Genomic DNA, 288,358 nt, shown 5'->3' with positions numbered 1-288,358 from the left:
ATGCTTGTCTCCAGTCCAGGGAGGACCTGGCTTGGGAGTTCGGGCTGGACTGCTCCCATGAGGCACAGGGTCAAGACTGATTTGCTTATGGCCAGGTCCAAACTGAGGTGGCATGGTGAGAAAAAGAATGATGGATTTAACCCAGATCTCTTGACTGGGGTGAATGTTTTGATTTGTTCTGCATTCCGTCTAAATCAGTCTTGACCCTGTGCCTCATGGGAACAGTCCAGCCCGAACTGCCAAACCAGGTCCTCCCTGGACCAGAAACAAGAATCGTAGGACCGGTTTCGGGTTTCACCCCTCTTCAGCCAGGATAGCTTGATTCCAGTGGCACAGTGAGTCCAGGACCCACGTCTGGGCAAACCTGGTGCACTTAGGGTGATAAAGCAAAAGACACACAATTGATGGACGGAATGCAGAACAAATCAAAACATTCACCCCCAGCCAAGAGGTCTGGGTTAAATCCATCATTCATTTGCTCACCATGCCACCCCAGTTTGGACCTGGCCATATGCAAATCAGTATTGACCCTGTGCCTCTTAGGAACATTCCGCCTGAACTGCCAAGCCAGGTCCTCCCTGGACCGGAAACAAGCATCCCAGGACCGGTTTTGGGGTTTCACCCTGCATTTGTCACCCCGAAGACGGGTATGCCCAGACGTGGGTCCCGTGCTCTCCATGCCACTGGAATCAAGCTATCCTGGCTGAAGGGTGGTGAAACCCCAAGACCGGTCCTAGGATGCTTGTTTCCAGTCAAGGGAGGAGCTGGCTTGGCAGTTCGGGCTGGACTTTTCCCATGAGGCACAGGGTCAAGACTGATTTGCATATGGCTGGGTTCAAACTGGAACGGCATGGTGAGCAAAAAAACGATGGATTTAGACCCAGATCTCTGTACTGGGGCGAAGGTATGACATTGTTCTGCATTCTGTCATCAACTGTTGTTTTTGCAGACTCCAGATTGTAACAGGACATCAAGCAATGCTCCAGAAAAAAGTAGAAGAATTTGGGGCCAGAAAAAACCTTCTAATTGATCGGGCCAAGCAGAAGGCGAAGAGCAGTAACAAAACAATAGAAACTGGAGAGAGAGAAGAACCCACGTAGTCTAGGGAGCGAGCAATGATTCAGGAACAGTTGTGATGCAACTGCGCTTCACAATAGAACTCCTTTTATAGTGAAAAACAGGACATAAAATTATCCAAAAGAGGTTCATACATCTTGGATTGGGGTGTAAAATGTTACACAAAAACAATATCCCTGCAATGTGTAATGAATAATATAGTATCAATGAAAAATTAGGCTATGTATTACACAGATGATAACCGTGTTCTCTATTTCCATAAAAGATAAGGTATTTGGGGCCTTATGTAAGTAGCCTAACATTTACCACTTCATAAATACCGAATTTTACCGATTCGGTATTTATGAAGTGGTAAATGCTATGTAGGTAATCAGTCGGTAAAAATTACCGAATCGGAATTGGTCGGTAATTTAGAATCGGTATTTACCGATTTGGTAATGGTAACTGGCTTCCCATTGCTTCCTATGGGCCAGGAGGCCCATAGGAAGCAATGGGAAGCCAGTTACCATTACCGAATCGGTAAATACCGATTCGGTAATGGGGGGAGCACAATCAAGGGTGGCAGGGTGTCACAGTGACACCCTGTTGCACCCCTGATTCCTGCATGTGTGCACATGTGGCACACATACATGCCCTAAGGGCATGTATGTCTGCCACATTGCACACTTCTAAGAGCCAAAAAATGCTTTTACTAAGCCATTCGTCATTTACCACCAACTTTTAGTTGGTGGTAAATAACGAATCCACACAACACCCACACACTCCCCCTACATCTCATTTCAGGATTCGGTATTTACCGAATCGGTAAAATTACCGAATCGGTAATTTTACCGATTCGGTAAATTACCGAATCCTGAAATGTCCCCCCTACATACCAAAAGCCTGAATACCGGTCGGTAACGGGATAATTACAGAAAATCGGCCGTTACCGACCGGTATTGGGCTTCCTACATATGGCCCTTGGTGAGCAAAAAATGGAAAGAGTTTCACAAGCATGAGGAGTTTCCATCAAGACGCAAGATGGCACTACCTGAGGATGCTCTAGCATCTGTCAGCTGAAAGAGGATCTCTGTGTCCCAAGACCACAGAGAGAAGCCACCACGGCACAACCCACATGTGGCAGTAAGGTAAGGAAGAAATCCTTCCACTCTGCCTCCTCGTAGGAGTGCTTGGCTCATGGAGGTTCTTAGAATAAAATTGTTTGATCACATAAGGAGCATGAACTTGGTCTGCTGACTCCCAGGAACAGTCAAATGGGTTATAACCTTTCCAACCAATAATATATTGATGTTTTCCTCTAAATTTTGGAACTCATATCTCTTTAACTTCCTACACAGAGTGTACATCAAAAAGTATAGGACCTATGCTCTTTTTAACTGAATTAACTTGAGAGACATGCAAGGAGGGTAGAATTCTACAGGAAGGATTACGTTTAAGTTGTGCTGTGACAGGATTAAGACTCTTTGAAATTTTGAGAGGCCCATAATATCTAGGAGAGAATTTAGACTAACAGATATAGTGAGGTAGATTGATGGAAAAGAACCAAATCTGTTGCCTAGTTTATAGGTAGGGTCTGCCCCTCCAGCCCCCGCTCCCCGCTGCTTGGCATGAGGCCTTTGTCTGGACTTAGCTGTTAGTAAATTCTTCCCTAAACTTCAAAAAAATTCCAGCAAATCTTGAACTGAAGGTACAGAAGCTTTACTTTCTAAAGATTCTGGAAAGGTATGAGGAAGGAAGCCTGTTAAAATGAAAAAGAAGAACATTCAGAAGAATTATGAATAGAATTATTATAAACAAACTCTGCTGCAGGTAAGAGGGATCTCGCATTGTCTTGAGTGGCATAAATGTAACACCTTAAAAACTCTTCAGGAGTTTTATGCAACCTCCCCTTTAGACTGAGGGTGGAAGCCAGAAGTTAATGCTTTTTCAGAGAAAATTGTGAGCCACAATCAGAAATTATTTCCGTGGGCAGTCGGTGGAGTCTAAATTGTTAGAATAATATATTTCAACTTTTTTATGGTGATTGTAATTTTGGAAGAGCAGAGAAGTGAGCCATTTAGCAATTAAATTCATAGTAACCATGATAGTGGTGAAGTTTTCAGACAGTGATAAGCCACAATAAAGGTAGAGGATATAATCTACCATGGATTGGAAGGATTTCAGGGAATAACAGTTATCCTGTTTTTCTCTGTGTTTCAGATTTGCTTTGGGTGTAAACTTCACAAATTCAATACATTTTATGACTTCTTGGTGAAGAGAATGCCACCAGAACTTTCTCTTGAAGAGATCTTCAGTAACTCATAGTACTCAGTATCTGGTGTTTAGGGGATAGTGGCATAAAAGTAGGACACTATTCTGTGATTTTTATTTTTATTTCTAAAGTTTAATTAGCAGAGAAGTGAGCTATTCAGTAGTTGATACTATAGTAACCATGACAGTGGTGCAGTTGACAGACAGTGATAACTCAACAATAAAGGTAGAAGATGTAATCTCCCTTGAATTAGAAGGATTTCAGGGGCCAACAGTAATCCTGGTTTCTCTGTGTTTCAGATTTTCTTTGGGTATAAACTTCACGAAGTAAATACATGTTATGACTTCTTGGTGATGAGAAGAGAACTTGTTGTCTGGAGCTTAGGGGATAGTGGCATAAATGTAGGACACTTCTGTGATTTCAATTTTATTTATAAAGTTTAATTAGCATAAACATGACTCATGAGGGTATCAGAGCGCTTTACAGGTAATATGAAGTAAGAAACAAGTAATAAATAAGAGAACCAAACACACACACAAGAGGGGATAAATTGTGTGAGATAACAAATTGATGAAAGTAATCTCCATAAGACATGTCACTGGGACAATAGATGTGATCCAGCAAACAAGTAATAATCATGGATGAAGTTCAAGTGACAAAAAGTGTGGTTTAGAGCACAAATTTGGTCACAAGTAGGGTTTTGACTTCTTTTTGAAAGATGCAGTAAAAGGGATCAATCTGATTTCCGGAGGTAAGGAGTTCCAGGTTTTCTGGGCAATACCTGAGAAGGCTCTGTTGCTAGTTTTCTTTTTGCTGTATATCTTTGATTTTAGCAACAAGGTACTGGTGCTTCTAGAGGCTTTACAACCACCAGATAATTCAAATCTTTGTGTCAAGTACCTTGGTGTGTTGCACTGTAAAGCTTTGTGGTTCATACAAGCAATTTTTAGTTGTATTTTTGCCTCATATGGGAGCCAGTTCAGGGATTTTAGATCTGCGGATATGTGTGCATTTCTTTTTGGTCTTGTGATGAGTCTAGCAGCAGTGTTAAGAGAGGACCGTAGAATGCCAACTTAGATCTAAGAAGGCCACAAAGGGTTGCACCTCCATTGCCCAATCTAGGGATAACTAGTGCTTGGACCGCTGATTTGAAGTTGTCATGCGTAGGAAGGGTTTTAATTATCTTAAAATATTAATTTGCTAATCTGCTCCTTTGGTGATGATACTGGTATGCTCCTGCATGATCAGGTTCTTGTCAAGTGTTATTAAATGTGTGGTGAGCACTTGAGGGCAGTAAAATGCTTCATCCATAGATCAATCTCAAGCTTGTGATTAGGTGGTATGATGAGGAGGAATTCTGTTTTGATTGAATTTAGTTTGAGATGGCTGCGTGTTAGCCAGTTTTGAGTATTTTGTAGAGTTGTGTTGAGGGACCTGATGTCTTCTGGGGAAGAGATTTTCTAGGACAAATCGGTCCTATCTGCATACTTGTGAAAATCAATGTTAGAGGATTTCAAAGTTTTTGCTAGAGTCTCCATGAATTGGTGGAAGAGAGTAGGTGAGAAGAAGGATCCATATGGAACACCTAAGGGGACTGGCATGGTATTGGACAAGGACTGATTAACCTTGACTCCTTGGGTTCTGTTGTGGAGAAAGGAGGTAAACTAGTTTAAGACGGACCATGAAAACCCCATCCTCCGCTTAAAAAGATCTAGCAGGCTGTCATGTTTAACTGTATCAAAAGCAAACAGTAAATCTAAAAGGATTAGAAGGCACGATTCATTCTGATCCATCATTTTTAGCACGTCATCCACTATGTGTGTGAACAGTGATTCAGTACTGTGGCCTTGATGGAAGCCGGATTGGAATTGGCCTAGAAGTTGCAATTGTTGCAAAGATGGACCCGCACAAATATTTGAAGGAGCTTCGCCAAAGTGGGAATGTTGGAGATTGGGTGTGAATTGTTAAGGTCTGAGCCATCTGCAGTTGTTTTTTTCAGGATGGGGTTTACCTGCCCTACTTTTTGGCAGTCCAGGATAGTGACTTAGCAAAGTGAGGCATTTACTATTTTGGTCCCTCTTTATCAGTATAGTACGTTTTTACTAACACTTTTATGTGTTTCATGTGCTGGCCTAAGTGGCATGGGTATGCCCAGACGTGGGTCCTGTGCTCACTGTGTCAGTGGAACCAAGCATTACCTCTCTGATGAGTCCATAACTAGGGCAAAACCGGTCCTGGGTTGCTTGTGTTCTGGTTAAGTAAGGACCTGGCTTGGCAGTTTGAGCTGGACTGTTTCCATGAGGAACAGGGTCAAAACTGATTTGCATATTACTGGGTCTGAACTGATGTCGCATGGTGATCAAAAGAATGATGCGTTGTAATGCTACCCTGAGCGATTGCCGGTGGTTAGATAAATTGTAAGCATTCCTATCATCAACTTTTGTGTGTTTCAAAGTCAGATTTTAAGTCACAATTATGAAAATGCCACTTTTAGAAAGTTGGCATATTCTTGTCCTAACCATTTGATTCCTGTATCCTGGGTCACATGACTAGTTGTAGTTGGCATTTGGCCTTTGTGTATTACTCCCAGTCAGTATCACAAAGTGGAGACTGGTGTTGGCAGGGCGGGCCATCCTGACCTAATGGGAGGATGCTTTCACCGACCACACTTGCACTTCAAGCCTCAGCACACACAGAAAGCACTTCACATTAGCCTTTTGTGACTTCAGAAATCCTGGGACCAGGGCAGTGGAAGGAAAGAAATTCCAGAGCCAGGTGTGTGGGGGGGTCTAGAAGATTCTCCCACTTCAAAGCTGGCACCAGGTATAAATCTTAGACCCTCAGACCAACTCTTCAGATCATTTCTGGATCTGTGGAAGACTCAAAAGAAGGACTGCTCTGCAGCCCTGCTGCTGTGAGGACTGCCCTACTGCTCTGCTACAAGGCCTGCCCTTCTGCCTGAGGAAGACTGGATGTGCTCCTTTAACTCAGAACAACCAGAGTGACTTCAGGTGGAAGCTACTTGGCCTCATGTTCTCAGCTACTGGGACATATTGAGCTCCAGAGGCCTCCAGTGCATCTGCCCAGCTGCCCAGACTCAACTGGATCTACCTATGCCCTGCTGCTGGCCTCTGCTGAAGTGACTCTAAAACCTCAGGAGGTGTCCTCCGGGTTCTAGAACTTTGGTTGGCATCAGAGCATATTCCTCCCGGCCCTACTGTGAGTATCCTCAAAACTGACACAACATGATACAACTCGATGCAGTGGTATGCAGGACCTCTCAGCATCTCCCAAATCCTGATCGGTGGTCTCACTGTAATCGAAGCAATGTGACACATCTCTCATTGCAGCCCCTCGCAGATCCTGATTGGCAGCCTCATGGGAACTGACGCAGTGCAATGCAATGTGACACAGCACCTCACAGCTCCTAATCAGTGGCCCCATCGGAACCAAGGCAACTTGACGCAGAACAAGGCAGGACCTCACATCTCAGTCTAAGTACAACCAGGTATTTTGCCAAGTGAGCCAAACTCAGTCTTGTAACCAGCCCTCGCTTCATCATGGTGAGCTTGAACTTGTGACTTTGCATAAGTCCAGTGCGACCAGGTAACCTTATCTGGTGCTTTGCTCTTTTTGCGCTTTTTTTACCTAAGACTTTGGAATTGCATATCTTCAGTTCTTCTGATTTATTTTTTTTCATTCTGGTATAATTTTATTTATAAAAATATATGTTTCCGAATTGTGTTGTGTTTTGACTTTATTACTGTTTGATTGCAGCATAAATACTTTACACATTGCTTCTAAGTTAAGCCTGACTGCTTTTGTTCCAGCTACCAGAGTGTTAAGCATAGGATAATTTAGTCACTTTTATGATTCACTCTGACAAGGATTGTGGTTGTTGCTTGAGAAGGGATCACACTCCCTCAAACAACAATTCAGTTTTTCAGAGATGTTCTCCATCAAGTCCTGGATGAATCAAAATGGCTCCTAATGCTAGGTCTGTGGCAGCTGCCCCCACGATAAATGTTCTATTTTTGTTGGGCTGTCGCAAGATGGGAGCTGGAACAAACACAGCCTTCACCTAATCCTTACTCCAGTGAAAAGTCTTTCTCTTTTTTAACATATGTGTGATTGGTCAGAAAAGCTTAGAAAAGCTCTTAATGAAGTTTCTCCAATAGGCTGCCAAACCAAGGAAGCTCTGTGTTTCTATGAAATTATTATTCTGTGACCCCCACCGCAGCCCCAACCAGTTGGAATTGGGTCCATGAGGTGGGATGATCTCAGGAGCACCTGACTGGAACTGTGGCTCAGTGATCGTCCAGGATCTGCCTGAATTGCTTCCTGGAGAGGAGCCATGCCCAAGATGGTAGCACGGCTGTGAATGGCTCCAGAACAGCGGTGGTGAGATGGGCCGACCCCGGGGGGATCTGGCACTAGAGACTGTACGCTTTGAGTGGGCCTTTTCCCCCGGGCGCACTACAGGCTGCACTGAGCAGGGGAGGCCCCATGCCCAATTTTAGCACTTGCTAACTCCTACAAAGGGGCTGCATGGTTGAACTACAATTAGAAAAGACAGGAGTGTCCATCATCGAGGAAAAGAGGCATTTAATTAACGGGACTGCAGATCGGGCATGAAAGAGCCCAACAGTAAAGGAAGGGGGGTGAGTGGAGCTACACGTAGAGACCTCTTTTCAAGCTATGCCCCAGAGACAAGTTCAGCTGTATCTGGCACCGAGGACAGCAATATTATGCGCCAGCCCGAGGGGCTTTGAACTGAAACAAACACAACATACAGTATGCCCTGGAGGGTCCCTCTCCAGCCCATCCACAGTAAAGGTGAGATGGCATGGAGGGTGCATTGGCAGCTGTGCCCCACATTTTTGAATAGCTGAAGTAGAAGTGTTGGCTCATGGGAGGAGATAGAGAAGCACCCAGATTTCTTTTCTGGGGGCAAAGACTATGGATGTAACTCTGCAGGACCCACACAAGCAGGATGGAAGCCAGCATGCCCTGATGTGAGGCCTAGGGGCGGCGATTAATGGAATTACACAACGACTGACTGCAGAATTGTGGAGCAAAGGAGAGATCCAGGTGGTGGAGACTGAATCTGTGGACAGAGGATGGAAGGAGAGGAGTGGTGGGGGTGCACGTGCCTGAGGAGCCATGGCATAGGGGACAAGGAATGCATGGGATGTTGATATAATATTAAACGTTTTGTGATCGTTTTTGACCTCTCCACCAGTTGAGGGAGGCACATCTCATTTACAACTAACTACTGGCACCTGTCGGTTGTGGCCCCTTCCTTCCTCCCTTTCCTGGTATGTGTTAGTACTGCATGACACAATCAGAGTCCTTGTAGAGGATCTGACCCTTCGCTCATATAACCCACTGATATATGTCTTCTGAATGCTGGAGGCACCTGGATATCTGAGTGGCTACATTGAAGCAGTAAATCAATGTCTAATGGTGACCACCTCCATGCCCTGCCAAGAATTGACTGTTGCAAGGAACTGGTAGGGGATGCTTGTACCCATGGTCGGCAAGAGAGAATCATGCTGGTGCTGTAACTGGAGAGGGGGACAATACCAGCCAGTCTTGAATGATACTGTACTCGTGGGTGGCCGAACGTGTTGGTTGCAGCCCCAACCACAGCTTTTAGGAGGCATTTCGAGAGGACAATGGACCACATGCCATGATGGCCCTTGAGGAGGTAATTATGGTATGCCCAAAGGTGCTCAAGACCCCACACCAAGATCCATCATGCCAGTCAGGTACTAAATTAGATCCAATAGCGGAATTACCAGAGCGAGATCTAGAATCACACACAATACTAGCGGCCATAAAGGATATAAAGATTGCCCTGAAATTAAAAATCGATGCAGTCACTCTAAAGTCAACCTCTTCCAGACTGATCATAGGGTATAGGTCCACTGAATGGAAGAGACAGAATCTATTTTAGCCCTCACCTGCCCGATGGCGTCAGAGCATACCACTCAATTACAAAATCTGGAGTGTGAAGTAGCTTGCTTGCAGAAGAGGGTGGAGGATACGGAGAGTCACTCCCACCAAAATAACATTTGTCTACTGGGAGTCCTGGAATGGCCAGAGGGCCTGAGCATCGACATTTTCCTGGAACAGTAGCTGGCAAAGGCAGTATTGGGGCAACAAATTGAAGAGGTTTAGCGTGGAACGTGCCTATAGGGTGCCAGGCTGACCCCCATTTCCAGGGGGGCCTCCAAGAGCGATCGTAGCCAGGTTGTTTACCTTACGAGATAGAGATGCTATCCAGAAAACATGTACACATGGCCCATGGATGATAGAGGGGCAGCAAGTTAACATCTATCCAGACTACACAGAAGTGGTTCAAAAACCGAGAGACTCCTACTTGTGAGTCAAACAACATCTGAGAGGCCTAGACAACTATTCCTCCCTGCTGTTCCACGCAAAATTGCAGATTATTGATGTTATGTTATGTTATGTTATGTTAGCCAGATTTATAAAGCGCACAGATGCCCCAGCAAAGGGGCGTCCCGGCGCTGTAATGGACAAAATACCAGGCAAAAGCATAACCAGAGACAGGAGCATAACACTAAGAGTCCTGGGGGAAAAGGAAGGTTTTGACGGCCTTCCTAAAAACCGGAAGTTCATCAATGGCACGGATATAAGCAGGGAGAGAGTTCCAAAGCCTAGCCGCTAGTACTCTAAAAGAGCGGCCACCAGCCCTAGCCCTCTTAAAGCGTGGAACTGTGACTAAATGGAGACCAGAGGACCTTAGAGAGCGCGAAGGAACATAAGGCTGAATAAGATGCTCCAGAATCTGAGGAGAAGAATGCTTGAGGATTTTGAACAGTAGGCATAGAGACTTGAACTTGATCCTCTGAGAAACAGGGAGCCAATGAAGTTTACCGATAGTTTTTTTGGCCGAACAAAATCTCGGTAGGCCGACCAGAGCTCTGGCGGCAGCGTTTTGAACGCGTTGGAGTCTAGAGAGTTCGGCCAAGTTGGCTCCTAGCAAAAGAGAGCTCGCATAATCCAACCGAGACAGAATCGTAGCCTGTACAATGAGCTGTCTGGTTGGAGCATCAAAAAATTTGAAAGTGGGTCTAAGCCTTCGAAGAATCCCGAAGCAAGTGGCAGCAGTTTTCTTTGTGTGGGGAACAAAGCTGAGACTAGAATCCAGCCAAATCCCAAGGTTTTTAACCTCCGTGACAGGGAGGGGACTAAGACCAAGCTCCGAAGGCCACCAGTGGTCACCCCAAAGATGACTCTGCTTGCCGACAATGAGCACTTCGGTTTTTTTAGCGTTCAATTGTAGGCAGTTATCAGTCATCCAACGGGCTACTGAGCTAATTCCCTCATGGAACTTAGCAGCTTCAAGGTCGGAAGCCCCACTTAATGCAACCGCCAGCTGCGTGTCGTCCGCATAGGATACCATAGTCAGGTTCCAGCGTTTAGCGACAGCAGCCAGCGGCTGAACATATAGATTGAAAAGTGTGGGGCTAAGAGCCGACCCTTGCGGGACGCCCTGGGCGATAGGGTAAGGTTTAGATTGAAAGGGAGGTGTAACAACCCTAAACGTACGATCGGATATAAATGATCGAAACCATTCCAGTGCCATGTTACTGACACCAACCTCACCCAGACGTTGTAGTAAAATAGTATGGGAGACGGTGTCAAACGCGGCACTGAGATCAAGAAGCACCAGTGCCGCCGTTTGACCAGAGTCGACCAAAGTTCGCAAATGGTCGACCATAAAGAGCAACGCCGTCTCAGTGCTATGGCCAGGTCGGAAGCCGTTCTGAGTAGGATCCAGAATATCCGCGCGAAAGAGATGGTTAGATAAGATGGCGTTGACATGAGCCTCAGTCAGTTTAGCAGCCCACGGAAGAAGCGATATGGGGCGATAATTCTCCAATTTAGATGGATCTAGGGCTGGTTTTTATAGCTCTGTATCAGATGTCCGATCCTGGCTTGAACAGAAGGGGTACCAATAACCGACAGGGGCGACGATGCACAGCCCCAACCTCGTAAGGAACAGCAACACCAACAGGGAAGGAGAAATGCCTCACGGGCCACACTGATGAAAATTCAGACAGAATCTGATAGAGTGAAAGTAGTAGCGGGTTGCCAGTGAACACCATGGCTAGTGTCCGAGAATAAATTGGTGGAAATGGTCCAGGGGGGGAGCAGACTCTGTAGATGATAGAGGGTCAGGGGAGGTAGACCTGGAGGATGGGATGCCACACAGATTCACACCAATGACGTCTGATAAGATCATCTGAACTATGAATTTCTAACAGGGACTGAGCTCCGGGGTCTACCAAGGCCTGCCTTGTGATTGTTGGGGGTCAAACATACTGCCAGGGCCATGCCCTACCGGACATACAGAACTGTATTTACAGACTCCAGATGTTTGTGGGGTTTTTTCTGGAACTGGAACAAGGTAAAGTGGGGGGGGATTAGTTGGCACATTGTTAATTGTTTAAAGGTTTGCGGTGATGTGGAACCCTCACCCTTTTTGAGGGTTATTTTTACTGTGACGGATTAATAGGATTCGGTGAGGAGACAAGATTATATGCAGGATAAATCCTTAAGGCTTAAATTGTTAGGTGAAAGGCCTAGGAAACAACATATAAAGGTGGTAAAAAAGCTTGTGAGATATTCAGCAGATGTGGTCTTCTTGCAGGAAACACATATAAAAGGTATCAGAGGGACACTATTGGCCTGGGTAAAATATATGATCCTTTGCCCAGGCAGGCTACTCATTTACTGCAAGGGGTGTAGCAATTTTAAATTAAGAAATCCTGTGTCCTTTCATGTAAAGCAGACATAGATGGATGAGCTGGGGAACCGCACAGCTGTACTGGGTGAATGGGAAGGAGAATAACTGGCTTTGGTTAGTATTTACGTCCCACTGGGACTTCAGATGGATACACTGACATAATTAGGCAAATTACTCCCTGAACTACCACAGGCTACCAGAGTTGTTGCGGGTGATTTCTATATGGTGCTGGATGACCATCTAGACAGAGCCCAAGCCAGACTAGGCCCAGGGAAATTGGATAATTTCCTCCAAGCTGTAGGTATGGGGGATATCTGGAGGGAACTTTATGGAAAACATGTGGCCAAATGATACCCACTCCCATATTGACTTCTTCGCCCTGAGGGGGGTCTATTCATGGGTTCATAGAAGCTGAATATAAAGCAAGAGGGATTTCAGACCATTACCAACTTGTGATAATGGACTCCCCCCTTAAGTGGGGTCGGAGCATGTGACGAATAGTAAATGGAAGACTCAAAAATGAGGAAGAAGTGACTTGATTGCAGATAACCTTGATTCAATGCTTTGATGTAAACACTAAGTTGGTGTGGGAAAGCGGCTAAAGTATGGGAGGCTATATAAGGCCACCGCCCGAGGCGTAATTATTGTAGGGGAGGTGGGGGACAGATGCAAATGAACAGAATGCTCCATAGCCCTAAATAGAGACATACATCAATTGGAAGACAAATGTGGAACATGCCCATCGACTAAAATGAAGACACATCTCTGTGGCATGGTGGAGGAAAGCTGTTCAGTAACAACAGATGCAGTTAAATTGGACTATATAATGTGCCTATACAATATGAAGTGGGAGACAAGGCAGAGAAAATGTTGACATGGCTCAGTAAACAAGACCAGGATAAATTCCATATACAGAGAGTTCAGTCCGAGATGGCTCTCTAGTGGCTGGCTCCTATAATATTGCAGAGCCAATGGCGGTGTATCTGAAAGACTCTGTGGAAGTAAACTGCAACCTGATTGGGCTACTGGGGGGGTTTCCTAGGAAGTTAGCTAATACAGTCATTCCACACCTACATAGGATGAACAAGTAAGCACATCAAGGGGGTGCGCTCCCCGTGATGCTAACTTGGCAACTATAGTGCTGATCCAGAAGCCCAGGAAAATGCTGGAATGATGGGACTCATATTGCCTAATATCATTAGGTGCTGTCTAAGGTCCTTGAGAAGCGTTTGTGGAAAGTGATCCTAGAACTGGTGCATCTAGACCAGAATGGTTTCCTGCCACATCGATCAACTAGACTCAATCTTCAGCGTCACCGCAACAAAATGTCTGCAGCTAAGGATGTGAATCTTCCATTGACGGTGGCATTGTTGGATGCGAATAAAGCATTCAACTAGGTGAAATGGACCCACCTTTTTGCCATTTTGCAGAAGATGGGTATAGGGTCCAAATTCAGGCGGTGGGTTGGTCTCCTATACAAAACGCTGAGAGCTTGAGTTAAAGTAAATGGTATTCTTTCTCTGGAATTCCAGATAGACCGGAGACTGGACATGGCTGCCCCTTGTCACCCATGCTGTTTGCCCTGGCATTAAAGGCATTGGCTGAGTGGATCCGGGTGGATGTACAGGTTTTGGCCTGGTCTTGGGGAGGTACCTGAGAGGAGAGGATGTCGCTGTATGCAGATAATGTCCTTTTATACTTAACGGAACCAGAGCAGTCATTGACACTTGTGGGGGAAATATTAGGGGTCTATGGCAGATACACAGGGCTAAGTGTCAATTGGGAGAAATAACTCCTGTTCCCTCGGGGCCTCTGGGAAGCTTGAAAGACTCTCCCCATGCCCATAGAGTGGTATTAGATTAGTTCTGATTGCTGGGCCTTTGGATTTTCAGGGACAGACCTGCCTACAATGACAACAATCTTGCCCGCTTCTACACAGACTTGAGACCAATAGCACACACTGGATTACACTTCTGCTCTCCCTATTGGGCAGAGCGGCATTGTTTAGAATGATTACTTTGTCAGTATAAGTTAATTTAGACAAAGTAATCAATTCAATTGAATTGAATTGATTACTTTGTCTAAATTAACTTATACCGTAAAAAATATTCCTTATGAGATATCGGAGGCCTTCTTTTGAAAGATTAACAGTTGTGTGAGGAAAGATTTGTGGCAAGACGGACCATCGTCGGTGGCCCTCTGCACCCTACAAATGTTTATGTATGATTGTGGGATAACCCTACCATATGTTTGCAAATATTATGAAGCCGCTCTGGTTAGCACAGTAAACAAATGTGAGTCACGGAACTGGAAGACCCAGCCTATTGGCATGACCAAGACGCCCTTGGAGTGAAGAAATGCAGTCATGTTCTTTATGGTGGCAAACTCCATCCCAGCGCTCCAGACATAACAGTATGTAGGATATGAATTACTCTTTTGAAGGAAATGGGCCGGGGGTAGGGGAAGGCTGACCCCCCAACCCCATTATGGGTGGTCACAAAACTTATGGTGGTATCGATCTTGCAGGGCTTTAAAGGATGGGACCTGATCGGTCTCTCCATGCTCGGGGATGTCTGGGATGCCAAAGGTATAGTGCCGTTCACCCATCTTAGCAAGGATTATGATGTGGCTCCCTCCCAATTTCTTAAGTGCTACCAACTGAGACACGCCATACAGGGACACATTACATCAAATTAAGTGTGCATTTTATCCAACTAACTATCCAGATAGACAGCCACCTGCAGAAAGATTGCTGGAATGCAGAAACAGCTTCATCAAAATCAGTAGACCACCGTTCCAGGCTTCACCTAAGCCTTCTGAGCCTAAAGATATCCTCAGGCAGGTAGGTTTCACTAAAGGTTATTTATATAACCAAGAAAGGGCAAAGTGGCAGAAATTAGGCTTATGTTTGTATCATGGTCGGAAAGTTCATCTCCTGATTTCCTGTTCTGAATGCCCAACTTGCAGTCAATAAATGGCTGAAAAGTAGGGAGCTTGGGGAATAGAGATGAGTTATAAACAACCCTGTACTCGCAACTTGAAATCAAGAAAAGTTTGAAAAGTAGGGAGCTTGTCCCTAATGCAGGCAATAGCGGAGAGTAAAAACCAACCCTGCCTTCCCCTCTGAAATCTTCTAGCTTCATCCTCCTACAAGGGGAACTTTTAATTCAACCAGTTCTTGTTGAATGTGGAGCTTCCACCATGGATATTCAGTGGGCTGCACACCACTACATTCTAGTCTCCAAAAAGGAAGTAACAGTGACCATAGAAGCTGCATATGGAACCCTACTGGCCTGTGGCTTAGAAGTAGAGGAAACCCAATCTTTGCTTCTCAGACTAGACACCTCACTTTTGATTGGATTTCTTCTCCTTGCCATCCTATATTTTAGGGAACAACTCTTTGGCTAGACTAAAAACTTATATTAACCCGTCTGTAAAGACCTTGTTTTTGGGCTCAGAGTTTTTTGACTGTTAACCAATTTTCCTATGAAATTTCTGAAGTTATCCACTACAACTCTGCTCAGTCTATCGCTCAGCCCGTTGAGATTCCTGATACCTGTCAACAGTTCCCTGATCTACTTCAAGAGTAAACAGATAAAAAGTTACCTCCTCACTGTCCTTCTGACTGTGTCATTTACATAATTTACATCAAAGCTGTCACCATCGGCCCCTATGGTGATTTTTTTTTCATTTTCCTTGAAACTTCAAGCCCTAGGGAATCCTTTGATGTTAACTTGCTGAATGGACTCATAGCACTGGCCAAGTCCCCTGCTAGAGCTTCCTTGGTTTTTTTTGCCAATGAAGGGAACATCCAAACTCCAGCCATATGTAAATTACAGATGTCTAACTCCGGTGACTGTCAAGGATTGCTACCTCTTACCTCTCATATCAGATATTCTGGAAGCCATTCGTCAAGCTAGACCTAAGATGAGCTTTCATCTGATCCAGATGCGATCAAGCAACAAATGGAAAACAACTTTCAAAACACCTTTTGGCGATTACGAGTATCGGGTTCTGCCCTTTGGTCTGTGTAATGCCCCTGCTGTTTTCCATCAATATATGAATGCTATTTTTCTGATCAGATCAGCCACCCTGCGTGGTTTTTCATGGCCTTGTAAATACGGCCCAATTTCACACATCACTTTGCATGAAAGGGGCATGCAATGGGTGATGCTGTGGGCGTTCCACCGGAACACTCATTGCTTTTTGACACTCCCCCATATTGACAACGATCGGTAAATCTGAGGCAGTCACAAACACTAACGCTATTGAAAAGCAGACGTTAGAGTGGCGCAACAAGGAGAACTCGTTTTATTTCTCCTCTATTTTCGCTCTTTCTATGTTTGCTGCATACTGCAGCACACATAAGAGAAAATGACCTTAAATGATTGTTTATCTGCAGGACAGTTTCCCTTCCTGCACATAAGCACTCATCCCTGCAATGCAGGCACCCTTGAACCATGGCACAGGGATGTCTGCATTGGTGCTAGACAGCTTTTTTAGCACTGATGCAAAGGAAAACACAGGGGCGCACCTCATTCTTGTGAATACGGCGCATCCCTGTGTTTTTTAAATAAGGCAGCGCGGCACTGCTAAATTGCTTGCAGCACCGTTCTCCGTCATTTCTTTGTAAAATATACCCCAAGGTTCTCACCCATCCAGCTCTGAAATTGTTCCACTGTCCTACGACCTACAATGGTTTTACCTGGGTTCTGCATGGTCAGTCCAGTTCTGACTCTGACTGTATTTGCAACCTCTGTAAACTCATTTGGCAACAGTTTTTACTTAAGTGTTATGCGCCCAAACATATAAACAATTTGTTTAACTTTGAATTTCTATGCATTATATGAATCACTGTTTATTAATGTACTCAAGTCTCACATTTGGAATCGGATTTTCAAAGCTAAACACATTGGCCGAAAATGTGGGTCAAAGTTTATGAAATAACCGTTTGGGATGATGTAGGGTTTAAAGGGCACTGATAGTCACTTCCTCTTTTTTGATTTATCTAATATTTTTGTTACAACATATATCCTCTTCTAAAATGTATTTATTTGAAACAAATGGTTCAGAAGACTTTCTCTGGAGCAGGTTTATGAACATAGTATTTCTTTGTATGTATCAGTGGTAAATATCAGCAAGTTATCATGTGAGCCAAGTTTCATGACCTCAGCATGCCCGCTGCTAGCGGTATGCAGGTCACATCCTCATATACAGACAGTAAAGCATTTATTCCAGAGAAGATTCCATTCTGCCTCCTAATAGGCAGAACATTCAAATCAATGACTCATTGGAAAGCTAGCAGCTGATTACAAATCACATGATGGAAAAATCTATAGTTTCTGAATAAATGTCGCAGATAGTCTGTTGCTGTCTAGTTTTATCATGGCAAGCTCCTACAGATTACTTAAATCCTGATGGGAAAATATTAGATTGCACACAAAATGGATCTAGTGTAGGTCATCAAAATATATTATGCATCATGTGTGTGGTGCTTGACGAGTAGGGCGGTGAGGAGGTAACTCTTTAGCTGTTGACTCTTGAAGTAGATCAGAAAATGCTTGATAGGTGTCAGTAATCTCAGTGAGCTGAGTGATAGACTGAGCTGAGTGGTCATGGATAACTTCAGCAGTTTCAAAGGAAAATTGGTTCGCAGTACAGTGGGAGACACAAAAGTCTGAGCCCGAAAACACAATCTCCACAGACGAGTTAATGTAAGGATTGTGTCTTTTGGTCCCTAAAATATAGGATAATAGGGAGAAGAAATCCAATCAAACGTGAGGCGTATATTCTGAGAGGCAAAGATTGGTATTCCTCTACCTCTAAGCCCGAGGCCATTAGGGTTACATCCACAGCTTCTATGGCCACTGTTACTTCCTTTTTGGAGACTGGAATGTAGTGGTTGTCGAGCCTACTGAATGTCCATATATATACTGGAAGTTCCATATTCAATAAGAGCTGGTTTTATTAAAAAATTCCCTTGTAGGAGGATTAAGCTAGAAGATTTCAGAGGGGAAGGCAGGGTTGGTTTTTACTCTCCGCTATTGCCTGCATTACTCCCTACTTTTCAAACTTTTCTTGACTTCAAGTTGCGAGTACAGGACAAGAACTAAGGAGGTAAACTTTCTTACCACAATACAAACATAAGCCTAATTTCTGCAACTTTGCCCTTTCTTTGTGAATTAAAGAACTTTTAGTGAAACCTACCCGCCTAGGCTCCTCTTTAGGCTCAGGAGGCTAGGTGAAGCAACTGTGGTCTACTGTTTTTGATAAGGCTGATTCCTGCATTCCAGCCACCTTTTCTCAAGGGAACTGTCTATCTGGATAGTTAGTTGGATGGAATGCACACTTAAGAAATGTTCTTCGCTCTCTTTGCACTGGGTGAACCAAATTACTATGGTTGAGGGATGTTGAGTGAACTGTCACATAATATTTTTACTTTTCTTTTACAGTCTGACAGTGGCACAGATCTCTCTTAATGCTCAACATTGTTTAAACGGATATAGGATCTGTGATTTGTACCTCTAACATGTCATGCTCACCAAAGCACTGTCTTCAAATGCTTTGAAAAACAAGTCTTTACTGTCATCTTTAACCAGGTCTTTGAGCTACATCACCACTTCACTTGCAATGAACTTCGCTCAGTTACTCGCTCACCACTGACTCATCACTCCCTCACTCACTTCACACAGTGTAACCTAAATCACATTCCTCTTGCACTCTGACTGACTCGCACTCACACTGCAACTAGGAGCACAGCACAATAACTAAACTCATTCAATTGTGAAAATGAATAAAAAAGATTCTAAAAGTATTAACCTACACATTATCTGTAGCTTTGTTTAATGAGCAGCATAAATGCTTACAGAATCCTTGGGAAAAACAGTTGGCCTTCTTGGGTTTCTATCGATTGTCATTTCAGCTAAGCCAGTCAGAGGAGGATCCACAGATCCTTGTTGTAAAAAGGCTAAAGGCTGGTGAAGCCACAATTGAGACACAACAGGACTTCACAATGGAACTGCTTATATAGTGGAAAACAATATATATATATATATATGATGCTCCGAGTTGCCCACAAGCGACGCGCACTCTGGATGCGATGAATCTCGCTTCCCCCAAGGAGCCAGACGTGATTTCAAGCCCCACGGCCCGCTTGCATGTGCGGTGTTGCGCTGTCCACAGTTGGGCTACCGTGAAAATATTCTGCTCCAAGTTGCCCATTCAGCGAAGCGCGCTCTAGATGCAATCAATCTCCTCAGGCCTCAACACACAGTGGGATGTAGCCGACGCGTTTCGGATAGTCACGGTGGAACCATGTGCTAGCCCATATTTACAAGGCCACGCAATGCCACCCTGTGTGGCTTTTAGTTGCTTTGTCAATACGGTCCCCTTTCATGCATCACTTTACATGGAAGTGGCATGCAATGGGGGTTGCTGTGGGCATTCCACCTCAATAACGATTGCTTTTGACACTGTCCCATATTTAGAAGAATCTGTAAATCTGAGGCAGCACCAAAAACGAATGCCATTGAAAAGGAAGCATTATAGCGGCGATACTTCGTTTCTCCTTTTTTTTTGCTCTTTCTTTGTGTGTTGCATTCTGCAGCACAGATAGAAGGAGAAAATCCCCTTTAATGATTGTTTGTGTGCAGGAAGGTGTCCGTTCCTGCACATAAGCAATCATCCCTGCAATGCAGGCACCCTTGCACCATGGCACAAGGGTGTCTGCATTGGCTCTAGGCAGCTTTTTTAGCACCAGTGAAAAGGAAAATGCAGGGATGCACCATGTTCTTGTGAATACTGCGCTTCCCTTTTTTTTTTTTTTAATAAGGCAGTGCAGTGCTGCAAAATTGCTTGCAGCGCAGTGCTGCATCATTTCTTTATAAATATGCCCCACGGTCCTTCTCCATCCAGCTCTGAAATGGTTCCACTGTCCTACGACTTACATGGGTTTTACCTGGACCCTTCATGGTCAGTCCAGTTCTGAGGCAACATCTAAGTCTGACTGCATTTTGCAACTTCTCTACACTCATTTGGCAACAGTTTTGACTTAAGTATTATGCCCCCCAAACTTATAAACAACTTTTTTTACTTAGATTAGAATTTCTATGCATTTTATAAATCACTGTATTTTAATGTTACAAGTCTCACATTTTGAAACAGATTTTCAAAGCTAAACACATTGGGGTTAAGGAACTTATGATATCACCCTTTGTGATGATGTAGGGTTTAAAGGGCACTGGAAGTCACTTCCTCTTTCTTGATTTATCTGATATGACAGAATTATTTTGTTACAACATATGGCCTCTTCTCAAATGTATTTATTTGAAACAAATGGTTCAGAAGACTTTCTCTGGAGCAGATTTAAGAAAAGAGTATTTCTTTGCATGTATCAGTGGTAAATATCATCAAGTTATCATGTGAGCCAAGTGTCATAACCTCAGCATGCCTGCTGCTAGACGTATGCAGGTCACATCCTCATATACAGACAGTAAAGCATTTCTTCCAGTGAAGATTCCATTCTGCCTCCTAATAGGCAGAACATTCAAATCAATGACTCATTGAAAAGCTAGCAGCTGATAACAAATCACATGATGGAAAAATCTATAGTTTCTGAATAAATGACGCAGATGGTCTGCCCCTGTCCAGTTTCATCATAGCATGCTCCTGCAGATTACTTAAATGCTGATGGGAAAATATTATATTGAACATAAAATGGATCTAGTGTAGGGCATCAAAATGTATTAAACATCATGTCTGCGGTGCTTGACGAGAATGTTTGCAAAAAGGGTTAAAGCTGATCAATTTGTCAGCAGGCTTAGGATCCTGTAAGTTTTTATACTTTTTGCAGGCTGCTCATTGAATAAAGCTTCAGAAAATATGTAGGCTAATGCTTTTTTGATCTTTCTTTCTGCATTTCAACTCAGTCACTTCATCGTGTTGTGCTCTTACTTTAGGTGTGAGTGAGAGTCACTCAGAGCACCTGAGGACGGTGATTTAAGATACACTGTGTGAAGTGAGCGGGGGAGTGATGGGTTAGTGGTGAGTGACTAAAGTTTTGGACAGATAATATTCTCTTGAGATTACTGCCCTGCATGCCAGTGTCAATCTATTTTCTAGTAATATTTCTTAGATATATCCAAGGTTAGAAATAATTCCAGTCTCCTTTCCTTCCTGGTAGGGGAGTTACTACTCCAGACTTTGGCTGGAATATTTCTCTGTTCAATTCCAGGGAGGAAAGGGGTCGGAAAGGAGTTTTAAAAATGGTCACAAACGTATATGTTTGGGGGCACCCTAAGGCAAATCACGCCTGGGAATGCCCACTTCTAAACCCTTGAATTGAATTAGCTACGGTGGATTTTTCTGCACTCGAGGCAGAGTAACCCGAACTGGTAAAACCATTTACACCTTCCGAGAATTCCTTTGTGAATTCTTGGCGGGTGTAAAAAAAGCTAATTCAGTCATGAACTTATGTCTACCTTTGTAAGTAAGCCTGACGCACTGAAATGGGGCCTTTTACATGTAATGTATTGATAGAGTAACTTTATTATGATTAAATCTATTGTTCAATAATGTTTTATACAATGCAACATTAATTTCCATAGAATGAGCAATAGTTGGTTGTTATTTGAATTGTTTTCATTGTTTGATTACCAAAAAACACAAAATCGGAAAAGCAGCTCATCCGATATTTTTGTCTTTGAATCAAACCAAAGTCACTTAACTTTAGGAAAGTTTCTTTACTAAATTATCAGTTAGACACAGGTCTGTGCTGTACGTCTTCTGGTAAAGACAGACATAAAGTAATATGGAACATAATTACAGTGACAGCTGGTGGATTTTAAAAGTGGTGTGGCAGTATTCTTAGATCTGAGTGTGATTTGCGTACAAATTCAGTATATGGATTCCATATGAGCACATCCGTATAGATCCTTATATATTGAGTCTATAAGACACTGTAAAAACAAATACTAGTAGCCATGCAGAGTAACTCATATGTTCATTTATATATACCAAACCTTGTGCACACTTATGATATAGACATCCAGGAACACCTGCCGGCACCGGGCACATAGTACAAACTCTGACCCTCTAGACATGTCCCCATTGCACATGACGGATAGCGATGTGGTTTTTGAGTAAGTAGAGGTAGGCGACCCAACAAATTAACAGAGAGAGCTGAAAGGAGAGCCTGTGCTCGAGCTGTACCCTGAAGGGTTACATACATACATACAACCTCACTTAAAATGCGATAAAGACTCTTTAAAAGTCTAAAAATGTTATGTTTTTTAACAGGCTGAAGAGAAATCTTGAAGCATGATTTTAGAACAGTTCCTGCTCCCGCCCTGGTGAACAATGCCATTAGTGGACTAAGAGGGATATTCTCAAGAACGTGTGATAACTATCACAAAATTTGCTTGACGCAACTTTGCACATCGCAGTCTATCGCAAGAAAATAACGCAGTGTTAACGTTGTATTCTTAACCCGGCGACACCATGCAATAGATCCACGATAACGTGCCAAATGACCGGGTTAAAACTAACGCAAAGCAGGAAGAACGCGAAACACGAATGCGAAAAAAGTTGTGATGTGGCCACTCGCGTTACAAAAATCTGCGATAACCAGCAACAGGCCTGCAATTCCCCTGTGTCATACGGGAAAATGCATTATAAAAGAAAAACGAAAAAAAGGGTAAAAAAAATAAAGTGCGTAGCACCATGGATGCACCTGGACCGAGTGCAGAGGACAACTCGAACCCCATAAGCCCCACAGACAACCAGCAAGGAACCTCGGGTCAGGGAAGGCCAAGGAAAAGAGGAAGGGGAAGACGCAGTTCAGTCCGCAGGAAAACCGGATCATCTTTACGGAGGTGAAAGAACACAACCAACAACTGCTCTGCACCCCGAACGTGTCATTGGCAAGAAAGACGCAAATATGGCAGACTATCTTGGACCATGTGAAAGCAGTTGCAGTGTTGAGGAGGACAATGAAAGAGGTCAAGAGGCGCTGAAAGGATGTGAAGGCCAAAGACAAGAAGAAACTCGATGCCAACATGAAAGCAGCAACGCAGATTGGAGGTGGGGGTCCAGCGGCACATCAGGAGCTGGATGAAATGGAGAAAATGGTGGCCACCGTCAGCAGTTGGGATATGGTGCCAGGAGTTGTGGCACCAGACACTGCTCAACATGACCTGACACAATATCAACAGGGTGAGTACGACCAGGGACTGGGGGATTGGGGGAGATAGGCACAATGGCACACATGCACAATTAAGCAGAGCACCATCACAACCACAATGACTCTGGACCATGTCCCTGGCACCCGGGGCACACTGCAGCACACATACAAACACCAAGTAGGCCCCCATCCACAACGTACCCAAAGGGGTCCCACCCCACACATCACCAGTATCACAACCAGCACATGCACATGTGCGAAACCCAGCAAGGAATCGTATTTGTGAGCCACACCAACAATGCAAGTGACACTACACGACGATTAGCATGGCTGCAGTCCAATCATCATGACATTGTGCATGTCACGACACTGAGGTGGCTGAGTGTGGACCACATCAGGAAAGGAGCAGGCCACACTCCGACACATCCACGTGCACAAACCATCCCTGATGCAACAAAACATCTGCCGACAAACCATGCCCAGGAGTCACAACTCGACCAAGAGCCCAATATACCCAAGTCCGAAACATCCCATTACTGTCGAAACCTAGAAGTCAAAGGCACACTGCCTGAAAGGGATAAGGAGCAGACAAATCTGAGCACCAGGGGCGACTCACCCACACAGCACACACACATAGCAATAACAGCACATCAACATTGACGACTATATGGTACAAAGTGCAATACACACACAGCAGAACAGAGGACACAACTGGTTTGTCTGTGGAGGGATGTTGGTTGTCCGCTGTGTTGGTACCGTCAGCCTGTGGGCAATGATGGTCAGGATGTGTAGGATGGTTGTCCTTTTTAGCCTGTAGTGGGCAATGACATCCTCTGGTGTTAAGTCTGTGAGGCTGGTGCGTTTTCTGATGGTCCGCTGTCTTTGTCTGGGCTGCCTCTGTGGTGGTCCGGGGCAGGGTCCTGGGGGTGGCAGGCCTGGGTATGGTGGCGGTGGGTGTTGTGGCCCTCTTGGGTCTCCGAGCTGCATGATGAGTAGCTCCATGGCATCTGTTGTTCTTCAGGTGTGGCTCTGGGCTGGGCTCCCTTTATGGTGCAAGGTGTCATCCGGTCGGAGCAGGTGTTAAATTTCTGCTGCTAACGCGCCTTATCACATGTTTTGTGAATTTATCGCCGATCTGGCTGGTCGTTGAGAATGTTGCGAAGTGGTGTTATCGCGGCTTTTTGCACAGGAAGCCTACTCTGCATCTCATCAGTGGCGATGTTTTTTGTGGCTGCTATTGCCGGAAAACTGGTGATATCTGCTGTTAGCACCAGCTTGTGAATAGAGCGATGAATTTATCGCCACTTTGGTGGCGATAAAGTGCCACTAACTCGGCGATAGGTTCTTGAGAATATGCCCCAAAGATTCAATTGAAATATTATGTGCACCTTGCATGTGGCCCAGATTCCTATAGATAAAACATTACAGTCTGCTAATTTAAACACAATGCATTTTTGTACAGCTCATATTCTGAAGTCACGTAATTTGAAGGAGAATATTTCCCTGAGATTACACAATTTGGTTAAGGTGAAAGCAGGGATTAATCCCATGTTTCCTGTTTGACTTTATACGAATCAGCCAGTAAATGGGTACTTATTTGCCTCTCATAAATACACTAGTCAGCAGCCAATTTGGAATGGAAGACAGAGGCCAAACTTGCTGTGAAGCTGAGGTTTGGAGTGTGAAGTCCCTGCACGTAACGTGTGTCCTGTCTGGTGGCTGCTGACTCAGGATGGTGCTAGAAGGAGACGGTCCTGTTAGAGATTAGAGTCGGCTCAGGCAGCATTTCACCGCTGATTTAAATCTTGCTTGATGTACCGGATCAGGCACGCAGAATAATATATCCTGTTGGTTTCTGTGTGTGTGTGTGACCCTGGGCTTGATCTTTTGAGCTCTGCACTGTCTCCATAATCAAAGTAACACCCCTGACATTGCACAGTGCTGTAGTGCTCCATTAAATTAGTAGGATCCAGCCAATCTTGGGTCAAAAGGTGCATGAAATCACTTCCTTTACCACTAGCATTCTGATAAACTTCTTCGTGAATCCAACCCTCCTCCTCCTGGGCTGCGGGAGAGACAGAGAAAATTTCCCAGGAGTATGTGGGCAGAGTTTACAAGCCTAGTTAAATTTATTGTCGTGGGACAGAATAGACGTATAGGCTTGTCTAAAAACATTCTAATCCCCGATTTGTAGCGTCCTGGGGAGATGGTTACTGAGCTGCAGTTAAGGATGTGTTGTCTGAGTGGGAGAGTGCGCTTCTGTTGGCATACCAGACGGCCGGACGGTAACAGTTTGGCTTACATGCTCCTCATACAGGATACATCATTCATGAGCAGACAATTAACGAATGACCTGAATATTGGCAAAAGCCCCTCGTGCATTTACACCTAAATAAAGAAGCAGAAAGATAAATGTTATTGCGGCCTGGATTCGTGGAGAACCAAACAAAACAGCAGCTTTTCCGACAACTTTGTAGTATTGCTCTGCCCCTACCTCTGCCCCAGCCCCTCAATCACATTTGAAGTCCTGACCAGGGGCTGCAGCTCCTGGGAGGCACAGGGAGAGAAAGACAACAGCGACACACCCACTTCTTCATTACTAATAAAGTCTTGCCCTGCCCCAGGCCATTTTGTTTAATGACACTGTCTTATTCGCGCCCAGGGCCAAGTAAAGAACGCCCGAAAGGGAAGTTAGTTAGTAAATATATGAAACCCTACCAAGCCCCATAGTTTGTCGTCACAGGATTGGTTTATGCCTCTAAGGCGAGGGATACTTCGACCTGCCAACACATGCGCAATGCTGAGGAGGCCTCAGGTCGCATTCTCGTGACCCATTTTCCCCAGAAAAAACACAGGGGTTCAAACCAGTTCGTCACAGAGCAACATCAACGATTCATTTTCAGCTGCTCGGTCTTGTCATCTGTTTTTTCCCCCCCAGGGTGGGAGGTCGACGCCCGTCACGCTCTTTACCACCAGCCATTGCTGCTTGCTGCAGATTCTTATTTTTCTAGCAGGAAACAAAGGTTAAGGTTCGTTTCCTTCGAGCCTACCAGGCGTGGGTCGTCACCTTATCTATCCACTTTTTGCCAGGATCCCGCCCCATACCCAAAAGAATGGCTGAGGCGGGAATGAGAACTGCCTGCGGTGAGATTATTTCTGAAGGCGACTGCATGTTGGAGGTACACAGCAGCTCATCAATATGTCAACAAGTCTTCTTAAAATATTATCCCGCGTTTGGTTACTTAATGCAAAATGTAAATTGTAGACAGCTTTCCAGCATAAATTACTTATGGCACAGGCTGCCTGAATTCTTAGCAGTCTTGTGTTTTTTTTATATGGACCTGTCTCAGGAGTCCACTTACACTTCTACCTGACACACTTGAAATATATACAGCACAAGTACTTCTGCAAAATCAAACCTGGTACAGAACTAACAACATAATACTGGAAACGTAGGCAATTTGTGTGTTTTAAAAATACCTATTTCATTAGTTCTTCTTCATTTTTTTATACTTTGACCTAAGGCTTTGCAAGTGAAACACCTTCATGGTTTGTGAGGAGGTAAAGTTATCATAGAGGAGTAATTAAAATGCTCATCAGTCAAACACTCATTAAACAGCAAAAACATATTTCCGATCGGGCAGAAGAGTGGCATATTCTTTAAACTGTTATATTTTTTTCTGGGAATTATAATTTAATATTCAACATGCGCACCCTCTGGCGTGAATGTGCAGAACTATTTTTTTTCGTACATTGAATAAATGACAAGATAAATTGGGTTATTCTGGTCATTTGAATTCAGTAAGTCCTGGATCGAAAATGCATGCGCAGTGATATGACTGCCTGGGACTTCAGAGTACCATTCTCTGGTCCTCATTGCCCCCCTTGGACAGCAGCTGGGTGCAGGGTGGCAGTACACAGCTTGGGAGAATGTGGGGGGCACTGGAGAAGAGAAGCTGCTCCAGGCAGCAGCCAGCAGCTGATCAGAGGCAGAAGGATGCATACTGTAAAGGAGGCTGTAGCTGGCGTACAGCCAGTGATTATTTAAACTGACACATCAGCACTCATTTGTGGGGACTGGCACTTTTTTAACCTCATCAAACTTTGACTTAGAGCAAGAGCGAGAGAAATAGCCAAGGGGGAAAGAAGGAGGAAGATAAAAGCTGAAAAGCTATGATAAAGGGAGACAGCAGGGATGAAAAAGAACTTGCAAGAGTGAGAAAAAAGGGTATGGGCTGTCTGGTGGTGCACTAAAGAAGAATGAGGTGGAATCAAGACTACGCAACCCCTGACCTTTGATAGGGCTGGCTGCGGGCTTTGGGCCCGCCTTTTGGGCCCAACCTTTTATTCTTTTACACATTAAGCTTAGAGTACAGTTACAATGACTGTAAAGTGCACGCCTGCGACAGAGCACTCCTGAACACCCCTAGTCGGGAGCAAATTAGTTAGCCAGGCAAGCAACAGTAAAAATTATTCAATTGGGGGAAGAAGTACATTTAATGTTGCATTCACCTTTTTATCAAAAATGCATTTGAGACAAACAGAACATAAATCTAGATGTGAGTTATAGTACCCACACAGAACAGCGTGATTCAACTTGTTGAATTAACAGACTCGAGTGCCAGTTCATCCTAGATATAACTGCATATTATGGAGACCTGCCTAAAAGTAACGTATCCTTAATTACCTTTTAGGTTGTGCAGGGTTAGGATGTTGTTTCCATGGGAAATTACTTTTTTTGCTTGGTAATAACTTTGCGCCGTTTGACAAATCTTTACAAAATTTTCTAAAAAGTGCTCTTTTTTGCCTCGCTCCTTCATGAAGAGTGTGGAGGTGATCCGTCAAGCCAGGACTGAGAAAAAGGGGGGTCCCAAATCGCAAAGTTCCCATGTAGTTTCTACAGGGATTTATGAACAGTGGTAGAACCAAAACGACTGAACTGGATTACACCAAATTTGGCAGGAGGTTAGATCTTGGTCCAGAAAGTGAGTTTTCTGTGATTTGAGGTAAATCTGTTTCGTAGTTTTTGAGAAATGAAAGTACAAAAATATTTGTATATTTAGATGGTTGGGTTCGCTGGACTCTTGCGACAGTTCCGTGTGTACAACTTCAAAACATATAGTGTTCTGATTGGCCAAGGGGGCTTTTTTCCCCTTAGGCCACCTCACTTCTGTGGGAGTGAGGGTCCTGTGGGAGCCAGCCCTCCAATTGCCTGGCCACAACATTAAAGAAAATGTTTCAGCAGTCATTAGAGGACTTCAGAGGCTTAGGGCCCGATTTTGAGTCTGGCGGTCTTTGACCGCCAGACTCGCCGTGGTGCAGTGGTGGAGGTTCTGCATCCACCCTATCCTGATGCAGCTTTTTGGCCATCCACCGATGCACCAGCTGCAACAGGGAACCGCCGTTCCTTGGTGGCAGCCCAGCACACAGGACTATATAATATGCAAGGCTGGACCGCCTTGCTTCGCTGAGCATAAAATGAGTTTCCCCTCTGGCAGCCTTTTCATGCCGGGCTCACCACCATGAAAAGGCTAGTTCGGGGGAAACAAAGGGAGCCTTGGTTTCCTCTCTTGGAACTTGGGGTTCATACCCCCCTGTTTGCATGTACCCTAAGTTCCAACGTGGCATGGACTTCACAGTCCATGCTGTTCTGGAACTTCTATTGAAGTATATGTATTTATTACTTAACACACCCCTTTAGTCTCTTTATGAGGCTAGAGGCAAAAAGCACATAAGTTACACTTCAAATTATTACAGTAAATTAGCAAAATACACGTTAGGCCCTAGGGACGGACCAAACCATATACTAAGAAAGTGGTATAAGAACCACGACTTGACTAGACACAAGGCCTAGAGACTGTAGAATCACTGGGACCCCAAGGAACCACCCAAGGTAGTGACACATGGGACCCACGAGGACGTGTGCATTGTGAGAACACAGCCGCGAGCTCCTGTTAGCTTCTATGGGGAAAGTCGAGGTTAGAATTTTAAAGTTAAAGGACACTTAGAAATGGACTAAGACCAAACCCTCTTGGACTTAGACAGTTCTAGGGTCAACACCCACGGGAGCACCGGAGTATTTGAGTTACTTTACCCAGGGAAGCCAGGTGCATAGGTGTCAAATGGTGTTGGGTCGCGTCTTCGTTTTCAATGGCAGATTGCAGAAAACTGCTGATGCTGTGAAGAGAAATGTCCGAAGAGATCCAAGCCTCGATCGAAGATGTGAAGAGCCTTAAAGCAGAGAGGACAGAGTCTGGGTCACATGCCAGTGACCAGGGGCCCATCGACGAATGCCCACCGATGTCGGGTGCTTCAGGTGCGAAGAGGGGAAGATTGACTCTTCAGCCACGAGGCCCAGGAGGCGTCGAAAATGACCAGTAGCTGGATTTGAGCTGTCCCACAAACGATGTCGAGTGCTGCAGTGTCGGTGCCCGGATTGGACACAACAAGCCTTGCAACAACTCACGCAGGAAAGAGAAAGATGCTTCGGTGCGGACCATCAAGGTCTTGGGGACTCCCCAAGTGATGGAGAGTCAGGGTACATCTGGAGCAACCAGGGAAGCCCAATGGAAGTAAGAGTTGCCTTCACAGGGACCCACCACTTGACAGACCAGGGATCGCAAAGGTACCTTGAGCGGGAATGCAAAGAGCGGGCTCACGGAACACTCGTGAAGTGTAGGCCCACACTTTTCGGTGCAAAAGGTGCTGGGGGTTTGGGCTACAAGTAACCCAATGCACTGCCTCAAGAGTCATCGGGAAGCTGATGCACTTGCTAATGTGCGCGTTGTCCAGGGGTTCCGGTTCCACGGTACCCACGAGGGCTATGGGTCTCAGCTTTGCTGGGGACTCGGTCCCTCCTCTGGGAAGTCTGGAAATCTACCACTGGTATTGCAAAGTCTTTGGCGCCCGGCAGGAGCTTCGGAGATGCAGACTGGTTACAGAGGTTCCTTCTTTATACCCAAGGAAGGGGTTGGACTAACTCTAGGGACCCACCTATAGGAGGGTTTGGAAAGAGGGGTGGCTACACCCATTTCCTTTGTCCAGTTTCACACCAGAGCAGGGGCTGATAGCCCCTGCAACCGGTTTGAGCTGGACTATGCACAGCGACACCAAATGTCCCCCCAGTGCAGACTTCAAAGCACTCCTGGAGTGCTCCCACCAAGCCCTAATCCACTAAGGCCTGTCTGGGAGGGGGTAACACCTCCCTGTGAAAGGAAACCTATTGTCCAGGCCTCCCCTACCGGAGCTCAGCAGCAGGAGGCCAGACTCGTGTCTGTGGCTGCAGCATCCATTTTGTGATGCCAGGGCTCTTTTAAACTGGTACCGGGTATACCGGTGCTGTCATGTCTCTCCCTCTAGAAGGGTGGGCTCATACTCCCACACCAGTTACTGGTGTGGGGGTATGATTCCAAGGTATTTGACACCAAACACAACATGTTTCCGTGCAGCCAGTCCAAAGTTAGCATTTACCGTTTGGTTACAATGCACTTAAGAGTATATGGTCAGGCTGCATCACAGACAACCCCGGAGAAGAGATTCCGAAGTCTGCAGAGGGGCTCTGCTCAAGCATGGGCACCCTCTCACATAAAACTAAGCACCCTGCCTTCAGGATTGTCAAAGCCTGCCATAGGGGTGACTGATAGGTTTATATGTGCAGTGATAGGGTGAGATATAGTGAACCTATATCTCTGTAAGGGGTGCATGCACCACCTCACTCAGGCTGCAGTAGCAGACCTGTGGTGTCATTTTGGAAGGCTTCCCAGGGGTGGCATAATACATGCTACATCCCCTGGTAGGCCTCTGGGGTACCTATGCCCTAGGTACATAGTATACCATATACTAGGGACTTATAAGGGCACCCCAGAATCCAATCTGTGGTGTACTTAACGTACATGGAATCAATCAGAGAGGAAACAGCTAGTCTGGGTTCCTGAATAGCAGGGCCCCAGCCAGACTGAAGTCGAAAAACAGTGGTACATCAGCAAAAAGTGGGGGTAACCATAAGAAGCAGATCCTACTCTCCTACAGGTCCCTTCACAGCTTTCGCTGTGCTGAGCTCGTGCAGAGCTGGCATAGAACCACCAAAGTCATAATTCTCCCCTTAGTCCCCTGTCCTGAAAAACAAAATATACATTAAAAGTGGGTAGGGTAGGTATATCATGCCACCTAACCCTTTTTGAGGGGGGTTCCAAAAAGCCAGCCCCAGGCCAAAATAAAAAATTGTACTGCAATCCCACCGTACTTCCATGGGATTATGACAAGAAAATAAAATGGAGCCCACCTTATGTTTTTTCTTTCAATGACCCGCCATTCCCTGGGGCTTGACATATTAGTAAAAGGCGAAGGGAGCACGCAGCCCCTCTCCCTGAGCTTTCTCAAGAACCCGGGAACCCCAGCCCAAAGTAATAAGGAGAGGGGGCATGTGGCCACCCACCCCAAGCCTCAATTAGGCCCTTGTGACTCCCTCCCCTGGGGCTGTGTAATAAATACAGAGGAGGGGGCATGTGACCCTATTTCCTGAGTCATGCAGGGCCACCTACATTAAAAAAATGTTTGCCTCTTGCCAGGGGAGCTGGCAGGGGCCATAGGCAAGCTGGTAGGGGCTACAAGGGAGCTGGCAAGGGCCATAGAGGCCTGGCATTCCCCTTCGTGGCCCCCATGGAAATCCAGCTTGAGGGTGCCCTCAAAGTGGCCGGCTCCTGCTACAATCCCTCGCAGCCCCCATCATTAAAAAAGATATGTGGGTGCTCCGGGTGTGCATTTGGGCACCGAAAAAAAGTTATATTAAAAAAAGAATAAAAAGGTGAATGATAAATGAGCAGCTGCCCATTTATTATTCCCTTCCCTGCTAAGGAATATCACATAATGCCATGTGTGGGCTTTTTGATGATCTTTTGTAGAGCTTGGAGGTGCCCCTATAAGAGGAAGGGGCACCAGCAAGCCTTTTTAATGTTGGGAGGCTGCTGGGTGTGCAGCAGCCCCTAAGCAACATTAAAAAATAGCAGAACGTCTCCTGAGTTACTAAATCTATGATGACCCCAGGACTGTTCACTATATTTTTTAAAGCACTCCTAGTTGGAACCCTCTGCTCTTCAGCTAGAGTACAGAACCTTTTTGTGGTTGATTCTACAGCTGTATTTTGTAGCCTGAAAACTGTCAATAAATGGCTCAAAGATATGTTGATTTTTTAAATAAACGTTATTTAAAGTTTTGTAAGAGACTCATGTTTATTATATATTGTACTGTGTGAATCAATAAAATAAATATTTCATCAAAATGAATGGTGATTGTTTACAAAGACAATGGGTATGCTTTATATATGTTGATACTGACCCCTTCATAAAGCCCATACGTGTTGTGACCCATTGACAGAGTCAGTAGGTCTGCCTTACTTGAAATGACACCCTTTAATGCCCTGTGACTTTGTGGCCAACCCAGCGCTGCACACGTCAGAAGGTTGTGCGCGGCATGGGGTTGGCTTTACCTATGGCAATAAAATATTAATTCACAGTAAAAAACTCCTAGAAATTCACTGAAAAAAACAAGGGTGAAACTGATGGTATAATTAGGATCTGTATTTATATCTTTCTTTGCATTAAAAAACACCAACTTAGAAATTCACCGAATAAAACAAAGGTTAACGTAGCGTTATATTCAGGTGAAAACTTTAGTGACAATGTAACCGTTTTTCACAAAAAAACCCTGAAATTTACCAGTTAAAGATATTGCAAGTAACTTGAACTCATGCCCTTAAGTAAGTATAACTCACGCCCTCGCCATGCACTATTTATGACATCATATATTGCAACACTCATGATGTGTTCAGTGACATCATTGACAGCATTACTGATGACAACTGAACGACCATCATTGAGGACAACACTGTGCATGGTGGGGATGTGGGTTATAGTACATTAGAGCCGGTGAATTGCTGGGAGAGGAGGACCACACATCTCCTTCTCTAAAATGTAACTTTCAGCCGCTGGGGATGGGGTTCTTGTGGCGTCTAAGAGCCTAAGTTGGGGGGGGCACATGCCCTTCTCCACTAATTAAGTATATTGTCCCCAGGACATGGTGTCCCTGGCGCCCAATTAAGGCTCAGGGAGGTTGGGGTGCACAGAATGGGGTCCCTGGCAGCTCTATGAGGCTTGGGGAGGGAGGCCGCACTGCCTGGGCCTGTTAGTTGTTCCTCTATCAGGAACAATAGGACAAAGAATAATGGGACATGTGTGTAGCTAGAAGAGAACCATCATGGCAGGATGGAAGGGGCAGAGCTGTTCCCTACCCCGTTTACACTTCAAAGCAGCTGCCTCAGCACACTCACGAAGAACTTGACACCAAGCTTTTGTCCCCACAGATATCTTTGGACCCGGGCAGGCAGGAAGGAAAACCATTTGTGGAGGGGGTCACTTCAGAAGTTTCTTTCACTTCAAAGCTGATCCCAGGTAAAAATTGTAAACCCTCTGAGAAACTTTTCAGGACACCCCTTTGACCTGTGGAATACTACTACAGGACTGCCTTGTTTCTAAGAGGAATGCCCTTCTGCTTGAGGCCTGCCTTGTTTCTGAGATGACAGCTCTGCTGCTTGAGGCCTGCCTTGCTGTTCGAAGGAGAGAGGATCATCTCCTTAAACCCAGGACTATCATAGTGACTCCAAGGGTCAGTTGGCTTTCCTCCTGTTATGAGCTACAGGAACACAACAAGCTCCAGAGGCCTCCCTGCAACTGCCCAGCTCACCTGATGCATCTGACCCTGCCTGCACCTGTAACAGGACCTGGATCCTCAAGAAGTGCCTCCCAGGTCTTGGACCCTTGTCTGGCATCAGCCATACTAAAGTTTTTAACCATGTGTGCCAGTCTTTGAGTAACTCTTAAGTTGTTCAGTAGGACTTACCTGTCCCCTGTATTCAGCCCGCACTGCATCGCAGTTGGCCTGAATGTGTGACTTTGTTGCAATCTAGCACGACCAGATACCCACCATTAGTTCTTTCTGTTTCTTGGTGCTATTTTTGCTTAAACCTTTTTAAATTGCATATATCCGGTTCTACTGACTGCGTTTTTGTCATTCTGGTCTCATTTTATTTATCAAATGTTACTCAATTTCTCTAAATTGGTGTTGAGTTTTTCTTTTTTTATGTTTTTACTTAATTACTATTTGTTGCTGCATAAATACTTTGCACATTGCCAATAAGGTAAGCCTGACTGCTTTGTGCAAAGCTACCATAGGGTTAAGCATAGTTTAATTTAGTAAACTTTGTGGTTCACCATGACAGGGATTGCAATAGTTCCATGAGACAGGTTCGCACCCCCTCAATCAAAAAACAATTTCTCACATCAGGGATTTGGTGATGCAGCAAAGAACCTGTTTGTAAAGGGGGTATTGATTTGCAGTTATATATAGAGCAAGCCTGACCCAAAAGTATTGGAGTGCTTTACATAAGCACCAGTTACATTACACAAGGTTCCTTTGTTTTGGTCGAGCCTAGGCAGTGTGCATGAGCTGTCTGCAAGACCTGCTGAAATCAATAAAATGACTTTATTCCCGCCTGCTGCTTACCATAGGTTCACTGCTGCATCGGTCTTCTTTGCTACATCCTAACTAGTTCAGGAAGCCAGTACCTGACTTCCGTTTAAGGCTGAGGAGCATTGCCTAAGTACAGTTTCATTACGCTTGCATTCTTTAACAGTTGTTTGTGGAACTCTTTTTTATGTTGCTTTTCATCATTAGCGTTTCTATTAATCGTTGCTTTTTGCACATTTTGTTTTCCATTTCCACTTCTTCATGAGCCCTCCCACCACCCTCCAAGCACAAATGCAATTTTCCCTTCATCAGAAGGCTTGTCAGCTGGGTAGAGCACACGATGCATTAGCTGCACCCCGCCAAGATTAGGGCCGCCTGCATACTCCCACCCTCACGGGTAACGAAGCCTATCGCAGCTGGGAGCATCTCACTGCCTCATCTCACCAAGTCCCCTTCCGCTCTGTCCCCCCTTTGCACACAGACACCATGGATGAGGCGCCTCCCCTGCAAAGATTAGGCCAGCCTGCATACGCCCACCCTCACGGGCATGCAAGCCCTGAGTGCCAATGCAGGGGCATCTGGCCAAAATTCACAGTCGGACCTCAGAAACATCCCTCAGTGAGGCCCACTTCCTTCTGCCATCGCAGCTGAGGGCATCTCACATCCGGATCTCGCAAACCCCCCTTCAGTGCTGTACCCCCTTCGTACACGGAACTGTGCTCTACAGGGTTTGAAGTCCTCAACTGCAAAGCCCCAACCTCAGGAGCCTCCGTGCGACACCAGTTGCAGATTTACTTAAGAGCCATAGAAACAGAAGCGGTCCAGGTGAGTGCGCACCCTTTGCAACAGCTAGAATGGATGGATGAAAATAGAAAAGTGAAAAAGCAGTCTATGATTGTACCATCAATATTAGGAGGGGTCTTGTGTGCATTAGGTTGGTGTGCTTGTTTTCTGCATTCCATATTTCTTTATGCTAAATGTTTTTTTGGGGGTTTATCATTAATATTTTTTTAATTGGTGGGTTTTAAACCACCCATGCACACTCTGAGGCACTGTCAAACCCCCTTGGGGTTGGCGAAATCATTCCTGGGTCTGCAAATCTAGAGTCCGCGTGCACCTCAGAAATTTTCATGCCCTGCTTAAGGTTCTACAATTCCTGCAGCCCAATCTATTTTTTTTCTATCTTTTTGTGATTTATTTTTTCACAGGTGACCCTTTGTGGCCATCTCCACTTGGCATCTTATTGCTTCTTCATTTTTGATAGAAAACACAGTGCTAGAAACTGAAACATATTTTTCGAAGATCTCCACTGTCTGTCCAGTTTTAACATTACCTCTTTCAAGTTCCTTGTCAGTCTCATTAAATAACAGCTGCTGCTGCTTCTCTTCCCATCTCCACATCAGCCACCATATTGGCTGTGAAGTACATTTGTCTCTAATTTTCTAAGGTGGTGTTATATGATGGATTATTTTTGATTATTTTTCTACTCAGAAAATGTGAACAAAGTAATGGACATTATGATGCGATGATATGTTATTTTGACCACCCAGGCATTATGAATATGTCTTTTTTGTCATCTCTCGGTATTCTGGAGTGAATCAGAAATGTATGATTGGAATAATTTCATTATAGTTTTAAACATCGGTTTATTAGATAAATTATAATCAGTCATTTAGCCTAAATTAAACGCAATGTACTTTGTGTTAGTCACATGATGCACCTGTGGTGTGTGCATAGATATATCTCTTGTTAATGACAATGGTAATCTGTCTTGAAGGCTTTCGGTCAGCGCTCTACATCCACTGGAAAGATCAAGTATCCTTTTCAGTCCACTCGCCTCCGGGCAATTGGTCTGCCCATTCCTACTTAGGCTCTCTTCAGCTCTAGGGCTGGCTTTCATTTCACAGTATTTTAAAACCATTTTTACATTGGGTTATTCATGACTTTTTTCCCCCCCGATATATGCACGTCACCTTTAGATGGGTAATGCTTTACCTCCTATTACTTTTACACTTTTAAAACCTATTGCATGCGTCTGAAAATAAATAAACTTGTAAATCATTGCATGCTTGTCAAGACCAAATAAGAAGGCTTTGCCAATGATGGCCACAGGCCCGGCTCTCCCCATGTTGCTGCATCGCTCTTACTCTTGTCTTCTCCTTGCTTTTTACCCCCCATTTTTTTGAGTGCCTTCTCCTTCCTTTCCCTCATTTTTAATCAATCAATCAGGTGTTTGTTAGAGTGCAACTACTCACCCATGAGGGTCTCAAGGCGCTGGAGGGATGGGGGGGTGCAGGTTCCAGTCCATCAAGGAGGGGGTCTGTCGAAGAGCCAGGTTTTGAGGTTTCTCGCGAAGATGGGGAGCGATGTTGTTTGTCTGAGGTGGAGCGGAAGGGCGTTCCAGGCTCTAGCCGCGAGGAAGGAGAAGGAGCGGGCTCCCAATCTGGTCTTTCTGGTGCAGGGGAGCACGGCGTAGGAGAGCCGGGCTGATAGTAGGGTCCTTTGGGGTGCGTGGATTTTGAGTCGGCTGTTCAGGTATGCTGGTCCGGTGTCGTGGAGTGCCTTGTGTGCATGGGTGAGAATCTTGAAGGTGATTCTAGCCTCAATGGGGAGCGAGCCAGTGGAGCGTGTGCAGGTGCTGGGAGATGTGGCAGTGTCTTGGCAGGTTGAGAACCAGTCTTGCGGCGGCGTTCTGGATGTTTTGTAGCTTGCGGGTGAGGTTTTGTTTATTCCGGCATAGAGTGCGTTACCGTAGTCGAGTCTGCGGGTGATGAGGGCGTGAGTGACGGTCTTTCTGTGCTCAAGGGGGATCCAGTTGAAGGTCTTACATAGGAGGCGGAGGGTGTGGAAGCAGGAGGATGCGACGGAGTTGATTTGGCGGTCCATTTTGAGCTCAGAGTCCAGGATGATTTCACAGTTGCGTGCATGGTCCATGGGGGTGGGTGGGCTTTCGAGGGCAGGGGGCCACCAGGTGTTGTTCCAGGCATCGGGACTTTGGGCCCAAGATGAGTACTTCTGCTTTGTTGGTGTTGAGTTGTAGGCAGCTGCTTTTCATCCATTTGGCGATGGCTTCCATGCCTTCTTTAAAGTTGTGTCTGTGGTGTTGGGTTCATTGGATAAGGAGAGGATGAGTCGGGTGTCGTCTGCATACGACACAATGTTGAGTCTGTAGGCTCTGACGATGGGGGAGAGCGGAGCCATGTAGCCGTTGAGGAGCTTGGGGCTGAGGGAGGACCCCTGGGTGACTCCACAGGTGGTAGGTGTAGGGTCTGAGAAGAAAGGAGGGAGCACTGCTTGCTCCTTTGCTTTCCCCCTCATTTTTTGAGTGCCTTCTCCTTGCTTATCCCTCATTCAAAGCTCCATCCCACACAATTCAACTCCACACATCTCCAATCCGCACCACATAATTCAACACCAAGCCACATAATTCAACTTAACAACACAATTACACAACACACTACATACATCCAATCCATGCCACAGAAGTCCAAATCATGCCACAAAATTCAACAGCACACGACATAATTAAGCACCACCATATACCACCACACAACACAAAATTCCATTTGACATAATTACATACCAAAACACACAATTACACTCAACATAATTTGAGAATACCCACTCCCACATAATTACCATCCACGTATTTCCACTGCACACCATGCCACATAATCCCGCTACACAAACCCACTCCACACCACACAATTCCATGCAACACAATTCCACAACTAACAAGTCCAATCCAACCCACATAATTCCAGTACACACTACATACATACAAACTATAACACATAGGTAAAAGACATTGACAATGTCAATAGCTCTTAACTCAAGCATTTCCCATGCTTGTTTTTTTTAGGGACGGGGAGATTAGGTGATTTGCCTAGAATGAAAGAATATCGAGCAGACGCCGAGACTCGAACTTAGTTCCCCAGTTCCAAAGTTGCCAGCGCTAGTCATAATGTCACATCCTCTCCCTATGGAGTTAGGCAGTGCTCCCTCTCTCTTCTCCTTGGTGCTACTCTTCTTATTCTCCATGCAGTGGCTATTCTGTGCTTTTACAATTCTGCTAAGCAGGGCCTCACCTCGCATCAGGGCATTCTCTTTATTTGAGTATCACTAAACCTCTCTTTCTTGCTCTCAGCTACCCGTTTCTTCACATCTTTATTCATCCTATTGATGTACTGTTTACCATCTGCACATGTATGTCTCTTTCATATCCCATTTCCCTTATAAGCTGTGTTTCTCGTCTCCTCTGTATGTTTTCTTTTCTCTTTTGGTGGTCTGGAGCGGATTTCCTAACTTCCTGTTTTGAGCTAATTCTGAGGCAAAGTCATGGCATAGCAAAAGGCATATTCAGGGTTCAGCATACATTTGCCCAGGTATTGTATGCAAAATACAAAAAGTGATGGATGGAATGCTTGAACTAATCTTAGCCACTGGTAATTACTGAGGCTGCATCCCAAGCCATCTTTTCTGTGCCCATCGTGCCACCGCAGATTAGATACAGCCATAGGCTAATCCTCCTTGGTCCTGCTCCAATAGCAACAGTTCCGACTGAACTGTCAAACCAGGTCCTCTCTGAACCAGAACACAATCAACTCGAGACAGGTTTTGCCTAATTTGGCCTCTTTGGTTGGACGCAGCTTGGTACCAGTGGCAGTTTCATAAACCTGTGTCCTGTGAGGTCCTAGTATTGTTTGAGAATGTATTTATTTATCCACTAAAGAAGACTTTCTCACGTGAAAACAATTTATTTGTACATGTTGTTTTACCCTGTCTAAATTACACCTTTAATACAAATTTTTAACATATGTGATGTTAAAAAAGTAATGCACTGTAATGACTTGTGATGTAGTAGTAGAATACATAGGGATACATTACATCATTATGTAAAGCCATCATTGGTAAAAATGACAATGTAAAGTATCACGATGCAATCTACCATGAGGTAACACCTGACATTTGTGAAGAACATCTGGTATTTTTAAACACTCGCTGCCGTCATAACAGGCACTGCTTACATTACAGTCCAGCAGCCTCCTGTGCGGCTGGGGTGATTGCAGTTGGATTGCCTCAGTTTACAGTACCTTATACAACATTTCTTGCTGTTGTATCGATGCCCTCCAGGACAATGCTCTCCTCTCCAGCCTTTTCTGGTGTAACTGCTGCATTCAAGAGTTAATCCATGTGGTCTAGAGCATCTCTTAAGGGTCTGCCACAGCCAGCTGGCCCTGTGGATCACGCCAAGCACTGGTTCGGAACCCTCCGGTGTCAGGAGTGGGTCTAGACCTTTTTACTTTTTCAGCGCCTGTGGTTCCCACATCCTTTGCGGCCATTGAACGAAATCACATTTCAAGGGGGAGGAAAGCAGAAAGGCCAGAAGTGAACACAACACTGAAACTCACCGTAACAGTAGCCAGCCCTCAAACCCATCCAGTTATAATTGTTTAAATGGAAGATAACAAGGGCCTCATTTATGAAAAGTGACGCATCACTGCGTGAAAACAGTGAAGCATCACTTTTCACTGCGCCCTCCCTGCGACTCCAATGATGCGTCATATTTACAGTATGACGCATCATGTCGCAAGGAGTCACAGATACGTCAGTATTTCTGACGTATCTGTAGGCGCAAAAGTGACGCATTGCTGGAGTGTGTCACAAAAGTGACGCAACTCCAGCAATGTGTCCTTTCACATGGGGCAAGCCCCATGTGAAAGGGCCTGCGTCAGTCTTACGCCTGCTGTGAGGCAGGCGCAAGATATTGACGCATTTGCACCCTAGAAGTGGCGCAGTGAAATCTCGTAGATTTCACTGCGTCACTTCTACGATGCTTACTTACGTGGGAACGCCCACCCTGCATACATTATACCTGACGCAGGCATAATGTAGCGCAGGGGTTTACAAAGTGACGCATCTAGGTAGATGCGTCACTTTGTAAATATGGCGCATCATGGCGCATGTTTTACGCCACTGGTGTGTCACAAAAAGTGACGCACCGGTGGCGCAAAAGTGACGCAGGGGCTCATAAATGAGCCCCCAAGTATCTACACTTATTATGCAGCTAAACCCTCTTGTCGCAAAGGTAACCATTTAACTATATATGTCTCAACTATAGCAAACCCTGCCTTTTGAAATAACTAAGCGTTTAGATTACAGAATGTGGATACAAAGTTTTGTGACATTATTCACAAACTCTTTAATTCCCCCAGACTTACCGATCGTTGTGTGCAGCTCTTTCGCAGAGGACAGAACCTCGACCCCTTTTCCTTTCATCCAACAGTCCAAGTACCACACCAAAAATCTCCTGTATGACGAACCCCATTTTACCAATAAATGGCCATTATGTTTGATTGCTTTAACTTAAAAACGCCAAAATAACACATGCTCGAGCTAACTCAAGGCAGGCAACTAAAGAATTTAGACTTAAAATGCTTTCATTTATATTTTCCTGTTTGTCTAATATCTCTTAACTTAACTATTATCACATACCATTCACCATGTACAACAAATGGGAGCGAATGTTTGTAATCACAGGTATAAAGTGTAAAAAACGTTGGGGGTAAAGGAGCCACTGACATCCCTACTTCATGGAATGACTACGCTCGGGCCCTGTAAAAATGAAGCTTAAATATATTACTACATGGGCAGAAGAAATATGCATGCGTGAAATTTCGCAAAGGCGATTCTATAATTGCTTCAAAAAATGTATCTAGCGTGAAAGCCGGCTATCTTTAAAATGCACATTGCACAGCAAAGGTTCTGGAGGCAACGAGGTACTGGGTACTCACTGGATTACTTTATGGTAGTTGGTAGAGGTCCTGATAATTTACTTTCTGTCATTTATTTCTGATCATTCGGGATAGATAGATATGCGCACAGTGTATTATTACTCCCTGGATCTCTAGCATTCCAATAATCATTATTATCTGGATAAGAAAATAAATTGTATTATCTCATAAAATCTCATTCCCTTTGCGATAGTACCCTCACCTCGCCTGGAGTCTTCGGTTTTCGATGCTGAAAAAACACCTTGTGTGTACCACACATTTCAAATTACTGTTTATATTTCTCCCTCAACTTGCGGGATCACCCCTAGGTTGCAGCTGAGACCTCTATGTGACAATTACAACTGCTAATACTCTAGGGCTTTTGCTTTGGATTCAGTTTTTTCAATGGCTAGTTCACTGTAGGATTTGGCCCTTTTTGTCTGAAGTCCCTAAACTTTTTGCTTTCCCCCTAGACCTTTTTTTAGGTCACGCCTACGCAGAGCGCATGCGCTGCGTAGGAGGGGACCTCTTGTAATCGATTGGCTTTTTAGGCAAAAAACATGCACGCGTTGCATTGCTTTCAATGGCAACACGTGCATGTTTGGCGATTCCCTTGCAGGAGCGAGCTTTGGATGGTGACCTTGCTCGCTCCCGCAAGGAAAATGCTCTGTGTGCTCTCGGCTGCACTCCTCCCCACCCCTCCCCCCTCAGCGCCTACAGGTGCGCAGGGGCCATATGTTATCTTGCGTCGTACCCGCTTTCACTTATCTCACTCAGTACCCGTTTTCACTTTCATAGAAGCAGGCGCACTGTCTCAGACTCGCCTTCGTTGGCAAGCCAGTGCTTCACGAGGCAGACCCCCGATAACTCATTGCCGTGCGTGCCTCCGAAGATATGGTGGCTGGCTCCAAATATGTGGTGCTCATTTTATCAACATCGACGATGAAAGGCCTTGTCACCATTCTTGGCATTTGAACCCGTGACTTGCTGAGTACACACAGAATGTTCAGCAGTGGTGCCGTCTGCTAAGCACAGACGTGCATGGGCCACATATGAAAGAAATGATTCACGCGTGTGCCTTTGCTGGATCACTGTGGCCGACACAGCTGCCAGCGGTCTGAAAGACTTGGCATTGGCCAGAAAGTACTTCGCTGTGCACAGTATAGGGGGATAAATAGAGCATAAGAGCTTGCGGCAGAGCGAACTCAAAGGAGACTCCCATGTGCGAGAGACCTGAACAAAGACAGACCTTGTTCGCAGCACAGGGCAGCAGTGAGAGCTCTCTACAGGCCTGGGGCTCTTCTTATGCCACGCTGTGGGCACCTGGCATTGCCCTGCTGCCCAGTCAAAAGGCACTCTTTGGTAGCATAGGGCGGATCAACACTCTTTTCAGTGCTTGATTTGTAAAAGAAAGAGTGCCGGTCCACAAATGTGGCCTCTGAAGCCTGTGGCTGGTGCAATTAAATGTCGGTGGGCACATACTGAGGCTGCGTGTCCTAAATATACCTCATGCCTCTTTAAAGACTCCCTGCACGTTTATCGCACTCTTGCTGGTTCCTGCTTTCTCCCTTTATGACGGGGTTTCCATCTTTCCGCTTTGTTTGGTGTCCCTCTCTTTCTTTCGGTAAACGAAGCAGAAAAATAAGTGCCGGTGGCCTCCACCGGCTCAAATTAAGCACTGCTCTTTGTACTCATACCAGCACAAATCTCTTGCACTAAGGCTGTCAGGACTGCCGCATGTGTTGCCCACGGCCCTGGTCAATGTAGCAGTCAGTGGCTGCCAAGATCTCCTCACAGAGATGGGACCTCTGTTCTCCTGGCACACAATGGCAGGCCTTGTCATGTCACCCTCCTCCGATGACTTGTTTGGCACCACAGTGCCATAGCAAGCTCTCAATGGAGCCAGGCCACACTGCGAGTCCGCTGTGCCACCAGGCCTCAGCATATCACCCTCCATAGTGGTGGCAGAGAGGCCACTCATGCCCCGCGCACCCTCTCCTTCTCTGGTGGGTTGGCCATGCCCAGGCATGTACCGGTTCGGCTCCTCAGCTGCTCGTCTCGCAGTAATTAACACGCGGGCTGGAATGTTTTCCTCTGGTTTCGTCACAAACCACCGGAGCGCATTGTTTGCACAGACCCAGTCTGCAGCCAGTCAGCTGCAGTGTCCCATGACAGTTTCACTTTGCAATGTTGTTCTAGTCAGCAGCCTCTGATATACGAGACACAGTACCTTACTGGCATTACAAGTGCAACAGGTATTGCCAAGAAAATTATACAACGTGCGTGAAATGCAGCCGTCCACAGGGATGTAACTGCTATTTTCTGTTCTTGATACAGTGTCACTCAAAATGTCTAACAAATGCTACAGAAATGACACACACAAAAACACGTCACACATAAACAACCTGAAAGCTTGGCAGCTATGAGGCCCTTTGATTTCTAGCGCTTTGCAGCAGTATTAAGATCTTAGATTTTCTCGTTGCTCAAATTAATGAATTTCTGATATTTAGCTGTTTCCCACGTCTTCATTGCTTGATTTTGCTCGCGAGAAAGTGTCACTCATAGTCATTAAACGTATCTTCTGTGGAAACAGGGGATTACGCCCCTACTCATCACTTTGTTTTGCTGAATTTTGCTTTGTTAGACACGCCTTTTTGCCCTAAATGTTTCTAAAATCCTTTATCTGCATATCTCGCATGCAATCTTCGTACTTTCCATCACTGTTCTCACTGTCCTAGAAGTACGTGTGCATGTACCTCCTTGTGTGCTCTTTCACCATGCCTGCTCTCATAAACACACCAACTGTCTGACCTATAAACACACCGTTTTCTGTGTAGTTGTCAATAATTCACCAGCTTTGTACCTCCACGCACTTTGACACAAAATGGTAATTACCATTGGAAAATAAGTGACCACTGCTCAGTGCGTTATGCTTTGAGGTTTAATGATTGGATGATCAACACCTCTAGAATGCAGTGACAGGCACTGTGAGAAACGTTTATTGACTACACACGACACAAAGGATTCGGTTTTTAAATTCCAAGTGGATCTACACCGAAGCACAGGTATCAAGTTGTTAAATCAAATAAAGTCATCTGTTTTTTTTTTGTACCACAAAAAATATTCACCTTAATGCAATTCATTATGATTGCAGGTTTCATTGAAATTTCTTAAAAACAACTAAACCTTTTACCCAAATATAATGGTATCAAACCTACAGTGGAACTTCATTGGATATCAGGTACCAAGTTGTAATATTAAATACAGTCATCTGTTCACCTTTCCAACACTAAATATACTTACGTACCATCTATCATCATTACAGGTCCTTCTATAAACCTTCTAAAACCATACATCTCCTATCTGCTCGTGAGGCTACAATTTCAAGTAAGCGCTATTAAATCTTTCAAGCATTAATCTCTCTCAATATCATACTCTTCCATCTATACAACTATCCTTATCTAGTTCTTTATCTTTATCTTTTTTATATATTATATCTTTCTACCCTTAAATTATCTTTTATCTTTTCTCACTTTTATTCTCTCTTTCTTTCTGAGTCGTTCCATTATTAAGTTTTCTCTTAGAAAACTCCTGTCTATATTTTTCGAGTTTTAGGAATAAAATAAATATGCATGGTAGATATACACAGTATTACAATAAAAACCACTATTGTGTCCAGTAGATTATGTAGCCACCATATGTTATATATGAAAATAAGAAAAAGAAAAATATGATCTATGAAAGACAGTTTCCAGTCTGTGTTTTTTAATTACAGGAACTGCGGCTTTTCCTGATGAAGGCGTACTTTTCACCGAAACGCGCGTAGAAGATTATTACATGGCCACTGAAGTGTTTTTATTCTGTACAATCATTGTAATTTTAATGGAATCATCGTACTGAGTGACTATATTTTATATGACTGTATTCTTCAATTGTGATTTCTTTTATTTTGTGATATTCATATGACTAATAAACACCATTGTATAATTTTTTAAGTTTTGTTGTGGCTACAGTAATTGGACACTTTCATGATATAATTATGTTTTGATATATTAATTGCCTAGGAAGTTATTATCTCACTGTATATTAACCTGTCCTAGGAATTTTATGCTTTCGAATTCAGGGGGTCCTAGTTAATCGCACAGTATTACCCACAGCCTATCTGTGCGGGACTGTCTCTACTGTATTAGAGATCAACTTTAAGGTTTATCTAGTTTACATTGTGTATATCTACATTAGAGGATTGTTTTTTATTATTATTGCATAACTATTTTACTCCATTTTTTGATTATATCATCTCCCATCACTCTTTCCCTCTTCTTATTAGTATTGCTCACCTTCTCATTTCATATTCATTATTCTCTTCATTCCTCATTATCCATTCTCAGCTCTCTTCACTTTTTTGATATCATGGCTCAACTTAAATGTTTTGGTTTTTCAGATGAAGATTCTGCGACACTTATAGGGACTAGCAATTCCTTCTGTAATAGTTCCAAATCTAACATTCACACAAATGATGACATCAATAAACTAGTAGATCTAAAAATGAAACTAAAAAGAATGGAAGCGCATGGCGAATTCATGCTAGAATATTTAAAAGCCGGTATCATACCTCAAGGTTTACGAGTACGCAACATTCCAGGACTTTTTGTCCAATATAAAGAATTTTTAAATAAATGGAGCATGATCGCCAATAGATGCTCAAGAGATCTCATGATATTGATCATTGAAACTGCTAAAGAATTAGCAGCAGTACTCAAAATAGAATTAACTGAACTAGAAGATCAAATTAAGAAAAACAACAGTGTAGAAGAAGCTATAAAAAAACTGGAAGAATCAAATAAAGAATTAGCTTCTTTTTCAGAATAGTTAAATAAAAGAAAATCAGAGAAACTATTAAAAGACAAAAGATACTGTACACTAGAAAAAACGTATCCATATCTTCATGAAGATTTTTATAAACAAAATCAATACATCAATGATCAAACAGCCAGACATCACAAAGTAATGACTTTTTCAGATACGTCTGATTCAGATAGCGAAAGTAGTTCACATCAACATGAACCCAGTGATACATACAATTCATTTAACCCAAATAAACACTCTCACCAGTCTTTTTTAGGCCATCGGGGAGCCCGCAGAGGGAGACAGAGAGTCGGGTTCCAACCTCAAATTCAATTCAGAGGAAATTATCAGGGACCCCACTACCAACCAGATCCCCAATACCTATTAGAGACGAGGAATCGACAATATTGGAAACAGGGAATATAATACCCATCTTTAACCTGTCATCACAACAACTTGACCCCCCTAGCATAAACCTTCTAGCCAAAGGTTTATCTTATGTCCCACACTCCTTTGTCAATAAATTTGAATTGTATCAAGACATACATGCTTTCTTTCGGAAAATCAGACTTAAAAAATTATTTGAATGTAATAAAGATATAGAGAAGGAAATCACCACCATTAATACACTTTCGCTACCCTCTACATTTACACCAACACTTGATCAAGTGGGACCGGAAGTATCCACTTTTGAAAATGTAGTCTTAAAACAGTTAGAGCAAAATCTCAAATTTATACCGAAACCCATTTATAATTTAAATAAAGATGAATTTTTGGCTATGAAAAATATTACCACCAATAAATCACTCACAATTAAATGTTGTGATAAGGGAGGCGGCATTGTAGTTCTAAACACAGATGATTATGAACAAAATATGCTTACAATGCTAGAAAATCAATCATATGATATGATAAATAAAGTAGAACATTTATCTTTCAACTCCAATAATGATGTACTTGTAACTCTAGACATAGAGTCACTATACAGCAACATTCCCCAACAGGAAGCTATAGAAGCGACGACATGGTTCATAGACAAATTCGAAATTCCATGTTCAAAGCCATTCATTTTGGAATGTCTACATATCATTCTAACGGAAAACTTCTTTAGCTTTGGTGACCACCTCTTCCATCTAGTAAAGGGCGTCAGTATGGGTGCTTCCGTGGCACCTTCCATAGCCAATATCTACATGGCCTGTTGGGAAGACAAGTTCATCCATAACGAAATTGCCCCTTTCTTTGAATCTGTCTCCCACTGGTCCAGATACATTGATGACATCTTTTTTATCTGGACTGGTGGGGAAGACACATTATCTGAATATTTACAATGGTTTAATCTTACAGATTCAAATTTACGATTTACTGCCCATAGTAACATTACAGAAGTAGAATTTTTAGATATTCTCATCAGAAACAATGGTGGTTATCTAGAAGTGGATTTACATGTTAAACCCACTGCTAGAAACACATTGTTACATTTTAATAGTTTCCATCCCAGAAGCCAAAAAAACAGCATTCCTTTTTCTCAGTTCTTACGAGTTAGACGCAACTGCTCCAATCTCATCGATTTTGATAAACAAGCAGTTGAAATGAAAAGAAAATTCTTAGAAAGAGGATATCCCCACAGACTCGTTAGAGAGTCTTACAAACGAGCTAGGTACTATGACAGGGATCACCTACTGAGATCTAAGGTACAAAATTAACAACAACAACTTTTATGTGTCACTAAACATTCAACACTCAATACTAAAGTAAAACATATTATTAATACCAATTGGCATATCCTGAACTGTGCTGTGACCAACAATAAAAAATTGGAAAAACCACTATATGCCTACCGAAGAAATAAAAACCTTAAAGATATTTTAGTTCATTCGAAATTCATTAGCCAAAATTCCCAATCACCCTTGGTTCAAAAATCTATTAATGGTGAAGCTCCCATCAAAGGGACCATGCGATGCACGAACTGTAAATCTTGCGAATCCATAATATTTGGAGAAACATTGATCCATAATGGATTCAAAATCCATGCCACAAACATGTGGAACTGTAAGACACAAAATGTCATTTATTTAATCCTTTGTCCTTGTCAACTAGGATATGTAGGCGAAACTTCTAGAGCCATCCATATTAGAATATCAGAACATCGCTCTGCGATAAAAAACAAGAAGCTATTAGCCCCTCTAGTGAAACACTTCTTACAGGCACAACACAAATCAGATGAACTGAGGTGGCGCATCTTGGAAAAAATGAATACACCAGAAAATAAAGGTGGCACCCAAGTGCGCAAAAAACGAGAGGTTTTCTGGATTTTTTCTTTAGATACCTTTCGAAATGGCCTTAATAGTGATTTACTCTGGGAAAATGCAATTATTTAACTTGTCTGTATTTAGAATCATTTTTTGTTGCTCCAAATTAATCCCTAACTTATCTATATACATTGATAATTCTTCCCCAGACTAATCAAGTTTTTGTACTGATAACTCTTAGAACATATTTCATGTTATCATTTATGCCCTAGTAGAATTAAATTAAAATTTAACACACTATTTCATTAAGCTCTTAATTTAGTCCCCTTCCTCAGTTGATTTGAATATTGTTCCCAAAGTATAAAACTTCATGTATTAACTTTCACATTTCGGTATATTATTATCATCAAGTCAGCGGTCTAGCTTAATTCAGTTTTAAATACGGAGATATAATGACGTATTTACACGTTTAGATACGTCAGGCAACAACAATCAATCATGAATCGCTAGAGAATAATCTTCTGTTATCCCCTTAACACGTTATTCGTCGTTAAAGCAATGCTTTGACCTACGCAATGACGCCATCCGCACATACATCTGTATCAAACTACCTCTTTGTAGTTTTAGATATTTACATGCGGCTAAAATTGGACATAAATGCCTTAATCAGTGCTCATGTGGAATAACATCTTATGTATTATTTACCATATCTCTGTACACCACTGTAACTGGGTCAGCGGTCTAGTCACATTTTATTCTAATTGCAATGATATAGTCCCGGGTTTTTACGTTCGTATACGACAGTTGACGCTAATCACTCATGAACCTCTAACTTATAAACTCCCGCTACCTTCTTAATACGTAACATGTCATTAGAGTAGTGTCCTGACCTGCGTGATGACGTAACACGCACCCACAGCTGCACCAAACCATTTCCCTATAGGTTACATATTTAAACGCGGCCATAACTTAACATAAACGTTTATCCTCCTGGCCACCCATCCAGCCTGCGGCAATTTTGAGGCAATCGATGTATCGTACCACCAGTTACCAGGTAAGATGTCCATAGAGCAACAAGCTAAGATAGAACCATGGACTTAAAGAACGAGATCAGATACATCATTAAGAACACCTAACCGTTGGTGGGCTTTAATAATGTCCATCACTAAACCTTCTCAACTTTAAATTATGTTTTTAAAAATTTTTTTGATGCCACACATTTAGTCTATTCCTTAATATGCCCCCTTCTTTAAAGATCTTGAATACCACACTTGATTTAGACCAGTTAAGCTTTACTCAACTAGTTGCCCTTTATATTTTTGTTTCCCTCCAGGAAATTTGCTCAATATAAAAGACGCCCGTCATCAATACGGCATCTCATTACCATTTGAACGCTGAACCAGCCTCAAACAAATTACAAAAAATATTAGCTAATTATAGATCTACTTGGATGCTTGCTAGTACTAGCATTATCAGCTTGCTACTAAATAAAGAAATATATATCTGGCTTTTCTATTCCAGAATTATCTTCTCGATAGTGAATGTTCCTACATCACCAACTTTTATTGACTACACACGACACAAAGGATTCGGTTTTTAAATCCCAAGTGGATCTACACCGAAGCACAGGTATCAAGTTGTTAAATCAAATAAAGTCATCTGGTTTTTTTTTGTACCACAAAAAATATTCACCTTAATGCAATTCATTATGATTGCAGGTTTCATTGAAATTTCTTAAAAACAACTAAACCTTTTACCCAAATATAATGGTATCAAACCTCCAGTGGAACTTCATTGGATATCAGGTACCAAGTTGTAATATTAAATACAGTCAGGTTTCAGGTTTCAGGTTTTAAAGTCTTTATTTCGATAATAAAATCATAAAAGACAGCAAGATCAACACAGACAGTTTGGACCAATTATCAATCTACTCATACTTTACATACACAATAAACTGTCCAAGTTACGAATATTTTTACACACAATAAGATCAGTACATTAAAACCCTTATTAACATCCTAATAATACAAAGACAGCCCGTCTAAATAATTTTAAGAGTATAAAACAGTAATTAAAACAGTCTTAATACACTATACAATGTCCAACGTTAGATCAGAACAATAATGTTTTAAATACAATTCAGAGGAGGAATCGTTTCTGCCTGTTTTTTAGCTCTAATAATCCAAACCCAACCAAGAAATTTCGCTATGCTCACCACAAACAACTCTGAGGTATTGGTCTTTAATACCCGAATGGCCTCCGCAGACCTACTGCAGGTAAGGCGGTGGAACAGTGGTTTTATCCATTTTCTACGTGGGTCTTGATACATGGGACAGGCAAATAAAAGATGACCCTCAGTCTCTTTATGGCCTGGGCACCATTGACAAAATTCGGTTACTCCAGAAGCCCAATTTTTTGTGAATGAATTCAAAGGCAGGGATCCCACCCGAAACTGGTGATAGAGTTTCTTGTCAAGTGGCCTGGTAATATTATCCCAGTAATTCTCGCGAGAGAGATCCAGCTTATTAATCAGGAACCTTCCGGTTAGACTGGTAGAGCTAGAGGCAATCACTAAGGTTTGTCGAACTGAGGCCCAATACAGCGCTTTAAATTCTTGTTTGGTGGGAAACACATTAGTTCCTGGAGACACCCACAGCTGTTCCATTCCCATTTCGACCAAAATGGTTTTTACCGTACGTAGCCATGGAATTCTCCCGGAGCCCTCAATAGACCTAACTTCAGCAAGTTCATTAGCAAAAAGGACAAGGTCGGGAGAAGTCCAAATCCGCCTCCAGAGGGCTACCAATCTGAACCTTGCCATCTCATTTATTGGGTTACATCCTAAATCCAAACAAAGAGGTATGGATGGAGTGGATTGCGGTAGCCCCACTAAACTCCGCAAGAACTTACACTGTGCTTTAAACAGGCTAGAAAGATCCATGTACCCCCAGAGATCCGCACCGTATAAAATAGCGGCATTAATCTTTGTGTCATAAATTTTTAGCGCTGTGTGCACACGTTTGGTGATGGATCTCTTTTGCTCCCTAAGAAGACAACCAGTTAAGCGGGCCAGTTTTAGCTGCTGTTCGACCACCTGCTCCTTCCATCGCAAGCGAAAATCTAGTGTCACCCCTAGGTAGGTCATATGCTCAACTTGTTCCAAATTAACCCCACCCATGCTTACCGAACTCCGCACCGAGAGTTTCTTAGTAAGAACCATAAACTTAGTTTTACCTACGTTTAATTTAAATACAGTCATCTGTTCACCTTTCCAACACTAAATATACTTACGTACCTTCTATCATCATTACAGGTCCTTCTATAAACCTTCTAAAACCATACATCTCTTATCTGCTCGTGAGGCTACAATTTCAAGTAAGCACTATTAAATCTTTCAAGCATTAATCTCTCTCAATATCATACTCTTCCATCTATACAACTATCCTTATCTAGTTCTTTATCCTTATCTTTATCTTTTTTATATATTATATCTTTCTACCCTTAAATTATCTTTTATCTTTTCTCACTTTTATTCTCTCTTTCTTTCTGAGTCGTTCCATTATTAATTTTTCTCTTAGAAAACTCCTGTCTATATTTTTCGAGTTTTAGGAATAAAATAAATATGCATGGTAGATATACTCAGTATTACAATAAAAACCACTATTGTGTCCAGTAGATTATGTAACCACCATATGTTATATATGAAAATAAGAAAAAGAAAAATATGATCTATGAAAGACAGTTTCCAGTCTGTGTTTTTTAATTACAGGAACTGCGGCTTTTCCTGATGAAGGCGTACTTTTCGCCGAAACGCGCGTAGAAGATTATTACATGGCCACTGAAGTGTTTTTATTCTGTAAAATCATTGTAATTTTAATGGAATCATCGTACTGAGTGACTATATTTTATATGACTGTATTCTTCAATTGTGATTTCTTTTATTTTGTGATATTCATATGACTAATAAACACCATTGTATAATTTTTTAAGTTTTGTTGTGGCTACAGTAATTGGACACTTTCATGATATAATTATGTTTTGATATATTAATTGCCTAGGAAGTTATTATCTCACTGTGAGAAACTCTACCTGCCTCCAGCCACAGCCCCAGAGCTCTGTCATGACTATGCACACAATACTTAAATTCACCCATCGCTAGAGGTCAGTTTACAGTATGCGCTATAAAAGTCATACTTTAAAAAAAAAAAGAAAGAAACACGAAGCCTGGAAAAAGCAAAGAGTTGTAGGCAATGCATGAAAACACGGGCTACTTCTTTCACGTGTTAAAATCTGTTCATTTCCCCATGCTAAAATCAGTGCTGCCTTGGTAATGGTTAGTATCTCCTCTATGGTGTGTTGTATGCATAAATGTTTGTTACACGAGGGCCAAACTTACTGGCATTGTCAATTCTTGCTTTACAGGCAGCTAAGTCAGCTCCTTCTTCGCTACTTCTGCCATTCAACAAGGTAGCCCTCTCTTCCCTCTGCCCCCTCCATTTTTTCTCCCACATCCTCCTTTATTTTAAATTTGATACAGGCCGCTCCTTCATTCAAAAAAGAAAAAAATGTTTAGTGGCACGCTCTTTATAGTTTTTGTTTTAATTTAGCCTCCAAGATGGAGGTCTAACCATCTTAAAATGGTAAATGAAAACAAAACGGACACCATGTGATGGAGCATTTGACGTGTATATATACTGAAACATGAACCCCTCTGTGTCTGTCACCACGCAGGTGCCAGCCACTTTCCTGAAGTTCACAGGTGTCACTTTCTATGTGTGTGCGCTTTTTGGAATATGCATTTTTATTAAAATAAAAGGTAAGCCCTGTCGCCTGCTATACATTCCATCTTGCATTTTAAGATCCTTTTATCGTATTTTTATACATCTGTCTACAGCCCTTTGCGTTAACATAGCCGTAGCTTAACTGTACAGTTGTTATAAAAGCTTATAGTATAGTATAGTGTGCACTTTTTTCTTTAAATTTTCACTCCACTTAAAAAAGATAAATAAAAAAACATTGTCATTTACAATGCCAATAGTTTCAACTCTAACAAATGCGAAACCTATTGCACTGCAAATGCTTGTCTGACATGGTGTTGCCAACTTAGATGCTTTGTACACTTTGCAACTGCTAAACAGTGTCAAAGTGTAAGCGTTTCCTGTATAAAGTAATGGTAATTGCAGCCGCGACCCGTGGAAGGAGTTCTGTGGGGCGGTAAGGCGGAGCGGGGGAGGGGCAGGGTGGGGGGTTCTAAAAACCGGAATATGGATAGTTGCAGGTAAGTAAACAATTAAATAAATAAAACGAATTTCGTAGCGCACACTGCATCGCAAAATGCACAAAAGTTTCCAGGAGAGTCTCAGCGGCACTGTGTGAGCATGCCTGTTACAGCCTGAGACACTCGTAAGAACTGCCCTTGATCGTAGGAGCCTGGAGTCCAAATGAGTCTCAGCGACGCTGTGTGCGTGTGCTTTGTGCAGCCTGAGACCTTCAGGAGGATCGCTTGTGATCCTGGGCACCTGGAGTCCAAGCAAGGATCAGTGACGCGGTGTGGGTGTGCTTTGTGCAGCCTGAACCCCTTTGTCCAGTGATCATGTGCACCGAAATCCAAGTGAGTCTCATCGACGCTGTGTGCGTTGTGCACCGTGAGACCTTCGTGAGGATTGCCTTGTTATCGTGTGCACCGGAATCCAACTGAGTTTCATCAACGCTGTGTGCGTGTGCGTTGTGCACAGTGAGACCTTCATAAGGATTCGCCTTGTTATCGTGTGCACCGGAATCCAAGTGAGTCTCATCGCCGCTGTGTGCGGGTGCGTTGTGCACTGGGAGACCTTCGTGTGTATTTGCCTTGTTATCGTGTGCACCGGAGTAAAGTGAGTCTCTGCAACGCTGTGTGCATGATCTTCCTGCAGCCTGAGACCTTTGTGTGGAGTGCCCAGTGATCGTGCACCCGGAGTGAAGGAAGACTCAGCGACGCTGTGCGCGTGTGCTTTGTGGCAGACTGAGATCTCCGTAACTGAAGTGTCCCGGACCGGCAGTCCCAGAGGAGCTGAGTTGCCGGCCCGAGCCACCGTTGCCATTTCTCCAAGATGCATTGGAGGCCCAGCCTCTGGACGAAGAGAGGAGAGTGAGTTTGTGCCCCCCAGGTAACATGTGTCAACTCCTGGGGTGGAGTACAGGCTCGGAGGGAGATGCTCTAGACCTCTCTCTCATGTTGGCAGCGCGAGTCTCTGCTTCGGCTCGTATTGTGGCCCGTATTGCCAAGGGAGTGGCGTTACAGGGGGCCGGAGTGCGAAGCTGCACTTTGAGATTACATCGTACTGTGTTGGGGGCAACTGTGAGAGGCTGACTGCAAGTCAGAAGGGGAGGCAGAGAGACCGCCTAAGGCCCGGTGATTGGGGCCTGAGTGTACTATGAAGTATTCCATTTCTGCAGAACGGCGTACCTGACTGTCGCATTAAACATTGCATTATTTCTGCATAACAGAGTATCTGATTAGAGTATTACGCATTGCATTATTCCTGCATAACGAACTACCTGATTAGTGTATGACGCAATGCCTTGTTTCTGCATAACGAACTACCTGATTAGCGTATTGCGCATTGCACTGTTCCTGCATAACGAATTACCTGATTAGTGTATGCGCATTGCCTTATTTTTGCAGAACGATATATCTGGTAGTTGTATTACGCATTGCATTATTTTAACTTGCAAAGTGTCTGACTGCTGTGTAACACATTGCATTCTTTTCATTGCAGAGTGTCTGATTGCTACTTTACGCATTACAGTATTTTTACATTGCAAAAGTGCCTGATTCTAGCATTACGAACTGTATGACATGCTATTAGGAGTACAGGAGAATGTGTAGAAGTGCTCATTGACATCGCCAGAACTTACAAGGGCTGGTTCGCCTAACAACCGGCCACGAGAAATATTACACAACCTCATATGTTGGTTTTATATTGCATGGTCTTATCGTATATCTTTTTACATAGAGTTTATACTCGTTTTATAAAGCTCGTGTGGAGTCTATTTGTGGTGTCATCATTGGATCCTTGTGAGCGTGGTTGCGAATACTTTACACATTTGCCTTGAAGATAAGCCTGGCTGCTCGTGCCAAGCTACCGAGGGGGGTGAGCGTGGCTATCTAAGAAGGAGACCTTCCTTTTCCTGATGTTGGAACGGGGGTCCCTACTTGGCCTAAGGTACCTACCTCAACCAACCAGGGATCCCGGGTCTAACATTCACTATTTGAAACCCTAGAGCATGCGATATTTCAAGGATTTCTGCTATTTTTACAATAGTGATTTCATGACATTTGCATCCTCAGAAGCAAGGGGAGATTCCCACATATTTAGGGGGGAACCTCCACCTTTACATATCAATTATAAGTCTGCGAAGATGATCATATACTATTTTACTGTAAGTATTTGCCTTCCTGGGATTTATCCATTCCATACCTCCTTTGACCTTTTGGAAAGTTAAACATCTTGTCACGTGACAACACATCTGCTTGAAAATATTTTCTTCCCATCCATTACAGGTGACCATTTCCTTTCCCATCTTGGCCTTGTTTTTCACCCATAAAGATATTTCGTTTTGGATGAAAGGGGGTTGTTTCAGACCTAGTTGCTCATATCCAATAATGGGTGGCTGTGCATCTTTTGCAATCACCCAACAGCATACTGGTGTGTTGGCTTGCCTCTTCCAATTTTGCTCAACATGCAACTCTTCTTGCAAATAGATGTGTGTGCCCATTGTGACATCCATTCGCAGAAACTGGAGTGCTGGGTATTATTTCCGTTTGACGGGCAGCACCAGGCGACCTGCTTTTTTGCTGCAATAGTTTGAGTTGCCCTTTTAACTTTGGGCCTGTTGTCTCTCTGATAAATGTTTTTTGCCCTTGTTATTGGAATTAGCCAGTTATGGTACGATAAGGGCAAAGGTCTGATGTCACAGTACAGGTTAGCAACACACACAATTTGAATGATATTTGAACACTTTAATATTCACCTTCATACAAATAATCATTTTATATTGGCCCTGAATGACACACCATTCTCATATAATGTGCTTTCTGCACCTTTGTTGACAATGATTCCTAAGAATTTTAGTTTCTCTGAACGTCGCTGTCCCATCTTCTAATTTACTTTACCATACCTCCCTCCTTTTGATAGAAATGCCATGTTGCCTTTCAGTGCAGTAAATATACAGTCTGCTTTGACGCATGGTCTGATGCACACATTTAGTAATCATATTGCTTTAGGAAAATTTGTAAAACACTTGACAGGTTACCCCTTCAGCAAAACTCAGTGCTTTCTGAAAAATGGATAGCTGGAGCAGAGAAGAGATATTTAATGAGTAGAGACACATGTAATGCGAGTGGAGCGTAAAATGTAATCGCAGTACAGCTGTATTTCCTCTTCATGCTCACCCCTTGTCTGCAGCCTGGCTACCAAGAAACAAAATGGAGAAGGCAAAAGAGCAAATTACTTTCCGTGTGTTGACAATGTCATATTCGTCAACAGAAATGCAGCATATTGTCCCTCCAATACAACGACGAGCATTGGCAAAGCCAATAAGAAGCGTTGGCTACTTACACTTCGGATTTGTCCTTGTTTGCCTTGCTTATGAATTCTTTTTTTTAAGATGTTCACGGGGGCTAGTTTTGTGTGTAAGTGAACATTGTGCAAGTGCAGAATACCCTCACTTACAGACAGGTACGCAAAAGAGCTGAGCCCTTGCCTCAGGCTGAATGCTGTGGTGGGCAGAAGAAAACTGCATAGGCAGGGTCGGGCTGGCCTTCAGGGCAATCAGACAGTGCCCCATGGGCTGCTCGAACAGAGCAGTGTGTGGTAAAAAAAACCAAGCATTTGCAATGCAATAGGTCTCGCGCTTGCGAGAGTTGAAGCTACTGGCTATGTAAATGGCAATATATTTTATGTATGAATTTTTGTTTGGAGTGGAGTTTATGTATGTGGTGTGGACTGGAATTATGTGGGTTGAATTGGAATTGTTAGTTGCGGAAATGTGTGGTGTATTTGTGTAGTGGAATTATGTGGCATTGTGAATAGTTAGGGGTGAGAGCTACACAGAATAGACAGAAAGGAAGATAGAGAAGGATAGGTCGTTTGTGTTTGGAGCAGTGAATGAACTCCAGACAGAGGAGCAGAAAGAGTATGTGAGAAAGAGAGAAAGAAGGGTAGAGCAGGCATGAGACGCAAAAAGAGGGAGCTCCTTTGTACGCATAAGACACACTAAGAAGAGATTAGTGTGGGTTTGCGGGATGGAAATCTTGAAAAGGCGCAGAAAAAAAGAAACTGTGTTCAAAGACCTGATACGAACCACATGAGAGAGGTGGGCAGAGTGCGTGAGAGAGTGAGAGATGAACTTCAGAGAGAGAGTTAGATTACGCCTGTGGGAAGCCCCAGATGTGCGTTGCTTACACACGTCCACCAGTGACATGCCTCTTTCTGAGCGTGTGAGTTTCTGGAAGTAATTCACCAATAAACCGCTGGGGTCCTCATAATTAAATATAAGATTATATTTAAGAGGACTACAGTTTCTATCACTTAAACAGGCACTTGCACCATTTAGTTGGAGAAATGCCCCATTGTAAAACAAATTGACTAACCAGAAAGAAATAAAATGTTGTTTATATTTCAACTGTAATATGTGACTTTGGACTGTCAATTTTCTAATATTCCCAACATTGGATTGAAGTTAACACCAACCATGACAGGATGCACAGTTAACCAATCACATCGTTGTACACTCATTGCTTTGTACACTGGTAAATATCGAATGACAGGCACTAATGTATACTTAGGAGTAAATTGCTCAGTATGAAATACGTGAAAGTGTGGGCAAAAACAAAAAAAAGAAATGCTGATTGAATGTTCCAATACACATGTTTACAGAAACACTACTATGTATGGTGAAACACAAGTGTGTGCACCAGGGTTGGACTGGGACAGAGAATAATATCCCCACGCACCACCAAAATAAGAATGGACACCTAAAAAAATGGCCCATGTTTTAAAATTGGGGCATGTTAGACCTGGCATCATTGGCATGAGTCTCTCCTCCATTTTTTTCTGTTTGCCTCCTCTGTTTACGATGTTTTTGCTGGATTATTGCTTTGGGCACTGTGCCACTGCTGATCAGTGCCACAGTGCAAGTGCTCCCTAGGCTAAATTGTTACGTTGATTGGTGTTACCATGATTGGCTTGGTTGACTTACTGTTCAGACCCTAGTCTAGTGCACTGCGCGTGCCAAGGGCGTGTAAGTTAACTGCTGCTGGTGGGCTTGCAGCACTGGTTGTGCCACCCACAGAAGCAGCGTGCAAAATGTGTCTCAGGCCTGCCACCGCGGCGCCTGCGTGCAGTCCCTGACTGCCATGTCGACTTGGTAAGGAAACCTACTTACCAGTCTCTAAACCTTCCCTTTGCCACATTTCAGACACCTCTATGGTAGGCCCTAGGGCAGGGTGCATTGTTGGTAAAAGGTAGGTCATGCCCTGATGTGTGTGGCATGACCTAATAGTGAATTACAGCCATTTTCGTTTTTCACTATTGAAGGGCTACCTGCCTCCAATAGGCCAGACTGGGCAGACTGATTATTAACTCCATTATAATCTATCTGACTCAGGGAGCATGGTAGCAAGTCGAGTTTAGTATCCCTGAACTCAGAATTTAGTAACCCACCCTTTAGGATGGATGGTTTTTAAATTCTATGTTTGAAAATAGCACTTTTAGAAAGTGGCTATTTTCTTGTCCAACTATCTACCGGTCTCTGCTGGTTTGGTGTGTGTGTCAGGGGCTGGGTGGCTCCAGAGGTCTGAGTGAGTCAGTGTGGGGTGAATGGGGCGTTTACACCTAGAGTGAGGGAAGAGTAGCCTGCCCTGCCTGACACAATACTGGCTCCGCCTCCTGCTGGGCGGCTGATAGCCCTGCTCCTGCCAGTGACAATACTGGCTCCGCCTCCTGCTGGGCGGCTGAGGACTCTGCCCTGCTCAGTGAATGGGCCAGGTGCCTCTGCCTGGCAACACCCACAACAAACCTGAGATGGTGGGAATCTCCCTGCTTGGACAAAGGGAACAAAGGGAAAAAGGGGTATAAGAGAAGGACCCCTGAACCAAGAACTCAGATCACTTCTGACAAGGAAACCTGTACCAAGGACAAGAAGCCTGCTGATCTAAGGACTTGCCTCCCCTTTCTGCCAGAGTGCTGTTTTGCTGTAGAGGAACCTGAAGGCTGCTTCTTTATTTTTGCCAAGGAACAAGGAGAGAGGAACTTGGTGTGTACTCTCTGAACACTTGCTAGGAAATCTCCAAGGACTGGAAGAGTGCCAGTCTCCTGTTGAAGTCACAGGGCCAAAGGACTTCACCATCTACTGAATTGCTGAATTGCTGGAAAGTGTTGTTTCCAGTACACAAGGGAAAATCTGCAGTCTCGACGCCGCCGGGCCCGATCGACGCCAGCAGCAACTCCAGTGAGCAGTGGGTATCGGCCCCGGCTCCAAGTGACCCCGTCTCGACGCCGGTATCGACGCCAGTGAGGAGTGAGTATCGGCTCTGCCTCCAAGCGACCCCGTCCCGACGCCGCTGCTGATCGCATCGACTAGACGCCCGTCTCGACGCCGTGAGCGCTGCTCCGGCCCGACATCCCTCGACGCCGCTGCGGATTGACCCGACTCCGAGGCACGATCGACGCCGACCTCGACGCCGACATCTCGACGCCGTGGATCATCGTTTTCTTCGTTTCTCAAGGTACTGTACTTGTGGGGTCTGTTGCAACTCCAGGCTCGACGTAGCGCTCCTCGCGGTCGACGCCGAACCTTGGGAATCTTGTAGACTCGACGTCGTGTGACTCCTGTGGGGGTTACATTGTTGCCAAAGAACTGTGCTCAGAAGAATACTTTGCTAAAGAACTATTTGCCAAGAAGAAACCTTACTTGAACTATTATTTTTCCTTCCAAAGAGTATTTATTAAGACTGTGGTATATTTTTGTCGTTATTTGGTCTTGTGCTAAGCCTTATATAAAAATACTATTTTTTATAATAACTTCTGTGTCGTGTCCATCTGTAGTGTATCCACTTTATTACTGTATGTGGTCATAAATGCTTAACACACTGCCTCTGAGATAAGCCTGTCTGCTCTGCCAAGCTACCAAGGGGGTAGCAGGGGTTATCTGAGTGTGTAATCCCCTTTCCCTGACTAGAGTTGGTTGGTCCCTATTTGTCAGAAGTGTATACCTCTGCCAACTAGAGACCGCCGGTTCTAACATTGGTGGTCAGCGGTGAGGATTGAACTTTGCATTTATGACTCATGTGCAGTGATTAGTGTACGCTACATAGTGAAAGCAGACCATAACGCAGCCACAATCTGTTTTTGGTAGGATATTCTATTTTTGTTCTCCGCTTTCCTGGAGCTTATTTTCTTAAACACTGCCAGTTTTGACCATGGAGAATGCCGGAGCTGCTACACCTGTGGAGAATGTTGTGGGGGAATTTGATAAGGAGAAGATAGATTCCTACACGCTAAAAGATCTAAAAGGATTTTGCAAGCAGTTTAAAGTTCCTACCACAGGTGTCTCAAAGAAAGAGGGCTTCCTCAAAGCGCTGAAGGCCTGGTTAGAGGCCAGAAATCCCTCTGATCCGGTGGTGGTACCGGAAGAGGAAGAAGAAGAGGAAGAGGAAGAGCCCACAGGTGGGCCAGTATCATCTCCAGGCAGTAGTGCGTCCTCTAGGAGCCTTTCCCCCGAAGAATTAGAAGACAGGGAGAAGGAGAGGGGGTACAAGTTGGAAATGGCAAAACTTAAATTAGGAGGGCAGTTGGAATTAGAGAATGCAAGAAGCAAGAGAGAAGCTGAAATGGAGAGCAAAAGATTAGATTTTGAGAGAGAGAAATTAGCGTTTGAACGTGAGAAGATGGTGAGGGAGATGGAGCTTAAAACTAAGAGTTTAGAGTTGAATCCCTCTGGTGGCAGCGCTCCATCCGTGCCTGCAGAAAGTCGGTTTTATTTCCCTAAAGATGTGATCAAGGATTACAGTAAGAATGAAGATATTAGCCAATGGTTTAAAGCGTATGAGTTAGCATTATTGGCCCACCGGGTCCCTGAGAAGGATTGGGGAACGGGGTTGTGGAGCCGCTTTACAAACGAGGGGAGAGATACCTTGTTGAGCCTTCCTGCTGAGGATAGGATGTCTTATACTCATATGAAAGATGCTTTAATGCTGAGATATGGCTTAACTCCAGAAAAGTACAGACAAACCTTTAGAGAATGTAAGAAGTTGCCTGGTACTACGTGGGTTGAATATGTGTCTTTTTTCTGCAGAACCATGGATGGTTGGATAAAGGGTAGCAAGGTTGATAGTTATGATGCTCTTTATGATTTGTTTGCTTGGGAGCACTTGTCTAATAACTGTTTTCCAGAGCTACGCCAGCACCTTGTTGATAGCAAGCTATCTAACCCTAGAAAACTTGCTGAGGAGGCGGACCGCTGGGTCAGTACCAGGGTCCACAAGGGTCCAGTGGGAGACTCAGCCAAAGGTGGGCAGGGTCCCCAGCAGAAGAGTGGGGGGGACAGGGGTAAACAGAGGGAGTTTCAGAAAGGGCCCCAAAGTAGTCCCCAAGGGAACCAAGGGAAGGGTTCCCAGCCTCCCCCTGTAAAGAAGCCAGAGGCCCCGACAGGTAAACCTGTTCACAGGGGCCCCATGACCTGCTATGCCTGTAAGCAGGTGGGACACCGTTATTATGATCCCCAGTGTCCCATGAAGGATTCGAATGCACCGCCGCGTGCACCCCCTCGTCAGGTAGCGAGTGTAGCCCTGGGAGGGGATGAGATGGGTGCCCCCGGTGGGTGGGGTCCCGCAGAAATGTCCCTGGTCTCTTTAGGAGACGTGGAAATGGTCCCTCCAACCCCTCTGCCTAGTAACACTAAGAAATATAGGCAGTGGGTGACCATTAATGGCCATAGGGTGGAAGCTCTCAGAGACACCGGAGCGAGTGTGACAGCTGTCAAGTGTCACTTGGTGTCCCGAGAGCAGGTGGTCCCTCATGCATTCTACCCCGTTGTAGCTGCTGACAACTCACAGAGTCAGTGTGAGGTAGCTCAAGTTCCCTTTGAGTGGGGGGGGGTCTCAGGTACTCTTCAGGTTGCTGTGAGGCCCGCCATGCCTGTTGATTGTCTCTTGGGCAATGATTTGGAGGACTCCCCTTGGGCTAAGGTGGAGAGAAAAGCGCATCTGGAAATGTTGGGTCTGCCTGAGTGGGTGTGTGCGACCACCCGGTCCATGTCAGTCAGTAAGGGTGTTGATGGGGGCCCGGAGCCTGAAAGTATGGCCCAGGTCCCAACCGTGAAGAGAAGAGGCAGGGGGCGCGGGAAACCGTCCCCCATCGTTCCCGCGGTCCAGGAGGGAGCAGACCCTGAGGGGGATGCCCTGGAACCGACAGGAGAACAAGTGGCCGAACTGGGAGACCTGCCCGAGCTGACCCATTGGCAGCAGGATGGTGGTCCCTCCAGGGAGGAATTTTGTGCTGAACAGAAAGTGTGCCCTTCTCTTGTGGGTATGAGGCAGCAGGCCTCAGCCCAAACGACAGGTGATCAGTCAGGATCACATTGGGTCTACTGGGAGAACGACCTCCTGTATAGCGAGCCTAAGGCTGCTGAACCTGGGTCAGCCCGTGTGCTGGTGGTACCCCAGCGCTTCAGAGCCTTCCTACTGGGGTTGGCTCATGACGTTCCGTTAGCTGGACATCTGGGGCAGGACAAGACCTATGACAGGCTTGTCACCCATTTTTATTGGCCCCAGATGAGAAGGGATTCAGATATCCATTGTAGGACCTGTCAAACTTGCCAGGCAAGTGGGAAAAGTGGGCGGAAGCAGAAGGCTCCCCTCCAACCTTTTCCCGTCGTCAGTACCCCCTTTGAGCGAGTGGGAATTGACATTGTGGGGCCACTGGACCCCAAGACAGCCATGGGCAACAGGTTTATCCTGGTCTTGGTGGACCATGCCACCCGGTACCCGGAAGCCATCCCTCTCCGAACAGTGACGGCCCCCGTGGTGGGACGGGCACTGATGGGTGTTTTCTCCCGCATGGGGTTCCCCAGAGAGGTGGTGTCAGACCGGGGCACCAACTTCATTTCGAATTATATGAAGTCTCTGTGGAAGGAGTGTGGGGTAACCTACAAGTTTACCACTCCTTACCACCCTCAAGGTAATGGGCTGGTTGAGAGATTCAACCGGACCCTAAAAGGCATGATCATGGGTCTTGAAGAACCAATGAGGCGTAAATGGGACGTCCTCTTGCCATGCCTGCTGTTTGCTTACCGTGAGGTGCCACAGAAGTCTCTAGGGTTCAGCCCCTTTGAGCTTTTGTATGGTCACCCGGTAAGAGGACCTTTGAGTCTGGTCAAAGAAGGCTGGGAGCAATCTCCCAGGAAACCTCCCCAGGATGTATATAGTTACATGCTGGCCTTTAGGAACCAGACTCGGCGCTTCAGAGATCTTGCTCAGGCAAATCTGGAGGCCAGCCAGGAAGAGATGAAGCGGTGGTACGATCAGAATGCCACTCTGGTTGAGCTTCAACCTGGTCAGAAAGTTTGGGTCATGGCCCCTGTGGAACCTTGTGCGCTCAAGGACAGGTGGACTGGACCGTTTGAGGTTGTGGAGAAGAAGAGCGATGTCACCTACTTGGTGGACTTGAAATCTCCCAGGAACCCCTTAAGGGTCCTGCATGTCAACCGGTTAAAGCCCCACTTAGAAAGGTCCGAAGTGGGCATGCTCCTTGCCACAGATGCTGGGATGGAGGAGGAGAGTGAGCCTCTTCCTGACCTCCTGTGTGCAAAAGAAAAAGATGGGTCAGTGGATGGTGTTGTCCTCTCTGACACACTGACCCCTGAGCAGCAGCAAGATTGTCGCCATCTGTTGGTACAATTCCCTGATCTGTTCTCCTTGATCCCTGGTGTCACTCAGTGGTGTGTCCATGATGTGGACACTGGGGACAGCACTCCTGTGAGGCACAAGGCCTACAGGGTGACTGACAAGGTCAGAGCATACATCAAGGAGGAGGTCTCCAAGATGTTCGCCTTAGGGGTGGTTGAGTCCTCTAGCAGTCCTTGGGCCAGCCCAGTGGTCTTGGTCCCAAAGGCTGCAGCGCCTGGTGCTTCACCAGAACTCCGGTTCTGTGTGGATTACCGAGGACTCAATTCGGTCACCAAGACTGACGCGCACCCCATCCCCAGAGCTGATGAGCTCATCGATCGGTTGGGGGCTGCCCGGTACCTTAGTACGTTTGATCTAACGTCTGGGTACTGGCAGATCGCCTTGACTGATGGGGCAAAAGAGAGGTCTGCATTCTCCACACCAGATGGGCACTACCAGTTCCGTGTGATGCCCTTTGGGATGAAGAATGCCCCTGCCACATTCCAGAGGTTGGTTAACCAGGTATTGGCCGGGCTGGAAGATTTCAGCGCCGCCTACCTGGACGATATAGCAGTGTTCAGCGCCAGCTGGGAGGAGCACTTGCGCCACCTCCAGGAAGTGTTGTTGGCCCTGCGCAGAGCAGGCCTCACAATCAAGGCTAGTAAGTGCCAGATTGGGCAGGGTTCAGTGGTGTACTTGGGGCACCAAGTAGGGAGTGGCAAGGTGGCCCCCCTGCAACCCAAGATAGATACCATCCTGGCTTGGGAACCGCCCAAAACCCAGACTCAGGTGAGAGCCTTCTTGGGTCTCACGGGTTACTACAGGAGGTTTGTCAAGGGGTATGGCAACATTGTGCACCCCTTGACCTCGCTGACTTCCAGGAAGCAGCCGAGACTTGTGATCTGGACTGACGCCTGTCAGAAAGCCTTTGACACCCTGAAAACTGCAATGTGTACAGCACCGGTCCTCCAGGCACCCGACTTTTCAAAAGAATTCATTGTCCAGACGGACGCTTCAGAGCATGGTGTGGGGGCTGTTCTAGCACAGATGAATGAGGAGGGCCGAGACTTACCTGTCGCCTTCATCAGCCGGAGGTTACTTCCCAGGGAACAAAGGTGGAGTGCGATAGAGCGTGAGGCATTTGCTGTGGTCTGGGCGCTGAAGAAGCTAAGACCCTACTTGTTTGGGTCTCACTTCCGGGTTCAGACGGACCACAGGCCCCTCAGATGGTTAATGCAGATGAGGGGTGAGAACCCAAAGCTGTTGAGGTGGTCCATTTCCCTACAGGGGATGGACTTTACGGTGGAACACCGCCCTGGTACAGATCACGCCAATGCTGATGGTCTGTCCAGATTTTTCCGCCTTAGTGATGAGGACTCCCTGGGTGAAGGGTAGTTCTCCCCACATTTCAGCTGGAGGGGACACGTGTTAGACCTGGCATCATTGGCATGAGTCTCTCCTCCATTTTTTTCTGTTTGCCTCCTCTGTTTACGATGTTTTTGCTGGATTATTGCTTTGGGCACTGTGCCACTGCTGATCAGTGCCACAGTGCAAGTGCTCCCTAGGCTAAATTGTTACGTTGATTGGTGTTACCATGATTGGCTTGGTTGACTTACTGTTCAGACCCTAGTCTAGTGCACTGCGCGTGCCAAGGGCGTGTAAGTTAACTGCTGCTGGTGGGCTTGCAGCACTGGTTGTGCCACCCACAGAAGCAGCGTGCAAAATGTGTCTCAGGCCTGCCACCGCGGCGCCTGCGTGCAGTCCCTGACTGCCATGTCGACTTGGTAAGGAAACCTACTTACCAGTCTCTAAACCTTCCCTTTGCCACATTTCAGACACCTCTATGGTAGGCCCTAGGGCAGGGTGCATTGTTGGTAAAAGGTAGGTCATGCCCTGATGTGTGTGGCATGACCTAATAGTGAATTACAGCCATTTTCGTTTTTCACTATTGAAGGGCTACCTGCCTCCAATAGGCCAGACTGGGCAGACTGATTATTAACTCCATTATAATCTATCTGACTCAGGGAGCATGGTAGCAAGTCGAGTTTAGTATCCCTGAACTCAGAATTTAGTAACCCACCCTTTAGGATGGATGGTTTTTAAATTCTATGTTTGAAAATAGCACTTTTAGAAAGTGGCTATTTTCTTGTCCAACTATCTACCGGTCTCTGCTGGTTTGGTGTGTGTGTCAGGGGCTGGGTGGCTCCAGAGGTCTGAGTGAGTCAGTGTGGGGTGAATGGGGCGTTTACACCTAGAGTGAGGGAAGAGTAGCCTGCCCTGCCTGACACAATACTGGCTCCGCCTCCTGCTGGGCGGCTGATAGCCCTGCTCCTGCCAGTGACAATACTGGCTCTGCCTCCTGCTGGGCGGCTGAGGACTCTGCCCTGCTCAGTGAATGGGCCAGGTGCCTCTGCCTGGCAACACCCACAACAAACCTGAGATGGTGGGAATCTCCCTGCTTGGACAAAGGGAACAAAGGGAAAAAGGGGTATAAGAGAAGGACCCCTGAACCAAGAACTCAGATCACTTCTGACAAGGAAACCTGTACCAAGGACAAGAAGCCTGCTGATCTAAGGACTTGCCTCCCCTTTCTGCCAGAGTGCTGTTTTGCTGTAGAGGAACCTGAAGGCTGCTTCTTTATTTTTGCCAAGGAACAAGGAGAGAGGAACTTGGTGTGTACTCTCTGAACACTTGCTAGGAAATCTCCAAGGACTGGAAGAGTGCCAGTCTCCTGTTGAAGTCACAGGGCCAAAGGACTTCACCATCTACTGAATTGCTGAATTGCTGGAAAGTGTTGTTTCCAGTACACAAGGGAAAATCTGCAGTCTCGACGCCGCCGGGCCCGATCGACGCCAGCAGCAACTCCAGTGAGCAGTGGGTATCGGCCCCGGCTCCAAGTGACCCCGTCTCGACGCCGGTATCGACGCCAGTGAGGAGTGAGTATCGGCTCTGCCTCCAAGCGACCCCGTCCCGACGCCGCTGCTGATCGCATCGACTAGACGCCCGTCTCGACGCCGTGAGCGCTGCTCCGGCCCGACATCCCTCGACGCCGCTGCGGATTGACCCGACTCCGAGGCACGATCGACGCCGACCTCGACGCCGACATCTCGACGCCGTGGATCATCGTTTTCTTCGTTTCTCAAGGTACTGTACTTGTGGGGTCTGTTGCAACTCCAGGCTCGACGTAGCGCTCCTCGCGGTCGACGCCGAACCTTGGGAATCTTGTAGACTCGACGTCGTGTGACTCCTGTGGGGGTTACATTGTTGCCAAAGAACTGTGCTCAGAAGAATACTTTGCTAAAGAACTATTTGCCAAGAAGAAACCTTACTTGAACTATTATTTTTCCTTCCAAAGAGTATTTATTAAGACTGTGGTATATTTTTGTCGTTATTTGGTCTTGTGCTAAGCCTTATATAAAAATACTATTTTTTATAATAACTTCTGTGTCGTGTCCATCTGTAGTGTATCCACTTTATTACTGTATGTGGTCATAAATGCTTAACACACTGCCTCTGAGATAAGCCTGTCTGCTCTGCCAAGCTACCAAGGGGGTAGCAGGGGTTATCTGAGTGTGTAATCCCCTTTCCCTGACTAGAGTTGGTTGGTCCCTATTTGTCAGAAGTGTATACCTCTGCCAACTAGAGACCGCCGGTTCTAACAGGGCAGTTTTAAGCTTGTGTAGAAACTCTGTTCCAGTCTTTTGCAATGTATGCAAGAAAGCATGGATTTGTGCTTGCTGCAGACATAGTTTGTTTTAATATCACGGAAATCAACAGGAAAAAATGGCCCTAGCAGGCCGTAAAACAGGCTGACAAACAGCCAAAAAACGGCCCAAATCATTTGTGTACGCAACAACCCAAGCATGGTTACAGAAAAAGAATCAGGTACAAAGGAAAACAGAAACACAGGTGGTTGCTGGGAGCAGTGTGAGTGTGTGGGTTTGTATGTAAATAAATAGGCGTCTATGCTATAGTACGTATAAAATGATAGATGTGAAACTGGTGTATGTTTGTGTACAGGAGTCGAAATCTGTCTACAGAATCAATCACGCATTTGTGCACATTATTGTAAGCACTGAAGCACAAGTGTGTGGGGAAATAATGGTGTATAAAAAAAACGTGTCCTCTACCCCCCGAGCGAGTGTGTGGATATGTGCGTGTACACAAACGTAAGGGTGTGTGCAGAACAACACTGTACAGTAAATGAGACGCATAAGTGTGTACACAGTAACAAGAATGTGCAGAGATACACAAGTATGTGCGGGTACACAGGACTATGTAAAGTAAAACAGAATGTAAACAATACAGCAACAAAATAGTGTTGCCATAATCAGAAACACTTGTACAGCTCCCCTCCCATAACTAAACAAGCGCCAAAAAAAAAAAAGTTCAACCAACACACTGAAAACAGAACTTAAAGATGCAACTATTTAGAAAGGGAAAACTTGGCAGTTGATTTTCTTCTACACAACAGCATTTTTTATAGTCACTGTAAGCTGAGTGGTGCTGCTGTGGACATACCTACATTGTTTGCCATCGGGGCTGTTGTTCAGAGTATCGTGTGTTATGCACCTGCCTGCTTGGTGTTTGTGCCACTATTGCCAGCGCCCCAGCCCTCTGTGAGCACTGCACACCACTGGAAAGAAACTGAATGTGTCAGCAGACTCCCGGAAATCAGCTGATTTGAGCGAGTGAAAGTAAAACAAGCAGCATGCGCTGCCCACCGCTCGCGCACACCGGCTCCTTGTGAATGCGCCGCTGCCATGTTTAGGTCAGGCAGCGCTAGACAAACAAAAAGTCCAAACAGTGCGGACTAAAACTGTAGTTGGTGGCCGCTGCTTCCGGACTACACGGAAGTCAGTTGGGCCACTGAAAACAAAGGTAAGAAATGTGAGAACAACACTAAGCCAATGGCAAGCAGCAGGAGAAACTACTGGCTGTTTGCCAACAGATAGAGATTACTTTAGGTCTCGCTGAGACAGCGCATGTGCTGTCAAGGCGCAACCTATAAAGGTCTGCTAGGCCGGTTTCACTGTTGATTTACCTGATATTAAAACAAGCATTGTTTGCAGAATGTTCAAATCTATGCAGTTGTTCATACCTTGAAAATCATTTGACCATCATGTCTCTTCAAGTTCAAACCTTCTCAAATTTGCAAATATTAGCCACTTTCTAATTCACTAATGGGGGCGACATTAATTTTGGTACCTGGCTCTATGTTCAGTTCCAGCCTGACCCTGTTAATATGTACAGTATATATACAATTTCATAAAAATCAAAAGGCCCTGCTAACGCTAGACCTACAAAGGTGATTGATGCTGAGGTATCCTCTCTGCCCGGCGTCTGAGGTGCATTGGATGGATTGCCAGTAGGGTGCTGCACGAGAGAGTGAGACGCGGGTGGGTATAAACGCTGCCTCTGAACTCTATTGATTGTCTTTGCAGGAATCAGAAACCCGCCGCAAAATACTGCAGTAAAGAGTTTCCGGAGTCCTACAGGCTGCTGACAACTTTCCAGCTGCGAAGACTCCTGAAATGGTGTCATCTACCTGGCAGCAGCCGGCTTATTCAGGATGAAAGAGCGACGGTGCGAGACCGGCCGCTGTAATTAACTACAGCTGATCCTTAGACAGAACATTCTTGAAGCAAATTAAAATATTTATGGCCTAAAGTTCCATGATGTGAACAACCGGTGCGCGGCAGCCACCTACGCCAATGGAAGATTAAAGACATACGGCTTTTGCCATTCCCAATGTCTGTTTATTCCTCATTCGGTTGCAAAAGAGTAGCGCGCACACTGTGATGATGATTTGTCGTTAAAAAAACATACATTTTTAAGGTGTAAATTGTGTAACTCTGAAATGCATTTTTTCTATCAGTGGAAAGCGGAATAACGATACATTTAGATAAACATTATGGCTCACCCACAGGATTTGCATAATTTGTCTGCATTTACTTCATTCTCAGCTGTAGCGTTTCATCAAAATCACATGAGAATTGGAAGTGGCGCGTTTCCACAGAGGAGCTCCCCAACCCCTAATGATTGTGGACATAAACCCAGGAAACATCAGCTATGTCTACATAGCGCAGCCTCGGTCCCTGATTACATCAGACAAGCAGCATGCGTTGACCTTTCCCTTTCATCGCATCATAAAAAATTACATTGCACTATGTTTCATTCTGATTATATGACAGGAATTTAGAAGAGCCTACAGAAATCCAAGTGCAACTTTAATTGATAAAAAACAAATTCCAACGAAAACAGATGCATATATCTCAAATAGAGTGGCAAGATTATTTTGCACGCCACAATGGATGGAGTTATGAACACTACAGATAGTGGTTATATATTACGTAATTTCTTAATGCAATGTATTGCAAAATGTTTGGTGTCATAAGATTGTTCACTTATGAAAAGCCCACATTGATTATGCCAAATAATTTAAATGTTAATGGTACTGCTTTGTCCAAATGAATAATGCATCTAACGTAGATCCTACTGACAGCTGAATGTTTCATCATTGGTCTTTTCCACCTCAACTGCGCTCAATGTCTCTTCCTGTCACTTATGACCCGCATATTCCAGGATATACCGTGGTAGATGTATTTACCATGACAGAACAGCTCCAGTGCCGCTATACAGAGGTTGCCTGCATATATTTCTTTGAGGACACCTCTGCATTTGAATGGCTAAGGGCCTGATTACGAGTTTGGCAGTCCGATAGCCCGAATGCCATGTCCACATCCTTTATGACACCACCGTGCCGTCGATCTACCGCCCGCCGTATTTCAAGTTGTGGCAGTCTGTAATGTCAGCATTGCGTGCACTGACGTTGTCAGGTCCGTGATCTACCCACTGAGCGTAATACGACTACACAATCGTACTCGTGATCTCCAAGTGGCAGTTAGCAAACTGCGGTTACCCAATGGCAGTTGACTGCCATGGTATGTGCAAAACAAATATAACACTGACCATTGGATGATTTAAAAACAACTCACCTGATGTGCTTTGGCAAGTGGACATGGTGGCAAGTCAAACTATAAAACACACTCCATCCCCGACCATCATTCCTTGCTTCCCAAAAGACAGGCACTAGTGTTTTCTGCATTTTGAGATAAGGCACCCTTTTTTTAATCTTCCCATTTAGCACTCTCCACCACCTTTAATTTTGGTTTTGAACCTTTTTACTCCATCACTTGATTGTTTTTCATTCATATTCTCGTCTTGCGAGTCCTCCTGAGGCGGAAGCCGGGAGTAGACCTTTAGCAATTTTACCCTGATTAATAGAGAGAATTGTGTGTATTTTACTCGTGTACTTGCTTTAATAAAACCTACTTTACCTGCTCATTTCCGGTTCCCCGCGCAGCCGATTCATCGCTGCGGCGGGAGGTCACCGACCTTTGGACAATACTTCACGCCACTTTGGCGAGCGCCGAGGCCACGCCCCCTCTCGGAGGCCACGCCCACTTTCAGCGCATTTAAATAGACGCTGTTCACGAGCGTCCTGCCCAGTCTTGCGAGTCCTCCTGAGGCGGAAGCCGGGAGTAGACCTTTAGCAATTTTACCCTGATTAATAGAGAGAATTGTGTGTATTTTACTCGTGTACTTGCTTTAATAAAACCTACTTTACCTGCTCTTTTCCAGTCCCCCGCGCAGCCGATTCATCGCTGCGGCGGGAGGTCACCGACCTTTGGACAATACTTCACTCCACTTTGGCGAGCGCCGAGGCCACGCCCCCTCTCGGAGGCCACGCCCACTTTCAGCGCATTTAAATAGACGCTGTTCACGAGCGTCCTGCCCAGTCTTGCGAGTCCTCCTGAGGCGGAAGCCGGGAGTAGACCTTTAGCAATTTTACCCTGATTAATAGAGAGAATTGTGTGTATTTTACTCGTGTACTTGCTTTAATAAAACCTACTTTACCAGCTCATTTCCGGTTCCCCGCGCAGCCGATTCATCGCTGCGGCGGGAGGTCACCGACCTTTGGACAATACTTCACGCCACTTTGGCGAGCGCCGAGGCCACGCCCCCTCTCGGAGGCCACGCCCACTTTCAGCGCATTTAAATAGACGCTGTTCACGAGCGTCCTGCCCAGTCTTGCGAGTCCTCCTGAGGCGGAAGCCGGGAGTAGACCTTTAGCAATTTTACCCTGATTAATAGAGAGAATTGTGTGTATTTTACTCGTGTACTTGCTTTAATAAAACCTACTTTACCTGCTCATTTCCGGTTCCCCGCGCAGCCGATTCATCGCTGCGGCGGGAGGTCACCGACCTTTGGACAATACTTCACGCCACTTTGGCGAGCGCCGAGGCCACGCCCCCTCTCGGAGGCCACACCCATGTTCCCCTTCCCTCAACTCCCATAAATCATGTGCCATTACCGGACGCGCAGCGGACGAGCGCAGCGGGCGCGCCGATTGCGCGCTGAAGGCGCGCTTAAGGCAAGCCCGTCTGCGCCCGTCCGCGACCAAACGCGCCTAGGGCCTAGGCCCCTTCTCCTGCCCGGCCCATTACAATATTCATCGGCACAGCTACTCGCTCTTCAAGCCAGCAGGCCCATTGAAGCCTCCCTGATCATCCATATCAAGAATCTGGGCATCACAGCCGCAGCTACTCCGATCGCCCCTCTCACTCCGCCCCTCCCTCCCCCCCTGCCCTCTCCTCCCCGTCCTAATCCCCCAGCCGGCCCCAGTCAGGTCCCACTTACCATATTATACCTCAACACGCGGTCCGCGGTTAAGCATTGCCACGAACTGTCAGTTTTGCTTGATATCCATAAACCAGACCTCCTATTCCTTACGGAGACCTGGTTCCGTGACAGCTCCCTCCCTAATCTCCTTGCCTCCCTTCCAGCCACCTACTATGCCCTCCGGGCTGACCGCCCAATGGGTAAATCCGGAGGGGGTGTTGCCCTGATCGCCAGAAAGGATCTACCATTCCAACCTATCAGTTTTCCCTCGATAGGCACGGCCGACTTCTTAGTCGCTCGCTCTCTTTGTTACCATACTCCCCTCACCTGCCTTCTTATGTACCGCCCTCCTCAACCGTCGCCTACCTTCTTGGACGGATTTCAAGAACTGGTGGCCTCCCTAGCTGTAAACAATTCATCCGTCCTGCTCCTGGGTGATTTTAATTTCTGGCCTTCCGACCCAGCTGAATGCTCCACTTCCCAGGAATTTTCTGAAACCTTACGCTCTCTTAATTTCATCTCGCATATCAATACCCCGACCCATATTCATGGACACACGCTCGACCAAATCTGGTCTCTGAACTGCCCTATTTCTTCTCTGTCCATCTCTCCCTGCCCCTGGTCTGATCACTCATTGATCTCTTTCTCCTCTCAACTCGGACCGCCTATCAAGTCCTCGCACCCCAAAAACATCTGGGCCCGTTCCTGGGGGCGGGTAGACCTGGCTGCCTTAGCCTCCTCTCTCTCCTCCTCCTGCCCCGATCTGTCCGGCCTGCCCTCAGCGGATCAAGCTAATTCCATCAACTCATGGCTACTCTTAGCCTGCGATTCCATCGCTCCCCTGAGGCGCATTTCCTCCAAACGGACTAATGATTCCAACCTGTGGTTCAATAACGATCTGAAGGCACAAAAACTAGCGGTCCGCCACGCAGAACGAGCATGGAGAAGACAGTACTGCCCTCAGCTTAAATCACACTACACTTCCCTTTTGCAGCAATATAAGAAATCCATACTGTCCACCAAAAAAGAGTACTTCTCCTCCAAAATCCTAGTTGCGGAGAACAAATCCAGAGAAATTTTTGCCATCATTAAGAAACTCGCATACTCTGATCGAACCACCCTTACACCCTCCCCCTCTCAACCTCTTTGTGATACCCTGAACTCCTACTTTTTGGACAAAATTGCGACAATCAGGGCCAATATTCCTCCCCCTTCCCCCTCTTTCCGAGTCCCTCCTTGTCCCCCGATAGACGTCCGCCTTCACTCATTCCCTCCTTTAACAGAAGATTCTTTCCTTTCCCTTCTCCCTCTGGTCAAATCTGGCTCCCCTCACGACCCTTGTCCTGCTCATATTCTTGCGCATGTCTTCACCAACTGTCCGCTACCCCCCCTCACCTTTCTTAACAGTTCCTTGGCCCAAGGCGTGGTCACCCCCGCTCTCAAATCTGCCATAATCCTGCCCATTCTAAAAAAACCTGGATCAGATCTTTCCGTCCCTGCTAACTACCGCCCCATCTCCCTCCTCCCCTTCCTAGGGAAAGTCCTGGAGCGGCATGTCACCAAAGCACTATCTTCCTATGTGGAAGCAAACCGAATCCTGGCACCCCGTCAGGCCGGCTTTCGACCGGCTCACTCCACCGAGTCGGTCGTGCTTTCTGTACTGGACAACCTTAGAGAGGGAATGGACACTGGCATCCCCCAGGCCCTGGTGCTACTCGATCTCTCGGCCGCATTCGACACGGTAGATCACTCCATCTTACTCTCCCGTGTCGGAGCGGCGGGGATCGGAGGCACCGCCTTGGTCTGGCTGTCCTCCTTTCTAAGCGGACGCACCCAGGCAGTTCGCCTGGGGGACTTCTGGGCTGAACCACGGAAGGTAGTGTGCGGGGTCCCCCAGGGCTCCTCCCTTTCCCCCCTACTGTTTAATTTGTATATAGCCCCCCTCATCTTTGCTCTTCAACAGATGTAGGTCTCCGTATACAATTATGCGGATGACCTCCAGCTCATTTTTTCTCTGTCTCACTCCCCTGACTCCAAATCCAAATTCCAATCCACCATGCTTTTCATCCGGGACTGGATGAATCACAACCACCTGAAACTAAATCCAGATAAGACAGAGCTTGTTCTGACAGGTGGTTGCTCCAGTCCCTGGTCCCCCCTTTTCTGGCCCTCCTCACTTGGTCCTCCCCCACCCCCTACCTCCTCCGTCAAAACCCTGGGCATAAAAATCAATGATCAACTCACTATGCACTCCCAGGTGAGCTCGGTGGTTTCCTCCTCTTTTCTATCCCTCCGCACTATCCGTAAAGTCTCCCGCTTCTTCTCCTTCACAGCCCTGAAACTTATTGTACTGGCCATGGTCATCTCCCGCTTGGATTATGCCAACGCTCTTTACCATGGCATGCCAGCCTATAGCGTACGTCGTCTCCAGCTGGTCCAAAACCAAGCGGCCCGCTTGGTATACAACCTGACGAAATCCCATCACGCCACTCCCCTTTTGAAATCCCTGCACTGGCTCCCTGTGCGCGAACGCTCCCTTTTTAAGGTGGGCTGTCTCGCCTTTCAGGCCCAGCTAGGCAGGTCCCCTGCTTTTATTTCCTCGGAGATCATACCTTATGTCCCCCCCAGGGAACTTCGCTCCTCTTCTCACCACCTACTCACAGTTCCTCGCTTCCGTCGTAAGAAATGGGGAGGGTCTAAATTCTCCACCCTCGCCCCTGTGTTCTGGAACTCCCTTCCGATGCAACTCAGAACTTCCAATCAATACCAGCCCTTTCGAAAGGCCTTAAAAACCTTTCTTTTTTCCAAAGCATTCCCCTCATAAATTCTCCTCATTTTCTCTCCCCGCTCCATGACCTCAGAGACTCTGCCTACTGTAGCGCCATGAAACCTTTGGGTGTACGTGCGCTGTATAAATATTTTAAAAATTCAAAATTCAAATTCTCACTCACATTTTAATTTTTCAACATGCCTGAGAAAAAAAGCCATGCTTCACTGAGCAAGAGTGGACAGTCATGGTGGATGAAATCATTAGAGTATACCCCAAATGTTAGGTTCCCAAGTCCAGCACACTCCTCTCTGTAGGAAAATGGAAATGTGGGACAGGACAGTCAACAGAGTGAATGCTGTTGGTACCACCCTGCGCACACAGGCTGACATGAGGAGGCGGACTGACCTCAAGTTGAGGGTGTGTACTAGACACCTACCACTTGGAGGCTCAGAGGACTGGCGGTGACCCTCCCAGTGCACTATTACAATTCTTTCCCTGGGAGGAGAAGGTCCTAGCAATCCTGCATTCTGAGGGCTTAAGAGGAATAGAAGAGGAATAGAAGGGGTGGTGGACTCTGGCAAATTACACTTCAATAACTGGCACCATATCACAATGTCATGTGTGCTCGCAATTCTGCTTTTGTTATTGTGTTCTCTATTTACTTTCTTAATATGCAATACTCAAGGTATCGGAGATGTTGGTCTGTCTGTGTCAATGACCATTGTTGCATATAAGAGCACATGTATCTTAATCCAGGATATGCTACATGTTGGAATGCTGTCTATAAGTGCATTACAATCAAAATATCAAAAATCAATCCAGAAACCATGATATGTGTCAATATTTAAATGTATGGTCCATCCCAAATGCATATTGCCAACATGTATGGTACAATAACCACTTGTTAAGTGCTGGTAAGTTGAGATTGAAGTGACTACAAGTACCATGAGGTCCTCTCGCTCCAACTCTAACAAGCCTGGTGACTGGAACTCTAACCAAGCTGCTGGACTTGTTTTGCCCCTTCTAACTTGTCTGTCATGTCCAAACTGATCCTCACTAGTCATGCAGCTTTCTATTCTCACGTGTTGCTCAAGTGAAATTGAAGTGACTACAGCTACCATGATGCCCTCTCACTCCAACTCTAACACAGATAATAGACTCCTTTTGCTACTTCTCACTTGTCTGCCATGTTACAACTGATCTTCACTAGGCATGCAGGTTACCATTTGTCAAGTGTTGCTAAAGTGAGATTGAAGTGACTAAAACTACCATGAGGCCCTCTCACTCCAACCCTAACCAGGATGCTAGACTTCTTTTGCCCCTTCTCACTTGTCTCCCATGTTATACAACTGTTCTTCACTAGTCATGCAGGTTACCATTTGTCAAGTGTTGCTAAAGTGCGATTGAAGTGATTACAACTACCATGAGGCTCTCTCACTGCAACTCTAACCAAGATGCTAGACTCCTTTTCCCCCTTCTCACTTGCCTACCATGTTACTATTGATCTTCACACATAATGCAGGTTACCATTCGTTAAGTGTTACTAAAGTGAGATTGAAAAGCTACCACTACTGCCATGAGGCCCTGTCACTGCAACTCTAACCAAGATGCTACACTCCTATTGCCCCTTCTCACTTGTCTGCCATCTTACTACTGATCTCCACACATCATGCAACTCACCATTATTTAAGAGTTGCTAAGTCTAGTTAGAGATTGGTTCAACTACGATGATGCCTAGTGACTGGAACACTAACCAAGCTGCTAGACCCCTCTTGCCCCTTCTCACTTGTCTGCCATGGTGCTACTTATCTTCACACATCGTGCAGGTTACCATTTGTCAAGTGTTGCTAAAGTGAGATTGAAAAGTTACCACTACCACAACAAGACCCTGTCACTGCAGCTGTAACCAAGATGCTACACTCCTTTTACACCTTCTCACTTGTCCGCCATGTAACTACTTGTCTTTACACATCATGCAGGTTACCATTTGTCAAGTGTTGGTAAAATGAGATGGAAAATCTACCACTACTTCCACGAGGCCCTGTCATTGCAACTTTAACCAAAATGCTCCACTCCTATTTCCCCTTATCACTTGTCTACCATGTTACTATTGATCGTCACTCATCATGGAAGGCTGCAATGTACAGACAATGCTCCACTTTACAGTTATACGCCTGAATACTTTGCTTGATGGTGTACTGGATCCATCACCTTAAACTATTGATGGCATGAGTGACACCATAAGAATGGTGTACCCCTAATATATGTGAGCCATGAAGAAAACTCAGCTGATTAGCAGTGCCAGGTGACCCCTTGACTCTGCACTTCTTACATGATAAACAATGCTAAATATACAACCAAGCACTACTAGTATTACACACTACTAGACATTGGAATGGACAAATACACATGTTATGACTGCATTTTATTTGAGTTTTGGATGTCATGTCTATCCCTAAAGCTAAAATGCCACAAATCTTCACATCTACCAAGTTGAAGAAACATCTATTGAATGTCAGCAAATATCTTGTACCCAACTTCAACTCCACACAAATGGATGACAAAACTAATCTCTATCTATTTTGTTTCTTTCTAGATCCCCATTTGCTTTGACCCAAATAACGTGGATGTAGACACCTCACTTCCACCATTATCCGTGTTCTCTTTCTCAACAGGTCAATTCACCACTGCACCTCCACAGATGTTTGAAACTGAACAGAGTTCCTCTCCACCACAGGATGAAGCCCTCAGTGATGGCAACGCTCCTGAATAGGTGGAAGGGGATTACAGTCCTAGCCCATCTGGTCAGCATGGGCATCACCATCAGTGGGGATCACTGTGCCCACAACAACACCTCCCACTCTAGCTGCAACAAGTCAGCCAGCCACTGCCCCCTCAACCTGTGCACCTAGCACAGTCAGTCCCTTCCTGTGCCCCCCTGTCCTGGACTCTCAGATGGCTATCCCCACCCCTGGGATGTATGTCGTTACAACGCACACTTTTACAACGCATGCACTTACAACACATTTTTTACAATGCAACATCCACTACAACGCATTCCATTACATAGCATGACACTACAACGCATGTTTAAAAACTACCTTTACAACGCATTCCATTACATCGCATACTACCTTTACAACGCATACCATTACAACGCATAATATTAAATTGCATTTAAGGTAAGTATTGGATAGTATAGGGGTAAAAATTACTATTCTAACTCCAGGGGGTGCAACAGTAGGGTAAGTGTTGGATTGCGTTGTAATGGTATGCGTTGTAAAGGTAGTATGCGATGTAATGGAATGCGTTGTAAAGGTAGTTTTTAAACATGCGTTGTAGTGTCATGCGATGTAATGGAATGCATTGCAGTGGATGTTGCGTTGTAAAAATTTCGTTGTAAGTGTAGTGCGTTGTAATAGTTGCGTTGTAAAGGTTGTTCACCCCACCCCAGTCATGAAGGAACCAATACCCAGTGGGAGGGTGCAGTCTGTGCCAAGGGTGCAGAGCAATGGGGGTAGGCATAGTGGGAGGGTAAATGTGGGCCTGCAGAGTGAGCCCACTGAGGCAACAGACACCCAGGCTGCCATCACCCAAGTACTGGGAGTCTACCTGCACATGCCCCTGTCTCAGCAGCTCCAGATCCCCCATCTGGCAAACCGAGGGGATGCCCACACAACAATCCAGAGGCTTAGGATGGGAAGACTACCACCACTGTCAGGAAGAAACCTTGCCCCTAATGTCCTCCTGTGTGTGCTACATATTCACTTTGTGGACAATTTCTGCTGATTTTTCCATATCTGATGGGAGAAGTATTGTAGAACTTTTGACTCCAGACAATTTGGACTCTACTACAATGGTTTCATCCACCATGACTGAAAACTTCACTTTTTGTTTGCACTGTGTAATTTGTAGTCAAGTACTTGATCTTATCCTTGTTTACTTCATTAAAAACACACACCACCAAAGCAATGTCTCCTGTTGTAATTCTCACATATAACAATGTGAATGTACTACCATGTTAACTTTGCAATGTTAAAACTAGGGACTTCTGGAAGCATGGATATGTTGTATGTGAACAATGTTTCTATTCAGGATCACTACCTTGTCAACAAATACATACAAGTATCTGGGCTGAGAACATATGTATTCCCTTGTTCAAATCATAGGCTGACATAATGTCAGACACATAGCAAATAAGACATGACTCAGTTATTCTGTGTCAGTGGTCACATAATCACTTTCAGAATTTCACAACATGGAAGGAGGGGATATATCTGGCAATTTCCTACAAAATAGGCAACAATATATTAGGTCTACATCATCAGCTGGAGCCATATTGCCTCCCTCACAAAAGGAATCCTACATCAAATAAACAAATAAGCAGACACATGTCAGTACAAATGTTTCTGACCACAGGGTCATTTCAATCCAGTGTTGCTTGCATCTGGTGGCATGTCATAAACTAATGTCAATGATGTGTTACAAGCACTTTGGCATACAATGAGGAGACACATCAACAGCTACATCCAGCTCATAGACCTTGGGGAATTTGCCAATGTGAAAGAAGGATAGCATGATTGGGCACAACACAACATTGTATTGGATCACACAATAGCACACATATTGCATTATGACCAACACACCACAAGGAACAAGTCCAATGGAAGCCAGGTAACTTCCATCCAATCGCTGTGCAAGCTGTCTTGGTACCGGCTTTGTTCACCCAAACTCTCTAACAGATATTACCAGGACCATAATAAATTCCCATAATAAATCCAAGTAGGAAGGATAGTTTCCAAGAAGTTTTAATGAATTCAACCACCAACAGGCTCCTTAACAGGTCATCTCTCCAGAGTCTCCTTAGTCAGAATGCCGATCTCAAGCAGAACCATGAGATCCACATTCTGTCACCAGGACAACAACAAAGTTCTAAAACAAAGCATATTGAATAGACAAGCAAATTACAACAACTTCGTACATATGAACAGCATCATATACCTGCTAATGTCACAACTCTGAAATGTCCAAATGAAGATGACACGGTGAGGATAACTAAAACGGACCAACACAGAGAGATTAGCTAGGAAAATATACATATGACACACATCACATTGTCAACACAGCCCAAAACAACATTACAGCTGAACAAAGCTACACTTACACCTATATCCACATATCGCCAGACCCATATATTCCTAGTATGTAGCATTAACAAGCTCCTCACAACATCACTACAAGAGTTGCAAGAATAGTCAAAGTCATCACATCTCGCACCATACTAACACTCAAGAGAAGTAGTTCTGGATGAGATCTTGATGCAAGTCAGCTCCTTCCTCTTTACCACTACCATTATCCTTATTTGGCATTTCAGGGTCAAAACCTGGTGGGTCTCCATGGTTGTGGAGTATTCAAAAGGCTACGGTGATCCCACACACCTTCCTGTGTGAGTAGAGGAGGGCTTCCCCTACATCTGATTCTGGCTTTCAAGAGCCCACACACTTGCTCCACTGGCCACCGTGTTCTTCTATGGGCCTCATTGAAGTGGACTTCCGTCAGCTTTGTAGAATTCCTCAGCGGCACCAAGAACCATTTCCGGTTGGGATATGCTGGGTCTCCTAGATGGAAGATAGACAGAAGGGCAACATTTAGTTACACACTTTCAGATCATGCTACCTGACATTTCCCTCACAAAGTTAGGATAGATCACACTTACCTACAAGCCATGCCCTCTCCAGTAGAAGTTGTGATATCAGCAGGGGTATGGTGCTGTTCTGCAGTATGACGGCATCATGTGCGAATCCTGGAAACCGGGCACAGATGTTTGAGATGCACAAATACAGTAAACAAACAAGTTGCATGTTGATAGAATGGAAGTGCTTTCTGTTCCAGTAAACTTTCTCCCTGTAGTGTGGTGGTACTAAGGCAATATAGGTGCATCAATAGATCCAATTACATGTGGGATGTGACCAAATCCATAGGAATCCACCTTCAAAGTGGCTAAAGACTCACATCTAGGGAACTGGATGTAGCTGCCCACGAGTCTCAAAAGTGCTGCTAGCACCTCTGTGAGTGCTTGACTGAACATAGGTTGTGACATTCCACCAAAAATAGTAAAAGTGAATTGAAGTGAGCCTGTGGCCAGAAAATGCAAAACATACATGAGTTTAACAAGAGGTGGTATTGATGTAGGATTATTGATGTTAGGTAGGAGGTCATGCTCTAACTGATGACATAAATCCAGGATTGTTTGCCTATTCAAATGGAACTTCTGAATGACATGTTGTTCTTCCATGGTGTGTAGGTCTTTAAATGGGTGGTACACTGGAGGTTGGTGTCTACTCCCACTCCCAGGGTACCTATGTGAGGAGTAACAGAAAGGTATTTTGGTCACAGTGTGCAGAGTAACATATGTGAGGAGTAAGGCAAAAGCCATGTGTCTGAACACCAATGCTTCGTGAAGCACTACACATTTTACATCATCATTGTCAATTCTTGAACATCCATCTTTCATCCCCATGGTGGCCTTCACAGGTCTGTAACAGAACTGTGCACATCATCAATTCAGAGAATTGAATTTAAACAGCCACTATAGTGAAGATAAACAAAGCAAACACAAATGGATGATGGACGGTGTACTGAAACTTTTCAGACACTCACTCTCAGATCTGGGTTGAATCATCAGCGTTCTTCAGCTCACTTCGCCATCCCAGTTCAGACCCAGCCATGTGCAAATCAGTCTTGACCCTGGAGTTAAGCTAGCCTGGCTAATGAGGGGTGAAACCCCGAAACCGGTCCTAGGATGCTTGTTTTCAGTCCAGGGAGGACCTGGCTTGGCAGTTCAGGCTGGGCTGTTCCCATTGGGAGCAGGGTCAAGACTGATTTGCATATGGCTGGGTATAAACTGGAATGGCACGGGGAGCAAAAATCGATAGATTTAGGTCCAGATCTCTGTACTGGAGTGAATGTTTGACATTGTACAACATTCTGTCCATCAATTTATCTTTTTACTATAGTGATGGTAGCATGACATGTAATGTGAAAACACTGCAACCACATTGTACAGTGCACTGAACACATTTTGCCTATGTACAATTTTCCCAACCGCTAGCATGGTGGATGCCTGACCTTGTCAACTGGACATGTTGAATGTACACCTCTGGTGGTAGGCAACAGCACGATGGGTGGTCACGTGCACGGCAGACACAGCCATAGGCTCACTTTGGGGATAGTGACAGTTGCAACCCAATGGCTGTATGCGCCGATGCCGATAACTGGGGTGGTTGGAAAAAACTCTCACTTGCCTCCTGACACTGCTGCTATCACCACCTCCTTAATTTGAGTTGCTGTTTACCACCTCTGGGAGCAGTCATGGCACAGACTACAGGGAGAGGGCCTTTCCCTTCACTCTAGAGGAGCTGGATGCCTTGGTAGATGAGGTCCTTCCCCTGTAATCTCAGCTCTTTGGCTCACCAGATGAACAGGTAAGTTTTTCAAATACATATTTAACTCTATTTCACTGCTTCCTTTCTATTCCCATAGGCTGCAATGTGCCTCTGAGTGTTAGAGAGTAGGCATTTCTTTGCTTGCATACATTGTGTGGCCCCTAAAGAAGGCATACTTGTAATGGATTATGGGGCTGCAGACTTTGTGGAGAGAATGCCACCATTGGAATATGTGATAAGGGTGATTTCTACGTGTGTTACATGCATATCTCTATGCCAGAATCACATTCATAGTAGTAACAGTTAGGTTCTGAAATCACATCATGGTATATGTGCATTATTATGTATAGGCTTCTCTCCATGAGCCATATCTGTATACTGGTAGAAGCATTTGAGGATGATGTTAGCCAAGTGTACCATCCCACTGATCACTCAGCCCACATCAGATTTTGTAAAACAGCTGCTTAGTTCCCCTTCAGAGTGCCAAACAACTTTATGTTCACATATGAAATGGGCAGAAGTTTCACTTATCTGTATTGAATTGGTGGAAATGTAAGGTTCATGTGGGATAAGTAGCCTCGGCCTGCAGAGAGCAAGGCTTGACCTTGATATGTGGGCAGTCTGGGCCATGGACCAGCCTAGGCCAGAGTTACTGTGGAAGGAGAACTGATGCACAAAGTAATGTCCCTGTAGACCTGCTGATCCATGGATGTTCCCAGAAAGAGTTATCTGTCCCACTAGTAGCCCTGATAGCCATTAAATGGATAATATGAGACATGGTGACTGAGGTGACATTCTGACCTGATACTTCTTTCCATTGTCCCACTGTGTCAATATGTGTCTGTAACTATTGATTGTCCCCTTACTCACACAGGTCTGTTGACACTTTTTATAGTTTTGCCTCCACTGTCGAGGCCTATTGGCCTGTGGACTAATGCATCCACTGCAGAGGTCTGTGTTCGACCTCATGGTCACAGGTTCAGATCCCGGCGAGTTCACTCAGCCTTTCATCCATCTGAGGTCGGTAAAATGAGTACCATTGAGTTGGGTAACAAGAAACATCTGTTATTCAGTGCCAAGATGCCTACAGGTGAACGAGCGCTTTACAAATACACATGTTATGTTATTGCACACCTGAGACATGAACAACGTAGATAGTGGGTTACTATTTAATAGATTTAGATCATCTGCTTGGCTACAATATTACCTATCACATAACACATACAATAGTATGTTGGTTGTCATCCCTGTTACAGTGCATGTGGCAAAAGGGGTGTCCTGTGATAGCACCACAAACACCACAAACGTATTTTGACGTATTAGGACACTCAAATAAGTAGTCCACATGTCTACACAGCCACCAGAGAGGTAGCTCTCATTCTCACAGAAACTAGCCCTTACCTTGTGACCTTAGTCTTAGGATGTTGTGTATACTATGGCATGGCTCTATCGACCATATGAATCCATGCAATGGGCCTGGCAGAAAATATGTCTGGACAGTCATGCACAAGTAGTTTACCCTTCAGAAGTTCAAAATGGTGTTGTGTGTCATGGTATCTCACATCACATTCCATTTAGGATAGGCCTGGCCCACATGATGTTAGTGGGCTGGCTCCGTCAGTGCAGGTCATGATCAGGGTTGAGGTTAGTCATCAGATGTCCCCAAAATGTCCATAAGACAGCTCAGTTGGTTCAAACGAACAGCTGCTGTATACTCACCAAATTCAAATGGAGGTGAACCTCAAATATTCACGCAGCGTCGGTCAAAGTAGATGTAATCCTTTCAAGTTGTGTACACACTGTGCAATATGACACCTGGTTTATTTGCCGCTTTCCTCGGTGTTGTCACCCCCACCACCACACGCCCCTCGCAACTTGTTCTGCATTGGTAATGATTTTCGAGAGGATGTGTGGGTATTCAGCGTGCGAATGGCTGGCTTTAGCAATGCTTGATTATTTTTCCTTGTTTTGCGAGTAGGGCTGAACGCGCTCAGAAAACGGCATTTTTTTGCGCTCGTAATAGTTTTCAGGAGAATGTGTGGGGAAGCAGCCAAATATGAATTTGTGTGTTGAGTTATTCTTACAGCCATCCAGGAAACAGCGTTACATATCCGTTAAAAACATAATTAAATGCAACCTTATACAGAGAGCGCAGCTGAAACGAGTACAAGTAAAAAATGTCATTAGCACATATAAATCAGCTGCACCCTAAGAGGCGCTGACAGCACGCCTGCGAGCGAGGAACTTCCAAGGACTTGGCTCCTTCTGTGCTGGCAGAAAAAACATGTTCTCACGCGCCTCACGAACTACCCTTTCTATAGCGCTTAAACTTAAAATGTCCACAAAACAGCTCAGTTGGTTCAAACGAACAGCTGCTGTACATTCACCAATTTCAAGTGGAGGTGAACCTCAAATATTCACACACCGTGGGTCAAAGTAGATGTAATCCTTCCAAGTTGTTTACTCGCTGTGTAATATGACACCTGGTTTATTAGCCATTAATTTATCACACACGTTTAAAGGCACATTCCTGTCTCAATGGCAACATGGCAGACTTCCGTTTCAAAGATGGAGCGTGTAGCAGTCCAATGTCCGCAACTTAAATTTATGGAAGCTTCCAGAACAATCAGCACCCTATTGACTTAATTAAATGCACCCTTATACAGAGAACGCAGCTGAAACGAGTACTAGTAAAAAATGTCATTCTCACATGTAAATCAGCTGCACCCTTAAGAGGCTCTGCCATGCTACTGAATTGGACTAATGAACCAAATAACAATAATGTGTAATAAAAAGGCCAGACTCGAGACATGGAATCCAGAAAACAAAACCCTCTGGTGAGATCATAGACATCAGCAGCGATAAACAAAGGTTCTTCTATACATTAAACAAACTAAAGACAAACCTATTCTTTTTAAAGCTCCCAAGCTTTCCAGAACTGCCTAGTAATTGCTATTGAGTGTAAAACAAAGAAGAGTGCTGGCAAAAGAATTCTGCAGCACCATATTTACAACAAACCGCATGCTGATGACATAATTTAAAAGGTTGCTATTTTTACACAAGCCAAATCTGAATTGCACAGTATTGTTACTTTTTCAGAAATTACATGTATTGTGCGAAAATCATACGATTTTTCTTCAGCATATTGTGTCAACCCTTTTTTCATTTGGGGCTAAGCTTTCATAGAATACATTAAGTGACTTTAATTGATCCGGTTCTACGTGTAATTCCAGGGTGTTTTTAACTGTTCTGCTCCTCTTACATCCACTTTGAATTAAATGTTAGGGCGTTGGCGCTATATGAAACAAAGCCACGCAAGGTGCGCTTGATTCGGCTTTGGGTGCAAAAATCGATTTTTGTGTGTCATTTAAGCCAGGCCGCCATTTGCACCACATTGTGTCACACAAGGGCGTGCTCTAAACATTAGTAAATGCAATATACAAGATGTGTAACCAATATTTTAATTCCAATGTGTATGTGGTTACGTAAATGAAAGGCATTGTAATATCCAATGCCAATAGCTCAAACTCTCGCAAATGCGAGACCTATTGCATTGAAAATGCTTGTTTTAAATGCAGCCTGTTTTCCCTAAAGGAAAACAGGCTGCATTAAAAAAAAAAGGAAACGTTTTTGTTCATTTTTTAAGGGCAGGAAGTGGTCCCTGGGACCACTGCCTGCCCTTAAAAAAGAAAATTCCCCGGCATTTGCAAGGGGAATAGGTCCCCGGGGGACACTTTCCCATTTGGGAGTGCATTACCACCCTCTTGAAGAGGGCGGTAGATTGCGAGTGCTTTGCGACCGTAATGGAGGCTACAAAGCATACTTACATAGGGTAGCAAGTCGCAATTAGGAAGGGACGCCCTTGGAACGCCCATTCCTAATTGCGAATCGCAAATCCCATATAGGGACTCGCTAAATAGGGTTTGAACATGGCCCTGTAGGTTTGCATGCGGAAACGGGTCGTAAACCCATTTGCGCATGCAAAAACGGGTCATACATCTGGCCCGAAGACTGTTGTAGAGAATCCAATCAATGCTTTTGGGCCTGTTTGGGGTTATGGCATGAGTGGACCTTTTAGGTCACATAGCATGCATGCAAATACTCATGCTAATTTTGAAGCCTATGGAGTGAACCATGAAAGTGATGTGATATGTGGACTTTTTTGAATGTTTTTAGTGGATTTGTGATGGTCAGGTGTGGAAATGCAGTTGCAATAAACCCATGTTCCATGTCATTTCAGATACATCCAGGGCAAGTGGAGGAAAAGGGGCCAACATCTGTGGGGACACAGCTGGTTACATCAGTTCTGTATGCAAGACGTCAAACGGGAGGGACCCAGTGACCAGGAGAGTGCAAGGAGTGCACCGGAGGACATCAGCTCAAGCTCATCATCATCTGAGTCATCTTCCGGTGGACACTTCCAAATGGTGGTGGACCCAACAAGATAATTTCCACCTTTATCCTTGTCTGCCACCCCCACTTCTATCACCACTCTCCCTTGTCCCCCCACAAGTTGGTTGTTCCCGCTCCCCTAAAGGAGGAAAAGTCTGCTTTGCTCCAGGCACCACAGCCCTACCCCATTACCCCACTGTCCTGAGTGAGGAGGCTATTGACTTCCTACAGAGCATCTCTGAGGGTCAGACTGCAGTCCTGAATGCCATCTGGGGACAAAGCAGGCTGCTGACTCAGATGGTTGCCTACCTGGGAGGCATTCACAATGACATGTCTGCCTTTCAGAGATTTTTTTAGGCTCTGTCCTCCTCCTTACCAGCAGCCCACAACTCATCTCATCCTTCCACCCCCCTCCTGCCCCTTCCCCATCCACATTCCCTAATCCCATTTTGATCCCAAGCACACACACACCTAAACATACACAGACTTCATCGGACACAAGCATCACATACAAACACAAGACATCCAAAAACCTCAAACATACTTGCACATGGCAGATATTCACCTCTCTCACCACCACTACCATAACCCCAGACATCACAGCAATACATACAGAGCCCTCCACAGGCGCACCAATACCCACAGACACCACACTCACACCCACCGACCCCTCCACAACACCCAGCATTCATGTAGACAACGGAAATACAGCCACAGACCCCTCCGCAACATCCATATCCCCAGACACTGCACCGACAGCCACAGACACTTCCACACCACCCACATCCCCAGACACCAAACCAACAGTCACAGACAACTCCACAACATCCATATCCCCAGACACAACATCAACAGCCACAGACACTTCCACAACACCCATATCCCCAGACACCACACCAACAATCACAGACACATCCACAACACCCGTATCCGTAGACAACACAGCAACCATCATAGAAACCCCACAACACCTAGCACATCTACATCACTCCCACTAAAAAACGCAAATGCTCACAGTCACCCACACAACAGACACCAACACAACACACAGTGCAGACAGCAGACCCATTTGACACTTCCACTCCCTCTTCCTCCCAAGCCGAACTCCATCCCGAACACCCTACTTGTTTTCCCTGTGAATCTGTCATGTTTGCCTTGCCCTTACCCCTGTGAAACATGACCCCCTACAAAGTGCCAACAACCTCTCCCACACACAAACCCATCCCTTCCACTTTCCACTCCACCCCTGAAAAACGTCCTCTCTACCCCTCTGAATCCAAGCAAGAAAAGACAAAAAACCCTCCTAAAGCTAAACCCAGCTCAACAGCCCCCAAACCCAACAAGTCCCCTCCAAAGGACAAATCCACCTATCCCTAAACCTCTGCCCCCCTTCCCAAGTACTATCTTCGAGGTGCCTGCTGTGCCCAATGGATGCCCCTTTGCCAGGAGATTCCTTGGCAGTTTTAGTAAGGGCAAGTTTGGTGGCACAGCATTGTGCTGTGGCACATGGACAATGAATTGACTGGCCATTGGCCTTTGTTTTATTTTTGGATTGCTGTAAATCCATTCACTAAAAACTTTCACAGTTTGGATGAAATTAGCCCTGCCATTACTTTCATATTTATTGATGTTATTGTATAGTTAATGATGTGTGAGTACAGCTGTGTTTGTTTGATCCCTGATTGCTGATCTAGTTGAAGTGGTTAGTATGATGTGACTTTGTAGTCAGTTCTGGAGTAAGACAAAACAAGGAGAAATGTTGGATGTATGTCTATGTGAGTTGAAATCCAAATGAGGCAGACATTGCTTTGGGTGACATGTAATGTGGTAAGAATGTTCAGCTTGGCCTGTCCACTGTCAACATCATTTAGGTTGCACTTCTCGCTATGATGTAGGCTGGATATGTGTTTGATGTGTTGAAGTTAGATATTTGTGTATCCATACATTGAGGGTGTCAACTTGTCATACCTTTGTGGAGTTCTGCATGGACATGGGTCCATTTTGCAGTGCGTACCTTACAGCTACTTCATCTAGATGTGTGTCACATGGTGCTACTGCTATGTTTTCTTTCATAAGTTGTGTTTATCTGTTGCCTACACATGCATGGCACTTTGTTATGCTATTGGTTGCCCCTAATATACTTCATTTTTTAGGTCCAGAGCACATGGAGTTTGTCAGAAATGTATACAATGTACTGTGCCCCAGGACCCCAGCCCTTCAGGGTTCTCCCTGACAGAGGCATAGCTATCCTGCAGGGAGAGTCTCCATTGTGCCCTTAGAATGCTTCTCACATTGATTCTATGTAATTACATTGACTGACATTGCCTTTTCATTTAGGGAATGTGTGAGAGTCCACTATAGAGTTGTAGCAGAGAAGGTGTGTTTCACTTTAATGACACGTCCATACAGATGTTTCTTTGACATCAAAACAGGACCTGGGATGTGTGCAATGTGAGTGTGTCACATTCACTATAGCATTTTAGTTGGAGTTGCAGTGACAGGGCCTCATGGTAGTAGCGGTAGCTTTTAAATGTCACTTTCCCAACACTAGAGAAATGGTAACCTCCATGATGTGTAAAGATCATTAGTAGCATGGCAGACACGTAAGAAGGGGTATTAGGAGTCTAGCATCTTGGTTAGAGTTCAACTCACAAGGCCTCGTGGTAGTTGTAGTTACTTCAATGTCACTTTCCCAGCTCTTGAGAACTGGCACCCTGCATGACTAGTGAAGATCAGTAGTTACATGGGCGACAAGGGGCAATAAGAGTCTAGCAACTTGAATAGAGCTCCAGTCTCAAGGCCTCATGGTAGTTGCAGTCACTTCAATTTCACTTTCCCAACACTTGAGAAATGGCAAGCTGCATGACTGGTGAAGACCAGCAGTAATATGGGAGACAAGTGAGAATAGGCAATAGGAGTCTAGCATTTTTGTTAGAGTTCCAGTCACAAGGCCTCACGGTAATAGTAGTCACTTCAATGTCACTTTCCCAACACTCGAGGAATGACAAGCTGTATGACTGGTGAACATCATAAGTAACATGGTAGACAAGTGAGAAAAGGCATTTGGAGTTTAGCATCTTGATTAGAGCTCCAGAGTCACCAGGCCTCATGGTAGTTGTAGTCGCTTCAATGTCACTTTCTCAACTCTTGAGAAATTGCAAGCTACATGACTAGTGAAGATCAGAAGTAATATGGGAGACAAGCGGAATGGGGCAATAGTAGGCATGTATCTTGGTTAGAGCTCCAGTCACAACGCCTCATGGCAGTTGTAATCACTTCAATGTCACTTTCCCAACACTTGAGAAAAGGTAACCTGCATGACTAGTGAAGTTCAGTAGTTACTTGAAAGACAAGTGAGAATGGACAATAGGAGCCTGGCATCATGGCTAGAGTTCCAGTCACAAGGTCTCATGGTAGTTGTAGTCACTTGAATGTCACTTTGCCAATACTTGAGAAATGGTAACATGCATGACTTGTGAGTATCAGCAGTAACATGGGAGGCAAATGAGAAGGAGCATTATGAGTATAGCATCTTGGTTAGAATTCCAGTCATAAGGTCCATGGTAGTTGTAGTCACTTCAATGTCACTTTCCTAGCACTTGAGAAATGGCAAGCTGCATGATTAGTTAAAAATCAGTTGTCACATGGCAGACAAGGGAGAAAATGCGAAAGATGTGTGACAGACATTAATAGTCATGATATTGTTGAGAAGGTGCTGTCGTGGAACACAAAATAATGCACACATCACTATCACTGTATATAATTTGCCAACACATGGTCATTTGTGCACAGTGTGCCTGTACAGTACCAGTGTTTTGGCCTAGGAGGGCATCCTACAGATGTATTTTTGATTATTATTTTGATACAATCCCAGACAGGGTCAATATATATGTGTAAATTACTTAGGGACCTCAACTTCCTTGTCTGGTCTATGGTGGGGCATTGTTTTGCAGAGAAATCTATGGCAACAGGTGGTTGATATCTTACCACGAATTTTGTCTGCGACGGACTAGGTTTTGAACATAATCATGCAGATAGTACAGCAGCAGGACGTGTACGATGGGCTCCATGATGGTAGAAGACGAGTGAGTAGAGGTGAGTTTAAGCCTTATATATCTTCCTTTCCACCATCTCACATGTGGTGGTTGTGCCACTACGGTCACACGAGTCTGTAAAGAAACACAAAATTGGTCCAGCAGCTTTCACTGGTGGTCTGAGCGTCCCACAGTCTCATAGGCCCATTCCGAGGCTGCTGCGTTCGGAGGTGGCTGGTGGTGTCAGCGGTTCAGCAGTGGTCTTCACAACGTTAATCTGCACATCACATAATACGGTGGTTAGACCTCCAAGTTTACATTGGTCCGAGAGCAACTGGGAGTAGCGTGGTCCATGGACTGCCAACTTGTAATAAGGCCCTTAGAGTTAACTCACAGCACAAAAAGGACTGCTGAAGGAAAAGTTTACAAAATGGCTGTTTGATGGAGCAACGCATGCATTCATCATGCATGCCTTTACTCATACACTACCACACATGACCCACTACCACGCACCCCATTACACGCTTGCCATTACAACGTGCATTCATTAGGACACTTTGAAAGTGCCATTATCACGCATACAGTAACCATTCATACCGCTTCCACGCCAACTTTCAAAACGAATTTGTGGTATGTGCATTACTGCTTATACCGCTGAAAGCTGCACTCACTGCGTGCCTGACTTCGGGGAAGTGAGGCGAGAGGAGGTACTGGTGAGTCAATGCTGAGTGTTATGCCGTGGCAGTCTGGTTTGAAAGACAGTCTGGAGAGTTTTCGGACATAGGTGGAGTCCGCTGTCCAGTGAAATTCATCTGCGTGTGAGGTCAGCCATTGTGAGGCTGTAAGCTCTATTGATAGTCGAAAATTAAGCAGATGTTTAAACAAGCCCAATTCTCCATTGGAAAAACTCCAAATAAAACACTTTAGCCATTACAACACAACTGCCGTTATCATTTATGGCTTTACAACAAAAATGTGTTGCCTAGAAATTACATGTGTGGTATGGTGAGTCAAATGCCCATGCTTGCTGTGCCATATCCGTCCCATACCTCATACTCAACACTTCATCCTACATTACCTTCATTTCTTCATCCCTCCCTCCTCCTCCTACCTTGCTTATTATCTATGCCTGGTGCTGGATTTATGATATCTCTCTCCTATGTCCTCATTACCTTTTCTATTCCCATCACTCCTCTCACTCGCCTTAATCTCCCAGCACCTCCTAGCTATACCTGGCCTTTCACAACCCTACATATCACGGGATGACATCATACCTTACCACATGTCATAACATCCAATAACCTGCCATAACATGTTTCATAAGCTCCCCACATTTCCCCCTACTCCACAATGATGCATTTCAACATTTGGCTACTATATACTATACGGCACTAGTGTTTCAATACTGCAACACCGCTCACACACAACAAACCACCCTCTGACTACCTAGACTTGGATCTATAGCCCATTCATGTTGTCTTACATATCACAATATTGTAACCAATAACATATGCTGCTCAAACACCACATGTAACAAACTCAGGTGCCAATCACGATCCTGTAAAAACCGGGTACGAACCGTCGGACGGAGCATATTCTCCGTCCGACGCGTACCCGGTCGTCATGGAATTATGAATCACACGGAAACTCCATTTCCGTACGATTCGTACAAAACCCCGACCGAAGGAAGTAAACATACAAATGCGATCCGGGAAAGCGCCGACGTGACGTCGGGACGCACGCAGCCTGCCATTCACGAACCAGGAATTACGATTCGCACCGACGTCAACCCGCACGGTGAATATTTTCCGGCTGCCAAAAACTGCCGGGAAATCAGGACGACGCGAACAAGGAGTACCAGCACGCGACGGACAGACATGGACCCGAACCTACGTGTCATCCCGGCCCTCATAGCAGTCGACCTCCTCTACAGGTTCGGACGCAGACGCCGCAGAAGGTCAGAACAACAAAGGGAGGGGGGAAAAGGGGGGGGGGCAGGACCAGGGGCAGGCCACAAAACCCCCACCAAAGTCACACAGCACACATGCCCTGGACATACCTGACCCCCAGGCCCTGGTCACTACGAGGGGGTGGGGGCGTGTCCAGCAAAGCCATCGTCCGCCACAACGGAAGTGCTTGACGACGCGAACTGGCAACACAACAATACAGGTACGTCCCGTACCCACGCCTTAAGAGCGTGGGTACGAGTCGTACCCCGCCCACACCTACGTCATCCCAACAATGCCGGGAAGGCTGTACCCACGTGGCAAAGGCCTGGGTATGGCCCGAACAAGCATCACATAGCGTGGGGACGGATATGTACGGACCGTACCCCCACCCCCCTATGCATGGAGCGTACCCCCACCCCAACAGTTTAAGTACGACCCGTACCCTCACCCGCGTACGTATGGTGCGTACCCCCACCCCAACAGTGTAAGTACGACCCGTACCCTCACCCGCGGACGTATGGAGCGTACCCCCCACCCCAACAGTGTAAGTACGACCCGTACCCACACCCGTGGACGTATGAAGCGTACCCCCACCCCAACAGTGTAAGTACGACCCGTACCCTCACCCACGGACGTATGGAGCGTACCCCCACCCCAACAGTGTAAGTACGACCCGTACCCACACCCGTGGACGTATGGAGCGTACCCCCACCCCAACAGTGTAAGTACGACCCGTACCCACACCCGCGGACGTATGGAGCGTACCCCCACCCCCACAGTGTAAGTACGACCCGTACCCACACCCGCGGACGTATGGAGTGTACCCCCACCCCAACAGTGTAAGTACGACCCGTACCCTCACCCGCGGACATATGGAGCATACCCCCCACCCCAACAGTGTAAGTACGACCCGTACCCTCACCCGCGGACGTATGGAGCGTACCCCCACCCCAACAGTGTAAGTACGACCCGTACCCACACCCGCGGACGTATGGTGCGTACCCCCACCCCAACAGTGTAAGTACGACCCGTACCCTCACCCGCGGACATATGGAGCGTACCCCCCACCCCAACAGTGTAAGTACGACCCGTACCCTCACCCGCGGACGTATGGAGTGTACCCCCACCCCAACAGTGTAAGTATGATCCCTACCCTCACCCGCGGACGTATGGAGCGTACCCCCACCCCAACAGTGTAAGTACGACCCGTACCCACACCCGCGGACGTATGGAGCGTACTCCCACCCCAACAGTGTAAGTACGACCCGTACCCACACCCGCGGACGTATGGAGCGTACCCCCACCCCAACAGTGTAAGTACGACCCGTACCCTCACCCGCGGACGTATGGAGCGTACCCCCACCCCAACAGTGTAAGTATGACCCGTACCCTCACCCGCGGACGTATGGAACGTACCCCCCACCCCAACAGTGTAAGTACGACCCGTACCCTCACCCGCGGACGTATGGAGCGTACCCTCACCGCAACAGTGTATGTACGACACGTACCCCCACCTCGTATGCATGGAGCTAACCCACACCCGTGTATGTTCTAAGCGTACATATCGTGAAATAGGAGGGGTGGGGGCAGAGTCCTCCCAGCAGTGCCCAGACATAGGAGGGGTGGGTGCAGAGTCCTCCCAGCAGTGCCCAGTCATAGGAGGGGTGGGTGCAGAGTTCTCCCAGCAGTGCCCAGACATATGAGGGGTGGGTGCAGAGTCCACCCAGCAGTGCCCAGACATAGGAGGGGTGGGTGCCCATCACTCCCAACAGTGCCCAGACACAGGAGGGGTGGGTGCAGAGTCCTCCCAGCAGTGCCCAGACACAGGAGGGGTGGGTGCCTATCACTCCCAGCAGTGCCCAGACAAAGGAGGGGTGGGTGCCTATCACTCCCAGCAGTGCCCAGACACAGGAGGGGTGGGTGCAGAGTCCTCCCAGCAGTGCCCAGTCACAGGAGGGGTGGGTGCCTATCACTCCCAGCAGTGCCCAGACACAGGAGGGGTGGGTGCAGAGTTCTCCCAGCAGTGCCCAGACATAGGAGGGGTGGGTGCAGAGTCCTCCCAGCAGTGCCCAGACACAGGAGGGGTGGGTGCCTATCACTCCCAGCAGTGCCCAGACACAGGAGAGGTGGGTGCCTATCACTCCCAGCAGTGCCCAGACACAGGAGGGGTGGGTGCCTATCACTCCCAGCAGTGCCCAGACACAGGAGGGGTGGGTGCAGAGTCCTCCCAGCAGTGCCCAGACATAGGAGGGGTGGGTGCAGAGTCCTCCCAGCAGTGCCCAGACATAGGAGGGATGGGTGCAGAGTCCTCCCAGCAGTGCCCAGACATAGGAGGGGTGGGTGCCTATCACTCCCAGCAGTGCCCAGACACAGGAGGGGTGGGTGCCTATCACTCCCAGCAGTGCCCAGACACAGGAGGGGTGGGTGCAGAGTCCTCCCAGCAGTGCCCAGACATAGGAGGGGTGGGTGCAGAGTCCTCCCAGCAGTGCCCAGACATAGGAGGGGTGGGTGCAGAGTCCTCCCAGCAGTGCCCAAACATAGGAGGGGTGGGTGCCCATCACTCCCAGCAGTGCCCAGACACAGGAGGGGTGGGTGCAGAGTCCTCCCAGCAGTGCCCAGACACAGGAGGGGTGGGTGCCTATCACTCCCAGCAGTGCCCAGACACAGGAGGGGTGGGTGCAGAGTCCTCCCAGCAGTGCCCAGACACAGGAGGGGTGGGTGCCCATCACTCCCAGCAGTGCCCAGACACAGGAGGGGTGGGTGCAGAGTCCTCCCAGCAGTGCCCAGACATAGGAGGGGTGGGTGCCCATCACTCCCAGCAGTGCCCAGACACAGGAGGGGTGGGTGCAGAGTCCTCCCAGCAGTGCCCAGACACAGGAGGGGTGGGTGCCTATCACTCCCAGCAGTGCCCAGACACAGGAGGGGTGGGTGCAGAGTCCTCCCAGCAGTGCCCAGACATAGGAGGGGTCGGTGCAGAGTCCTCCCAGCAGTGCCCAGACATAGGAGGGGTGGGTGCAGAGTCCTCCCAGCAGTGCCCAGACACAGGAGGGGTGGGTGCCTATCACTCCCAGCAGTGCCCAGACACAGGAGGGGTGGGTGCCTATCACTCCCAGCAGTGCCCAGACACAGGAGGGGTGGGTGCAGAGTCCTCCCAGCAGTGCCCAGACATAGGAGGGGTGGATGCAGAGTCCTCCCAGCAGTGCCCAGACATAGGAGGGGTGGGTGCCCATCACTCCCAGCAGTGCCCAGACACAGGAGGGGTGGGTGCAGAGTCCTCCCAGCAGTGCCCAGACACAGGAGGGGTGGGTGCCTATCACTCCCAGCAGTGCCCAGACACAGGAGGGGTGGGTGCAGAGTCCTCCCAGCAGTGCCCAGACATAGGAGGGGTGGGTGCAGAGTCCTCCCAGCAGTTCCCAGACATAGGAGGGGTGGGTGCAGAGTCCTCCCAGCAGTGCCCAGACATAGGAGGGGTGGGTGCCCATCACTCCCAGCAGTGCCCAGACACAGAAGGGGTGGGTGCAGAGTCCTCCCAGCAGTGCCCAGACACAGGAGGGGTGGGTGCCTATCACTCCCAGCAGTGGCCAGACACAGGAGGGGTGGGTGCAGAGTCCTCCCAGCAGTGCCCAGACATAGGAGGGGTGGGTGCAGAGTCCTCCCAGCAGTGCCCAGACATAGGAGGGGTGGGTGCAGAGTCCTCCCAGCAGTGCCCAGACACAGGAGGGGTGGGTTCCTATCACTCCCAGCAGTGCCCAGACACAGGAGGGGTGGGTGCCTATCACTCCCAGCAGTGCCCAGATACAGGAGGGGTGGGTGCAGAGTCCTCCCAGCAGTGCCCAGACATAGGAGGGGTGGGTGCAGAGTCTTCCCAGCAGTGCCCAGACATAGGAGGGGTGGGTGCAGAGTCCTCCCAGCAGTGCCCAGACATAGGAGGGGTGGGTGCCCATCACTCCCAGCAGTGCCCAGACACAGGAGGGGTGGGTGCAGAGTCCTCCCAGCAGTGCCCAGACACAGGAGGGGTGGGTGCCTATCACTCCCAGCAGTGCCCAGACACAGGAGGGGTGGGTGCAGAGTCCTCCCAGCAGTGCCCAGACATAGGAGGGGTGGGTGCAGAGTCCTCCCAGCAGTGCCCAGACACAGGAGGGGTGGGTGCAGAGTCCTCCCAGCAGTGCCCAGACACAGGAGGGGTGGGTGCCCATCACTCCCAGCAGTGCCCAGACACGGGAGGGGTGGGTGCAGAGTCCTCCCAGCAGTGCCCAGACACAGGAGGGGTGGGTGCCTATCGCTCCCAGCAGTGCCCAGACACAGGAGGGGTGGGTGCAGAGTCCTCCCAGCAGTGCCCAGACATAGGAGGGGTGGGTGCAGAGTCCTCCCAGCAGTGACCAGACATAGGAGGGGTGGGTGCAGAGTCCTCCCAGCAGTGCCCAGACATAGGAGGGGTGGGTGCCCATCACTCCCAGCAGTGCCCAGACACAGGAGGGGTGGGTGCAGAGTCCTCCCAGCAGTGCCCAGACACAGGAGGGGTGGGTGCCTATCACTCCCAGCAGTGCCCAGACACGGGAGGGGTGGGTGCAGAGTCCTCCCAGCAGTGCCCAGACATAGGAGGGGTGGGTGCCCATCACTCCCAGCAGTGCCCAGACACAGGAGGGGTGGGTGCAGAGTCCTCCCAGCAGTGCCCAGACACAGGAGGGGTGGGTGCCTATCACTCCCAGCAGTGCCCAGACACAGGAGGGGTGGGTGCCTATCACTCCCAGCAGTGCCCAGACACAGGAGGGGTGGGTGCAGAGTCCTCCCAGCAGTGCCCAGACATAGGAGGGGTGGGTGCAGAGTCCTCCCAGCAGTGCCCAGACATAGGAGGGGTGGGTGCAGAGTCCTCCCAGCAGTGCCCAGACATAGGAGGGGTGGGTGCAGAGTCCTCCCGGCAGTGCCCAGACACAGGAGGGGTGGGTGCCTATCACTCCCAGCAGTGCCCCTGCAAAGAAAAGGGTGGAGTACCCACAGATCCTATGCCCACAAATGTCAGTCAGGTGCACAAAGATCCTGCAGTACATGTAGCACATGTGTGCGAGGCTGGGAGTATACACATGCATACAGCCTAAAAGGGAACATGTCCACATGAAGTCATGTCAACAGACTACATACACAAGTACAGTGATCACCAAGGATGCCACGAATGATGCAGGTGGAGACATCGCTCTGCATGCCTGTGAAAAGTTGAAGGAGTCCGTCACACCCCCAGCTGATGAAGACACAGCTCAGCACCACATAGTGGAAACACCCTGCAGGGAAGATGTCAGGGTACACAGAGGAAGGAACACACCTTGGGACAATTTCACCATGCAGTAACTGCTTACATGAACAAAGACACTTAGCTAACACCTTGTGATGGCACACAGATACCAGGGTCCCCACTATAACCAGCACACTACTAAATTTCCCACACACCCAACACATGTTCACCACCCAAAATCATGTAGCAGCCCCACCAACAGCAATACCACAAAAGCTGTAGTGATCTAAGGAAAAAAAAAATTGGCTTTATTCAGCATTACGAAAAAATTTGTGAGTGGATAAAGTTCAATATTTACAAAGCCCATAGGGCAGTCCATGAGTCACAGCTGGATGGGGGACACAGTGGGACGCGTGTCCCCTAGCTTGCCTGCACAGTCAGACTCCTTCGTCTTCCACAGCGGGGAGGGCATCATGTGGGGGGGGAAGGACCAGGCAACGCAGGGACAGGAGGGCGAAGGGTCGGCGTCGTGGGTGCAGGGATGGAGGACTCCACCACAGGGGGTGGGGCAGGGCCAAAGACGGAGGCCAGGATCTCGCTGCACACCTTAGCAAGGTCCTCCAGCGTCTCCCCTGCACCCGAAGGAACCACAGGCCCCAAGGAGGGGGGGGGCGGAGGGATGGGTCGCAGCGCCACTGGTGGAGGGTGTGGACAGGGGGGGGACTCAACCACCCTGACCGGGGACTCCCTTGACCGCTTGCGGGGTGGTGTCACAGTGGGGCTCAGGGACAGAGCGGCCATGAAGGAGTCCTTGCCGGATATGTGGCCAGGAGAGCTGAGGGGAGGGGATTTGGAGGGAGTGGATTGTGTGGAATGCGGACTCCCACTCTGGCTGCGTGTCTTACGTTTGCCCCCCGACCCAGTGGGTGTGCCTACTTCACCCTGTGTGTGCGTGCCAGGAGGTGTGCGTATGACCTTCCCTGCTGGTGTGGTGCCTGTGTCTGTTGTGGTGGGTGCATGCTGACGTCTGGGTGTACGTGGGACAGGCATGGGAGTGGGAAGTGTGGATGGGGCAGGGGTAGGGGGTGGGACGTAGCGCTGCAGGAGACCTACTGCTGCAGTCAGTGTCGAGTCTATGGACCTCAGCAACTGGCGTTGGTCAGCCTGCGACGAAAAAATGCCCTCCAAGTATGCCATGGAGGACATTAAGGATCGCAGCCTGACCAACCTGCAACTGCCGCTGGATGTCCACAGACTCTGCATTGGCGGCAGCAGTGGAGACAGGGGCAGGGGCTGCGGTGCCTGGCAGGAAGGAGACATGTGGTGACCGTGGCCGTTGGGAAGGGACACAAGCAAGTGGGAGGCGGCTGATGGCAATGGAGGGGGCGGGGTGCGATGTTGTTCTGCTGTCAGCTGGTGGTGCAGCCTCCGCCCACTCGGAGAGATCATCCTCGGACCCGTCCGCTTCATATTCGGTGGTGCCAGTGGACAGGTCCTCGGCCTCACTCTCCTTCGCCTCTGTACCACTCAATGTGCCAGCCACGATGTCAACGCTGGCACTGGTGCTCGGTCCCTCCGCGCCGTCTGTGCTCATGTCTCCCTCCGTGTCCCCCGACGATGCTGTGGGCAAGGTGAAGAGACAGCAATTAATCACACACCTGTATACATATGTCACATGAGTCCAATCTACATAGGTTACAGTGCATAGCCTGCAAAGAAAGATCAGTAACATCTACAAAACAAGGTACAGATGTAGGGCATGCAACACACAGTTTGTTGACCCACCATACCAATGAAAATCCATGGAGAGCATGACACAATAGCAAATGACATGAAATGGAGTTTGACATAGGAGCCAGGCCCTGGGGACAATCCAGCACTGCATCTGCACCACACAGCGTTGCCGAAAATAGGAATGAGGAGGGACCAAATCCATGAACTTGAGGCACATGCTGCATAGGTAATACTGAAAACATGCCCACCATGACTGGCTCACTGCACCTTGATTGTATGTCCAGACAAACATCACACACTGGCCAGACCTAGCAAGGAGAATTATGGTTTTGACATGTAGGCTTGGCCCGCACCAACCACCCCCTACATGAGACAATTTGTTGAGACACAGGTGGCACTTACATCTCTTAGTCTGGGTGAAATACACAGGGGATGCATAAATGCAAGATTGGACGCCAAATACCCAAGGTGCGCCTGTCCAAATAATCATGTACAAATGGCCATCATCAGATGATTGTAACAAGACACACAGGCACTGGCCACTGTGACTATGAACAAGGAAAATCAGGTCAGGCTGTACAGTGGACACTTGTACTACATTTCACATTAATATACATGGTGCCAGGGGACAATGGCACAGAGCACAACCTATGCTGTAGACACTGAGAGTGTCCACGTTTTGTGATGACACACATGACACCTAGGAAAATATGCCCCAGGGGACAGTAGTGGCAACACAACTCCATGGTCCTGAATGGGAATGACTGCAACACACGCCACCATCCCTGCACTATGCATATCGCACACTCATGCACATCATGTCACAGGCCACAACATAGGACATGCGCGCTGTAAGGCATGACACTTGTGAGACTAACTCCCATGTCTGGACTCAGCATCAGTACCAACTGACATGGAACCCACATGTACTGAACTGGACAGGGCACAGGCAAGGTCCCCAAACCTGTTACACACCACCCCCACACATGATGCTACAGGCATAGTTCACGTGGAGAAAGTGCCAGCCTACATTACCTTGTGAAGGAGTGACCACACACAGACCAGGGAACACATTGCAAGGAGGGGAAGGGAGGCAGGAGAGCACAGCTATACTGTGGGTAACTGGATCTGCACAGCACCTTTAAACTCTGGCAGTGTATCCATGCAACTGTGCACTTTCAAATGCTGGTGAAACACAACAAGCACACATGTACCTACCCCCTTCCTGCTGCTGCTTCTCCTGTAAGTGCCTCTCCAAGTCTGGAAATAACACCGGCAGCATACGCTTGTGGATGTGGGTCAGTCGGCGGCGCCCGCGGTTCTTATGGCTCTCAGGTGAGTCCCCCAGCAGGACCCGTGCGATCCTCCGCGTCCAGCACCGGATATCCTGCCAGCGTTTCCTCACCTGGGACAGGCGCCGCTTCCGACCATCCGCACTCCTCACGGCGCTGACGGCGGTCAGCCATATCTGCTCCTTGGCAGAGGCGCCTACCTGTGAGGATGAACAAGTGACACTACATCAATACACCTGGCACATGTCACAGGGACACATATTAGAACACATTTGCTGTTTACAACAAGGCATAGTATGCATCCAACGCATTGCACCTTTGTCATAGGGACATGATCCTCTGGGGAAGGGCAAAAGCAGTACGTGCCAGTGAAAGGACACAGGTGGAATGAGGGCAACTACACAATCAATGATCCAGGCTCACACTGTGCATCACAAGCTACACCAGGATAATGTGCAGCACCTCTAAGCAGTCACATGCCACAGGCCACAGGCCACTGACGCTACCGCAGCTGAGTACACAGACACACACAGGCACAGGACATTCACCTGCCATTGCCAAATGCAGTGACATACCTCACTCTGCACATGTGCCACTAGACTGGGGGGGGCTCACAAGTGTGGGGCTGGCTCTGCACTTCAGACACACAGCACTGCTCCCTGCTCACATCACATGGCCAGGGTATATCCATCCCTCATGCAGCTGGGGTGCTACACTCCACATATGCACCCACCCACATGACAGGGGACTTACACACACACCGATGTCCAGGGTACGAACACATCCTGTGGACACTCTCAGCACAGGTACACAGAACTAACACACATCTGGGGGTACAGTCACCTGTCACACTGGGCTGACCACAGAATCACATGAGGACTGTAGAGGCTACATTCCCAGGAGGACAAGACAGGCAGAATGTGGCATGCACCGTGCAGTGATTGTCACAGTAAACACCATGCTAGTGAGGACGGCAGACATGCACCACAGCATGCTCTGGTTGGGAGACATCAGGCATTCCCCCCCTGGGACCCCCACTACAGTACATAGCATGTGTGTCACACCTGGACCCAATGCCAGAAGTCACAGTCACAAAAAAGGGACACAGTCTGTGCCAGTGGACTCTGCACTCACCTGATACCCTGGTCGCCCATACAGCATGGGGTACTGTGGGAGGATCACATCCAGCAAAGCCAGGTTCTCCTCCAGGGTGAAAGGCTGTGACCTCTCCACAGACCTTGACATGGTTCCAGGGAATCAGTAGCAGCAGCTGGGTCGTGGAATACAAAGATGTGCAGGCAAGTGCTCCCTCATGGGACCTGGCTGCCTTATATCTGCCTTGCTGGCCTGTTTCATGCACAGGAGTACAGAGTGATTGGTCACTCACATTTGCATCCTATGTTTCCTCCAATCCCTTCAAACCTAGCACAGTCAGTGGGTTCTTATTGTGTTTTTTTCTTCAGCATGATGTCAACTCCACAAACATATTGCAACAAAGTAGATTCATTCCAACTGACTTCTGCTGTGCACCTTCCGGAACAAATTCAAACTTTAAACTTGGTGTCCATGACAACCAGCATGCATGTAGGCCTTTATACTTGTCCCTCATGTGTCCCCTATGTAATTTGGAGCTTCACACACAGGTACGGTGCGTTCCGGGGCCCTAGGGCACCCCAAATGCATATCAACGGCCCGTACAGGCGTGTGTACGCTCCGTACCACTATGGGTGTTCTCGCGTATGCGTACTCATGGTGGTACGGAGCGTACACACGCCTGTACGCTCACTATCACTATGAGTACGCATACGCGAGAACACCCATAGTGATAGTGAGCGTACGCACGCGTGTACGGTCCGTACCACTATGGGTGTTCTTGCGTATGCGTACTCATGGTGGTAGTGAGCGTACAGGCGTGTGTACGCTCTGTACCACTATGGGTGTTCTCGCGTATGCGTACTCATGGTGGTATGGAGCGTACACACCCCTGTACGCTCACTATCACTATGAGTACGCATACGCGAGAACACCCATAGTGATAGTGAACGTACTCACGCGTGTACGGTCTGTACCACTATGGGTGTGCTCGCGTATGCGTACCCATAGTGATAGTGAGCGTACAGGCATGTGTACGCTCCGTACCACTATGGGTGTTCTTGCGTATGCGTACTCATGGTGGTACGGAGCGTACACACGCCTGTACGCTCACTATCACTATGATTACGCATACGCGAGAACACCCATAGTGATAGTGAGCATACGCACGCGTGTACGGTCCATACCACTATGGGTGTTCTTGCGTATGCGTACTCATGGTGGTACGGACCGTACACACGTGCGTACGCTCACCATCACTATGGGTACACATACGGCAGCACTCCCATAGTGATACGGGAACGTACACAGGCCCTCTTAGCGAAAGTACGGTGGTTTTCACACATCACAGTGGTGACAGGCAGCACACAGGAAGGAATAGGGCTGACATACTTGTCCATGGATGGACATCAAGGCATTGTCTGGGCAGTACTACATGTGTTGGGCACAGGTGTGAAAGGCTGTGATGTGGCACATTACTCCTGAGTCGAGAAGGCACCAGATGTATGATGAGATGTGTACACATGTAATGTGTGACGGGGCAATGTGTTCCAGGCATGCCCTTGACTCCTTTGACATGTGTGCATGTCGTACTGCACACTTGGGATGAGCGTCACTGGCATGGCACGGACAACAACACACGGAAGTGTCCCCTGAGGCCCGGTACAGGGGTTACCACACCTGACATGTCACTACCCACGGTGCACGATGTGACTATGTCATGTATGTGTGGGGGATTCCCATTAGCTTGATGTTGGAGCTCCCTCAAAAGCAGCAGCTGTTGCAGCAACCAACATGTGTTTGTGTGTAGATTGACATGGCACACTGTTCCGCACACCATGCCACATGTGGTATCGGATGTGAGGTGCGTATGTATGCATGGGACACGGAGTAGCGTAACAAGGACATGTCTGCATCCTCTCTATGAATGTGTGGTGAGTCATCACATGTACACCTTCATGGCAAGGTGTGTGGGCTGTCCTAGTATAATGTCATGTGACCTGTGGCTCTAGTGTTTCACTACCAGTCTCTGCAATCGACATCCTACTTCTGCTGATGTGTGGATGTATGTCACTCCTGTGTTGCGTCTGGCTGTTCACTTACACTGGGACACAGCTAATCCCATGCCATGGCATGTGGAGGTTCACAATCTCCGTGTGTAGCTGGGTCTTGGTAGGAGTGTCACCTGGCAGCCATACGTATCCAGGGCATGTGGCACATGCCTGACTCCGTATGTAGCATATGTGTATTGACAGATTAACATGTGCTCAGTACAAATAAATTGTTGTTGTGGTGCACTCACTCTTCCTTGTCACTTCCAAATTACTGCAGAGCGCTGCCTCTTCCCCGACCAATTCCGGACTTGGCTGCCATGCGGGAGAATGACTGTATCCAGTGCTACCGCTTCCCCCAACCGTTGATTCTGGAGTTGACGGCGAGACTGGCACCACACCTGCAACCGCTGCACAGGTATCCTACGGCACTGACACCCAAGCTGAAGGTAATGGCAGCCCTACATTTTCTTGCCACGGGTACCTTTCAAAATACCATAGCTCATGTTGGTGGCATGTCCCAGAGCATGTTCTGCCGTGTGCTGCATGATTTCTTCTTAGAGGCCATGTTGATTCACCTGGATGACTTCATCCATTTCCCAACCCCTGAAATGTTGACTGGGGTCAAGCGTGGATTCTATGCCCTGGGAGGGATGCCCCATGTCATTGGGTCCATAGATGGGACACATGTGGCTTTGGTACCACCACAGGCACAGGAGGTAGCGTACAGGAATAGCAAGCACTACCACTCCATCAATGCCCTTGTGGTGTGTCTGTCCAACATGGTGATTTCACATGTCTGTGCTCGTTTTCCAGGATCAGCACACGATGCCTACATCATGAGGCGTAGCAGGATGCCTGAAATGATGACGCAGCTGCGCAACGAACGAGCATGTGTTGTTGGTGGGTACAGTCTGTCTGTCCTGTATTTTGCGTAGACTTCCAGCACGACCGCTTCTCCTGTCCTACTTATGTCCATGTGCTTTCCATGTAGGGGACACTGGCTATCCCAACATCCCATGGCTGATCACACCTCTCCGCAACCCCATCACGCCGGCCCAGCTCCGCTACAACACCGCCCATGGCCGGACAAGGCGAGTGATAGAGAGGACGTTTGGCCTCCTGAAGAGCCGATTCCGATGCCTCCACAAGACCGGCGGCACCCTCCCATATGCCCCGGCGAAGGTCTGCAAAATCTTCATGGTCTGCTGCATGCTGCACAACATGTCAGTTGAGAAAGCTGTGCCACTCATCCTGGATCAAGATGATCAGGACCATCCACCCGTGGAGGACGAAGGGCTTGGCAATGGGGCTAGTGATGTGGAGGATGTGGAGCCGCAAGAGGACATCCGGACTCGGCTCATACGTGACTTCTTTGCTTAGTGGTGAGTACCAGTGTCTGAGTGTGCACGCATTGGTCCCCGTGTGGCATGTGTTGCGATGTGTGTGTCCATCTGCATGTATGCCACGTGAGTCAGAGGTGTGTGTGGATGTGTCACTGGAGTAATGGTGCCAGTGATGAGTGTATTTCGCCAGTCATAATTGTGACCTTGCATGTTGTCATCCATACATGTGTCGAGTACATGCACATGCAAGTGGCTGTGCTTTTTGTGGCTGACTTCTTGTGTGTCTCTCTTCCCCAGGTACTTGCGCATGCCGTCTGCTGCTTGCATTGTTGTGGCACTGCTATTCCTCATGGACACGTCATCGTGTGCTGACTCAGCGTTACACGCACGGACAAGTTTGGAAGTCTCCTTAGGGTAAGGGATGCATCAGGGGTGTATTGGGTGTGGCAGTTGTTCACGATGTATGCACACTGCCCCTGTCGATGTTTGGTTCCTCTGCAGACATGTCGCATCACCATGGTACACATGACATGCAGATGGGTACACCTGAATAGATGGTCAGACTTGTTGACAGTCATCAGTGAAGGGATTGTGGAATGTGATGATGGCATCAATGTGTGTTACACTGCCCTCGGACACATACGGTTTGCATTGGCTTGACATGGTGTGGGACTTCCACATCAGCGGTTCAATGGTGTATGGCAGGCTCTCCGTGAGCAGCAGGGGGTGTTTAGCTGTTAGCCGACACTTGTGTGCCAGTTCCATGGATATCACGCATTTGTGGTGCAGAAGGGGGGTGCCAGTGTTGGACCCACATGTTACTCCACATGACCTGTTCATGTGTACTCCGAGTTGCCTCTGCAATCCCGAATACATGACTAATAAAGGTGTCCCTATGCCTCCAAGGTGCCTCTTCTCAGTCAATGCTGGTGTGTTGCCATGGGGCATACGGCATGTCTGGCATGGTTTACCGTGATAGTGGCTATGTGTCTATGTGTAGAGTAGCAAAATGCAAGCTGTTTGTGTGGGATTAGACTGTGTATTGTGCATGATGTCCATGACTGTGTGGGTATTGTGACATGTGCCATCCCCATGCATCCAACGTTGGCCAGGCCACCATTCTCTGCATCCACCTGACTCAAGCTTGCAGGACATGGTTCTGCCACCTGTCCACACATACCTGGGTGCCCCCCAGGACACTCCACATGATCCCTGACCTCTGCGCATGGCTGTCGCTGTACTCAATATGTCTGTCGGCACGGTTGTGCGGCCCCCCCCTCAGCTGGTTGGGCCCATCATGGGTGTGTATGGTGCTCCATGTCTGTCTTGCCTAATACTCTGTGACCCGTGTGTCCTGTGCCAGACTCAGGCCCCAGGGTGTGGATGGTTGAAGTCAAATGTAAATGTAAATGTAAATGTAAATGTACAGTGTCCCTGTGTCTCCCTCCCTCTCTGTCCCCCTCTCCCTCCCTCTGTGTGTCAGCCTCCTCCCTCTGTCCGTGTCCCTGTGTCTCCCTCCCTCTCTGTCCCCCTCTCCCTCCCTCTGTGTGTCAGCCTCCTCCCTCTGTCCGTCTCCCTGTGTCTCCCTCCCTCTCTGTCCCCCTCTCCCTAACTCTGTGTGTCAGCCTCCTCCCTCTGTCCGTGTCCCTGTGTCTCCCTCCCTCTCTGTCCCCCTCTCCCTCCCTCTGTGTGTCTGACTCCTCCCTCTGTCCGTGTCCCTGTGTCTCCCTCCCTCTCTGTCCCCCTCTCCCTCCCTCTGTGTGTCAGCCTCCTCCCTCTGTCCGTCTCCCTGTGTCTCCTTCACTCTCTGTCCCCCTCTCCCTCCCTCTGTATGTGAGCCTCCTCCCTCTGTCCGTCTCCCTGTGTCTCCCTCCCTCTCTGTCCCCCTCTCCCTACCTCTGTGTGTCAGCCTCCTCCCTCTGTCCGTGTCCCTGTGTCTCCCTCCCTCTATGTCCCCCTCTCCCTCCCTCTGTGTGTCAGCCTCCTCCCTCTGTCCGTGTCCCTGTGTCTCCCTCCCTCTCTGTCCCCCTCTCCCTCCCTCTGTGTGTCAGCCTCCTCCCTCTGTCTGTCTCCCTGTGTCTCCCTCCCTCTCTGTCCCCCTCTCCCTCCCTCTGTGTGTCAGCCTCCTCCCTCTGTCCGTGTCCCTGTGTCTCCCTCCCTCTCTGTCCCCCTCTCCCTCCCTCTGTGTGTCAGACTCCTCCCTCTGTCCGTGTCCCTGTGTCTCCCTCCCTCTCTGTCCCCCTCTCCCTCCCTCTGTGTGTCAGCCTCCTCCCTCTGTCCGTCTCCCTCCCTCTCTGTCCCCCTCTCCCTCCCTCTGTGTGTGAGCCTCCTCCCTCTGTCCGTCTCCCTGTGTCTCCCTCCCTCTCTGTCCCCCTCTCCTTCCCTCTGTGTGTCACCCTCTGTCACCTCAGCCCAGCTTACTGTGCACACACTGTTAGCAGATCTTTGAATGGCCCTTGGATTGTTGATGTGAGTTTGTTTCTGATCTCCAGGCACCCATTGGGTGTAGTGTCTGTGTCTGCACTGCTGCTGTGGTGGTGTGTGCTGCCACTCTTTCACAGTGTTGGCTGTTCATTAGCTGCTGTCATGTGCAAGAACGTGCCGTCACCCCCATGTGTTGATGCAAGGCGTCCGCCATTTGCTGGCAAGTCATTCCTGTGTTGGGACACACTGTTTGTCTGGCTGTGACCTAGGCCATATGGGCAGGGGGCATTGTTGTCTGCTTCTGGGTTGCACTATGTGATTTTTGGGGCCCACCCTCCCGCCATCCGGCTTACCGTGTCAGGTGTTGATGTTTTCTGTGGCCTGTGACTTGACATTGTCCAGCTGGGTGCATGGGGCATGGTGGCGCCAGTGGCATGTGCGTGTTCATGGAGTGTGGTTGAGTCATGCGATAGCTTGGGGTGGTTGCGTGCCTGTTTGTGAGTTTGGTTGTGGATGACGTTCCCCCCATGTGAGGTGAGTTGTTTGTGTACTCACCCGGCTCTCGGAGTCCATCTACTCCGTCCACTGCCACCACCGGCAGTATGGCCATCACCCTCTCCTCCCAGGGATGGTAGTGTACGGGTCTGCGGGCCGGCCCTCCTCCAGTGACGTTGGCCTGGTTGTGTTCATCGGTCATCTTGGCTCGGACCCTCCTCCGCAGATCGTACCACCTGGCTTGGCATTCCTGCTTGCTCCTTCTGGTGTCCGCAACAGCATTGACAGCATCGACGATCGTCTGCCACATGGCTGTTTTTGCTGAAGTGCTGGTCTGTCTGGCCAATGTTCCAAAGAGGTGTGGCTCGACTCTGAGGATTTCATCGACAAGGACCTCCAACTCTCGGCTAGTGAACTTTGGATTCTTGTTAGTGGGCATGGTGAGGGGTGTGGGTGTGGATGGTGGGGGGGTGTGGATGCTTGTGGGTCTGGTTGTGCAGGTGTGTGTGTGAATGTGATGAGGGGGTGTTTGTGAAGGTGTGTGTGTGAAGGTGTGCAAGTGTAAGGTGTGGTAAAGCTTCTAGTATGGTGCTGTAGGTTGTCTGTGGGGTCTGGCAGCAGTGAGTCTGTTGCAAAGGCTCATGGTTTGTGTGTGTGGGCCCTTTTTATTGGTCCATTGGTGGGTGTGGCTGTGTTTGAACTTTGGGTGGGTGTGTTATAAGGAGTGGTTGTGTTTTGGGCCTCTGTTTTTGTTTTTGGCAGTTGCAGGTCAGTGAATGTGTTGTTTTAGTGGTTGTTGGACATGTTTTGTGGCTTTGTGCCATTCGAATGGTGTATTCTTGTGTCGTTTTGGTTTGTCCTGGTTGTGTACTTGCGTTTTTAGCGTGTGTACGGTGTGTACATGGGCCATTTTGTTGTACAGTGCTGTCCTTGTGTGTGGCTTGGTACGACTCGTACATGCGCGATGTTGTGTGAAGGTGGTGATGTTGGGGCCTGGGGTGCGCTCCGTACTTAGAATGTTGGGGTGGGGGTACACTCCATGCATACGCGGGTGGGGGTACGACTCTAACGTAGACGGGTGTACATACACGGGGGTACGACACGTACACGGGTGTACATACAGGGGGGGTACGACTCTTACGTACACGGGTGTACATACACGGGGGGTACGACACGTACACGGGTGTACATACACGGGGGTACGACACGAACGTACACGGGGGGTATGACATGTACACGGGTGTACATACACGGGGGGTACGACACGTACACGGGTGTACATACCCGGGGGGTACGACTGTAACGTACACGGGTGTACATGCACGGGGGGTACGACACGTACACGGGTGTACATACACGGGGGTACGACATGTAAACGGGTGTACATGCATGGGGGTACAACACGTACACGGGTGTACATACACGGGGGTACGACACGAACGTACACGGGTGTAAATACCGGGGGGTACGACACGAACATACACGGGGGGTACGACACGTACACGGGTGTACATACACGGGGGGTACGACACGTACACGGGTGTACATACCCGGGGGGGTACGACTCTAACGTACATGGGTGTACATGCACGGGGGGTACGACACGTACACGGGTGTACATACACGGGGGTACGACACGTACACGGGTGTACATACATGGGGGGGTACGACACGAACGTACACAGGTGTAAATACCGGGGGGTACGACACGAACGTACACGGGGGGTACGACACGTACACGGGTGTACATACACGGGGGGGTACGACACGTACACGGGTGTACATACCCGGGGGGTACGACTGTAACGTACACGGGTGTACATGCACGGGGGGTACGACACGTACACGGGTGTACATACACGGGGGTACGACACGTACACGGGTGTACATGCACGGGGGGTACGACACGTACACGGGTGTACATACACAGGGGGGTACGACACGAACGTACACGGGGGTACGACACGTACACGGGTGTACATACACGGGGGTACGACACGAACGTACACGGGTGTAAATACCGGGGGTATGATACGAACGTACATGGGGGTACGACACGTACACGGGTGTACATACACGGGGGTACGACACGAACATACACGGGTGTAAATACGGGGCGGGTACGACACGAACGTACACGGGGGTACGACACGTACACGGGTGTACATACACGGGTGGGGGTGCACATACACGGGGGGTACGACTCGAACGTACGGTGCCTGGGGGGAGTGTTGGGCGCGTATGCGGGCACATGTCTCCATGGTTGCTATGGGAGTTCGGTGCGGACGGTGTTTTTTCCATACGGTTGTAACATCGGACGCACGGGATGGATCATGATTCCGCGGTCGGACTTCACTTTTCACATTTGTACGGTAAATCGTCCGAGGACGTGTCGGACACATTTTCCGACCCGAGGACGTGTGGGGAATAATTCCCAATGCGATTCGTATGGTCTTTTTCCCATGCGAATCGTAATTGGCAGTTTGTACGGCACTTGTACGATTTGTACGGTAAAAAGACCGGATACGAGTCGTACGGGGAATTTTTTTACCGGATCGTAATCAGGACCTCAGACTTTGCACCTTGTCACCTCACACACCACTGTACCAACCCCTTGAACTACACAAAAATCCTTCTCACCATACTCCCTCATTTCAAACTTTCATATGTTAACTCACTCCAGAACATCACACTTATCATCACACCATTCTAAGTTGTAAATATCATGTTGCACAAATATTATGTGCAAAAATATCATTGACATGAATATCAATTTTAAGGTAAGTACTATAGATGTTAAAAATAGCTATGTTAATATCGATGTTAAAAATATCCATGTGTGTTGGGGGGAGGTGCCAAGATGGCGATCGGGACGGCAGCGTAGGCTCCCGGCTCCGTGAACCTCCACATCCCGCACAGATATCCTGCATGAGATCCTTAGCCTGCGCTACATGCCTGTGTTGGTGGTTGAGAGCGGCGACCGATCGTGTGCTTCTGAAGTTTCTGGCGGCAGTACCGCCGGAGAAATGTTCATTTGAAGTTTGCGGCCTGTGCAACCCTGGAACCGGGACCTCGGGTGGACAACATGGCCGGGTAGCAGTTCAATAACAGCGGCCATTGGTGACTGGGTGGAGTCGGAATACCGGAGCGGTGCGAATATTGGCCTGAATTTCGCTGTGGTCATTCCTGCCACTGAGCGTAGCGGAACGAGTGCATGCCCGAGGTGGCAATTCCAAGATTCTTCGGTAATTGCCTGAGCCCTCGCCAGTGAGCTGCTCGGACGCAGCCTGTAACTCGCCCCGATTTTCGCGGGCTACTCCCGAATTTTCGCGGGTACTGGTCCAGGGTGAGGATGGCTGTTACCTGTGACAACACACTGGACACATATTTTGCCTGCCCCCGGAACCCTGTTTGCAGTGACATGGAACTGGATACGCTTGTGCCTGAGTCCCGGTCCCAATCTGGGGTGGAACTACCCTGCGGCCATCTTGATAGGATGGAGTCTATCATCCTGTATACTGGGTCTCAGCAAGATTGGGAGTGTGTGGCGAAGAGGAGCGTAGCGGAGCGGGCGCGGGGAGCTGTGCTGGGGTACGGTGACCTTCTCGAAGCTCTCGGTGCCCTTCATTCCACCCTGGTTCACGGCGCCCGGGTATTGGGGAGAAAGCTTGATGGCATCGCGTCAGCGTCGGAACAGTTGCGATCTGCCTGTCCCCAGGTACACAAGGATTTGTTTTACTTTACACAAGAGGAAAGTGTCGTGGCCGCCCCTGTGAATAAGGGAAAGCTGGAAACTTCGGACAACGTGGCAGCGTGTGGTCGGCTGGCTGTGGGTTTGGTCTGTTCCGGAGGTTTTAGATTTGAGCAGAAGGTGGTGACTTTGTCCCACGCGCGGCCTCCGGCGACCCAGGCAATATTCAAGCAACGGTCGCCTGCTCTGGCTGATTCCTCCTTCCTGGACCTTGTGTGCAACGCATGTCCTGGGGCAGTACCGGGAAAGATGATCCTCCATGATGATGACTGTGTTGGTATTCAGCGACGTCCACACTACATGTGTGTGTCGCTTTCTGGTCTTTTTTGGACGCTCCTCTTCCTCGTCACATTAGACATGGCAATGGGTCGAGGGGTATGCATTGGTGGATTCGCAAAGAGAGGCCAAGGATAAGGCTGATCCTTCAGAGGTTGTCATTTAATAGGCGGGCGGGCACGGGGGATGCGTGCTCTCACGGCATAACTAATAGTGTAGTAGGTGAATAATGCTCCCCATTTCTCCTTGACATGGTCGATTTTTTGTTGTTTACTGTTTACCTTGGGGAGGAACATATTGTGCGGGAGGGAGAAGCCGGGGGCATGTTTGAAGGCCCTCCTCCAGTTTATTAATAATCTCTCCATTTCCCCGTCAGGTGGGGTTTCCTTTCTTTCTCCTTTTTCTCTGTTTCTTCTATATTTCGGGTCTGGTTCTGGGGCGACAGGCACACTGCTGGGGGGGGGAGCCGTAGGCATTTGCAGGGGTGCAGGGTGGGGGGTTGGGGGAGGGGATTTTTTAGTTTTTACTTTGTTTCTATGGCCTCCTTTTTCTTCTCTTATCCTTCTTTGTCTTTTCTTTTCTGGGATCAGTATGGTAGGTTCCCTTCGCTGTCAATCACTGCTTTTTCATCTGTGCCTCAATTTCCGTGGTGTTTTCTGGGTCTTAGGGCAGGGGACTGCAGGCGCAATTGCTCGTGATATTCCTCCACATCCTGAACTCCCTGTTTCAGCGCCATTGACTTGATCGATTGCTGTTTATTGTTGACGTTTTACTATTCTGCCTGCCATTTTTCGCTCCTGGGAAATTGTTTGGCACCTGATCCTTCCATTCTCTATTATAAAATGAAAACCTTTTATATCCTGGTTTCCTACTAGTGCTGTTCAGTGGCCAAGAGTATACTAGCATGGAGAATCTGCTCCCCGAGGTGCTGCATGTGATTAAAATTTGCCTTCTGTTACTCTAACTGCTTAGCGGCCGGCCCCGGGGGGTTGTAGGCCCATACTTGTCTTTGGTTGAAATGTCAATAAAGGTTTAAAAAAAAAAAAAAAAAAAAAAAAAAATATCCATGTTGTTAATATCATTTATAAATATACTGTTGTTAATAATATCGTTATATAATTAACAAGTCTCTTAGCGCACACAATCTTTTATAAACACAAATAAGAGTCATCCCATCATCTTTACAGACTTCAAATTTGTTTTAATTGAGAACAGATTCTTCTACCAACCAACACGTGTTTCGTCAATGGGTGTGCTAAGAGACTTGTTATGAATTTACTTACCTCTGTGTAAGGTATGCAGGGATGACATACTTTCTCTTGTAGCACCGCACCAATATAATACACCACAACACTTTGTGTACTGTGTCGCGAGTGCTTAATTGCCTTAATCTCCCCCTAGTTGGCAAGCATTTTTTTATTATTTGTATGTATTTTATTATATATTTCAATTGTATATGTTATAAATTGTTCGTATGATTATTGTTAGTGTTTTCTAATATACTTTGTTAATTTTTGTTGTTTTTAAAATTAAATGTAATAGGTTATTGCTATTATTAGTGCCATAGCGGGTTGTGAGGTTGATTGGAGGACAAGGTGGAAGGTAAATTAACTACAATTACCTATTAAGGCATTTTTAATTAATAATTATTGTTTAATTGATAATTCATTATGTTAATTGTGCAATTTTTTTGTTTTATTAGGTTACATTTTTGGTACGGTCTGTGGGGTTTATAGAGGAATAGGATGGGAAGTAATTTAATTATAATTAATTAATAATGGATGTTTAAATATTTTTAATAATTGAATTGATAAATAATATTGTAAATTTTGTAATTAATTCAAATATGTATTTATATTTTTGGTGTGGGTTGTTTTAGGAGGGGTATAGGATGTGAATAAAATTAAATATAACAATAAATAATTCATGTTGATATTTCATAATCATTTAATTGATAATGACCGATTGGAGTGCGCGTTCTTTGCATTTGTAGGGATAATGGGTGGGAAGGTAATTAAATATAATTATTTTATTATTAGTTAATCATTTTCAATTGTTTAATTGATCACTAAATATGTAAAATTGTCAATTGCTATAATTAAGGTGTGTGTTTGTAGAGGTGTAGGGTAGGAAGTTATTTAAGTTGTAGTAAATGTAAAAATTGTTATTTATTGTTTGTGTTATTAAGTTATGTGATGATCGTGTTATGCTTTTTCATTGTAAATTACATCATATTTGTTTGTTGGTATGATTGTTAGAATATAGTGTGGTGTTTTAATGATATTAATAATATTTGTTACGATTTAAAATATTGATTAAACCTTGTAATAAATATGTAATTTTTTATTTTTTTAATATAATCTATATTTAAATATTAATATTTCTTGTTATTTAATGTAGTTGTTAAAATATTTTGTTTGAAGTAAACTACTGTTGCATAGTCTGGAGTGGGAATAGAACATTTCACACTTCCCGAGTCCAACCTTTTCCCGACTTTTGCACCAAATGGAGTGGGAATAGTACATTTTACTCCTCTGCAATCCAAACTTTCCCTACTGTTGTGCAGACTGCAGTGGGAATACTACATTTTACCTCTCCTGAGTCCAATCCTTTCACTACTGTTGCACAGACTGGAGTGGGAATAGTAAATTTTAACCATCCACAATCCAACACATTTCTCACTGTTGTACCGACTGGAGAGGGAATAGTAAACTGCTACCCGGTAGGAATAGTAAAATATAACTCCTCCTGAATCCAACCCTTTCCCTACAGTTGCACCGACCAGAGTGGGAATAGTAAATTTCACCTCTCCACAATCCAACATGTTCCCTACTGTTAGAAATTTCCTTTTTTAATGAGCATAACCAGCCGACACGTGTTTCATCGTGGGGAGTGTGAACCACGAATCTTCAGGGCTGGAAAAGATACAAAACGATTTGTGCTAAGACAAGTGCCAAGAACAAGGCGACACTACACAATAATGGTTATTACAAACAAGATATGTGAAATCAGTGCGGAAATAACAGAAAGAAAACACCACAACTCCAAAAAGGTGCTGAAGTAGTAATAAGAAAAATATGTCAGAAAATTTGCCTAAACCACCAATCGGTGTGAAGTCAAAAAAGAAAAAGGAAGAAAGGAAAGAGCAAAATAGACATCACCCTGCACCCGAAAATGTGGAGCGACTCAGAACATAGAGTCCCTTAATCATAAAGGAGTACCAAGCAAAAAGCCACAAACAACCATACCTGAAGCTAATGCCAAACTAACAGTGGATGCTGTAAGGTAAAACAATACAAACAGCAAATAAACAAAGGGTCTCAGAATAACTAGACAATGGAAAGCGAGGCGTAAGGCACATAAAAAACGGATATCTTACCCCACTACCGGTGATAATTCCAACCCGGTAGGGTCAATACAGGGTCAGTCGGAATGCACAGAAAAGTATTGTCTCTCTGTAAATAAAAAGTGATAAAGTGCCTGATGTAGACATGAAGTAGAAGCATGGACGAGTAATTACGGGTCAAAAGAACCACTGTTGAAATAGCACAACAACCAAACATACCTTCAAAATGAAACAGCCAAGTACAAAGAGTAACCTCGTACCGCCAGTCGCGTGAAAATCCAAGATGCATGGAAATTATCTTTATAGGGGAGAATCCCGTTATAATCAGTTTTTCAACGTGTATGTCAAGGCAAAAAAGTGAAATCCATTATCTACAATATAAAACACAACGGCAATCGTGTTAGGCGAACTCCTATATTACCCAATGTATAAACTCGAAGGTAATAACAAAGTGAAAAGTATTCTCTCAAGTCCTATGTACAACGCAAAATTAAATTTAATTGGAGACTAAATGCACTGCACATGTACAAGAAAAAAGGGACTGGGAGCAACACAAAGTGAGAGCAGCTCAAAATTAATGAGGGTAACTCTTTCACTCTTTCCTCTGGAGTGTACTTATTAAATGGGAAAGCCAGGTAATATTGTGATAAAACAACAGCCAGTTAAGCTATAAAAAAAATATAAGTGCAACTTTTATTTTTCTCCATTCACTAAGATTTAACGTTTAGCTAGAGGTGGGCGAGTCAACAGATTAACATGGTGACCAAGCTCGGATCTTACAGCCCGTGCACAATCCCACCCCTCAAAGTAATTTTTATGTAAATCATACAACAACCCACGTAAAATGGGATGTCTCTTAAAATTATAAAAAGAGTATTTATTTGAAATATGGTAGCCTTGACAATATTAGGGCACGTCATAGCTCTGCACTTCTTTTTTATTGAAAGTGATAGTTGTGTACAACTTGTAGTCTGAACTTATGTATTCGGAAGTGCTTTCATACGCAATGCACCTTCATCAGAATGTCTTGGCAGGTTGATTCTTGTCCTCTGGAGTTCTTTGAAGTAAAAAAAGTTTCTAAGTCCCAGGTTTCGGGATATGACACTTTAACACCAGCCATAAAGACTGAACCTTGTAGACAAATTTTGGGGGTCAAGACTCACTCAAGCAGGATCCAGCAGCAGGAGTCAGAGAAGATCCAGTTGGAACAGGCCAGCAGGGAATTTTGAGAAGAGCCTCCTGTAGCTGGTTGTATCCCTTAGCTGGAACAGGAGATTAGGCTTATGAACCTTGGAGTCCACTTGTTTTTTCCTAAGTAGAAGAGGAAGAGCAGCTCCAGTCTTCTTGGCACTTCTCAGTTCAGCGACAACATGCCCACTCATTTTCTATTCTTTCATAGGTCCAGAAAATGTCCTCAGGAGGGTACTGTAGGTGCCTCATTTGTGCCTGTCACTAGCCTGTGGGTGGCGGTGACTCCTAGTCCCTTCAAACCAATAAAAGATCACAGGGGAAATCCTACACACATTTGCAGCACTTCCTGTGTGCCCTACTTCAAACAATCTCTCAGTGCCCCTGTCTGCCCAAACCCAGTATGGCAGAATCTTTCTTCCCTTGTGCAGAGCACCTGTGCTCACCCCTAAGGAATGGCTAAGGAGATTAGGATCTCCCCCACCTCTGTGATCACTCTAAACTAGTTCTGCGGGCAGCTGCTTTCCACTAGGCGTGGCTAGTAGGACAAAGAAAGAGACAGGTCCAGGTGTTCTCTACATTTGAATGTGACAGGGTAGACACGTTTGAAGATAGTATAATTCCAGGGCACAGACCAGATGACCAGCCTGCTAGAGGAAAAGAGAACCTCTCCAAACCAAAGGACTTTTTCTCAGCTCTGGGAGCATGTTCACACCTCATCAAAGGTACTATTCAGTTACTGGGTTACAGTTGTAGATCCTGCAAATGAGCCTGTATAAGTTTTAGGCAAGTTAACAGGTAACTCTCTGAAAGTACCTGTACTGAATTATTTATCACAACCCTGATGCTACCAATGAATTGCACTTGCAATATTTTTTTCTAACAGTCCAAGAATGAGCTCTGAAGCTGTTTCCTAGGTGGATATATCATTATTTTAATTAATTTTAATATTATTTCCTAATGCTTTCCTATGAAACAGCCAACCCTTGTACAGTGAAAATAGCTTGGAAGGCTTTTTCACTGTAACTTTAAACGTTTACATGTCTAATGTTTACAAAACTTGCAACCTGCCATATGGGCAGTAACGGTACTTAGGGGTGACATTAATATTTAAAAGGAGAGCCAGGGCCTGTTGACAGAAGTCATTTTAACAGGTTGAATTTGCAGGTTTTCATTGCATAATACATCAAATTCTGGATATATCCTATCCAGGCACCGATACAAGTCATGGAAAATATGGGGTTCTATATCTGAGAGATAAGGAATATTCCTTCAACTCACTGAAGCACAATGCATATTGTAAACTGGGACATGGCTTGTTGTCCCAGTCAGCTGCCCAAATAGTCCACATGACCTAATATTTGGGCAGATTATTTGTCATTGCTGTTGGAATATGGACTGGTGGTGTGACTGGTGTGCCTGGGTATCTCATGCCTTCAGATACCCTCAAGGATTTTGCATGTCTGGAAGCCTTAGACACTACCCTTAAATAGCTAGAAGATAATTTTGACTCCATAAGCACCAGGAAATGAATGGAAAGTGATAGAGGTGAATGAGCACAGCACACAGGGTCATGAGGCAGTTTCATACAAGTGTGTTGCCTTGCACAAAGTACACAACATTTCTGCATGATTCTCACATAGGCTTTGTATGGGAAGGGGACCCATCGCGTACAAAATAATATGCTTAGAGTTACTTTTAAACTTTTCCCACATGCACAGCCAGAAAGCTTTAAATAAAAGAAAGGTTTTCTCCATCTTTACTTCTGCCTTGACAAAGCACATTGCCATGTTAGAAAGCCCCTTCTACAAATGTTGATAGAAAGGCCTTAGCATAAAAAACCATAGGTGGTTGCATCTGAACATCCATGCAGCACTCATGGAACACCACCATGACGCAAAGTATCACATAGCGCCACTTTATGCTACTTTTAGGCAACTTTCCAACACAAAACTAGTGCAAACTGTAGATAAATGTTGGTCTTAGATTATGTGAAGAGTCAGGACAGTGTTGTTATTCTGAATCACAATTGATTGTTGATGGATCTGATTTTGCTTGGTAGTTAATTCATAATGTGCATGTATGTACTTTAGAAGCAGCTACTTCTTATGTTGGTTTTATTGAATGTAGGAATTACCAGTTTTGGAACCATTCTTTATCCGAGATATCTCCTTTGAATGCATAGTCTGTGTTTTGATTGCGAGAAGCTATGTTAGAGCACGTTGATTATCCGATGTGTAAGGCAACAGGTTTTGTAGGGTATTCTTATGGCCACTGGAAACCAGTGTAGTGCATTGGGGGCTGAGGTAAAATGGTCCCATTTGCTTAACTTAAGGACTTGTCCAGCTGCAGTGTTCTGCAGATTGTTTAGATTGGCAATTGAATGTTTAGCCAGACCGATGAAGTCCATTCTCAAAGTCTAGCCCTCATATCACATGAGCCAGAGATGCCTGCATCCTCCTTGAAAGTCCAAGGTAGTCGTAAATGCATTATAGAATTCCTTTCGAGGAGCATGAGTATTTAGCCTCTTTGTTGACTTAGGATTGAAGAGGGAGGTTGGAGTCCATAATCCCTATAAGGTTTTTTAACTTCATTAAAAGTGATAGGTGGCAGGGGTATTAAATGAAACTAATCTTAGAGCTGCAGCATAGTAATGACACACATGGATAATGGTCTCCATGAAAATGCTCTAGTATGGATTATAAGCACATTTAAGTCTCCATGCTTGATAAACTGCTTGTGTCTAACAGGCTTGACAGATGCTGAAACCTTAGAACCATCAGTGAACTGTGGAAATTACTGTCCCTTCTCAGTTTTCACAGGGCAAAATGATGGGGCCCTCCTACAGATTGTAACAAGGGCACGATACTTCCATTGATCACATATATCCACAGGATTCAGACTGGATTGGGGCCTCCTTAGTGGTCCCCCTGTACTGAAGTGGCGGGTTCATCCCTGTGCCCCCTTTCTTTAGTGATGCAGTTGGCCTAGTGAGAAATGCTTAAATGGCAGACCTAGATTGGTCAGAACCCCAGAAGTTGCCTATTGGTTTGATTTGTCTTCCCACTACTGAAACTAATATATTTAGTTTTTCTAGTATTAAGAAGAACATGCAGTGAGATGCGCAGGGGGAAGACAAGGTTGGCATCCATTTTGGGAAAGATAGCGTGTAGGCATAAATTGAGTCCTAGTTGACAACAGTATGTGAGGTCCATCGTGGATTGCATCGGGTTTCTTTGGTCCTGATGGGGACCAAAGCGTGGTTGGCAGAGCACCATGAATCCAACTTTCAAGGTTCCAGGACTGGGGAATCACCACTTGGACACAGAGCTGTCCTTCTTGTAGCAGAGCTGCTGGGCAGTCCTTCTTGCAGCAGATCAGTTCTTCCTCTGAGTCTTCTAAAGGTCCAGATGTGATCTGAAGAGTGGATCTGAGAATCCCATTTGATACCTGCTTTCTCCTCTGAAGTAGGAGAAATTTCTAGAAGTTCCACTTTCAAAAGTGCTTGGAATTTCCTGCCTCCCTGCCCTGGGTCCAGCCTGGCTACACATTGGATTAGTGTGAAGGTATTTGTGTAAATTCAGGGCATGCCCTATTAAATTGCAAGTGGGGCTGTGCCCAGCTCTGCCTCCCTATTCTGCCTGAGATGGCCCATCCAGGCACACCTGATTCCTGTACTGCGTGGCTCTTTGGGAGGAATATACAAAACATAACTGCCAACTACACACAGTCATGTGAATGAGAAACTGGCTGCAGGCACCACATAGTTAGGGCAAGAAAAAAACAACTTTCTAAAAGTGGCATTTTCAACATTATGAATTAAATTCTGACTTTACCACTAAAAAGGATTTTAAATGACAATCTTTCAGACACCTAATATGACTTTCCTACCTGCTTCCAATAAACAGTCAATGGTTCCCATGCTCACTGCACCACTGGAGTGATACCGGGAAACCGTTCTCAGGATGCTTGTTTCTGGTCCAGGGAGGACCTGGCTTGGCAGTTCAGGCTGGACTGCTCCCATGAGGCGCAGGGTCAAGACTAATTTACATATGGCTGGGACCAAACTGGGTTGGCATGGTTGGCAAAAAAAACACTGGATTTAACTCAGATCTGTTGACTTGGGGTGGATGTTTGCATTGTTCAGCCTTCTGTCCATCATCTGTTATTTTTGCTCCAATCCAACAGTTAGCACTTATTAAATGTAATAAGGTAACCCATTGTTATGCCATGGTAAATGTAGCCTCACATTAGTGAAAAATGCATTGATAGGTTTTTCACTACCAGAATATGTAAAACTTAGATGTACACGTCCAGCCTTTTAATTAAAACGCACCCTGTTCAGGGCATATCTTATGGGTGACGTATATGTAATAGAAAAATCGTTGAGCAGCTAGCAGGCTGATCCCGGTGTGGTTTGCTGTTTGACTGGACCTACTTATGGGTTTGATATGACTTGTCTTTTTTAGTCCCACTTTACGCTATATTTACATTGTGCCCTTACGTGAGGGTGGTCTCTTTGACTTGTTGCAGGGGTGTGTGCCTGTGTGCTTAAGACGCCTTGCGCCGCACGAGTTTATGTTGCAGGGGTGTCCCTGTGTGCTTAAGACGCCTTGCGCAGCACAAGTTTTTGTTGCAGGGGTTTACCCTGCGTGCATAAGACACCTTGCGCTGCACGGGTTTTTGTTGCAGGGTTTTCATCCTGCCTGACTCCTCACATTGGAGATTTTCATGTTCTTTTCACAGGTTGTCCCTTGTAATTTGTTTGGGGCAGGACTTTGGGTTATAGTCCCTCTAGTCCTCATTTACGTACACGTTGTCCCTTACTTAGTGTGGGGGCAGGACGTTGGGTACTAGTCCCTTCTGTCCACATTGACTTTACTCCTTACATGGAGATATTACATTTTTGCGTCTTCTCATTTTTTTTCATTAGAGGAGGGGGATGGGTATTATTGTTATCCGTCTTTCTCTTTTGTCTTCTGTTCCTTTCCCTCTAGTGATGTGTGTTTCTCACTATCCTTGGATCTGGGCTCTAGATTCATCATTTTTAGCTATATTCCTCTTTCATACTGATGCTGTAATTTTTATGTTTATAGTTATATGGTGTTTTTATCTTTTATGCTTTGTTTACGTTACATCTATCTTCTGTTCATTAGGGAAGAGGTATGTGGTATCCTGGTGTTATGGATTGTCTCTCCCATGTTTCCCTGTCCCTGGCTGAGTGTTCTGAATGGAATGTTTGGTGTGGGGGCTATGAGTGGAATGCTTGGGTGACTGGATCAGGAGTGCCAGTTGGTGAATGGGGCTGAGCAGCTAGCAGGCTGCTCCCGGTGGGGTTTGCGGTTTGACTGGACCTACGTATGGGTTTGATATGACTTATACCTGGACTTATTCTACCTGTTTACCTGCTTACCTGATACCTCAATAAACCTATGTTGACATCATCACTCCAGTGTGGTCTTCTGATTACTACAATCTTTTACTCAAGCAGCGGCAAAATCAACTTGAATGATAAAGTGCTCTTGCACACCACATGATGCTGTTTGCGCTGATTTTCCAGATCTGCTTGTGCTACTTGCACTAAATTGCTGTGCGAATAACGTGGCATGCATATTTCCATCCTCTGGCGGAACTCTGCGGAATCTTGCAGTTTTTATGTAACTCCACGGGTATCTGTGAAGTGACACTCCATGAGTTCCGCCCACCCCTAGTTTTAAGCGGCTACTTAAGTGGGGGGCACAATAAGAGCTGCATGCCCACTAGCATGATGCAAAAACAACAGTTGATGGACAGAATGCAGAACAATGTCATACATTCACCCCAGTACAGAGATCTGGGCCTAAATCCATCATTTTTTTGCTCACCATTCCATTCCAGTTTGAACCCAGCCATATGCAATCAGTCTTGACCCTGTGCCTCATGGGTACAGTCCAGCCCGAACTGCCAAGCCAGGTCCTCCCTGGACTGAAAACAAGCATCCTAGGACCGGTTTTGGGGTTTCACACCTCTTCAGCCAGGATAGCTTGATTCCAGTGGCATGGAGAGCACGGGACCCACGTCTGGGCATACCCTTCCTACTCGTGGTGACAAATGCAAAAACAACAGTTGATGGACAGAATGCAGAACAATGTCATACATTCAGCCCAGTACAGAGATCTGGGCCTAAATCCATCGCTTTTTTTGCTCACCATGCCGTTCCAGTTTGAACCCAGCCATATGCAAATCCGTCTTGACCCTGTGCCTCATGGGTACAGTCCAGACCGAACTGCCAAGCCAGGTCCTCCTTGGACTGGAAACAAGCTTCCTAGGACCGGTTTCGGGGTTTCACCCCTCTTCAGCCAGGATAGCTTGATTCCAGTGGCATGGAGAGCACGGGACCCACGTCTGGGCATACCCTTCCCACTCGGGGTGACAAATGCAAAAACAACAGTTGATAGACAGAATGCAGAACAATGTCATACATTCACCCCAATACAGAGATCTGGGCCTAAATCCATCGTTTTTTGCTCACCATGCCGTTCCAGTTTGAACCCAGCCATATGCAAATCAGCCTTGACCCTGTGCCTCATGGGTACAGTCCAGTCCAAAGTGCCAAGGCAGGTCCTCCCTGGACTGGAAACAAGAATCCTAGGACCGGTTTCGGGGTTTCACCCCTCTTCAGCCAGGATAGCTTGATTCCAGTGGCATGGAGAGCACGGGACCCACGTCTGGGCATACCCTTCCCACTCCGGGTGACAAATGCAAAAACAACAGTTGATGGACAGAACTGGGGTGGTGGAGTAAGCTAAAGAATGATGATGGATTAAACCCAGATCAGTTGACTGGGGGTGAGTGTTTGATTTGCTCAAGCGCTCCGTCCATCATCCCCTTTGGTATCGCTTTGTTCGCCCTAAGTTGGCAGGGTATGCCCAGACGTGGGTCCCTTGCTCACTTTGCCACTGGATTCAAGATAGCCTGGCTGATGAGGGTTATGAACCCGAAACCGGTCCCAGAATGCTTGTTTCCAGTCCAGGGAAGACATGGCTCGGCAGTTTCGGCTGGACTGTTCCCATGAGGCACACGGTCAGACTGATTTGCATATGGCCATGTCTGAACTGGGGTGGTGGAGTGAGCTAAAGAATGATGATGTATTAATCCCAGATCAGTTGACTGGGGGTGAGTGTTTGATTTGCTCAAGCGCTCCGTCCATCATCCCCTTTGGTATCGCTTTGTTCACCCACTAGCAGCATTTAATTGACCAGCCCTGGGTATATGGTATCCCACTTTCTTGGGGAACTCTAAGTAAATTAAATATGCCAATCAGGTGTAAGCCAGTTTCACTATGTTTAAGGGAGTGGGCACAGGCACTTTAGCACTGGTTAGCAGTGGTAAAGTGCACAAAGTTCTAAGGCCAACAAAAATGAATTCAGCAAAACAAATAGGAGGCGTGAATGCAAATTGCTTGGGGGAAGTACACCCTACGGTCTAATGCATATGAATTAATAAACCTAATAATCCTACTGTTTTCAGGTAAGAAGGTGCACCATCCTTCAACCTTCAATACCTTTCAAACACCTCAAACACTGACCTCATTTGCTTGTAGGATATCACCATACACAAATCACCCTTTCTCTCATGCTCAAGTCTCAGTCTCGTATGCAAATCTGAGAGTCTGAATTCTTTTTCAGCCTTAATCCTCTTTCCTACCGCTACAATCTGTCACAATTTTCACTCTTCTCTCATTATATTCCCTAATAAACTCATGGTCAACTTTCCCTAAAGTGCACATATACTAACATTTAGTATGATTCATTTTATGATTAACTTGTGCAATTGTATTCAGAAATGTACCATATCTTAACCCATCCTTTGCATCCTCTGAGACAGGTAGGTCGTCCAGTGAAATGTTCAAATCCGACAGATAAGGCACTAGAAATTCATGATTATTAAAAATACTAACAAACACTGTATAAGAAAGACCATATAATAGAAAGTGAAGGTAAGGTGCACCCTCACCTGCAGAAGTGGGGAAGAAGTATACACAAAACAATCCTTGACCCTCATAATATCCACATAGTCACTGAACATATGAATATAACTATTATCATGAAATCTGCCAACAAAGCTTTCCCAATGTGTCAATATATCAAATGTAGAATCATGTTGTACTGTAATTAATTGAATTTATGTAGAGCCATATCCACCCGAACAATAAGTCCACTATAATTATTAGTGTCACTATAAAGCAGAATAGGCCAATAATTTAGCCACAATTTCTAGGTGCTATTTTCTATTGAAATCAAAAACAAAAAGAAATCTAGAACTTCAAAACTCAAGAAAAATTTGTTTTACACCAATAACAGGGCGGTACAAAAGGGGGTGGTGATGGACACCAATAACAGAGCATTTCTTTTATCCTCAAGCAAAAGTAAAAATCAAAATAGACTTCAAAAGTATGTTTTTTTTCCTTCTAGTTCAATTCATACAGTTCATTTTCTCAAACTCATTTGTTTGTCTGGAAACGTTTCAAAGTTTTAACTAATCCCAGTCAGTCTTTTCTGGGTGCTCAAAGTAGTTCTTTCTCTTCTGGTTCACTTTCAAAGAGGTATTGGCAGTAGTTTATTGGACTGCAGATCTCTGTATCTGACTCTTCATCCTCCTCTTCTCCTTCAGACACAAATGCTAGATACGCCCATTCAGGTGGATCATACTTTCTGTTTGGGATTCTATTTCTTGGTGGTCTTTTAGCATCAGGGATTCACCTTCACTGTCTTCTGAGTTAATTTCAATTACAAAAATCAATAGGGGGGGAATGGATCACTTTTACCTATGTTACCAGGGTTTATTAATTATTGGTACCTTCACAAAAATCTCTCATACACGTACGCAGATGGAAAGACAGAATTTCTTGGTTCTCCGACTATTCGTAACGTGACAGCATCATCATAGGGTTTGTTTGGTATGCTGACCTCCACCCGGAGGTGAATCACTGGTATTGCAGTAGTGTCCAGAGACCGAAATTTTTTAAAAATAAGTGCTCGTGGTGAAGTGAAATTAAAATTCTTTAAACATCCTCATTTGAGTGCAATTATTTATTGGTAAATGGGCGTTAAAGAAGTTAAAAATAGTGAGCGAGCATATTTAGATCGTGTTACTAGATCTAATGCACTAAAGAAGTCCATACGTAAGGTCGACATGTTTCAGCCCCATTTTGCCCAGCCGAGTCTGTAGGGCTTTCTTCAGGACAAGTGAAAATGTGCAGACACAATTTGTGGCGCACTGATAAGTGGTTTACTATTTGTCCACCATGGAATTTAGGTCAGTAGTACCTTAGAAAACACACTTTAGGGTGTCTTCGGGGACCGGCAAGTGTTTCCTGGCTTGCTGCAGCTACGGGAGTATCTCGCTTGTGCTTGCTCTGCCCTCATTTCAATTACTTCAGGTTCTTCATTATTGGCTTAAGTCATTCATTCTGCCAGCCTTTTCTTTAACAAGTTCTCTTTTGTGTCTTTGTAATCTTGACTCATGCATCTTTACTTGTAAATACTGCTTAATCTGCTTAATCTTGTCCCCTCACCCCCACAGACCTGGACAAGGCAGTGGTGAGCTATCACTCCTGGATTGTCTCTGCCGGTCAGCAGCTGGCTCCTCTGACCCCTCGGACAGCAGTCACGCAGTCACCCATCTGAACCATGGTTTAACGAGTCATTGAAGGCAAAGAAACAAATATGAAGAAGACTAGAAAAAAAATGGAGGTTAAAGAACGATGCCCAGATTCAATCAGACTACAGACTAGCCATCCAAATGTACAAAAATCTTATTCTGAAGGCAGTCAGCCTATTTCAAATAAAAAATTGAAGCAGCCTTTGGTTGAGACAAAATGCTATTTACCACAGTTAAACAACTATCCAGGCTCCCTGAATCGTTAAATCACAAAAGTAGCCAGCAATTCTGCAATAAGTTAGCAGACTCCTTCCAGCAAAAAGTTAAACAAGGCTTCAATGCTTTTGTACCTCAATCAAACCTTTCAGCACTGTCCTGCAAGCCCCCGAGCAACAGTCCAGTTTCGCCCGCCAAGGATGAAAGATCCACCTCTCCTACACTCTCACTCTTTCCGCCAATTACGCTTGAAAGAACCACCAAATAAATTTCCTTGGTTAAATCTGGTTCTCCATTAGACCCATGCACGCCACAAATTCTTCACCTGGTCCACAAGACCATTGCGTCCATACTTTGGCCCATCTTTAATCTTATGATTTCCCCAGGGCACTTTCCAACAGAATGGAAAAAAGCTTGCATCCTGCCTCTTTTGAAGAAACCCAATTTGGATCCGGAGGACCCCTCCAGTTACAGACCCATTTCAATGCTGCCGTTCCCAGCTAAGATTATTGAAAAATATCTTAATGAAGAACTGTCTGCTGTTTTAGCGGAGGGTGACATTCTGGACCATTCGCAAAATGGGTTTCGGAACCATCACAGTACCGGATTGGCACTAATCACGGCCACTGAAGAGCTGAGGCAAATACTTGACAGACGGTGGAGCTATGCTCTGATCCTGTTAGACCTCTCAGCGGGATTTGACACAGTCAACCACGGTGTGTTGCTTCACTGGGAATTAGGGATAAAGTACTCCTCCTACTTAGCTCCTTCCTGTCCAACAGGTCTCAATCGGTGGCACATGATGCATTCGTCTCCCTGGAATTCTCACTCCCCTATGGAGTCCCACAGGGCTCATCTTTAAGCCCTACCCTTTTCAACCTAAATGTCACCCCCTTGGCTAGGCTCATAAGAAGCTTTGGCTTTACACTGGTGTCTTACGCGGACGACACACAGATAATAGTGTCCATCAACAGCTCGCCCGCTGACACTGCAGTTCAATTTAAAGACTACATGAGCCACATAGGGAAGTGGATGTAGGATAATTGTTTAAAGCTTGATACATCTAAAACAGAAGTCATGCTCTTTGGCAAAACATTTACAATTTTTGAAGCACACGCAAATTATAACAATAAAACAGTACAATAATGTCAAGGAACAAGAAAGTAGTATGCTGGGCTTTGTCCGTTCTATTTATTATACAAGGTCTTCCACTCTCAACGCGTTTCGTCGTCGGTGGGTATGAACCCTACGACTTCCTCAGGGCTGGAAGTAATTCAAATATCAAAATTGTGATGTGTGTTGCATTACACAAGCATCAACTTAGCATAGTGCAAGCCCAAAACACAAACTCTGTGCAATAAGGGAATACATCAAATAACACTTGTGCTCATGATCAATATGAAGATAACGGCTCTTGAACAAAAATATACAGTGCAAATATACAGGTTTCCTTAAACGATTGTTATTTCCGAATATCACAATTGACATCTACGCTTATGATTGCACAGACATTCAGTTCCATGCTGCCACCTTTGTGAAAGTGAATCTGCACACTCAATAAATATGGCCAGTGTGCAATTTTAAATGTTAAATTTTAAGCCCCTGTGAGTTACACGCTTCCCTATGACACTAGAACCTTAGAAGTGTGTAGTACCTTGATAAATTAATCCAGATTATTTTCTGTAGGGATTACATAAACGTGAAACCTTAATAAAAATGGGCGCAAGAGACATGAGGCAAAGGTTATTCTCTACGTCTTTTAAAATCACAAACTGCAGTTTTTACCTTGAAGAAATCTTACCTCACTATTCTGTACTTCTTCCGAGAATGGGTCCTCAAATTATTAAGGTTTCAGATCTCATGTATTAAACTGTTAAAATACAATATGAACTTGTAAGGGAACGCAAAGTATATTTGTGACTCTTATGCCATTTTTGCAAAACTAACATCACAAAAAAGTGCACTTCCATTAGTTTTCCTTACCAACGGGTACTGTGCAATGTCCATTCCTATTGAAAAGTCAAAATCCTTTCTTAAAATTGTATAAATTTGCCGTATTCCGATGAAATTATAAAATCTCAGCTTCCAGTAAAGCAGCAAGTACCTGATGTACGGGGCACTCTACAGAATTGAAGAATAAATAAAGAGGTGCCCAAGTTACTAATGTATACTTTGACTGGCCTTAAACAAACTAATGAACAAATTAAAGCTCTGACCATTAGTGTTGCCTCCACTAGATTATATGCAAAGTTAAGTACACCGTTGACAAAAGTCGGAAATGATAATTCCGCTACTTGAAACAGGTCCCTGAAGTACGGGGCGACGTGCAAATGTATTTTAGAAGTGTAGGTCTCTGTTCATTGCTGTCCTGTGGGGCCACGCCGCTACAACTGCTTTCCTCACCTGCTGCCAGCCTCCCCTGCCGCCGACGCCGTCTTGCACCCAGGCGTGGCCGCAGTGAGGGGAGGACTACATCCCCCAACAGCACTAGCGGCAGGAAGCCGCACACGCCCCCTCGGCGCCCGGAGGACTACTTTAACCGAGGAGAGCCCCCGCGTCGCGGGACGCGCGCGGGTGGCGCCGGGCGAAGCCCGGGCAAAGGGCGGGCCCTCTGAGGCCCTCAGAGGTCAACAGTGGTCGGGCGGGCCATCCCTCTAAGCTGCTACTTAAGGTGAGGTCAGTGATATGTCAAACATGGGGAAACGTAATGCCAATGCAACCACAAAGTCAACTGCGGTCAACTTTGCTATCCCGCTATCATTAGAAAGCATGCTGGACAACGCTTTCAATATGGTTACAAATGAAATAGCCAACACAGAGAGGAGAATGTCTTTGGAGCATACACGCTTACATTCTGAGCCGCAGGAAATAAGCCCAAAATATATTTTACCACTGTCCCCCGTGGTCACTGTTGCCAAACCTAATGCGGCCAACCTAGTACCTACACAATCAGGGGGTAACTGTGGTATAATCGTAATCGATTCACAGTCTGGTCCCATTACGCATGCCTTCATCCCTCCTCTGTCCCCGAATAACAAAACTGCAGGGGAAAAACGAAAAAGAGGCTCTGTGAAACCATCAGCCAACAAAAGGAAACAACCCTCACGCAACAAGAGCCAACCAACCCCGCAGAGTATGTGGACTAGAGGGAAGCAAAAAATGCCAGGGGATAGCAGCGTCATGACTGAACCATTGCAACTCGCTGAAGGGCTCTTGGACACTGTTCCCTCCAAAGAAGGACATAATTGCGCATGCACACAGACTGATCCTGCAACTGAAAGCGCCACGTTAAAAAAGTCAAATGAGAATTTTATGGAAACTATAGTTGATACTATTTTTAAACAGATGGAATGTCAAATGATCAAACAGTTTAATAATATTTTTAAAAGATTAGATAGACTAGAAAATTGGATAAAAAATGAAGATGCGAAAAGGAAAGGGGTTATTTGCCTTGATTTAATAAGGGGAGATCTCCTTTTGAAAGAGCTGGAAGTTGCTAGTAAGGGCTTCCTGGGTGGAGGGTCCAATACTATAAGTAGTACAGCCACATCCAACACTGTATCAAAAGGTGTCAATGGAGAGAGTAATCATACTGTAATGACTCCTCAGCATACCCCGGTTGGAGCAATGGAATTAGTTTGTCCTATTGGCATGGCCTCCAACACGCTAAAGGACGCTTCTACCTTGCCTTCTATAAGGCTGGAGGTACCCACTAATATTGGGCCAGATAAGGGCCAAATCATTGCCACTAGGCCATCCAAACACCTGGGGCCTGCCCTTCATCTGCCTCCCGATGCCTGCCCCTATGTTTTAATTTTGGCAGGCGTACCACAGCTAAGGGATGGTCATAGTGAGTCATGGGTTCAGCTAAACAACAAGTGCTTAGACTGGCTGTCCAAACACAAAGGGGTAGGCCCTAACATATCGAGAGAAATTTTGTCCGTCCGACGGGTGTGCTGGGTTGGTCCATCATCTAAGAATATAGCAGGAGGCTGTATCGTAATTAACTTCAGAAATCCTATTACAGTCAAATCCATCCTCGGCAGCATTAACAATTATTTCTCCCCTCCTACTGTTATAACCTCTTTGCCATTGGGCTACTTCTATAGACCCCATCAAAGATTACCCAGCCCTGCCCCACCACCTTTCCCACTGCATAATAGGTTCAGCGCATTGTCTGAGCTGGGTACCCTGGACTGACCATCAGTAACGATCCCAGACTCAGTCACCAGGAATCATACTAACACACCTGGCACAGTGGGTGAATCGTCAATTTACCCCATTACAAAGAGCACCAATGGCATTAAAGCGCCCACATTGTCATTTCACCTTAAAACCATTAGCCATTCCATCGCCACGCCATCCTTGAATTATAATTTGACAATTTTGAGTTGGAATATAGCAGGTCTTAATGCGAAAGTAAAAGTTGGGGACTGGGTGGACTGGGTTTTTTACTTTGACATTTTAATGTTTCAAGAAACTTGGTGTACCAGTCCCCTACTTTTTGAGGGTTATAGCTGTTATAACCAAATTGTACCAATCCCGGCCATGGGCAGACCTAGCGGGGGACTATCCATTTGGGTTAAAATTAGGGCAGAAGTTAAAATAGAACTATTGGAAACAAATGATACGAGTTTTCAGGCCATGCTTTACATCAGTAGAATAAGACTATGTTTAATTAATTTTTATAATAACGACTTCACAACACATCCTAATATGAATTTTATAAAATTGTTTGATTTTATAGATGAAATCACAGATGGTCAAAAGTTTGGTAAACTTGACGGCATATGTTTAGGAGGAGACTTTAATGCACACATCTACCGTAAAACTCCTCCTTGTAAAAGAGGTGAAGAATTGTCTAACCATCTAGCCACACGGGACCTAGTAACTGTTATGGAAAAGGCAAATATTGCCGCAAATAAAGGCCCTGTGGCCACCTACGTCGGGCGTGGGAGTGCATCTACAATTGATTACGTATTTACAACCTCCCTGCTCGCGGATCTTTTACTAGAGGCCACAGTCGTCAGTACCATATACAGTGACCATCACCCGATTTTATCCTGTTTTAAATCTATAAAAAAAACTGTGAATCGGAGAGAAATCGGGGCTAAAAACTTAGCCGTGTCGACAGACAAACTTAGGGTGGTCTGGAAGGGGATTGACAACAAGGGGGTGCTAGCTCGCATTATAAAATCGCAGCCTTCACTAGTATCCACCTGCCTATCCACCGACAGCCCCGGACATGCCATTGTTGAAGCATTTTCTGGACTGTGTAAGGCAATAAAAAAGGAGATTTCCAAACCAGCCCCAGTCAACACTAACAAAAATCCAAGATGGTTCGACAACCTATGCTCCAAGGCTAATAGGGAACTAAGGGCTGCCCTCACAGCTGATCCACCAGATCAGTTACTGGTGAGGACTCTGAGGTCAAGATACAAGCGTACCCTCAAAACAAGATCTGAAGAGCTTGTAAAAACCCATTGGGAATCCCTTGTACGCACAGCAGCAACGAAGGACGTTGCTGGGTTTTGGAGCGAGATCAAGAAATTAAGATCGATTGGATCTAATATCACCCCCATAAATTGTAGCATATTAGGGGATGTGTGGGTGGAGCATTTTTCAAATATTTATATGGCACCGTCTCCTCTTATGGTAAATCTACAGCCCCCCAAGTTACCGAACATTTCCATAATGGAGGTGGAGGAAGCCATTTTACAAAGCGCAGGGAACAACGCTCCTGGCCCTGATGGACTATCCATCGACTTAATTAAATCAGAGCCTGACTTTTGGTCACCTTTATTGTGCAACGTTTTTAATAATTTATCTAACACCCTACTGCCTGATTCTTGGTCTAATAGTACTATCGTACCAATTTTTAAAAAAGGTAACCGACTTGACCCTGGCAGTTATCGCCCAATATCGTTAATCGATAATACTTTGAAAATCTTGGGCAGGGTCATTTTTAATAAAATCAGTAATTGGGCCGAAGAAAACACGATTTTACACCCATGCCAGCTAGGCTTCAGAAGTAATGTAGGGAGCGTGGAGCAATGCCTAAATCTAAATTTAATTTTAGCTAAATACACTATAGCTAAAAAATCCCCAATTTATTTAGGTTTTATGGATTTAAGTTATGCTTTTGATTTAGTTAATCGCTCCCGTTTATGGTCAGTTCTGTTGAGTTATGGCTTAGATGAACCTCTGGTCCACTTTTTGGCCCACCTACACAGTGATTTAAAAGCCTGTGTTCGAATAAACAATGACGGTGAGGTCTCGGGTGAGATTTTAATAGGCAGGGGGGTAAGACAAGGCTGCGTCTTGGCCCCCCTGCTCTTTATTTTATACATAAATGAACTAAGCACATCTCTGGCCAAACTAACTACCGATGTCCCGCTCATCAATGGTAATCCACTTCCTGCACTTCTTTATGCGGATGATGCGGTCCTTATGGGCCGCACACCCAATGCACTGCGCACTTTAATTTCAGGATTTGTCTCTTACATGGCCGATCTCAAAATTCAACATATCATGTAAGGGAACAACGTTTTAAAATGCACTTGCACTTTCCCCTACTTAGGTCTGTTGTTTTCTGACTTCGGATTTGAACATGCCAGAGTACTGTCTAATCAACTGTTGACCAGACACTACCCCAAGAGGCTTTTTTAAACAGTCTCTGAAACGTGCAGCTAACAATAACAGGGCTGCATTACTGGAACCAACCAGTCCTAAAGAAACCACCAACAGACTGACTTTTGTCCACACATTTTGTAGTTTTTCCAATCAAATTAAGAAAAGCATCTTGGCGAACTGGAAGATACTTAACATTGGAACTACTCTGCTACCACGTCCCTTGTTTGCTTTCAGACGGAGTTCCAACATCAGGGATAGACTTGTACATACCCGACCACTTGAGAACAAGGAACTCCATCAAGACACACTGTGGGACTTACCGAGAGTACGTGGGCACTTCCCTTGTGGCAACTGTGCTGCGTGTGCACATACTTCACATACCACCGAAATTGACATCGGGACTTCGAAACCTTGGATTTTGGTTAGTCATACAAATTGTAATAGCACTAACTTAGTCTATCTCATCACGTGCCCTTGTTCACTCCAGTATGTAGGTATGACAACGCGGAGAGTGAAGGTACGCATACTGGAGCATAAGAGCACCATTCGCTGCAAGAAAACTTCCACTAAATTAACACAACATTTTGTAACAGCTGGACATAGTCCTCAAGATCTGGAATGGACTGTGCTAGAACGCCCCTTCATTCCCACTCACTTGACAGATATATCTTCCTTTCTGTTCAAGAAAGAACAACGTTGGGTTTACAAATTGGATACTGATAAATCCGGTCTGAATGATGACATCCCTTGGGTGTCACTATAAAACCCCTTGATGCTGTGTCGCCCCTAGGCACTTGTACCACCTAAACCGCGTAAGACCATTGGTTATGATCCCTTATATGCAGTGGTTTTGGTCATTTTGCCTTCAAACATACACTGTAATTTAGTTGCAGTTCATGGTGCACATTTGGGTGAACACCTTTGCTAATGTAGTTTCAGTGGCTATACTTATCCATCTTGTTGATTGGATGTTTTCCCGGCAACAGTAGCCCTAGACATTGACTCATCTTTAACAACATTCCACATCTCTTGATGGGCCATCCTGTTCCTCAACTCCTTGGTCTTACATGGAGTGCCCACATATTTACTACATGGGCCTCATATGTTCGTAAGTCCATTTTTTCTTAGCGTGGGTGCTCACATAAACACAACACAGAGCGCTTTTTAGCTTTGATTACTGCCTCTTACAGCATTGTCGTTTCATTTACACGATTTACAATGACACTGTGTGGGCACGCGCAAGAGATCGTTGTCACCGCCATCTCGTAGAGGCGGTGTCCTCTCTTTTTGCGCATGCGTTGCAACGTCATTATACGTTTCCTGTACTGGGCATGCGCTCTGTTACTCTTCTATTCCCATTTGCGCATGCGCTGCAACGTCATTATACGTTTCCTGTACTAGGCATGCGCTTTGTCACACTTTTACTCCCACCTGAGCGCACTTAGGCGGTCACACGAGGGGCTATTTAACAGCATGGCCCGAGATTCACTTTCCCCTCCGGCAGCAGGCTCTCCCGGTCTAGCGGTACCGACGGACAGGTGAGCGTTTGAGAGCCTATTTTGGATGTGTGTCAGCGCCGGAGTCTGCACTCTGTTAGCTGGCGTCAATTGCTGAGTGTTTGACGCTCCTATCTGTCTACCACTGTTTGAAAGGGTGGTGGATGGCTCCACTACTAATGAGTGAGACTGATGTGCACGCTTACTTTTGAGCCCTATTAATATATGTAGTGTTTGTTGAAATGGTCTCTTGCCGTTTTTGTTTATGGCTTCCCATACTTATGGTTACCCTTTCAAGATCGATATGTCAAGTAATTGACCTTTATACGATCATTCTTTGAGATTTAATTCAACACTTTCTGCACCACGTTATATCACAAATACCCTGTTTTTTGTAGAGCGGTGCTGCCCTCCTGAGCGGTTGCCAGGTGAGAGGTGAGACCCTGTACCCAGTTCTTGCGGGTAAGGAAACTCCCTTCTCTGTTTATGTATATGCAGATCCTGTTTTTAAGCTCATTTTTGATACTATTATGATATATATTACTTTTTCCTGACATGTGGCATCTCTTGTTTGTTCTAGGTACATGCAGGTTCACTACAGGCTGATGACAAAGCATTGGCTTGATATCCTTTTTTTGATATAGTTTATTCACTTTTCATTAAATCTCTGCAGTAGCGTTCATTTGATAAGGTCCTGACGAAAGCCCGATCCACCTTTGGTCTCTGTGGGCTGAAACATGTTGACCATCTAAAACCCACACCATAGCAGTTTTAAATCCATACTGTAGGTGTACTGCTTTTTAATCCTGACAGTAGGCTTCTCTTTATTAAAATTGGTTTCGGTGCCTCCTAGCCAGTTTTAGTTTTTCACAATTTTTCACATTATTTGCGCTGCACCCTTGCTCACACTTTCTGGCTCATCATATGCGGACGTAGTTAGTCCTCCTATACCAAAAATAAAACATCCCTGAGCTCCTCCCTCTCAGAGAGGGGGTTGTAGCCCTCAAGGGAACTAGGTTTTTCCCTTGGGAGGAGAGTCCCTATGATGAAGCATGTCACCTACGGTGAGTGAGGGATTTCGTCCTTAAAGGGATCTGCCCTTATACATGTAGTGTTTTAGTTTCCTTCAAGTTAGGTTTACTACCACATAGGTTTAAATGATACTTAGAGGTAGTTTGTAGACCCTAGGATTTCTGTGTTTTGTTATTAGCTGTTTGGGGAAACAATCCTTTAGTGGTCTTTAAAATCCTCCCTAGGACTCTCTTGTTCAAACTGTGTTTATTATTATCCCCTTAGGTTATATCAAAAATCTGGGAAATTTAAGCTGTCCCTGTAACCTAGGTGGTAAACAAAGTCTGTTACATTTTACACTCTTTTGTGGTTTTTATGCCAAATATACCAAACAATTCCTAATCCCTTATTTTAGAGATAGTGCTTTGACGTATTTTAACGTGGCTTTTAGAGACCCATTGATGTTAAGCTCAGACAATGTAATTTTTAGAGTCAGTCGTTTTCTCCAAACTGCTGTCCGTTCCCGAGCATCAATGAATATGGCCGGATAAGGCTGTAGTATTTCTTTGCACTATTTGCACATTGCACTTTTGCACAGTAGCTGTTCCCCTGTACATGCTATGGTTAATAATGTTTGTTTTTTACTGGCTTATTTGGATGATTGTTGTGATTTACATGTATTTTTACAGATGCAATTTTTAGAGTTACCCATCTTTTTATTTTTTGCTGTCCGATTTTGAGCAACAATGAACACGGTTTGTTAAGCCTGACCTACCTCTGTATAACTTGCACATTACTTATTTGCACTAACGTTTGCCCCACTGTATATATAATAGCCACCAAATGGTGTTTTTATTGTTAATATGGATAATTGTTGTGATTTATAAGTACTTTTATGGATGTTTTTAATATATCCGAATAAAGATCATTTGACTTGACTTGACTTGACTTGAGAAGTGTAGGTCAAATATAATTGCCGTCTACACAATTCAAGTATTAAACTAGTCCATTAGACTGAATCACATACCTTGGTACAGAGTAGCGTTCCTATACCGAAAAGTAAGTAAAATGTTGACAAAGACGGGAACGATAATTCCACTATTTCAAGACAGATCCATGAAGTATGGGGCACCTGCAAAGTTAATTCAACAGTGTAGGTCAGATATAAGTACCGTCTACCCAATTTCGAATGTTAAACTATTCCATTGAGCTGAAACACATACCTGATGAAGAGTAGCATTCAGCGCAGCACCGGATAAGGCGAAGGCACCATACTGGCCTCGTCAGTTGCACAAGTAGTGATCATAGACAGTAAAAAGGTGACTTCATAACATAAAATATCAGCGCCATCTTGGAATGGTGTGTTTATAATATATAACACACTACAGTCTTTAGTTACCCCAAAAATATTGCAGCTCCTGATCATAATTGAGTCCGTCTTCTACGGCCCTTAAACGCATGATCCACCTCGCCTCATGCCTAGGCAATTTTGAAGACTGTAGTGTGTATGGCAAGTACTCATGAATATTGATAGTCACGCAACCCCCAGCTATTTTAAGGTGGATTCAGTTCACTAAATGAAATTGGATTTCTTGTATGGTATAAGAATTGATGATAATTGAAGAGAGTGAGGCATAAAGAATTATGTGATTGGTAACAACCTATTGTGATATATAGAGTTATGAGACTCAAAAAATGTGCACTGCTCTAAGTAATTCAGTTTTTAGTCAAATGGACGACATAGACTTAGGTAAGCCGTTTTACAAATAATGTTGAGTGCTGGCATTGCAGTGGGTTACTCGTATTGCCCAAGCATTTTATTCTGAACAATAGGCCTATATATTATAAACACACCATTCCAAGATGATGCTGTACCAAGGTATGTGATTCAGTCTAATGGACTAGTTTAATACTCGAATTGTGTAGACGGCAATTATATTTGACCTACATTTCTGAAATTTATTTGCAGGTTGCCCCGTACTTCAGGTACCTGTTTCGAGTAGCGGAATTATAATTTCTGACTTTTGTCAATGGTGTACTTAACTTTGGAAATAATCTAGCGGTGGCAACACTAATGGTAAGAGCTATAATTTGTTGATTAGTTTGTTTAAGGCCAGCCAAAGTATACATTAGTAACTTGGGCACCTCTTTGTTTATTCTTCAATTCTGTAGAGTGCCCCGTACATCAGGTACTTGCTGCTTTAATGGAAGCTGAGTTTTTATAATCTCATCGGAATACAGCAAATTGATACAATTTTAAGAAAAGATTTTGACGTTTCAGTAGGAATGGACATTGCACAGTACCCGTTGGTAAGGAAAACTAATGGAAGTGCACTTTTTGTGATGCTAGTTTTGCAAAAATGACATAAGGGTCACAAATATACTTTGCGTTCTCTTACAAGTTCATATTGTATTTTAACAGATTAATACATGAGATCTGAAGCCTTAATAATTTGAGGGACCCTTCTCGGAAGAATACCAGAATAGTGAGGTAAGATTTGTTCAAGGGAAAAACTGCAGTTTGTGATTTTAAAAGACGTAGAGAATAACCTTTGCCTCATGTCTGTTGCGCCCATTTTTTTATTAAGGTTTCACGTTTATGTAATTCCTACAGAAAAGAATCTGGATTAATTCATCAAGGTACTACACACTTCTAAGGTACTAGTGTCATAGGGAAGTGTGTAACTCACAGGGGCTTAAAATTTAAAATTGCACACTGGCCATATTTATTGAGTTTGCGGATTCACTTTCACAAAGGTGGCAGCATGGAACTGGATGTCTGTGCAATCATAAGCGTAGATGTAAATTGTGATATTCGGAAATAACATTCGTTTAAGGAAACCTGTATATTTGCACTGTATATTTTTGTTCAAGAGCTGTTATCTTCATATTGATAATGAGCACAAGTGTTATTTGATTTATTCTCTTATTGCACAGAGTTTGTGTTTTGGGCTTGCCCTATGTTAAGTTGATGCTTGTGTAATGCAACGCACATTACAATTTAGATATTTGAATTACATCCAGCCCTGAGGAAGTTGTAGGGTTCGTACCCGCAGGCGACAAAACGCATTGGGAGTGCAAGACCTTGTATAATAAATAGAACGGACAAAGCCCAGCATACTACTTTCTTGTTCCTTGACATTATTGTACTGTTTTATTGTTATAATTTGCGTGTGCTTCAAAAATGTTTAATGTTTTGTTCAATCATTGATTGAAAATGTGGGGAATTGGGGTGGATGTTCCCTCTCTTTGAATCCACCGCACGATAAGAGGAAGTATTGAGTACTATAAGAGAAAGGTGTTAGTCTACATGAGCGCCTGTTGACCCTCTTTACCCAATCAAAAATCTCTTTGGCAACACGCAAGTTAACTGGTCAGACAGTTGGTGGCGAATCATATGGGCTATCCTCCGATACCCGTCAATAAAATAAAAAATCTTGGAGTTCTCTTCGACACCCAATTGTCCTTTGAAACCTAGATTAATCAAACTACATCGGCTTGCTTTTTCATTCTCAAAATCTTGAAAAAAATACTCCCACTCATCCCATTTGAACTAAGAAAAACAGTAGTCACAGCGCTTATTGCCTCCAGGCTGGACTATTGGAACGCCCTTCTTACTAGTGCAAGCCAGCGTAGCATACATAAACTCCAGATGATGCAGAATGCTGCAGCTAGAGTTCTGCTTTGGCTCACTCGCTATGACTCTGTATCCAAGGACCTCGCAGAATTGCACTGGCTGCCCATCAACAAACGCATTCATACAAAGCGCCTAGACACCTTCTGGTACATGTAGCGCTATATAAATTCCTCATTTAATTAAATTTAATTTCATTAATCATTTTACTCACTGATGAACTTGAACTTTGTTCATCATCAGCGACCTGAGTCACTGTGAACTGTTTTCTTCCTTTGGGATTTATTGTGACTCAAATTTTCAATTGTATCTTTTCACTAGTCGAATCAGAGACTACTTCTTTCTGCCACTCATTTCTTTGTAACAACCCTTCACTCTGATCCTGCACTTGAAACTGGCAACTGCCGCTGGTACCTTCACTAGGATCTTCACTCTCATCAGCAACAACTTCTATAACTTCATCATCTTCACCGGTTTATTGAAACAAGTGTAGCTGAAGGAGTATAAGCCAATCTCATTGCTCTGGCAATCAGCACTTCATGGGACGAGAGACCAACCTTTTTGTCTGGGGTACTTATAAGGCTTATTAGGACAAGAGGAAGAGCACCAGGCCTATTCAGTGTGATGGATGCACATACTTTTGCCAGCTTGTTTTTTATGATCCCCTTCATTTTCTCAACTACTCTACTCCAGAAGATTGAGGATGATCGCTACAATGGAACCTTTGATCAATTTGTAGACCTGTACTAATCAAAATCAAAATTAAATTTTTAAGATGGTAAACATAATCCATCTCAATACAGGTTGACAGGTAGAATCTCGGTATTAATTTACTCAACAAGAGTTTGGGAACTGTAAGGCTATCCAATCTCCGAATAGAGTGGCCTAATCCCATTTAGAGAATAAGCAGACAACCATGAAAATGTACTTATGATCATTGTAAACTGCCCATTTAGAAAACATTTGCTTTAAGTCTTGTAAATGGGCCCCCTGATTTGCCAATATGATTCATGAAAACAGTAATCCTCTTATGTTGATTATTTTTCTAACAAATTAAAGACTGTTGACACAAATCTTCTGCAACACTTCTGAATTTGGAATTTGACCAGCATTTATTACATCTGTGTGTTATGGAATCTCTCCCTGCATTTGACTGATTGTGTAAATACCTAGCTATGCAATTTAACATAGTGTCAGCTAAAACATATTTCAAGGTTTCAAGGTTGTGACTGCCTAGATCTCGCTTTGTATCTGAGCAAGGAATTGATGATGAAGCATACCACAAGAGAAGCTACAGTGGGTGAAAGTCCTTACACAAACCATGAGGAATGTCTGTAGGAGTAAATATTAGTGACAGTCTCCCAAAAGGAGTATGTTCACTAGTTTATTGATTCATTACAAACTTTATATTCAGGAATGATATAAACTTTGTAATAATTTATTTTGTAACCCAACATTTCACATTTTCTTTTGTTATTCTCTGGGGTTTCGTCCTGGATGTCCCTAAATTCACTGAAATAAGTCTGAATTGGGTTTAAAAACAAACAATTTACATTTTCTGTATTTTCAACACAACTTTAATTTGATTCATTTTGTTCAGTTCCTTGAATCACAATTTGCTCATTTGATCTCACAGTTTCCTTTTCAAGTGAACAATCTCTGGCAACTGGTCTGTATATCTGTTTCCAGACCTGACCATATTTCTTCTAGCCTTATCGGATCACACTTGACTACAGCAATCTCCTTTGGCTGCTGTATAGCGTCCAATCAGCCAAGTATGTAGGAACGGTTCCTGATGGGAATTCCAGAGGATATCATAAAACCCCTCTGCGACCAAGGCAAAGCCATATTGGTTGTCTGTATAAATTGTTACCTTTCAGTCGTCTGGTTTTTTTTGCACTTCGCGTAGTTCTGTGTAGCAGAACTCCGTGAACTCTGCCCAGTCTTAGTCTTCTGCAAGAAACCAAGCTCTTGTCAATGCAACTAACTCTGCCACTTGGGCTGAAGTTACATTTGGAAGGTAGGGTGCTTCAGAAGGTTCAGAAATGGAACATACTGCATAGGCATAGGGCTTCAATATGGCCCCATAAACAAGAACCATCAAAATCAGATCAGCAATTTATTCCTAAAATATCTGGACTTGGTTTGGTACACAACTTCTTGCAGTCATGTTCAGGTTCATCATCATCATCAATCCCGTCTTTACCTTCACTAGTCTCTGGAACATTAAACACTGTTGCAGGATTTAGGAAGTTACATCTTTTGATATTCTCAGCTGCAATTATGACTTGTCCATATCTGATCAAATGACTGTTTGTCATATGCTGAGGCCTAGTAGAAGTCAGCAAAATCTCAACAGAATGTGGAACAAACAGAATCAATGTATGCCCAATAAGAATTCCTTCACTTTGCTCAATTGCAATAGAAACAGCTGTGACTGCTTTCAGACAACCAGGAAGATTCTCAGCTAATGTATCCAGAACAGCTGACAGACAGGCCACTGGTCTCAAAACCCTTCCATATTTCTTTATAAATACAGAATCTACACAACTCCTTCTCTCATGACAATAAAGAACAGATTCCATGATATAGTTAGACATTCCATGGATGGGTGGAATATGCTACTTTCCCTCCACACTTAGAAGGCCTCAAAACATTTGTCATGAAATATTTCCAGGTCTTTAATACCACTGTGGGTCAGTTTTAATAAGGGCTTTACAATCAAGGAAAAGGTTAGAATCCACTGACAACAGTAGTTAACAAATCCCATGAACATCCTCATCTTCCTGTGAATATTAGGAGTACTAATTTCCAAAATTACAAAAATGTGTTCTTTTGAGATATCCCTAGTTCCTTTTTCCATATGATGGCCAAGAGAGATCACTTATTTTTTTACAATACTGCATCTTTGTTGGGAAACCTTGTGACCATTGTCAGCTAAATGATTCAACAGTGCAATCTTGTCAAGTGTACAGCCTTCTTTTGTCTGAGATGTCACTAGTAGGTCATCTGTATTAAGCCTGGGGGTAAAACTCTGCTTCCACAGCGGAGCAGAGTTTTTGTTGTGTAGGCGTGCCCGAAATGCGTTTTCGTCCCATGTTACCGGGTGCCCAAGATCGCCAATGCGATTTCCGAGCCGTTTGCGAGCACGACGAGATTTGCTAGGTGACCGCATGGTCCAACGAGAGTTTGCGGTTGCCAGCACGTCATTCATGCACGCCAGCGAAGTTCCGCTGGGGGTTTTGTGATGAACGTGAATGTGCAGGGTATACCGTGACTGCAATCTGGAGAAGGTTCTCTCCCTGAGCAGCATCAAGACCTTTTCAAAATGATTATTTTGGGTAAAAAATACGCCTGAAATTGACATTTGGCTATAGTTTTTTTTGAGAGGAGTCATTTTTCTTGTAAAAAATATTTTAATAGGAAGGAAGTGACCGAGAGTCTCCAACTTCCTGTTCCTGTCCAGCAGACTCCTCCCAGTGCTTTTTCCATCTCTTGGTCCCTTTTTATTTGGAGTTGGAGCTGGAAGGATCTCTCTTTGTGTCTGCTGTATAATATATAATTGGATTTTAGGAATTGAATTTGAGATTTCACACGTAAGTTGGAAAACTGGTGTTGTTTATTTGATTGGGGCCATGCACCTTGATTTATTTGTACTTTACATCAATTCTTTTAATTTATTGTGGTGGGTGGCCTGTAGTATTAGTAGGGGCCTAGTTATTTCTTTGTAAGTACGTTGTCTTCTTTTATAAAGGAAACATGTTGTACAGTTCACTAAATTTTCTCCAAGTTTTGAAATCAATTTGCAATATTGATTTAATTCTCTATGTTGCCCAGTAGTCTGCCAATAGGTCTTTCAGCCAGTAGGCCCAGAGTTACTCATGGGGGCATGAAAAAACTGTTTCTGTGGTGTCTGTTGAATTTAAATATCATTTGCGCCATGGATGGCATTGGATTGAAATCCAAATGTGTTTTTTTTGTGGTATTTCACTTTTTTTTCCTGTGTGTTAATGCCTTTGTTGGATGTGTGTGGTTGTAATTTGCAAATCTTTTTAGCCCTGAGGATTTTCGTTTTTGGCACAGTTGTATTAAAGATGTGTTGTTTAGCGTGCCTCCTTTGTCTGGCCAGTGTGTGAGTGTGTTTGCATTGCAATAGTAGGCCAGCATTTGCTTTTGGTTCCCCATGTGGCCAGGGGCCATTTTGTAAAGTCTATGTCCATAGGCCTGTGTGTGCTCATTGTTTTCCAGGCCCTCTAGTTGTTATTGTGACCATATCACTGGCAGCCATTTTGTGAAGGCAGCCAGTATGCTTTTGCCATAAGCCTTCATGCCTTCTTTGCTGTGGCCATGTCTTCTTGCTGGTTGTTGTTTTGCATGCAATTTTTTCTTCTTTAATTCAGAAAAATGTAACACAGTTCACTATATTTTCTTCATTTTTTTAAATAAATTTGCAAGGTTGATTTGAAATATTTTAATAGGAAGGAAGTGACCGAGAGTCTCCAACTTCCTGTTCCTGTCCAGCAGACTCCTCCCAGTGCTTTTTCCATCTCTTGGTCCCTTTTTATTTGGAGTTGGAGCTGGAAGGATCTCTCTTTGTGTCTGCTGTATAATATATAATTGGATTTTAGGAATTGAATTTGAGATTTCACACGTAAGTTGGAAAACTGGTGTTGTTTATTTGATTGGGGCCATGCACCTTGATTTATTTGTACTTTACATCAATTCTTTTAATTTATTGTGGTGGGTGGCCTGTAGTATTAGTAGGGGCCTAGTTATTTCTTTGTAAGTACGTTGTCTTCTTTTATAAAGGAAACATGTTGTACAGTTCACTAAATTTTCTCCAAGTTTTGAAATCAATTTGCAATATTGATTTAATTCTCTATGTTGCCCAGTAGTCTGCCAATAGGTCTTTCAGCAAGTAGGCCCAGAGTTACTCATGGGGGCATGAAAAAACTGTTTCTGTGGTGTCTGTTGAATTTAAATATCATTTGCGCCATGGATGGCATTGGATTGAAATCCAAATGTGTTTTTTTTGTGGTATTTCACTTTTTTTTCCTGTGTGTTAATGCCTTTGTTGGATGTGTGTGGTTGTAATTTGCAAATCTTTTTAGCCCTGAGGATTTTCGTTTTTGGCACAGTTGTATTAAAGATGTGTTGTTTAGCGTGCCTCCTTTGTCTGGCCAGTGTGTGAGTGTGTTTGCATTGCAATAGTAGGCCAGCATTTGCTTTTGGTTCCCCATGTGGCCAGGGGCCATTTTGTAAAGTCTATGTCCATAGGCCTGTGTGTGCTCATTGTTTTCCAGGCCCTCTAGTTGTTATTGTGACCATATCACTGGCAGCCATTTTGTGAAGGCAGCCAGTATGCTTTTGCCATAAGCCTTCATGCCTTCTTTGCTGTGGCCATGTCTTCTTGCTGGTTGTTGTTTTGCATGCAATTTTTTCTTCTTTAATTCAGAAAAATGTAACACAGTTCACTATATTTTCTTCATTTTTTTAAATAAATTTGCAAGGTTGATTTGAAATGATTCACTATGTGGCCTACTCTGCCAATGGGTTTTCCAACCAATATGCCCAGAGCTACTCATGGGTGCATGAAACAACTGTTTCTGTGGTGTCTGTTGAATTTTATATCATTTAGGCCATGGGTGGCATTGGATTAAAATACAAAATGTGTTTTTTGTTGTATTTCACTTTTTTCATGTATGTATGTCTTTGTTGGATGTGTGTGTTTGTAACTTGCAAACCTTTTTAGCCTTGTGGATTTTTGTTTTTGGCATTGTTGCATTAAAGATGTGTTGTTTAGCATGCCTCCTTTGTCAGTATGTGAGTGTGTTTGCATTGCAATAGTAGGCCAGCAATGCATTTGCCTTCATTTCCCATGTGGCGGGCCATTTTTTTGTAAAGCCAGTATCCTAAGGCCTGCTTGTGTTCATTGTTTTCCAGTCTTCCTGCTTGTTGTGACCATGTGGCTGACATTTTGTGAAGGCAGTCAGTGTGCTTTTGCTATTGGGCTGCATGTCTTCCCATTGTTCCCTTTTGCTTATTACTGCTTATTGTGGTCTGGCCATGTGGCTGGCACCCATTTTGTAAAGGCAGCCAGTGTACTTTTTCCACAGGGCTGCATGTCTTCTCTTTGTTCTCAAATGCCTTCTTCTTGCTGGTTGTTGTTGTTGATGATGATCATGTGGCACTGGCTGGCAGCAATTTTGTGCGTTCAGTCAGTGTGCCCCATTGCCATTTGCTTGCATGGATGGTTGTTCAATGAGATAATAGTAGCTTAATAAATTAATAATTAGTCGCTTGAGAGTAATTTTTATTTCTTACGTATTTATATGTATTTCTTTTTTTTGGGTCTATTTTATCTTCTTTTTTCATGTAATTATTTTTTCTTCAAATTTGTTTCATTTTTTTATATTTAAATTTTTTCAATATTTTTTTCAAACATTTTCAAAGTTTTTGGGGGGATATTTGTATTCAGTTTTATAAGTAACATGATTTGGCATCAATGAACCATTAACTCCATGTCTGCTATATGACGTGCACAACAGTATAGGGATTGTTCCATTCTCATTTGTCTGCTGCAGTTCCCTGAGTGCCGCATCCCAAGTGATGCATTGCACAATGCACTTAAAGCAAACCGTGACATTTGTAATTTGTTGTTGTTCTTCTTCTTTCCTATCCTTCCTGAGTTTACTGTACAGTACATGAAAGCTTATGTTGTTGTCGAAGTCTCACAAATGGTTACACTGTATTGTTAATTTTTTTAATAACTGAGGTAAAAAGTGTGACCACACATTAAATGATATTATATTTGTTTGTACTAGTAATTGAGCTACAACAATGCTTGCTTCTTCTTGCTTCTTTGCTTTTAGGTGCAGAAGGAGGAGACAACATCACTCATAGTACTGCAAAACAGAAGGCCTGCACACAACGTGACGTGTGACCACAGACATCTCTTCAAATTGTGAAGCTAAGTGCCGCTGCTAACTGACAGCTTCAAGATGGCCCCAAACAAGAAAGGTACCAATACCAAGAAAGTTGCCAGTGACGAAGAAGGCACTTACCACCACCTGTATGTTACCCAAGACCTTTTTTGGGAAACCAAAATTTGCATCTGTAGCAGCGTTGTCCGGGGAGCAAGCTGGGAGCAGCACCCCCGCATCAGCGGAACAACCCCACCAACCTAGGCCCAAGCCGATGTCTGTCTCAGAGGCAGCCAGTCTAATTATGGCAATGCTGACGAGTAGTGACGTTAAAATTGACTTATAGTAAAGTAGTCCCCAATCAATGCAGGAAACTCAGATAAGTGTATAACATCAGCCGCAACCATCAGTAGTAGTTCCTCCTGAGGTTGGGGCAGTTCAGGAGTTCGAGCCTACTGCTGAGGAAGAAGACCAAGCCCCTCTTTAAGAAGATACATTCCAGATCCCCAGCAAGAAAAAGGAGGTTTGGTCCATCAACTTCTTCTACAAGCCCCCCTTCTGACACCACTTCGATCCCACCTCAGTCTGAGAGTGAGACATGCCACGAGACAAGGCTAGGGAAAAAGAAGGTTCCTGAAAGCCTTAGAGTTATGGAGGTAGATGTAGAAGAGGAGGATGATGATGATGAGTCATTCATCATTGACGTTAGCCCCGCCCCACTGGAGACCGACATTACTCCATTCCAAATTGCTGTGAAGGATGTGGTACCACAGATAACACCAACACAGATACCACCACCAGCTGCCATACTTACAAAGTCCAGGCAGTGATCTACATTCAAAACCACCTCAGTTGAAGTAGGTACTGCAGAGAGTCAAACTTCACACCCCCCTACTAGTTCATCCGAAATTGCAAGTGGCACCAGCAGCGTCAGAAAGTTGACACCCCCAGTTTGGGACTTCTTTTGGGTTAGCAAGAAGAAGGTAAACATTGCTATATGTTCCCTTTGTGGAGCAAGTGTTAGTTGGGGTAAGCTTGGCACAAACTATGGTACCGAAGGTCGAACAACCCTTCTGAGAAAACACCTTTTGATCCAGTGGGATGCGCACCTTAGTGGCCAAAAAACTGCAAGTGTTGTTGGTGGAGGGGGTGAAAGGTTGAGCAGGGAATCAGATCCGATCAAGGTGGAAGGTGAAGAAGAGGAAGAAATTTTCTCTGGTACACAAAGCAGTCCTGTCCCCAGCAGTATAGTGGTAATGCCCACATCATCATCCGCAAAATCACAATGGCAAAAGAGTCAGGTCGAGACACCAAGGCAAGAGAATACAGTGACTGCTGCACCGAAAACCGCATTCGCCTACGAATGTCTGCTCTCAAGTCACCTGCTTCAGTGGCACCAGAAAAGAAAAAATCCAGGCTACCATTCTCAGCATGTTTAGGCCGGAGGGGCAGTACGAACGCAACCACTCAATGGCATGTTTTTACAATGCGAAGCTGGCTAAAATGTTAGTGCTGGACCTCCTCCCTTTTTTAGGTCTCACCTTGCTATCGCGTAAGCGATCGCAAAGCGAGACTATAGTAAGGGACTTTTAAAAGTGCTCCGAAAAGCGGATTGCATGGCGAACACGCACACAATCATGCACATCGTGCCGCCATGCAATCCGTTTGGCATCGCACTTCAAAGGGTCCGCTCCCCCGCCTGGAATGCGCTCCCCCGCCCCCGCCAAGCGCGCGTGCGCGCTACGCTCGGCCGGGGTTGTCTTGTTTTTTATACGTCCGTTCTACAGTGAGGAATTGAGATAACTGTACGTTTTATCTTGTTCACCGCACAATCTATTTAGTTTAACGCACATTACCTTGTAACTGGCAAAATTAAAATTTACTTCACATTTTATATGTTATATCGCATGGTTTATTTTAACATGTTTTTTTCATGTTTTGTTTGCTTGTTTGTAACTGACTGTAGTGAGCAGGGGGCTGCAACTACGATCCCCAGGATTCCAGCGATCATGTGATCACTCCTGGCTCCGGCATTAGCCATTCTGCTCTAGGAATCATTTTCCAGGAATCGCCTCCTCGTGTGATCCCCATGGTTGGAGCCGTATGTTCAATCGTAAGCGTAGCCACTCATTGTGCACACCCTGCCAACAACAGGCTGCTCCTGCTGATGGTGGCAGGAGGAGAAAGAAGCACTGCTTGAAGGCATACCACACATGGCTTGTGATTGCGGCTCTTGTCGGCATATGGGAGAGAACGCGCTGCTGTGTGGCGAAATTGTTGCCAGCTGCCATAGGGTACATTTCCTGAAGGGAGGAAGTAGCCCGCTGGAGTGCTTTAACTCTCCCTTGCCTGCCTTGTCTTGTGTGCTAGGGTGCTCCTGCTGGTGGGGGCAGGTGGGGGGAAGAACCAATGCTGGAAGGCATACCACCCACAGCTTGTGATTCCCGCTGTTGTTGGTGTGCAGGAGAGAACGCGCTGCTGCGTTGTGACATACACTTAATTTCATTTTTAAATTGTGTCTGCTTATAGTTATATCTAGATTTGCAGTCCCTCTGGGGTGTGTGCTTCCACCGCTATTCTACCATGTTTGACAAAGAGACAAATGGATGCAGTTCTGAACTCGGGGACGGTTTCCCATCCACCAGTGTATATCTCTTCTACTTATTAACCCTCATCACTGTTACCAGAATCTGTACATTTTAGTTAATTCAAACTACAGCTTGCAGCGCTTAACGGGGTTGCTCATCTAAACCTCCCATACAATTTTCCATGGAGTAACACTTTGGTTATTATGGTTATGGGCCTGGGATGGTATTCTCTCTCACTGTTTCACTCACTTTCGCTCTTTGTCTCTTCTCTCTCACTCACTATTTCCCGACCATTCTCTTTCTTTGTTCTTTCTTTCTCTGGATCACATCATAACTATGGGCTATGATATGATGGTATCTCTCTGGCCCTTTTTGCAGTGTTGTGGACTGTGGCTGGTGATATTACTTCAGCTGCAGGAGAAATGTGGACTGTGAATAGTGTATTGCCTGTCCTTCAGCAGTACTGTCTGCTTTTGCTGTCTCACTGGCCATCATCAGACACCTGGTGTGAATTTTGATTTTCGACATACATTTGAGGAAGTAGTCTACTGCAGTACATTGGTGGGCAACTTGAAGATTATGGTTTGGCTTTGCATTGTCAAATGTTTTAATCATTTGTTATTCTGAACAATACAATGGTGTAAGTAGTGTGGGATCTTTTGCTTTTACTTAAGCTCTGCTGTGAGGTTGGTATATCCCTAGTTTGTGCTTTGAGCTACTGCAGAACAAAGTAGGTGATTCTGATGCTTTGTCGCTAAGTGCCTTCTTTACAATAGCCTGCACTCTGCATCTGCTTAATATAGGGAACATACTGTCGCTTCTGAGAATGCCTTATAATTTAGTGCCAGTGCCTACAGCAAAGCAAGCTCCCTCAATCAATACTAAAGGTATCACTTATGACTTCACTGTATTATAATGTGAAAAATAGTTTATTTCAAAATCTACAGTTGTGAAAAATAGGTAATATGGACAGGTGAAATGTCCCACTACAATACAGAAACACTATTGTGTTTGGGCCTCCATGGAACTTCTTAAGGCACCTTTGTAGTGAGGTTGTTAAAACGTAATTACCATACATACTCTAGTACTCTTCTTCAAGTTTTTATTAAGTTCAAGCAGATGACCACCGACCCATACAGGCAGCTGGGCATAACTGATTCCAAGTTCGAAACATTCCCCACAGCCCGAGGTTGTACATTCTGAGGTCATCGGTGACCACTTAGAATGTTACAGTCTCCCAGCCAACGATGATCTAGACCAGATTCCAACCCTACAAACACAATGCTGGTCAATAGATCATAACATAGGTCTAATATACCGTTATAACTTTTTAAAAAATTGTTTAGCCATACTGCCTCTGAAAGTCTTCTTGTTACACTCCTTAAGCATTTTAACTTTTCTCCTTGCTTCTTCAATATTATTTTTGATTTTCGATCTTCAGGCCCTTTATCCTGCGCCATACTGGAAAAACAACTCACACTTACCTTAGCAAACCGCATCCGCCAGGCACCCAAGATTAACGGGCAGTCCAAGAGAAATGCAGAGATGCAACTCCCAATTTGACAATACAGTATAATTTTTCTCTTCAATCATTACAACTGTGTGTGTTGGTTATGTTTCTTTACTTGACTCCTACAGTTATTTTAATTGTATTTGCTATCTTTCAAAGCCTGGAACAACAGAACATAATGTAGCTTGGGTCTCTCTAGGGGCAGATGGACAATTTGATTTACCTGTACTAGTCTAGTACTCATCATCATGCACGCATTTCCTTTTCCTCCCATAGCAGATTTATGATCGTCGCTTGGCAAGATGAATGTCTTGTCTTTGTGTGTTAGTGTTTACTTTTGTCAAACCTTTCCCTCAAATCCCCCTTCCCATCCATTTATCAAACCCCTAAACCTCTGCTCCCCGGGCTTTCTGATTCATTGAGGTGTTACTAAATTACATTTTGACCATTAATTGATCACACACTTGGTGGGGCAGATGTGGTGAAAGCAATACCAACTCAAGGCAGGGCGAGGATCTTCCTCTGCTCTAAGTATAGCCCACACTGGCAATAGTATATATATATATATATATATATTAGATTCCCACCCATGCACAGTATTCGATATTCAAACTTTTTTCAGAAGAGCATAATTCATCATAATTGCCAGCATCATCTTCCTTCCAGCACTAAAGTTTACGCTTGTCCACTTCATAGCTCGAGTGGACTTCAGTTTGTAACTTGTACTAGCCCAACATTCTGATTATTTATTTTACTTTCGCATTGCTTATCATGTTTTCTCGTTTGGCAATCTTCTTCTTGTGTACTTCTAGTCGTTCTCCAGTCTCCCTCAGGTGACTGTCTCATTTTTTTTGCAAATCTTGCATATAAAACAGCCTTAACTCAGTTTTTATTATGCCAATTTCTTAGTTCCCTGCAATGAATATTCCTCATCCTACAGTTTGAATTTGGCTAGGAGGGAGTGGAACCTCGCTGCAGAATCTGGTGCTTTCACTAGTATTCGACTAGTCTGCTAGTATGCTACTACTGTCTACTACTACTACCACCATGGCACCTTGGCAAAGCATCACCATGCAGCAATTGCTTCGCCTAATCACAGGTAAGAGAAGAACTGTGGACGATTCATTCAAGATGTAATAATCTATATGCTATGAAAATTAATTCACACACCCACAACCCTTCAGAGTCCATAGGGGTTAGTATAGATGCAGACTACATAGACTAGGAGGAGAGGGTAGTAGGACAAGTGAGGATATCGCACCTCTCTGTTGATGTGTTACACTATCGGCAGATTTCAAAAACTGGCTGCGGCCCTGTGGCAAAGGAAACAGTGCGAAGTAAAAGAGTAATCTCCCCCAAAAGATTTACATCATATGCAAAACTATAGATTTATTTCCCTAATGAATATAAACTAGAAGAAAACCCACAACACATGACCCACCCCTCTCCTTAACCCCAACCAATGTCCAAAGTAAAACAAGTCCAAAATTAAAATTGCCCATAAATCAAATGTCCATTGTTCATAAAAAATTAAAAATTTACAAACCCAAGTTTTCCCCTACTCCCACATTCACACCCTCTCCCCAACAAGTCCCACCCACCAACAAAATTAAAAAAATGGGCACGAGAGGTCTAGCAGCGGACTAGGACTCAGAACTTCCTCTCCAGCTGGTCAATACGCTCCTCCATCATGGCCTCCAGGCGCGCCATCCTCAGGAGCATGCAGTGCTGAAAGGTTCTAAGTATACAGAGGGGAGCCGCAGTGGTTGAATGGCGGCGGGCAGAGGGTGGCGGGTGGGATGTCGGACCAGGGGGCCAATGCCCTAGAGGCACTGGGGCCTTGCTGGGGCCCGGGGCATTGGAGGCTGCAGCTGCTGCCGCTGCCTCCACCAAGGCCACCAGCTGCCGATATTCTGCCCATATGGCCTCCCACTTCCTTCGCAGGGTCTTGGCTGCTATTCCCTGCCTGGTGGGTTGAGAAGGAGTAGCTATATCAAGAAAGAAAAAAGACAAATTGTAACCAATACTCTTAGCAAAACAGTAACACTTAAAATGATATAGTGGCACAGTAGCACTAGCAGTACATAACAATTGTGGTATCCTCGATTCCTCAGCCCCTAAGATTTGGATGTGATTAGAGTTTAAGGCATTAGGCACTTTGAAGTAGACAAGTATTCTTCTCTCTCTTGTTTAGCTAAATTAATCTTGTAGGCATGCCAGCTCAGCTTACGCTCTAGACAGACATAATTGTGTCGCAGACTCGCATCACTTTACTACTGTCTGCAGGTGGGGCAGCTGTACTATCTACACAATTATCTATTTTTCTGTTATGGCCATGCTCTTTTAAATCAAATGTCAAATGCTCAATTTCACTTTGAGATAAATAGTTACTAATATGAATGAGGATATACAGCACAATGTCATGTGAGGTTCTACTACTACCATGCAGCCGATAGGCCACCCATGGCTGACACTATCGAAATGCCATGGGTAGGGAGTGGGCCTTTGAGGGAGGTGATTGATGATGGGTGGGTACATCATATATATTTGTTGTGCTTGAAAACTATTGTGAGTTAAGGGAGTAGTCTGAAATACATACAACCCCAAACGTTTGAATCAAAAACCTTGAAAAAAAAAATCCTTGTTTATTCTTCTTTCCAGGGATTTTCCCATTAATCATTGCATTGTTCTTCTAGCATTATTTTTATTCTTCACCCTTGGCTTTGCTACTCAGGCACGGTTTAAGCTTTAAATTCTCTTCATCCAGTCTTTCGCCTATGATTGAATGCCATCCATCCATCCAAACATGGCTATCATTCTCAACAAACCTTTCACCAACATACATTTGTCATTTAACCACCCATGCGTCCTTGCTTTGACCCACCAAACCCCCAAAAAGATTCCTTTCACCCATATACTTTCACCCACCCAGGCAGGCATCCTTTCTTTCAACTTTTACCCATCTTTCAACCACCCATGCATTCTATCAGCCACCTATATGCATCCCTTCACCCATGCATCCTTCTCTGCCAGTTGTATTACATTTCACCCGTACTTCCTTCTCCCATCCTGCTTTCACTTTTCCATCAAACCATCAAGGTCTGACTCTTCTTCATAAAACTTTGTCTGGTGAGTTAAAGATAGAAAAGGCCATTAGTTACTCAACTCCCACTGCATATATTAATGCTAAGTAAAGGGTGTCTTCAACTGTTCACAACTCAGCAGTACAGTGTATACATTCTCAATAAGCAAGCAATATGACTTATCACCGCCCACCACTGCTGCTGGCTCACTCCCTGCAACTGCCGCATTTGTTCCCTCCTGGCTGGTGTTGCTGTCCCCGCAGGCCCCGGCACTGGTGGTTGGTATGGCTGGAAAAAACATTACACATTTTTTAGATGCCATATACTCCTTCCCCTATTTATATTTTTCCATAGCAAGATTGAAAATACATACAACACACATAACTACAATTCGGGTACAGACAGTCTGTCCTATCAAAAATAATAAAATATTCGGTTGGGCATTTTGTTTGCGGCAATTTTTTTAAAACCTCTCAAGAATGCAACCTGTAAAGGACTAGAGTGAGTGGTTAGAGCTATTGTTGAATCTGAATTTTTGAAAATAAATAAGAAATTGCAATGGTGCCATCCTCCCCCTCCTCTTACTTCCTTCCAGCCATGGTACACAGTAGTCAGTTCACCATCAACTGCTGCTAATAATACTAGGCCTAGATGAGAATTAGGCACAACTTTGGGGTGTTCAACTTGACCTTGGCCACTCTCTCATTTTACTGATTGAGCATGGGAAAGTAAAAGAAAGCCTTCTCACCTCAACAAACATTCATAGAATACCTTACTTGGGCATGCAATCTGCACGGCAGAGTACTAGTACTAGGAGTTGTAAGGACCAATGGGTTCTATGAGTCTTACAGTACCACCACTAGGCAGTCCACAATATATAAGGGGAGATGGAAAGCTGGCTGAAAAATCTGAAGAAATCAAGCTACAGGCGGACTAGTACAGACAGAGGCAGTTTGAGGTAAAATACAGACACTAGAAATGTAAAATAACTAAGTTAGTAAATAGGACAATGCAAGGATAACAAGAATTTAGAAACAGATCGATCGAAGAGGATTTGGGAAAATATAAATTTAGGAAAAAGAAAGAATAGTTCAAAATGAGGAGAGGTAAAAGTTAGGGAAATATATATTATTGTTAACAACAGGAGGACTTACAGGGGCCAGAAGAGCCATCAGATGTGGAGCGTTCTTGGGAGGCACCTCCAACTCCCGCCTCGGATGACATTGTCTTGCTCCTGGATGCTGATGATCATGTAAAACATAATTAAAGAGACAAAAAATGATTGGTGTTAATTAAATATTGAATAATCGCTCCAAAAAGATTTTTTGAAAGAAATTGTCAATTGCAATAACAATAACCTTTCCTAAATCAGATTGACTGGTAGTAGACTAGTATCGCGGTCGCGGACCATCCTATCTTTATTATTCCACAGTTCCAATCCGATTCCGGAATCCTAAACCTACTTAGCCCATCTATTACAAAGACATTGGAATAAATTGTAAAGAAAATGAGATTTGCTTCTTCTAACTAAGTTCCGATATCATTCACAATCATCTCAACCCCCTTTGACGGGCCAAATCAATAAGTTGGCATTTAGTCTTTAAATGCATAGATGAACGTATGCATATTCCATACACCAAATTAGTTGGTTGCTAGTCACTATACGAACTACAAAAAAGTTTCTATTAAGGACCGAAGTGAGAGGATGTGGGCCACTAAATTACTAATACTAAGTAACTAACTAGCTAGTAACTACCACTATCTTAGTGACAGAACAAAGGAATGGTGTCTCTCGTCTGCATTACCTAACTTAAGTTCTTACATATTCAGCCCAAGCGAGAGCAAAGTTGCAAACAAGTACAATTAGGTAGCGACGAGCACCTTTCTAGAATAACAATCACATCATTTTAAATGTAACATACCTGCATGTGAGCTGCATGCTTGCTCTTTGGGAAAAAAATGTCTTAGCAATATCATAGAACACACAAATAATAATAATATTAATAATATTTAGCTACTCACCAAGCCCTGCGAGCCAGCATGTCCTGCTCTCGGTCCAGGATGTCGGACCACCGGTGCGTCATCTGGTTGTGAGTACGCCAGACCCCAGAGAAGAAATATACTGCCCAGCGCACCCTCACCCACTGCTGCTGGTGCTCCCGGAGCCCGAACCCAGGCCTGCTGCCAGGGTGGAGGGGAGGTGGTGATGCACAAAAAAAAACAGCGCTGCCTTCTCCACCTCAGAAAACAAGGCCCGGGCCTGCACCCCTTCTGGACGCCGCCTTCTGAATGGAAAGCAGACCTTCTTTGCCACCTTAGCCTGGCTCTCTTTCACTGCCATGATGCTGGGGGGGCGGATGTATAGAAAATAACAGAGAGAAGAAGGAAGGAAGTAAAAGAATTAGGATGGATGGAAGTATAGAGAATAATTGTATAAAAAACAAAACTCCCTAAAAAAACACAAAAAGAAGAAAAGGATAGATATTAAATAAAAAGGTTTTGGGAACAAACGATTGGAAAGATTGAGGGAGGATTTAAAACAGGCCCCAAAACCATGACAGAGAAAAAAAACAACATGGATGCGCCCATGCGCAACCTTGTGGTGCAGTTTGCGTGGTGCAGTTTGTGCTATATTTTCCCCCGAGCACGCGATCTGCATTGCCATACTGCAGAAAACGTCACACAAACAGGTGGGATAAGCAACTCTGCCTGCTCCCGGAACACTCCGAGTAGCACGGAAGAGTTTTTTAGCCGCTTTACGTAGTTCCGCGTATCTGACAGAAAAATGGCAGAAATTTCAATACAGCTCTGTGGAATTTGACACTAAATGAAAACTTTACTCTGGAAGTGGAACCCAAATAGACACTGGATGTCTTCATTCAGTGGAAAGCAGAAGAATGCTTGGCATAAATCAATGACTGCATATCATTCTGCACCTGTTGACATTGGGAAAAAAATTACTGCTGGATTCGGTAACACTGACAACACAGAATAACTGGTTTATTTATTGTTTGCTGGTCCTGCACTATGCTCTATTCACCTCGTGATATCTTAATACCCCTCATGGGAGAATTGCAAGGACTACCATGCATTTCCTAAAGATTTCCCTGTCCAATTATTTTTTCAATGACGGACTTCATTCTTTCTTCTACCTCTTTTAAAGTGTAATTTTAGGGGAAACTGCATTTGGTTTTACATTTATCTTGACAGACTTTGCACTTTTACTTTATTCTATCTCTTTACCAGAGACATTTCATACCTCTTAATTGACAATATGTCTTACATCCAGAGGCCAACCACCTTTAGTTAAGACTGGGAACAGCTGGACTCCTAATTCATGTGATTTAATTTTAGACATTGAATATTTATCTTGGGTTTCAATTGCAACACTATCCAGTGTGTGGTAAATCCCACATTTCATTTTGCAGAGCAAGTCCCTGCCTAATAAACTGTCAGGACTTGAATCATATAATGTGAACTTATGATTGTTCTCCATTGATCCTATTTTAACAGGGACATCTTCTGTAACCTGTTTGATAATCTGTTGACTACTGATATCTCTTCAACGTACACGTCTCTACCTGGAACTTCTAGAGAACGAAGTGAAGAATGGGTAGCCCCCGTATCTTTGAAGCAAGAAACAGGGAGGCCATTGACTTCACTGTCAATGTATGGGCCACTTTGATCTGCCTCCGAGTAAGCAATACTCGTCCCACCTCAGGCACTGTAATTTGGAATTATTTTATTGAGAGAAATGAGAAAATGTATTGCTCAGAATCAATGGATTCTGTTTCTCCCCTAAATTATCTGGCATTTGTTTTTTCATATTTTGCTGAAACACTGAAACTATGGGCATATTCATGTGAAACTGTCTTTGGTGCTGGTTGGGTTGAGGCACTGATTGTGTTTGCACCTGATTTACATTAAACTGTATCTGGGTAGTTATTCATTCTTTTAATTCGGTATGTATTTTGCCTGCATTCCCACATCTAATGTTCATTTTTACCATAGAAATGTGAAGCACTGCTCTTCTTTAGCATATCAATATTTGCATTCATCCCAAAATTAACGACCCCTCTTTGATGCACTTGCATCTGCACCATCTAATTTCCCATCTTCACACCTTGCATTGAAGATATCCCACTCATTCCAGAATTATTAGATGACACAAAACCCAAATCAGGACCCATCAACTGGTTTCTATCATTTTTTCTGAAACAGCTTTGTTTGGTCAACCATACGCTTCTTGATCTTTCTTTGCTTCTCATCAAACCAGTAGCTACTATACTTGGCATACATCAGGATTTCATCAATACCTTTAGTCTACTAGCAAATCATACTCTGTTGAATATGTGAACTAAGCTCAGGATGCAAACCCATAATCAAAGCAGACACAAAATATTTTTCGGGATCTTCAGCTTCTCTGTAGTTCTTAACAATCTGCATGAGTCTCTCATAATATTCATGCACTGACTCTTCCGGCTCTTGTGTAGCTCTCAAAATCTTTGACCAGTTAATTTCTATCTCTGGTAACTTACTTTTGAAGTGCTCTATCAGTTCTCGATATTTGGTAGCCACCACTTCAAAAGGAGCACAATTAGTTGCTACTCTTGGTGGTTTCTCAGTTGGCCAAGCAACTGCAACCTTACACTTGGATCACAAATCACTTAGAATAACAATCAAATCAGTCCATAGCACTTTAAAACCGTTGTCAATCTATGAACCTCTTTGTACCATTTCTCCTGTTCCTTTCTCAGTTTTGGAAAAATCATTGTAGCTGCATAAAGTAAATGCGTTGTAACTATATAATCCATGTAATTATGATAAGGTAAATTCTGAAACTGTCTTTAATTCAGAACTACTAACAGGTCCCTTTGCTTTGTTCCTTGCATCCAAACCTTTCTTGTTCTTAGTACCCCGTTTCTTCTCTCTCTCTTTATATTTCTTCAGATCCTTCCAGTCCCTTGTCTTTTCAAGAAGATTAATAATAGGAGCTCTAAAGACTATTAAACCAATTTCTTTTATTTCATCATTAATCAAGCCACACATTTTATCATTTTGCTGATGTCAACCTGCCATTCATCAGGCAATTCTTCAAGTTTACCATGTGCTTCATTTTCACATCTCACTTCTTCTTTGATCTCACATCTCATTCCATCTAAATTGTATGGCAATAATCTTTTCACTGTAAAATGTCTCTAAAATCAATTTTTAGCAGCCCAACATTAATATCTCTTTCTTTGATAGATTCCACAACAACAGCAGTAGTAACAGGCATGTGATATGAGACTGAAGAGATACCTGTAGTATCTCTACTGGTATTCTGTAAACCTGACAAATTATTATAAGGTGGGACACTCGCTGATGAACTCATTACTATATGCGCTTTTACATCTGTACTATCTCTCTCTGCACCCATGTCAGGTGCAACAAAACCTTGCCTCTGTCTCTAAATTCCATCCATGTATGGAGAAAGTCTGGATTTCAAAAGGTATTTTTAAAAAGTTTTCCCCCTCATCTGAATCGTCTGTTTTGTTTCACTCTGTCTCCCTCATCTGTTTTCTTTTTGTCTGTTATCTATCTGACTATTGCAGAGAAAACTCTCACTTCATCTTATCCTCCCTCCAACATTTATCTTGTCAATCCCACTTGCTTTCCAACCATTGTTTAAATGAACCATTAAACTGCTTTTCTCTTTCTCTGTAGTCGTTCAACCCCATTTGTTTAAAGCCTCACACTGTGTAGGTCTAGGTGGTGGCAATCCTTCAAAATGTGTCTTTGGAAATCTACCATTCTAATGTTAAAGGTACCCTCTGAAGGAAATTGCAAGTCCTTGTCAGAAGAGGTATAGTCATGCCATTCAGACATACAGGTACACGTATAAAACTCAATGTGCATTCACAATTATTTGAAGGCATACACTCAGCAGGTAATTTCAGTCCCACCAAAGAAGCTACACTAGGAGCTTTAGGCTTTTTTACACATCATCCACTATTCACACTCAAAAAATTCCAACAATTACACACAAAACAAGCTAGCAATCAACAGTCAATCGTAGTGCAGCTATGCCAAAGGTCAACCAATCTCAGCATGACTTTGACAGCAACCAAACAGCACAACTTCGTGGTGAAGTCTCACAAATTCCAGCATGACTCCTCAGCTAACTGACCAAGGCAGCACTACTTCTTTGTGAAAGATAAAACAATTGCACAGCCTTTCACAATTCACACACTAAATAAACAAATATACATCTTGTCTGCTCAACCTAAATAGGAGGAAAATTGGCAGGTTAGATAAGACAAATCTCACAAACAACAGAAACAAGACTTTCACCATCGTGGCACTTAACATTCTTAGTTCACAACAAGCTATGTGGCACTCCAGCTTTTGCTAATGGATTTTCTTCATATACGAGGAGCAAAAGACACCAACCTAGATCAGCCACACAAGCCACCTAAAACGGAAAATGTGTTAATTCAGGTAAATCTTTGTGCATTCAGAACCTCACAAAACAAACTACTTTTGTGCTGACAGTTTAAATAATTTTGATTAATCTGATAACCAAACCAACTATTGATAAAATCAAAACTCTTGCGACACAAATCACGAATATGAATAGTACATCAGCATCACAGTAAACAAACCATCAATTGAACCAAAAACAAACATCACATAACCAAAAGCCTGACACAAAGCATAACAATCCATCTTGTCACACAAGTCTTAGCACTTGAATAACACACTAGATGATCTCAGACTCAAGAATCATTGCGTACTATTCATACTTTCAATCCAAATTTTTCAGGAACAGCACTGTAAGTCAGGAACTCAGCAAAGTACCAGAAGATCCACAGTGAAAAATCCACGAACACTAAGAACTATGCAGAAGGTAATTTTCCAAAGCAGAAAGGAGGTGCTCTTAACTTGCAGCCATCCTCTGCTACCACAATTTGTGGGTGAGAAGAACTCCCTCAATTTAGAGACAACATTTTCTTAAACAGAACATCCCCAATTTTTATGAATCGGAGATGGTGTTAAACCTCAGTTTCATGCGTCAATGTGTGCCTGATGTAAGGCAACTCCTTGCACATCTAAAATATCAGCAATGCAGTCAATAAAATAACAGAGCTCACTCAAAAACTGAATTCTAGATCAGCAGAATAGTTAAGTTTCTATTTTCAAAATTCAAAAGTAAGGCATCCTAGAGTCAATGTGTATATGTATAATTGAGTGTAAAAACACATTTTGCACACAGTTAATAATACTCAGAAACATTAATGCAGAAACCTCTTTAACACAACTCCCAATTAATCTGTAATATGCTGATCTTATTTACTTTTTTTCTCATTTCCTTTCTTTTTTCATTCATTTCCCTATGAATTCCTTTAGGATGCAGTCTTACATCCCCCCTTGCTTTTGTTTTGCAATTTTACCTTTTTAATAGCCTTTTTTTAAATAAAGTTTATTAAATCTTTGTTAAGAAAAAATGCAATCTTTCTTCTCTTTTCAGTCTGTTATGTTCTATTCCGCTTTCTGCTGTTTTTCTGTAACCCATATGTTTTTGTTCCACACTCGAGAGTAATTTCAAGCTCACGCATAAACATCTGAAATAATGACGAAAGAGTGAAACATACCCTAATGTGGATAGCACATATGATTAAAGATTGCTAACAGATTTATAATCTGGTGTAAATGGTAGAGGCTTGCATAACATGGATATGCCTTCATTTCACGAAGTTAGGATGAGTTAATGAAATACCCGAGGATAAATACAATAAAAACAATCAATCACAGCTTTTATTATGCAGTAAATGTAAACACATCATTGTGCATAAAGTGATTTATTCCACAGAAAATTGCTGAACCCTGGTGTGAGCCCTACTGCACCAGAAAGAACGTAAGCAAACGGTAAGCAAACATGAGAGAGTTTAGTATAGCCTTTTCCCAAAATCTGTTCTCAGGCATAATTCTGTGAATCGGATCCATCATCAAGCGACCTCAGAAATAGATTAATTTTGACGGAGGAAGCAGATGGAAAGCTTGTGTTTTCATACAACTTTAAGAAGAGCAACAGATTTACATCTGCCTTTTGGTATAAGTTCCCTGCCAGTTATGTTTGTGACTGATGCCTGCCATTAAAATATATTAATGAGCTGCAAATATTTCTAAATGTTCTTAACCAAACCAACTCAATGTTTCGAAGCAGCTGAAGTTTCAGATATTTATATTTTTGGTATGCTTCCAATTTAAGTAACAAAATGCGCAAGTGCTTGTTCACTTGACTACATTTGTTTTTACCTTTGCCTGATGACATTGTTTCTCTGATCTTTTACTGTTTCAGAGACTGTATGTTTGCGGTCAAAGTAATTTTGTTTCATGTTTGATGCGGCAAAAACTAGTCCTTCTCTTAGGAAACGAGATTTCACAGTTTAAGGGTTTGCTGTAGAGTGACTCTAAGGTTCTTCAAATTTTATAAAAGAACAATATTGTGGCTCCATAGAGCCGCGGCCAGGGCGAGTCACTTCAGAATCTGGGGATCACGGTTCAATCCCCAGCGCCGGCGGCAGATTAGCCCAGCACCATGTGACTCTGGGCAATAACTTGCTTAATCTTCCCGAGGGCCCCCAGCACCTAGAGGCCCTTACAGGTGATTGTTCGCGCTTTACAAATGTGGATTATTGTTATTATTATTATTACTCTTTGAGCAGTTACCACGATACGGGGGTCTGTGCCCTGTAGGTGGAGGGTTCGACTGAAATTAGTCCTGTCTTTTAACACTGAGTTAAAGTTTTAAGCATTGATTCATTATTGGATGATGTTCTAAGTGTGAGAGATTTGTTTTATTTGGTCATGGCCAATTGAGAAAGCCCCACAGAACTGAGTGTTGTTCGTATACATGTGCATATTGCTGTTAGAAGCTTTCAGTAAGTTATCCAGCAGTCAACGCTGAACATTTCTGACGTCTCCAAGGTTGAGTCGATTCAAAAGAAATTTCTGTCAAGTCTGTTGCGACCCCAGGAAATAGGGTAGTATGTGCTAAATGTCACTCCTTTTTAGGCCAAACCTACCACACAGGGTAATGTGTCTGGTTGCAAAACATCTAATGTGAGCTAAAAGTGCGTCTTACAGCCTGCCCATTGCTTACCATAGGTTGGCTTTATTGACACTCTACTTTGCTTGCTTCCTATTTGATGGCTTACATTCCTTGTCTTGTTTGGTTCCTCCCATTACAATATAGCCTCTGGTGTTTTGCTGGTTTATGACTTAGTTGGACTGGGATCCTGCTATTCATGGCCCCAGTCTATCTGCTTTCTCTGTAAAACGGTTTCCATGTACATTAGGTACATTTCTAATTGGATTCTGGAGTGCCTTATAAGCCCCTAGTATATGGTATACTATGTACCTAGGGCATAGGTACCTCAAAGATCTACCAGGGGCTGCAGCATATATTATGCCACCCCTGAGAAGCACTCCAAAATGGCACCACAAGTCTGCTACTGCAGCCTGGGTAAGGATGTGCTTGCACTAGGCCTGGGCGAAAATTTCGTTCCGTTCGCGGAAATTGCGATCATTTGACATTTTTGCGTTCTGCGGAGAGCGCGAAAATGTCAAAATTTCCGCATTCCACAGCTTGGCGATAATTTGTTTCTTGCTCGCGCTGTAAAATAATACATTATCGCGCGCGCGCGATCGCCTTACCTGAATCCCTGCGTTCGCCGACAAGTTTTCTTGATCTGGTCGCGTTCTCCATGAGATGTTGTATTGTTTTTAGCCATTTGCGCTGTCTCGCGACAGTTCGCGCCCGCAGTGATGTCATGCGTCGCGCGATCACGTCTTTCTTCTCGCGATCATGCACCGCGAGACAACTGAAAACAAGATGGCCGCGCCCGCGAGCAACCACATGGGTAAGTTGGCGAGCCGCAACCATGCAGAAAATCTCGCGAACATGCGGGAAAAAAACTTCCGCATCCTCGCGATATTTCCGCGTGTTTGCGATAATTTTTAACATTTTCGCGATAATTTGCAAAAAGTGGATTTCGCAAATTCCGCCGACCCCTAGCTGGCACCCCTTACTGTGGTATAGGCTACCTATATCACTACCTTATACAGACACATATAAACCTATAAGCCACTCATATGGCAGGCCTTGACAATCCTGAAGGCAGAGTGCTTGGTTTTATGTGAGTGGGTGTCCAAGCATGAGCTGAGCCCCTCTGCAGCTTTTGGAAATACTTCCTTATGGCTGTTCTCTGATACAGCCATACCATATACTCTTAAGTGCATTATAACCTCGCGGTAAATGCTAACTTTGGGATGGCTGCATCAAAACATGTCGTGTTTGGTGTCAAACGCTTTGGAATACTACCCCCCGCCAATTCTGGCGGCGGGGGTAGCATTCCACCCTTCTAGAGGGAGAGACATGTTCACACTGGCTAAACCTGGTAGGACTTTCCTGAGCCCTAGCATCACAAAATGGATGCCTCTGCCACAGACACGGGTCTGGCCTCCTGCTGCTGACCTAAACTCCGGCAGGGGAGGCCTGGACAATAGATTTCCTGTCGAGGGGAAGTGTCCCCACCTCCCCAGACAGGCTGATGTGTATTGGGGCTGGGCGGGAGCCCTCTCTGGTGCTTTGAAGTCCTGCACTGGGGGCACACTTGGTGTCTCCCTGTGCATACTCCAGTTCAAACCGGTTGCAGGGGCTACCTGCCCCTGCTCTGGCACGAAACTGGACAAAGGAAATGGGTGTAACCATCCCTCTTTCCTGGCCCACCCATAGGTGGGGCCTTAGAGTTAGTCCACCCCCTAAACTCACTATAAGTATAGGAATCCAGTCCCTAGGACTTTAGATTACCCTGGATGAAACTCTGCAACGTACATCCTGGACCTTCGACTTTCTATCCTGACTAGAAGACTGAAGAAATCTCCCTTGGGGTCAAGGAGTGACTCCCCTGCTTGGCAGGCACCAAAGAAGCAACTGTCCGGCCTGCAATTCTGAAGCTCCCGCAGGACGCCGAAGTCTCTGCATCCCCAGAGGTGGATTTCCAGACTTCTCCGAGGCTACCCTGAGTCCACAGCAAAGATGAGGCCCGTGGGTGACGTGGAACCGTGACCCCTGGACACCTTAAACTTTTGCAGCAACACTATCTTCCTGGTCTTCCTCGAAGTTGTGCTTTGGGCTCGGAGTAGCCCCAGCCTTGAGCACCTCCTGCACTGAAGATTGTTGGCCTCCACTCCGCGAGTGACCCGTGGGCCAGCTCAAAGTGCGACCGCTCGGGGTTCCTTTGCGATCATTAGCCAGTTGGTTAGCAGGTGCCCACGAAGGCGATTCCTTTTCTGATTGGGTTTACCTGGTTGCTCCAGACGTGCCCCGACTTACCTTCACTGGGTGAGTCCCTCAGACCTTGCTGGTCTGCACCGCAGTCCTTTCTCTAAATTCCAGTGACTTGCCGTTGCCAAGGCTTGTTGGGTCCATTCTGGTCGCCGACACTACAGCACTCGACAGACTTTGTGGGACAGCTCGAATCCGACTCATGGACTTCGTCGACACCTTCTGGACCTTGTGGCTGAAGAGTCAAGACACCCATCAACTCACCTGAAGCACCCGACATCTGTGGGCATTGGTCCATCCTGGCCTCGGTCACTGGCTAGTGACCCAGAATCTGTCCCCTCTGCTTTCAGGCTCCTTACATCCTAGACCCAGGCATGGAACTCTTCGGACACTTCTCCTCTTCCCGGCAGCAGCAGTTCTTTGCAGGCTTCCATTGAAATCGATGACGTGACCCGACACCAAAAGACACCTATGCACCCGGCTTCCCTGGGTGAGGTAACTCGAGTACTCGGTGCTCTCGTGGGTGCTAGCCCTAGAACTTCTTAAGTCCAAAAGGGTTTGGTCCAGACTCGATTAGAAGTGTCCCTAATCATTAAATTTCCAACCGCGACATTGCCCAGAGAAGATAATAGGAACCAGCGGTTGTGTTTTCACACTGCATACAGTCTCCGTGGGTCCCCTGTGTCACTACCTTGAGTGTTTCCTTGGGGTCTCAGCGATTCTAGGCAATAGGCCTAGTGCCTGTTCCAGTCGTGGTTCTTATACCACTTTTTTGGTATATGGTTTGGTACGCCCCAAGGCCCAAACGTGTATTTGTGCTTTTACTGATGATTGCTATCTTGTAACTTAAGTACTTCGAACTCCATTCTTATAAAGAGACTAGAGGGGTGTGTTTTAACCTAAATACCTATATTTTGAATATATATCTGGTCTGGTTGTCTTTTCATTTGATCATTCAAGAGATTATAGACTGGTAAAACAAGCTGCTTTACATTCCTTCAAGACTTAGCCTGAAGGCTGCTCTCCATAGCTACCACTAGGATAGCTTTCATATAAGATTGTCTTTAACCATTCACCATAAGGGGTTGTTTGGACTGATACAAGGTGCCCACTAGAACTAGTGGACAGCATATATCAGGCCACCTTCTCACAGCCTCTTTACAATCCGATTGATTGGCCAACTTCAATCCTTCCACTTCTTACTTTTAAAGGTCTATTTTTAGGTTGAGCTGTAGCAGCAGTGCGCATGCGCTGCTCGCTCTGTGAGGCATGCAGTAGTCGAGTATGGGAGACAAGCTGCCCTCACTCTCCGCCCATATTTTTCATTGGCGTCTGTGTTTGTCCTTCGTGAATTCTGTCTTCTGATTGATTATGAGGCTTGTTAGTCCCTCCTTATTATGGCCATGTCGTCGTTTGTACCCTCCCATGGCTATTGGCCCCTTTACTTCGAGTGTTACACTGTACAGTGTTATTTAGAGCACTATTTTTTGCCCCTCCCACCCGCACTCCCGTTGCCGTGCCTTCTCGCACCCCTCCAGCTGCCCACCCGCACTCCCGTTTGCACTGTGATAGGTCTTGCGTACATGCGAGTCCTATTGCATTGCTAATGTTTGTTTACCCTGGCACTCGAATACTCACCTTAATTTGTGAGGAGCTCGTTCTTAGTGGTGTTTCCGTGCACGTTGATAACTTTGTAGCCCGGGCCCTTCCCACAAGGTACATGAGACTGCTGACTGAGCCGTGATCTGTTTCAGTATTATTGTTTCCTGCACCGGCTTTCATTCCTAGGTGCTATGCAGCCTAGTCCGCCCTGCAGCTTAACAAAGGGGAGTGGCGGTCGGAGGGATATAGAATTTGCCAAAGGGGCTCCGCTGTTTCTGTCTACATAGGGAAGTAGGCAATTTCAGTGCCGAATTCAGCCCCTAACACTTAAGACGCCATACCTCAAGGCCAGGGCATAAGTCCTAAAAAAAGAAGTGGGGGGACGCTGACGTCACGATAGGAAGTGACATCACGAAAGGCAGCTTGCACCATCAGACTCATTGCCTCCCCTCGCTCACCCCTTAGATGCGATTGCATCAGAGAAGCCAGCGCGTGAGCAGCGTTCTGAATGAGCTCCGATCGAGCTCCGATCAAGCTCCAGAGAGGCCAAAGAGCGAATGTGTGGCTCCATTTGCTCCAGTTATCGAGCTCCTGGTAAAATAAGTGGGGGAACACCTCCACCCGCGTGGTACCCCGACTCGAGCCCTGCTCAAGGCCTGCTTTGTGCTGTGAACCAAGCAAGCTCTTTCCCTTTTGCACTCTGCCCTACCGAAATGGATGCACTTCCCCGGGACAACACAGTGCAGCTTCCCGCCCGCACTCGTTCATGCCAGACATGGCGGTACTTGGGAAGAGGCTTCAGGGAAGGCTAACCTTTTCCTCAGCCAGCCCACAGGACAGCTTTGCCTAAGACCGCCCCCCTAAAGCCAGCCACTTTTGTTTTCGAAGCGGCCTTAGTTTGGTATATAATGAGTAATAAATGTACGGTGGGCTTTGTTCATGCCTTCCTGCACATCGCGTTTTGTGGCTTTAGAAAAGAGCATGCACTGTGTTCGCTTTTCAGTCTAGGAACGTGGCAGAAGGCTGTGGTGTAGTATTGTGTTTTTTAGTTCAGTAGCAGTGGGCGCAGTAAAACGGGCTTATCTCGATTAAACTGAATAAGATGTGCAAATGTATAAAGTAGATATAAGCTTCAGTTAGAAGCAACATGTTAGTAACCTTCTTTGGTGTCTGGCTGATTTGAAGAAACGCATAAAATGAAGGCCGGAGACCGCTTTCCTAGCAGATGCGTTACAAAGTCAACACGTTTAAAATTGTAGTCAGGGTAGGTTTCAGTGTAACCAAAGTACAGTGTAAACAGATAATGTGCGGAACATGGAGCTCATGTAAAGCGCTCTGATACCTTCGGGTCAAGTTCGCACTGTATAAAACACGGGGGGTGGGGGGGGGGGGGGATATGAATGTACTTTCACAAATTGTTGGGAGGAACACATATATGCGCGAAAATGAATAGACTGGACCAATTGGTACCTACCCAACCAGTATATCGCGACAGACTGATTAAAACAAGGCTGTGCCACTTAATGACAAGGTGTTTGGGTGCACTACAGACGACGTCCTAATTTGCTTGCTGTCGATTTCTTGCGACCGACATCCCACGGAAGCATACTGCATATAAGAAGTAGCGTCTTCCCGTGTGCCACTACGTTAGATAATATCTTTACAAGTTCCCGATTAATTTTTTTCCTCTTTGTATGCATTTATTTCTAATGAATACATGATTAAAATGTGTGGAGAGCAGCAACAAAAGAAGCCGAGTTCTGGAATGCCTCGTCGAGTGAGTGCGAAGTTATCTTGTGTCTAGAAATAAGGGTGCTTAACATCAGCCTGTGCTCTTGTCATACAACCTCTGATCTTGTATACCCACCATTGTCTACTTACCAATGAGATGTGTTATTTACAAACTGAATTTCATACTTGAGAACATAAATGGTTAATTTGTCATCCACTTTACATGCAAATCTTCCTTTTGTTATGTTTTCAGAGAACATAGAAGGCTAGTTGAGTCTCCAGTTCCAGCTGAGCTGTATGGGTAATGGCCAAGGACCACCCCTGCATCTGACAAACTCGTACTTTTAGGTAGAAATTGTTTAAATGCTTCATCACGATCTGCCCAATAATTGAAACATGTTAGGTAACTAATACTTAGCTAATTACACGTGCAGCCTCTCACGTGGATGACTCTGTCCTTTGGTAAATAATTCCGAGAAGGGATGCAGCTCCTGTAGACTAGTATATTTGCGCAGTTACTTCACTCAAGATTCTGCTATGGCCTTTTGTTCACTTCATGTTTTTAGATCGAGCATTCAAGACCTCTTGTATATACTTTAGTATATACTTATATGTGTATGTACTTTGTGGGCTCTGGAGATCAGCCCTAGGACTTGTCTGCTTCCACTTATGGATTTTTTTTTCTGTTCAACTGCCTCTATTTAACTGTCTTGATAGAGGGCGAACAGCAGAGGTCAGTAAAACACCAGAATTGCTTTCTGCTGAGGGACTTTCTTTTTTTTAATTTTTCTGGCAACTGCCTCTATTTCACTATCTGAATAGAAAATGACCAGCAGAGGTCAGTGAAATACCAGAATCAGTTTAGCATTCTCTAGATTCCAGTCCATATAAATTGTCTTCCACAAGCACCCGTAGACAACAATATTTCTTTCAAATCTTGTATTTTCAGGGATATGACCACCGAAGGCCCTGCTTTTATATTAAAAACAGAGCTTTGGACTATACCATTTCCCGCTCAAAGGCAATATTTATCTCCATGTGTTCCCATACCTGGTGTGTCCGGGGGTCATTGTGGACGGAGGAGCTACAACGAAAGGCATTTGAGTGGTAATAGGAGGGTGCAGTCTGCCCCTCCGGCTGAGAAAGCCTGGGGTTTGGGGGAACTGGTGGAATTAGATTATGATAAAGACAGCATGGAAGAAGGCGAGTTGAGGGACTGCGTGGATGAGGGCACGGGGGCCGAGTAATGCTGTGTCTAGTGTGTTACAGGTGTCACGATGCCCAGCAGAGTCCACTGGTCGGGCATCGCGTTGGGATGAACGGTCGGCCCCACATGCAAGGCAGACGGACGGACGACGTGCAGTGTCCTTAGAACCAGGTAAATATGATGGGGGATTGCTACAGCTAATGGTGTCAGTGGATGTGGGAGGGGGAGGGGAGAAAAGGGGGAGGAAAAGGGGGGTAGGCTGCGGAGAGGAAAGAATGTGCTGGACGTGGGTGTAGGCATGGATGACGCAGGTAAGGCGTCCGTGAGCATGGGAAATGGGACTACGACTGTGGGAGTGGGCACGGAGGATGTGGGTAAGGCATCAGGGGACACAGTGGACAGGGTGACTGATAAAAAAGAGACTGTGACAATAGCGACAGGGGAGTCCGGGAATAAATTAGAGAGTAAGGAGTTGAAAATAAAGCGCTTGCCTTATATGGGAGTGACTAAGCCTTTGGGCGCGCACTTAATGCTGGCAACTAAGGAGCAGATCTGGAAGGGCGAATATGTGGAGATGCTTAAGCTTCTGCACAGAGAAGTGTGGGCAAAGGAAGGGTCCACAGAGGAGTGCAAATTGGCTAAGAGGCTGAAGGTGCCCCTCACGATTGAGAATTGGACAGTGGCATTCTTGATATATGCAAGTGTGTACTGTGAGAAATATCCGGAGAGGTGTGTGGCCATGTTCAAGTACATGGATGTCATAAGGAAGGCCCACATCACAGGGGGTGGGTACGAATGGGCCAAATACAACGAGGAGTTTAGAGCACGCATGGCTTGGGACACAGAGGCCAAAGGGGGCGAATTGGATACGGACTTATGGCACCACATGATGGGGCTTTCCGGAGCGGGCAAGACTATCTTCACGGCAAGTGGCCTACCGCTGGTGTATTGGCCCATTCAGGGGCACCCTACCTGGGGAGGGGTGGGTGACTCAGGTAGTGGGCCGGCGGGAGCGAAAGGGGCTTGCTGGGACTTTAACATGGGACTCTGCACACAGGAGTACTGCAGATTTAGGCATGACTGCTCGAATTGCGGAGGCAGATACGCCTTGGTTCGTTGCTTCGGGGGCGGGCAAGGGCAGCAACAGGGACATCAACAGTGGCAGTCAGGGGGTTTTGGGACAGGGGAACAGCAGCAGCAGCCCTTCACGGGCGGACAAGGGGCTAAGAGGCCTGGGCCAAAGGGCTTGTACTCCGGTTAGAATATATAAGTTGATCGCAGCCTTACGGGGTGGGGGTAACGGGGAGGCTGCGGAACACTGGTGGGTGGGCATTCAAGGGGGCTTTAGACTAGGGTAGGAGGGACATAGGACAACTTACAGTCAGCAAAAGCACATCCGGAAATAGTACAGGAGAAATTGGATAAGGAGGGGCGTGAGGCCGCATGGCGGGACCCTTTGTGGAGTGGCCACTGGAAAATGTAATTGTGTCTCTCATAGTAGTGGGTCCAGAAAAGGAACAAGGGCAGTTCTGTTTAATACAACATTTGTCATGGCCCGAAGGTGGCTGGGCGAATGATTTCATTGACGAAAGTGAGGCTATAGTGTCTTATTCATCAATTGACGTGGCCATGTCACTGGTAGTGACCGTGGGCGCAATGGCGATGAGGGCAAAGTGCGACATAAAGTCAGCTTTCCGGTTGCTTCCAGTCCACCCGGACGATTAGGATTCTTCTGGGCATCCATTTCAATGGTAAATGGTACGTGGACAAAGCATGACTGATGGGTTGTTCTATGTCTTGAGCACTTTTGACTGTTTCAGAACATTCTTTCAATGGTTGTTTTCGGAATGGAGGGGTCACCAAGGTGTAGCACACTACCTGGATGACTTTCTTTGTGGGCACCTCAGACTCCACGGACTGCCAGATGGCGCTGGACAGTTCAATGGGATCATGAGGGATGTCTAGATCGTTTCTGATGCCTTGGCCTCTACGGGTAGGAACAATGGTGGAATGAACAGTGGCCAACGGTGTGGGCTGGGAGGGGTAGGAGTTTAGCATTTTTGAAATTCTTCCCACTGGTGGGGGCTGTCACACTATGGGGCTCCAAGACAGCTGTGTGTGAGGTGTCATCATGAGGTTGGGGAGTTGGTCTTCGGATTGCTACCAGCGCTATGTGTGCAGCGCATAGGGGGGGGGTGTAGCATGGTTCTGTTGTTTCTCCTGCTCATTCTATTTTCTTGTTTCAGGTTTGGTTATGGGCTCCCACGCCAGGGAAATGACTATCTGGATTGTGGGACATTTCTTTGTAAAGTGGGCATAGGTCAAGGCCGCCGCCGGTTACTTTGGGGAAAATTTAGGCTTTAATAAAGATTTGTTCAAAGTTTGTTAGAGGGGCAGAGGGGGCATGTTTTGGAAGGGGTTGTTGCAGGTTCTGAATGGTGTCATGATGGCTGGTAGGTGCCCCGACATGTGGGTGATACATCTGGGGTAGAATGATATGGTAAAAGAAACGGATTTGGCTTTAATGCGGAGCATGAAGCGGGATTTGTCTTTGATTCAGCAGCAGTGGTCCAGTTGTGTGGTCATTTGGACAGGATGTGTTCCCCGTAGGGTTTGGAGTGGAGCGGTCAATTCGGGGGCGGTAGACAAGGCCTGGGGAAAGCTCAACACCGAAATGGTGCGTTTTTGAAGGCATCTGAGTTTTTCTAGGATTTCTCATAGGGACGTTAAGTATGATACACCAGGATTTTTTAGGGGAGATGGAGTTCATCTATCCAGTATGGGCATGGATTTGTACCTGCTGGACATCAGGGAGGTCCTGACCAGGATGTTGAATGTGCAGCGACACTAATGGGTCAGTCCTAGGAGGCAGGGGGGTAGGAAAATGGGGAGGCGGCGTTCCTGCCTACTCTCCCACCTTTTCCTGGGTGGCGGGGTTGTTGAAAGTTGGACAAGATTGTCTGAAGTTTTTAGTTAAGTGTTGGTAGTTTGTGGGCAGGGGCAGGGAAAGGGTAACCAGGTAGGCTAAGTTTAGACTAGATGTTTGTTAGTTACAGTTGCACAAAGGCAGGTAGGGGTTTGGGTCATTGGAGGACAGGATTTGTAAATGCAGTATTGGGGAAGATTGTGTCATATGCTTGCTATGTAATGTTATGCTGTATTCGGCAGGGTGGGGGATTTGATGTGGGGATCGTAGGGGTCGGGGGGGACAGGGGTTCAGGTAATTCATGTATAGTGAGGTATTAGTTTTGTAAGGCAGTTGCCAGTGGTGCTAAATTGTGATGTGCACCTGTTTCAATAAAGCAGCCTTTTACGCACATAAAAAATTGGTCTTGGTTTGGCTTGCCCCCCCTCCCTTCCAAGGGAGTTTGCGGGGTAGCCAAACCCAGTGAGGTCTGGCCCCCTGGGCAGATTGGGAGGGGATGGGGCGAGCCGATTAACGACCATTTTAGGGATTTGGGGCTACATTGGGAATAGCCCAATTGCAGCCCAAATATGTAAGATAGACCAAGGGTTTAAGGGCTAGTTTTGCGCTCACCCAGCCACCATTTTAGGTTTGGGGACCTGGTGGCTGGGAGCGCTGTAGGGTTTTTAGCGTTTTCCCTCCCACCCACCCTCATTTTCAGGGGTTTCTTGGGTGTTTTCTTTGGGGCTAGGGTTTTCCTATGGGCGGGTATTGGAACAGTCGCATAGGGGTTTTGGATAAGTTGTGTATTTGTCGCTTGGAACAGGTGCTGGCGGGGTTGTTGAAAGTTGGCCAAGATTGTCTGAAGTTTTTAGTTAAGTGTTGGAAGCTTGTCAGCAGGGGCAGGTAAAGGGTAACCAGGTAGGCTAAGTTTAGACTAGCTGTTTGTTAGTTACAGTTGCACAAAGGCAGGCAGGGGTTTGGGTCATTGGAGGACAGGATTTGTAAATTCAATATTGGGTAAGATTGTTTCATATGATTGTTATGTAATGTTATGTTGTATTCGGCAGGGTGGGGGATTTGATGTGGGGATCGTAGGGGTGGGGGGGGGAACAGGGGGTCAGGTAACTCATGTATAGTGAGGTATTAGTTTTGTAAGGCAGTTGCCAGTGGTGATAAACTGTGATATGCACCTGTTTCAATAAAGTGGCCTTTTACACACACAAAAAATTGGTCTTGGTTTGGCTTGCCCCCCTCCCTCCCAAAGGAGCTCTCTGTCGAGAGAGCGATACGCACTCTACGGCCCAATCCTGTCTCGTCCGACATGTTGGTCCCAGATCCACTGCTGGTGCTCAGCCCTGCACAGCTGCCGATGGTGGGTAGACTGCCAGGGATCTTCTGGCGTGTAGCTCTGGGTCCACTGCCGGTGCCCTGCTGTGCCCAGCTGACTGGTAAAGGGAGGACTGCTGCTACTGACACAAAGAAATACCAACTCAGCGCTAAAGGTGAGCTGCAGCCCCCTCTGGCTTTGACATTCCCACCCACTCTGCTGCCAATCCTGTTTCGAACCCCCAGTTTGTGTGCTGGGTCGAGCAACGCAAAAGAGAACTCCTGTACCCCCATTGACACCACATAGACAACCAGTGTTCTCTGCTGCCGCCTTGGAGATGGCCTCAGTGTTGTAGGAGACCGTGAGATTGTCCCCACGCTGAGTGTTCTACATCAAACAGCTCCCCTCCACCTCCTGAACCCATGATATAGAGCGTGCTTCTGTTTGGGCATACTTCCATCCTGCAAGTAGCTTGTGCCGTCATGTCCTCCTTGTTAGGGTAGGATGTTACATCAGGCCTATTTGTTCTGTGGATCCTCCCTGTGAAGCTGAGCCCTTCCTGTGGGCTGATCGCGGGTACAGGACTAGCGGCTGGGGCCCTTGGATGCTTTTGGACATACGAACTGACCAATATGTTGTTATAATACAATGCTATATAATATCATTATGCTATTTCTATTTTCTTTGCGTTCACTTCCCACCGATACTCTTTGTGCTCACTTCCCCACACTGTTAATTTAACTTGCACAGCTCTGGTACACACCATTGTAACATCTTATTGTGTTTAGACCCATGTATCTGTTTCGTACCTTGTATGTAATTCAAGTACTCTGAAGTTCTTATATAATGTAACTGGTTCAATTGTAAAGGGCTCTGACACCTTCGGGTAAAGTGGACGCTACATAAAAACACATAAATAAATTGTGGAGTGAAGTGATGTCGCAGAAGTGGGCGACATGTCCTCAGATCACACAGGGGCTTCTGTTGAAAGATACTTCTATATACAATAAAACATTTGATGCAACAGGATGTCCGTATGAATCAAGGCCTCACTGTTGTGCCTTTACGCACTCCAACATGAAGACTTTTTATGTTTTTTTCCTCCCCTGGCCCCTTCCCAACTATCTTTCTTCTTCGTAGAAGGTAGGCCCGACAAGGTTATTTGATGTCAGAGGCAGGACGGATTCAAGCAGCGGAGGCGCTATCATGGCACCGACTGTGCGGTAAATACTTTTACTGATTGCATTTAAGTTTCTGACAATACAGACATTGTTTCTCGTTGCACAATTCCTATAGGTTTTTAAAGTCGGCCTTTTCGCGCGGTATTGATTTTTTCATCAGTCCCTCTTTCTTTCGGACTGTAATAGATGCAAGAGAATCGCATTCTCGTCCGAAAAGAAGGTTGGAAGGCATGGCTCCTATGGATAAGATAAATGCAGGCCTCCTGCGTTACGGCGCAAGGTGACGGAGAAAGATTACAGAATTCCAAGGTTGGAGTCAACAGTGAAAAGTGAAGTATCCTCTTTTTCACACATGCCACCACAGAAGACACCACGTGACCGGTGGCTTTGGCACCGGCTGTGCTGCTGAAGGAGTGTGCTACACGCTGGGCACTGCCGCACCGATGCCAGTCCAGACAAGGGAATTATACGCTGCACTGCCAGGAAGATGCCACGTGAAGGGTTTCACCGTGAAATAATGGATAGGGTGAGAGCTGAACGAGGGACACCAGCTCTTTCCCTTAAGCAATCAAGCAGCTGCCAGAATATAATGATTTTCAATCACTTCTCGTTTAGTCTGAGTGTGTATCACTGACCTTGAGGTGAAAGGCTCGCTAATGTCGTGCTGAACCACTGGGCCGGCCAGCCACCCTGGCTGCCCCGACAAGGGTTTTCTCACAAGAATTATACAAGACAGTGGCTCAACTGCATATTTATGGTTCTGTTTTTTTGTCTGCGTAGACACCTTTCCTTAAAGCTAAACACGAAATGATAAGGGGGCTGCAATCATAATTTATAGTACGGAAAGAAGATGCATACAATATTTAGAAGGCATAGGTGAACTCAGGCGCTACATAAAAACTGAGGCCAGTAATAACAGCAGACTCTTGGAGTTGGCTGGCTTCTCTAATCGATGAGAAGCGTCAGATTCTCGAGCATGCTATTTGGTAACCCCTCTTCTCATGCCTCTATTTTCTGCACGTGTTGCTACTAGGGGTCGAATATCTTAAAAAAGACAAGACAAGAGGCATTTGGCAAAACAGGAACAGTTTTGTTTCATTAAATAATGCGGCCAGGGAACAGTTACAGGCACGAGGTCTGAGGACTGTCTCAATTTACATTAGATTCACGCAAGTAATTTTTTACATCAAGCCATAAACGTATCCGGCGCACCATATATGGAGAGGAATGTTGGCTGCTGCATAAGAGCCATAAATGTATGGTCAAATGGTTACTACAGGTGGGTCTTGACCTTGCATGGACACAGTGTGGCCAGTGGTGAAGGTGTCCAGATGTCCATATTGGGGAACGCGTGATCACTACGTGTCCTGACAATGCCTGTCAGTCAACATGACGCTGGACTGTCCACCCCCTTCAGACTCTGAAGGGGGTGCTAGGTCCGACATCATCATGCTGATGCATTGTCAGTTCTCCCTCAGCCTCTCTGAACTTAAGTAAACTGAGAGTTTACTTAAGTTCAGAGACCCCGAGGGAGCTGCGAGCGTGGGCAGCTTGTGGGGCAACGCCCCAGCGCCATAATGGACGCACCACCACTGACACGTATGTCTGAGGTTAGAAATGTATAAAGCTGCATTCTGGAGTCTTAGGTTAATTAAGATAGGCTTGAAACAGGATGTTTTTATCTCTATACCGTGGCACACGAAAAGTTGTAAAGATTCTGAATATAGACTAAGATGCGGTGTAATGACTGTGGAACTGGAGAGCCATGTGTCTGGGTCAGCTAAACATCCTGTAATTCTGGGCACGTCACTTACCCACACCCTAGCTAAAACGAATATGCTCTTGTGTAATGTAACTGGTGAACATGACCTTTGGGTCGAGTTCATACTAAATAAAACTGTTAAAAAGATATCATGATGACTGTAACCTAACTTAACCTTTTCAAGTAAAATGATTGGACTAGCAGCTGTCTAAAAAAAACCAGCACAAATAAGTTGGGAGAAAAAAGCACAAATCTATTCCTTTCTAACTGTTGTGCTGTCACCTCTGCAGCACCAATGAGGTCAGTGCAAAACTCTTTACTGTTACAACTACATATGGCTGTTTTATCTCCCGTGCAGATCAATTGTGCTTATTGTTGTGGCATTAGACATCGAATGTAATCTGCCGGGAGAATAAAAAATGCACTAACAAGGCCACTTAGTGTAGCTTTCTGATTACTCAATTTGTGATGTTTGGTTTGTGTTTATGAATGGGTGAGTCATTGAATGTGGGGTTTGACTCTGTGGATAGGTAAATGTGACGACTGTTTACATTAAATAGGTGAACGACAGTGAGGCGCTTGATGCTGATGGGTGAATATGAGTGAGTAGGCAAATGATGTAAGATTGGAGAAAGTAAAATAATTGGTGAATGCGGGTAGATAGGAAGGGGAAGGATCTTAAGTTAGTAGTTGAGTGAGTAACTGGGCGGATGACTGTGAGAATGATAAGTTGGGTAGACAAAAGTTTTTAAAGCATGACAAATTGACTGAAATACAACTTGCTACCTTTAATAACATTTCAATAACTGAAAATATAACAGTGAGTGGGTAAGGCAATGTGAATAAGGTAAATGAGTGGGAGGGTAGTTAGATGAGAATGTATGAGTGAGTGCATGAATGGGTATGAGCGAGTAGGTGAACAGCAGAATGGGTGTGTGGGTGTGAATATATAGTTCAATAGGAAATGAGAGTGTATAGGAAGATGGATGAATGTGAGTTGATGAGAAATTGCACTGAACATAGATTGGTAATACTGGTGAAGGTTTGAATGGATTCGGCTCAGTCTGAGCCTTCAGACCCAGCTAAGAGGCACATAGCTGGGTCTGAAGGCTTACTGGGCTTATGCATCAATTAAGCCTTCCAACTAGGCTGATGATCTTTATTTGACCCTTAAACTCTGATGCTCCACTCAGCCTTTCACCCTCTCTAGGTTGATTACAAAAAAATGATTGAGCTGCGTAAAAATGAGCATGTGTTCACCCTCTATTCCCAGTCAAACTCTCCCTGAGAATATCGGGAATCAGGTTTGCTTGCTGTGCTACATTAAGTAGTGCAATTCTGTCTATGGATTTCCGCTCACCACATTTTGTAATCACTAGCCGCCACTGAGGGCTTGGAAGGCAAATGCCAAAGTTACATTATCTATGTCATTTCCTGGGATGAAAGGGCAGCAGACAAGGTCGATCTTGGCACAGACCCCTCCCTCCATTGTGGTCATTAACTCCAGCACATAACGATGCTACATTACCATAAGGCGGATGGATAGCATTTCTGCCTTGATCGAATTGAGGCAGAGCTTAGTGATGTTCATCACCTTGAGCATTTCCCACCTGGTTATCTGCAACCAGTGGGCATTAGTTTTTGTCTATAGTGTAAAGAATGGTATCAACCCTTCTGCCCCAGCAGTGCCTCTGTGAATAGTCTAAACTCTTCAGAGAGGTACTTGAACTGAACCCAGCCAAACTAGTCTGCTGCTGTCTTGTCATGAGCTTGGTGCAGCAAGGTGGTCTCTTTCTTTAAAAGGCATTGGCACAGTTCTGTTTGTTCTTCTCTGGGAAAGACCAGGGCTGGGAGTGCACAGTCATGAGGGAGCCCATTCCCCACTAACAGGGAACCAGTTGGGTGTAGGTGTGTTCACCGCACCACCAGTAGAAATCCACAAGCATGGAGGTGCAGCATTACATATCCTGAATGTGCAATATCACGCGGCAGTTGGCATTCATGCCCATTGGGCCCATTCCATTTCCTCTGGAACATAAGGAATACAGGCTAAGATTCCGTACAATAAGGGTTTGACCGTTTTCTTCTAACCAAGTGTATCCATCCACCTCAGTGTCCCAGATTTCCTGACATGTGTTAGCCACACTTTCATCAAATCCTCCCCTATGCAACTTGTTCCTTTTGTTTTCCCTGAGTTGGATGGCCCAACACAGGAACTCCATGTTGGGGACCACTTGTTTTTAAAGACCACCCCAGATACGCTAAGGGCCACCCTCTGTCAACAAACGGATGTAGGAGTGGACGTGTTTGTGCATTGCATTGGGGGTTTTGCTACCACCATGAATCTCTTCTCTAGGAAGTCTCAGGCCAAACAGTATCCTTGCCGGTTGTGCCCTTTCTACTCATCCTGTCCAGCTCGGCCTGGATATTATTGAGTTCGGTGAAGAGGTATAACGCTGTTGGGTTGGTGTCGTTTCTTGTTATAGTCACATCTACCTTATTAGGTTCTATCTTGTTGGGCTGGATCTTGGCCCTTATTATTTTGGTAAAGGTAAATAAGGCACTTGGCTTTTTGGGGGGCTACCTCTTGGGACAGGTAAAGCCTATCTGTGCCTATTATATGTGGGATCAGTGAACAGACTTAACATGACCTGGCTGATGCTTGGGAGCCGACTAAGGTCCTTACACGGACGCTGTATTTCCCCATTAGTCACCCTCTTATCACTCGGCAGTTCCTCAATGGTAAATAAGCGTGGGATTACCCAAAGTAAACAGAAGGTACATAAGCAGAGAAATATACATAACTTTTGTCATGTGATGGTCATTTGGTGGGGGGGCCTTCCCGAGATACCTGTGCTCTTCCAGTGGCTGTATTTCTTCCACCCATTTGGAAAATGTTCACAAAGTTTAGTTCATGAAGAATTCGTGGTGTACAGGATCAGCCATACGTCGGAGAGGTGGACCCATGCACTCTTTCCCTCCACTTTGAGGTCCGTGGGAGTTGCGAAGATCAGCCGGTGGGGCCCCTTAAACTTGAGCTTTTTCCATTTCATTTCATAATTTCAAATTTACACTTCCTGTCCTGGGTGGGATTTTTGATATGGTAGCTTGACATTGGTGCACTTAATTGTTCAGTGGTTGACCTATTTGGATAATAACCTAGCAGTTTTGGTTAGTTTTGAAAGATATACATGCAATTCATCTCTCAATGCTTTGGAGTTAACCTCGGAGCTTAACCTGGTCCTGGTTTTTGGGATGGCCATCCCCATCAATCTACTGGTCGCGATCTGGTGTGGTGTGAGATGGTGATCACTGCTAGTTGTGTTTCTTAGTACAAATAAGGCTAGGGGCAAACATCGGAACCACTTCTTTTTAAAGGTGGCGCACATTTTACTAATTAAATTTTTTAACATGCCATTGAGCCTTTCTACAATGCTGTTACTTTGTAGGTGGTATGTCGATGCTAATTTCTGTGTTATTCCTAGCAGGGTAGATGTTGTCGAACAAGTGCCTCCTATTATCTCATCAGATAACATTGGGGATGCCCCCACTGGGGTATGAGCTTCCTAACCTGGAAGGATGCCACTGATTTCGTGTCACAGTGCATGCAGGGGCTGGCTTTGAATCATCTAGAGCATGAAACGACAACCACAATCAAATAATTGTAATTAGCGCATTGATTGATCATGTCAATGAAGTTGATGTGCTGTGCCCTAAAGGGTCCGGTTGCTCTAGGGATGGACGATGCTAGGACCTTGTTAGAAATGGGGGTCTCTAGTTGGCAATGGCTGGCCACTGTCCAAGTAGGGACCCTTCTTCCTAAGTCAGAGTAAGCAGACTACACCCTTTGACAAACCCTGCTCAACCCTGTGGTAACGTAGCACGAGCAGCTAGGCTTATCTCAGAGGCAGTGTGTGAAGCATTTATGACCATACACAGTAACACAGTGAAGAACACTACAAAGGGACACCACACAGGTAGTTATAAAAAATAAGTATCTTTATATATTGGCTTAACACAAGACCAATAACAGTAAAAATCCACAATACTAGAAAATTAGGGTTACTCTTAAAATGCTGCAAAAATGGTTCAAGGTGTGCAAAGAGTTGTTCTGTTCAAGGCAGTGGTCTCTGCGACCCTTTTACTCACAAGATACCTGGATTCTGTAGCAAAGCAACAAAAATGTCGCTAAGGAGTTGTGGAGATGATTTTCCTCATGCTAACCAGCGATGCGTTGAATCCTTGCCGCAAGGGAGGATGATGCGCTGATTTGTGTGCAGGACAAAGCGACAAACTTCTGCACGCTAAGCCGGCGATGCCATAAAATCCTTGCCGCGAAGGGAGGATGATGCGCCGAGCCTGTTGCGTGTGCGATCTTGTTGCGATGAAAGAAAATGGCCCTCCGCGAGGGAGCGACGATCCTGATGCGATGCGATGAAAATGGCGAACGCTCGGCGTTCGCTCTGCGATGTCGCTCTGCGATGAACTCGATGCAATCATCTTTGGTTAGCGAGCTTTTTGAGGCCCGTTAACATGCGATGCGATAATCTTCGGGTTTAGCGAGCATTTGGCAGCCCGCAGACAGGTGATGTGATGATCTCCGGTAGCGAGCACTCGGCGGCAGCAGCGTGACGATTTTCCTTATGCTCTTCAGTTGCAGCGGCTCGCTAACGGGCGTTAGCGACGATTTTCAGCACTCTCTTCTCCACAGTAGAACTAGAGGCACTGGAACTCACAAGAGCCTCACCTGCAGATAGAAATCCTCGCTGGGAGGAAACAGGAGGCTGGTGGTGGAGTCTGATGTGACTGAGACTCCTGCAGGAGGCTAGCTCTCTTCTAGCGCTTGGGTGATTGCTGTAGCAAAAATAAAAGTTCCTTCAAAGTCCTTTTCCTCTTCTTCCAAGTCCAGTAGTAACCCCTGCAGGCCAGTCCAAGAAACAGCACACAAGCACAAGGACAGCCCTTCTCCTGCAGATTCCTTAAGTTACACGGACAGAGGTTCTTCTTCTTGTCCAGGAGCAATACAAATTGTAGGGGTTTCAGCACAGATATTTATACCCCAAAAGTCTTTGTTCTAAAGAGTCACAAGTCACTGAACCCAGCCAGAACCAGTTTTGCCCAGCCCTGGAGCACTTTGTTTACCAGGCTGCATCCTTCCTTTCAGAAAGAGGGGGTTTGCCATCAGATGCACAGTGGGCGGTGGAGCCAGCATTCACCTTGCCAGGCACAGCCCTATTCAAGTCCAGGAGCTACCCCTCCCCATACTCCAATGCAGATCTCTCTATTCAGCCCAGGTCTGACTCAGCCTGCCCTGTACCTCCAAAACCAGACAGCCAATACACATAACAGCAGAGCACACTGGAAGGCTTAGGCAAGAAAATACCTACTTTCTAAAAGTGGTATTTTCAAACACAGAATATAAAAATAAACTTCACTAAAAGATGTATTTTAATATTCTGAGCTCAGGCATACTAAATTCGTTTTTCTACCATGTTCTATGGGTCAGTTAGGACTATAGAAGGTAATAGCCAAACCTCCCATTCTGGCCAATGGAGAACAGGTAGCCTTACAGTAGTGAAATACGGAATTGGGTGTAATTCACTACCAGGACATGCTACACACACCAGAGCATGTCCTACCTTACACATACAATGCACCCTACCATAGGGGTGGCTTACATGATGCCAAGGCAAGGTTCAGGGGCTGGGAAGTGGGTGCACTTCACAGCCAAGATGGCAGTTCAGACTGCACACAGACACTGCAGTGCCAGGTCTGAGACACACTTTACAAGCTGCTTCTGTGGGTGGCGCAAACCAGCGCTGCAGGCCCTCCAGCAGCATTTGGTTTACCAGCCCTGGGCACACACAGACCGTGCTACTAGGGACTAACAGGCAAACCAAATAAGCCAATCATGGATATACCAATTCACATGTCATCTTTACACAGAGAGCATTCGCACTGTGGCACTGAATGGCAGTGGTACAGCGCCCAGAGTATCTATTACCAGCAAAAAACAGAGAAGACACAGCGAAAAATGGAAGGGAGACTCACGTCAATGGTGTCAGGTCTAACAGACCTTGAGTGTGGGTTTGGGTAAATATAATTGGTGAATGGTGCATTTACTTAGATACATTGTTACTACCTCCATAACATTGGGGATAAACCAGTCAGTCTAAAGTTCCACCAACATGTTTTCTTTTGCAGCATGTGCTGGGAGGTGTAATGGGGGCAGTGCTATGTTGTCTTAGCTCTGGGGCATGACTGGTTTTTCTGTGGGTCTCTGCTGATATATGAGGTTGTGCGCGGTCTGTGTGTAGGAACTGGCCACCCATTGTGCTTTCTTCCAACTCTCGCAGATATGATATTGACATTTCTGTGAATAGTGTGTCCTGAGTGGGCCCCGTCTCATCTGCCTGCTGTAAGGGAAGTACGTGAGTCTCCCCAACCACTTTGTAAGCTGCCCTCTTTACAGTCTAGTCAGCAACTGCATTTCCCCGCAATTTGACATTTTTGCCCTAGGTATGCGTGGCACATTTCACTACAGCCACACCTTTAGGCAGGGTCACTGCGTCAATTAATAACTCGAGGAGGACCTTGTGCATGATGGGTTTTTCCATCCGAATTCGGGAAGCTTCGCCTTTTCCACCTCCCTATGCTTGAATGAACTATGGTGGTGACGTGTGCCGAGTCTGAGTAAATCGTTACAGTCTTCCTCGCATTTGGGGTGATGGCTTCAATTGATGCTAGCAATTTTGCTGCTTGTGCAGAGAGGTGTGGAAGGAGAGTTACCTGCGCGGTGACCTACAGCATTTCTGATGGCGCATGGCTACGAGCTGTCACTACTGCTGCCCTATGTGTCTTATCCCTGTGTCCTGATCTATCCTAGAGGACCGGTTGACGAACAGTTCCTCACTATGGGATCCTCGTCTATATGGCTAATCCCATCAGGGGTGTATGTTGCACAATCACAAATCTCCTCCCCCGTCCTGAACTTCATGGACTAAGACGATGGTCGGTTTTTGAGGTGACATCGTACTACTTTTAATGGCGGGCTGGAAATCCTTGGTTTGTAACCCGAATCCAGATGCATAGTCAGCATACTCTTGCTCTTTTGAATAACTGCAAATACTGAATGTTCTGCATACAGTAACAGTGGTGCCCCTATAATTATGGGGGTGCTTTTATCAATGGCAAAAACTACTGCGCTTGCTCACATGGGAAGTGACTCAGCATGACAGAGTCTAAGTGCCCCTGTAGTACTCAAGGGGTTTGTGCTAGGGGTTTGTGCCCCAAGGCATGTTTCTGCATCAAGACTGCTGACATGACTCGCCTGTCACTGTGGCTAAGTAAGAAGAATTCCTTGTTATAGTCGGGTGTCCCTAGCACCGTGGAGTGTATTATCTCTGTTTTAGGTTTGCAGAAAATATTGCACATCTCCGGTGTCCACGTTAGCCTAAATAGTTAACCTCCTTCAGCACATACTACACCTTCCCCTTCTCCGCTTTGTAATCCTTCTCAGCAAATGAGATGAGAAGAGCTATCGTGTTCTGATGACATATTGCTTAAGAGTGGCTGCATATCAAAATGTCATCTGCGTATTGTATTAGGGTGCTATTCGACTAGAAGTTGGCAAGATCCCTCCTTAGTATTCAATTGAAGATACTTGGGGACCCTTGTGTAACCTCTGGAATGGCAGCTGAACCCCAGAAAATGTAAGTTAGGTTCTGACTATCGGGATGCAGCTGGATGCCAAAAAATCTCTATTACAGGAAAAATGGCTTGTGTCCGCCGGTATATTAGTTAAGATGATGAAGGGGTCTGGTACTATGGGAAATTCTGGAACTACGATGTCATTGATGCTGTTACAATGCATGCTGTTACAACGAAAGTTTTACAACGCGAGTGCATTGACAACGCAGGACATTACAACGCAAGTCTTTACATCGACTTGCACTAGATGGCGTGCTAACATTAAAAAAGTGTAATTTACTATTCCAACTCCAGTCCACGTAACAGTAGGGAAGGTGTTGGGATAGTAAACTACACTATTTTTAATGTTAGCCCGCCATCTTGTGCAAGTCGATGTAAAGACTTGCGTTGTAATGTCCTGCGTTGTCAATGCACTCGCGTTGTAACAGTTTAGTTGTAATGGTAGTGCGTTGTAAAAGTTGCGTTGTAAAGGTTGTTCCCCGATCCTGTACCAGGTGCCATGTATCCCCCATAGCCATGGTGTTTTTACTGGGAAAATCGGTGTATTGCAGGGGAATACTCTCACGTAGGGGACTCCTTAATCAATCGGTGCCTGAACTGTGGGCGCTATACCATTGTCGGGTTCCCTAAGAGGGGGTATTTGTACACTATGGGTAGGGTGGCCCCTTCTCTCAGTGTTATCTTCACAGGTTCGACTGTGTTAATGAGTACACCGTCATACTGCTCCTTTGACCAAAGTTGCGCTGGCACCTTTGCCAAGTTCTGCTCCTGGAAGGTTGACAGTACAGCCGTGGGCACCGGTGCCCAACTTTGCAGCACTACCCCAACCTCAATCGACTCTGCCAAAATAAAATCTGAGACTCCTGAACACTTGCTAAACAGCTAGTCACCTGCTACCTCCCGTACACTGAGGCCGGGATTTACAAAGATGATTCACACCCATATCACGTTTGCTTTATTGGTGGCCAGCAAGATTCCATAGGCAGGCCTCTAAGCGGAACAATAATTCCTCTTGGGGTTGCCAGTCATGATGTCCCTCCTGGTTGAATATTAATTTGTTGGGCAGTTGTAACTTCTGTTCCTTCAGTTCCGGTGTGTTAGCAATAATCCTGAGGACTGCATTAGTGAAGGCAGTCGAGTCGGTGGCAGACACCGTCATTGATTAATCTGTGTTATGTAGGCATCTTAGGGACATAATTCTTGGGAGTGAAACCTCATGAGAGGAGCGCCACATCCTGTGTTCTTGGTCTAAATCCCGGTTGTGTGCCCTTTCTCTCTCAAGAAAGAGCTCATGCCTCTCTACCTCATGACATTGGGCCTGTCTCTTTTGCTCTGAGCTACATGCTTCTTGTGATGACCTAGCTTAGCTTTCAAGCCCACCCTCCATTACCTCCTCAGCCTACAGGGCACATCCTGCAGTGGGTCCAACCACCAGAATTGTAATCCAGCGGTCGGACTAAAGGGCTGATGGCAGCAGTGGCGGATGGTGACATTTGAAAGTGGTGAGTCGTAAAATGATTGTGATACTTCACCGTAGCGAGCGAACAACCTAAGGGGGGTTTGGGGGAGTTCTCCCCTGAGAAAATTTTGAAAAAAGAGTTGAAAAATGGTGCATTTTCAAGCAAATTTGAGAAAGCAGGAAGGTTAATAAAGCAATAGTGAAAGTGCAGTTATTACATTAATAAAGAGATGTCATATAACATAGGTAGCTGCTTATTCAGTATAACCACAGAGCTTCATAACAGACTTTGAGATATAATGCATTTCTGAGTACCTCACAGATGTTTTTTATTTAACAAACAACTAAACAGGTCGCAAACTAGCAGCATTCAACATATGTTTACTTTTTGTATCTAAAATCAGCACGTCTGTCTTTAAGAGCAGCAAATTTTTCTATAACTTAAATGTTAAAGTCTGTGATTCTTTTCACTAATTCGCTCTCTATAGAGAGCATTGCCAAAGCATTTAGTCTTTCCTCAAGCATGGTGTTCCTCAGGAATGTCTTCATCCTCTTTAAGGCGGAAAAAGATGATTCTGCCTCTGCTGTTGTCGTAGGAGTGGTAATTACAATTTTTAGTAAAGCCATTGTCTCTGTAAATGTCTTTCCCACATTAAGTTTATGAGTTAAAGCCAGCAAAGACCTGGCATCTTTGGTCTTTCGGTACACAGGCATTGAGTACAGTAGTCAACTCAGTTTTCAGGTCCTCTTGGTTGAGCATAGGATAAGCTTCCACAGCCTCATGCAGAGCATGCTCAGGGAAGGATTCATCATATTTTGCAAAGTATTCACTTTCCAATAATGCGACACTCATCAAATGTTTTGTAAAAGCTAAACATTCTTGTGCATGCACAATTACAATGGCACATATCTCTTTTGTATTTCGGACCAGAGTGGTGATGTTTTTTCTGTGGTTTGAAAAAGTTGAAGCCTCTGGCAGTTTGCTGTCTAAATTGTCAACCTCGTCTCTTATTTTGCTTATGCGTTCAACAAACATAGCGGTATTTCATTTCACAATAAGATTAAGTTGGTGGGCGTAACAGTGCACATAATGAGCATAAGGGTACACATCTCTAATTCTTTTATGTACTCCACCAAGGCTTCTACTCATTACGGACGCACCATCATATCTTTGTGCAATACGTTTTTTTTTTGGTGCACCTCTGGAAAAATGAAGTTCAGTTGATGCAGTATAGCTGCAGTAATGGTTTCTGCAGTAGAGTCTCTTAAATGAGTGAAACCATAGAACCTCTCCACAACATTACTGTCATTGTCCAGGTACCGAAAGACTAATACGGACTGTGTTTGTGTGGCCACATAAGTGGTGTCATCAGCCAGAATAGCCACAAAGTCTGTGTTTTGCAACTCTTGGACAAAATGGCTTCTCATAATTTCTAGCATACACTCAAGGAGTTCATTTTGTATAGTTTTAGAGGTGCCCTTAAAGACTGTAGCACTTGCTAAATGTGCTTCTATTTCCTTGTCTATGCTTGCTATTAAATCCACAAGGCACATTAACCTTCTGCGCTACCTTTCCATGAGTGAAAACTTCCATTAGACAAAACTCAGATCTCTCTCTAGGAAAAACATTAACAATATCCTTGGTGCAACAACATCAAGTGTTGCATGGCTAAACATTTAATTATAAGGTCCCAAAGGCGAGACCTGTTGGCGCTCGTGGCTGTGCCGCAGAAAGTTCATTTTCCATGAGTCTCCGACTTGTCCCTTTACTAATGACGCTGAATCCCTGCTGTGTCAAGTCAATGCCAGTGTTAACTACTGCACAAGGAGGCCCTGCCGCGCGTCGATGAAACCCTAAAAGTACAGTTAGATACAAACGACCGTGAAAATGAATAAATCCACAATCATCTATGAAAGCACATGGCACAAAATGAGACCACGCTGCTCTGATTGCTTCAGGCAGACCTGGTGAATCAAAGTGTCGATTGGCATACAAGGGATCAAAGAGATTTGGAAGCACACACATGGGCTAGCCCATTCAGTGCTCCCCCTTTCATACCCTTCCTGCAGGTCATGACTGGTCAGTGTGCCTACATTATTTACTAAGCTGTGCACAGCATGATTTAGCAGCTGAGCCGAGCACACAAAACAAGATCTGTCAGCTACAAACTCACTACAGCCCCGGGTGCGCCTCATGACGCACTCGGGGAGCTAGGCTTGGCTTTAGGATGTTGACTGCAAGGGTCAGCGATGCTTCCCAAGGGATGGGCTGCTTGTACATCGCACCGCCCTTGAAATATAACCTGGCTTTGTCAGCAGCTTAAACAATTATTATGCCAGTGCCTTCGTGAATATGCTTCCACGTAACCAGGCCCTCGTGCCTGAAATCGTCATCAGTCGTGCCAGACAGTCATGAACACAAGGCTATTATCTGCCTAACCTAGAAGTCTTTTTTGAGAAAAAAAATTGCAACTATTTCAGTGCTGCCTGCAAGGATGTGCGGAAAGGGTCAACATCATTGCTGTGTTTCGGACTTCTTCTGGTATGTACATGTGTACAGTGATGGTGTAACCTCTGCGTTAGGAACAACTGCTGTGTCAACTTTAGTAGTAATAAACATCTGTGATCTTGGGAAGGTCTTTAAGAAACATGAAACAATCTCCATTTGTACAGTTGCTGCCAATAAATGAATGAATAAATGAATACACATAGAATTAAAACGATTTTAACAAACCAAAGTGTTCTCAGTTGTAGACTACCTCAAGGCAAAAAGGCCACACGCCCTGTCGCCCACTGTTGTATGTGTTAGACAGTCACACCGTTTGATCTTTTGTGAACTAGCAATCGAACACATACACTGCAAAAATTAAACAAGGTAGAGGCAAGATAGCTTAAAATTAATTTATTTTCCAAATATAGCTATAATATAAATGATAATATTTTTCAAATATACAAACCATTACACAGTCCCTCTCCGAGGGACTAATGCAGGTCCATATGCACACGATAACAGTGCTGTTTGGCAAGAGCGCAGTGAATATGTTACAAGTTACATGCCACTCTAGGATGTATCATTGACCAACAATGAACATCTGAACCCAGTGTTGAGTCTGTTGAGCAAACCGCAGCCACCAGAAATGGCTGCCATGTGTTCCTGATTTAGCCTCTTTCCTCGAACGTTTCTAAATTTACATTCTTATTTATTATTAAAAACAACATACACATTTGTTCTACTTCCTCTGTCCTTCAGCACCTCTTCTTCGTTCTTCTGCGTCCTCTTCCACCCGCGCCTTCCATCACTTCCCTCTTTCTCACTAATCTCTAAATCCATTCTCTTACCCTGCTGTCCCAGGGTGCAGGTGCTGCTGGTTCACAGCCAATGTAAGCTTCTTGGCACCATTGTGTCTCCCCCCTGCTTGATGTTTGAGGGAGAGACATGACTACACTGTTTTTCCCGCTTCCCTGCTTCCACCTGAACACCAAAATCTCTTGTTTGGCATGAGCCAGCTCGCAATACTCATTGGCCGCCATACTTGTGGGTTGTGTGACATTTTTGCAGTCATAGTAGTGTCGTGATAGCACTCAAAACGTAAAAGTTCCTGCCACACTCAGGCAGGGCAAACCCGCAATGTCTTAAAGAATTCATAGCAAAGATGTCACGCGGTCCTCCTGAGCCGTGCTGAGCTTCAATGCTGGACGTTTCTGTGAATGTAACTGGGAATGTGGCCATTGCACAAAAAGGACGAGGCCCATTCTTATGAAAATATCCACGTGCTGCATTTACTGCACACAGTATTTGTATTATTGCACTGGCCAAAAGTCGTAGGATATGCAACCGCAGACATTTCCGACGAGAAGCCTTAAAGCCTATGACATATGATTGCACAGCAGTACACTTAGGATCTGTCGTCGGGAATATCGACCCGGACCCAGAGCAATAATTATTCAAAGCAGAAGAGCCGTTGTCTAAGTATGAAGAAACGATGCGCCCGCGCCATGTTAGAATTTAGAAACAAGTGGGAAGCACATTGAAGTGCACAAGGGGCTGGCCTGTGCAGTACAGCGAGGTTTGCAGTCAGGCGTGGAAACATGAAGGGCCTGTAGGGCTTGGTGTCACTGTCAGAGACGGACAGCGGGCGAAGCCGATGACACACATGGAGGCTAAAGGGGTGTGGCAGGGTGGCCTATGGGGTTCAGATGTTTGCTCAGAGAGGTAACACAGACACTCACAAAGGGCACTAGGTGCGAAACTGGGGTACAGGAGCAACAGTTGGGAAGGGCATAGAGAGGAGCTGTAGAGTAGAGTGCAGGGCACATTGAGGGGGATCCAGGGAAGGCTGGTTGTAAAAAGGTGTAGCAGGAAATGTAAGGGGTACATACAGGGTCTGTCTGATTTAAATCAGCTAGATCGCGTGAAGCTGGGCATATAACGTGCATTATTGCCTTGCTATAAGCTTAATAATGCTACATTACCTTCTGCCAAATGTACGCCAAATATGTGAAAGAAATTCCCATTTGAAAGAAATTCCCATTTTTGAACTCACACACTTTATTTTTTGCCTTTGGGCCTTCTCTTGAAGTAGCCCTCTTCTCTTTGTGCATACGCCCAAAAAAGTAAGAATGCACATTCTAGCTTCTCGCAGTTATTCACCAATGCCATTTTATGCACAACTGCCGAGTTAAGGCGTTTAAAAAAAACATATTCTCTTCCTTCAAAGTGTTTATTTGAGGGGTGTTCGGAAGTCTCTGTACTTTTTGGTATCGAGCCTGCGGAGATGACACGTTATTGCAATTAAAATAAACAAAACGAATTAAAAATTCAAAACCAATTCCTTTAAAACGACTCATAGGTGTATTTTGTCTATTCTTGCCGAATGTTGTTAGCTCAGATCCCATTGACCTGTAGGGATATCAGTAATTTTCTTCAAAGCTTATTTTCACTCTTTGAAGTTTTTATTTATTGTTCTATAGCCCAAACAACTGACTGTGGTCTGTGTTAAAATAAAATCTTACGCTTGACGACTCTCGGAGTCTTGACTCTGACTCGTCGACTCGTGTGGCACTGGCGCGCCAGGCGCGGTGTCGTGCCGACAGCGTAGAGGAAATGGCCAATCACCACTGCATGGCTCACATAAGCCACAGTGTGATTGGCCATACGAGCAGTGCCACCACCCACACGCAGCACCATCCTAAATCTTCCCGCTTCCCTGCTTCCCGCTGGACGCCAAGATCTGTTGGTCTTGTGTGGCACGAGCCAGCGAGCTTGAAATACTCGTCATCGGCCCGCCGCCATACTTGTGGGTTGTGTGACATTTTTGCAGTCATGCTTGCTTTGCATTAGCAGCGCCACTGCGCCAGGATTGGCTAAGAGCAGGGTTACTGCCTGCCCATAATGAGACCCGGGGGCCTGGGTCCCTCGCCAGTCTGAATCGCTATAGGGGAGGAGGAGGGAAGGTACTACTGCATGTGCGCATGCGCGGGCCAGTCATAAAAATGACTAGCCCAAAAATTGACATGCGCACAGTTGGAATCCGGGTTCTCTGGTTGGCACAGGTAGGTACTTGTGTCAAGCAAGGAACCGTTCCTCTAGTCAGGGTAGGGGGATACACTCCAATAGTAACCCCTGCTCACCCTCTAGGTAGCTTGGCGCGAGCAGACAAGGCGTTATCTCAGGGCGTTTAGGTTAAGCATTTGTAAATACCCACACAGTAATACAGTGACCCTTCACAAATGGACTCCACACAGGATATATATTAAAAATACTTTATATAGAATAATCAGGCTTAGTACAAGACCAAATAACGTTTCAGCAGGCCACAATACTTATTTTCAAAGAGTTCTTAAGTTTAGCGTACTTTTACAGTTCTGTGCGCGTCGTCCTTCTACGTACGCGTCATACGCGGTAGACACAGGCTTTGGGACGGGTCGTACACGCGCTGCAGGCGCTTCAGGTGAAGCGTACGCCCTAAGGCGCGAACGGGCACAGTACCTTGATGCTTGGTGAGTTCGTCACGGACACTTCCTTGGCAGCAGGCGTACAGTACGGTGCGAAGTCCTCCGGGCGGTGCGTACTACGGTACGGGAGACCTTAGGCGTGCGCGGCTCAGGGGACGGGGCAAAAGTACGGTCCGTACTGCCAGACGTTCGGGTGCGTGATGTACCGGGATCGCTGATCTTCACTTAGACTGCTGAGACAGACGAACAGTACGCTCCGGACGGCAGACGTACGTGACCACCACACATACTACGGCCTTTCCCAATGCAGGGGAGAGGCGCGTACAGTGATAGAACGGTCCGTAGGGGGGTGCGATCTGGTACGGTGATGTCCTTCAATTACGGTGCGAGCTACGGCTCGTAGGAGCAATAACTCGCGTTGCTTGGGCTGGTAGTACCTTCCTTCGCGGTGCGAGCTACGGCTCGTAGAGGGGCCAAAGACGCATTGTTCGTGCCAGACAGCGGCATATCAGCTCACAGGGAGTACGCCGCGATCAGCGGGACGTACACAGCAGTTGGACGCGAAGATGTGAGGAAAACGGTCTGTTTTCCAAGGCGATTCCACGGCGGTCAAGTCCACTGTTCCTGGGACTTCGTTGAGGAGGCAAGCTCACTCACAAGCCCTTGGAGATCTTCAGCCCAAGTCAAATAAAAGTCTCTTTAGTCTTTGTTCCTCTTCTTCAGCAGCAAGGCAACCACTGCAGGCCAATACCCCAGGTCAGGGACAGTACTCCTTCATGCAGCTTTCCCAGTTCCTTCTCGTCGGAGAGAGGTTTCTTCTTGGCAGGACAGGATCTGATTTCTTGGGAGCAGGGCTCCTACATTTATACAGCAATTCTTTTGTTCTGCCAGGCCAGGGGGGCCTTGCCTGGTCCAGTCCGGTTTCTGAGCACTTTGTTTTTGCGATGCAGGCTGCTTCTTTCAGGGTGCAGGGCAGAGCCATCAGACGCTCCACAGGGGGCGGAGCCAGCATTGTGGTGGCAGAGCACAATCCTATTCAGAGTCCAGGTGTACTCCTCCCACCCATCGATCTGTCAATCTTCCTATTCACCACCAGGCTACCTAGCCCTGCCCATCTGGGTTTCCCCAGCCCTGTCACTCACACAAGCCAGACAGCAGATACACATCAAGCAGAGGCGGGCTGAAATGGTTAGGCAAGCAAAGGCCAACTTTCTAAAAGTGGCATTTGCAAACGCAAAATATTAAAATAAACCTTACTAAAAGATGTACCTTATTATTCTGAGTTCAGGCATACTAAACTCGATTTTCTACCATGTTCCCTGGGTCTGTTAGGATCATAGGATGTAACAATCTTAACAGCCCATTCTGGCCTATGAGAACAGGTAGCCTTACAATAGTGAAAAACGAAAATGGCTGTAATTCACTATTAGGACATGCCACACACATCAGGGCTTGTCCTACCTTATGCTTACAATGCACCCTGCCCTTGGGCCTACCATAGGGGTGACTAATATGAAGTTAAGGGAAGGTTTAGGGCTGGCAAGTGTGTGCACTTGCGCAGTCAGCATGACAGTACCAGACTGCACGCAGGTTCTGCAATGGCAGACCTTAGACATATTTTACCAGGCCGCTTCTGTGGGTGGCACAACCAGTGCTGCAAGCCCACCAGCGGCATTTGTATTTACATGCCCTGGCACTCCTGGTGCACTTTACTGGGGTCTGATAGTAAACCAAATAAGCCAATCATGGAATCCAACCAACATATACATTTATAATGGGGAGAGCATATGCACTTTAGAACTGAACAGCAGTGGTAAAGTGCCCAGAGTCATAAAACAGCCAACAACAGGTCAGAAAAAATACAGGAGGAAGGCAAAAAGTTTAGGGATGACCCTGCAAAAAGGGCCAAGTCCAAAACACACACACTGCAGCAGCGCTATGTCTGCTGCGCTGTCAATCACTGCCGCAGCCCCGCCCCCACACATTCCGCGATGTCCGAGTCAGTCGGGCCAGTTCCGGGTACAGCTCTCTGAGCTAGAGCGTTGCCGCAGACTGCGAGTGTGCTCACGCTCAGATTATTTATGTTGATTTTGAATCCTGAATCAGCGTGACGGTCGTCCATGGCTAGTGGGGCAACGCCCCAACGCCCCCAATGGACGCACCACCACTGCTTGGCAGCTGGACTGCCACCAACAATCTGTCGGTGTGCGATCCTACCGCCATCATAATCGGCCCCTTGGTAAGCAATTTCCAAACCATATTATTTTAGTTTTATCATACTTTATTTTCAGCTCAATACAACAATTATATACCTGTAGACATGTTTGGTACTGTTGTAATAAATACATTTTTAGTAGTAGATAATAAGACTAGAACATCTGCATAAGCAACGTGAGATACATTTCTTCAGGGTCTGAATATAAGTCAAAAAGAACTAGAGCTAGGATAGAGTCTTGTTTTAAGCCATTACTTGTTTTAGTTATAAGTGTTAGTCACGCAGTTTGATCTTGACCCAGGTTTCTGAATGCAGTCTATAGTCAACTCTGGGAGAGTTTAGTCATTTCCTCACACTGTCAATTCCATCCAGAGTTTGTTTACATAAACTTGGTTGAATGCAGTTGAAAAGTCTATAAAACAGGTCTATAGCCTCTTTTGTGTAAAGTATAATAAATGTTTTACCAAACTGCTTATTACAATATTATTAGCAAGTGTGGAACAGCTAGTTCTAAACATTTTGATGGAATATTATTATTTCCCTTTCTCTGTCCATTTTGACAAACGTTTTTGTAACTGGTTTGTGAAGATTTTACCATGTGCATCGAGTAGTGCGATCACGTAATAGCTATTTGTCAAGTTTATAAATCAATTGCAGAATAGAACCTTTCCAGCAGGATGGCATCTGCCTGTTAGGAGCCTGCAGTTTAACACGGTTGTTAAAATGGTGGTCCAGTTAGTCAAGTTTCTCTTTATTCTTTTATAATGGCATTTGAAATGTCATTTGGCACTAGGGGGCGTGTGGATTTAGTAGCTGTAGTTTTTCTTCGTTTCATCTTCTGTAACTTCCTATAAAAATTAAGCCATGGTACTTACTTGTTTTCCAGGAGTATGGCTATTAGATCAATATTGCTGGTTGATAAAAACTTCCCATTTTAATAATTTGTGTGATAATCTCCATAATGCTCATATGTTTGCGTTCCAAAGCCTATAAAAGCCCAGAATCTGCAAGTGTTCTTATTTATAGCCTTCTAGAGCTCAGTGCAAAGATGTTATTGTTGTAATTCATTAGAGTATATTGTACGTTTTAGTTCCTTTATTAGTTGTCAAATTTCAAAGTCTCTATAGCTTGAAACAGGAAGTTTGAAGGCATATCTTGAGAGAGGAGTTGTCCTAATGGCTAGGGCGGTCGACCTCGAATCTGGGGAACCAGGGGGCATATTACCAAGGGCCTCATCACTGCTTTAGTGGCACTTAACAGCAGTTAGCGACAGTTTTCTGACGAAAGCGACCGGTTTGGGTGCTGCTTTGCATGTCAGCGATATTTATTGCTAATGACATGCAAAGTGGGCGTTCCCAACATCAAAGCGACTGAAAACATACCTACTTAGGCATGCATATAATGGGAGGTGGATTATGGGGTTACGGCCACTTGGCCATATCAGCAAGCATTTTGCCGTATTGCCAGGATGTTTGCTGGTTTTTCAGCGATGTCTGGCTGTTTTTCACGCTGTCGCTGGAATATTTAACACCATAGCGCTATTCGTTGCTAATACAGAGTTAGCGTGGCTAAATATTCCAGCGATAGCCGGCGATAAAACTATTCGCACTTAGCGCGCTCTGCGATGTTTATCGCAGTTTGTTGGTAATATGGCCCCAGGTTCGTGTCTTGGCAAAGATGCTGATCATCCTGTGATTCTGGGCAAATCATTTAATCTTCCCAGTGCCTAATAAAAATGAATGTGTCCTCATGTAACACAACTGGTGCTATGTAAAGAGCTCTGATAGCCGCTACCTTTGGGTCAATTTCGTGCTTTATAAAACACAGGAAAATAAAAAAAATCTTAGTTTTTTCTCTGTGTGTACTTTAGTTGATGTATAGTAGAGTTTAAAGATGTTCGTAGCTTGCACGATCTAATTAACAAACTGGTCTATGATTAGAGGAAACTGAACGTTTTAGATATTAATACACCCCATTTAGTTACAAAATGATTGAGATTTATGACTGGTTTATTTGACATTATATCTTTCATTAAGGTTTACTCTCACAGTGCATACATTCGTAATCAACTTAGCAGTCCCATTTAATTGATTTTGTTGCAATAACCATAATGTCCTCACTATCACATTTAACAGATGATATCGCGGGTCCATTTTAAGGTTACTGTTAGCTGAGGATCCTTTTCACTTTTATTGAGAACATTTTAAAAACATTTGGTCTAAGAGTAAATTTTACAGCCCAATTATCATCAAACGGGTCTAAAAAGTCACACGATTTCTCATCTTTTGATGAACGCTGAATATTCAATGTGACATAACCTATAATGTTTTAGATGTTTTCAGTATATTTCTGCACTATTACTTTTCACCTTTTTTCATATTCTCATACCGTTCATTTGATGTAGATTTTCCGTCTAATATTGTGACAGTGGATAAGTGGGGGAAACGGTCAGGTTGGAAAAGAAAGGTTACCCACATATCAGTCTCTGTCAGTAGAACACAGACCTAACTGTTACGTTAGACAGATCACACAGGCTCCACACACAAGTGCTACTACTCAGGGTAGAGAGCGTATAGGTTCAGACAATGAATATTTTCTTAACGTTACACCATTCTTGCAGGTTCTGGCATCAGTATTGATGACAATGTGATATAGAAGGTAAAATATTTCCCACATGCCAAAGCAGCAGATGTTCAATGTCAGTATGTAAATTCATTCAGCATTGTTTTATTTAACTCACCATAATATTGCTATTTAGGTAGATTGTTTAAAAGCAATAATTTTATCATCAAATAACTGATAGACTTTTTCTAAAGCTGGCCATTTTGTTCTGAAATGCCACCTTTTTATTTTGCATGTATATAAAGTCAATACCACTCTAAGGGCCAGATGTACGACCATTCAGTTTAGCGAGTCGCAAATTAAGCAGAATTGTGACTCGCAATTTGCGACTTGCTAAAGTGAATGTACAACAGTGTCTCAGACCCTGTTTGCGATTCCCAATTGGGTCGCAAATTGCATGCCTCATCAATATTCATTTGCGACTAAATTGGGAATGGCTAGCACTCACAGGGATGGTGGCCTGTGACTGCTTTTGCAAAAAAGCATTTTTTTAAAAACAAAATGCTGGCCATTTTCCTTTAACCCCTTCGATGCTCATGACGGAACGGTTCCGTCATGAGCATCGGTTGGGCTGTGCTCATGACGGAACCGTTCCGTCATGAGGACAGCCCCCGGGGGAAGCGCTGGCGCTCCCCCCCTTGTGCCTCGATCTTGCCCCCCTTTACGGGGGTGGCAGCGGAAGAGCTTCCGCTGCCACCCCCGACCCCCCCCGAGCCCCCCCACGCTTTCTGATGACGTCAGCGCGCACAGCGCGCGCCGGCGTCATCAGGAAGCGTTGGACGCGCTGGAATCCATTTCTTCCAGCGCGTCCAAGGGGAGCAGAGGTAGGTGTTTGTCGTCTGGTGGGGGCCGCGGCGGTGAAATCTGTAGTATTGAGGCATCGGGGGAGAGGAAAGAGTATTTCCTCTCCCCCGATGTCTCAATACAGGGCATTCCTGCTCCACGATCGCGCACAGCGTCGCGATCGTGGAGTAGGGATGCCCCACTAGACACCAGGGATTTTGTATTTTGAGTTTGGGAAGCGACCCCTTGGGCAAGGGTCGCTTCCTTGGGGGTGAAAATTTGGCAAAGTCTTTTCTGCCCCCCCTGGGGGCAGATCGGCCCGCTTTCTGCGCGTTTCTGCCCCCAGGGGGGGCAGAAAAGCCCACTAGACACCAGGGATGTCGTTTTTACTATGTAGGAAGCGACCCCTTGGGCAAGGGTCGCTTCCTTGGGGGCAAAATTTGTGGAAGTCTTTTCTGCCCCCCCTGGGGGCAGATCGGTCCGCTTTCTGCGCGTTTCTGCCCCCAGGGGGGGGCAGAAAATCCCACTAGACACCAGGGATGTCGTTTTTACTATGTAGGAAGCGACCCCTTGGGCAAGGGTCGCTTCCTTGGGGGCAAAATTTGTGGAAGTCTTTTCTGCCCCCCCTGGGGGCAGATCGGTCCGCTTTCTGCGCGTTTCTGCCCCCAGGGGGGGCAGAAAAGCCCACTAGACACCAGGGATGTCGTTTATGCTATGTAGGAAGCGACCCCTTAGGCAAGGGTCGCTTCCTTGTGGGGTCAAATAATTTGAAGACTTTTCTGCCCCCCCTGGGGGCAGATCGGTCGTCTTTCTGCCCGTTTCTGCCCCCAGGGGGGGCAGAAAAGCCCACTAGACACCAGGGATGTCTTTTTCTTTATGTAGGAAGCGACCCCTTGGGCAAGGGTCGCTTCCTTTGCGGCCTAATTATGTAGAATACTTTTCTGCCCCCCCTGGGGGCAGATTGGTCGTCTTTCTGTCCGTTTCTGCTCCTTGGGGGGGGTAGAAAAGCCCACTAGACACCAGGGATAGAAATATTATTGTAGGAAGCGACCCCTTGGGCAAGGGTCGCTTCCTTGGGCCCCTAAATGTTTTGAAGACTTTTCTTGCCCCTCTGTGGGCAGATCGGTTTTATTTTTTTGCCGTTTCTGCTCCCATTGGAGGCAGAAAAGCCCACTAGACACCAGGGAATTAGTTCAATTAGAAATAGAAGTGACCCCTCGCTTCCAGGGTGCAATTTGTTATATGTATTTGGCTCACCTGCCCCGGGACTGAATAGCCTTTTTTTTCCTGCTGTTTTCTGCCTGACCTGGCACACAAACCGATTGACCATTTGGGTAGTGACATGGCATGTTATAATGTTTATTGTTATATTTTTTGTGATTTCCAATTGTAATGTTTTTTTTGTTTACTTTTTTGTTCTAGGTGAAGGCTTTTCTTCTGTTCACGGTGACGTTTTGGTTCTGGTGGTTTTGCTGTTTGTGTAGTTTGGTAAGAGACTGTTTTTTTGTACAATGCAAATGTGTTTGATTTCTCTGCCTGTTTTTTTTTGCAAATGGTGTAATAATAGCAGTATGTTTGGTTTTTGAGTTTCAAAAACTTTTTGCATTGGTGCACGATGTGTATTTTGTTGTCTTGTGAGTAATTTGTTTTTTTTTCTTCTTTCTAGTTTGATATCGTTGGTCTTTGCTGTGTCACTGCAGAGTTTGTTTCTGGTGAGTGTAGCTGTCTCTTTTGATTTTGGATTGTATAGTTTTTGAGTACATTGATCTTATTGATATAAGGTACACATTTCTTTACTTACTTGGTTTGCACATTGTTGGTTGTTGTTGACTTGTTTGTGCAGTCTTCCATCTTAGTAGGTATAATGGCTAGCCGCAGGATGACTGCTCAGCAGGTTGTTGGTTTGCTGTTTGAGTCTTCCTCTGATATTGGGTCAGAGACTGACTCTGCTTCTGAGGGAGAGGGGGCAGGGGACGATTCTGGCAGTGAGTTTTCTCTCCGTATGGGGTCATCGGATGATGAAGATACTCTTAGTGCGGATGAAGTGCCTGTGTTAGAGGAGGAGACTGATGTGCCGATAGTGCGGCAAGAGGCATCTGGGCTGCAGCCTGCGGCTGCAAGGCTTCCCGTTGGTGTAGTGCGGCAAGAGACATCTGGGCTGCAGGCTGGGACTGCAAGGCTTCCCGTTGGTGTAGTGCGGCAAGAGGCATCTGGGCTGCAGGCTGGGGCTGCAAGCCTTTCCGTTGGTGTAGTGCGGCAAGAGACATCTGGGCTGCAGGCTGGGGCTGCAAGTCTTCCCGTTGAAAGTGATGACCTCTGGGTTGCCCCTGGCATGGTGCAGCCGGAATTTCCTGAGTTTACTGGTGTACCAGGGTCTAGAGTGAATACCGAGAACTTTTTGCCTGTAAATTTTTTTCAGTTGTTTATGGACGATGTGTTTTTGGCAGAGATTGTTGAGCAGACTAATTTGTATGCCGAACAGTTTTTGAGGGACAACAGTGCCAGTCTTAAGCCACACTCTAGAGCTACCCGGTGGACTCCCACAAATGTTGAAGAGATGAAGAAGTTCTTGGGTTTAACTTTTTTGATGGGCTTGCTAAGGAAGCCATCATTGGCTTCATATTGGTCTAGCAGTCCCTTGATGGCAACGTCTATTTTTCCGGCAGTCATGAGTCGTGACAGGTATTTGCTTCTGCTTCGGATGATGCACTTTGTAGATAATGGTTTAGCGTTGCCACGAGATCACCCTGATTGTGACCGTCTTTTTAAGATTAGGCCTGTCCTTGATCACTTTGTTGATCGATTTTCTGAGATTTATGCCCCTGGTAGAGAAATTGCAGTGGATGAGTCTTTGGTGTTGTTCAAGGGCCGCTTGGTTTTTAGGCAATACATTCCTAGTAAGAGGGCACGCTATGGAATAAAGCTGTATATGCTGTGTGACAGTAGGACTGGATATGTCTCTAATTTCAGGGTGTACACCGGTAAGGAATCTAGGTTTAACCTCCCTGGTTGTCCGTCCACTTTTGGAGTGACTGAGAAAATTGTTTGGGAACTTGGAAGAGGATTTTTTAACAAAGGCCACCATTTATATGTAGATAACTTCTACACTGGTGTGCGGTTGTTCAGGGAATTGGCCAAAGTGGACACTTTTGCTTGTGGCACAGTCCGCTGTAACCGTAAAGGTTTTCCGAAAGAACTTGTTTGTCAAAAGCTTGTGCGGGGACAGTGCAGTGCGTTGCGTTGCCAGGAGCTTCTTGCTGTGAAGTTTACAGACAGGAGAGATGTCTACATGCTGACTTCCATCCATGATGAAAGCACTGCACCTGTGACTGTTTGGGGTCAGGTCGCTGAAGCGCGCAAACCTGTATGTGTTTTAGACTATAATAGGTACATGGGTGGTGTTGACAGAGTAGATCAGAGGTTGGAACCTTACACTGCTCTTCGTAAGGCTTACATTTGGTACAAGAAGTTGGCTATCCATCTTTTCCACTTGGCAATGTTTAATGCTTTTGTTGTGTTCCAGGATTCTTGCCCTGAGTCAAAGATGACTTTTGCTAAGTTTCAGGAGTCTGTAATAGGCAGCCTTGTTGTAGTGGAACAGGCAAGTGTTCCTAGAGTTGGACTGGTGGAAGATGTTGCTAGATTGAAAGAACGCCACTTTCCAGATCACATTCCTCCCACACCCGCAAAAGATTTTCCCAGTAGGAGATGTAGAGTCTGTTGGCGAAGAGGTTCGCGGAAGGAGAGTCGTATGTACTGCCCCGACTGTCCTTCTCATCCTGCACTGTGTCTCTCTGCTTGTTTTAGAGCGTACCACACGCAAAAGAATTTTTGGGAGGATTCTTGAGTGGTAAAGTGAACTGCCTGGTCTGTATTCTTTGGATAATTTGATTCTGTTTCAATGTTGGTGTTAGTGCAATGTATTTAGTTGCTGATTTTCTGTTAGAAGATTTGTATCTATTTGCAATTTGTTTGTGTTTTTATTTTTTTCTAAAAAAATCCAAAATGTGATGGCGGTGTGTGTAGGCTTGCGCTTGGCTGTTGGTGTGTGTGGACTGGCACTTGGTTGGTGGTGTGCGTGGAATGGTGCTTGGCTGACGGTGTGCGTGGACTGGCGGTGTGCATGGACTGGCGGTGTGCGTGGACTGGTGCGTGGCTGGTGGTGTGCGTGGAATGGTGCTTGGCTGGCGGTGTGCGTGGACTGGTGCGTGGCTGGTGGTGTGCGTGGAATGGTGCTTGGCTGGCGGTGTGCGTGGAATGGTGCTTGGCTGGTGGTGTGCGTGGAATGGTGCTTGGCTGGCGCTGTGCGTGGACTGGTACTTGGCTGGCAGTGTGTGTGGACTGGTGGTGTGTGCGGACTGGTGTTTGGCTGGTGGTGTCCGTGGACTGGAGCTTGGCTGGTGGTGTCCGTGGACTGGAGCTTGTCTGGTGGTGTGTGTGGACTGGAGCTTGGCTGGCGGTGTGCGTGGAATGGTGCTTGTCTGGTGGTGTCCGTGGACTGGAGCTTGGCTGGCGGTGTAGGTGGATTGGCGATTGGCTGCCGGTGTGCCTGGACTGGCGATTGGATGGCGGTGTGCCTGGACTGGCGCTTGGCTAGCGGTGTGCGTGGACTGGCGTTTGGCTAGCGGTGTGTGTCGACTGGTGCTTGGCTGGCTGTGTGTGAGTAGTGACTTTCTGCTGGTCACTACACACACTGCTAGCTGAGTGCCACTCCACGCAATCCTTCAGCCTGTGTAGTTGCTGTGTCTGGATTGTGGGCGTGTGAAAGTGATGGGCCCTTGAATGGCGCTGTGTGCTGGTGTGAGTTTTGTTATGTGATGGGCCCGCGGCTGGCGGTGTGAATGGTTTTGTATGTCTCACACGTATGAAAGGTGTATGAATGGCCTGTAAAGAGGTTGGTGCCTTGTCGTGGCTTTACAGCTCACGAGCTGTGAGTCAATGGTTCAGTTTCTTGCCCTTTCAATTATTACCAGTGCATTTCATGTTTTGTGAAATCACTTGGTAATACAATTTTATCTACTGAACCATCACTCACCCTCGTGCCAAATCCAACCAGTATGTGTGTGTGCTTGCGGGTTAGATGACTGTGCAGTAATATTTGTCTTTCTGAAGCAGGGTGTACCTTGTCCCTTTTTGGTGATTTTTGTACTGTGTTGCTTTTGTACCTGGTGGTGCGAATGGTCTTGTTTGTATCACGTATGAAAGGTGTGTGAATGGCCTGTAAAGCGGTTGGTGCCTTGACGTGGCTTTACAGCTCACGAGCTGCAAGTCATTGGTTTGGTTTTTTGTGAATTTAATTATTGACAGTGCATTTCATTTTTGTGAAATCTCTTGTTAATAAAATTTAATACACTGAACCATGACTTGCCCTCGTGCCAAATCCAACCAGTATGTGTGTGTGTTTGAGGAATAGATGGTTGTGCAGGAATCTTTGTTTTTTGTTTCTCTGCCAAGGTACACTTTCCATGTAAGAATAACCCACCAACTGTAGATATTGTCGAAAACCTTTGGGAGTTCATGGTGATGTCTCTCTAGTGATTTGAAAAATATTTTTTATCCCCATTGTCCTGTAAACCTCAAATTGTCTGCCACATTTTCTTTGCAGTATTATTCCTAAATTCTCACGCTGTAGTAACAATAGGTAATCTGGTTTTGCAAGGGGGGTTACTTTGGTTTTTTGCCCAGGGCTCGGCGGCCATCTAGGGAAACCTTTCCAACCCACGCATTTCTGAAAACTAGACACCCGGCGGCTTCCAGGGAGGTATGGCTTGCGTGGATCCCCCAACGTTTCCTTACCTAGAATCCCCTGCAAACCTCAATTTTTGCCCAAAAAATCACTTTTTTCACACATTTTGGGGTGGGAAAGTAGTGGCATCACCGGGCTCACACAAATTTACCACCACCCAGCGTTCCCCCAGGTCTCCCGGTAAAAATGGTGCCTCACTTGTGTGGGAGGCCCAAGTACCCGCGGCAGGCAAGGGCCCCAAACGTAGTGAGGCGACCTCAAGATGGCCTATCGCCAAACCACCTGGTTTTGCAAGGGGGGTCACTTTGGTTTTTGGCCCGGTGCGCGGCGGCCATCTAGGGAAACCTACCAAACCCAGGCATTTTTGAAAACTAGACACCCGGCGGCTTCCAGGGAGGTATGGCTTGCGTGGATCCCCCAACGTTTCCTTACCCAGAATCCCCTGCAAACCTCAAATTTTGCCCAAAAAATCACTTTTTTCACACATTTTGGGGTGGGAAAGTAGTGGCATCACCGGGCTCACACAAATTTACCACCACCCAGCGTTCCCCCAGGTCTCCCGGTAAAAATGGTGCCTCACTTGTGTGGGAGGCCCAAGTACCCGCGGCAGGCAAGGGCCCCAAACGTAGTGAGGCGACATCAAGATGGCCTATCGCCAAACCACCTGGTTTTGCAAGGGGGGTCACTTTGGTTTTTGGCCCGGTGCACGGCGGCCATCTAGGGAAACCTACCAAACCCAGGCATTTTTGAAAACTAGACACCCGGCGGCTTCCAGGGAGGTATGGCTTGCGTGGATCCCCCAACGTTTCCTTACCCAGAATCCCCTGCAAACCTCAATTTTTGCTCAAAAAATCACTTTTTTCACACATTTTGGGGTGGGAAAGTAGTGGCATCACCGGGCTCACACAAATTTACCACCACCCAGCGTTCCCCCAGGTCTCCCGGTAAAAATGGTGCCTCACTTGTGTGGGAGGCCCAAGTACCCGCGGCAGGCAAGGGCCCCAAACGTAGTGAGGCGACCTCAAGATGGCCTATCGCCAAACCACCTGGTTTTGCAAGGGGGGTCACTTTGGTTTTTGGCCCGGTGCACGGCGGCCATCTAGGGAAACCTACCAAACCCAGGCATTTTTGAAAACTAGACACCCGGCGGCTTCCAGGGAGGTATGGCTTGCGTGGATCCCCCAACGTTTCCTTACCCAGAATCCCCTGCAAACCTCAATTTTTGCTCAAAAAATCACTTTTTTCACACATTTTGGGGTGGGAAAGTAGTGGCATCACCGGGCTCACACAAATTTACCACCACCCAGCGTTCCCCCAGGTCTCCCGGTAAAAATGGTGCCTCACTTGTGTGGGAGGCCCAAGTACCCGCGACAGGCAAGGGCCCCAAACGTAGTGAGGCGACCTCAAGATGGCCTATCGCCAAACCACCTGGTTTTGCAAGGGGGGTCACTTTGGTTTTTGGCCCGGTGCACGGCGGCCATCTAGGGAAACCTACCAAACCCAGGCATTTTTGAAAACTAGACACCCGGCGGCTTCCAGGGAGGTATGGCTTGCGTGGATCCCCCAACGTTTCCTTACCCAGAATCCCCTGCAAACCTCAAATTTTGCCCAAAAAATCACTTTTTTCACACATTTTGGGGTGGGAAAGTAGTGGCATCACCGGGCTCACACAAATTTACCACCACCCAGCGTTCCCCCAGGTCTCCCGGTAAAAATGGTGCCTCACTTGTGTGGGAGGCCCAAGTACCCGCGGCAGGCAAGGGCCCCAAACGTAGTGAGGCGACCTCAAGATGGCCTATCGCCAAACCACCTGGTTTTGCAAGGGGGGTCACTTTGGTTTTTGGCCCGGTGCGCGGCGGCCATCTAGGGAAACCTACCAAACCCAGGCATTTTTGAAAACTAGACACCCGGCGGCTTCCAGGGAGGTATGGCTTGCGTGGATCCCCCAACGTTTCCTTACCCAGAATCCCCTGCAAACCTCAAATTTTGCCCAAAAAATCACTTTTTTCACACATTTTGGGGTGGGAAAGTAGTGGCATCACCGGGCTCACACAAATTTACCACCACCCAGCGTTCCCCCAGGTCTCCCGGTAAAAATGGTGCCTCACTTGTGTGGGAGGCCCAAGTACCCGCGGCAGGCAAGGGCCCCAAACGTAGTGAGGCGACCTCAAGATGGCCTATCGCCAAACCACCTGGTTTTGCAAGGGGGGTCACTTTGGTTTTTGGCCCGGTGCGCGGCGGCCATCTAGGGAAACCTACCAAACCCAGGCATTTTTGAAAACTAGACACCCGGCGGCTTCCAGGGAGGTATGGCTTGCGTGGATCCCCCAACGTTTCCTTACCCAGAATCCCCTGCAAACCTCAAATTTTGCCCAAAAAATCACTTTTTTCACACATTTTGGGGTGGGAAAGTAGTGGCATCACCGGGCTCACACAAATTTACCACCACCCAGCGTTCCCCCAGGTCTCCCGGTAAAAATGGTGCCTCACTTGTGTGGGAGGCCCAAGTACCCGCGGCAGGCAAGGGCCCCAAACGTAGTGAGGCGACCTCAAGATGGCCTATCGCCAAACCACCTGGTTTTGCAAGGGGGGTCACTTTGGTTTTTGGCCCGGTGCGCGGCGGCCATCTAGGGAAACCTACCAAACCCAGGCATTTTTGAAAACTAGACACCCGGCGGCTTCCAGGGAGGTATGGCTTGCGTGGATCCCCCAACGTTTCCTTACCCAGAATCCCCTGCAAACCTCAAATTTTGCCCAAAAAATCACTTTTTTCACACATTTTGGGGTGGGAAAGTAGTGGCATCACCGGGCTCACACAAATTTACCACCACCCAGCGTTCCCCCAGGTCTCCCGGTAAAAATGGTGCCTCACTTGTGTGGGAGGCCCAAGTACCCGCGGCAGGCAAGGGCCCCAAACGTAGTGAGGCGACCTCAAGATGGCCTATCGCCAAACCACCTGGTTTTGCAAGGGGGGTCACTTTGGTTTTTGGCCCGGTGCGCGGCGGCCATCTAGGGAAACCTACCAAACCCAGGCATTTTTGAAAACTAGACACCCGGCGGCTTCCAGGGAGGTATGGCTTGCGTGGATCCCCCAACGTTTCCTTACCCAGAATCCCCTGCAAACCTCAATTTTTGCTCAAAAAAGCACTTTTTTCACACATTTTGGGGTGGGAAAGTAGTGGCATCACCGGGCTCACACAAATTTACCACCACCCAGCGTTCCCCCAGGTCTCCCGGTAAAAATGGTGCCTCACTTGTGTGGGAGGCCGAAGTACCCGCGGCAGGCAAGGGCCCCAAACGTAGTGAGGCGACCTCAAGATGGCCTATCGCCAAACCACCTGGTTTTGCAAGGGGGGTCACTTTGGTTTTTGGCCCGGTGCGCGGCGGCCATCTAGGGAAACCTACCAAACCCAGGCATTTTTGAAAACTAGACACCCGGCGGCTTCCAGGGAGGTATGGCTTGCGTGGATCCCCCAACGTTTCCTTACCCAGAATCCCCTGCAAACCTCAAATTTTGCCCAAAAAATCACTTTTTTCACACATTTTGGGGTGGGAAAGTAGTGGCATCACCGGGCTCACACAAATTTACCACCACCCAGCGTTCCCCCAGGTCTCCCGGTAAAAATGGTGCCTCACTTGTGTGGGAGGCCCAAGTACCCGCGGCAGGCAAGGACAACAAACGTAGTGAGGCGACATTTGGGATAGGCAATGTTGATGTTGCCTCACTACGTTTGTTGTCCTTGCCTGCCGCGGGTACTTGGGCCTCCCACACAAGTGAGGCACCATTTTTACCGGGAGACCTGGGGGAACGCTGGGTGGTGGTAAATTTGTGTGAGCCCGGTGATGCCACTAATTTTCCACCCCAAAATGTGTGAAAAAAGTGATTTTTTGAGCAAAAATTGAGGTTTGCAGGGGATTCTGGGTAAGGAAACGTTGGGGGATCCACGCAAGCCATACCTCCCTGGAAGCCGCCGGGTGTCTAGTTTTCAAAAATGCCTGGGTTTGGTAGGTTTCCCTAGATGGCCGCCGCGCACCGGGCCAAAAACCAAAGTGACCCCCCTTGCAAAACCAGGTGGTTTGGCGATAGGCCATCTTGAGGTCGCCTCACTACGTTTGGGGCCCTTGCCTGCCGCGGGTACTTGGGCCTCCCACACAAGTGAGGCACCATTTTTACCGGGAGACCTGGGGGAACGCTGGGTGGTGGTAAATTTGTGTGAGCCCGGTGATGCCACTACTTTCCCACCCCAAAATGTGTGAAAAAAGTGATTTTTTGAGCAAAAATTGAGGTTTGCAGGGGATTCTGGGTAAGGAAACGTTGGGGGATCCACGCAAGCCATACCTCCCTGGAAGCCGCCGGGTGTCTAGTTTTCAAAAATGCCTGGGTTTGGTAGGTTTCCCTAGATGGCCGCCGTGCACCGGGCCAAAAACCAAAGTGACCCCCCTTGCAAAACCAGGTGGTTTGGCGATAGGCCATCTTGATGTCGCCTCACTACGTTTGGGGCCCTTGCCTGCCGCGGGTACTTGGGCCTCCCACACAAGTGAGGCACCATTTTTACCGGGAGACCTGGGGGAACGCTGGGTGGTGGTAAATTTGTGTGAGCCCGGTGATGCCACTACTTTCCCACCCCAAAATGTGTGAAAAAAGTGATTTTTGGGGCAAAAGTTGAGGTTTGCAGGGGATTCTGGGTAAGGAAACGTTGGGGGATCCACGCAAGCCATACCTCCCTGGAAGCCGCCGGGTGTCTAGTTTTCAAAAATGCCTGGGTTTGGTAGGTTTCCCTAGATGGCCGCCGCGCACCGGGCCAAAAACCAAAGTGACCCCCCTTGCAAAACTAGGTGGTTTGGCGATAGGCCATCTTGAGGTCGCCTCACTACGTTTGGGGCCCTTGCCTGCCGCGGGTACTTGGGCCTCCCACACAAGTGAGGCACCATTTTTACCGGGAGACCTGGGGGAACGCTGGGTGGTGGTAAATTTGTGTGAGCCCGGTGATGCCACTACTTTCCCACCCCAAAATGTGTGAAAAAAGTGATTTTTTAAGCAAAAATTGAGGTTTGCAGGGGATTCTGGGTAAGGAAACGTTGGGGGATCCACGCAAGCCATACCTCCCTGGAAGCCGCCGGGTGTCTAGTTTTCAAAAATGCCTGGGTTTGGTAGGTTTCCCTTGATGGCCGCCGCGCACCGGGCCAAAAACCAAAGTGACCCCCCTTGCAAAACCAGGTGGTTTGGCGATAGGCCATCTTGAGGTCGCCTCACTACGTTTGGGGCCCTTGCCTGCCGCGGGTACTTGGGCCTCCCACACAAGTGAGGCACCATTTTTACCGGGAGACCTGGGGGAACGCTGGGTGGTGGTAAATTTGTGTGAGCCCGGTGATGCCACTACTTTCCCACCCCAAAATGTGTGAAAAAAGTGATTTTTTAAGCAAAAATTGAGGTTTGCAGGGGATTCTGGGTAAGGAAACGTTGGGGGATCCACGCAAGCCATACCTCCCTGGAAGCCGCCGGGTGTCTAGTTTTCAAAAATGCCTGGGTTTGGTAGGTTTCCCTAGATGGCCGCCGTGCACCGGGCCAAAAACCAAAGTGACCCCCCTTGCAAAACCAGGTGGTTTGGCGATAGGCCATCTTGAGGTCGCCTCACTACGTTTGGGGCCCTTGCCTGCCGCGGGTACTTGGGCCTCCCACACAAGTGAGGCACCATTTTTACCGGGAGACCTGGGGGAACGCTGGGTGGTGGTAAATTTGTGTGAGCCCGGTGATGCCACTACTTTCCCACCCCAAAATGTGTGAAAAAAGTGATTTTTTGGGCAAAAATTGAGGTTTGCAGGGGATTCTGGGTAAGGAAACGTTGGGGGATCCACGCAAGCCATACCTCCCTGCAAGCCGCCGGGTGTCTAGTTTTCAAAAATGCCTGGGTTTGGTAGGTTTCCCTAGATGGCCGCCGTGCACCGGGCCAAAAACCAAAGTGACCCCCCTTGCAAAACCAGGTGGTTTGGCGATAGGCCATCTTGAGGTCGCCTCACTACGTTTGGGGCCCTTGCCTGCCGCGGGTACTTGGGCCTCCCACACAAGTGAGGCACCATTTTTACCGGGAGACCTGGGGGAACGCTGGGTGGTGGTAAATTTGTGTGAGCCCGGTGATGCCACTACTTTCCCACCCCAAAATGTGTGAAAAAAGTGATTTTTTGGGCAAAAATTGAGGTTTGCAGGGGATTCTGGGTAAGGAAACGTTGGGGGATCCACGCAAGCCATACCTCCCTGGAAACTGCCGGGTGTCTAGTTTTCAGAAATGTATAGGTTTGCTAGGTTTCCCTAGGTGCCGGCAGGGCTAGGGTACAAAATCTACAGCTAGTCACTTTGCCAAAAAAAGGGTCATTTTTCACTCCAAAACCACGTTGCGTTTTGCGCCGTTTCCTGTCGCGGGCACTAGGCCGACCCGCACAAGTGAGGTACCATTTTTCTCGTAGGACTTTGGGGAACGCGGGGTGGGTGGAAATTTGTGGATCCACGCAGATTCCAGAACTTTCCATCACAGAAATGTGGGGAAAATGTGGGTTTTTTTTCAATTTTTTACGTTTGCAAGGGATTCTGGGTAACAGACCATGGTGGGAGGCAGTCAAGTCACCCCATCCTGGATTCCCCTGGGTGTCTAGTTTTCAAAAATGTATAGGTTTGCTAGGTTTCCCTAGGTGCCGGCAGGGCTAGGGTACAAAATCTACAGCTAGTCACTTTGCCAAAAAAAGGGTCATTTTTCACTCCAAAACCACGTTGCGTTTTGCGCCGTTTCCTGTCGCGGGCACTAGGCCAACCCGCACAAGTGAGGTACCATTTTTCTCGTAGGACTTTGGGGAACGCGGGGTGGGTGGAAATTTGTGGATCCACGCAGATTCCAGAACTTTCCATCACAGAAATGTGGGGAAAATGTGGGTTTTTTTTCAATTTTTTATGTTTGCAAGGGATTCTGGGTAACAGACCATGGTGGGAGGCAGTCAAGTCACCCCATCCTGGATTCCCCTGGGTGTCTAGTTTTCAGAAATGTATAGGTTTGCTAGGTTTCCCTAGGTGCCGGCAGGGCTAGGGTACAAAATCTACAGCTAGTCACTTTGCCAAAAAAAGGGTCATTTTTCACTCCAAAACCACGTTGCGTTTTGCGCCGTTTCCTGTCGCGGGCACTAGGCCAACCCGCACAAGTGAGGTACCATTTTTCTCGTAGGACTTTGGGGAACGCGGGGTGGGTGGAAATTTGTGGATCCACGCAGATTCCAGAACTTTCCATCACAGAAATGTGGGGAAAATGTGTTTTTTTTTGTCAATTTTTTACGTTTGCAAGGGATTCTGGGTAACAGACCATGGTGGGAGGCAGTCAAGTCACCCCATCCTGGATTCCCCTGGGTGTCTAGTTTTCAGAAATGTATAGGTTTGCTAGGTTTCCCTAGGTGCCGGCAGGGCTAGGGTACAAAATCTACAGCTAGTCACTTTGCCAAAAAAAGGGTCATTTTTCACTCCAAAACCACGTTGCGTTTTGCGCCGTTTCCTGTCGCGGGCACTAGGCCGACCCGCACAAGTGAGGTACCATTTTTCTCGTAGGACTTTGGGGAACGCGGGGTGGGTGGAAATTTGTGGATCCACGCAGATTCCAGAACTTTCCATCACAGAAATGTGGGGAAAATGTGTTTTTTTTGTCAATTTTTTACGTTTGCAAGGGATTCTGGGTAACAGACCATGGTGGGAGGCAGTCAAGTCACCCCATCCTGGATTCCCCTGGGTGACTAGTTTTCAGAAATGTATAGGTTTGCTAGGTTTCCCTAGGTGCCGGCAGGGCTAGGGTACAAAATCTACAGCTAGTCACTTTGCCAAAAAAAGGGTCATTTTTCACTCCAAAACCACGTTGCGTTTTGCGCCGTTTCCTGTCGCGGGCACTAGGCCGACCCGCACAAGTGAGGTACCATTTTTCTCGTAGGACTTTGGGGAACGCGGGGTGGGTGGAAATTTGTGGATCCACGCAGATTCCAGAACTTTCCATCACAGAAATGTGGGGAAAATGTGTTTTTTTTGTCAATTTTTTACGTTTGCAAGGGATTCTGGGTAACAGACCATGGTGGGAGGCAGTCAAGTCACCCCATCCTGGATTCCCCTGGGTGTCTAGTTTTCAGAAATGTATAGGTTTGCTAGGTTTCCCTAGGTGCCGGCAGGGCTAGGGTACAAAATCTACAGCTAGTCACTTTGCCAAAAAAAGGGTCATTTTTCACTCCAAAACCACGTTGCGTTTTGCGCCGTTTCCTGTCGCGGGCACTAGGCCGACCCGCACAAGTGAGGTACCATTTTTCTCGTAGGACTTTGGGGAACGCGGGGTGGGTGGAAATTTGTGGATCCACGCAGATTCCAGAACTTTCCATCACAGAAATGTGGGGAAAATGTGGTTTTTTTCCAATTTTTTACGTTTGCAAGGGATTCTGGGTAACAGACCATGGTGGGAGGCAGTCAAGTCACCCCATCCTGGATTCCCCTGGGTGTCTAGTTTTCAGAAATGTATAGGTTTGCTAGGTTTCCCTAGGTGCCGGCAGGGCTAGGGTACAAAATCTACAGCTAGTCACTTTGCCAAAAAAAGGGTCATTTTTCACTCCAAAACCACGTTGCGTTTTGCGCCGTTTCCTGTCGCGGGCACTAGGCCAACCCGCACAAGTGAGGTACCATTTTTCTCGTAGGACTTTGGGGAACGCGGGGTGGGTGGAAATTTGTGGATCCACGCAGATTCCAGAACTTTCCATCACAGAAATGTGGGGAAAATGTGGGTTTTTTTTCAATTTTTTACTTTTGCAAGGGATTCTGGGTAACAGACCATGGTGGGAGGCAGTCAAGTCACCCCATCCTGGATTCCCCTGGGTGTCTAGTTTTCAGAAATGTATAGGTTTGCTAGGTTTCCCTAGGTGCCGGCAGGGCTAGGGTACAAAATCTACAGCTAGTCACTTTGCCAAAAAAAGGGTCATTTTTCACTCCAAAACCACGTTGCGTTTTGCGCCGTTTCCTGTCGCGGGCACTAGGCCGACCCGCACAAGTGAGGTACCATTTTTCTCGTAGGACTTTGGGGAACGCGGGGTGGGTGGAAATTTGTGGATCCACGCAGATTCCAGAACTTTCCATCACAGAAATGTGGGGAAAATGTGGTTTTTTTTTCAATTTTTTACGTTTGCAAGGGATTCTGGGTAACAGACCATGGTGGGAGGCAGTCAAGTCACCCCATCCTGGATTCCCCTGGGTGTCTAGTTTTCAGAAATGTATAGGTTTGCTAGGTTTCCCTAGGTGCCGGCAGGGCTAGGGTACAAAATCTACAGCTAGTCACTTTGCCAAAAAAAGGGTCATTTTTCACTCCAAAACCACGTTGCGTTTTGCGCCGTTTCCTGTCGCGGGCACTAGGCCGACCCGCACAAGTGAGGTACCATTTTTCTCGTAGGACTTTGGGGAACGCGGGGTGGGTGGAAATTTGTGGATCCACGCAGATTCCAGAACTTTCCATCACAGAAATGTGGGGAAAATGTGTTTTTTTTGTCAATTTTTTACGTTTGCTAGGGATTCTGGGTAACAGACCATGGTGGGAGGCAGTCAAGTCACCCCATCCTGGATTCCCCTGGGTGTCTAGTTTTCAGAAATGTATAGGTTTGCTAGGTTTCCCTAGGTGCCGGCAGGGCTAGGGTACAAAATCTACAGCTAGTCACTTTGCCAAAAAAAGGGTCATTTTTCACTCCAAAACCACGTTGCGTTTTGCGCCGTTTCCTGTCGCGGGCACTAGGCCGACCCGCACAAGTGAGGTACCATTTTTCTCGTAGGACTTTGGGGAACGCGGGGTGGGTGGAAATTTGTGGATCCACGCAGATTCCAGAACTTTCCATCACAGAAATGTGGGGAAAATGTGTTTTTTTTGTCAATTTTTTACGTTTGCAAGGGATTCTGGGTAACAGACCATGGTGGGAGGCAGTCAAGTCACCCCATCCTGGATTCCCCTGGGTGTCTAGTTTTCAAAAATGTATAGGTTTGCTAGGTTTCCCTAGGTGCCGGCAGGGCTAGGGTTCAAAAACTACAGCTAGACTCTTTGCAAAAAAAGTGTAAATTTTCAGTGTGAAAATGTGGTGTGTTCACCTTAGGTTTTGAGCCACTTCCTGTCGTGGGCACTATGCCTACCCACACAAGTGAGGTACCATTTTTCTCGGGAGACTTAGGGTAGTTCAAATTTGTAAAGCAACTGTTATTACCTGTTGATTTTTGATGCATTTCTCCCTTCCAAATGAAAGACATTGTGTATAAAAAAAGTCATTTTGAAAAATGACCAATAATTGTCATGCAAATATGAGTATTCCCAATTTCGAAAATGTGCAAATATGCACTGTTTCTGAACTCTGTAATTTGTTCCCATTTCAGAAATACATAGGTGACTTTCATACCGATTTTTCCAAGTATACATTTTCCCACAATAATTGCTATATACCCGGACCAAAAAAAAAAAACATTACAAAATGCTGCTCATTTTTCTACTCTGGGTTCGTTGGGCTCTTGATGAACCTACAAGTCCTATATGTCCCCACAACCAGGAAGGTCTACCGGATGTAACGGTACATTGCTTTCAAAGAGATGTCATAATTCGAAGAAGTTACAGGTAAAAACGTTGACTCAAGAGGCTGCTTTTTTCAACAAATTTTTAATTTCTCCTATATTTGCCTGTAAATTTCTATAAAGAAACCTTGATGGATCTACGCAAATGACCCCTTGCTGAATTCAGAATTTTGTCTACTTTTCAAAAATGTATAGCTTTCCAGGATCCATTATTGTTTTGTTACCCTTTTCTACCGTTAACTGGAAGGAGGTTGAAAGCACAAAAAATAGCAAAATTAGGGTATGTCCCAGAAAAATGCCAAAACTGTGTAAAAAATGTTGGTTTTCTAACAAAAGTCTGTCATTCCCTAAAAGCTGGAGAAATTGTGATTTCAGCCCCACAAACCCTTTTTTGATACCATTTGCAGAGAAAAACCCAGAAGCTTTCATTTGCAGCCCGTTTTTCACATTTTTCACAAAAAAAAAAAAAATTGCTGTATTTTGACTAATTTCTGTGACCCCTCTAGGAGAATCCACAAACCCTGGGTACCTTTAGAATCCCCAAGATGTTGGAAGAAAAGGACGCAAATTTGGCGTGGATACCTAATGTGGTCAAAAAGTTACAGGGGCCTAAGCGCGCACTACCTCAAATAGCCCAAAAAGGGCTTAGCACAGGAGGGGAAAAGGCCTAGCAGCGAAGGGGTTAAGGAAAACGGGATGCATTTAAAAAAGAAAAATCAAACTTTCACACCACACGATGCAGGGAAACGGGTGCAATTCCAGGGGGGCACTAAATGTGCCCCCCCACATGCACCCTCTGGCCCAGAGGAAGCAGGGGTCCTGGTCTGGCCCCCTTACTTGCACATCCACCACCCTTTTCATGACGATCTTACTGATATGAAATAGGTGGTGGATTAAAAAAATTCGGAAGATGTTCGGCTGTGCTGCATTGGCACCACCAGCATATTCCTGCCACTTTCTGCTTCCCCAACGGAGCAGGATCCTGGATCCTGGCAGAGGTGGTGGTCCTGTTGTCTGACTGTCACTCTCGAAATACAGCGGACGGACCCGCAGTGTCAGTGATGGTGGTGGCTGGACCCCCACCGCGAGAACGGCAGTCCTTGGACCACCGTTCTCGGAATAGGCTCCTTAGTCTTTTTCTTGGAGATTTTCTCTTGAAGATGAGTCTTTGGGTTCCTCAGACCTGAAGTTTGAATTGACAATGGCAGCCAGCTGCAGCACAATGCCTCACTGAGCCTCTGAAAGTGGAGCTTTCAGATGGACAAAGCAGCATAGTCAGGCTGATTCGTGAGTAGGCAACTCTCAATGTTGAGCCAGTCACCTCCTGGAGCTTTTCTGAAAAGTTACTAAACTTTTAGGTCTTGCAGTTTCTTGGTTGCTTTAGGGCACCAGCCAAGGGTTCAGAGACACTGGATTAGCTCTTGTGGGCTAGGACCCTTTGGTGTGGCAGGTGACTTCTTACATCTCTGTTATGCCTGGTGCTGATCCACTCCTTTGAGTCAGACACTCCTTCTTTGAGTCAGACACTCCTTTGAGTCAGACACTCCTTTGAGTAATACACTGTCCTTTCTTTTTGGAGCCTTGTGAGTGCAGCAGGGCCAGTCCCTCTGAGTGCAAGCCTTATGTGGTGCAGTCCAGCAGGGAAGTCCATCTTTTTCTGATGTTTCAAGCAGTTATCGGAGGAGCTCCTGTAGCCCTTTCATATTTACCATACATTCTGGGCTGGCAAGGGGGACACCCCAACAACTAGTTGTAAAGTTACCTTCCTCTGCTATGACCACTTCCAGCTAAGTGTGGCATATGTTTGAACCAAAATGCACTGTTTCCACAAAAATCAAAATGGAGAAAATCTCTCTTTGGTGTGTGTGTCAGTGTAACCCAACCCAAAGGGGTGGCTAGCAACTTACTACATTCCCCTTCCAGGCCCTCCACTAATTAGGGGGGGGCTCCTAGCTTGAGGAAGTGGGGGCTGGTCTAGGTCCTGTGACATCTCTTCGCAAGCTTTTAAAGTTAAGCTTATCTCCCCAGCCCCCTTCTTCTCCCTAGCTTCTACAAGTAGCAAATCTCCTCCCACCAAATGTCTGTATTTCTTCAGCCCCAGGCCTCTTCACACCTACTCAGGGAGCAGCTTTGCTCAGGCTATCAAAGGCTGACCAATCAGAAGAGGCTGCTACAGGGCTATTTTATGTAACTCAGGATAGTAAGTTCTAAAACTACTTTCCTGTAATAGTTACATTCAATGTGACCATTAAATTGATACTTTGAATGATATTTCTAGCTAGTTCCAGTCAACAGTTAGACTTTTTTAAGTTTAATACTGCCTTCCCATGTTAGCCTACGCCGAGAAAAATGCCTTTGGCTGTTCATACCTACCAGGGCATAAAAATGAATATTTTGTAGTATCCCAGCTTTTTATAACAATGCATCCTACCCTTGGGAAACCTAGGGCAGACTTTGGGGTGACTTATACGTCATATAAAGGCAGATTTGGACTTGGGAAGTACATTTAATTCCAAAGTCTAATTTGGACATAGTTTTATTTTAAAATCAGGTTGCAAGGCATGCCTGGCTTTAAAATGTGTCCACTGTGGTCTCTAAACCTACATGCCCTACCATGAACTAGGGCCTTACAGTTAGGTTGTCATTGCCAATTAGGATAAAACCAATTACCATATACCTTTAGAGGACAGAGCACTGGCCCTGGGCCTGGTTAGCATAGCCCAGGGCACTTTCAGAGCCAGTAACCACCAGCATCAGTCAACAAATGGGTACAATCATGACACAAGCAGTAACCCACTGAGCTATGCACATAAAATAGAGTTCTGTGAGCTGCATGGTACATGTTCTTTGCAGCAGGCCTATTAACCCTCTGTGCTAAATTATGATGAGATAAAACTGCCATTAGGCAAAATTCTTACCTGCTCCAACACCTGATTCCCAAGACGGTTGCCATCACTTTGGCAGCCAATCATATCAGTCAGTTCTGTGGGGACTCCACGTCCCTTGATATACATAAATATTTTTTCTTTAATAATTCCAAACCTACCAACTATATTACAAAAAGAGATTTTTCTGGACTAAGATCTAGATTTCTGCAAAATTTAGTGTAATTCTGTTCAGCTGTTCGGGCTGTAGTCGTGTTTAAAACCCCCATGGGAAATAGGATGGGTAAAGTGTGTTTTGCCCCCCCCCCCCTTTTTCTCTGCCCCTGCTTGAAGAATCACCCAAAAATGTCCAAACCGCAGCTGAAGTGAGTGGCAAACTAGGTTTGAAAATGTTGTCTCATTGATTAAAGCACAGAGGGTGCCCTCGGCAGGAAGGGCCTGTGAATAAAGAGTAGAGAGGGTACTCTCCGAGATAGCCTCTGCAATCAGCGATCCGCTAGTGCATTTTGATTTCATGAAATATTTTTTCAAAATACTTTTTTTGCGCTACACCTTGTATGTTGGTCTACAGTATGGTGTAGTAGCGGTACTATGATGAAGCATGCGACTAACTAGTGGCTGGGGTCAGTATTAACAACCCCCTAGGCTTTCCCAGACCCCGATAAATATAATACATTAGGCATCGCATGGATGCTGTCCCTTCTTATTGTGAGTCTATGTCACTGAACATGTCATGAGTGATGTAATATGTGAGGTTCTAAGCAGTGCATTGTGGGGGTGCAATTTAGAGTTATCTCAGGTAACTCTAACTGAAGAACTGTTATGGTTTTGTAAATGTGAAATCTGAGCCTAGCTATAACATCCCTGTAACCTGTGTTTTTTCAGTGAATTTCTAAGGTTTTTTAAAAATTCTATTTCCTAACTATAATGTCCCTGTAATCTTTGCTTTTTTCAGTGAATTTCTAATCTTTTTAATGTTATTTCCTAACTATAACTTACTATTAAGCTTTTTTGGGGGATATTTCTAAGGTTTGTGTCTGTGTGGGTTTGTGAGGGGGTGTGTGAGTGAGTGAGTAGCTCTGTGGCCTCTGGCCATCTCTCAGCAATTCCACTGTGTGGCCCAAAGGAGCATTTGCAGAATAGGGGAGGAAAGGAGTGGGGCCTCTGGCGAGTTGCCTGCCTTTTTTATTTTGTTTGTTTGTTTGTTTCCAAAGGGAAGGGGGTCTGCTTAGCTGATTTCAGCCCTGGGGACCACATTAACTGCGGTCAGGCATGTTAAAAATGGGGAGGGGGCTGCATGGCCCCCCTTCCAGGGCCAATTTCAGCCCCAGGGACCCCATCCCCTGGGGCCTGCCTTTTATTGTATTTATTGTTTTGATTTGTGTTACGTGGGAGGGGAGCCAGGCGGGTATATATTTAAAAAAGAAAAGGGTAGGGGCAGTGCGGTCCCCCCTCCCCAGGCTGATTTGGCCTGGGAACCCCATCCCCCGGGGCCAGTTCTTTGTATATTTTTAAAAAAGGGGAGGGGGCCCATGTGGCCCCCCTCCCTGGGACCCTTTCCCAGGGGCCTGGCTCCTTTGTTGCGAACCTCAGGGGGAGCCTGAAGGCTCCTGCGGTCCCTGCCAGCTCTCTGCTCCAGGGAGCTGCTAACATGAAGTTCCCTGGATCTCAAAGCAATGTGTCTGTTTCCCTGCTCGTTTGACAGCGGGCAGGGAAACAGACATGCTACACTTTAAGCAAACAAGAGCATTTTCTGCTTATTTGATTGTGGGGACATATTAACCTCTCTGTCAGACATCTACCAATGGAGACAGTCATGCGTAATACTGCGGGCACAGTAGCTAACAGGAGTGTGGATTAAAGTATGAAATGCCCTGCCCTCTATGCCAAGAAATCTCTCTTGTATCTGAGGTCCCTATACTACAGGGTGGACTAGAAATGATCCCTCCACTGACACCTCAGTGTTGCATAACAAGCCCCCATAGCTGCATAACCAAATATTTGGCTTCTCCATTATTACATCCTTGTAGGACATAAGATATGCATAGTGCCACAGAAATACATATACATGCAGCAGCATATTTACAGTCCCCAAAGATGGAATTGACACTTTTAGTGAATACTGCATTACAATAATAACATTGAAATTCATAATAAGTATTAAATAAAGAAATCAGAAGTAACTTTAAACTTTTTTATTACAGCAAAACAATATAACAATACAAACTACAACTAAATTAACAAATTATATGAACAACTATTATAAAAACAAAACAAAAAAGTATATAATGTATAAAATGTTCTCTAACGCCTATCATCACATCAGGTGCTAATGTTTCTCTCCTTTTTGCTTTATTTGCCTCTTGCCTTTTGATTTTCGTAGCACTTCTTTTCTAGTCTTTTTGCCACGTTAGCCAGCCAAACAGTCTTCAGTTTCCTGGTAAATATTAGCAGTCTTGGTGGCAAGAAAAGTTCAGCAAAGCACCAAATGAATAAATTACAACTCACAAATTTAGCCCATGCAAAGCTAGCTTGTGCAGCTGTATTGCATAACTCTTCAGTCACTTCCACAGCCTTCCAACCTGAAAACAATGTGCTTCAAGAGGTAGTTATTGCAGAACAGCCCAAATTATCCTGCTTGTGTCAACAAAACTCTTTATTGTTGTAAGCAGATAAGTATTTTCTCAGACAAGTTTCCATTTTCCTCCTAAAAAAAGACAAAATAACAAAACAGATCGATGGGGCCGAGGATCGGGACCACCCGCCTGTAATGCGGTGGTCCCACACCCCTAATTATGATACGACAACCACCGCGGCGGTCACATCTGGCAATTTAACATTGCGGGGGATGCTGCTGGCTGCAGCACCCCCCCGCAATGGTAAATGGCCATTCTGTGCATTTCCCTGCACAACGTGGCAGGCACTGCGCGGTTCCTGCCACCTTGTGCATGGAAATGTAGGGGGGTACCATGGGTACCCCCAGTGCACAGCTGCCCCCCACCACAGAAGGGGCCCGTAACAGGCCCCCCCGAAGCCAGCCTCCGCCTGCCTTTCCATGGCGGTTCAACCGGCATGGAAAGATTGGCTGATGCCGGCATTGAGATCGGGGAATGCGGTGCCTTTGAGGCACCGCCCCCATATCCCCTGCCTTATCCGCTCCGCCAGGCAATCGTTACGATTGCCTGTGGCAGAAGCATGGCGGACACAAAGAGCGCCCGCCAGGCTCGTGGCACGATTCCCCCCGCTATCCTAATGTGGCGGGGGAAATGGGAGCATGATGGCAGAGGGACCGCCACCGCCGGCCTGGCGGTGACAGTCTCTCCGCCATCGTAATGAGCCCCAAAGTTACCTAATGATCACTAATTCATAACAGTGATACATCAGTATATTGTCTAAAGTTCACTACATTTTTCACCCACTATCACGTATTTATATCTAGTGTAAAAGTAGGATAGGATATATGTTTATAGAGTGCTCGATTGCCGTGGCGTCTTGGCCTGTATGTAGAAAGGAAGTACGGCCTGTGTTACTGGAGGACTATGTGGAAGTGAACAGCCATGTTTTCACGTCCTTCCTAAAGAGCTGCCGATTGGAATGAAATTTCATCGCCAAAGGCATTTTGTTCCATAGCTTTGCCGCACAGTTCGATTTAGTTCTGCCACCCCATCTTGCCCGTCTGATCTTAGTAGTATTAAGAAGGCCCAAATTAGCAGATCTAAGGGCATGTGAGGGGATATAGGGTGGGAACATTCTTTAGATATCCTCTGCACCTCCAACATAAAGTGCTTTGTGCACCAGGCATAAGGCCTTGAGTTCCATGCGCTGCTGGATAGGAAGCCAGTGCAGTGACTTGATTCCTGCCGAGGTTGGCTGTCCTTTGGGTATGTTTAGCAGTAATCTTGCTGCAGCATTCTGTAAAGACTGCAGTTTTCTCATCTGGAACTTATCAATGCCCAAAAAAAGGGCATTGCAATAGTCCATTCTAGACAGGAAGAGTGCCACCACTGCCGTCTTTTGCAGATCTTGTTAGATAAACAGGAAGATTTTTCTCAAGGTTTTTAGTAAGAAGAAACAAGAGGAAGTAAGACTGTTTACCTCGGGAGAAAAATTTAGTTGGGCATTGAAGATAACCCCAAGGTTCCTGACCTTGGGGACAGGACACGGGCATTCCCCGGCCTCCACCGGCCACCAGGAGTCATTCCACAGGGGCCGGCCAGGGCCAAACCCCAGTGATGTGCTTTTCCTTTCTCCTGAAAAGCTTCACATCCCCACACAGTATATTTTCATATTTTTGCAATTATACAATGACATGCCATAAACTCTGCTTCGATCACAATTTATAAAGTAACACGAAGTGACAAACCTTTGCAAACACTCACCACAGTGCTTTACACTAAAAATAGCAATATCACCACTCAAACATCTTGTAGGGCTAAAGAGGCTCATGAGAACAGTGGAGCTTGTATTATTGCATTCTTTATTTTTTTTTTTTTTTTTTTTTTTTTTTGAAACCGTTTATTACAGAATCCAAAAGATATACAAAGATGGGCCTACAACCTTCAGGCCGGCCGCTAGCAAACAAAAAGAGCATATAATACAAACAGTAGAACACACGCTGCGGCAGAAGTGAGATCACAGGAGTTGAGAGAAGCGTTGGCAGCCACACCATCCGGACCCCACACAACGGTTTCATTTTTCTATAAATAACGAAAAAACAAGTCCACAAGGCAACCCACAATCGGAAACAATAGCATGTGCTCCCCTGGGGGGGACCCTACCGATACACAGGAATATCAAGGGGGGGGATAGGTCGGGACGGAGACAAAGTGGACTCAATGCCCAGAACCAGGAAGACAAGCAGGCTAAGGAGACGGGGCCGGTGACGGATCAGGCATCAGCGGCGGGGTACAGATTCCCCCACGGTAGGCGTTCCAGGGGCCCCACACTTTCACCCATTTCCCAGGCTTACCTCTCGCAACATACACCACCTTTTCCCGAAACATACACCAATCCATGTTGTCCTTCCACGCCGAGACAGTCGGTGACCTCTGGGAACCCCACAATTGCGCAATATCACGCTTGGCCACCATATATCCCAGAGTCACCCACCACGACTGCGGCACTGAGTAGTCGGTTGGCTCCCACACATTCAGGAGACATCTCCTCGCCTCGGGCAGCAGCGGCACATGCGTAACTGCCTGCAAAACCTCATGCACACCACGCCAGAATCGCGCCACCTCTGGGCATTCCCACAAAATATGGAGAAAAGTCCCCAAAGAACCACACCCGCGCTTACACAACCCGTCCACAGCATAGCCCATACGCATCAGACTCGGCCCCGTAACATAGACCCTATGGAGTATCTTGAGCTGGACAAAACGAAGGCGAGCCGGTATGGCCACCTCTTTCGGGGAGGCCACCGCAGACACCCAGTCCTCGTCATCCAGCTCCAATCCATCAGCCCCCCACGCCTCACGAAGGCCAGTCAGCAGTCCCGAGCGATCATTGATGAGTTTTTTGTAAATTAATGAAATCGTGCCGTCCGGTACATGCCCATCTAGCACTCTATCTTCCAGAGGGGAGTACTCCGGGATGGAGGCAACGTCCGGGAATACGGAGCACAACGCATGACGGATCTGCATATATCGAAAGTACTCCCTGTCCTGCAACTGGAATTCCGTCTGCAGCACATCGAATGTTTTGAATCCCCCCCTCGTCCAGAGATCGCCCACCCTGCTGATGCCTATCATGTCCCACTTCTCAAAGCCCTTCGAGGTCCACAGGGAGCCCAGCCGCTCAGATGCGTATAGTGGCGTCGCCCGAGTCAAACGATCCTTCCACCCCATCGCCAAGTTAGCCGCGTGCCACACTCACACCATGACCCGCGTGGGGCCCGTCAGACGTGCGTCGAGCGAGCTAGAATAAAGCGCCCGATTATAGTCGCCGCCCGGCAGTAACATTTTATCCATCTCAATGGCCGGGTTTAGAGCGGGCCCGTAAAGGCCGTGATTTATCGCAGCCAGCTGGGAGGCCCAGTAATATCGCTTGATGTCTGGGAGGGCAACCCCCCCGTCGTACCACGGGAGCGTCAGCTTCGCCAGGGCGATACGCGGTCTACCCTCCCAGAACAGGCGGCGCTGCAAACTCTCCACTTCGCGAAAGTAGCGCGCCGGGACAACGTCCATTGTGTTCTGTAAGGCGTACAGGAAACGTGGCAGCGACATCATCTTAAACAATGCCGCCCGGCCGAGCGGCGAGAGCGGCAAGCGCCTCCAACGCGCGACATCATCCTTCAGGCGCTGGAGGGGGGGAAGCAAGTTCTGTTTATACCGGGTCTCCGCGTCCAGGGTAATGAAGATACCCAGGTACCTAAATCCCCGCGGAGCAATCTGGATGCATTCTTTATTTTATTAATTTAAGAAACAGCACTTCCATTATTTATGTGCATATAAAGTTGAAACACCATTTTTAATACAATCTGCATCTCTCTACACTATAATGTGTGCCTCCTAAAAGCTATATTAACACATCTACACCTCCCCATATAGCTTTTCACTGTGTAAATACTGTGCAGAATAAGTTTGCCAACATTAGTACACTTACTTATATATAGGCTTTCCTGTTTTCAGTTTCTATTTTTAGTCAATTCTGGTGAGGTTTTTTCAGTGTTTTCAATACCTTAAAATAACAGTGGTTCCCAGTGGTTACACATTTTCATACCATTAAAAACAACAGAAACAGTGTTTTTCTGATGTATAATAAATGTTTTGCTTTTATTATTTTTGCTTTCTGCACTGATTGTGCAGGTGTATAGACAGTGTGCGTACCGGGTATATGAGGCCCAAGTATATTTTTACAAATCAAACTTACTGTATTTTACCATACTATACTTCTGTAGACTAAAGAAGAATTGTATGGTTTTGTATACTGGCTATCTTGCATTTGCCTTCCTGAATAGCTAATGTTGACAGGGCCTTTTCACAGATAAATGTTTACATGGGAAGGAAAGAGTTAGCGTGCATGACCAAAGATCTTAGGACACAAGTGGACTTCATCCCCCGAGCAGCAGTGCGCCAAGAGGCACGTTTGCAGAGTGGTGTAAAAAGGGGGCATCCCTGGAGGTACCTGGTGGGCTAGTTGGCCCACAGGGACCCTCAGTATAAAAGGGGAATTAATTCCCCAACTAACATCGTGCAAGGGGGCGTGTTTGCAGAGTGCTGGAGAAAGGGGGCATGGCCTTTGTCTACCTCTCAGCAATCCCACTGCCTGGGGCTTACTGAAGGTAAGAGGTAGGCTAGTTGACCCCTAAAGGACACCCAGCAGCAAAGGGGACTACAATCCCCATCCAAGAGCGTGCCAGGGAGCGTGTTTGCAGAGTGGTGGGCAAAGGGGGCGTGGCCTGCTATGAGTACTTAACAATGCTGCTGTGTGGGACTTACTTGAGATAATAGGAGGGGTAGTTGGCCCCCAAGGATGTTCTTGTGGGCCAACTACGCCTCTTGTTACCCCCAGTAAGCCCCACACAGTGGGATTGCTGAGACGTTTTCGGAGACCATGCCCCCCTTTCTCCACCACTTCCTGACAGACTACGGGATGGGGGATGGAGTCCAATTTACTCCTGGGGTAGTTTGGGGGCCAAGAAGCCCTCCTGGTACCTCCTCTAAGTCCTACGCAGCAAAATTCCTGAGTGCTGGTCGGGGGCCCAGCACCCTTTCTACACCACTCTGCAAATGTGGCTACTACTTAAAGAAGCATCTTTCTGCACCTCCGACTTAGAGGTAGTTTTAATCCCCCTGCCCTACTATGTACTAGGGCCTTACAGAGTAGGTCATGACAATCACAGGGGTACCCCAACGCATAGTGTTCCCTAGTGTATGTAGGTGTTTTCACTCTATTCTAAGTGCCTTTTAGCATAGCACAGGCTCTAGGCCTGGTTAGTCAGTCAGTTACCACCAGTACCCGTCAGCAAAAAGTTGGGGGCACAGGATGACTTTGCAACAAGGTCTCTTTCTGCTCCTCTGTTAGTTCTTTCTGCACATCTCTTGCTTCTTCCTGCACTTTTCTTCATCTTTCTGGAATTTTGTTGCCAAATTCTGCATTTCTATTGCTTCTTTCTGTGCCTTTGTTCCTCTTTCTTCACATGTCCTACCTCTGTAAGCATAGTTAGAAATTAGCATTTACAAATCCTTTGAAATTCACTGAAAAAACCATAGGTTTCAGGCACCATATAGTTAGAAATTAGCATTTAAAACACCTTAGTTCACTGAAAAAAACACAGGTTTCAGGGACGTTATAGTTAGTTGGACATTTCACTCGTACAAAGCCAGTAAAATTTGGCCTTTATAGTTAGTTCAGCTAACTATAACTCTCGCCCCCGCAATACACTGCTGATGACATCACATATTACGTCATTCATGACATGGTTAGTGAGGGTCCTTGGGGGCCAATAATTCCTCCTGTTACCTCCAGTAAGTCCCAAACAGCGGGATTGCTGAGAGGACTTTGTAGGCCACACCCCCTTTTTCCACCACTTTGCAAACTCGCTTCCTGGTGCACTCCTGGTTGGGGGATGAAGTCCCTTTGATTCTAGAGGGTCATTTACCTCCAGTAAGTCCCACAGAGCATGTTTGCTAAGAGGACTTTGAAGGTCATGCCCCCTTTCTCCATCACTCTGCAAACACACCTCCTGGCACACTGCTGGTTGGGGGATCAATCAATCATGACATTTGTAAAGTGCGCTACTCACCCGGAAGGGTCTCAAGGCGCTGGGGGAGAGGGGTCCGTTACTGCTCGAAAAGCCAGGTCTTGAGTTGCTTCCTGAAGGAGAGGTGGTCCTGGGTTAGCCGAAGGTGGAAGGGGAGGGAGTTCCATGTCTTGGCTGCCAGGTAGGAGAAGGATCTTCCTCCGGCGGTGGCTCTGCGGATGTGTGGGACGGTGGCGAGGGCGAGGCTGGTCGACCGTAGCTGGCGGGTGGGCGTGTAGAAGGTCAGGCGGCTGTTGAGGTACTTGGGGCCCAAGTCGTGGAGAGCCTTGTGTGCATGGGTGAGGAGTCTGAACGTGATCCTCTTGCTGATGGGGAGCCAGTGCTGGTCTCTCAGGTGGCTGGTGATGTGGCTGTGTCGGGGGATGTCCAGGACGAGTCGTGCGGAGGCGTCCTGGATGCGTTGGAGTCTTTTCTGAAGTTTGGCTGTTGTTCCGGCGTAGAGGGTGTTTCCGTAGTCCAGTCGGCTGGTGACGAGTGCCTGGGTAACCGTCTTCCTGGTTTCAGTGGGGATCCATCGGAAAATCTTTCGGAGCATGCGCAGGGTGTTGAAGCACGATGATGAGACGGCGTTGACTTATCTGGTCATCGAGAGGGAGGAGTCCAGGATGAAGCCCAGGTTACGTGCGTGGTCCGTTGGCTTGGGGGTGGTGCCCAGGGCAAGGGGCCACCAGGAGTCATCCCAGACGGAGGACGATGATCCCAGGATGAGGACTTCCATCTTGTCTGAGGTCAGTTTCAGGTGGCTGCTCTTTATCCACTCGGCGACGTCTTTCATCCCTTCGTGTAGGCTTGTTCTGGCGGTGGCTGGGTCGTTGGTGAGGGAGAGGATCAGCTGGGTGTCGTCGGCATAGGAGATGATGTTGAGGTTGTGTTGGCGTGCGATGGCTGCAAGGGGGCTCATGTAGACGTTGAAGAGGGTGGGGCTGAGCGAAGATCCCTGTGGTACGCCGCAGATGACTTTGGTGGCCCCGGATCTGACCGGGGGGAGGCGGACTCTCTGGGTTCTTCCGGCGAGGAACGGGATGATCCACTCCAGTGCCTTCTCTTGGATTCCGATGTCGCTGAGGCGCTGCACTAGGGTGCGGTGGCAGACCGTGTCGAACGCTGCGGAGATGTCCAGGAGGATGAGGGCCGCTGTTTCTCCATTGTCGAGCAGGGATCTGATGTCATCAGTGGCTGCGATGAGGGCTGTCTCGGTGCTGTGGTTGGCTCGCAAGCCGGACTGCTAGTTGTCGAGGGATCCGTTCATCTCGAGGAAGGCGGCAAGCTGTCTGTTGACTGTCTTCTCGATGACTTTGGCAGGAAAAGGGAGGAGCGAGATGGGGCGAAAGTTCTTGAGGTCGGAGGGGTCCGCTGTTGGTTTCTTCAGGAGGGCGCTGATCTCAGCGTGCTTCCAGCTTGCCGGGAAGGTGGCGGTGTTGAAGGAGGCGTTGATGATGTCCCGGAGTTGGGGTGCAATGATGGAGTCGGCCTTGTTGATGACGTGGTGGGGGCAGGGGTCGGTAGGGGATCCGGAGTGGATGGTGTTCATCGTGCGGGTGGTGTCTTCGGTGCTGACCGGGGTCCAGGCACAGAGGGTGGTGGTGGGGGGCGTTGGTTCGGTGGTTGGGTGTGAGGTTGGTGCGCTGAAGCTGTTATGTATTTCGGCGATCTTGCGGTGGAAGATTGAGGCGAGTGAGTCGCAGAGGTCTTGTGAGGGAGTGATGTTGTTGTTTCCGGCGCCGGAGTTGGAGAGCTCTTTGACGATGCTGAAGAGTTCCTTGCTGTTGTGGGCGTTGTTGTCCAGACGTTCTTTGAATGCTGTCTTCTTGGTGGTGCGGATCAGCTGGTGGTGTTTGTGGGTGGCGTGCTTGAGGGCAGTCATGTTGTCTGTGGTCCGGTCTTTGCGCCATGTTTTCTCGAGGGTGCGGCAGTTCTTCTTGGAGTTCTTAAGTTCGTCGGTGAACCAAGAGGCTTTCTTGCTGCCGGGTCTGCTGGGAGGGGTCTTCAGAGGTGCGAGGACGTCTGCACTGTTGGTGATCCACTGTGTGAGGTTGCTGGCTGCTTCTTTGGGGTTCGTTGTGCTTGCAGGAGGGTTCTGGCTGAGGGAGGTAGTGAGCTGGTCGGCGGTGATCTTGTTCCAGTTCCTGCGAGGGACCTGTTGCAGGTGGTGGTGGGTCGTGGTTCTTCTGAAGCTGAAGTGGATGCAGCTGTGGTTAGTCCAATGTAGTCCGGTGGAGGGGATGAAGTCCCCTTGGCTTTAGCATGTCCTTGGTGCCAACAAGCCTGTTACCTCTAGTAAATCTGACACAGCAGGGTTGCTGAGAGCTCTTCGGAGGCCCCCTTTCTCCACCACTATGCCAATGTCACTACTAGTTAAAAAAATATAGAAATTTACTTAAAAAACAAAGGTTACAGGGACATTATTGTTAGGAAATAGAATTTGAAAACCCTTGGAATTCACTTAAAAGAACAAAGGTTACAGGGTTGTTATAACTAGGAAATAGAATTGAAATGGTCAGTGACATCCCTGATGACATCTCAAATTATATCACTGATAACATCACCGATGACATCATCCATAGAACCATTCAGAAACTGTGAGAATTTGGCGTGGTATATGCTGGCCACTAATTAAAGTGGGCACCCTGTACCAGTCCAAACAACCCCTTATGGTGATAGGTTAAAGACAACCTTTATTGAAAGCTATTCTAGTGGTAGCTATGGAGAGCAGCCTTCAGGCTAAGTCTTGAAGGAATGTAAAGCGCTTGTTTTACCAGTCTATAATCTCTTGAATGACCAAATGAAAGGACAACCACACCAGGTATATATTCAAAATATATGTATTTAAGATAAAACACACCCCTCTAGTCTCTTTACGAGGCTGGAGTTCGAAGTACTTAAGTTATAAGTCAGTATTCAACAGTAAAATCACAAATACACGTTTGGGCCCTAGGGGCGTACCAAACCATATACCAATAAAGTGGTATAAGAACCAAGACTGAACTAGACACAAGGCCTAGAGCCTTTAGAAGTGCTTCGGCCCCAAGGAACCACCCAAGGTAGTGACGTAGGGGACCCACGGGGGACGCGTGCAGTGTTAGAACACAGGCGCGAATCGCCGTTGACTTCTATGGGGAAAGTCCCGGTTGAAAAATTACAAGTTAAGGACACTTAGAGGACGACTACAAGCAAACCCTTTTGGACTTAGAGGTGTCTAGGGCCAACACCCATGGGAGCACCAGAGTACTCGTGTTACCTCACCCAGGGAAGCCAGATGCATAGGTGTCTTTTGGTGTCATTCTCAATAGAAGCTGGCAAAAAAGTGCTGCTGCCGTGAAGAGGAGAAGTGTCCGAAGAGATCCAAGCCTGGATCAAGGATGGAAGGAACCTGAAAGCAGAGGGGACATAGTCTGGGTCACTTACCAGTGACCAGGGGCACGATAGTCCAATGCCCACAGATGTCGGGTGCTTCAGGTGAGTTGACAGGTGTCTTGACTCTTGAGCCACAAGATCCAGGAGGCATCGACGACAATCAGGAGCTGGATTCGAGCTGTCCCACAAAGTCTGTTGAGTGCTGCGGTGTCAGCGACCAGAATGGACTCAACAAGCCTTGTCAACGTCAAGTCAAGTGGAAATAGAAGAAAGACGTCGGTGCAGACCAGCAAGGTCTGGGGGACTCACCCAGCAAGGGTAAGTCAGGGCATGTCTGGAGCAACCGGGAAAGCTCAAGCAGAAAAGTTGTCTTCGTGGGGACCCACTAGCCAACGGGCTAGCGATCGCAAAGGAGCCTCAAGCAATCGCACTGGAAACTGGCCCACGGATCACTCGTGGAGTAGAGGCCAGAGATCTTCAGTGCAGTTGGTGCTCAAGGCTGGGGCTACTTGAAGTCCAAAGCACAACTTCGAGGAAGACCAGGAAGATGATGTACCGGCAAAAGTTCACTGTGTCCAGGGGTCATGGTTCCACGTCAACCACGATAGCCATGGGCCTCAGCTTTGCTGTGGACTCAGGGTAGCCTTGGGGAAGTCTAGAAATCCACCTCTGGTGATGCAAAGACTTTGGCGTCCGGCGGGAGATTTAGAGTTGCAGACTGGACAGTTGCTTCTTTGGTGCCTGCCAAGCAGGGGAGTCACTCCTTGACCCCAAGGGAGATTTCTTCAGTTTTGTAGTCGAAATAGAAAGTCGAAGGTCCAGGATATATGTTGCAGAGTTTCGTCCAGGGTAATCTAAAGTCTCAAGGACTGGATTCCTATACTTATACTAAGATAGGGGGTTGGACATGCTCTGAGGACCCACCTATGGGAGGGTTTAGAAAGAGGGGTGGTTACACCCATTTCCTTTGTCCAGTTTTGTGCCAGAGCAGGGGCGGGTAGCCCCTGCAAACGGTTTGAACTAGGCTATTCACAGGGACACCAAGTGTGCCCTCAGTGCAGGACTTCAAAGCACCAGAGTGTGCTCCCGCCCAGCCCCAATACACATCTGCCTGTCTGGGGAGGTGGTTACACCTCCCTGTGACACGAAACCTATTGTCCAGGCCTCCCCTGCCAGAGTTTCAGTCAGCAGCAGGAGGCCAGACCCGTGTCTGTGGCAGCGGCATCCATTTTGTGATGCCAGGGCTCTAGAAAGTCTTTACCGGTTAGACCAGTGGGTACATGTCTCTCCCTCTAGAAGGGTGGAATGCTACCCCCACCACCAGAACTGGCGGGGGGTAGTATTCCAAAGTGTTTGAAACCAAACACAACATGTTTCCGTGCAGCCAGTCCTAAGTTAGCATTTACCGCGAGGTTATAATGCACTTAAGAGTATATGGTCAGGTTGCACTACAAACAGCATCAGAGGAGGTACTCTGAATGCTGCAGAGGGGCTCTGCTCATGCAGGGGCACCCTCTCACATAAAAACCAAGCACTCTGCCTTCAGGATTGTTAAGGCCTGCCACAGGAGTGACTTATAGGTTTTCTATGTGTGTGCAATGGTAGTGATATAGGTGGCCTATACCACAGTAAGGGGTGCATGCACCTCCTTACCAAGGCTGCAGTAGCTGTGGTGTCATTTTGGAGTGCTTCCCAGGGGTGGCATAATACTTGCTGCAGCCCCTGGTAGGCCTCTGAGGTACCTATGCCGTGGGTACATATTATACCATATACTAGGAACTTATAAGGCATTCCAGAATCCAATTAGAGATGTACCTAATGTACATGGAAACCGTTTTAGAGAGGAAGCAGCTAGACTGGGGTCCTGATTAGCAGGGCCACAGCCAGACTAAGGCAGAAAAACAGTGAAACACCAGCAAAAAGTGGGGGTACCCATGTGAAGCAGATCCTACTCTCCTACAGACATCCACTCACACCCCATAGTACTTCTCATACATCCACTCCCACTGCCACCAACCTCTCACATACCCATTTACAGATACATATCAATGCTCACACAACCAATTACTCATCCATAGAGCCAATCACACATCTACTCACTCAAACAGCCACTCACACAGCTACTAACTCACCCATTTAGCCACTCATGCACCCCCCCAGTCACCAATAGAGCCACTCACTTATTTAGTATTACAGATATACAGAAACTCATATGCCCACTTATACACCCTTACAACCACTTACACACCCACAAAATCACCCATACAGAAACTCACACAGCCACTCACTAATCCATACAGGTACTCACATATCAACACACTCACCCATACTGCCACTCATACTGCCACCTCTCTCACCAATATATCTACTCACACACTCAATCACTTACCCATACAGCCACTAACACGGCCACTCACTTACCCATACAACCACTCCCACTCGCACACCCACAGAACCATTTATATACCCATTCCCACATCCCTACAACCACTCACACACCCACTCACTTACCCTTACAGCCACTCACACAGACATTCACTCTCCAATACTGCCACTTACACACCTACACCCTCACCCACACAACCACTCACTAACCCATACAGATCCTCACATACCCACTAACACATTCATACAGCCAGTCACACACGCATAGAGCAACTCAGACATCCATTACACACTGATATTCCAAAATTGTTAATTCACTTTGGCTACTCTATGGAAGGTTTCTCAATAATCCGGGGACAGGGGAGGTTCAAAAGTACGATTTCCCCTTTTAATTCCCACAGAAACGTTAACAGCCGGAGACATAAAAAACGGTTGAACGAATTTACTCCAAATTTAATATAAAGCTTTTTTTGGGGGGGGAGCGGCAGAAAAGGCTAAACAGCTGTGCAGGCCTTATTGGTATTGAAACTGTGACCAACAGTTTCATGCATATATCTACACTCATTTAACCAATGAACAATCTTGCACATTGAACTACAGTGTTGAATTAATGATGGTTGCGATAAAAAATGATAGTAATTATAAACTGTCACGTCACCACATTATTAGTGTTTGCATTTAACGATCACTGCCAGATAAATTGGATATATTTTCACTCTCCATAACATTTTATTTCTTTTTGAGATTTTATTGTACAGTGAGAACTGTGTTGGCTCAAAGCAGGGAATGATATAATGGTCTGATCGAACCTCAAATGAACTCTGTTGCACAGGAGAACATGAGGGCATATTATCAAGACAGGCGATAACATTTTCACCGCTTTTGCGGCAGAAAACAGCCGCTAAATCAGCGATAATGGGCTTGATAATATACTCTATGGAATTCCAATTGAAGCCCACGTTAGATGTGAAGGACATCCTAACTTTAGGACTCCTAAACTGAGAAAAATCCTCATTTTAAGACTTTTGGTGTTCACAGAAGGCATTTAGGAGTCCTAAAGTTAGGACTCCTAACTTCTGTGAATACCGAAATGAGTAAGTGCATTCTGTGAATTCCAAAATGGTAGTAAGTTTAGGATTTTGTCTTAAGTTAGTTCTGTGAATCGGGCCCAGTGTGCACAATGTGGAACGTATAAAGAATGCCCCAACAAGAAAGAAGAATAAAAAGATAATAGGAGAAGTTAATAGAAAAATGCATTCTGAAAAATCAATGTATGGTAAAAGGAGAAAGAATCAGTTGGAAGAAGTTAGAAAGAGAATGTTTTACAATAGAGTTGTTTTTAATTTGTTGAAAGATGTGAAGAAATATAAAAGAAGATCAGCATTTTATAAAAAGAAGAAACTGATTGAAACTATTGTTGACAAGGCTTTTGAATTAAAAAGGAAATTATTCATCTTAGTTTTAAACAGAATTCGATCACTTGATAAGCAAATATATTTTATAAAGGCCAAAAGTAAGAAGGAGAAAGTTATTAACAGAATTAACTTTTGTGATTTTTTTTGGGTGAATGGAAACACAGTTCAAGTTCAGAGCCTTTTTTTAATGAAGAGAGTTATTTTCAAACCAATTCATTGTTGCTTGCAGTTGATACCAGTGGTCGAGCTTATGAGGTTAAAAATGGTTGTCCAATTGAGAAAGAGAAGATGGTTCCCATAGATGTAGAAGAAGTGGTAGCTAATGAAGTTCTAGGGAGACATCCTAAAGCTCCTGTATATACTTGAGATTGTAGTAGTATTTGTAGTATACGACTAGAATCTATTGAAATTTTGCACAATTTCCTACGAGACTAAAAATTGTTAAACAAAAGATTAAGATGTTGCAAGGACTAGATCCTTGCAGAGTAAGAAAAAATACTGGTTTGCAAAGTCATTCTTTGGCTTGTATTTCAAGTAAAGTATTTCAAAGTGTTTTTCATCATTTTAGAATGTTAGCAGTACATCATTCTCAAATGCGGAAGTTTGTGAGAAGATTGTATTATGCTAAAAGTCCAGCACTAATTTTAAGTGACTTAAACAGTGCTCTTTTGCATGGAACAGTATCAGATGTCACAAAAGTTTGTGATGAAATAGAGTTTCGTTACATTGGTTCTGAAGAAGAGAGTGGACAAAGTGAGACATTAATAGAAGTAGATGTTGAAGAAAATGTGGAAAATAGTAGTACAGAGAAGTTTGGAGAACAATTTACAAAGTTTAAGGTAATTTCGTGTTAGAGGCCAAATTACACTTGTATTTGTTGCCGACGAACTCACTATAGAAATCAGACGAGGACTGTTGACCTGTATTTAAAAAGTGAAAGAGAAAATAATGATCAATGGAAGGAATTTGCAACTTATTTGTTGGTAGATTATTGCTTTGATTTGGGTACAGATCAGCGTATTTGTAAATATTGTTATAACAAATTATACGATAATAAAATGCCTGCTAGAGCTGTCCATAATGATCTTGAGTTAGCAACTATTCCTCCAGAACTGATAGATTTAAACACGTATGAGTCTATTTTGATTCAATGTGGGCACCCATTTCAGGATATTGTTCGCAAAGAGCCTAAAACAGGTCAATTGCCTCCTACAGATTTACAGCGAGGATTAAAAGGTAGAGTTGTATATTTACCTCTAGATTTAAAGAAAAATGTTCAAACTATTGGTGTAGAAAATGTAGGAAGTGAACCACTAGTTATTCTAGTTAATGGTGTTCCTACTAAGAATAAGAAAATTTGGCAGGAATTAGTTGATGTTAGGAAAGTGCAACAGGCAACATTATATCTTATAAAAAACAATGATTACTACAAAAATGTTTATGTAGAAGAAGAAGAAATAGTTTTAGGAGATGATAGTGAAACGTCAAGTGGTCAAATTGAAAAAGTTGACATGTCCAAAAGTGAAGAAATTTATGAACATTATAATGTACATCCACTTCATTCAAAAGAAGTGATGGGGAATAGTATTGAATTATTCCAAATGAAGGAAGCGAAGGGGACTCCCATGAGTGTATGGGAAAAAAGCTTGGAAGCTCGTTGTTTTCCCCAGCTGTTCCAAACTGGAAAAGGTGGACGCTATGATAAACGATCAGTACAGATTCCTGCATCAGAATATCGGACAACAAGATTGTATGCAGAAGATACAAGATTTCGACAATGTATCTCATATATATTTCATCTTTTGTTTGAGAGTGACTTGTCTGGACTTTCATATGCTGTCAACCACATCTTACAAACAGGAGTACATCTTAGAAATGTTTCTGCAAAGGAATTCATGGATAAAGTACATCAGAGAGACGATCATTTAGACTCTCAACTGATTAATTTGATGGCATGTCAGCGCGGTACTAATGAGTATTGGTATCGTCATCATGGAGAACTTAAATGCATGGTAAGGAACCTAGGAACTCCTACGTGGTTTGTTACCTTAAGCTGTGCTAAATACGCTTGGGATGATTTACTTGAATTTGTTCGAGAGGCTAATTCAAATATTACAAATATTGAACACCAGACACCTGGAGCATTGTGCTCTTTGGATCCTGTAAATGTATGCAGATATTTCAACCATAGGTTTGAAGCTATGATGTCTTTTATCTGCAATAAAAAGAATCCTCCTCTTGGAGAAGTTATTGATTTCTTTTGGAGAAAGGAGTATCAAGCTAGAGGTGCTCCTCATATACATATGCTTTTATGGGTCAAGGATACACCCAAATTTGGAACTGATTCGGATGACACTGTTTTATCTTTTATTGAAGATTCTGTCACATGTGCTATACCAAAAAGAACAGGAGAAAACACCTTAAGGCAACAAGTGTTACGATTCCAAAGTCATCGATGTGGCAAATACTGTCGACGAAAATACAAGTCAAAGGAAAAGTTTTATACCAAATGTCGTTTTGAATTTCCACGTCCAGTAATATCCAAAGGAAGAGTAAACAGTTTCAAATCAGCAGTGAGACAAACCATCACTAGAAAATCTCCCAAAAATACGTACAATTTGAGAAGAAGTGAAGAATCAAAGTATATCAATGATTATAATCCAGTTATTCTCTCAATGTGGAAGGCTAATATGGATATTCAGTATGTTTCGGACAATTCCATTGCTGTTGCTCGGTATGTAACATCATGCATAACAAAATCAGAAAAGACGGAGTTGAAAGAAATGTGGGAAGAAATTTCCCACGAGAAGAGTCTTAGTAAGAATTTGTACAGTTTTAGTTTGAAGATGTTATCCCATCAAGAGATTGGAGCGTACGAATGCTCGGATCGGTTGTCTTCTGCAAGTTTATATTCAAAGTCAAGAGGGATTATTTGGGTGAGTCTAGGTCTTGCTGCAACGCAAAATTGAGTACTTAAACCTATACAAGAAATCGAATATTTAGCAGTAAATGAACCGGGAAGTACAGCTATTGTCAAACCAAACATGTTGAATACATAATATCCAAATAGAAGTCGTCATCTTGAGAACATATGTCTCTATGAAGTGCTGCAATTTTACAGTTTTAAGGAAAATACTACCGAAAACATAAATGAAGGAAAATATGCAGTGATTGGTTCAGAAGGATGTTTGGTGAAACATACTAAAGGAAATCTAATTAATCACAGGAAACTTAGGTGCCGATTCCGATCCTGTAAAACCCGGGTACGATTTGTCGTACGGAGCGTATTCTCCATACGATTCGTACCCGGGAAATCCACTGTATAATCCAGCAAATACGATTCGTACAGAAATACCATTTCCGTACGATTTGTACAAAACACCGTACGGCTAAAAAATACCTACGAGTCTGATCCTGGACAGCGCGTACGCGACGTCCGTATGGAGTCAGGCAGCGTTTTACGGACCAGCAAGTACGATTCGTCCCTACATCACTCCGCACAGCTATTTTTTTACGGCAGCCCAAAAAAGTCGTAAAACTGAGTCCGACGTGAAAACGGAGCCCCGGTACGTGACGGACAGCCACGGACCCCATCCTACGTGTCATCCCGGCCCTCTCAGCCTACGACCTGGTGCACCGAACCCGACGCATACGCCGCAGAAGGTGAGAACAGCACCCAGGGGCCAAGGGGGGTTGAGGGGCAGGAAACATACCCCCTACCCAAATAAAAACCTACAATATAGAGGACATACATTACCTCAAGGGTCTGGTCACTCCGGGGGGCATGTCCACCAATCCCTGCGTCACGCAACAACGGAAGTGGACATGTACGCGTACCCCTACGGCAACACTACAATAGTGATAAGCACCGTACACACACATACATAGCGTGGGTACGGTACGTAGCACTATATCAGTGGTGCCGTGGTGGTACGCGTGGTACGGACCGTACACACACCCTCAGAGCGTGTGTACAGTCCGTATCACCATTGTAGTGGTGCCATAGGGGTACGCGTGGTACAGACCTTACACACGCCCTCAGAGTGTGTGTACGGTCCTTATCACCATTGTAGTGGTGCCGTAGGGGTACTCATGGTACGGACCGTACACACGCCCTCAGAGCGTGTGTACGGTCCGGAACACCATTGGAGTGGTGCCGTAGGGGTACGCGTGGTATCGACCGTACACACGCTCTGAGGGCATTGGGTGGCTGCATAGGATTCCCAGCAGTGGACAGACATGTGAGGGGTGGGTGCAGAGGACTCCCAGCAGTGGCCTGCAATATCTGGGGTGGGTGCATATCACTCCCAGCAGTGGACAGACATGTGAGGGATGGGTGTATATGACTCCCAGCAGTGGACAGACATATGTGTGTGGGTGCAGAGGACTCCCAGTAGTGGACAGAGACATGGGGGTGGGTGCATATCACTCCCAGCAGTGGACAGACATGTAAGAGGTGGGTGCAGAGGACTCCCAGCAGTGGCCTGCAATATGAGGGGTGGGTGCATATCACTCCCAGTAGTGGACAGACATGTAAGGGGAGGGTGTATATGACTCCCAGCAGTGGACAGACATATGTGTGTGGGTGCAGAGGACTCCCAGCAGTGGACAGAGACATGGGAGTGGGTGCATATCACTCCCAGCAGTGGACAGACATGTGAGGGGTGGGTGCACAGGACTCCCAGCAGTAGCCTGCAATATGAGGGGTGGGTGCATATCACTCCCAGCAGTGGCCAGACATGTGAGGGGGGTGTATATGACTCCCAGCAGTGGACAGACATATGTGTGTGGGTGCAGAGGACTCCCAGCAGTGGACAGAGACATGGGGGTGGGTGCATATCACTCCCAGCAGTGGAGAGACATGTGAGGGGTGGGTGCACAGGACTCCCAGCAGTGTCCTGCAATATGAGGAGTGGGTGCATATCACTCCCAGCAGTGGACAGACATGTGAGGGGTGGGTGCAGAGGACTCCCAGCAGTGGCCTGCAATATGAGGGGTGGGTGCATATCACTCCCAGCAGTGGACAAACATGTGAGGGGAGGGTGTATATGACTCCCAGCAGTGGACAGACATATGTGTGTGGGTGCAGAGGACTCCCAGCAGTGTCCTGCAATATGAGGAGTGGGTGCATATCACTCCCAGCAGTGGACAGACATGTGAGGGGTGGGTGCAGAGGACTCCCAGCAGTGGCCTGCAATATGAGGGGTGGGTGCATATCACTCCCAGCAGTGGACAGACATGTGAGGGGAGGGTGTATATGACTCCCAGCAGTGGACAGACATATGTGTGTGGGTGCAGAGGACTCCCAGCAGTGGACAGAGACATGGGGGTGGGTGCATATCACTCCCAGCAGTGGACAGACATGTGAGGGGTGGGTGCACATGACTCCCAGATGTAGCCTGCAATATGAGGGGTGGGTGCATATCACTCCCAGCAGTGGACAGACATGTGAGGGGTGGGTGTATATGACTCCCAGCAGTGGACAGACATATGTGTGTGGGTGCAGAGGACTCCCAGCAGTGGACAGAGACATGGGGGTGTACATCATTATCACATGACCACAACTCCATGGGTGTATGTACGCATCCCTAACTGTGGACACTGATGATAGTGCCATAACAACACATCACTGACAGCAGTGTCCCACTCCCAGGAGGATGGATGTCACTCCCCCACTGGTTGGTCTGTGACAGTCATTACCCATTTGTGGAGTCACACCACATGTGGGTGTGAGGACAAACAACACATGCATACCCACCCATGGCGGATGCAGCACAATACACACACTGAGATCATGCCATAAGACTGTATAGTCATGTCACTGCCCACTAAACTAAGAGAGCCACACTGTCACACACATCCCAGGACTGATAAGAATGTTCAGGTGCTGGGCCAGCCACCAAGATGTTGTCTGTCATGGAAGGACTAGGGTGGATTTCCCACAGATATAATGCCCACAATTGTGAGTCAGGTGCCCAAATACCCAGCAGAAAAAGTACCATATGTGTGCTAGGCCGGGAGTACACACAGGCATAGTGCTGAAAAGGGAGAATTTCTCCATGAAGGCATTTCGAAATACTCAATACACAAGTACAGTGACTAGCAAGGATGGCACGGACGATGCAGCCGGAGACATTCCTGAGCAGGCATGGCCATAGTTGAAGGGATCCGTCACCGCTTTTGCGGCAGAAAACAGCCGCTAAATCAGCGGTAATGGGCTTGATAATATACTCTATGGAATTCCAATTGAAGCCCATGTTAGATGTGAAGGACATCCTAACTTTAGGACTCCTAAACTGAGAAAAATCCTAATTTTAAGACTTTTGGTGTTCACAGAAGGCATTTAGGAGTCCTAAAGTTAGGACTCCCAACTTCTGTGAATACCGAAATGAGTAAGTGCATTCTGTGAATTCCAAAATGGTAGTAAGTTTAGGATTTTGTCTTAAGTTAGTTCTGTGAATCGGGCCCAGTGTGCACAATGTGGAACGTATAAAGAATGCCCCAACAAGAAAGAAGAATAAAAAGATAATAGGAGAAGTTAATAGAAAAATGCATTCTGAAAAATCAATGTATGGTGAAAGGAGAAAGAATCAGTTGGAAGAAGTTAGAAAGAGAATGTTTTACAATAGAGTTGTTTTTAATTTGTTGAAAAATGTGAAGAAATATAAAAGAAGATCAGCATTTTATAAAAAGAAGAAACTGATTGAAACTATTGTTGACAAGGCTTTTGAATTAAAAAGGAAATTATTCATCTTAGTTTTAAACAGAATTCGATCACTTGATAAGCAAATATATTTTATGAAGGCCAAAAGTAAGAAGGAGAAAGTTATTAACAGAAGTAACTTTTGTGATTTTTTTGGGGTGAATGGAAACACAGTTCAAGTTCAGAGCCTTTTTTTAATGAAGAGAGTTATGTTCAAACCAATTCATTGTTGCTTGCAGTTGATACCAGTGGTCGAGCTTATGAGGTTAAAAATGGTTGTCCAATTGAGAAAGAGAAGATGGTTCCCATAGATGTAGAAGAAGTGGTAGCTAATGAAGTTCTAGGGAGACATTCTAAAGCTCCTGTATATACTTGAGATTGTAGTAGTATTTGTAGTATACGACTAGAATCTATTGAAATTTTGCACAATTTCCTACGAGACTAAAAATTGTTAAACAAAAGATTAAGATGTTGCAAGGACTAGATCCTTGCAGAGTAAGAAAAAATACTGGTTTGCAAAGTCATTCTTTGGCTTGTATTTCAAGTAAAGTATTTCAAAGTGTTTTTCATCATTTTAGAATGTTAGCAGTACATCATTCTCAAATGCGGAAGTTTGTGAGAAGATTGTTTTATGCTAAAAGTCCAGCACTAATTTTAAGTGACTTAAACAGTGCTCTTTTGCATGGAACAGTATCAGATGTCACAAAAGATTGTGATGAAATAGAGTTTCGTTACATTGGTTCTGAAGAAGAGAGTGGACAAAGTGAGACATTAATAGAAGTAGATGTTGAAGAAAATGTGGAAAATAGTAGTACAGAGAAGTTTGAAGAACAATTTACAAAGTTTAAGGTAATTTCGTGTTAGAGGCCAAATTATTTGTTGCCGACGAACTCACTATAGAAATCAGACGAGAACTGTTGACCTGTATTTAAAAAGTGAAAGAGAAAATAATGATCAATGGAAGGAATTTGCAACTTATTTGTTGGTAGATTATTGCTTTGATTTGGGTACTGATCAGCGTATTTGTAAATATTGTAAAAACAAATTATATGATAATAAAATGCCTGCTAGAGCTGTCCATAATGATCTTGAGTTAGTAACTATTCCTCCAGAACTGAGAGATTTAAACACGTATGAGTCTATTCTGATTCAATGTGGGCACCCATTTCAGGATATTGTTCGCAAAGAGCCTAAAACAGGTCAATTGCCTCCTACAGATTTACAGCGAGGATTAAAAGGTAGAATTGTATATTTACCTCTAGATTTAAAGAAAAATGTTCAAACTATTGGTGTAGAAAATGTAGGAAGTGAACCACTAGTTATTCTAGTTAATGGTGTTCCTACTAAGAGTAAGAAAATTTGGCAGGAATTAGTTGATGTTAGGAAAGTGCAAAAGGCAACATTATATCTTATAAAAAAACAATGATTACTACAAAAATGTTTATGTAGAAGAATAAGAAATAGTTTTAGGAGATGATAGTGAAACGTCAAGTGGTCAAATTGAAAAAGTTGACATGTCCAAAAGTGAAGAAATTTATGAACATTATAATGTACATCCACTTCATTCAAAAGAAGTGATGGGGAATAGTATTGAATTATTCCAAATGAAGGAAGCGAAGGGGACTCCCATGAGTGTATGGGAAAAAAGTTTGGAAGCTCGTTGTTTTCCCCAGCTGTTCCAAACTGGAAAAGGTGGACGCTATGATAAACGATCAGTACAGATTCCTGCATCAGAATATCGGACAACAAGATTGTATGCAGAAGATCCAAGATTTCGACAATGTATCTCATATATATTTCATCTTTTGTTTGAGAGTGACTTGTCTGGACTTTCATATGCTGTCAACCACATCTTACAAACAGGAGTACATATTAGAAATGTTTCTGCAAAGGAATTCATGGATAAAGTACATCAGAGAGACGATCATTTAGACTCTCAACTGATTAATTTGATGGCATGTCAGCGCGGTACTAATGAGTATTGGTATCGTCATCATGGAGAACTTAAATGCATGGTAAGGAACCTAGGAACTCCTACGTGGTTTGTTACCCTAAGCTGCGCTGAATACGCTTGGGATGATTTACTTGAATTTCTTCGAGAGGCTAATTCAAATATTACAAATATTGAACACCAGACACCTGGGGAATTGTGCTCTTTGGATCCTGTAAATGTATGCAGATATTTCAACCATAGGTTTGAAGCTATGATGTCTTTTATCTGCAATAAAAAGAATCCTCCTCTTGGAGAAGTTATTGATTTCTTTTGGAGAAAGGAGTATCAAGCTAGAGGTGCTCCTCATATACATATGCTTTTATGGGTCAAGGATACACCCAAATTTGGAACTGATTCGGATGACACTGTTTTATCTTTTATTGAAGATTCTGTCACATGTGCTATACCAAAAAGAACAGGAGAAAACACCTTAAGGCAACAAGTGTTACGATTCCAAAGTCATCGATGTGGCAAATACTGTCGACGAAAATACAAGTCAAAGGAAAAGTTTTATACCAAATGTCGTTTTGAATTTCCACGTCCAGTAATATCCAAAGGAAGAGTAAACAGTTTCAAATCAGCAGTGAGACAAACCATCACTAGAAAATCTCCCAAAAATACGTACAATTTGAGAAGAAGTGAAGAATCAAAGTATATCAATGATTATAATCCAGTTATTCTCTCAATGTGGAAGGCTAATATGGATATTCAGTATGTTTCGGACAATTCCATTGCTGTTGCTCGGTATGTAACATCATGCATAACAAAATCAGAAAAGACGGAGTTGAAAGAAATGTGGGAAGAAATTTCCCACGAGAAGAGTCTTAGTAAGAATTTGTACAGTTTTAGTTTGAAGATGTTATCCCATCAAGAGATTGGAGCGTACGAATGCTCGGATCGGTTGTCTTCTGCAAGTTTATATTCAAAGTCAAGAGGGATTATTTGGGTGAGTCTAGGTCTTGCTGCAACGCAAAATCGAGTACTTAAACCTATACAAGAAATCGAATATTTAGCAGTAAATGAACCGGGAAGTACAGCTATTGTCAAACCAAACATGTTGAATACATAATATCCAAATAGAAGTCGTCATCTTGAGAACATATGTCTCTATGAAGTGCTGCAATTTTACAGTTTTAAGGAAAATACTACCGAAAACATAAATGAAGGAAAATATGCAGTGATTGGTTCAGAAGGATGTTTGGTGAAACATACTAAAGGAAATCTAATTAATCACAGGAAACTTAGGTGCCGATTCCGATCCTGTAAAACCCGGGTACGATTTGTCGTACGGAGCGTATTCTCCATACGATTCGTACCCGGGAAATCCACTGTATAATCCAGCAAATACGATTCGTACAGAAATACCATTTCCGTACGATTTGTACAAAACACCGTACGGCTAAAAAATACCTACGAGTCTGATCCTGGACAGCGCGTACGCGACGTCCGTATGGAGTCAGGCAGCTTTTTACGGACCAGCAAGTACGATTCGTCCCTACATCACTCCGCACAGCTATTTTTTTACGGCAGCCCAAAAAAGTCGTAAAACTGAGTCCGACGTGAAAACGGAGCCCCGGTACGTGACGGACAGCCACGGACCCCATCCTACGTGTCATCCCGGCCCTCTCAGCCTACGACCTGGTGCACCGAACCCGACGCATACGCCGCAGAAGGTGAGAACAGCACCCAGGGGCCAAGGGGGGTTGAGGGGCAGGAAACATACCCCCTACCCGAATAAAAACCTACAATATAGAGGACATACATTACCTCAAGGGTCTGGTCACTCCGGGGGGCATGTCCACCAATCCCTGCGTCACGCAACAACGGAAGTGGACATGTACGCGTACCCCTACGGCAACACTACAATAGTGATAAGCACCGTACACACACATACATAGCGTGGGTACGGTACGTAGCACTATATCAGTGGTGCCGTGGTGGTACGCGTGGTACGGACCGTACACACACCCTCAGAGCGTGTGTACGGTCCGTATCACCATTGTAGTGGTGCCATAGGGGTACGCGTGGTACGGACCTTACACACGCCCTCAGAGTGTGTGTACGGTCCTTATCACCATTGTAGTGGTGCCGTAGGGGTACTCATGGTACGGACCGTACACACGCCCTCAGAGCGTGTGTACGGTCCGGAACACCATTGGAGTGGTGCCGTAGGGGTACGCGTGGTATCGACCGTACACACGCTCTGAGGGCATTGGGTGGCTGCATAGGATTCCCAGCAGTGGACAGACATGTGAGGGGTGGGTGCAGAGGACTCCCAGCAGTGGCCTGCAATATCTGGGGTGGGTGCATATCACTCCCAGCAGTGGACAGACATGTGAGGGATGGGTGTATATGACTCCCAGCAGTGGACAGACATATGTGTGTGGGTGCAGAGGACTCCCAGTAGTGGACAGAGACATGGGGGTGGGTGCATATCACTCCCAGCAGTGGACAGACATGTAAGAGGTGGGTGCAGAGGACTCCCAGCAGTGGCCTGCAATATGAGGGGTGGGTGCATATCACTCCCAGTAGTGGACAGACATGTAAGGGGAGGGTGTATATGACTCCCAGCAGTGGACAGACATATGTGTGTGGGTGCAGAGGACTCCCAGCAGTGGACAGAGACATGGGGGTGGGTGCATATCACTTCCAGCAGTGGACAGACATGTGAGGGGTGGGTGCACAGGACTCCCAGCAGTAGCCTGCAATATGAGGGGTGGGTGCATATCACTCCCAGCAGGGGCCAGACATGTGAGGGGGGTGTATATGACTCCCAGCAGTGGACAGACATATGTGTGTGGGTGCAGAGGACTCCCAGCAGTGGACAGAGACATGGGGGTGGGTGCATATCACTCCCAGCAGTGGAGAGACATGTGAGGGGTGGGTGCACAGGACTCCCAGCAGTGTCCTGCAATATGAGGAGTGGGTGCATATCACTCCCAGCAGTGGACAGACATGTGAGGGGTGGGTGCAGAGGACTCCCAGCAGTGGCCTGCAATATGAGGGGTGGGTGCATATCACTCCCAGCAGTGGACAGACATGTGAGGGGAGGGTGTATATGACTCCCAGCAGTGGACAGACATATGTGTGTGGGTGCAGAGGACTCCCAGCAGTGGACAGAGTCATGGGGGTGGGTGCATATCACTCCCAGCAGTGGACAGACATGTGAGGGGTGGGTGCACATGACTCCCAGATGTAGCCTGCAATATGAGGGGTGGGTGCATATCACTCCCAGCAGTGGACAGACATGTGAGGGGTGGGTGTATATGACTCCCAGCAGTGGACAGACATATGTGTGTGGGTGCAGAGGACTCCCAGCAGTGGACAGAGACATGGGTGTGTACATCATTATCACATGACCACAACTCCATGGGTGTATGTACGCATCCCTAACTGTGGACACTGATGATAGTGCCATAACAACACATCACTGACAGCAGTGTCCCACTCCCAGGAGGATGGATGTCACTCCCCCACTGGTTGGTCTGTGACAGTCATTACCCATTTGTGGAGTCACACCACATGTGGGTGTGAGGACAAACAACACATGCATACCCACCCATGGCGGATGCAGCACAATACACACACTGAGATCATGCCATAAGACTGTATAGTCATGTCACTGCCCACTAAACTAAGAGAGCCACACTGTCACACACATCCCAGGACTGATAAGAATGTTCAGGTGCTGGGCCAGCCACCAAGATGTTGTCTCTCATGGAAGGACTAGGGTGGATTTCCCACAGATATAATGCCCACAATTGTGAGTCAGGTGCCCAAATACCCAGCAGAAAAAGTACCATATGTGTGCTAGGCCGGGAGTACACACAGGCATAGTGCTGAAAAGGGAGAATTTCTCCATGAAGGCATTTCGAAATACTCAATACACAAGTACAGTGACTAGCAAGGATGGCACGGACGATGCAGCCGGAGACATTCCTGAGCAGGCATGGCCATAGTTGAAGGGATCCGTCACCGCTTTTGCGGCAGAAAACAGCCCCTAAATCAGCGGTAATGGGCTTGATAATATACTCTATGGAATTCCAATTGAAGCCCATGTTAGATGTGAAGGACATCCTAACTTTAGGACTCCTAAACTGAGAAAAATCCTAATTTTAAGACTTTTGGTGTTCACAGAAGGCATTTAGGAGTCCTAAAGTTAGGACTCCCAACTTCTGTGAATACCGAAATGAGTAAGTGCATTCTGTGAATTCCAAAATGGTAGTAAGTTTAGGATTTTGTCTTAAGTTAGTTCTGTGAATCGGGCCCAGTGTGCACAATGTGGAACGTATAAAGAATGCCCCAACAAGAAAGAAGAATAAAAAGATAATAGGAGAAGTTAATAGAAAAATGCATTCTGAAAAATCAATGTATGGTGAAAGGAGAAAGAATCAGTTGGAAGAAGTTAGAAAGAGAATGTTTTACAATAGAGTTGTTTTTAATTTGTTGAAAAATGTGAAGAAATATAAAAGAAGATCAGCATTTTATAAAAAGAAGAAACTGATTGAAACTATTGTTGACAAGGCTTTTGAATTAAAAAGGAAATTATTCATCTTAGTTTTAAACAGAATTCGATCACTTGATAAGCAAATATATTTTATGAAGGCCAAAAGTAAGAAGGAGAAAGTTATTAACAGAAGTAACTTTTGTGATTTTTTTGGGGTGAATGGAAACACAGTTCAAGTTCAGAGCCTTTTTTTAATGAAGAGAGTTATGTTCAAACCAATTCATTGTTGCTTGCAGTTGATACCAGTGGTCGAGCTTATGAGGTTAAAAATGGTTGTCCAATTGAGAAAGAGAAGATGGTTCCCATAGATGTAGAAGAAGTGGTAGCTAATGAAGTTCTAGGGAGACATTCTAAAGCTCCTGTATATACTTGAGATTGTAGTAGTATTTGTAGTATACGACTAGAATCTATTGAAATTTTGCACAATTTCCTACGAGACTAAAAATTGTTAAACAAAAGATTAAGATGTTGCAAGGACTAGATCCTTGCAGAGTAAGAAAAAATACTGGTTTGCAAAGTCATTCTTTGGCTTGTATTTCAAGTAAAGTATTTCAAAGTGTTTTTCATCATTTTAGAATGTTAGCAGTACATCATTCTCAAATGCGGAAGTTTGTGAGAAGATTGTTTTATGCTAAAAGTCCAGCACTAATTTTAAGTGACTTAAACAGTGCTCTTTTGCATGGAACAGTATCAGATGTCACAAAAGATTGTGATGAAATAGAGTTTCGTTACATTGGTTCTGAAGAAGAGAGTGGACAAAGTGAGACATTAATAGAAGTAGATGTTGAAGAAAATGTGGAAAATAGTAGTACAGAGAAGTTTGAAGAACAATTTACAAAGTTTAAGGTAATTTCGTGTTAGAGGCCAAATTACACTTGTATTTGTTGCCGACGAACTCACTATAGAAATCAGACGAGGACTGTTGACCTGTATTTAAAAAGTGAAAGAGAAAATAATGATCAATGGAAGGAATTTGCAACTTATTTGTTGGTAGATTATTGCTTTGATTTGGGTACTGATCAGCGTATTTGTAAATATTGTAAAAACAAATTATATGATAATAAAATGCCTGCTAGAGCTGTCCATAATGATCTTGAGTTAGTAACTATTCCTCCAGAACTGAGAGATTTAAACACGTATGAGTCTATTCTGATTCAATGTGGGCACCCATTTCAGGATATTGTTCGCAAAGAGCCTAAAACAGGTCAATTGCCTCCTACAGATTTACAGCGAGGATTAAAAGGTAGAATTGTATATTTACCTCTAGATTTAAAGAAAAATGTTCAAACTATTGGTGTAGAAAATGTAGGAAGTGAACCACTAGTTATTCTAGTTAATGGTGTTCCTACTAAGAGTAAGAAAATTTGGCAGGAATTAGTTGATGTTAGGAAAGTGCAAAAGGCAACATTATATCTTATAAAAAAACAATGATTACTACAAAAATGTTTATGTAGAAGAAGAAGAAATAGTTTTAGGAGATGATAGTGAAACGTCAAGTGGTCAAATTGAAAAAGTTGACATGTCCAAAAGTGAAGAAATTTATGAACATTATAATGTACATCCACTTCATTCAAAAGAAGTGATGGGGAATAGTATTGAATTATTCCAAATGAAGGAAGCGAAGGGGACTCCCATGAGTGTATGGGAAAAAAGTTTGGAAGCTCGTTGTTTTCCCCAGCTGTTCCAAACTGGAAAAGGTGGACGCTATGATAAACGATCAGTACAGATTCCTGCATCAGAATATCGGACAACAAGATTGTATGCAGAAGATCCAAGATTTCGACAATGTATCTCATATATATTTCATCTTTTGTTTGAGAGTGACTTGTCTGGACTTTCATATGCTGTCAACCACATCTTACAAACAGGAGTACATATTAGAAATGTTTCTGCAAAGGAATTCATGGATAAAGTACATCAGAGAGACGATCATTTAGACTCTCAACTGATTAATTTGATGGCATGTCAGCGCGGTACTAATGAGTATTGGTATCGTCATCATGGAGAACTTAAATGCATGGTAAGGAACCTAGGAACTCCTACGTGGTTTGTTACCCTAAGCTGCGCTGAATACGCTTGGGATGATTTACTTGAATTTCTTCGAGAGGCTAATTCAAATATTACAAATATTGAACACCAGACACCTGGGGAATTGTGCTCTTTGGATCCTGTAAATGTATGCAGATATTTCAACCATAGGTTTGAAGCTATGATGTCTTTTATCTGCAATAAAAAGAATCCTCCTCTTGGAGAAGTTATTGATTTCTTTTGGAGAAAGGAGTATCAAGCTAGAGGTGCTCCTCATATACATATGCTTTTATGGGTCAAGGATACACCCAAATTTGGAACTGATTCGGATGACACTGTTTTATCTTTTATTGAAGATTCTGTCACATGTGCTATACCAAAAAGAACAGGAGAAAACACCTTAAGGCAACAAGTGTTACGATTCCAAAGTCATCGATGTGGCAAATACTGTCGACGAAAATACAAGTCAAAGGAAAAGTTTTATACCAAATGTCGTTTTGAATTTCCACGTCCAGTAATATCCAAAGGAAGAGTAAACAGTTTCAAATCAGCAGTGAGACAAACCATCACTAGAAAATCTCCCAAAAATACGTACAATTTGAGAAGAAGTGAAGAATCAAAGTATATCAATGATTATAATCCAGTTATTCTCTCAATGTGGAAGGCTAATATGGATATTCAGTATGTTTCGGACAATTCCATTGCTGTTGCTCGGTATGTAACATCATGCATAACAAAATCAGAAAAGACGGAGTTGAAAGAAATGTGGGAAGAAATTTCCCACGAGAAGAGTCTTAGTAAGAATTTGTACAGTTTTAGTTTGAAGATGTTATCCCATCAAGAGATTGGAGCGTACGAATGCTCGGATCGGTTGTCGTCTGCAAGTTTATATTCAAAGTCAAGAGGGATTATTTGGGTGAGTCTAGGTCTTGCTGCAACGCGAAATCGAGTACTTAAACCTATACAAGAAATCGAATATTTAGCAGTAAATGAACCGGGAAGTACAGCTATTGTCAAACCAAACATGTTGGATACATAATATCCAAATAGAAGTCGTCATCTTGAGAACATATGTCTCTATGAAGTGCTGCAATTTTACAGTTTTAAGGAAAATACTACAGAAAACATAAATGAAGGAAAATATGCAGTGATTGGTTCAGAAGGATGTTTGGTGAAACATACTAAAGGAAATCTAATTAATCACAGGAAACTTAGGTGCCGATTCCGATCCTGTAAAACCCGGGTACGATTTGTCGTACGGAGCGTATTCTCCATACGATTTGTACCCGGGAAATCCACTGTATAATCCAGCAAGTACGATTCGTACAGAAATACCATTTCTGTGCGATTTGTACAAAACACCGTACGGCTAAAAAATACCTACGAGTCTGATCCTGGACAGCGCGTACGCGACGTCCGTACGGAGTCAGTCAGCGTTTTACGGACCAGCAAGTACGATTCGTCCCTACATCACTCCGCACAGCTACTTTTTTTACGGCAGCCCAAAAAATCGTAAAACTGAGTCCGACGCGAAAACAGAGCCCCGGTACGTGACGGACAGCCACGGACCCCATCCTACGTGTCATCCCGGCCCTCTCAGCCTACGACCTGGTGCACCGAACCCGATGCATACACCGCAGAAGGTGAGAACAGCACCCAGGGGCCAAGGGGGGTTGAGGGGCAGGAAACATACCCCCTACCCAAATAAAAACCTACAATATAGAGGACATACATTACCTCAAGGGTCTGGTCACTCCGGGGGGCATGTCCACCAATCCCTGCGTCACGCAACAACGGAAGTGGACATGTACGCGTACCCCTACGGCAACACTACAATAGTGATAAGCACCGTACACACACATACATAGCATGGGTACGGTCCGTAGCACTATATCAGTGGGGCCGTGGGGGTACGCGTGGTACGGACCGTACACACACCCTCAGAGCGTGTGTACGGTCCGTATCACCATTGTAGTGGTGCCATAGGGGTACGCTTGGTACAGACCGTACACACGCCCTCAGAGTGTGTGTATGGTCCGTATCACCATTGTAGTGGTGCCGTAGGGGTACGCATGGTACGGACCGTACACACGCCCTCAGAGCGTGTGTACGGTCCGTATCACCATTGTAGTGGTGATGTAGGGGTACGCGTGGTACGGACCGTACACATGCCCTCAGAGCATGTGTACGGTCCGGAACACCATTGGAGTGGTGCCGTAGGGGTACGCGTGGTATGGACCGTACACACGCTCTGAGGGCATTGGGTGGCTGCATAGGATTCCCAGCAGTGGACAGACATGTGAGGGGTGGGTGCAGAGGACTCCCAGCAGTGGCCTGCAATATGAGGGGTGGGTGCATATCACTCCCAGCAGTGGACAGACATGTGAGGGGTGGGTGTATATGACTCCCAGCAGTGGACAGACATATGTGTGTGGGTGCAGCGGACTCCCAGTAGTGGACAGAGACATGGGGGTGGGTGCATATCACTCCCAGCAGTGGACAGACATGTAAGAGGTGGGTGCAGAGGACTCCCAGCAGTGGCCTGAAATATGAGGGGTGGGTGCATATCACTCTCAGTAGTGGACAGACATGTAAGGGGAGGGTGTATATGACTCCCAGCAGTGGACAGACATATGTGTGTGGGTGCAGAGGACTCCCAGCATTGGACAAAGACATGGGGGTGGGTGCATATTACTCCCAGCAGTGGACAGACATGTGAGGGGTGGGTGCACAGGACTCCCAGCAGTAGCCTGCAATATGAGGGGTGGGTGCATATCACTCCCAGCAGTGGACAGACATGTGAGGGGGGTGTATATGACTCCCAGTAGTGGACAGACATGTGTGTTGGTGCAGAGGACTCCCAGCAGTGGACAGAGACATGGGGGTGGGTGCATATCACTCCCAGCAGTGGAGAGACATGTGAGGGGTGGGTGCACAGGACTCCCAGCAGTGTCCTGCAATATGAGGAGTGGGTGCATATCACTCCCAGCAGTGGACAGACATGTGAGGGGTGGATGCAGAGGACTCCCAGCAGTGGCCTGCAATATGAGGGGTGGGTGCATATCACTCCCAGCAGTGGACAGACATGTGAGGGGAGGGTGTATATGACTCCCAGCAGTGGACAGACATATGTGTGTGGGTGCAGAGGACTCCCAGCAGTGGACAGAGACATGGGGGTGGGTGCATATCACTCCCAGCAGTGGACAGACATGTGAGGGGTGGCTGCACATGACTCCCATATGTAGCCTGCAATATGAGGGGTGGGTGCATATCACTCCCAGCAGTGGACAGACATGTGAGGGGTGGGTGTATATGACTCCCAGCAGTGGACAGACATATGTGTGTGGGTGCAGAGGACTCCCAGCAGTGGACAGAGACATGGGGGGTGTACATCATTATCACATGACCACAACTCCATGGGTGTATGTACACATCCCTAACTGTGGACACTGATGAGAGTGCCATAACAACACATCACTGACAGCAGTGTCCCACTCCCAGGAGGATGGATGTCACTCCCCCACTGCATGACACACCACATGTGGGTGTGAGGACAAACAACACATGCATACCCACCCATGGCGGATGCAGCACAATACACACACTGAGATCATGCCATAAGACTGTATAGTCATGTCACTGCCTACTAAACTAAGAGAGCCACACTGTCACGCACATCCCAGGACTGATAAGAATGTTCAGGTGCTGGGCCAGCCACCAAGATGTTGTCTCTCATGGAAGGACTAGGGTGGATTTCCCACAGATATAATGCCCACAATTGTGAGTCAGGTGCCCAAATACCCAGCAGAAAAAGTACCATATGTGTGCTAGGCCGGGAGAACACACAGGCATACTGCTGAAAAGGGAGAATTTCTCCATGAAGGCATTTCGACATACTCAATACACAAGTACAGTGACTAGCAAGGATGGCATAGACGATGCAGCCGGAGACATTGCTGAGCAGGCATGGCCATAGTTGAAGGGATCCGTCACCAACAAAGGAAATGTAGACACAGGTCAGCACAACAATTGTGCAACTCTTTGCAGGGAAGATGTCAGGTGCCACAGAGGAAGGAACACTCCTTGGGACAATGTCTCAAAACTAAAATAACACACACTACCAATGATTCTTTGCAGAGACCTTGTGATGGCACGCAGAAACCATGGTCCATCTCATGACCATCAGAGTAGAACATTTCTCAGAACCATAACACATTACCACAACACCAACTCCAGGAGCCTCAGCACCAACATCAATACCTGAAATGCAATAGTGTGCAAAGTATAAATAAAATGTTTTATTCAGCATACAAAACAAAAATGGAAATTACACTATATATAAAGGCCAATGGCCAGTCCACAATAGAAGTCCTTGGGGGGACACATGGGCACGCGTCTCCCCTAGCTTGCCTGCACATTGGAACCCTCAGGTTCGTCGACCGGGGGGCATCATGTGGGGAAGGACCAGGCACCGCAGGGACAGGAGGGGGAAGGGCAGGTGTGGTGGGTGCAGGGGTGGATGTCTCCAATGTAGGGGGTGGGGCAGCGTCAAAGGTGGATGTGAGCACGTCGCTGCACACTGCTGCCAGGGCTCCTAGGGTAAGCCCTGCACCGGAAGAAACCCCAGTGCCAACGGAAGGGGGCTGGCCGAGGGATGGGGTGCAGCGCTCGTGGGGAAGGGGGTGGACAGGGGGGGACTTGACTACCCTGTCCGGGGACTTCCTCGCCCGCTTGTGTGGTGGTGTCACAGTGGGGGTGATGGCCAGCTCTTCGGGTGTCAGTTTGGCAGGGGAGCCAAGGGGAGTGCTTTTGGAGGGACTGGGTTGTGAGGCCTGCGGACTCAGACTGTGGCTGTGTGTATGTCTTTTTGCCCCAGACCCAGTGGGTGTGCCTACATCCCCCTGAGTGTGCGTGACAGGAGGTGTGCGCTTGCCCTTACTTGGTGGTGTGCTGCCTGCGTCTGGTGGGGTGCGTGCTTGGGAATGTCTGGGTGTGCATGGGACAGGTATGGGAGAGGGAAGTGTGGATGGGGCTGGGGTGGGGAGACGAAGCACTGCAGGAGACTCAATGCTGCCATCAGTGAAGAGTCCATGGACTGCAGAAACCTGCGTTGTTCAGACATCAATGCTGACATGCCCTCCATGAACGACACCAGCTGTGTTAGCAGTGTGGTGTGGCCATGGAGGACAGTCAGCACCGATGCCTGCCCAACCTGCAACTGCCGCAGTATGTCCACAGACTCTGCACTGAGGGCAGCAAGGGTGACAGGGGCAGGGGGTGTGGTGCCTGTCCCAAAGGAGCAAAGGAGACATGGTGGTGCCCTGCACGGACAGAAGGGACCGGAGCAACTGGGAGAGCGGTGCTGGGAATGGAGGAGGCGGGGACAGATGTTGGGCTGCTGCCAGGTGTTGTAGCAGCCTCCGCCCCCTCGATGAGGTCAGCCTCGGACCCGTCGGCGTCGTAGTTGGAATCGCCACCAGACAGGTCCTCTGACTGACTCCCCTCACCCTCCGTGCCACTGGCTCCCGCAGACTCGCCAGCACTGGTGGCACTGGTGCTGGGTCCCTCATCCAGGTCCTTGCAGGTGTCTCCCTCGGTTTCCAATGATGATGCTGTGGGCAAGGTGAAGATACAGAAAAACATCAGTCACCTGTATACATCTGACACATGAGTACAAAAGCAATAGGTCACAGTGCACATCAGGCAATGCCTCATAAGTAACAGCTAGATTACTCCGCACATATGTAAGCCCTGTGCTCCCCAGTTGGTAGACCCATCATGGCACTTGGACACAGGGAACAATAGGACACACCAGTCCAAAACTTGAATGAGAAAACACTGAGGAGCTAGTGTCTGGGAACAGGTGAGCACAGCAATACAATGAAGTCATGCCACCTCTTGTTTACCCTGAAAGAAACAGTAGTGGTGCACCCAAGGCAAAGTAACACACCTCATTACCAAAGGTGTCCCCACACTCAGAGACCTGTAAGAACTTTGGAACACAAAACGAAAAAAAGTTGGTCCCTTGGGAATCACAATACTTGACACAATCGACATGGTCAGAATGTGGGAATGTGCTATTTTGTGAACAGAACACACATGTGCCTTCATAACAGATGGCTCCCAAGGAGGTGCACACAAAACTACATTTACCCAGTCATTGAAGAAGCTGGCAGCCTTCTTTAAAGAAGCCACTGTTAGAAAGAAATGTTGTTGCAGAAAGTACATATACATGGGCCCACGGAGGGCTTGATGACTTGACACTCGTAAGTTGGTATCACCAACAACCAAGGGCTTACCCAATTTCCACAACACTGGGATAACATGTATATGTATAATCTGAAAAACAGTCTCATTAGAACAGTGCCTTCTTTAAAATTGTGCCAGCGTGTTCCCTGAAAGTGTAAAGGTGGTTTGGTGTGCACTTCCTTGGGAGACATCTGTCATGCAGGCACATTATTGTTCTTAACAACAAAACATCAAACTAAAGCATAGAAAACATGAAGACCTGTTGACAAGTGTTGTGAGTGCCAAGGTACAATACCTTGTGACTAACAACTTGAATTATGTCAGTTGTCACATGGCCATCCGTTACCTGATTACACAGTTGCCAACACATCTGACCCACTGCCTGTCATGTGGAGTGGCACACATGTCCAAACCCAGGACAATGCATGAGCTAATGGGCCTGCTATTGTGTTGTAAAAAGGCATACCTGCACTGAGGAGACACCCCCATGGCAAGCCAGAATGTCCACACAGATGTCAGCTCACAAAGACCAAACTACGTAGCATCTTGACCACACACTGGTGCAAAAAATGAATGAGCAGGAATCATGTATTTAAACAATTGACACATGCTACAAAGCACAAAAATTAAACCCTGCACAACATCACTGGGACACTGCACGTTGAGTCTCTGTCCAGCCAATTATCACACACAGGTCAGACCTGGCAATGAGACATAAGGTCTGGCCATGTAGGCCTCGCCCGCACAAATCCCCCATACCTGAGACAATGTGAATGAGACAGATCAAGAAGTGACACCTCTTAATCAGGCTTTACTAAAATGTCCAGCAAGACTTCCCAAATGTACTCCACATCACCTCGTGAGGCTGCCAACACATATTTGTGACTAACAACCATCAACAGATAGTTGTGAATAGACACACAGGAACTGCCCAGTGTGAGTATACACAAGCCAATGGGGTCTCCCTGTCCAGTGGACACATGTAGCACACGTTGGATAAATACAAATGAGGCCAGGGAACAATGCCACAGAGGCAAACATATGCTGAACACACTGAGAATGGACACAGTGTTGGATGACACACATGATTACGAGGCAAGGGTGTCTCAGGGGACTGTAGTGGGCACACTGCTCCTTGTTCCTGGAATGATCTGACTGTAACATGAGCAACCGTCCTGGCACTATGCATATCTCCCACTCATGCACATCATGTCTGAGGCCACATCATTGGTCATGCATGCTGCAAGGGTGTTCATTTGAGACCTCACACTCCCATGTTCAGACTCATTATCAGTGCCAACAAATATGGACCCCCAACAGAGTGAACAGGACAGGGCACAGGCAAGGTAACAACACATGTCACAGACCACCCTCCCACATGATGCAGAAAGCAATGTGCACTTGGATCAACTGGCAGGCTAGATGACCATGTGCAATTGTGATTACACACAGACCAGGGGACACATGTCAAGTAGGGGAAGGGACGAATAAGAGCACCGGTTGACTTTGGGGAACAGAATATGCACTGCACATATAAACCCTGGCAGCGTATCCAGGCTACAGAGCACTTCCAAAAGCTGGGGACACACAACACAACAAACAGACTGGTACCTACCCCCTCCTTGCTGCTGTCCCTCCTGTAACTGCCTATCCAGGTCAGGGAACACCACCACCAGGACACAAATCATGTGGTTGGTCATGCGTCAGCGCCCGCCGTGGGGGCATGGAGGTGAGACCCCCAGCTGGACCCAGGCGATCCGCCGGGTGCAGCACCGGATGTCCTGCCATCGTTTTCTGACTTGGGCTAGGTGCCGACTGCGACCCCCCACCACTCTCACGACCCTAACGATCCGCTTCCAGATCCCCCCCTTCACGTAGGCAGTTACCTGTGAGGATGACAAAGTGAGACAACATCACTACACCTGCTCCATGTCACAGAGACACACATTTGAACATCGATGATATGTTGAACAGGGCATAGGATGCTGCCAAGGAATCCCATCTTACTCATATCGACATTGGCCTCTGTGGAAGCCCCAATGCACTACATGGCATTGAAACTACACAGGTGGCAGGAGGGGTGCGACACACTCCCTGAACACTGTGCATCACATGCAACACCAGGCTGATGGACAGCACCTCAAAGTAGTTACATGCCCCAGCCCACTGACGCAACCTCAGCAGAGTACACAGACACACACAGGCACAGATCAATCACCTGCCATTGGCAACAGCGAATACATACCTCACTCTGCACATGTGCCACTTGCCTGTGGGGTGCCACAGGTGTCGGGCTAGCTCAGCAAGTCAGACACACAGCACAGCTTACTTCTCACATCAGATGGGTAGAGCTGTTGCCTCCTCCATGCAGCTGTGGTGCAACACTTCACATAGACACTCACCCACATGACAAGTAACCTTCACACATCAATGTCCAGGAGGGCGTACACATCACTTGGACACTCTCACCACAGCTCCCCTCAACTCATACACATCCGTGGGTACAGTCACCTGTCACACCGGGGGGACCACTGAATCACCTCAGGACAATAGTCAAAAAATGCCACCAAGGATTTGCCAGGCTGAATGTGTCATGCACTGTGCAGTGAATGTCACAGTAAGTACAATGCAAGTGAGGAGTGCACACCAAAATTACTTCATGCCCTGCATGACAGACATAAGCCTTTCGTCCCCCCTGGAACCCCCTAAACCTCATTGCATGTCTGTCACACCTGGACACAATGCCAGAAGTGACAGCCACGAAAAAGGTGGACAGTCAAAGGTAGTGGGGTCAGCACTCACCTGCTCCCCTGGTCTCCCATACAGGCTGGGGTACTGTGGGAGGAGGACATTCAGCAAGGCCTCATTCTCCTCCATGGTGAATGGCTGGGCCCTCTCCACTGTCCGCGACATGGTGCCAGAGGAAGTACAGACAGCAGCAGTGTGGTTGACAGGAAAGTTGTGCAGGCAAGTGCCTTCTCATGGGTTCTGACTGACTTATATCTGTCTTGCTGGGGGCTTTCATTTACAGGAGTACAGAGTGATTGGTCAGACTCATTTGCATCCTACGTTTCCTCCAATCCCTTTAAACATACACCAATTACACGAATTTGCATGGTTCAAATTTTGAGCATCATAGCAAGGCAAACACCACTTTGCAACATTGTAATTTTTGGGCCAACTGACTTTTCAAGCCCACATGATGGCCACATTGCAACTGAAATATCTGTATCCATGACAACCAGCATGCATTTTGGGCCTAATACTTGTCCCCTATGTAATTTTTGATTAAAAAAAAACATGTACGTGCGCTTCACACGTACACGTACGGCACCACTACAATAGTGATACGGAACGTACACACGCTCTGAGAGCCTGTGTACGGTCCGTATCACTATAGTAGTGGTGCCATAGGAGTATGCGTGTGTGTACGGTCCGTACCACGTGTACTCCTACGGCACCACTACTATAGTGATACGGACCGTACACACGCTCTGAGAACCTGTGTACGGTCAGTATCACTATAGTAGTGGTGCCGTAGGAGTACGTGTGTGTGTACGGTCCGTAACACGCGTACTCCTATGGCACCACTACTATAGTGATACGGACCATACACAAGACGTGTGTATGGTCCATACCACGCGTACTCCTACGGCACCACTACTATAGTGATACGGGCTGTACACGCGACATGTGTACGGTCTGTACCACGCGTACTCCTACGGCACCACTACTATAGTGATATGGACCGTACACACGACGTGTGTACGGTCCGTAACACGCGTACTCCTACGGCACCACTACTATAGTGATACGGACCGTACACACGCTCTGAGAGCGTGTGTACGGTCTGTACCACGCATACACCTACAGCACCACTACTATAGTGATATGGACCGTACACACGCACTCAGAGCATGTGTATGGTGCGTTTCACACACTTACACTGGTGATAGGAGGCGCACACGAAAGGAATAGAGGTCTCCGGCTTGCACAAGGCTGTACATCAAGTCATTGTCATTGCAGACTTTCATGTGCAGGGCCTAGGTGTGTCAGGCAGTGATATTGCACATGTCTCCTCATGTAGTTGCACAAGTGATGTGTGATGACCTGTGTACACATGTCATGTGTGATGGGGCACTATGTGGCACACTTCCCCTTCACACTTTGCACATGTGTGCCTGTAGTACAAACGTGTCAAGCACAGCATCACTGGTATGGCACAGTCACTACCACCCGCAACTGTCCCCTGATGCCAGGGACAGGGACACCAACAACTGACATTTCACAATCAGCGTGCCCCAATGTGACTATGTCATGTGTGTGTCATTTGTTCCCATGAGCTTGCTGTTACTGTTCCGTCAACTACATCTGCTGTTGCTGCATCCAACATGTGTCTGTGTGGAGATGGGCATGGCACACATCTACGCACATCATGCCACATGTGGATTCCCACGTAAGCAGGGTCTGTATGGATCGGACATGATATTTTCACATGAGGACATATCTACGTCGTTTCAATGTCTGTGTTTTCTGTTTTCACGTGTACCCCTTCATCGCAATATGTGTGATCTGTACATTTGACATTTCATGTGACCTGTGCGTCTAGCTTGCCGTCAGATGTCTGTATGAGATGACATCCTTTAAATGCAGCTATGTGGATGTATGTCACTCCTGTGATGTCTCTGGCTGTTCACTCAGACTGGCCCCCAGCTCGTTTCAGGGCATGTCATGTAGACTTGCCAATCAACGGGTGTATCTGGCTTTTCGTAGGAGTATCACCAAGCTAGCATACATGTCCTGGATGTATTGCACACAGCAGACTCTGTATTTAGCAGATGTGTAGTAGCAGTTGAGCATGTGCTCTGTTCATTGACATTGATGTTGTTATGCTCTCAATCTTCGTCATTCATCACAATTTTCTGCAGGGCACCGCCTGTCCCCCGACCAATGCCAGACTTGGGTGCCATGAGGGAACGTGCCTGCATCCGACATTACAGATTCACTCAACAGTTGATTGAGGACTTGACCACCAAGGTGGCACCACACCTTCAACCGCGACACAGGCATCCCACTGCGCTGACCCCCAAGATGAAGGTGATGGCAGCCCTACATTTTTTTGCCACAGGTACGTTTCAATTCACCATAGCTGATGTTGGTGGCATGTCACAGACAATGTTCAGCTGTGTCCTGCGTGATGTTTTGGCAGCCATGTTGGAGCACCTGGATGATTTCATCCATTTTCCTAATCCTGAGCAGTTGACAGGTATCAAGGGTGAGTTCTATGCCCTGGGAGGGATGCCCCATGTAATTGGGTCCATTGATGGGACACATGTGACTTTGGTACCACCACAGGCACAGGAGGTAGCCTATCGCAACCGTAAACATTACCACTCTATAAATGCCCTTGTGGTGTGTCTTGCTAACATGCTGATTTCCCATGTCTGTGCACGTTTTCCAGGGTCAGCACACAATGCCTACATCATGAGGCATAGCAGGGTGCCACAAATGAGGCTGCGGCTGCACAACGAACGAGCATGTCTTGTTGGTGGGTATACTCTGTTTGTCCTGTGTGTTGCGGTATCTCTGGCTCTTACAGCATCTCCTGACCCACTTATTTACATGATGTTTCCATGTAGGGGACTCTGGCTATCCCAACATGCCATGGCGGATGACGTCTCTCTGCAACCCAAGATCAGCTGCAGATCACCGGTACAACAATGCACACGGGCAGACCAGGCGAGTGATTGAGCGGACGTTTGGCCTCCTGAAGAGCCGATTCCGGTGCCTCCACAAGACAGGCGGGTCCCTCCCATATGCACCGGCGAAGGTCTGCAAAATCTTCCTCGTGTGCTGCATGCTGCACAACATGGCAGTGGAGAAAGCAGTGCCACCCATCCTGGAGCAGGATGAGCAGGAACATCCACCCGTGGAGGATGAAGGGCTTGGTCACGAGGCAAGTGAGGAGGAGGAGGAGGAGGATATCCGGAGTCAGCTCATACGCAACTTTTTCTCATAATGGTGAGTCACTGGGTCTGAGTGTGCACGCTTGTAGCCTTGGGTGGCATGTGTTGCAATGTGTGTGTCCAGCTTACTGTATGCTAAGTGACTTAGATGTGTGTTCTGATGTGTCACTCGAGTGATGATGTCATTCCACACATTGTAGCAGGGACACTTTCTTTTAAATTTGCATGGGGACAACATTGTTCCTGTTTAGTAAATGACCATGTATGTGGAGAAAAATCTTCTAGCTGACTTCTTGTGTGTCTGTCATTCCTAGGTTCTTGCGCATGTTGTCTGCTCGTGTCATCGTTGTCCTCATGCTATTCCTCATGAGTATTGCAACGTGTGTTGAATCAGCGTTCCATGCACGGACATGGGGTAATTTCAATTTGGGTAAGGATTGCAGCAAGGCATTTTGGGGTTGGTACGTGTTTGGAATGTGTGGGGACTGCTTCTGTGCATGTTGTGTTACCATGCATACATGTTGACTCACCATGGGGCACATAACATGTAGCATGACTCCCATGAATTGACAGTCACCCTTCGTGACAGTCATCTGTAATGGTTTTTGGATTCTGATGAAGGCATCAATGTGTGTAAAACTTTCCTCTGAAACATACGGAATGCTACGGGTGGACATAGTGTGGGACATCCCCATGACGGGCTCAATGGGGAATTGGAGCCTCTCCGTGTGCAGCAGGAGGTGTTTTTGGCTCATCCCATTAACTTGTGTGCCAGTTCATTTGGATTTACAACATCTGTGTTGTGAAGGGGGTGACCAGCGTAGGTCCCACATGTTCAGTCAAATGACCTGTGAGTCTGTTCATATTGATGCATTTCCCTCAGTGTGAGCTTGAGTAATAAAGGTGTTCCTCACCCTTCGAAGTGCCTCATCTCAGTCAATGCAGGACTCTTGCCACTTTGCATGCGTCATCTCTGGCATAGTTGTCAACGATTGTACATATGAGTGTATATGTAGTTTGGCAACATGCATGTAGTTCTTCATGGATAATTAATCTTTATTGTGCATGAAGTCCATGGTTGTGTATGTATTTGGGCAGGTTGCTCCCACCAACAGGCCGTCAACGCCTGCTGAGGGTGTGTCTCCTGTGCGCAGCTCGGCCTTCTGTTTCCTGATCCTGTGTCAGTCATCTCTGGTGATTGTTCATCGATTTTCTCTGGGTGAGCCATGTGTAACCTGACACTCCTTCCTTCACATGCACCTGTTGCAGTTGTCCTTTCTGACATCCTTGTCTTTGTGTGCTACTTTTGGCCTAGTTTCCAGTACATGCCGCCTGCTGCTGCGGGCCCTGCGGCAAGGGCCCACCAAGTTCCCCGATTCTGCAACCCACACACCTCCAAGATGCTCCTCCCTTCCTCCCTCCACCCATTCATTAGGCTGTCATCAGCTTGTCTGTGCCACTGTTGCGGCCAGGCGGTGCCAAAGGCAGGACCGTCAGTGCATGCAACGTGCACATTGCACGACCCTCATGTCCTTGCATGACCCACATCATACAACAGTCTCATGTTGCAGCCACCCTCCAAGCAATGTCCAAGCGAAAATCAACCGCCTGCTCTCAGGCATACCCTAAGCGCACACACGACACCTTCGCATGCTGAGTGTGCAACTCCAACTGCCTACACAGCACTGCCCCACCTTCCAGGTCCTGTCACACCAACCAGGTCATATCCCTCCTACTCCACACCGGCACCGTCCAACAGCACGCCATTGGACTCTGTTACCTCCTCAACACAACAGGCCCACACATCACCATCATGACAGTGACCTGGATGAAAGCATCCTCAGCACACAACTTCTTCATTACCATCTCAGACGGATACAAGAGCACCCGCAGGGACGGCACTAACAATCCCGGAGGATGAATTGATATCTATTCCCAAGTACGCACTCAGGGTCACAAATCCGGTTTGGCACAAACCCCCTGCAAACCCTCAGAGTAACACTCATCTACAGATCTCCAGGCCTACATCCACAATTCCGCAAAGCCATCAACACGTCCATCGTCACGCACACCCTCACATCCACAGGATACATGTGGCTGTGGGCCAGGAACTACTGGCTGAATGAGAACCACACCAGCATCCATCATTGGTCCATCCACATTAGCATCCAGGTCTCAGACGGGCAACACACTGCCACACACCCCGCTACCAATCCCCCAAAGATGCTTGATGTAAGTCAACACAGACATGCTGTGTGGGACACTGGAACCAACACCACCGCCACACCCTGCAACCTCACACACTGGATCAGCAACTGATCCAACAATCTAGCCACGTTGACGGACTTTCCTGTGACGCACATCAACAATTAAGCCACCTGGGACAAGGCAGACCTACTGGACTTATACACGTCTAGCAGGACTCTTGTGCACAGCTTGCAACACAAATAACCATCAGTGGCCTTACAACCCTGGAAAACGGCACACACAGCCATCACCATATCATCAGGAAGGACAATTGGAGATTCTTCAGATGGGGACGAGGCCAAAAAACAGCACGACATCAAGGAGCTCATCAGCATCGTGAGTGCACTGACATCAGCTCTCCATCCAAAAGACACCCCACCCTTGCAAGGCTGAGCCAATCCCTTGCAACTTTCTACCACTGCAAGCTCATGGACATACACGCAAGCCTTGGCACACAGAGGCAGAACGCACTATTATATGCGCGACCAACCACCCTCAGGTTTTGGACTTCCATCATCAGTAGATACAACACCCGGCTCATGTGCAACATCCCCTGGGGATCTCCATCAGGACCCTTCCCACACAACATCTCAACCACATCATTCCCCATCCTTGTAGCCCCCGTCCAGCACGTCATGTATGTATCTTTGGAGTAAGCCACATTCCATGGTAGATAGAGCCATGCAGTGACCCAGGCCCTTCTTAGAGAATGGACGGCAGGAACGCTAGCTCTCAAGGAACCTCAACGTGCTTCCCTAGCCAGCAAATGTCATCAGGAAGACAGTCAACGTGCAATAGACAAACTTCCTCCACGCAAAGAGCTCCAGGCAACCTGCACAAGACCGTCTTCCACAGTAATCACCCCACTGCAACCGTCATCATTGCCACCACCACCGACAACTTTGCCCTGCTTAACAATGGTGAGGCCACCCCCCTTGACCTCTCCACAGCATTATGCATGATGTGCTCACACACTGTCAGCTCACATATCTCCAACACTTGTATCCAGGGGATGGACCAGGATGAAATCACCAAGTGGCTCACCAGCAAGGCCATGGGAGTGGGACTCAAGCCTTCAGCATGTAGTACAGTGGCGTCATCTGGCACATGGCCCAGGGCTCATCTCTCAGCGTGTCAATCTTCAATGTGTCCATGACCCTCCTCTCCACCATTACATGCGCACACAACCTCATCATCATCTCGTATGCCATTGACAGCCAGCTGCTCCTCACCCTCACCAAAGACACAGCCATTGCTAGTTCCAACCTTCAAGAAGGCATGAGGTCCGTTGATGAATGGCTGAACATCAGCCACCTGAGGATGGACTTGTACAGGACTGAGGTAATCATCTGAGGATTGTTCCTTTTACAGCTGGGGCAACTCCTTGTGTCCCACCCGCCAGGGCACTGCACCAGCTCCCAGTGGCCACGCACACAAGATGGTGTGCATCATGGACTCGTCGCTCACAATTGCCATGCAACTCACCAGCATCTGTACCTCATGCTGCAACACCCTCCGCATGATGCACATGACCCACAGATAGATCCACTCCAAGGCAAGACAGACCGTCCCCCAGGTCCACGACACCAGCCGCGTCAACTACAGCCCCGCCCTCTACGGAGCAAGTACAGCCAAACTCCCGGAAAACTTGTCCACATCCAGGGTGCATCTGCACACCTCAGCTTCAACATCCCGCACCCCAGCCACATCATCGTCCACCTGAGATAGCTGTAATGGATCACTGTCTGCTGCAGGATGACCTTCAGACTCCTCACCCACACTCAGGAGGCAGTCCACAACCCCAGACCCCAAACTAACCTTGGACGTCTGTCATCCAAGACCCCGTTGGGCCAACTCCGTGCATCCAACCTTGCCCTGGCCAACATTCTTCACATCCACCGAAGTCCAGCATGCAGGACATAGTTCTCCCACCTGGCTAAACATACCTGGGACTCCCTCCCCGGGCACCTCCACATGAGCCATGACCTCTACACCTTAATGATGCTCTTCCAAATAGGTCTGTCCGCACAGTATTGCAAGCCCCCCCTCAGCAGCTTGAGGCCATCACGGGTGAGTATTGTGCTCCATGTCTGTATTGGATGATACATTGTGACCCATGTGTGTCCTGTACAGGACTCAGATCCCAGGGTATGGATGGCTGGAGTTAGTTCAACACTCTGGCATAGTTTGACATTTCCCCACACATATGTTGTGGACTCATGCAAAATGACTGCAACATCTAATTAAACAAAATTAGTTTTATTATCGGTGGGGGGCATCTATTGTGGGTAAAAATAGATGCTATACAGTGTGCCTAGAATCCAAAGTTCGCAGGGGGAGATGGGATCCTTTGCATTTGAAGTCATCAGAGTCCAGAACACAGTGTTTGTCATCATTGGTCAGACTGTGACCAGCAAGTCCATGTGGCAGAGAATGTCAGTGAATGAGGTGCTGCTGTTGCGCATGAAGGCCAGGTGCCAGGCCAGGTGACCTGGGAGATGTGGATGGTCCGCTGCCTCTCACGGTCTTTTCCGTGGACGACCCACCTTCCTCGTGGGACCCTCAGATGCAGGCCTTGACGATGTTTGGGATGCTCCGTCAGACGAATCCTCCTTCTCCTCCCTCCCTGTGGCTGGTGTTGGTCTTCGTCTGGTGGCACAGGGAGGGTTGCCCATGTTGTCGGCGATCCGACGGAGTGAACGGCTTATGTCCGTTTGCACCACCAGGAGCTCAGCCAGTCTTGCCTCCATCCGTCCTTGGTGTTGTTGTTGACTGGCGTGTTGCTCGGCCTGCAGGTTCTTAACCTCTGTGAGGGTCTCCACTACCTGGTAGATGGCCCTGGTGTCACGCCGGTATGTGTCCATGATGTTGCGTATGTGTGACATACCAGACACCTTCAGCTGGCTGGTCAGGTTCTCGCCTCCGCCTGCCTCCACTCCCACCACCCCTGCCCACACGAGCCTGGCCTGCCGTTGTGGGCACATCAGGTCTACGGGACCCCTGAGGGATGACAGTTGCGGGGTTGTCTGCCTCCTCCTGGGTGCCCGGCGAACCTTGTCCCTCCAGGTCAGACTGGCTCAGTTGCTCAGTGCGGGCAGGGCTCCTGGGTGTCTCCTGGGATGTGGCAGGAATGGGGGTGGTGGTTGGCACAGATGTACCTGAGGCAGGTGCTGCAGGGGCTTGGACACCAGAGGGTCCAGGTGGGTTGGGGGTCATCCGCGGAGTGTTGAGAGGCGTCGCTGCCGGTGGGATCAGGTTCCTCCCGAGCCTGGGACTGTGATTCTTCCCCCCCATTGTTGGGGGGAGATCCATGAGGTTGCCCTGTGTGTGAGAGAGAGACAATGTTAATGCTCTTTCATGCGACATCCATGTTTCATACATATTCAAGTTGGCACAGTTCCTCCAGGTAGTTGTATGTGCCTAGCATTCCCCTCACTGTTCACTTGTGGATGGGTATGTTGCGGGGGACAGATTGATATGTTCTCCTGAGTGTTTGACATGTGGATTTTTGGCTTGGATGCTTTTTTGGCTATGGATTGATCTTGTTGTGTCACATGTCCATTGTGAGAGTGGGTAAGTCCATTGCCTGCCCTGGGGGTGTGTGCTTGTGTAAGGCGTGTGTGTGACAGGGCCTGCTGGTGGGTGTAGTGTGATTTGGCTGTGGGTCTCCCAGGTGATGTATCTGTCCCCTCATGGTGCATGCTGCCATGACAGTGAGTGTGAGTTCCTGTCCTAGATATCTGAGCTTGTGGTGTTGGTGTTTGAATTTACAGTGGTCACAGGAGGGCCTTGTGCTGCCTACAGCAGGGCCAAATGTCAGCTACCTTGTCAGTACGTTGCCAGTCCCTGTGCATTGAGCATGGTGCATGGAGTGGAGAAGTGTGGCTCAATGATTAGAGCAGCAGACCCTGATGCAGAGGTCTAGCCCGGGACCAGGGTTCAATTCCCCGCCTCGGCGGGTCTTGGGCTCAAAAAAATTCCACGGACCTGATAATTCTCGCCTCGGTGCCATTCCAATAATGGAGTCCCACTCTGCAACTCTGGGCAATAGCTTGCTTAATCTCCACAACGGCCCCCACAACGCTAAGGATGCCTGGCCTCCACCTTGGGGGTGCCCAGGAGTGGACGCCTCACAGGGAAAGCCAGGATGGGTTCCACAGTGGTATTCGTACAAGCGCCTTGAGACCCTTGCGGGTGAGTAGTGCGCTATACAAGTATCAATTTACATTTACATGGGTATGTACCTGGGCCATATGGGCTGAGGGCAATGGTGTCTGATTCAGAGTTGAACAATGTGTTTTTTGAGCCCCACCCTCCCAGCATCCCGGACATCCAGTCTTGGGTTTGTGCTTCGTGTAGCCTGGGACATGGCATGGCCTTGCTTTGTGGATGGGGCATACACATGTTAGTGGTATGAGCATTGTTTTTGAGTGTGGTGGTGTCCTGTGAGGGCTTGGGGGTATTTGCGTGCATTTGGTGTAGTTGGGGTGTGGATGCCATTACCCCCATGTTACTTAAGTTGTTTGTGTACTCACCAGGCTCTGCAACTCCTTCGACTCCGTGTACTCCCACCTGCGGAAGCAGGGCCATCACCTTCTCCTCCCAGGGATGGTAATGTACTTGTCTGAGGGGCAGCCCACCTCCAGTGATGTTGCTCTGGGCGTAGTCCTCGTTCATTTTCCGCTTAACTGCCCTCTGCAGATCGTACCACCTGGCTTGGCATTCATTCCTGGTCCTTCTGATGGGCGCAACAGCATTCACCCTATCGACGATCCTCTGCCACAGGCGTGATTTTTCAGCTATGCTGGTCTGTCTGACCAATGTTCCAAAGAGCTGTGGCTCAACTATGATGACTTTGATGACAAGGATGTCCAGCTCCTCCCTTGTGAACTTTGGATTCTTGTCTGTGGGCATGGTGTGGGGTGAGGGTGTGGATGGTTGGGGGTGTGGGTGTGAATGTGAAGGTGTGTGTGAGAATGTGAAGAGGGGGTATGTGTGAAGGAGTGTGTGTGAAGGTGTATATGTTAAGGTGTATGGGTGCAGTTGTTGGGGTGTGCTCTGTAGCTGCTGTGAGTCTGTTGCAAAGGCTCATGGTTTGTGTGTGTGAGCCCTTTTTATTGGTCCATTTGTGGGTGGGCCTGAGTTTGAATTTTTGGTGGGTGTGTTATAAGAGGTGGTTGTGAGTTTGGGCCTCTGTTTACCTGTTTGGATGTGCCAGTTCAGGCATTTTGATGTTTTTTGTACTGTAGACGTGTTTTGTGCTGTTGTGCGAGTCGAATTGACCCTCCTTGTGCTGTTTTACAGTGTCCTGGTTCAGTACGAGTCGTTTTCGCGTATGTAAGGTGCGTCCTTACGCGATGTTGTTGTACCGTGCTCGCATACGCAATGTTGTTGTAAGGTCCGTACATACGCGATGCTGGGGGACAGTGCTGGGGTACGGTGCATACAAGTACGGTGCTGGGGTATGGTGCGTACAAGTACGGGGCTGGGGTACGGTGCTGGGGTATGGTGCGTCCAAGTACGGGGCTGGGGTATGGTGCTGGGATACGGTGCGTCCAAGTACGGTGCTGGGGTACGGTGCGTCCAAGTACGGGGCTGGGGTACGGTACGTCCAAGTACGGGGCTGGGGTACGGTGCTGGGGTACGGTGCGTACAAGTACAGGGCTTGGGCACGGTGCGTCCAAGTACGGGGCTGGGGTACAGTGCGTCCAAGTATGGGGCTGGGGTACAGTGCTGGGGTACGGTGCATACAAGCACGGTGCTGGGGTACGGTGCGTCCAAGTACGGGGCTGGGGTACGGTGCTGGAGTACGGTGCGTACAAGTACGGGGCTGGGGTACGGTGCGTACAAGTACGGGGCTGGGGTACGGTGCGGACATGGGGGGGTACGGTGCTGACATACGGGGGGTACGGTTCTGACATATGGGGGACGTGCGGACATACGCGGGGGGGGGGCTGTACGACTCGTATCCCGGGCACAAGTTTACCCGGGATACGAGTGGTACAGAGTTTGCTCCGTACGGGCCGTTTTACATACGCTTGTATATTCGAAAGGGCGTTATGGATCGTACTTGTGCGCTTGGACTTCAGTTTTATGATTTGTATGTAAAACTGTCCGGGTATGTCTCGTAGACCTTTTCCCAAAGCGATTCGTATGTATTTTTCACGTACGAATCGTACTTCGCCGGTGGGATGGAACTTGTACGATTCGTACGTAAAAATATACGGATACGAGTCGTACAGTAAATAATTTTACCCGATTGGAATCGGCACCTTAGTTGTGATACTACTGATAAAAGAGAATTTTACTATTTAGCACTTTTACAACTGTTCAAGCCTTGGCGTACGGAATTGGAATTACTTGGAGATTTTCAGCGCTATGAAGATTCTTTCAATGCATGTAAAGATAGCATTGAATGCCCAGTTTTTGCAAATTATCTGAAAATGTTAAATGAGGAATTGATCAAGAAGCTACTATTGCAGCTGAGATTGCTAGAGACAGTTCTCAAGACAGTCAAAGTTCTGGACCTCTGAGTCAAGATCCACTAGGACAACCAATTCTTGAAAATGAAGCAGCGATCGCCATGAATGAAGTGGAAACAGCAATGCATCAAGCTCAAGAAGATATTATGGACTTAGAAAACTTGGAAGAACAACTAAATATTGAACCAAAAGAAATATATCAGCAAGTTAGACAACTGATCGACCATGGTTTTCTTCATGAAAAGAAAGAATGCACATGCACATCATTTCAACCTCTCCAAATGTATATCAGTGGTCAAGCTGGTACAGGAAAAAGTTTCTTGATTAAAGTTTTGACCACTTATCTACAGAAAATAACTGACTCACATTTGTCTTGTATTGTAACTGCTCCAACTGGATTGGCAGCACACAACATGAAAGGAATTACATTACATTCTGTTAGACCTGTCAGCCCTTTGGGTGGTCCCTCCTCACCATTATTTATTTTGTCCCACTTCTGCCTCAAACCCTATTATAATTTTTCCTTTTTGGGAACCACCAGACTTTTTAGTGTTGATGCAGGGTCAGGGAGCCATTTTCCCTACCCCTGGAACTTCTGTCTGAGGGCCTGAGACACAAAATGGTGGCCACCCATTGTCACCTGTGACATAACTAGAACCTCCTGGAACATTCTAGAATCCTGTGATAGTGGGAGGCAGTTTAGAATGTTGGGAGGCCATCTCAGAGTGGCAGTTGGCATCTGACTGGAGAAGAGAGAGGACAGAGATAGAAGGAGGTCGGAGTAAGGCAGCAGGGGTGGAAACCAGTGATTGGAGTGGGGTCCAGAAACCCACCCTTGATGCTAGTCCCTACTGACCAAGCCCAGCCTAAAGCCCTGTGTGGGACCAAGACCAGAAGAACCATCTTAAGGAACTGAACATTTGGAACAGGCCTTAAAGAGGAAGAACAGCAAGCTCCTGACCTGTTCAGCAGTGTCCTCCTGGAGTCCTGACGTCGAGAAGCCTGGAGACCTGGGGCCTGAGGTAGAGAAGCGGCGCTGACAGAAAGCAGACGTCATACCCGGAGCCGCCAGAGGTCGAGTGAGGGCGCCGAAGGAGGTCGTGGAGAGGCACCGGAGGTCGAGTAGGGAGTCATCAGAGGTCGAGTGAGGGCACCGACGGAGGTCGTGGAGAGGCGCCGGAGGTCGTGGAGAGGCGCCGGAGGTCGAGTAGAGAGACACCCGAGGTCGAGGTGAGGCGTCGACGAGGGAGTGAAGTCCGCCCACCGGAGTCGCCGGAAACAGAGGTGAAGCGCGACGGAGGTCGGGAGTGGAGATCGCGCTCCGGAGACACGAGGAAGCGGGGAGACCGTGTCCCTGCGACGCCGGAAGGCGACATCGAGTCGAGACCGCCCAGCGACATCGAGTCGAGACCGTCCAGCGACATCGAGTCGAGACCGTCCAGCGACATCGAGTCGAGACCGCCCAGCGACATCGAGTCGAGACCGTCCAGTGACATCGAGTCGAGACCGTCCAGCGACACCGCGTCGAGACCACCCAGCGACATCGAGTCGAGACCACCCAGCGACATCGATCCGGAGCCGCCTCACGGCGTCGACACGGTGCCGAGCGGAGCCGATCATCTTGAAAAGGACAGTAAGTGGTAGAGGGGGCGTCTGAGGCCCCGTGGAGCCCTAAAAGACCATTCTAGGGGTTAAAGGGGTGCTAGAACCAGCCTGGGAGTGCCAGGGGTGAACTGAGACTGGTACAGTGACCTACATAAAGAGCTGTGTAGTTTGGAGGGCCAGATCTTTAGATTACCCTTGTTCTGCCTCAGCTTAGGCCCCAGCCTTGACCAATCTAGGTGGGACACCCCCATGCCATCCAAATGACCATAAGCAGTGTATGGGCAAAGTAAGACCAAGTGACCTCATGAAAATGACCTGATCTGTAATTGTCGTTGATTGTTTTACCTTATTTATTGAAGGTGCTTTATTTATTGTCTTCCACTAATTTATTCCTGCACTGTATTTATTGTCTGACTGTATTTATTTGCCGTCTGTATTTATTGCACATCTATTTATTCCTTGCTTAATGATGACCTGAACCTATTTGTGGAAATTCAGAAGTAGTATTGTTTATTTGACCTGCTCTTTTGAAGGAAAATCCTATTGTATTGTATTTATGTTATGAAACCTGCAACTAAGAGAAAATAAGATAAAGACATTTATATTTTCATCTTGTCTCCCATAATTTTTACGGTGTAGTGTCGTTTTTGGAACGGATGAATGCATGGTTATTGTGAGGGTGTGACGTACGCTTAACATGGTGCCTGACCCCCAACCGCTCGAGCCAAGCTACCACTGTGCTGGGAACCTGGTGACTGCTAACCCGGTTGCCCGGTTTCCAACATAAAATTGGTGTTCAGCGGTGGGATAGAGCTGTGCTTGCGTCTACTCGACAATAACTTTGGGTAGTCCATAGGCCTACACCGGGAGTTTTCTCCAAGCGGACTTCCTAATTTTGAGTTTTGTTTTTTCCAAATTTACTTCTGGTGGTGGGAGGAGGTATTACAAAAGGTACCCCCCTGCATAGCTTCTGTAAGCAACTGTCTTCTATCCTGAGTGGGCAAAATGGAGTTTGTGTTGGAGGATGTGGAAACTTACACTGTGGCCCAACTCAGAGAGTTTTGTCAGCGAGAGGGGGTGTTTTGTCCCCAAGGTGCAAAGAAGGGTGAGCTCCAGACCAGCTTGAGGGCTTGGGGGGAGGCACGACGAGAAAGTAAGGTTGAGAAGGAGGACAGGGATGGAGAGGCTGTCAGCGAGGGGGCTGGTTTGTACCAACCTGAGGTGGGGAACCTATTAGCGGGGCCCAGAACACTTTCAAGGAAGGGCAGCAGTGTCTCTAGTGGCGGCTTATCAGAAGCAGAATTAACTGACCGGAGGGAGAAAAGACAGCTCACATGGGAGTTGGCGAAGCTGGAGAAAGAAAAGGAGGAACGGAGGATGGCTCACGAGTTGAGGCTCAGGGAGATAGATCTCCAGATCCTACGGGTCGGGGCACACACTGTTCCTAATGGTGGCAGCGAAGAGAGAGAAATCACCAGGGAGCCCAAACCCTATCTGCCAAAAGACATAGTAGCCAGCTATAGTGCGGGAGATGACATCGCCAAGTGGCTAGCGGCCTATGAGGTCTCTTTAAGAGCCCATGGGGTTCCAGAGAAATATTGGGGAGGGGGATTGTATAAATACATGCCTCCAGCTGGCAGGGATACATTATTGGCCCTGGAGCAGGATGAGCAGACCCACTACCCCGCCATGAAAGTGGCGCTCGTGAGGAAGTTTGGACTAACACCCGAGAAATACAGACAGAAGTTCCGGGGTAGCCACAAACTGGGCACACAGAATTGGGTGGATTTCCTGGACTATGCAAAGAAGGCATTAGAGGGTTGGATACAGGGCAGCGAGGTGAAGGACTACGAGGGGTTGTTTGATTTGATGTTGAAGGAACACCTGCTCGAAAAATGTTTCCCTGAACTGCGTCAACACCTGGTGGATAGCAAGCTGACCAATCCCCGGAAGCTTGCTGAGGAGGCGGACATTTGGGCTAGTACCCGGGTGTCCACAAGGGGGACTGGAGGGGACTCTCAAAGGACCGGACAGGGCGCCCCCCAGAAGAAAGAGGGAGGGGAAAAGAAAACGGAGTTCTCTAAAGGCCCCCAAAATAGTTTCCAAGGGAGGGGAACGGGATTCACCCCTAGGGCTAACCCACCCAGAAACCCTAATCCTGGCCAGAGTCAGCAGCCAAGGGTTGTCCATTGCTTCGAGTGCGGTGGTGTCGGACACTATAAGGGAGATGTGAAGTGCCCGAAAAGACCACCCCCTCCCATCGGAGGAAAGGCCCCTGGAGTAGCTAGTGTAGTGCTCGGGGAGGAGATGCCTTTAGATAAGGGAAGGGAGTGGGCGGGTGTCACTTTAGTGTCCCTGGGAGAACGGGAGATGGTTCCTAAGATCCAGGTGCCCGCAAATACCACAAAGTATGGGCAGTGGGTCACCATCAACGGCCAAAGAGGGGAGGCTCTGAGAGACACAGGAGCCAGTATGACTATGGTACGTAGCCAACTGGTGTCTCCAGAGCAGGTGATTCCCGATGTACTCCACCCTGCCGCAATGGCTGACGGCAGAATGGGCCACTATCCGGTGGCTGAGGTTCCATTTGAATGGGAAGGGGTTACATGGTTGCTTCGAGTTGCCGTAAGCCCTGCCATGCCAGTCGATTGTCTGCTGGGGAATGACATGGAGCATAATGCTTGGAAGGAGGTGGAATACCGGACTCATGCTGAGATGCTGGGTACACCTGACTGGGCCTGTGTCAGCACAGGGTCTGCGACTACCCGGAGAGGGAGTTCGTTTAGGCTGGAGCCTAGAACAAAGGCACAGCCGGCGGCCGACCAAGGGAAGAACCGAGGGCAGGAGGAGCCTGCCTCGGCATCCGCGCCCCGTGTGACGGATAGGCCACCGGAGGTGGTGGACCAGGAGTCCGCGGAGGGGGATGTTACCGAACTGGAGAACCTACCCATCCCGGCCGAGTGGCACGTGGAGGGAGGGCAGACCAGGGAGGAATTCTGCAAGGGCCAGAGGGAGTGTCCTACCCTTGAGGGACTGAGGCGACAGGCCGAAGCCCAGGCAGCAGGGAACGTTGAGGGGAACTACCACATTTACTGGGAGGATGGCCTCCTCTACAGTGAACCCAAGGCACCCATGCACGGATCGTCACGGGCCTTGGTTGTCCCTCAACGTTATCAAGCCTTTCTCCTGGAATTGGCTCATGAGATCCCCTTGGCAGGACACCTGGGGCAAGACAAGACCTTTGCCCGGCTTATCCCACACTTTTATTGGCCTCAAATGAAAGTGTCGTCCGACACCTATTGCCGGACGTGTGTGTCTTGTCAAGCCAGTGGGAAAACAGGGGTGAAGCTGAAAGCTCCCCTGGAACCACTTCCTGTCGTTAGCACCCCCTTTGAAAGGGTGGGCATCGACATTGTGGGTCCGTTAGATCCGCCTACTACAGCTGGTCACAGGTTTATCCTGGTTCTTGTGGATCATGCCACATGGTACCCAAAGGCTATACCTCTGAGGACCATTACTGCACCTGTTGTGGCTAGGGCCCTGATGGGAATCTTTACCTGAGTGGGTTTTCCCAAGGAAGTTGTGTCTGACAGGGGGACCAACTTCATGTCAGCATACATGCGGGCCATGTGGAAGGAGTGTGGAGTGACCTACCGGTTCACCACCCCTTACCACCCCCAGACCAATGGTCTGGTGGAGAGGTTCAATAAAACCTTGAAAGGCATGATCAGAAGTCTGCCTGAAAGCCTGCGGAGGAAATGGGACGTCCTCCTACCCTGTCTATTGTTTTCTTACAGGGAAGTGCCACAGAAGGGAGTGGGCTTCAGCCCCTTCGAGCTTTTGTATAGGCACCCTGTGCGTGGACCTCTCGGCCTGGTGAGAGACGGATGGGAAAGAACTCCCAGAAAGCTTCCCCAGGACGTGGTGAGCTACATGCTGGCCTTCCGGAGCCAAATGGCTAAGTTGTGGAAGCAAGCTTCTGACAACTTGGAAGCCAGCCAAGCAGTGATGAAGGCGTGGTATGACCACAATGCTCATCCGGTGGAGTTGAAACCTGGCCAGAAGGTGTGGGTGATCGAACCAGGAGAGCTTAGCGCCCTCCAGGATCGCTGGTCAGGACCCTTTGAGGTGTTGGAGAAGAAGGGTAAGGCTACCTACTTGGTGGATCTGAAGACCCCTCGCCAGCCCCTACGGGTGCTGCATGCCAACCGCCTCAAACCCCACCATGAGAGGCCCGAAGTCATCTTGCTGATGGTGACTGACGGAGCAGAGGACGTGGAAAGTGAGCCTCTCCCCGACTTATTTGCGTCTCAAGAGAAGGATGGGTTGGTGGAGGGAGTGATTCTCTCCCCGTCCCTAACTCCTGAACAGCGGGAGGACTGCCGCCAGGTCCTGGGGCAGTATTCTTCGTTGTTCTCCCTTGTTCCGGGTAGGACTCACCTGTGCGTCCATGATGTGGACACAGGAGACAGCCCACCTGTGAAGTCAAAGATCTACCGGATGACAGACAAGGTGAAGGCCAGCATTCACAGTGAAGTCACTAAGATGCTGGAGCTAGGAGTGATTGGACCTTCCAGCAGCCCCTGGTCCAGTCCGGTGGTATTAGTACCAAAAGCTGTACCACCGGGTGCCCAACCGGAACTGAGGTTCTGTGTGGACTACCGGGGACTGAACTCAGTAACCAAGACTGATGCTCATCCGATTCCGAGGGCGGATGAACTGATTGACCGGCTGGGAGCTGCCCAATATCTGAGTACCTTTGACCTTACTTCCGGGTACTGGCAGATCTCTGACTGATGGAGCTAAGGAAAGGTCAGCCTTCTCCACGCCCAAGGGCCACTACCAGTTCTGCGTGATGCCCTTTGGGCTCAAGAACGCACCTGCCACGTTTCAGCGTCTGGTGAACCAGATCCTCACTGGAATGGAGAGTTTCTCTGCTGCTTATCTGGACGACATTGCCGTCTTCAGTAACAGCTGGGAGGATCACTTGCGTCACCTGCAAACTGTTCTCCAGGCCCTGAAACAAGCTGGTTTAACGATTAAGGCCAGTAAATGCCAGATCGGGCAGGGGTCGGTAGTGTACCTTGGACACTTGGTGGGTAGGGGAGCGGTGCAACCCCTCCAGGCGAAAATCGAGGCCATCATGGCCTGGGAACCCCCCAAGACTCAGACTGAGGTCCGAGCTTTTCTGGGCCTCACCGGATATTACCGCCGCTTCGTGAAGGGGTATGGTACCATTGTGGCCCCCCTCACGGAGCTTACGTCCAAGAAGCAACCTTGACGGGTAGTCTGGACGGAGGCTTGTCAGCAGGCCTTTGTGAAACTGAAGCAAGCCATGTGCCAGGCCCCGGTCTTAAGGGCCCCAGACTTTTCCAAGGAGTTCATTGTCCATACGGATGCATCGAAACATGGCATTGGGGCAGTGTTATCGCAACTCAATGAAGAGGGTCTGGATCAACCCGTGGTCTTCCTATCCCGGAGACTACTTCCCAGGGAACAGAAGTGGAGTGCAATAGAGCGTGAAGCCTTTGCAGTGGTATGGGCTCTGAAGAAGTTGCGGCCATACCTGTTTGGCTCGCACTTCCTAGTTCAGACCGACCACAGACCCCTTTGGTGGCTGATGCAGATGAAGGGGGGAATCCCAAGTTGCTAAGGTGGTCTATCTCCCTACAGGGAATGGACTTTCAGGTGGAACATCGGCCTGGAGTGGACCACGCCAATGCAGATGGTCTCTCAAGGTATTTCCGCCTTAGTGATGAGAACTCCCAAGGGGTTGGGTAGCTCTCCCCACTTTCAGCTGGGGGGGACGCGTGTTAGACCTGTCAGCCATTTGGGTGGTCCCTCCTCACCATTATTTATTTTGTCCCACTTCTGCCTCAAACCCTATTATAATTTTTCCTTTTTGGGAACCACCAGACTTTTTAGTGTTGATGCAGTGTCAGGGAGCCATTTTCCCTACCCCTGGAACTTCTGTCTGAGGGCCTGAGACACAAAATGGTGGCCACCCATTGTCACCTGTGACATAACTAGAACCTCCTGGAACATTCTAGAATCCTGTGATAGTGGGAGGCAGTTTAGAATGTTGGGAGGCCATCTCAGAGTGGCAGTTGGCATCTGACTGGAGAAGAGAGAGGACAGAGATAGAAGGAGGTCGGAGTAAGGCAGCAGGGGTGGAAACCAGTGCTTGGAGTGGGGTCCAGAAACCCACTCTTGATGCTAGTCCCTACTGACCAAGCCCAGCCTAAAGCCCTGTGTGGGACCAAGACCAGAAGAACCATCTTAAGGAACTGAACATTTGGAACAGGCCTTAAAGAGGAAGAACAGCAAGCTCCTGACCTGTTCAGCAGTGTCCTCCTGGAGTCCTGACGTCGAGAAGCCTGGAGACCTGTTGCCTGAGGTAGAGAAGCGGCGCTGACAGAAAGCAGACGTCGTACCCGGAGCTGCCAGAGGTCGAGTGAGGGCGCCGACGGAGGTCGTGGAGAGGCACCGGAGGTCGAGTAGGGAGTCATCAGAGGTCGAGTGAGGGCACCGACGGAGGTCGTGGAGAGGCGCCGGAGGTCGTGGAGAGGCGCCGGAGGTCGAGTAGAGAGACACCCGAGGTCGAGGTGAGGCATCGACAAGGGAGTGAAGTCCGCCCACCGGAGTCGCCGGAAACAGAGGTGAAGCGCGACGGAGGTCGGGAGTGGAGATCGCGCTCCGGAGACACGAGGAAGCGGGGAGACTGTGTCCCTGCGACGCCGGAAGGCGACATCGAGTCGAGACCGCCCAGCGACATCGATTCGAGACCGTCCAGCGAGATCGAGTCGAGACCGTCCAGCGACATCGAGTCGAGACCGCCCAGCGACATCGAGTCGAGACCGTCCAGCGACATCGAGTCGAGACCGTCCAGCGACACCGCGTCGAGACCGCCCAGCGACATCGAGTCGAGACCACCCAGCGACATCGATCCGGAGCCGCCTCACGGCGTCGACACGGTGCCGAGCGGAGCCAATCATCTTGAAAAGGACAGTAAGTGGTAGAGGGGGCGTCTGAGGCCCCGTGGAGCCCTAAAAGACCATTCTAGGAGTTAAAGGGGTGCTAGAACCAGCCTGGGAGTGCTAGGGGTGAACTGAGACTGGTACAGTGACCTACATAAAGAGCTGTGTAGTTTGGAGGGCCAGATCTTTAGATTACCCTTGTTCTGCCTCAGCTTAGGCCCCAGCCTTGACCAATCTAGGTGGGACACCCCCATGCCATCCAAATGACCATAAGCAGTGTATGGGCAAAGTAAGACCAAATGACCTCATGAAAATGACCTGATCTGTAATTGTCGTTGATTGTTTTACCTTATTTATTGAAGGTGCTTTATTTATTGTCTTCCACTAATTTATTCCTGCACTGTATTTATTGTCTGACTGTATTTATTTGCCGTCTGTATTTATTGCACATCTATTTATTCCTTGCTTAATGATGACCTGAACCTATTTGTGGAAATTCAGAAGTAGTATTGTTTATTTGACCTGCTCTTTTGAAGGAAAATCCTATTGTATTGTATTTATGTTATGAAACCTGCAACTAAGAGAAAATAAGATAAAGACATTTATATTTTCATCTTGTCTCCCATAATTTTTACGGTGTAGTGTCGTTTTTGGAACGGATGAACGCATGGTTATTGTGAGGGTGTGATGTACGCTTAACACGGTGCCTGACCCCCAACCGCTCGAGCCAAGCTACCACTGTGCTGGGAACCTGGTGACTGCTAACCCGGTTGCCCGGTTTCCAACATATTCTTTACAAATGCTACCTGTGGAACATTAACATAAATTGGAATATCACAAGCTATCTGGAGAAGCTTGTTATGAAGTTTCAAGAGTGCTAAAGAAAATGAAACTTCTGATTATTGATGAGGTGAGCATGGTCTCAAACTTAATGCTTGCCTTTGTGCCTTTAGGAATGCAGCAAATTTTAAAAACAGAATATGATGTCTTATTTGGAGGAAAACATGTGATAGTTTTTGGTGATCTACTGCAACTTACTCCTGTAAAAGGGCAACCAGTATTTAAAACACTTGTGCATGAAGATACCAGAAAGTCTTTGGGAACAGTTAGAAACGCTAACATTTGGTCATATTTTTAGTACAAAGGACTCATTGAAATATGCAACAAGCAAATGATGAAGTTTATGGAACCATTCTTCAAAATATAAGAATTGTAGTATTGACAGAACATGGCAAAGAAGCTTTGAAAAGTCGGATACTTACCAACTTGTTTCCAAATGAAAATATTGATCCTGCAAAAATATACAAAAAATTGCAGAAAATAAATCTATAATCTGCCTCATGCCAACACTGCAAGAAGCCATTGATAAAATAGAGCATGAAGGAATTACTATTATTTTGACAGAAAAACTGAAAACAAAATTGGATTCTTTGGAAAAATCTGTATCTAAAACTGCTGGTTTAGAAAATAATTTATATGTATGTGTAAACTGTCGGGTTATTTTACTGCGTAATTTGGATGTAGAAAAAGGTTTAGTAAATGGAGCAATGGGAAAAGTTCTTGATTATGTTAATTATCAAAAAAAGATCGAATTGAATATTTGAAAATCAAATTTGATCAGATTTAAGAAGTAAAACAAATTGATCGTTGTTCTGCTCGTTTTTTGCTTGTTAAAGATGTGTATGTTCATAGAAAACAGTTTCCTCTTTCTTTGGCATATGCGGTGACTATTCATAAATCTCAAGGTTTAAGTGTAGACAGTGCTTTGGTAAATATTGGAAGTACCGTATTTAAAGAGGGTATGGCATATGTTGCTGTGTCCCGAGGCAGAACTTTATCTGGATTGTATGTGATTGATTTTTATGAGAGAAAGATTAGTGCAGATATAAATTGTGTAAGAGAGTATAATCGTTTAAGGAGACTGTATGCTCCCAATTTAGGTGAAATATGAAAAGCGTGTAGTAGGTCGAAAAAAAGGTATGAGAATATTTGTAGTGAAGTTAAAGAGAAGAAAAAAACAGGATAATGTTGAAAATCCAAACAAAAAGACAAAGGACAGTATTGAAGAGATTGTCGGATATCAGTTAGAAATTAGTTCAGGTATCAACTGCTATGCTAATGTAGGGGTAAATGTTGTATTTTTTCTCGAAAATCTGCTACAGCAAATTATAGAAAATCGAGAAAAAAGGTTTTGTTCCTTGTTGTATTCTATTTTTGAAAAATTGATAACTGATAAAAGTAAAATCCAAACTGTTTCTGATATTAGGAAGCTTTTGAATATATGTTCTGGTTCTACGCAGTTCACACAGAATGTGCAACAATATGCTCAGGAATTTCTAATGTATATGCTCACAGTATTAGAAGAAGAAAGAATACAAATTGAAAATCTATTTGGACTTTGTTATAAATGGGAACATGAATGTGAAATTTGTCCATTTACTTCTACCACTAACATAGACACTGAGAGATTTATATATTTAACAATACCAGACTGTAAAACAGTGTCTTTCAACAAATGAAATTAGTTAAAGCAGCAAATCAGAACATGGTGTATAGCCAATGCAATTCAGAAATGTTACCAACAATATTTATACAAAAATGTGGACAATATATAATTTTAATGATACAACATTGTACAGCTGATGGAAGAAAATTGGAAACTTTAATTAAATATTTTGTAGCAAGTCAACTATCACTATCAGGAAGAACTTTTGTAGCAGTAGCAATTATTTTCCAGATTGACCTTCTAACACATCTGGACATTACACTGTCTATTTAAAATGCAAAAAAGGATGGACATATTGTAATGATGCTCATTTAGTTTTTAGAAATCGTTAGCCAAACGTATTACCAAATTCATACCTAATATTCTTAAAGCCAAAGTTCTAAGAACATAATTCGACCTATTCGGTATATGTTAAACTCTATTAATACAATTACTTTGGACAATTTCAGTGTAAAGGATTTCAGGAATATCATATGGCCTACAGGAAAGATATTAATGTGAATTAGGCACTTTTTCTGGGATATTCTGACAGCACATATTTTAAAGAATATCATTTAGAGTATATGTAAATTATAAAGAAGTATTGATTGAATTATTGTTTTGTTTCTTTTATCTTGTAGTAACAAACTTTTCCTATAAAGAAGCATTTTATATATGTGTGTTTGTATTATATGCTATGTTGTTGAGGATGTTATTTTTTATTCAATGTGCAGACATAGTTCACTATGTTGAAAATATTTTTGACACAGATTTTTTTTTTTAAACAATCTTCTTGATTGTTTTTTTTTGCCCGCTGTTATGTGATGATTAACATTGTAATCACTATTTATAGTGAAATTCAATATATTCTGAGGACAGCAAAAAGGCAAATAACATAATTTATATTATGCTTAAATTATGTTGTATTTATAAAATGATAATATTATATATTATAACTGCATTTTTTTCTTCTTTTTTACAGATCCAAATTCTAAAGTTAAAACGTTTTTAAACTTTAAAATATAACAAACAACTGCAAAAAATGTTTACAATATTTTGATATCTACTACTGCAAAGGAAAGGTTAAGTAATCCAAACACTATCCATCCACTACTACATTCATCCTGGCACTATTCATACACACCTTTAAACACCTACTCACTGCTTATTAATGTCTAAAATACCTCAGGTACTAACCATGCAGTCCACCAATCACTATGTTACTGGTAATGCAGTTTTTAAGTCATTTACTACTAGCATGTACTAATTCAATACCTGTCAGTACCCAAGCAGTTATACATTTTGTCAGATGATCTCCTTGCAATACTCTAATCATTCAGTAGAACTATGTCCGTATCTAATCTCTGTGCCGAAAAACACACACTTATAAACTCACTCTGCTCTCAAATACCAGCACTTTATCAACCCAGTCACTGCCCATGCACTTGGACAATGACTCAGGCATGAAGAGACACTGTGCTACAGTCAAATGTGCACAATCTATGCAGGTCCCTAACCCCCTGTAGACTACTGATTCACTCATGTAATAATGGCCTTCTCGTCCCTAGCCCCAAAATTGTGGAATTCCTGCCCTATTGAAATCAAATCCCAGCATAATCTCCCTATGTTTCGAAAGGCATTAAAGACATGGCTCTTTGCCAAGGCCTACCCGTAGGTGTAGTTCTGGTCTGTTTTGATCTTTTTTGTTAGGTGCCTTGGCGCTTTTCTTTCTTCATTCATAATCTAGGTAGTACTCATGGAGTGCCTCAATCCCACTCTCACTCTCTCTCCACTCTTGCAATCATCCTCACAGAACCATGCCCTTATCGAATCTCTGTTGCGAAACACAAGCACGTATAAACTCACCCTCCTGTCAACTACCAGCACTCTATCTACTCAGTCACTGTGTATGCACTTCTACAATGATTAAGGCATGAAGAGACACTGTGCTACAGTTAAATGTGCACAATCTATGCAGGCCTGTAACCCCCTGTAGACTACGGATTCACTCCTGTAATAATCTAAGTACTACTCATGCAGTGCTCTAATCACACTCTCTCACTCTCTCTTCACTGTTGCAATCATCTTCATTGGAACCATGCCCTTATCAAATCTCTGTTGCAAAACACAAGCACTTATAAACTCACTCTTCTCTAAAATACCAGCACTCTATCTACTCAGTCACTGTGTATACACTTGTACAATGTTTCAGGCATGAAGAGACAATGTGCTACATTTAAATGTGCACAATGTATGCAGGCCCCTAACCCCCTGTAGACTACTGATTCACTTTTGTAATAATCTATGTAGTACTCATGCAGTGCTCCAATCACACTCTCACTCTCTCTTCACTGTTGCAATCATCGTCATAGAACCATGCCCTCATCAAATCTCTGTGCCAAAAACAAGCATTTATAAACTCACTGTGCTCTCAAATACCAGCACTCTATCTACCCAGTCACTGCCCATGCACTTGGACAATGACTCAGGCATGAAGAGACACTTTGCTACAGTCAAATGTGCACAATCTATGCAGCCCCCTAACCCCCTGTAGACTACTGATTCACTCTTGTAATAATCTAGGTAGTACTCATGGAGTGCCTCAATCACACTCTCTCTCCACTCTTGCAATCATCCTCATAGAACCATGCCCTTATCGAATCTCTGTTGCGAAACACAAGCACTTATAAACTCACCCTGCTGTCAACTACCAGCACTCTATCTACTCAGTCACTGTGTATGCACTTCTACAATGATTCGGGCTTGAAGACACACTGTGCTACAGTTAAATGTGCACAATCTATGTAGGACTGTAATCCCCTGTAGACTACTGATTCACTCCTGTAATAATCTAAGTACTACTCATGCAGTGCGCTAATCACACTCTCACTCTCTCTTCACTGTTGCAATCATCCTCATAGAACCATGACCTCATCTAATCTCTGTGTCGAAACACAAGCACTTATAAACTCACCCTGGTGTCAACTACTAGCACTCTATCTACTCAGTCACTGTGTATACACTTGTACAATGATTCAGGCATGAAGAGACCGTGCTACAGTTAACTGTGCACAATCTATACAGGCCTGTAACCCCCTGTAGACTACTGATTCACTCCTGTAATAATCTAGGTACTACTCATGCGGTGCTCCAATCACACTCTCACTCTCTCTTCACTGTTGCAATTATCCTCATAGAACCATGCCCTCATCTAACCTCCTTGCCGAAACACACGCACTTTTAAACTCACCCTGGTGTCAACTACAGCACTCTATCTACCCAGTCACTGTCTATGCACTTGTACCATGACTCAGGCATGAATAGACACTGTGCTACAGTCAAATGTGCACAATCTATGCAGGCCCCTAACCCCCTGTAGACTACTGATTCACTCATGTAATGATTTCGGTAGTACTCATGGAGTGCCTCAATTACACTCTCACTCTCTCTCCACTCTTGCAATCATCCTCACAGAACCATGCCCTTATCGAATCTCTGTTGCGAAACACAAGCACTTATAAACTCACCCTGCTGTCAACTACCAGCACTCTATCTGTCCAGTCACTGTCTATGCACTTGTACAATGACTCAGGCATGAAGAGACACCGTGCTACAGTCAAATGTGCACAAGCTATGCAGGCTCCTAACCCCCTGTAGACTACTGATTCACTCTTGTAATAATCTAGGTAGTACTCATGCACTGCTCTAATCACACTGTCACTCTCTCTCCACTCTTGTAATAATCCTGACTACAAATATACATATAGAGTGGCCTAGCCACTAACACAAGTACACCTACAGCATTCATTGCACTATGCATGCACACCTCCAACCACATACATACAATTGGATCACTCCTGTAAATACTAAGGTAGTACCCATGCAGTCTAGCAATCCTCCTGTTACTGCTATGCACGTCTCAATAATCCATCCAGCACTATGTACTTATCGTATTTCTCTGCCAATCCGTAAGCTCTTATGGAGCGCAACTAGTAGGTCACTCGTTGTGATGTAGTGGTGGTGCTGGGGGCAGCTCCATGTTTACAAGGAGAGGAAAAGCCACCCTGCATGGCTTTTCCTCTCCTTGTAAATACAGCCCCGTCATACGCAACATTTTCTGTTGAAGAGGCGTTCCATGGCTGTTGCTGGGTATGTTCCCACACAACACCCATGGAACAAGATATATGTCTAGATTTACAAGAAATCATAAATCTAATCATGTTTGTGAATACTGCAGCACTCTAGAGGTGGTGTAGCAAGACACAACGAGGAGAAATGTTTTCATTTCTCCTAATTGTTTCCTCCTTTAATGCATGCTGCATTCTACACCACACATTGAAGGAGGAAAATGTCTTTAGTGATTGTTTTTGTACAGGAACGTGTCCCTTCCTGCACAAAAACAATCTCCCCATGATGTAGGCATCCTTGCACCATGGTGCAAGGGTGCCTGTGCCAGCATATGGCCACAGTTTGTGCACCAGTGTAGAGTGAAGGATAGAGTTGCGACATATTCATGTAAATATGTCGGATCTCTGTGCTTCAGAAGTGCTGTAGCGCAGTACAGCAAAAAGGCTTGCAGTGCCACACTGCAGCACTTCCTCATACACCTGCCCCATACATTCACCATACACTACTAATGCATTCTTTCAGTCAATCATGCACTACACATATATTCAACCAAACTTTCACACATTACCGTGTAATTCTAGTTCTTTTCTTTAACCAGATAATGTAGTTCTGACAAGAACTTTTTTTCTTCTTTTTTTTTGTATTTTATCAACAATTTTTTATTGTTTTGGTGTTTTTTTAAAAAAAACAAAAAAATAAACAAAGTAAACAGGTGATTTTTGTGATTAGTTTTCATTCCCAAAAAAACAAAAAAAAAATAACAGTGGTGGTTGCGTTGTGCAGCACAAACTGCATTCACTGACTGCTCGCCGAAGCAGATAATTTTTTGGCCTTCACACAGTGCTGTTCTAAAAATGCGAACAATGCCCGAATGTCCATTGAAGGTGTTGCCTGAGATGCTCCAGAGGTGCTAGCAACTGCTGTTGGTGGATTTTCTGCAGCTCGCCTCATTTCCTCCTGAGCAAGATTCTGTGGTTGTATGGTACACAAATGTTTGTACATACTTGCTGTACCACAGGAGTATTTTATGTCACTGCCTCGCGACAGGGCCCTCCCACACAGCAAGCATGTCACCTTCCTGGCATTTCGTTTTTCTCTCCTTCTGGAAAACTGAAGACTTTCCAGATAACAGACTCTGGTCTCTTCTTGGGTGGGTTTTCCTCCAACACATCTTCTTCAGGAAGTAGGACTACCTGCTGCTCTCCAGATGCCATTTTGCAAGAGACAAGTGAAAGAAACACCCAAAAAAAACCAAAAGGTTCTAGTTGGAGAAGAGATGCTTCTCTGAAGATGGCCCAAGAAGAATGATTAAAATGGGTGGGGTCCTTCAATAGTTACAGTGGGAAATGTTATAAACTAATAAAATCCCTTTTTTTAAGGTCACATGGGAGTCGCGCACCCTGCGCTTAGGAAGAACGCACCGAACACGACTCCGCGAAAATATATTTCAAAATAATATTATTTCATTACAAGTACAAATATATTATTTTTATGAATACCTTAGATAATCTCTTGCCCTAATATGTACATTAAAGACACTTATATATCATTTTAATATATAAAACAAATTTGCGGGAACCGCGCACCCTGTGCGCCCCACATTTGAAGTCACGCGGGGCCTGCCACCACGCAAACATCGCGTACCGTAATGCGCATGTGTCGCGAATTAGCAGGAGCAGGAGTCGCGCATCCGTCGCATACCTATCGCGCACAACAAGTAATATTATAAGCATATCGCGTAACTGGAAAACACGCACCCGTTGCACATCATACACGGATCCTTCACGACTTTTCTAATATGGCGGGTAATACGCACACCCGTCGCGTTAGGTACGCTTTGGGTGCGCGACTCCAAAATTACTTTAAAAAAAAAATATATATATATATAAATATATTAAAAAATAAAACAATATAATTACAGTATATTTCAGTTTTTATTAATTTTTTTAAAAATGTATAACAATTTTCAGAAAAGTATATAATATTGTTTAATAAATCATATACTTACACATTAACAGTTTAAATTTTTTTTCAAATTCTGTACAAAAACATAGGTATAACTAATTTTATAATTAAAAATTAGCATTTAAAAAATCTTTGAAATTCACTGAAAAAACCATAGGTTTCAGGCACCTTATAGTTAGAAATTAGCATTTAAAAACCTTTGAAATTCACTGAAAAAACCATAGGTTTCAGGCACGTTATAGTTAGAAATTAGCATTTAAAAAACCTTAGAAATTCACTAAAAAAACATAGGTTTTAGGGAAAGTTATATTTAGTTGGACATTCCACTCGTATAAAACCATAGAAATTCCCCTGTTATAGTTAATTCACCTAACTATAACTCGCGCCCCCACAAAGCACTGCTGATGACGTCACATATTACATCACTCATGACATGGTCAGTGACATCACTGATAACATCACTGATGACATCTCAAATGACATCACTGATAGCATCACTGATGACATCATCCATGTGATAATTTCCTGCGTCTTCTCACACTCAAATATAACTTTTGATACACCCACTCTAAATTACAGACTGCCATTCTCAAAACCATAGACACTCCAACATCAATAACTACATATTCACTCACTGATTATTAGGTCTACACACACATCCAGACATTCACCTATACAGTCACTCATACTTACGGTCACTCAGTGCAGGACTATCATATGCACTCATACACCTATATAGAAACTCACACACCACCACTCATCCATAAAGGTACTCACACACCTAGTCAGTCATGCAAATAATTAATCACACTGCCATGTACTCACCTATACAGTTATACACACACAAACTCACTTACTCATACAAATACTAGCACATACTTACACTCTTATACAATCACTGATACGAGCACAGACTTATCCATACAGTCACTCTCACAATTACTCACTCTCACTTATAGTCATTTATTTACTCCAACACACATATATACTGCCTTTCACATATGTAGTTACCCACACATATACAACTGAGATATACATTCACTCACTAACACACCAATTCACACAGTCACCCACCCATACAGTCCATCACAGATGCACTCTTGAAACCATGCACCCAGTGAATCGCCCACTCATACATCTATGCACAGAGTCACAGAAAAACCCCACCCACACAAACACTCAGACACCCATACAGATACTTAGACAACAAATCAATAATCCATATAGATACTCATGTAGCTAC

This window comes from Triturus cristatus, chromosome 4_1, assembly GCF_964204655.1.
Source record: "Triturus cristatus chromosome 4_1, aTriCri1.1, whole genome shotgun sequence".
Classification (NCBI taxonomy): domain Eukaryota; kingdom Metazoa; phylum Chordata; class Amphibia; order Caudata; family Salamandridae; genus Triturus; species Triturus cristatus.
Note: the sequence above shows the minus strand (reverse complement) of the source record.